General features: G+C 42.3%; 1 protein-coding gene across 1 annotated transcript; it reads left to right on the plus strand.

Annotated features, from left to right (window-relative positions):
• The first annotated feature begins 27,322 nt into the window (after positions 1 to 27,322).
• Positions 27,323 to 201,818, plus strand: LOC126174759 (uncharacterized). The gene is made up of 6 exons (XM_049921089.1): positions 27,323 to 27,520; positions 121,725 to 121,808; positions 147,708 to 147,839; positions 154,342 to 154,456; positions 164,507 to 164,715; positions 198,212 to 201,818. The coding sequence occupies exons 2-6, from the start codon at positions 121,788 to 121,790 to the stop codon at positions 198,290 to 198,292; spliced, it is 558 nt and encodes a 185-aa protein (XP_049777046.1). The 5' UTR covers positions 27,323 to 27,520; positions 121,725 to 121,787; the 3' UTR covers positions 198,293 to 201,818.
• Positions 201,819 to 288,358: the final 86,540 nt, after the last annotated feature.

Here is a 288,358-nt window from a genome sequence, read left to right on the forward strand (position 1 = left end):
AATTAAGTCGGGTGATGCTGAGGGAATTAGATTAGGAAACGAGACACTTAAAGTAGTAAAGGAGTTTTGCTATTTGGGGAGCAAAATAACTGATGATGATCGAAGTAGAGAGGATATAAAATGTAGACTGGCAATGGCAAGCAAAGCGTTTCGGTAGAAGAGAAATTTGTTAACATCGAGTAAAGATTAAAGTGTCAGGAAGTCTTTTGTGAAAGTATTTGTATGGAGTGTAGCCATGTATGAAAGTGAAACATGGACAATAAATAATTTATACAAGAAGAGAATAGAAGCTTTCGAAATGTGGTGCAACAGAAGAATGCTGAAGATTAGATGGGTGGATCACATAACTAATGAGGAGGTATTGAATAGAATTGGGGAGAAGAGGAGTTTGTGGCACAACCTGACTAGCAGAATGGATCGGTTGGTGGGACATGTTCTGAGGCATCAAGTGTCTCATATTCAGTATTGGAGGGCAGCGTGGAGGGTAAAAATCGTAGAGGGAGACCAAGAGATCAATACACTAAGCAGATTCAGAAGGATGTAGGTTGCAGTAAGTACCAGGAGTTGAAGGAGCTTGCACAGGATAGAGTAGCATGGAGAGCTGCATCAAACCAGTCTCAGGACTGAAAACAACAACAACAACAACATACTTATTTATATAGAGAAAATTAAAACGAAGGAAACGACGTCCTATAACTCAATTTTATATTACTCTGGAAATAAAATGAGAGACCGAGACTAAACTAGGTCGAGACAAAAAAGTGAGAGCAATGGGATCAAAGGACTGTTATTGCTGATAACGAGGGAATCTAAAGAGAGGTGTGCAAAAAGGAACACATATCACAAAAAGAGCAAGGTGAAATCAGACAGACAAGAGGCGCACATTACGGAGATTAAAGTGATTAGATAGGCGGGAGGAAAAGTTGACGGAAGTGAGCATGAATAGATACAGTTCTCAACCATGGAATTACCAACAAACTATACTGATGTTTGCACAGTTTCAGAGGATACAAGTAAAGAATCTATAGCTATGCGTCCCACAGTAAATACCCAGTTGAACAATCAACGTTCAACTCCAGTGGAGTCACAGAGATTAAAATATCCTCTAGTAGACCAGAGGTGGTTCCACATTTAGTTAATGATAAAGAATTTAATTTCTAGTTAGACATCTGAAGACAGACCACAGGAGAATTTGCGTGTGAAAATGAGTAAGGTACAGAGCAAAGTAGCTTCCGCAGCAGAGAACGAAGGCCACAGCCTACCTTTGTCTGTTGTCAGTGATCGAAATATGCCAACTGATGAAACGAATATAGACTCTGCTGAAGAGATCTCGAGCGCGAGCACTATTTAAGAGGTAGCTGTGGCCCAAAATGATGATATCTCAGTATCAGTCAAAGCCAGTAGCGATACGATTGTTAATACTTGTAATGATAATTCGATAACAGCACACCTGCACACGAAAACGATGATTTTGGCAGACCCATGTGTCGAGTTCTTTTGTGGGAGGTGCAAGCAACAATGATTAGACGTGGCCACGTAGCCAAAAACTTTATTGCGTAGCGCCTGAGCAAGGAAGAAAAAAAACCATGCAAGGTCAGCGGTGACCTGCAGCCAAGGGCAGCTTCACGCAGCATGGCCTGGTGGGGACAGCTTTGGACTGGAACTTCTACTACTCGAGTTGTCCTGAGCAGGTGCAGGACCCGAGGAGGCAGCTTGACTGAGGAGATGCCACATCCCGATGAGGTGCCAGGGTCTATGTAGGCCGGGGGTTGAGCAGGTATCAGGGCGTATGGAGATGCCAGACTTCCTGAAGTGCCAGAGCCTATGGAGGCACTGGGGCTATGGAAGTGACTGGGCCAGTGGAGGCGTTAGGACATGAGGAGGTGCTGCAGCCAGGGATGCAGTTCAGTAGGTTGAGCTGCAGGAGACAGCCAAAAAACAATTAATGGAAAACGCAGAGGATGGGAGGAAGTGTGTTAGCTGCATGAGAAAGGCTGGCCTAGAATCCAGGATGTCTTCGAAATCTGGAGGAGATAAGGGCTGCATTGTCCATGCTGGGGCCAAGGAAGTTTCGGGACAGATGAGCTATTCAAAGAGAGAGAACCTTGGAGGTAAAATGTAAGAGTTGGACTTGAGGGCAAAACTATGATGACGCATCCTGCACTCGAAGTGGTGCTGCGTTCGCACATTGAACCAAACGAGTGAATGTGTGGAGGAACTGTTGCATCAGTCGACTCATAATATCACAAGCTGAAGAGACAGTTCTGACTCTGGTTCAGCCATGAGAAATGAGTATTGATATCCTGAATGGGACTTTCTGGAGACTACTGTACCACATACTATTGGAGAATTACGATGGCACGACTGAAAACCGTCCCAGAATCTAACTGTCAAAACAGACACACACTCTTAGTCAACTAGCGCCGAACTGTCAGCAACTAACAGTGACAAATTGTTCATGTAGCATTATTTACGTATAAAGAGTTTCATGAAAGGAATTTCGAATGTAAACAAAAGGTTATCCCCATACACACAGCCCATTAGAATACAAAGATATGTCAACAAAACCTGAAATCATCACTTACATGACAGAGTTCCCATCATTTACAGCAAAGCAACAGATTTCGAATATGGCGCAGTGAGCAGCGCTAGAACCTATCTCAGGAAGACACTCTAATAAAGAAAATAATGTGTACAGTTGCTCAACAGACACAAAGCAAAATAAGGAGTAATATGGTATACGATAATGGAACACCATAAATAGAAAACTTGGCGCACGCAAATGAAGCGCTAAGGACTTTGACCTAGGAGCAAAGAGTAAATAACGCACGTAAATCAGTGTTTGTTGCAGAACATATCGTTAAGAAAGAATTGGAAAGCATGTAATTTGCCATAGCCACGTGTAACGTGGAAACATCAGACAGTGAAATCAACTAGCCACAATGACATAACGTGAGGACGGAACATGAAAGTGCAACTAAGGAAACATCCAATAACAACAAGTCTACGTCCGAATAGGGAGTAAAACTATTAGAAATATGGCATGGAGGAACACAGAGCAAGGCTTCCCGGTTCAGCACAAAGATACAGGAAATTAGTCCTACAACCAAAACAGTCCGTGCTGAATGATTACCATTTTCCCCTCTGTTGAATTGGATGCAGAACAGGAAACAAGCTGTTACCTGATCGCCACTCTTGAATTCCATTTTGGGAGGTGCCAAATGTAATGACTAGATGTGCCCATGTAGCCAAAGGACAACAGAACTTTACGACACAGTACCCTAAGCAAGTACAGCAGAAAACAGTTTCAAAAGTACTACAGCTAAAAGATTGTTCTAATCTAACAAGGCTTGACACCAAGCACAGTAACAGTCCCTTGAATGTACTAGCAACAGTTATGCTAACGTAGGCAGGGAGTGAAGTACACTGTCTGCCCTAAAAGAGTAGCACTGAAGCAGCCAGGAAGCGTCCGCAACTGGGCGTCGTCTGTAGTTGAAGCACTCACAAAGACTCGACGACTTAGATAAAGCATACGAGGCGGCAGGTTCCGTCTGCTATACAATGCTCTCCGATGGTGGTGGTGGTGGTGTGTTGGGGCTTATGGGCGCTCAACATCGAGGTCATCAGCGCCCTGACACACATTAAAAGGAACGAATGTGGACAGACCTAAGAAAACTAAAGCACACACTCAAAGAAAGTAGGAAAAGAAGAAAATGCTATATAAGAAAGTAAAACCTAAGGAAAGGGGAAACATAGCGACAAGAATGTCACAGGAAATTGTTATTGGCTGGCCACTTAAATAAAATATGGGCGAGCTTGTCACACAGTGAGCAAATTAAAATCCTCTCCCTAAAATCTTTGTAAAAACATTTGACAGGGCACAGAACTTTAAAACTTTAGCCACATTCGTCCGAGTGTTGCCTAAAAGAGATGGCAGGTCCGCTGGCAAGTCAGCCGCGATCCGCTGGTCAGAAAATAAAACGCAATGCAATAAAACGTGGCGCACAGTGACCTGGACGCCGCAAGCACCACACATTGGAGGGTCCTCTCGCCGGAGCAGGAAGCCATGCGTCATAGGGCTGTGGCCTATTCGAAGCCGAGTGAGGAGAACCTCGTCCCGTCGATGGGGCTGAAAGGAAGTACACCACACACGCGTTGTGGGCTTGACTATACGGAGCTTATTGTCAGTCACTTCTAGCCACTCATCCTCCCACCGACGCATGACCCGTGAGCTCAACAGCGAGGTGAGTGCGAACCCTGATTTTGGGACCGCTTGCGCGGTTGACTCCTGGACCAGAGAGCCGTTAGCTGTGAACGAACTCGCGCTGTAAGCCGAATGGCAGTCGGCTTGGCAACAACCCATAAAGCTGTCTCGCAGAAGAATAACAGGAAATCGTGGTAGTATCACGTGATCCGTGGAGGTGAGCTAGTGCCGACGATAGCGGCGGTGTATCCGTCGGTTGTGTCGCCATCAGAGACCAACAGCTACTGTAAGTGCGATGTGCTGCAGCTATGTTGCAGCCGCCTTGGAAGGGCTGCAACCACGCGGCACGCTACTGTGTGGTAGCTGGATGGTTACTGCGCCTTCAGTCCGTTCACATCTGGCGGGTTGTTCAAAGAATGATGAAGCCACTGTTGCAGGGATAGAAGATCCACAGTCAGCCGCTGACAATAGACGCAAAAGAAAATTTTAGTGCTGAGCGTAGGTGAGCCTTGGTATGGATAGACCTGAACAGCTGTTGACTGAAACGGGAATGGAGAGCAATTAGAAGCGAGTGAGGCTGAATCTGAAGAAATATTCTGCCCTCACAAAATAACGACAGTCTGGTGTGTATAGTGCAGTTGTAGGGGTTCTTTTCGCGTTCGTGTTAATATTTTGTATGTGAAAAATAATTTTATGTAATGAGGGAGATTTGTGCTACAATGGTCAATTCGTATCCATCACTCTATATTTTGTGAGTGTGTCACTTATAGTTGAGTGTTTGTCCTTTTCATTAAGCAGTTAATGAGAGGTGACTACGAGCCCACAGACAGTCGAGAAAACAAAGGAGGCAATGTCAAAAGTTCTTCTCACTGTGCGTCGAGACATTACATGTCAGGGAAATTGTCCATCGGAACGTGGTGGAATTAGAATCAAATAAGACTGGCAAATAGAATGGCAGAAACTATGTGGATTAATTCACCCATGCGTGTGTTCAGGATCGATTATATGTTTGTGACTGTCTCTTTGCTATACGTACGAGTACGTGTTGACCTTCCTTCCCCAGGGCAGCAAACGGGTTGTCCCGACCTCAGCAGAGCAGTCGAGCTAGCCGAAACGGTTGTGTGTTGGATGCAGTATGGGCAGTGTCCTTGTTCGTTGGTTTGATGCGGTGCGTGGTCATATTGATCCCTGTTGTGACCGACCATTAAGCTTCTATCTGATGTCTTTCTTTCTGATGCGTTTGTAGCAATCCAGGTCTACCTTTTGACTTGGGGAAAGGCCTAAGGAAGGAAGTGAGTGCGAGCGCATTGGCACATGACACTAACAGCTACTAAATCGTTGTTCTAGGACGGTCATACAGATATCCTATATTGGTAGACACTTCATGTTAAAGATACTCCATTCGAATATCACCAGAAATTAGCATTTAACTTTACCATATTGCTGTTAGACAGGGTGGATATTTTGTGTTATGTTCATCAGTTTGATTTATTCTGAGTGATAACACTCACTGGTCTTCGTCTGAGCTGTATGTTTACTTTAGCAGACTGTGTTTCCTTTTCTTCATTACCTCAGCTGTGGTGCCCTATTTTAATACAATTATTATTTTATTGATTTTGAAAGGTAAAAATCAGAAAATAGTTAACAGCACTTAACCATCCACATTTTTTATTTCATTCTGTAGTATTATCATGATGTTGTAATGATCTTTGATGATGAAATTCGGAAATGTGTTTGTAAAAATGTTTTATGTGTCATTTACTATAAGAATACGTTAGTGAAGACTTTGTACTAATATTCTGGTTACAATTATCCCTGGTACATTACCACATCCAACACCCTCACCCTCAGTGAGTAAAGCTGACGGTTGCACGAATGAGAGATGTGGTTCATAAAAGAATTGACCTTGATTGCAATTTCGTGATTCTGTGTGATATAACATTTCTGGTCTTAACTTTGTTTGTGAGTAATCATTGTGATTAACAAGGAATAGATTAGATTCATTAACTTGAGTCAAATGAAACTAAGATTGTGATGTGGTAAATCTAGCCAGGCACATCGCGAGTTGCATAATTCATCGTAGACTTTATTGGTTCTGGTCCACATTGTAAAAAAAAAAAATTAAAAAATTCGCGAAATTGAAATTCCGACATCATCTACAATCGAGGATTCAAATAAATTCAATGGTGACAAATGAAATTGTGTGCCGGAGTGGGACTTGAAGACGGATTTCCCTATTCACGCGAGCGGTCGCCTTAACCGCTTCTGCTACTCGAGTGTATTTGACGTCCAGCCTATATTTACAACTTGTCGCACGGTGCACACGTAACATCGCTTGTCCATCACCATTATTGCTCGCAGCCTCACGATGATGTCTGCAAAACGTCGCACGAAGAGAATATCTCCATTGAATGATCGTTAATTTTTGTATATATTTATATGTGTGGTGTTCTGCCTTTCGTAAATAACCACTTATCATAATATGTTCGGTATTTGGTTAAAGTATCGTGGGAGAGAAAGATTGGTATCAGGTTATCACTTGAGTGGTGGTTTCTGCCTTACTTACTTTCTGCCTTAGTGGAAAACTATCTGATCGAGACCAACCCGTTGGAAAGCTAGTCCGAGCTTAAATTTTACCGCAGATGATTATATATTGGCAGGGAGCTACGTTTGAAAGATGCCCAGAGACTGGACAGGGGCGAATCGACAACTGACTGCTCTGGGGCTAAGTGGGAAGTCGGAATCTTGAATTGATTTGGAGCTAGGTGTTGGCAGAGGAAGGACGCACAGTAAGAACCTCATCAGCTACTCGGTGTTCAGAATTCTATGAGCAACTGCTCACTAATGGAACATGGAAAGTTGTCGATAAGCTTTAGCTCGCCACTATTAGAAGCGAACATTTGCCGTTGGCATTGAGTGATATTGCAAACTTCACACTGGACTATCAACGGATGACACAAGCCGACTGTGAGAGTACCACATTTACATCCACTAATGGGATACTAGACGAGGGTGAGATTTAGAACCTCACAGCGTTGTCTGTTGACATAACCAAAGAGCCAGGCAGGGTAGGAAATGCAGAATGACAGCAAAGAGTTCACCTCGGAAAGAAGAGAGATTAAATTAAACACCTTAAAGATAGGTTTTCTTTGACGTGCATCTAGCACTGGTGCCGACCCTAACAACTCTTACACTGCATCATTTGATAAATAAACAATTACCTGTATCACGGTTTTTCTTTTACCAGATTTTACGTCACTTATATGATTGTAGCTAGGTCAGTGTCCGCAGGAACTTAGGTGTTCGGCTTATGACTAATGATCAGTTTATACATCACCAATTTCGTTTTGTGATCGCTAACTTCATGGAGGCCCTACATCATAGGATCCAGAGTGCCACGGACAAATATGCTGCACTGTCATCTCTAAGACGGGACGGGACGGAAATCAGAATATTATTTAATCCAAGACATCTACACAACTCACAAGTGGCAAGCTAGTAGGTGTTGGCAGACACGATTACACACCACATGACATTTATTTTGTAAGATTTATAATTTTAATTATAATACTTTATTAATTTTTTTAGTAATTCACATAGATTTGCCTGAAATTCAGAAGCGATAACAACTCTATCAATTTTGATTGTAAAATTAGAAAGAATAAAAAATTTCCTTCAAGGAAGTAGAAGTAAATTTGTTTGTATTGTAATAATTAGCGGTACAGTGACGGAAAGTATATTAGTACTAAATTTTTGATTTTTTGCCAAACCTATGTGTGTGACGGTGAAACTACAAACATCTTGGCGTATATAACTCGTTGGAAGAAAATTAGAAACTAATGCTCCAGTTTGACATTTCACGTAAGTTACATTCTAACGCATATCCGTAGTACAATCAGTTGTTTGTAAACGTGAATTATTGTTTACGCTAGACCAACTCACCAGTACATCAATGTGCCATATACTTAGACAAAATCATGAAATCTCTCTGGTGACGAACCCTACGATTTCGAAACCCATGCCGGCCGGGGTGGCCAAGCGGTTAAAGGCGCTACAGTCTGGAACCGCGCGACCGCCACGGTCGCAGGTTCGAATCCTGCCTCGGGCATGGATGTGTGTGATGCCCTTAGGTTAGTTAGGTTTACGTAGTTCCAAGTTCTAGGGGACTGATGACCTTAGAAGTTAAGTCCCATAGTGCTCAGAGCCATCTGAACCATTTTTCGGAACCTATAACGGTACTTTCTGAATAAAGTAACCTAAAGACAGTTTGAGTGTGATTGTTGTACACCATGAAACTATTATTACATATAAAGGCCACGGTATCCACCCACATCTTTATTTGATAAAATTGCATTTTCCCTACTGGTGCTATATTTTAAATTGTTAAATATTAAATTTTGGGCATGCCGGATGTAGAATATAGACTAAGACATTAGTTATATGTAGGTTTTCAACGTGTGTCTGATGCCGGATTCAGATTTTAATCACATATTTACGTAAAAAGTTGTAAACGAATCTAGTACAAGCATGAGTTTATGAGTGACGTAGACGCATAGTTTGTGCGTGAAAGGGAGAGCGGAGGCCATAAAAGAGCAGCGGCCCTGTCGTTCGTTTGCATTTTTCAAGTCAGAATTAGAAGGTTTGAACAATCTTGTCTCGGCGACGACAGAAGTTTTTCGCGTCGTCGGTCGCCACAGATTGAAATATTTCGCATCAGTGCAGTGGGGACTCTGTTTTATTTACTCAACAGAACTTGTATTATTTATGTGAAGCCGATTTGCACTATGAATTACTCGCACCTCGTTTGATTTTTAACTCATTTCGCCAGTGGGGAGTTCGATTATTTTTCTTTAATGGTCGGTACATAGGATTAACTCGTCGTGTGTCGATTACACTTCTGTCAATTTGAATTACAGGTTAACCTACATTAAATTTTAGCAGTGAAAACCACTTTTGTTTTCTAGTTATTTTATTTACGTTGTTTTTAAATAGTTTGTCCGCTAACTCTAACTCGGGGGCTGGAATGTAGTTCAGTGGACGTAATTACGTAGTAGCTTATGGCGTCTGTGATTAACTATGTGATTTATCAACAACAAACTTTAGTTGTTAAACTAAACCAACCGTAGTTGGGATACCTTATTGGGGTTGGATGCATCTACAATCATTAATGTATCTGATGAATACGTCGAGAGCAGATTCATTATTTATTTCTGTTTGAAAAGTGATCAGCACTCAGGGAACAATTATTCCCACACTAGACAGTAAGAGGCCATTTAACGGACCGCAGTCAATACAGTCAATTTATTGTCGTAAGATGACCTTCAGACAGTAAATAAAGTAAATAAATTTACCTCCATTAACTATTTCATAAGCATTACATTATATTAAACACATTAGGCAAGCACAGATATTTGGACGTGTTGCAGTAAAACGAGTGGAGGCGAAAAGGACTTAGAACATTAGCATGGCAAGAAGAATAGGCACAGATCCTTCAAAAATGACTGCGCCACGAGACAATTGCAGAACTTTTTGGAGTGCCTCTGACGATTGCGAAAATGGCAACAACTGAAATCCGAACAGAGGTAATCACAAACGGTGGAGGACAGATTAATTGAAGCTGGTTGAGTTGCAATGAGTTCTTTAACACTGACATCATAGCAAATGCATAGTGGAGGTTGAAAATACCGCTTCAGTTGTAAATTTCTTATGTTATCATGACCGGTTTCTGGTCCTCATGAGCCCTTTCTCAGGTGTCGCACTGAAAATAGCAAGTGGCGGGAAAAAATTTCCCACGCTGCAACACATATAAAAAACAAATAAAATTCATAAAAAAGTTTTAGAAAAATTTTAAATAACCATTTCAAAACCGTCGGTCGGGCTAGGTGCTGTGAAACCTATGTCAGTGCGAAAATAACACCAGACAGTACTACGGACGACTGCCTGGGTAGGCAGTAATTTGAATGGTCTACCGCCAGAAAGCCGGAACAGAAGAGAATCGAAGCAAAAAAAAATGGTTCAAATGGCTCTGAGCACTATGGGACTCAACATCTTAGGTCATAAGTCCCCTAGAACTTAGAACTACTTAAACCTAACTAACCTAAGGACATCACACACACCCATGCCCGAGGCAGGATTCGAACCTGCGACCGTAGCAGTCCCCCGGTTCCGGACTGCAGCGCCAGAACCGCACGGCCACCGCGGCCGGCAGAATCGAAGCATTTGAGATGTGGTGCTATAGACGAATGTTGAAAATTAGGTGGACTGATAAGGTAAGGAATGAGGAGGTTCTACGCAGAATCGGAGAGGAAAGGAATATGTGTAAAACACTGATAAGGAGAAGGGACAGGATGATAGAACATCTGCTAAGACATGAGGGAATGACTTCCATGGTACTAGAGGGAGCTGTAGAGGGCAAAAACTGTAGAGGAAGACAGAGATTGGAATACGTCAAGCAAATAATTGAGGACGCAGGTTGCAAGTGCTACTCTGAGATGAAGAGGTTAGCACAGGAAAGGAATTCGTGGCGGGCCGTATGAAACCAGTCAGTAGACTGATGCCAAAAAAGAAAAACAGTCAGAACCAACTGGGGTACTGAGTGGTATTCTCTGATGTTCAGCGATTTGTGTGGCAATCAGATTGACGGGAGCGTGTTCCATGACGGCATGGTATATTGTCACTCGGAGCAGCGACTTCAGCATCCGTACCTTCCCAATTCCTGAGACATAACGTTGGGAGGTATTGGGTATGACAGCACGCCATTTGATAACTGATCAATGTAAGATGAATGCTCCGAAATATGTGGCAAAAACAGGAAACCTTGTCATATGCGAGGAAGACAGCCCGAAACCTCACACTGCAGATCATACCACCGGAGCGTTGAGGAATGTGCTGATAACGATTTATATTTGTCCAGTCGTTTGATTTCTCACGATACATTATGGAAATATCTATATTTTCGTAACAGTTGAATGCTTACTGTTCCGTCTTTAATATACGGCTTGGAAGGAAAACAAATCTAAAAGTACATCTCTCTAGAAAGTAACGTGTTAAAAATAGCTTCTACTGGGACAAGCTAAATATAATACTGAACTCCAGCATGGAGCCCGAGCCCAGCTTACTCCTCTGTCACTTTAGAGATTGGGATGAGCGATTAAGTCGCGGTCTAGATAGTAATCATCAAATGTCGTACCATATAAACTGATTCTAGCGCGCAGTTGTCACAGAGGTTGACATGGAACAGATTGCAGGTTAGCTTTCCCATCACAGCTGGTCCACATTTCGTACTTCATCATTAGCCAATCGGAAATACGTGGACACCCCCAGGATAACATCACAAACAATGGATGAATTGCAAAAACACACCACTAGGCATTATCTGCTTAACAGAATAAGTCTGTAAAGGCATTGGCAATACTCTCATGTCATGAGGAAAAGCAAGAAAATGGCGTAAATTTGGTCGTCCCCACAACAGCAAAATATGTCGCACACTCGATTCGATGGATTTAACGACATCAGTCAGGCGCTGCAGCGGCCGCATCGCCTTCATCTGTCCGTGCACCGTACTTGCTTCTAACTCATTCGGTGGTCCTTAGGAGTGGGGAACGCAAAAACGCGTCATATTTGAAAGTGACCAATCGTATTACTCCCCGCCTTTCGCAAGACCTTTTCTATCCTCGTCTGAATCTATCCCTTGCACTGTCGTCTGCCGCCTCTCCCCCCCCCCCCCGCCCATCTCCCCCCACCCACCACAACTCTTCGTGTCTGCAATGTTCACAACCAAAGGGAGAAGGCAACAGTCCGTTAGATTTGAAAATGTCCTATTATCTCAAGGCTTACAACCCTCTGCCTCTGTCACACTTGTCACTCTCCGTTTCCCCTCATACGGCGCTCGCTCCAAGTAAAGGAAAGGAGATGTTTGTTGGATTTGAAACACTCCAATCTTGGGCCATTTGAGGTACGCGTCTTTCTGTACCCTCTCCATCCTGCATTTCTCTCTCATGTTCCGAACTGGCTCTCTCTATCTCTCGTGTGTTGGGGAGACGATTTCTTTACAATTTAAACACCTCAGCGTTTGGCCGCCTCCCCCATGCAATTATCTCTTTGTCATGTCCGAAGTAACACACGTTTGTAAGGAATGGGGAAAAGTTTGAGTTCGCCCTCTCCGTCAAGCTAGGCGCTTCCTTGTCGCGCTCTAAGCTACTTAATTTTTCGTTGTAGGGAATTCTTCTTTAACAGTTAAAAAACCAAACCGCCATTCCTCGCTGTACCGTATTTTTCCGTCGTCTGCGTCCATGGTGCATTAATTTCCAACAAGCCACACAATCACTCAACTGCAGTCGCACGTGAAATATGGTGTGAACGAACGTACACGAAAAAGAAACACCTAACACGTTGCGTTTTCCTTCCATTATGTGTTTGTGCAGACCCACTAACGTAAAATTTTGCATCACAGACACTATATGTACATTGTCATCGCATGAGAGACAGATGAGTCATTTCATTAATCTATATGAAAGGAAACCGAGAATATCTTAGATAAGGATCAGTTTGACTTTAGGAAAGGTGAGGGAACAAGAGAGGCAGTTCTGACGATGCGGTTGGCAATGGAAGCTAGACGGAAGAAAAATCGAGACGAGTTCATAGGACTGGTCGACCTGCAAAAAGCGTTCCACAGTGTAAAAAGGTGAAAGACGTTACAGATTCTGAGAAAAATAGGGGTAAACTGGAAGGAAAGATGGGTAATATATTCGTAAGAGCCAAGAGGGAACAATAAGAGTGAGAGACCATGAACAAAGTGCTCGGATTAAAAAGGGGTGTAAGACAAGCTTGTAGTCTGTCACCTCTACCGTTCAATCTATACATCGAAGAAGGAATGACAGAAATAAAAGAGGTTAAAGGATAACAAAAATAACATTCGCTGATGACTGTACTACCCTCAGTGAAAGTGTAGAGGAATTAGATTATAAGTTGAATTGAATGAACGGTCTAATGAGTACAGAGTATGGATTGAAAATAATTTGAAGAAAGTCGAAAGTAGGAAGAAGTAGTAGAAAATTAATAACGAAATACAAGGAGTTAACGAATTCCGCTTCCTAGGCAGCAAAGTAACCCATGACGTATGGGGAAGGATAATATAAAGAGCAGTTTAGCACTAGGGCATTCCTGCCCATGAGAAGTCAACTAGTATCAAATACAGACTTTAATTTGAGTAAGAAATTTCTCAGAGTGTATGTTTGAGCACAGTTTTTATGATAGTGAAATATGGACTGTGCGAAAACCGGAACAGAAGAGAATCGAATCATTTGAGATGTGGTCCTACAGAAGAAAGTTGAAAATTGGGTGGTGTAAGGAATGAAGACGTTCTTGGCAGAATCGGCGAGGAAAGGAATGTATTTGAAACACACGCAAGAAGAAGGAATATGATGATAGGATATCTGATAAGACATAAAGGAGAAATCTATGTTACTAGAGGGAGCCGTAGAGTGGAAAATTGTTAGAGGAAGACAGAAATTTGAACACAAAGTGCTACTCTAGATGAAACATTTCGCACAGGATAGGAATAGAGAGAGAAAGGGGAGGTGGCTACAATTACCTTTCACATTCCTGAGCAAGCAGTCTTCATGAACTAACGCAGAAAATGTTTCAGGTGTCGCTGGAATACCTCTTAAGATGAAGTCATTCGGAGAACAGTCACAACTTTTGGAAATTACAGAACTTTTTTAGGCGTTAAAAATCATGAATATTTACGTTTACGTAAGTTGCACATCTTGCTGCGAGCGATCAGATTTTTGATAAGTAGGAATATTTGGCAGTGAAGATCGCGTAATGCAATATTTTTATTTTATTTCCTCAATGACTGTTTCCGACAGTGTAGCTGCCATTTTCTGATCTACAATGTACCAACGGAAAAAAATTGCTATGACAATCCGGACAACCTTCCAACCAGCATGCAACTAGATTTCACAATGCTTCTTATTGACCTTCTGGAAATAATATTACTACGCATAAATCGAATGAATATAACGAGAGAACGCTCCACTTCAAGAGGCGCCACATGACCTTATCAGAGTAAGTAAAATGTGCATAACAACATCAGTGTGCCCCGGAGTGAAGGTGAATCCGACAGTGTGGAGCCATTATAGCTACGACACATCACGAAAACTATCAAACAATATGTAATTAGTCTCGTGACTATTCTTTTACGTCACTTGTAGACCACCTATCGGCGCATCCACTGCGTGCCCGCTCGATCTGTTTTGTCGTGACGTATCTATAACGGCTTCATCGACGAACTTGCCTCCACTGCAGGGCACACTGCTAATGCTATGGCCTTTTTACTTAGTCTGTTTTATGTGTCTGAAAAGTTAATGTGGCGTCTTTGTTTTATATGTGGAGTGCGCTGTTGTTGTTTTTGTGCGCTTTATGCACAGTACTACTATTTCTAGGAGGTATGTAGAAAAGCCTGTGATATCTGGGTACTGAGTTGTTTTTACACTTGTATACTAGTTGTACAGTTTTGCCCATTGCACAGTGTTTTCCTCGTGGTATATTGCAGATCTGAAGATGACAGCTAGACTCTGTGGAAAACGGTCATCGAGGAAATAAAATAAAAATAGAAGTATTACAACAGGCGACTTTTGCTGGCAAATATTCTCATTTAAGTTTAGTTAGAGATTTATAAATAAATTGCTTATTTCTGCTCACTACATGTCCACCTAGATCCTGTCTCTACATATGCTCTCGACAAGAACAATAAATGAATTCTATCTTTTTGTGAATAATGTAATATCCCTTTACAGCCCGAGTTCGGGTGTGAAAATATCCAGTACGAATAACTGTTGCTTATTCGGAACACTTTCGTCTGTTACGCATATGCTAAGTATTTCTACTAGTGACACGGTTAAGTGGTTCTTTTTTAAACAAAAAAAAATCTTTATTCTTGATCTTTATATTATACATACAAAACCCACTACCTTATATAATTAGTGGGTCTTTTAATTGTTACAATATTATTAGAAGCTACTTTACAAGGATTACAAGTGCGCTATAGTAGTGTTACAATGAGCAAATTATGTACTGTTAATATACCTCTAATTATTCTAGTGGTGTACTTAATAGCTAAACCTCTACACTGCCTGCAGCGTCTCAGGTGTGTCAGTGAAGTATACCAACCTTCTGCACCGTCTTGCCCACCGAACTTGTCCCGATGAGCGTGCCCCTGACACTAGGAAGGCCAAGGATATCTCGAATTTTTGCTGCAGGTTCCTGTTATATGTTTCCTAATTCTATGTTCTGCTTACTAAAAAACTAACCTACGTCATTTCCGGTCCTTGTCTTGGTTCGGTATCGTTATACTCCACTCCCCCCTAGTCCTACACGTGGCGGATGCCTACTGTAGTGGTAGTCTCACAGGCGGTACGGGATTGGGGTACTGGGACCCATTTTGTTATTTGTAGCTACTCAGGATTGTCCCTCAGATATTCCGAAAGAACTTTTCGTGATACCTCGTTAGTCAGGTTTTTTAGTGTCCGAAATGTATCCTCTCGTCTCAGTAGTGTGTACATGTCGTTGTTCGGTAGTAGGAGTCGTTATATCATTGTGAAGGGGGCACTCGTAAACCACATGGGCGGGAGTACCCTCCGATATACCACAGTCACACGAAGGCGTAGCTCTCCTCCCAACCGAAACATATGTCGGACAGGGCCAGTGAGAAAATGGAACAGTCCCCGCGTTGGCTCAAAGTATCTTAGACTTAACCGTTCTTTCACGTCTTCGGCCAGTGTTATCGGCTTCCCATGCCTCCTGTCACTGCTCGTAACCTCTTCTCCTGATCGTACCCTTATCCTGAGCCCGAACGCCTAGAATTTCCCTTGTTTTCCGACTTCCCTCTTCTTCGCCCAATACCATGCTGCCTGCTTTCTAATTTTAATGCCAAGAGGACAGAGATCCATTATTACCAACAGGGCCCCACCTGGAGATGTCCTGTAGGCCCCCACTGACGTTAATATCATGTTTCCCTGCACCCTTCTCACTGTCATGGCGGACAATACCCTCGCGAGCCTGTGCGCCCAGACTTCCGATGTTAATATCCTGTTATGGTATACTTTTATTAATTGAGGAGAAGATGAAATATTTTATGACCAATGCTGATGAGGTTATTGAGTAATTCTAGGGCTGTTTGGGCTACGGTTTCGATGTGCTTTGCAAAGTTCCACCTTTCATCAATGATGACTTCCAGATAACTCGCCTCACGTCGCCAAAGAATCGGTGAGCCCCCGGTTCTCACTGTTGGATTCCTTGCTAGTTGCCCTTTTAATAAGAGATAGGTCTACTCGTTTGGTGAAATATTCATTTTTGTGTTTCGGCACCGTAGTTGTAGTTTTTCCATATCCGTTTCGATCTTTAGCTCGATATCTTCGCGGTTACGGCCGCCAACCAATGGGTGGAAGTCATCCACGTAGCCTTTCACCTCAGGCACCTCTTCGCTCTGTTGTAAGCTGTCCAATAACGGGTTCTATGTGGATGTCCCAGAACAAGGGGCCTGACACAGAAACCTGGGGGCATCCTTTTGTTATCGTGTTTGTAATTCTACGTCTAGGGTATGATAGCCAGACCTCCCGATCTTCGCAATAACTCCTCAGACAACCGTATAGCGGCCCTGGACGCTCCTTCTCCCGTAAACGGTAGAAGAGCGAAGGCCACCACAGGTGGTGAAAGGTGCCACTGATGTCCACCATCATGCCAACTATGTACTTGTACGGGGCTGAATCACAGACATCGCCCGCCAGGGCGATTGCGTCAGCCGCCGACCACCCAGGCCTAAAGCCGAACTGCCTGTCACTCATGCTGCACAGCACCCAGTCTGTCAGCCAGCAGTTTCCCAAGTAGGTTTCCTAAAAGGTCTAATAAACAAATCGGTCTATATGAATTAGTTTCTATCTCGTCTCTTCCGCGTCCTTTCTTTATAATTACCAGATTTTCGAAAATTTTTGCTGCCTGAGGCACTCATTATCTAGTTGGGTAAGTGGTGTTACCAACTAGAGGGCTAAGAAATGCACTACCTCCGCGACAATGCCGTCTAGCCCAGGGGCTTTCCCTCTCTTTAACTATTTTATTTGGGCAGATGGTTCAAATGGCTCTGAGCACTATGGGACTTAACATCTGTGGTCATCAGTCCCCTAGAACTTAGAACTACTTAAACATAACTAACCTAAGGACATCACATACATCCATGCCCGAGGCAGGATTCGAACCTGCGATCGTAGCGGTCACGTGGTTTCAGACTGAAGCGTCTAGAACGGCACGGCCACACCGGCCGGCTTTATTTGGGCGGTCACCTCCTCTTCTGAGAAGGGGTATACTGCCCTGTCATTGGTGTATCTAACAATATCGTCAGTTCTCATTTGGCGCTGACCCTCAGTTCACTTTTCCGCACTGTCGTCAGGCAGCAGGGACCGAACGAGGACCTCAGCAGTTGCCTGCCAGGATTCCGTCATCCTGTCTCTATGCCTGTCTGTTGATATCACCATTGGAGGGCGGATTTTCTCTCCTACCAGTTTTATAGAGCACTCTTCATGGGTCTATAGTTAATTGGTTTATCACATACTTTTTTCAACTTTGTACCCTAACCGCCCGATGTTCATTTTGGAATGTCTCCTTTGCTTGCCTGTACTGTAGCAACCATCGTTGCCTTTCCCACCAGACGACACTGTGCTGGCAGTGTCTCCTTCGTCTTCTGACAGACTAATGCATATGCTCTAGTTTGGCTGACCATGCTAACGGAGAGGCCGCCATGGCCCTCCTCATGGTAGATATGGCTGCTTTCACCGCTCTGGTAATCGCACTCACCAGCTCTTCGGCATACTTGTCCACATCTATGTCTTGGTGTTATTCACCCTCTGGTAATTCAGGAATGTCGCACTACCTTGCCAGGCGTTCTCAGTCTGCTTTATTATAGTTCAACTGGACCTCCCATCCCAAGGTCAAATAGCTCTTTCTGTCGCCTATCGTGAATGTAATGGGACTGTGATCACTTGTGGTGGCATTGTCTTCTACCTTCCAGTTTTTTACAATACTGACGGCGTTTGGTGCGGCAAGTGTCACATAAATGTTTGTGCATTGACCCCCTCCCTCTGTATAAATGGGATTGTTACCAGGCTTGTTGGCCACCACAAATTGCTAGGCCATAATTGTTTTCTGCCTTTCCTCCATTTAGGTTTCTTGTGCCAGTATACCGTTAAGCGGGATTTTGCATTTATATCAGCTGTTACAATGTCTTTGAGTCCTCCCAACGCCGTGATTACTCTAGTGAGGTGGTCCGGATTTTGCTCAATATCGTCTCCGAACTGGAAGTACATACTAACGAGAGTTAATACCCCCGCCGGAAATTGCATTTCCAGAACGTTGTATCGACTGTTTGTGAACTGCGGGAGAATTGTTAGCCGTAATGATTTGTTATTATTACTGCCGCTCTCGGGTTGTCCCGCTGCTAACTAGTTGCCGTGTTGCGGCTGCGAAAGCTATCTGCTCAGCTTGGGAGTACAGCTCCTGCAGGCAAAGCACATCTAGTCTCTTCTCCTCCACCACCTTGAGCAGCTCCTGCATCACGAGTCTGCTATTGCGTGTTTTTAGTTGACCAATAGTTATTGTTGTCATTATGGGAAATATGTGTGTATGTGATTATCTAGCCAGTTTTTACACCAATCGAAAGCAAGGCGTCCGCTTGCCAAGACTGATTGTTTGTGGATATCATCAAGATAAAATTTTTCACCTTGTCTTCAAACACTTTCTGGACCAGATCCTGCAATCCCCCGAAGTCGATAGGGAGATTCATTGACTTGGGCTCCATCACCGAGAAGGTGACTTGGCTACCACATGTATGCCCTGGCCGGATCACATGTCGGAATGCAGTGGTCAGGGTAGTCGGTTACTCCAGCCTTGCCAATTGCATGGCCTGTTCTATTATCGGATATACTCTGACAGGGTCTGCAGGCCTCATTCTGACTGGAGTGGATTCTTGTATAGCTGGGAGAACCCTGGTGTTTGTTATTGTTTTCTTGAACTGGATACTGTTCCATTCTGGCCGATTGGTTTTTCAGCGTGGCCACTGGTCGGGCCACTACCACAGGATGCCCTTGCCGCTATAGGTCTTTTGTCGGCTTATACCCCCGACTTTGGGAGGAGGAAGCTGCAACCAGCATGGGAAGCTCCGTCTGTATCCCGAAGTCAGCATTTCAATTTCTTGGGTGCCTGAAAGCGACCTCAAAAATTCTTTGATTTTGCTTGCCCTCATAGCGTCCCTCCTCCTTTTGCTCGGGGATTTTCTCTTTGGCATTCTGTTCCCATTTATGTTTTCAGTCATAATCTATTCTTGTAATGAGACACTGTTCAAGCATCCTGTAAGCAGTTCAGTTTCGACCAGTGACAAAAATGGCTGACATCGAAATAAGTGTCCAAGGAATAGAAAAGCAACTGGAATCACCCAACAGAGGAAAGTCCACTGGACCTGACGGGATACCAATTCGAGTCTACACAGAGTACGCGAAAGAACTTGCCCCCCTTCTAACAGCCGTGTACCGCAAGTCTCTAGAGGAACAGAAGGTTCCAAATGATTGGAAAAGAGCACAGGTAGTCCCAGTCTTCAAGAAGGGTCGTCGAGCAGATGCGCAAAACTATAGACCTATATCTCTGACGTCGATCTGTTGTAGAATTTTAGAACATGTGTTTTGCTCGAGTATCATGTCGTTTTTGGAAACTCAGAATCTACTATGTAGGAATCAACATGGATTCCGGAAACAGCGATCGTGTGAAACCCAACTCGCTTTATTTGTTCATGAGACCCAGAAAATATTAGATACAGGCTCCCAGGTAGATGCTATTTTTCTTGACTTCCGGAAGGCGTTCGATACAGTTCCGCACTGTCGCCTGATAAACAAAGTAAGAGCCTACGGAATATCAGACCAGCTGTGTGGCTGGATTGAAGAGTTTTTAGCAAACAGAACACAGCATGTTGTTATCAACGGAGAGACGTCTACAGACATTAAAGTAACCTCTGGCGTGCCACAGGGGAGTGTCATGGGACCATTGCTTTTCACAATATATATAAATGACCTAGTAGATAGTGTCGGAAGTTCCATGCGGCTTTTCGCGGATGATGCTGTAGTATACAGAGAAGTTACAGCATTAGAAAATTGTAGCGAAATGCAGGAAGATCTGCAGCGGATAGGCACTTGGTGCAGGGAGTGGCAACTGACCCTTAACATAGACAAATGTAATGTATTGCGAATACATAGAAAGAAGGATCCTTTATTGTATGATTATATGATAGCGGAACAAACACTGGTAGCAGTTACTTCTGTAAAATATCTGGGAGTATGCGTGCGGAACGATTTGAAGTGGAATGATCATATAAAATTAATTGTTGGTAAGGCGGGTACCAGGTTGAGATTCATTGGGAGAGTCCTTAGAAAATGTAGTCCATCAACAAAGGAGGTGGCTTACAAAACACTCGTTCGACCTATACTTGAGTATTGCTCATCAGTGTGGGATCCGTACCAGATCGGGTTGACGGAGGAGATAGAGAAGATCCAAAGGAGAGCGGCGCGTTTCGTCACAGGGTTATTTGGTAACCGTGATAGCGTTACGGAGATGTTTAACAAACTCAAGTGGCAGACTCTGCAAGAGAGGCGCTCTGCATCGCGGTGTAGCTTGCTCGCCAGGTTTCGAGAGGGTGCGTTTCTGGATGAGGGATCGAATATATTGCTTCCCCCTACTTATACCTCCCGAGGAGATCACGAATGTAAAATTAGAGAGATTCGAGCGCGCACGGAGGCTTACAGACAGTCGTTCTTCCCGCGAACCATACGCGACTGGAACAGGAAAGGGAGATAATGACAGTGGCACGTAAAGTGCCCTCCGCCACACACCGTTGGGTGGCTTGCGGAGTATAAATGTAGATGTAGATGTAGATCATCTTTTACCTCGCTTTTTACATGGAATGCACACCCCCGCCTTGCAGTCTTTTCGTGTGTGATTTTCCTCACCACAGTTGGTGCAAGCCGACCCCCTGGCGCAGTGCCTGAGAATGTGGCCCAGGTCCCCACAGTTATGGCAACGAGGTACCATGAGATAGTCCCTTACGTTGACCGAGTGAGAACCAATGTAGTTAACTTGTTTGCATATACTGTTTAGTTGGCATTGATATTGCTCAATTAGATATCCTCCGTCACTATTTTCCTACCCCTCGCCTGTTACCAAGGACGCGTTGGTAAGGTGGACGGTATTTTAGGGTTAAAAGGTGGAATACGATGAGATCGATCGTGGCCAAGTCATTCAACCACACGGACATGAAACGAAAAGAATGAGGCTGACCATATGTGGAGCTCGTCAACATACTGTGAATCTGTCTTGAGACGTAAGCAGTACGCCAGTTCAGCCGTTAGTTACATACAGCATTTATTATGTAATCTTTTAATCTACAAGGAAAATTGTGACCCCTTTTATAAAACTGAGTACGCCAATGTCGTTCGTTTGAAGTATGCTACCTAATCGCCACTTACACACAACAATTATACAAGTAATTCGAGTTATCTGAGATACCTGGGCTAGCAGGACAGGGCAGATGCGGCTATATTTGTGGAAAGGGGACAAAATAAGTTACTGTCAGTTGCATTCAACATATAAACTTTATTTCTTAAAACACACAGTCACAGGCAAGATTAAAAACCTCTCAAGGTTTTAACGAAAGACCTTCTTTCTAGATCGTCTGAAGGCCACATCGAAAAACCAAGGCACAATGCCTAAGCAAGGAATTGAGGTACAGGAGTATTTCTGGAGTTTTCACTTCTTTATAAAATTGTTTTATCTTCAATATAAATAGGCTGAAAGCCTTAGCTTAAATTTTTCTCGTAGAACTCGGATGGAGGTCACATATTAATCAAGAGGAGTGTTACAGCTTAAGGCCGAGACAAAGACTTTCAATGTTTAATCTAAATAGTTTGAAAACTCGGGCCCGCATCTCGTGGTCATGCGGTAGCGTTCTCTCTTCCCACGCCCGGGTTCGATTCCCGGCGGGGTCAGGTATTTTCTCTGCCTCGTGATGGCTGGGTGTTGTTTGCTGTCCTTAGGTTAGTTAGGTTTAAGTAGTTCTAAGTTCTAGGGGACTGATGACCATAGCTGTTAAGTCCCATAGTGCTCAGAGCCATTTGAACCATTTGGAAACTCGGCTGAGGGCCGCATATCAACAACACAATTTACGGCTTAAGGCCTAGGAAGAAGTGCTTTCAATTTGAAAAGGCTGAAGGCCTTATCTTAAAATATTTTGTGTAAAACTCTTATGAAGGCCTCATACTAAACAATAACAATCTTATGACTTAAGGGCAAGCCAAGGATGTCGAATTTTTATTTTAAGAGAGATTAATACTCGGCTGAAGGCGCCACACCGCGCAGAAAAAAATTTTACGGCTAAAGGCCTAAAGGAAAGAGTTCTAAATTTCAACTAAAATAAGCTAAAGGCTGTATCCTAAAATGCTTCACATAAACCTCGGCTGAAGGCCACATACGAAACCCAAACAACCTCACAGCTTAAAGCCCATACAAATAAATTTCAAATTTTTAATTTAAGCTGGAAAACACGGCTGAATGCCACACAGAGTACTTAAGACTAAAAGGAAATCACAATGTAAAACACAAGGGTCAGCGCTCAGAAGGTTCCAAGGATCAGCCTGGGATGTAATGCACGTTTAGATGTGGCAGGCAACGAGACCAAGAACCTCTTAATCGGAAGGCAACCCAACCGAAAGCAAGCCGACGAACCAACCAACAAGATCAGTTCTGCTCCACCCGACCAGCAAAACGACAACATGTCAATAGCACAACGTTTTGGATACTGGTTCCCAATCCAGCCAAGTCAGAATTAACGCCCAAAACTACCAACACACCTCAAATGTCGAACCACACGCCGTGATGGACAGCATCAACATGATGAGGAAAATACGCTGCCGGAAATTACGTCAACACCCAGGGCAGGTAACCGGAATGTCAACGGCCACAAGGCAGGAGATACCGCTGGTACACTTCGTTAATGAAGGAATGAATTAAATTAAGCTAAACGCCACACAGGAAAACGGCTGCAACTCTAGTCGAATTCAATGCTCAAAAATGGCTCAAATGGCTCTGAGCACTATGGGACTCAAGATCTTAGGTCATAAGTCCCCGAGAACTTAGAACTACTTAAACCTAACTAACCTAAGGACATCACACACACCCATGCCCGAGGCAGGATTCGAACCTGCGACCGTAGCAGTCCCGCGGTTCCGGACTGCAGCGCCAGAACCGCTAGACCACCGAATTCAATGCACATACATTGTTGCTCGCGGGAATCTCCCAGAAAGCGACGACCATGATCAAACGAAGAGATGCGATAGCAGTTGAGGCTTCATAGTAGGTTAAGTGAGCACTCAGCTGTAGTGTCCAGGACTGGTGGGCGACGAACTTCGTAACCCTAGCAAGAAGCGCCTCACAACTCCAACCGCGCGTTACGCCGCCAGTGGCTCCGGCCTGACAACACGCCACGGAGACTTCCTCGCTGCTCTGCCCAAATCGACCAACTGCCCAACACCCGGAAATGGTCAAAAGATCAAATACACGTCAGCCGATGAGATGACCGGCCGAACGACCAACAAACGGTCGTTGCCGCTCCAGTATTCTTCAGTCGGACTCGTGGCCGGCCGGAGTCGCCGAGAGGTTCTAGGCGCTACAGTCTGGAACCGCGCGACCGGTACGGTCGCAGGTTCGAATCCTGCCTGTTCTAGGGGACTGATGACCTCAGAAGTTAAGTCCCATAGTGCTCAGAGCCATTTGAACCATTTTTTTTTCAGTCGCACAGTACATGTGTGTCGTCCCTGGTCGGCAACTACTGGCTCTCCGCACCTCACTGGCGCTCGGTGCCCAACACTGCTCCCTCCCCGACTGTATTGCTGGTCACTCTGCAATTGACTTCCAGACACACGACGATGCTGAAATACTATCGGTCGTTCCAGAGATGGTACGACAGTGCACTTATCGATAAGCGCTACTGCTGCCACTCACGGACAAGTAAGGCAGAATGTTTGTGACGCCAGTAAATGGAATAAGAAAACGAGGAGGCAGTACCGTAATAGGAGCTGACAAACAATAAATGGTATGAACACTATCCGTGCACGGCTCAGTATCCTGAACAAAAAAAGACCTCTAAGACTGTGCATTTAGTGAATCCAAAGATATTTTTTACAAGAAGCTTCTGTCTCCCAGGAATATCAAAATTTAGACTATGCCCCAGAGTCTTCCAACAGGTGCTCTTTACAGATATTAGTTCGGTAAAAAATGGTTCAAATGGCTCTTAGCACAATGGGACTTAAATTCTGAGGTCATCAGTCCCCTAGAACTTAGAACTACTTAAAACTAACTAACCTAAGTACATCACACACATCAATGCCCGAGACAGGATCCGAACCTGCGACCGTAGAGGTCGCGCTTTTCCAGACTGTAGCGCCTAGAACCGCTCGTCCACTCCGGTCGGCTCAGTTGGGTAATCCTGCTTGTTATTTCCTGTACCGTTTTCATAAAGGGGAATGTCAGTAGACAGTGTCCAAGTCTCTCTGGACTGAAAATTACTAAGTCGTAAATATAAAATAAAGAAAGTATGGATTAGTCAAAGAGAAGTTCAACAAACATAGAGAAATCTGATGGTTTAACAGCAACTAAGACACCTGTACTAACACGAGTGAAGGAACACAACCGTGGACATTTGAGAAGAGATCGTAACATGATAATATATTTGAAAAAAAAAAACATTTCTACAAATGAATGTAAGTGACATTAGTTTAGTTTGCTGTTTTCTTCCTCACCAATCTTCCATATTTGAAGAAAAAAAGAACTTAACCTAATTACAGTATCTGACTTTTCGAAAGAAAACTGGAGAAAGAAAATCAGTTGCCATTCATCCTGATTAAATAAACAGCTGATGTGCTTTGTTGTCTTCAAGAATTCTCTGATGATTTACGATTGCATTTAGCGATTTTGCAAGGCATCTGAGAAATTATATACAGCTGACTTGGAAGTGTATTCGTTTCTTTCACTAATGTGTACTACATCATGTACAACAGTCCCTAGTCTGTTAGTGCTTTGGTACATAACCATTTGAGGATATTAATTGGAGGAAATAATGTGTTTCACACTTGTAAACTCCATTGAAGGAAGTCTGCTCTCTCAGGGTTAAATGAAGTCCTCGGCATTGTGTTGTGGTCAGATTCGTAATTTCATTCATTCAGAAGCCAAAATGAATTGGATTCATCTCTCAAACAAGTATAATGAAAGAAAATCCTATCAGATTAAAACCGTGTACCGTACTTGGAGTCGAACCTAAGAGCTTTCAAGCTGTGGCGGTGGGTTCTGGTTTGTGCTTGGGTAGCTCAATCGGTAGAGCTGCTGTTCGTGAAAGGCAATGGTCCGAAGTTCGAGTCCCGTTGGGCACACACGGTTTTAACCTGCCAGAAAGTTTTAAATCGGCCCACACTCCCATGCAGGGGGTAAATTGATTCTCAAAATAAAAGGTATAATACCAGGGGGAGCTACAGACTGTGAAGTTCGGTTTTGTACGTTTTCATGTGAGTTTATGTCTTTCAAATTCTAAAGGTGGCAGGGGTAAAATACAGGGAGCGAAAGGCTATTTACAATTTGTACCGAAAGCAGATGGCAGTTATAAGTCGAAGGGCATGAAAGGGAAGCAGCGGTTGGGAAGGAAGTGAGACAGGGTTGCAGCCTGTCCCCGATGTTATTCAATCTGTATATTGAGCAAGCAGTAAAGGAAACAAAAGAAAAATTCGGAGTAGGTATTAAAGTCCATGGAGAAAAAATAAAAATGTTGAGGTTCGCCAATGACATTGTAATTCTGTCAGAGACAGCAAAGGACTTGGAAGAGCAGTTGAACGGAATGGATAGTGTCTTGAAAGGAGGATATAAGATGAACATCAACAAAAGCTAAACAACGATAATGGAATGTAGTCGAATTAAGTCGGGTGATGCTGAGGGAATTAGATTAGGAAATGAGACACTTAAAGTAATAAAGGAGTTTTGCTATTTGGGGAGCAAAATAACTGATGATGGTCGAAGTAGAGTGGATATAAAATGTAGACTGGCAATGGCAAGCAAAGCGTTTCTGATGAAGAGAAATTTGTTAACATCGAGTATAGATTTAAGTGTGAGGAAGTCGTTTCTGAAAGTATTTGTATGGAGTGTAGCCATGTATGAAAGTGAAACATGGACAATAAATAGTTTGGACAAGAAGAGAATAGAAGCTTTCGAAATGTGGTGCTACAGAAGAATGCTGAAGATTAGATGGGTAGATCAAATAACTAATGAAGAGGTATTGAATAGAATTGGGGAGAAGAGGAGTTTGTGGCACAACTTGACAAGAAGAAGGGACCGGTTGTTAGGACATGTTGTGAGGCATCAAGGGATCACAAATTTAGCATTGGAGGGCAGCGTGGAGTGTAAAAATCCACAATATGCCTCATGGTGAAGCAGATTCAAAAGGATGTAGGTTGCAGTAAGTATATGGGAGACGAAGAAGCTTGCACAGGATAGAGTAGCATGGAGAGCTACATCAAACCAGTCTCAGAACGGAAGACGACAACAGACTGATTTCCGTGTGATTCGCATGTCAATTTATAAAGAAAATATGGGTAAAACTCTACTACCTCCCGGTTTTCTTTTTTTTTTTTTTTTTTTTTTGCGATTAACGTCATTCTCAGCGTCGTACTCTGAAGTGTTAAGCATCAAGTGGTTGTACGTCATACCGGACACGAGATCCAGTTATACGTCTCGACGCATTCACAAAAGTTTAAAAAATGTTGCGTTTTGTTACGTGGGATAGTACTAACTGCGTGCGAGGTTCATCGCTGCGTGAGCTGTCCAGTGACGTGCAGACAGGGACGTGGACAGAAGAACGCACGAGCGGGGCGCATGCGCGACCTCTTCCCCTCCCCCGGCCCCGCCCCGCCGTGACGGCGTCGTCACATTTGAGCCGGCAGCGGCGAGCGTCCGACGCCGCGGACCAGAGAGCGCCAGTGTTCCAGGCGCTGCCGCCTTCTGCACGCGCCGCTGCCTCGCCGGCGCCGCCTCATCGCCGCAGCCGTCAGCGCTCCTCCGCAGCTGCGCTCCCTTGGGTTCTCTTCCGCCGGAGAGCTAAGTCTCCAACTCTTCCAAGCTGCTGTCGTGTTGAAACTCGCTCCTGGTTTTACCTCTGAGACTGACATCAAATGTGCTGACTAGCAACAGGTAGGTGCATTGTGTCACAATTTCAGTGATACAACCAATGTCACTCGAGAGGAAATCGTTTCAAAGATCTGTTTAACAGCATTCTCTGTTTCTAGCTTCTTATTCATAGGATGTTATGCTGCGATTCTGGACTGCAGCATAATGCTTAAAGTTATGCCGTTTTTGTGTCGGGTTTGCAAGGTATTTTGCGCAATAGATCCATTTTCATTTATCTTCTTGACTGCTACGCTATTACCGACAGGTTAGTGTACTATTGGACAAGTATTTCCATATAAATTTAAGTACTAGCCGTATTTCTGTCCTAAATACATGTCTTGTTTTCTGATCAGAGACCGTAACCCACAATATGCCTCGTGGTGAAGGTTAGGAGGTTTTATAGGTTGTGAGCAATAATTTATTGGCACGAAGTAGATTTTTGTATCCGGAACTAGTCTTTTAAGAATGCATTCTTTCAGAATAATCATCTCAATAGGTATATACTAAGCTTCTTAGCATAAATCTTATTGTAGTGAATGCGTATGTCAAATACTGGTAAGTCAAAATAGCTCTTCTTAATTTATAATGGCTGACAACTTACAATAGCATTATACCAACAGCGGTGTTGTATTTGAACAATGAACATGATCAGTATGTGTAGGGTCATCTTCACTATTATTTTATGCTCCTTCACGCTTTTCGTCAATTTCGAGCGATTTTCAGTTAGCTGTTTTCAAACAAAGAACTGCTGTTTTCTACAGGTATTTCTCTTTCTGGGAGAAAATAACAGGTTTTCTTCACAATAATAGGGGATGTGAATTAATGGATGGCAATATGTCAATTGCTCAAATTAATTTTTTACAAGTGGGAAGGCGCTTTTATGGGAACGCGTATTCTTCCAGAACATGTAGCGTCTTTGAAATTCACCTAGCGAAAAATATTCAAGAACTGTCATCAAAAGCATGCAAAAATGAAACACGCGACACTTGGTTGACTACTTTCGTTAATTGTTTTAATCTATGCCGACGATTACTTTTCGCATTTGTATTAGATTTAACGAATCCTACGTAATGGCTCAGCAGAAATCTGTGGAATATAATAGTTAAGATACCTTAAGACTGCAACTTTTTCTTCATAATACATTATGTAAATTCTATTTTATAAGGCACCACTCACATCCATATCATGTTTTTACATCACAAACACAAATACAAACAACTCGCTTTCCGAATTTGTGACTACAAATGGGCTAACACAGGCACTTCCCGAGAGAATTACTGTCAACAACTGCCTACAGTACAAGAAATTTCTACTCGGCGTATATCTTGACTTAATACTGTACACTTTCACCACAGCCACACAACAAATTTTAAAATATGAAATCACGTTAGCTTTTTTATTAATTTGTATTACACAGCTGGTATTACTGTGCTGAATACGTACTTTTTGAAGCTGTGTGTAAAGTAAGGGAACTTTTAGGTACACTCTTCAAGATATATGGTAGAACGACAGAATCCAGCTCTAGATCGCTATAATTTAATTCATCTTTCAGTGTTGGCAAGTGAAATTCGCTTGGAACATGATGCGCGCAAAGTAAGCCGTAATCACCCGTTACTGATGACATCACCTACTACCACCAACATAAATGGAAAGACATGGTCTTACAAGGAAAATAAATAAATAAAAATAAAAAAGAAGCTACATGTGTACTTCGCACAAATATAACTCGCAGTTTTAAAATAAAATCTCCTCGACAGGTTCAGTATTGCCTGTACTTTTAGGATATTAGAAGACTTATAGAAATACACTTTCCTTTACGAGTAAACAAAGACTTTAATCATGAACTCATGGATGGAAATATTTGTCGGAATATTCGTAGCGGTTCTGCAAGAGACCAATGCGTAATCCAAGTCATGAAAATGAAATTCTATCACACTATCGCGTCTGAGTTACTCATAGCTCAAAAATAGATCAATTACTCTACTTGCTGTGTCAACAGTTATTTTTACATTATGATTACTAATACGTGTATGACAAAGCGATCTTCCGAAACAAAGGTGGTTGTCCGACACTAACACTACACACACTTGTGGCATTTGGCTTCACAGTCTGGGAAAGTATGAAAATTTAGACAACGAACATTCCACGGGGAGTCAGGTACAATATAATTGTCTCCTCATATGTGGTATTAAAAGAACGTAGTTGGAAACTGAGAGAAACTAGAATTCTTAGGGGATCTTTCTAACAGTCTCTTCTCCTACGCACTGTTTGGTAACAAAATCAGAATAGGTGGTGGGGGGGGGGGATGATTATTGCGTACGACAGGGGTAGCCTCCCGTAGACAGCGTAAGACGAGTTGCACTTTGAAGATGAAGATGTAGATCATCTAACAGAATTTTCGGTGACATGTACCCACAGCCGTTGTTGTACGACTGTATATATTGATTTAGAAGCTGACATTAACCACATTTAATTCAAGTGGTAAAAAAGAATTCAGGATCGTTACTTGACTAATGGGATGGCTTGAACGACAATGTTTCTTGACCACCGTTCGGTACTAGCAGTGAGATGCGGACCCTATTGCTGTTTAGTTAACAGGAATATGTCAGTCCCTACTGCGAGTGTCATTCCTTATTCCAGATTAAAAAGGAAACGTCCGATTTGTCTACCGCCTATACATTAACGCAATGTGCAGCTTTGGTCGGCGAAGAAACTCAGCGTATCATCGCCTCATCGCCACAGAATTCACCTCGTTCATTTACGCAGGTACAGATTAATCAGAGGTGTTGCAATTCCCATCGTTTCACTTGCTCTTCAGCATCAGCTAATTTTGTGTTTGACTACTCATTGAAACTAAGCAAGTGAGACTGTAAACGTAAACGGTTTCTAGAGCAGTGAAACCCAAAACGAAAGTAGCGTCCAGATATATTGTTTCGAAATTGACTATTACATGTGTCAAATATTAAAATGCTATCTAGTCGAGGTAGATATCCAACAAGTCTTTAAGCCTCTCTCTCTCTCTCTCTCTCTCTCTCTCTCTCATTTCTTCCTCTCTCTCTCCCTCTCTCTCTCATTTCTTCTTATCGCGGTGTTAAGTGATGGGCTACTCAAAACTAAATTCTGAAATACAGTTTCACTGAACGACAGTAATTTCAGTTTTTTATTTACATTTACAAAACTCACTTTGACAATGGCACGCAATCATGAAACATGCCACTACATTCAAAGGAAAAATACTGACTACGTCTAGTGTGCTAGTGCAAGACGCGAATTTCGAATTATTAATAACGGTTAGGTAGTGTGGAGAGCACTACTCAAAATGTCTGCACGGCGTTACAGCTCAAGTCATTGCAGCTGTTTTAATATCATAAATAGTTCCGTTATAATAAATCACAAATCACTACTGTAAATTGATCTTAGATATTCTTACATCGAACATGAGTTTTCAAAACGAAGCGCTATTAGTCTTTGTTTTAAGATGTGCTTCACTACCAGTCTCCAGTTGTTTAGAGGTCTTTAGAAATGTGCCGTGTAAGGCGCACGATTTCTCGCCTACAGAAATGACATCCAATGCCTTTTGAGCTATTTACATTATTTATGTAATTAATATTGGAGTGCGTTTCTCGGTAAAAATCAATAACTATTGTGGACGATTGGGTAACTCTTCCTGTTTTTACATGTCGGAAAGAAAGGCTGTGAGTTTTCTATATGAGAGCAGATAAGCCACATCCTACTCACTGTTCGACGTATAGAAAATAGTCAGTGAGAATTAACTGCACCTCGCAACAGACGTCTCTTTCTTCTTGCTTTTGTTTATATAAATGTAGCCGCGAAGTGCGCGGGAGTGTGAAATCGTACACTTGGGTGTACAAAACGTTACCGTGCATACAGATACGTAGATAATCACAACCTCTGTCAACAGTGCTTTTGATTCGTGAGAAATGTCTTTTCAGCCCATTACAGAGGTGGACGAGATGGTGTTAGGGCTTACAAATTGTAGAAAAAATATATAAAAAGTTATGCCCTGTTCACTTGAAAAAGGAAAGTTGAACGAACATATTTCTCATTATTGATTACAGCGATGTTATCCTGCAAGGCCTTTCTCAGGAAAGCTCAAAGCGTCTGGAACTGGTTATAACTGCCTCTATACGTTATATACGTGATGATCTACTCTTTGATAATATTTCACCATCATATACATAGACATTCTGGCTGCGTGCAGACAAGCGCCGAGATTTCCATACCCACTGTCTTCTCTATTGTATCTCATACACCTCTTAGATCTTAACGTTCTTGTCAGAATAACACAGCAGAAACAACCTTTCCCATGAGAACAATCTCTTTACGGTCCTACTCCTCTGTTCAACCACTTTCTTGAGGTCCTCAGTAACAGGAACCTTATTCTGGAGTGAACTTTCTCATTACATTAGAGAACTGAATACCGTCTCCAGGCCGACCAGAGTGGCCGAGCGGTTCTAGGCGCTACTGTCTGGAGCCGCCTGACCGCTGCGGTCGCAGGTTCGAATCCTGCCTTGGGCATGTATGTGTGTGACGTCCTTAGTTAGGGCTAAGCAGTTCAAACTTCTAGGGGACTGATGACCTCAGAAGTTAAGTCCCTTAGTGCTCAGAGCCATTTCAACCATTTGAACCATCTCCAGCCTTAAAAGAGAGTAATTAATTTAATATCTGCTAAAGCAACAGTAAGGTTTACTATTGTCCCTGAGTGCACTCGTTACACTTGGGCGGCCTTCTTTCCCACCACATCTCCCTCTTTTCCTAGCATTCTTAGTTGCTACAGTCTCCTTAAACTTTCTTTCCCCAGAACTCGCTATGTCAGATAACGTTGATCTTTAAAAGAACTGGTTAGGTTGCACCGTCCAAGATTCTCCTTTTTGAAAACAAAATCCGTATGGCTTCATGCATCCTTTTTCTTACGATGTACTGCAAGGAATTTAGCCATTGACTTAAGGTTTCCATTTATCCATTGACTAATGCTGTTGTTGAAAACATCTTAATATTTACTCTAGTTTGAATTTTCTTTTGGACTTCGCATCACCACTTGTGCTTATGAGTCCAAAAATTCTGACACATTTTCTGTCAATGATTTATTCTTCGTAATTTAAATGATTCATGCAACTTGCAGTAGATTTTGGATTCACATAATCGAATAATGGAAAGTGTGGTTCATTTTATACAAAGAAATAATCCATCATTTCCTTGAAAAGTCATATCATTTATCTATACTCATAAAATTTTTATCCTAAATACATATATATCTCTGCTTAATTGCTGTAATGTAAAAATTATTAGTATTGAGGAATGTGGATTCACTTCTTTCATTTATTCTCTGATTCATCCGGCATCCATACATGCACATATATGGAATGGATTTTCAAACAAAATTCCAAAGTGAACAAGACCACGCCGGCCGAAGTGGCCGTGCGGTTCTAGGCGCTGCAGTCTGGAACCGCGAGGCTGCTACGGTCGCAGGTTCGAATCCTGCCTCGGGCATGGATGTGTGTGATGTCCTTAGGTTAGTTAGGTTTAACTAGTTCTAAGTTCTAGGGGACTAATGACATCAGAAGTTGAGTCCCATAGTGCTCAGAGCCATTTGAACCATTTTTTGAACAAGACCCATTAAATAACTACTAATTCTATGAATATTAACTTCTTTTGACATTCAACAATAAATCAAGAACTCTTAACGTCTAATTATGACACTTTTTTGAAGTTCAACATCAATCAGTTTCCCCTCGCGTTTGATGCGAGTCTCTTACAAAGCATATCTGTGTCGTCTATATCGATTCTAACTCTCGCGCCGACGTCAATTGTTTTGCGCGGGAAATTATCTTTGCGACGTTAACCGTCACTCATGATTCACTGCCTAAACGCATCACTTCACACGTTTACACATCTAAGCGTGCACTTGAAATTATATATCAACATTCACTGGGAACCTCTTTTGATTATGTAGCGTCATTTTCGGGAAACATTTCTTTCTTCTTGAAGGTCATTCAGATCCTTTATAAATCTTGATGACATTAGCAATGCTAAAGTTCCATGTTTACTCAAACACAGGTGAAGCCTATCTCCACTATCTTCTTTGCATCACTCGATAGTAATAGTTAGCCACTATTTCTACAATCTGTGTCACTGATTAATTATTTCAGTTTAAAGTTTTCTAACACTAAACACACACAGTTTATTGTAATGTTTTTACGAGCGTTCATCTCTGTCACTCGCAACACCATTCCTCCCTATCTTCTAATCTTCATTAAATTTTTTCAAGTCGTTATGGGAAAATAACCCTTTAATTTTGTTAGATCCCGGGTATGCTAACAGATAAGCCCCAGGGTTCGGAATTTGTAGAATGATGTATGGGCCAGTATATAATAACTCCCATTTCTTTATACTCTTCTTTATTAAGGATGATTTGGTATGTCTTTTGACTAGTACCTTCTCTCCGACGTGGTACGCCTGTACCCTCTTGATTAATTTGTCATATTGTTGTTTTCTCTGATCAGCCTTTTGCGTCATATTTATGATGGCTTGTCTTACTTTTTCTTCCCAAGGCATCTCAGGTTCCTGAGTTTTGGGCATATGTTCAGTCCAGAAGTTTTCTTCTTTTGCCTCGAACATCAGTTCATGAGGTGTATATCCAGTGGAGGAGTGGGGCATGTTGTTGTATATCTGCTCAAATTCTTCCACGTAATTTGCCCACGCAGTCTGTTTATTATGGCAATAGGTCCTCATAAATCGATTGAACTCTCTAAAAATTCTCTCAACCAATTTGCATTGTGGGTGGTAAAATTATGTTAGTATGTGTTTCACACCGACTTGAGACAAAGCCTTTTTCCATCAGAGTCCCGTGAATATCTTAGCATTGTCTATTATGATCACCTTAGGTATACCAACATGTGGAAGATAATCCCCTGTCAATCTTAATAAAACTACTTTGGCTGTAGCCGCCTTTATCGGATATAGCCTTACGTATTTCGTACACACATCGAGAAATGCCAACACATATCTAACACCACCTCTTGAAGTAGGTAACGGTCCACACAGATCGCACGAAATTAATTCTTTTGGTTCTTGGACTAATATAGAGCATAATGGGTGCTTACTCCCTTTTGAATCCGGCTTTGTTTTTTGACAGATTATGCATTTCTTCAAGACCTCATGCACTCTGCGCTTTATGTTGGGAAAATAACAGTACACACTTATCTTGTCTGCACATTATGTCGCACCGAAATGTCCCCAGGTTAAATGGGTGAACCATACGAGTTTCACTATTTGCGCCTCAGGTATACAAACACACCAACGGACTTTGTTTGGCCTTCCACAGCGGAAAAATAATACGCCATTTACCAGCTTGTAATAATTTGCCATCTGATCCGAAGGATGCTGTTGTAACCTTTGAATGACACTTCCCCAATGAGAATCTCTTTTCTGTAACTGTGCCATATGCGCACACAAATTGACGTAGTACGTCTTATATGGATTTTCCTGCAGCAGCAATACAGGGAATTCTGAGTTATTATTTACTTCAATCTCTTTGGTCAAACCCTGTGGTGACCTTGATAGAGCGTCAGCAATAATGTTTTACGGTCCTGAGACATGCACGATCTCAAATTGGTATTGTTGCAGAGCGAGAGTCCATCTAGCCAGTCTGGGGTGTAGCAGTTTACACGTTTGTAAAACTGTTAATGATTGATGATCGCAATATATGATAGTCTTTGACCCATACAGATAATAATGAAATTTTTTAAATCCCCAGATGACCGCAAGAGCCTCTAATTCTGTCGTCGTGTAAGTTCGTTCACAGTTGGACAAAACACGACTAGCAAACGCAATAGGACAGAAGGCGAGTTGTCCATTTATCTTGCGTACTTGGAAAAGGCACGCTCCAATATCCACATTCGACGAATCTGTTGATAAGTACAATTCTTCTTGCATGTCCGGATGGTGCAAAAGCGGTGCATTTACTAATTGCTTCTTTATCTCTTCGAATGCTTCTTGACACTCAATGTCCAGAGCCAGGGCACATCCTTCTTCAGCAGACTATTTAGAGCTGCTGCGTTCATCGCCTGATTTGTTATGAATCTTCTAAAAAATGAGGCAAGGTCCATAAACCCTTTTAATAGCCTCCTGTTCCTGGGTGTTGGAAACTTACTAATCGCAATTAGCTTCTCCTTGGTTGGTAAAATTCCCTTTGCGTCAATTATATGCCCCAGGAACTTGATTCTGTTTACTGCAAAATGGGATTTCTGTAGGTTAGCAGTTATTCCCATGGTTTTGAACACGTCCAACTCTCGGTTCAGTAAGGTAATATGCTCCTCCCAAGTTTTCGATGCAATAAGCAAATCATCAACAAACATTGTTATCCTGCTTCTGAGTTCTGGGCCTAGTGCATAATCTAGAGCTGCTATAAAGATTCCAGCACTAATGTTGAGTCCGAAAGGAACTACAGTAAATTGGTAACTTCTTCCGGAATAAATGAAAGCCGTATACTTCCTTGATGACTCATCCAGCTTGGCTTGCCAATAAGAGCTCCGCAAATCAATGCTCGTCAAATATTGGACATCCTGGAACCGTTCTATAAGTTCGTCTATGTTTTCCGGATGTGTTCTTACTGGAATTATGATTTTATTTATTTCTCTGGCGTCGAGTACCAGTCTAACAGTTCCATTTGCTTTTGGCACGACTAACAATGGGGAGCAGTATGGGCTTGCAGAGGGTTCGACCAAACCCCATTTCTACATGCGATCTATTTCCTTTTGAACTTGAGCCTTTAACCTCCAGGGAACAGGATAGAAAGCTCTACAATACGTTTCGTGCGGCTTAATGTAGAGATGGCATATGTATCCCTTAATAACTCCTGGCCTTTTATCAAAAACCTTTTCATACGTTAATAATAATTCATGGAGCTGCTTCTTCTGATCTTCGATAATGCAGTCGGATTCATTTAACTTTTCAAACACTAATTGATTGAAATCTTCTTTGACTTGGAACTCATTAATTACGTGCTCTTTCGAATTTTGGGCCATTCTGACTACTTGCACACAGATCCCACAATTATATTTTCTCGTAAGGCTTTTTTTTCAACAACTCCAACTCAATTTCTTGTTTATTAACATTCAACCAAATTTTTCCTGTTTTAAAATCTATTCTGCATCCGTAGTGACGTAGGCTGTCGACTCCGATAATGCAATCTACCACCAAATTTTTCACAACCAGGAATGTGCTTAATATTGCTACATTTCCGACTTCCACACCAAGTAGTGACTGCACCTTTACATTAGACGATCGAGCCCCAACGGCACCTACTATTCTGCAATTTTGAACTGGAAATCCTGGTACTCGTCTTATATTTCTGATCCTGTTGAATAGTGCCTCCGAAATAACATTTGTGGTTGCAGCTGTGTCTAAAACCGCCACTATAGGTACGGTCTACATAATGACTTGCACTTCGGCTACTGCCACCTGTTCGTTATCCTCATCTTGTGGTTCTAAGTCCTCGGTCAGTTCATCTGCCAGTAATCGTCCATCATTATACGTTAGCATGGGTACACATATCCTGTTGCCCCTCAACCAATTGTTGACCGCTCCTCCGGGGCACGATTGGGTCTTTACAAGTTTGTTGGATTTTGATTTGTCTGCTGGTTGACATCATCCGTCACTTCGGTAATTACCGGTTGATTCGTAGATGTCCGTCCCAACTGATGTTGGCTATTTGCTTCATTCCCCCCAGTTGATTCCACTTTCTATTCTTGTTATTATTCCAGGCTTGGGGTCTGAAATTTCTTTCGTTCCCCCACATGGGATTGCATCTTTTCCCGATCCTGTTGTTCCTTGAATAGCCCCTCGCAAGACCATTGCCGGGATTACTATTGAGATTTTGAGGGTTTTCTCCATTATTTAACGATCTCTGTTCATTCCTTCTAAGTGTCGATTGATCGCCATTGGTATATCCCATACTTCCACCGTTCCTACCGTTTGGCGGAGGTTCTATCTCCCTATATTGGAATCTGTTATTACGGGCTTTCTGGTTGTTCTCTTCGCTAATATCTATATGGTCTAACGTCGTGAGGAACGACTCCTTTCTCGTTGCCGTAAATCAACTGATTCCGGATGCTAGTTGGTAGTCTTGCCTTAAGTATGTTTATTATGTCTGGCAAGGGCATAGGTCTGTCCCAGTATCTCGTTTTATTTATATATTTTTCGAAATACTTTCTAAGGCTTCCTTTCGAAAAGGAGAAAGGCTCTGGGTAGAGCACCTCCTGCCTTAGGCGTTCCTGTACCCCTTCTGACCAGAACTTTGCTAAAAACGCCTTCTCAAAATCGTCATACGTCGAGCAAACAGAAGTCATGACCGAGCCCTTCTCGGCCATCTTCAAGTGCTCCTTTCGAAAAGGAGAAAGGCTCTGGGTAGAGCACCTCCTGCCTTAGGCGTTCCTGTACCCCTTCTGACCAGAACTTTGCTAAAAACGCCTTCTCAAAATCGTCATACGTCGAGCAAACAGAAGTCATGTCCGAGACCCAGATCGCCCCCGAACCTTGTATATATCCTGTAACAAAACTGATCTTCTGCCACTCCGACCAATTTCTGGGTAGCACTTCTCTGAAACTTCGAATAAAAACAATTGGATGGACCACCCTTTTGTCAGGGTTAAAAATCTGGATTTGCCGATGCTTTATCATTTTTTCTTCGGCATGGCAAAGGCTTTCGTAATCTCCGTTAGATAAGAATTCACTCGAATAACCAGCTTGTGGCAATTTAATGTTTGAATTACTTACACAAGTCGGTATTGTGTGCGAATGGGCAGTAACTGGCTCTATAGTCGCTGCCAACTTCTGCGCGCATCGACTCTTCTATCGTTTGTTTCCAATGCTCCAAATCAGCACCTAACTGCTGTCGCACCTCCTCAAGTCCTTTCGCAAACAAATTCTCTCCCTGTTTGCCAGATAAATTCTGGAATGCTGCCTTAACATTTTGCTCAACGTTTTCACACATTAGCCTTTTGTTTTCTAATGTGATTTCGGATAATTTACCCGTTAATACGTTAATTTGGTGGTCTATAACGTCTTGACGCTGTCAGATGTTCAACGCTTTCCTTTAGGTTAGTCTGTGTACGTGCCAATTCAGGAAGTTGCGCAATTGCACATGTCATGGCGTCTTGCTTTTGTACTAATTGCGGAACCATTTCCACTTGTTCCCGTACAGTATCTATCTTAATAGCCACATACTCCTTCATTTCGACACGTACGCGGTGAGTAGATTCCTCACATTGTGCTTTCACCAATTCTATTTGTGCAGTTAATTTTCGTTCCGTCTCTTCGGCCTGATCTTTGACTTCCTTGGTCTTCGCCTCCATCCGCTGCTCTAATTCGGAAAAACTGTCTTGTAACTGCTGCTTAATCTCAGCCTGGACTAATTTCATTTCTTCTTGAGTTTGACTGACTGTCACTAGTTGTGCTTTAATATCGGTTTTGAGATTTTCTTGCCCTTCAGTAACTGAGGCTAATTTCGTATTAAAATCATTTTGCCCTTTGATAACTGAGGCTAATTTCGCGTTAATGTCGGTTTTCAAAGTACTCATGCTCTCTGTTATCATCTGCATCTGTCTCATGATAATTACCAATGGATCTAATCCATGCTGCGTACTTGCTGTTACACCTCCAGCCGTGTCTACAGGGCGTTCTATTGCGCTATCTGTAGCCATCGGTCCTACAAGACTTCTTACTGCATCATTATTATCAGTGCTAAGAGCTGAAGGCTGTTGCGTGCTGCTTTGCTGTGCTTGACTCATCCTAAACATTGCTCTAGTTAAAACCATATAAATGTTCTACTGTCACTATATATAACTCCCTTCTACTGTCACTATATGCAACTCCGTTCACACAAGAGGACTTCTGTCTCTACTTTCTTAATGTACGAGTACATATACAGGTAAATGCAACAGGGCCAGGTCAATCAAAACACATTTAACATGAACACAATTAATCAATGTTCAAATAACACTAAACAGAAAAGCGTATACTTCAACTATACTAGCAAGTTTTCATATTTATAATTAAAATCTGGCCTTTTATAAACCGCGCCAAGCGTGCTGTCTTTCGGCTTTATTTGTAGATCCAATTATATCACCTGCGAGTCTTTCCTCTCTTTTCCAAGCGTCAGTTATGTTAGCTCGTCGTAGTTGACATGAAACTGGAAACAAAATTATTTTAGCAACATCCAAAAACGTGCCCTGTCACGGATTGGCCATTTTATCATTTTTTTTTAATGTTAAGGAATAATAAGTTGCCGTCTCTTCATCTAAGAATAGATGATGAATGCAGCTAGCCGCTAACTTTGTGTAATGTCTTGTCTGTATAGACGTGTATCTGTTGCCTTTAAGATCCCTTCACCTTCACACATGAATCTCTACAGTAAAGTAAGGGCCTCCCATTTCTTGGCTGATCCGTGATAAGACAGGCGAAAAGTTAGACTAATGGAGGATTATTAGTATTAACTTTATTTTCATTCGCTCTCTCTCTTTCCCTCCTTTATCTATGTACAGTTTTTAATATAATATTTCATTACGTGAAATCAGCCAAATAGAATCTTTGGATGAGTCCTTCGTCTTGGTAATCAGAGGCTGGCTTGCTGTAAGAGATCTTTACATTTATTATTACTGTTAAACACTGCATTCAGTCGGGAGAATCAATCGTGTGGAAAATTTGTTCCTTTTAAGAAAGATTGCGAATTCCAGATGTGTACGAAGCCTTTTTGGACGATTTAACACAGACTCAGTGATTGCAGGCTCTCTTCGACACAGCTGAAACTTCTCCACTAATTACAGGGCCAACGTGATCTTCAAATGATTCAGAAAAAACTCATTCGTTCATTCACTCCGGAACAAAAAAGTCACAAACATTATTTATGAAGGAAATTGTGTATTAAAACCATCTCCATTACAATCCAGATCTCCGGTGATTCCACACCTTAATTATTTTCCTTTTACAGTCTCTTTCTCTTCAAACAAATCGCTAGCGGCACAAATGTTAATTGGCTGGCTTTAGCGAGAAGAGAAGCAAAATATGTATCTCTCAGAAACACGTCAATCCCTCAACAGATACTACAGAAGCTGTCCTAGTTACCACTCCAACAACCATGGAGAATGCATATATGCATCTCTGTTATTTCAAAGAATAAACGCACTAGAAAACACTTTGGCGTCGTCGAGCTGTCGCCGCATATGTTACGAGAAAATCAGATCAGATACTTTTCCAAAGTGAATGAATGTGGATGGTTTGATCGACAATGATTAATTGGTGCGTGGTAGAGGGTATTTTCTGTGGGGACATTACATCTTGTACACCTTATATTTGCCACTATTATTATTTTCATTAATATTGCTACTGTTATCACTATTAGTGGGAGTAGCTAGACAGTACATGTACAGCCAGTATTAACTACATTAGTTCATAGCCACTATTAGTTACCCACACTGCACTTTAGACACTCAAATCATTTTAATACTACTTACAATAGTGAAATGGGTATTTTTTGGGAATCTATGATGAAAAAAATATGCTTTATGTGTGAAAACCTGCTCTCATGTATGAGAGGGCCTAATACAGTTAGCAGATCAAGTTAAAAAAATAGTTAAATAAAAATTAGTTTCTCGTTGATGTCGAGGTCATTAGAGACGGAGCAATGGAACCATCTGCATTACCTTTTAATGAAAATGACGGAAAACTTAAATATGTATGGCCAGTAGGAGACTTGATCGCCGGACGTATAGAATGTGACTTTTAAGCACTGACACACACACTCTCTCGGCACTTCTCAGATGTTGATACAATGTCTTAAACTGCATATATGACTATTCCCCAATTCGCACAATGGGCAGCAATCATGTAGGCATACTTAGGAGCGTGAGCACATGGCATAGACCAGGTCACACGCCTCCAGTTAAGTTCTGTATTGTTTTTCAATAAGCCCGATGAGCAACGGCTCTGTGCTGGTAGGGAGCGTAGTCGTCGGGAAGTGGAGCGTGCCGATAATTCCGAGGGACCAATATCAACTCATCATTTATTATAAACACAGAGTCTGAACATTATACTTCACAAAGAGTGAGTTAACCACAGCTCATCGAAACACAGTTTAATCTCCAGACATATTTTGTCTCTATTGGCACGAAGAAAATAAATCTTTCAACCTACATTAAAAAAATATTTGGCTGAAATTCTTCAGATACATGAGAAGCAACACTCGCCCTTACACAGGGCGTCCATCAGTAAAGCTTCAGTTTCAAAATGCTGTAGAAAAAGGACCCACTGCTCAGAATGACGTCAAATTTGAACTGCATATATTGCCACAATGGAACAAGAAGAAAAAAAACACCAATAGATGGCGCTGTAAACATCTTAACATAAATGGGGTCGGCTACAAACGTCAGATGAATCGCAATACGACGGCCATGGTTTGAGTCGCACATTAAACCATGTGTACTGTACAATGTCTATGATTGCACAAATTCGGTATTCAACAGTTCTAGTATTGGTAGGTAAATTCATCCACCACTGCCATGTCTAACCACATCCGATGGGAAAAATCGGTTTTGAACAGTCCTGAGGCCAAATACCGCACAAATAGCCAAATTACATCAGTTTTTAAATTCTCCGGCGCTACAAAACACATAAAAATAAAAATTACATCGCTGATTGATTTGAGAAAATCAGCTAACCAGTTTCTCGTATAAAGGTCAATTAACAATCCTTGAACATGGTTTCAACAACCGTAAAATTTTCTTCATCAGAAGTACATGGTCACGTAAAACTGTAATAGTCCTGTGCCCCTGGCGAAGAAAAATCTTAATGCAAAGAAGCTCATGTCAAGTAACATGGTGTATCTGACTATCAGTAAAACTAAGTAAAATTCATTGGAGGTGGGCTAAGCGTAAAGGCCTTCAGATCCAAATGTAGATCGAATTGAAAGGTAGGGTACCTTTCACTTCGATGTAAATTGTAATTTGAAGATTTTTACGCTTTGGGAACGTACTTTTATCGATTTTATTTCGTGTTACTATGGTCACATGTGTCATATAGCACGACACGAGCTTCTACGCTCTCAGATTTGCTGTCGCCGATATGTGATTCTATGTGTTCGTGTACTTCTGAAGAATACAATATCAGGGGTTGTTAATAGAACTCTTTATCTGTAACTGGTTGGATGATTTGCTCAAATCATTCATACCAATTCACCATTGCTGAACTGTAGCTTTGTTCAAAATTTTAAAATGATGTCGGTTTTTAATTGTCCTGGATCCCAGAAAAGCGTAGTAAGAAAAACGACATCGGTTTCTAATTGTCGTGAGACTGACGCAAGACGTCTTCAATATGCTGTCCACCATTTACCGCCAAAAGCTGAAATCGAGGAACAGCATATTCCACAACAGATCGGATAGCCTTCAATTCACAATTTTCAGATACCGCCAAAGCGACAAGTCACACGGATTAAGATCAGGCTCTTGGGAGATGACGGCTGATGCTTCTAGCTTTTCTGGAACGCCTCTGCAGGAGCCGCTTCACTAACTGTGCCACGTGGGAAGGAGAGCCACCTTGCACAAAAATAATTCTACCCACACGTCCGCGCTGTTGATGGGCTGGAATAACGTCGTTCCTAGCTGAATCTCGAAGCGTTTACTGGTGGCGGTACATGAGCATTACCCACATGACTCGTCTCCTAAAAAAATGCGACCATACGATAAACGATGCCGCCAGCCCGCACCACGCAGTCATTTTCGCAGAATGAAGTCGTACCAGTTATGCGTGTGGATTTTCCGTTGTCTATATTCTGCAGTACTGCGAACTGACGTTTCTTTGGAGACGAGAATGGGCTGCATCTGTCCGCAGAATATTCCATGACTATTCCTTGTCCTCGTCCATGCGGGTAAGAAATTCCAGACCTAACGTTTGTCTTGCTGGCACGTCAGCAGAAAGCAAATCTTGAATATGCGTGATTTGGTACTGATAGCAATGGAGAATCTTTTGTAGGGTTTTATGCACCGTGCTCGCAGGTATGTCGAATGTACGGGAAATTCCTCGAGCACTGCAAGTTTGCATACTCCCGCTCAGACCCCCCCCCCCTGCTGTGGCCACATCTTCGAAAGACGTCGGATCAATTGCTGTCCCCCCTCTGCCACATTGAACTGCAAAACAACCTGTCTTTACGAATTTTGTAATCATTTTCTCCAGACCTTCAACAGACATCGGGCCATTGCCTTTTTTATACTCTTGTGTGTCCAGAAATTCTGCTGGGCTACTGATTCACAGTTAGCGTTTTTGTAAAAAAGTTTTACCAGCAGCGCGTGTTCCTTCATGAAGAAAGCCATGTTGGGCGCCTCGGACGCAAATGAGGAAGAGTCGTGTGCCGCACTTCCATTGGTGTGCATATTCTGACGCTTACGGTGCGTTACATTGGTAACATTTTCGTTACTTTTTTTTGTTCCAAAACGTTTTCCCCTGAGTCAATAATACAATGTTCAAATTTGACGTCATTCTGAACACTGGTTCCCTTTTTATGGCATTTTGACACTGGAATTTTGATCATGGCATGGTTCATCATATCTGATAACAATGTTGCCGTCTAACTTTAAAACAAAGAGAGTTACGACGAGTATTTAAAGTTTCCGTAATCGTAACTCCTTGCCCGCCGGGTTAGCCGTGCGGTCTAACGCACGGCTTTCCGGGCGGGAAGGAGCGCCTGCTCCCCGGCACGAATCCGCCCGGCGGACTTGTGTCGAGGCCCGGTGAGCCGGCCAGTCTGTGGACGGGTTTTAGGAGGTTTTCCATCTGCCTAGGCGAATTCGGGCTGCTTCCCCTTATTCCGCCTCAGAAACACTATGTCAGCGATTGCTGCCCAAACAAGTTCTCCACGTACGCGTACACCATCATTACTCTGCCACCCAAACACAGGGGTTACGCTCGTCTGGTGTGAGACGTTCTGTGGTGGAGTTCCACCGGGGGCCAAACCGCACAATAACCCTGAAAGAGTGGTTCGGTGTGGGGCGGCAATGGGGTGAAGTGGACTGCGATAGTCGTCGTGGTGTTGTGGACCACTGCGGCTGCGGCGGGGACGGAGCCTCTCCGTCTTCTCAAGGCCCCCGATTAACATACAGTACAATACAATACAACCCTAACTCCTCAACAATCACGGATATTAGCCTTTCTTTAAAAATAAACCTTCGAGATGAAATTACCTAAATGCTTACACGACAAATAAAGATCAATTAGCTTGACAGATATTGAACTCTTCACACAACCTTTGCACATATGACTTAACCCTACAAGATTAAATCGTGGCAATCTTAGATCAATAGCTTTCACATACATTGAACCATCTGCTACAGAACATCGGTTCTACCAGCGAAATATTTAAAAGCAATGAGAAGGTGAGAAGCTTTGTACGTTACTGAGAAGTTTCATAAATTAACCTAACACAATATCATAGTCCTTTGCAGGACTTAAAAGGAATGACGGTTACAGACATAGGCAAACAGAAAACAAGCCTAAGTTAATACTAATTTGGACCGGAGGTCGAATGAGAATGAACCGTAGCATTCAACACAAGCCACTCACTTTCACTACAGACCAGTGCTCTTTCTTTAATCTAATCGTATGGCTAGGGCCACCCGTCGGGCAGACCCTTCGCCGGGTGCCGGTCTTTCAAAAAATGTTCAAATGTGTGTGAAATCTTATGGTACTTAGTTGCTAAGGTCATCAGCCCCTAAGTTCACAAACTACTTAATCTAAATTATCCTAAGAACAAACACACACACCCATGCCCGAGGAAGGACTCGAACCTCGGTCGGGACCAGCTGCACAGTCCATGACTCCAGCGCACCAGACCGCTCGGCTAATCCCGCGTGGCCCGGTCTTTCAATTTGACGCCACTTCGGTGATCTGCAGTCGATGAGGATGATAGGATGATGATGAGGACAGCACAACACCCAGTCCCTGGGCGGAGAAAATTCCCCGACCTATGCGGTGACAGAACCCGGGCCCAGAGGCTTGGCAATCCGTCACGCTGACCATTTTCTTTTTTTCATTTTGTTCGGCATTATTTCGCAGTAGCCGATGTCACATGACATCCGTTGTTGACCTTTTCTCTCTCTCTCTCTCTCTCTCTTTTTTTTTTTTTTTTTTTTTTTTTTTACAGAGGCCATATAGCTCTCCTAGCGAATACGCTGAGCTACCGTGCCGGCTGTCCATTCAGCTACTGGAGGCGGACTACTAGTGCACTGTCATGCACAGTTTAACAAGGGCGCAAAGTCACACAAGGATTCATCATTGATGCAACCAAATGAATGACACAAACCTGACGGAAGGGAAACATATAAAAGGGCAACGGCGTAACGAGCCACCATGACAATCCAAAACAACATCGATCGTACACTGATCAGCGACAATGTCTGACCAGTGACACCACCCAAATACTGATAATGGTCAATGACTGCCTTAAAAACATCGTGAGGAACTACAGTTAAACCCGTCAAACTGCTGTACCAGTATAATAGCGGTAAAGAGGAAAATAGTAAATAGCCTCTACCACAGCAGAACGAACGGTGAAGCACTGCCAAGAGACCGTAATTTCAACTTCAGAGATCGCTGGAGTGGTGGCTCTTTATCCACTCTCAAACTCAGCTGAGCAGCTCCTCCAACATAATCCACTCACTTCCGCCTCCATCCTTATCGTAACGTGGCAGGCATAGCACCCACCAGGACATTGTAACCCATCAACAGCGGTGAGAAAGGGCAACAGCCAGACAACCTGCACTCGTGCCTGTAGCTTGGTACTGTGCCCTCGCTGCTCAGTGTGCAGTGCACAGCCTGGTTGCTCACATACCCATTCCAGCAGACGGGCCATTTTCTGCCTCCTTCCCAAGTAGACTGTGTTTGTGGAGACTTCGCCCTACCTGTTTTTTCCTCACTTCCTCCTTTAGCACCATCCAAACAGCACTCATAGCAAGGCTTCTCTAACAAGGATAGTCAGAGATATTTCTGGAACAGCAGATTTCATCTTCCATTTCATAACTGTATAACTAGTTTGGAATTCGTAATTTCGTTAGTCTGACATTTTGTGGATGTATTGTACTCCGGACATCATAATTCATCGCCAAGGAAGATAATGTTATAAAACTTGGATTATCCTTTGCGGTTTTGGTGAACGTCACATGCGCATTCATCCGCAATTCCATCTTTCTCCTGGACAACGCCACTAATACAACATTTCCGTACACACACACACACACACACACACATGCGGAACGGCCAAAAATAACACTAGAACATTAAAGACAGAATTATGTTATACTGCTACTAAACCTACTGCGTGTTTTATTCAAGGAAAGTCGTAATATATTAGTGTCTGTGTGTGCATGAATTCCTAAGGGACCGAACTGCTGAGGTCATCGGTCCGTAGTCTTACACACTACTTAAACTAACTTATGCTAAGATCAACACAACACACACACACACGCCCGGGGGAGGACTCGTAACTCGAACGGGAGGGGCCGCGCATGGCGCCTCAAACCGCGCGGTCACTCCGCGCTGTAATATACAGTGTGGTTCATTGATCGTGACCGCGCCAGATATCTTACGAAATAAGCGCCAAAAGAAAAAAACTACAAAGAACGAAACTCGTCTAGCTTGAAGGGGGAAATCAGATGGTTGGCCCGCTAGAGGGCGCTGCCATAGGTCAAACGGATATCAACTGCGTTTTTTAAAATAGGAACGCCCATTTTTATTACATATTCGTGTAGTACGTAAACAAATATGAATGTTTTAGTTGGACCACTTTTTTCTCTTTGTGACAGAAAAAATTGGTTCAAATGGCTCTGGGCACTATGGTGTTTAACTTCTGAGGTCATCAGTCCCCTACAACTTATAACTACTTAAACCTAACTCACATAAGGACATCACACACATCAATGCCCGAGGCAGGACTCGAACCAACGACCGTAGCGGTCGCACAGTTCCAGCCTGTAGCGCCTAGAACCCCTCGGCCACCACGGCCGGCTTTGTGATAGATGGCACTGTAATAGTCACAAACATTTTGATCACAATATTAGACGAACAGTTGGTAACATGTAGGTTTACTAAATTAAAATACAGAACTTAGATACGTTTGAACATTTTATTCGGTTGTTCCATTGTCATACATGTACCTGTGTGAACTTATCATTTCTGAGAACGCATGCTGTTACAGCGTGATTACCTGCAAATACCACATTAATGCAATAAATGCTCAAAATGTTGTCCGTCAACCTCAATGCATTTGGCAATACATATAACGACAGCGAGTAGTTCGCCTTTCGTAATGTTCGCACATGCAGTGACGCGGTTTAGGCGCTGCAGTCCGGAACCGCGCGACTGCTACGGTCGCAGGTTCGAATCCTGCCTCGAGCATGGATGTGTGTGATGTCCTTAGGTTAGTTAGGTTTAAGTAGTTCTAAGTTCTAGGGGACTGATGACCTCAGATGTTAAGTCCCATAGTGCTCAGAGCCATTTGAACCATTTTGAACATGCACTGACAATGCGCTGACACATGTTGTCAGGCGTTGTCGGTGGATTACGATAGCAAATATCCTTCAACTTACCCCACAGAAGGAAATCCGCGGACGTCAGATCCGGTGAACGTGCGGGCCATGGAATGGTGCTTCGACGACCATTCCACCTGTCATGAAATAAGCTATTCAATACCGCTTCAACCACACGCGAGCTATGTGCCGGACAACCATCACGTTGGAAGTACATGGCCATTTTGTGATGTAGTGAAACATCTTGTAGTAACATCCGTGGACCATTACGTAGGAAATCAGCATACATTGCACCATTTAGATTGCCATCGTTTAAAAATGGGGGGCCAATTCTCCTTCCTCCCATAATGCCGCACCATACATTAACCCGCCAAGGTCGCTGATGTTGCCCTTGTCGCAGCCATCGTGGATTTACCGTTGCGCAATAGTGCATATTATGCAGGTTTACGTTACCGCTGTTAGTGAATGACGCTTCGTCGCTAAACAGAACGCGTGAAAAAAATCTGTCATCGTCCCGTAGTTTCTCTTGTGCCCAGTGGCAGAACTGTCCACGACGTCCAGTGCAATTCCTGGTGCATAGAAATATGGTACGGGTGCAATCGACGTTGGTGTAGCATTCTAAACACAGACGTTTTTGAGATTGCCGATTCTCGCGCAATTTGTCTGCTAGTGATGTGCGGATTAGCCACGACAGCAGCTAAAACACCTACTTGGTCATCATCATTTGTTGCAGGTCGTGGCTGACGTTTCACATGTGACTGAACACTTCCTGCTTCCTTAAATAACGTAACTATCCGGCGAAGGTCCGGACCCTTGGATGATGTCGTCCAGGATACCGAGCAGCATACATAGCACACGCCCATTGAGCATTTTGATCACAATAGCCATACATCAACACGATATCGACCTTTTCTGCAATTGGTAAACGGTCCGTTTTAACACGGGTAATTTATCACGGAGCAAATACCGTCGGAACTGGAGGAATGTTACGTGATACCACGTACTTATACGTTTGTGACTATTACGACGCCCTCTATCACAAAGCGAAAAAAGTGGTCCAACTAAAACATTCATATTTCTTTACGTAATACACGAATATGTTATAAAAATGGTGGTTCCTATTTAAATAAATGCAGTTGATATCCGTTTGACCTACGGCAGTGCCATCTAGCGGGCCAACCATAGCGCCATCTGGTTTTCCCCTTCAAGCTAGATAACTTTCGTTCATTGTAGTTTTTTTCGTTTGATGCTTATGTCGTGATATATTTGGCCCAGTCACTATCAGTGGACCACCCTGCATAGATAATGCATTAGAATTACAATTATTAAATATCGAGTAGTGTGACATGGCAAATTATGCACAATATATTCTGTTTCATACTCTAATGTAGTTGTACGCTTTACAAAAGTTTAGTAATCTGTAGTTAAGGAGAAGGTCGTGCCCCAAGGCTCCGTCCTCTCCCCCCTTCTGTACTTGTTGTACACGGCGGACATGCCGCCGCCGTCACCCCCCGTCCACCTTCTCCAGTTTGCCGATGACACCGCCTTCCTTGCCCTTGCCCCCACCCTGCGACGCTCCCAACACCTTCTCCAATCCCATCTTGACCGGTTCAAGTGGCTCTGAGCACTATGGGACTCAACATCTTAGGTCATAAGTCCCCTAGAACTTAGAACTACTTAAACCTAAGTAACCTAAGGACATCACACACACCCATGCCCGAGGCAGGATTCGAACCTGCGACCGTAGCAGTCCCGCGGTGACCGGTTCACCGCTTGGTGCAACCAGTGGTTGCTCAAGGTCAATCCTTCCAAAACCCAGGCGATCATTGTAGGCAAAACCACTCCCTCCTTCCGCCTCCTTGATTTCTATCTCACCGTTTATGGCCGTCCCATCGCTCTCACCCCCACCCTTAAGTACCTTGGCGTCACCCTCGACCGTCGCCTCTCCTGGATTCCCCATCTCCAGACAATCCAAGCCAAGGCACGTTCCCGACTCCGTCTCCTCAAGCTCCTTTCCGGCCGAACGTGGGGTCTGGACCCCTCCACCATCCTCCACACCTATAAGTCCCTCATCCGCCCTATCCTCTGTTACGCCCATCCAGCCTGGATCTCCGCCCCCCCTTCCTTTTATAAATCCCTCCAAATCCTTGAACGCCATGCTCTCCGCCTTGCCTATCGCATCCGTCTCCCTTCCCCCACGCGGATCCTGTATGACCTTATCCCCTTCCCCCACCTCCTCCTCTTCCTCGAAAGGATACGAATCCTATACACCTCCCGTAAACTCGATCCTCCTCACCCGCTCGTCTCCCCGATCCTCTCCCAACCCCGCCCGCTGCGGCGCCTGTACTCCCATGTCCCACCCGGTCTCCATCTCTCCACCCTCCTTACCCTCTCCCAAGGTGGCTTCCGCCAGCTCCCCCTCCCTGATGATGCCCTCCTCCCCTCCATCTACCCCTCCTACCAACTTTGATCCTCCCGCCCTCCTCCTGTGCTTGCTCCTCAGGGCACCCTCCCTCCCTTCTCTCCCTTTTCCCTCCCTCCTCCTTTTCTCGTCCCTCGTCCCCCGGGCCCCCCCTCCCCTGTCCCTATCCTCCTGTCCCCGTCTCCTCAGCCGTGGCATCCTCTTTTCCTCCCCTCTCCCCTTCCTCATCCCTGTTGCCCTCTTGGCAGGTCCCCGGACTCGCACACGCTAAGTGGACATTCGCGCGCCGGAGATCACCGCCATCAGTGTATCGTGTGTGCCGTCATGTTTAGTGTTCCGTTTCGCCGTCACGCTCCATTGTTCACCAGTGCCATCGTCTTCTTCAGTGTTTGTGCGTCGGGTCTCCAGTTCCTAGTGTGGATTGTCATCAAGTGTGAACGGCTTCTTGTGCTTTTATATTCTTGTGTCTCCTGTTTTTTCCCGCCGTTTTTCTATGTAATGTCTCTTCTTTGTTTATCTCCATGTACTCTCTTCGGCTGAAGAGCGGCGTATTGTGCTGCTGCCAGCCTACCTGTTTGTTCAGGTTTCAAAATTACAATAAAGTAAAAAAAAAAAAAAAAAAGGAGAAGGTCCTGGAGCCCATTGGTAGCGACCATCTCCCTGTCCTCCTCACCGTTTCAGACGGTCGTCGCCCCCGATCCGACCCTCGTAATGACCCTCCCCCTAAGTACATCCATGACTATTCCCGTGCCAACTGGAATGCCTACCGGGATACCCTCTCCACCCAGGTCGATAGCCACCCTTTCCCCTATCACCATCCCCATGATATCACCCATGCCGCCTCCTTTCTCTAGCAGACCTTGTCTGAGGCCGTGGAGGCCCATGTCCCTACTGTCGCCGTCCACCCCCACCGTCCTACCTTACCCCCACAGGCCGTCCTCCTCCTCCGTGAATCCCGTCGTCTCTACCGTGCCTTCCTCTGCACGCGTGACCCGGACACACTACGACGCCACCGGCAACCCCAGCGTCACATTCGTAATTTGGTCGCGGCTAAGAAACGCAGGGACTGGCGACAGACATGCACCCGTTTAAATGCTACCCTTCCTATAAACTCGTCCAAGTTCTGGTCAGCCTTCCGTCGCCTTACCGGCACTAAACCCTCCCCCTACTATCCTCTTCTCGATGATGATCACCCTTTCCCTGACTCCATTAGTAAGGCCAATTACTTTGCCTCTTACCTCTCCGATGTCTTTTCCATCCCCGATGATCCCCAGTTCTATTACTCCCTCTTCCCGGATGTCCGCGACCGAACTGACACCTCTGTCCCTCGCCTCGCTCCTGGTTTCCAGTACTCGGACAACATTGCACACACGGAACTCAATGCCCCTATCACTACACAGGATCTCATTGCTACACTCCACACAAAACGCAACACCGCTTCTGGTCACGATCGTGTCACCTACCGTCACCTTCATGAAGCTCCTGTCTCTTTGCTCTCCACCCTGGCCAGGCTCTACAATGTAATCATGTCCACCAGTTACTACCCTGACCTGTGGAAAACCTCCCGTATCCTGATGTTCCTTAAACTTTCAAACCACCGTCCGCCGTCTCCTCCTACCGTCCCATCAGCCTTACCTCGGTCTTCAGCAAGGTCCTGGAATCTATCCTCACCCGCCGCATACATCAGCATCTCCGCCAGCACCGCCTCCTTCCCGTTATCCAGTGTGGCTTTCGGCCGTCCTTCTCTTCCGACGATCTTCTCCTTCACCTCACTCACCTCCTTTCCGATCAGCTTAATTCCCGTCGCTCCTCACTCTTCCTCTCCCTGGACCTCGAACGCGCTTATGACCGCGTATGGCATTCCGGTCTCCTCTTCAAGCTCCAAACCTTCGCCCTTCCCATTAACTACGTCCGTCTGATCGGCTCCTTTCTCTCCCGCCGTCCTTCCTATGTCACCATTTATAACACAGATTCCTACACCTTTTTCCCCTCCGCTGGTGTGCCCCAAGGCTCCGTCCTCTCCCCCCTTCTGTACCTTTTGTACACGGCAGACATGCCGCCGCCGTCACCCCCGAATACCGTCTCTAGTTTGCCGATGAAACCGCCTTCCTTGCCCTTGCCCCCACCCTGAAGCGCTCCCAACACCTTCTCCAATCCCATCTTGACCAGTTCACCGCTTGGTGCAACCAGTGGTTGCTCAAGGTCAATCCCTCCAAAACCCAGGCGATCATTGTAGGTAAAACCACCCCTTCCTTCCGCCATCTTGATTTCTATCTCACCATCTATGGCCGTCCTATCGCCCTCACTCCCACCCTTAAGTACCTTGGCGTCACCCTCGACCGTCGCCTCTCCTGGACTCCCCATCTCCGGACAATCCAATCCAAGGCACGCTCCCGACTCTGTCTCCTCAAGCTCCTTACCGGCCGTACATGGGGTCTGGACCCCTCCACAATCCTCCACTCCTATAAATCCCTCATCCGCCCTATCCTTCGTTACGCCCATCCGGCCTGGATCTCCGCCCCCCCACTACCTCTTATAAATCCTTCCAAATCCTTGAACGCCATGCTCTCCGCCTCGCCTATCGCATCCGTCTCCCCTCCCCCATGCGGATCCTGTATGATCTCATCCCCTTCCCCCACCTCCTCCTTTTCCTTGAAAGGATACGGATCCTGTACACCTCCCGCAAACTCGATCCTCCTCATCTGCTTGTCTCACCCATCCTCTCCCACCCCCACCCGCTGCTGCACCTGTATTCCCTCGTCCCACCTGGTCTCCATCTCTCCACCCTCCTCACCCTCTCCCAAGGTGGCTTCTGCCAGATCCCCCTCCCTGATGATGTCCTCCTCCCCTCCATCTACCCCTCCTACCAACTTTGATCCTCCCCCCCACTTCCTGTGTCCTTTCCTTTCGGCACCCTCTCTCCCTTCTCTTCCCTTCCCTTCTCTTTCCTTTTCCCCTGTCTCCTCCCTTCTACCCTCTACCCCCGGGCTTCTCCTCCCCCTTCCTCCCTTCCCCCCGTCTCCCCTGCCCTTGGCATCTGCTCTCCCCTCTCCCTCTCCCTCTCCCACCCCCCCTCTCCTCCTTTCTTGGCAGGTCCCCGGACTCGTACACGGTTAGTGAACATTCGCGCGCCGGAGATCTATGCCTCATGTTCTGTGTGTATCGTCGTTTTCTGCTTAAGTGGTTCAGTATTATTCGTTTTGTGCACCTCTGTTCGCGTGTGACAATATTCGTCTCTGTCCAAGTGTCTGAACAAATTTTATTTTAGACTCTACGCCCGTGAACGGCTCCACGTATTTGAAATAGTGATTGTCTCCGTTTCTATGTCCACTATGTTTTTTTCTCTCGATGTCTTCCTTTATATCTTGTATGTTTCTCTGAAGGCAAAGAGCGGCGTAGCATGCTGCTGCTGGCCTGCCTGTACCCTGGTTTGAAAATAACAATAAAGACAAAAAAAAGGAGAAGGTCTCCCCCTCCCTGATGATGTCCCCTCCATCTACCCTTCCTATCAACTTTGATCCTCCCCCCACTTCTTGTGTCCTTTCCGTTAGGCACACTCCCTCCCTTCCCCTCCCTTCCCCTCCCATCTCTTTCCTTTTCCCCTCATCCCCCTTCCTCCACCCCTCTTCCCCCGAGCTTCCCCTCCCCCTTCCTCCCTTCCCCCTATCTCCTCTGCCCATGGAATCTCTGCTCTCCCGTCTACCTCTCCCTCTCCCACCCCCCCTCCTCCTCTCTTGGCAGGTCCCCGGACTCGTACACGCTCAGTGGACTTTCGCGAGCCGGAGATCATCGCCATCAGTGTCTCGTGTGTGTGCCTTCGTTTTGTGTTTAGTGTTCTTTTGCCGTCACGCCTCCACTGTTCACGTGTGCCGTCGCAGTCATCCGTGTTATGTGCGCCGTGTCAACAAGTGTTAGTGTTTTTCTCGTCCAGTGTGAACGGCTTCATGTTTATTTTTCTTTTTGTATCTACATTTTTGCCCGCCGTTTTTATTGTATTGTCTGTGTCACCTATATGTCTTATTATTGTACTACTTAAGGCTGAAGAGCAGCGTACTACGCTGCTGACAGCCCGCCTGTATGAGGTGATTAAAATTACAATAAAGAAAAAAAAAGGAGAAGGTAGAGTGTTTATCGTCTGCTGTTGAAGTAGTTCATTGCTCTCCATACAGTCGGGACAGAAATGGATTCCTAACAGAGCACATTCGAATAAGTGGCTACCTGAACAGAGCAGAGCAGTGCGTAGCTGACATGACGTCAGTTCCCACATGCTAGTGTTCGTCCGATTCAGTGACTTACGCCTGTGGGAATATTTCGTCTATGATACCCTATACACTAGGGACGTCGAAAATACAAATTAATGTGCAATTTCTGATACGCTAGGAACCATGACCCTTGCAACGATTATCATCCCACGTTCAATGCATGTCGTATACACACCTGTATGTGAAAGACCGCTCGGATACCGTTTTTACGCTCGCTCGCGATACGGCACACTAACCCATACTACAACATCCAGGCGACACACACGACACATGTTCAAATGAAACACTCTTTCCCCTGCTTTTTTCCGCTCAGTTCCTGCAGGAAAAACAGTGTTACAATTGCGCAGCTCCTGAGCTGTCTTAAGGCAGATCAAACGTCGGTCTTGCAGGAAGGGATCTTGCTCCCTCTGCATTATTTTTTTGTCGTTTTGATCGTGTAATGACGCCCACGGTGATTTATTCTCGACCGAATGTCATCCCTCGCGAGATCATTACTTGTACCATCACCTAGAATACATATACTATCTTTGCTAATCCGTTTCTTAATTACTAACTGGCTAAGGACGTTTGCCACTCCTTGAAATTGGCCAAACGTGTCCAAAACAGAATAGTGCCGAGTAAGGGGTCATCCTCACAGACAATTATAATATTATTCTTCAGATTCACAGCAGTTTTGTACTGGAGTACTCGTTTCCATATCACACATTCATTTTATATCCAGATTTAGCAGTTGTGAAACTCCGTTCATTTCGTGTGCTTGAAAAGGTGGTCTAGTAAAAAGAACCGTACAGCAGAACATAATGGTTGCTCGACAAGACGGTCATGTAATGCACCGCCGTCATCAATTTTCTGTCTTATCTGATGTGAACTACAGTATGTAATGCTATGCAAGCTTTACCCTGATGTTTCAACACATTTCGCCGGCCGAGGTGGTCGAGCGGTTCTAGGCGCTAAAGTCTGGAATCGCGCGATCGCTACGGCCGCAGGCTCGAATCCTGCCTTGGGCATGGATGTGTGTGATGTCCTTAGGTTAGTTAGATTTAAGTAGTTCTAAGTTCTAGGCGACTGATGACCTCAGAAGTAAAGTCCCATAGTGCTCAGAGACATTTGAACCATTTTTTTTTCAACACATTTCCTGTCTTCCTGGTCCTCCTAAAAGTCATTATTTTTCCATATATATGAGGGCGTTCTGATAAAAACAATGCCAGAGAATTTTTTATGTGAAAGTGCTTCAAGATTTTTAAGTAAAACAAACTTAATTAACATATTACATCTTAATTCGTCATGGCTACGTATTTACTTCTCAACGTAGTCAGCCTGCAGACGAATACGTTTCTGCCAAAAAGAGACCAGGTTCTGATTTACTCACACAGCCACAACCTCACCTCTGCTTCCACCTGATTTACTCACACAGCCACAACCTCACCTCTGCTTCCACCGTTTCATCAATATCAAAGTTGAATCCTGGAAGACGCTCGTAAGCTTTGGAAAGGAAAGAAATGCAAATGGGGAATAATCGGAACTATATAGAGGATAATCGATGATAGTGAACGCAAGGCTTCAGATTGTCTTGGGTGTTTCAGCGTTCCTCTATGGTCTGGCGTTGTCAGTCCGAAGGAGTGGGTGCGTCATGTGTGCACGAACTTTTGGGATACGATACTCATTACGGCGCACTGTTCATCACGCACCGACACTGTTACGTTACACACAACCATATTAGACATCATAATTTGCAGCCCGCTTGCGAAAAAGAGCTGAGAATATGCAAAGATGAAGAATTAGGACGTAGAATGTTAATAACGTTTGTTTTATTAAATTTCACATAAAAAATTCAGAGGCATTACTTTGCAGTATGCACTCGTACGTTTCCTCTCCTCTTCTGGAGAAAATCCTTACATTTTCTCTGCCAACTTAGTTTTCAACATCCTTCTGTAACAGCTGTTCTTCAACGCTTCGAGTCTCATTCTCTTGATTTCCACTGTCAGTCGTTCGTGCCACTCGTATCCTCAAAATACACATTCTCAGAAAATTCTTCCTCACCTTAAGGGTTATGTTTGTTAATAGCAAGAAATACCCTCATTGCTTTGCTAGTTTTCTTCTTATATCATCAGTGCTTCGCCCATCACGCGATCTTTTGCTTCCACCATAGCAAAATTTCTTCATTTCGTACGAGAATCCAAATTCTGATGTTAGATTTACCACTGTAACCTCCCCACAAAATTTCTTTCTAATGTAACCTCCTCACAAAATAATTTACCGTAACCTGCCAACAAAATTCGTTCCCATTTAACCCCAGCACGAAATTCATTCACATTTAGCGTAATCTCCCAACCGAAAAATTGCTCAATCTCTCAACAGTAAAAAATTATAAATATGTCGTTCACATTCAGTGTAACGTCCCAAAAAAAAAGATTCAGTAACTTGGTAAAAATACAATGTAACTAACCTCTGAATTAAATTGTCGCTCACTTATAACTTTTCAATAATTGACTGTGAATTAAACCTGGTAAATTTTGGACGTCAGCCGTGCTGCGTCATGGCCCTGAAAGATCATTCTGAATAGAAAAGAGAAAAATTGTTACCTCAATGAAGTCGCCGGATAACGCATATATATCTGCTCTTAAAATAATGTTTTCTGGCACAGCCCTGTGCAATGCTGGCCGATAGATTTGTCATTTATGAAAGGAAGCAACTGATTTTTCTTTTGCAACAATCAGTATGATCATGGATGGGAGAAATTAATAAATTCTTTAAACTGAATTGAATGGTTGTTAAAAATTACTTTTTATGAGAAAGATTATTACTACGAGATTTTTAAAAACATTTACATGGGAGCTGAGATGACATTACTGCATATGCGCGAGGCTGCTTTTTACCTTATACAATAATACTCTGGCTCCGGCATCGCTGCACCGCGACCGGCCACCCAACACGATACACCAGACCAGACCAGAGCAGACTGCAGACTAGCAACAACTTACTGCTACAGCTACACAGTTCCTACTGCAGTCAACAGTGCTCTCTGGTCAGAGATTCTCTTATACCTTGCATATCGCAGGCAGCGCATGAGCAATACATCGAAGTTACATCTGCTCGGACCTCTTACACCACTAATGTCATTTCTACTACTGAACGTCACTTTCTTTTCTTTTCTTCGGTTTAGTCTCAATGAGTTCTATGTCCTCAGTCGACTATTCAATCCGCTTGTCTGGTGTTTTTCACATCCACAGAGGCCCTCGATGTCATCAGTGAATCTAATAACTGACATACTTCGACCAAGAATATAAATCACTCTCCAGAAATTTTTGTTTTATCGTCATTGCTCCTTCGCTGGATATGCTGAGTGGTTGCCGAGGAAGACGGCAATCCTGTGTTAAACACGATTTAATCTGTCCATATCTATCACCGCTATCCGTCCTTACTGATACCTCTTGACTCTTCTCGTTTATTTCGTTTTTTAGTCATCTGTCCTCAGAATGTTACGATGCAGCCCCCCACGAATACCTCCCTTGTGCCAAAAACTCCAACTCAGAAAAGCGCTTGCACATTCTATCTTAAATTATTTCTTGTATATAGCAATCTCTTTCTTCTCTACAGTTGTTACCATATACAACGCTCTGTAGGCCATGGAAGTTATTCCACGAAATAAGCCATCCTGCCCCTTCTTCTTGTCAGCGTTTTTCAAATGCTCCGTTCTTCTCCAGTTCTGTGGAGAACCTTCTCATTCTTTATCTCTCCAGTCCACCTAATTTCAAACAACTTTGTGGAACGCTTCTACTATCTTTACAGATTTTCCCACTATTCACGATTCATTACCATAAGATGTTGTGCTTCAAACCTGCATTCTCAGAAATTTATTCCTCAAATTAAGACCGATGTTTGACGCAAACACACTTCTCTTAGTCTGCGATGCCCTCCTTGTCTGGTGTTGCTCCACTCTTAATGTCTTCCTAGCTTCGTCCCTCATGGGTTGATTTGCTTCCAAAGTGGTCGAATTTTTTCACTTCCTTTACTTCATGGTCAGCAATTGTGATGTTAATTCTATCGGTAATCTCATTTCTCCTGCTATTAATATTTTTTTGTCTTTTTTCGTTTTACTGTCCGTCCATATCCTGTAGTCACGTATGTTCATGCCATTCTATTGGTACCGGAAATTCTTGGTCTCTCTGGGCACAACAGAGGCAACGGTGGTTCCTACTGTTGCTAGCCTTCGCTCTGAATTTTAATCCCACACTTCAATTTTTTTTCTGTAATTGGTTCTCCGATATATAGATTGAACAGTACAGCCGAAATAAACTGCATTCCTGTCTTACATCCTATAAATTCCTGCACTTCGTTCCTGGTCTTCCGTTGTTACATCTTCGTTCTTTGTGCTTATAGTTTGCTACTCGTCTCTCCAAATAACTTACTCTTTCTTTCAGAGAATTAGAACCACTGCGTGTTGCACTTTATTGGTCAATACAGCGACGGGCAACGCAATTTGTAAATAACGTTAGAATTGTCGTCCCACATGTGCTATAATGGAGACAGGTATGATAGAGCAAGCAAGGGCGACTGGTCGACGCATTATACAGCATGATGGATTACAACAGCGGCATTTGGGCCAGCGTTATCCTGCTAGAAGACACTTTCTAGATTGCAGATCATAAATGGTAGCTCAACAGGGCGAATCACGAGACTGACATACTATTTTGGGACGACCACGAGAGGGCTCCTGCTGTGTCATGCGAAATCGCACCTTCGACCCTAACTTTGGGTTCAGGTCCAGTGTGTTTAGCACGGTAGGCGCCCCTCAACTGGCGTCCTTCTAACCAACAAACGACCATCACTGGCACCGAAGCAGAACCAGCTTTCTACAGAAAACACAACAGGCCTCAACCCTGCCCTCCAATAAGCTCTCGCTTGACACCAGTGACGTCGCAAATGGCGGTGGTTGTGGATCAGCGGAACGCATGCTACAGGGCGTCTGGCTCGGAGCTATTCTCCAAGTAACCGACTTGTAACAGTTCTTTGTGTCACTACGGTGCCAACTACAGCTCAGGTTGCTGCTGCATATGGAATATGATGCACCAGAGCCATACGCCGAACAGGATGGTCTTCCCTTTCGGTAGTGCCCCGTGGTCGGTCTTCTTGCGACGGTACATTCTCGCAACCATCGCCGCGGCTACGTTCCTTCTAAGTTTATCTGCAAACTAATACACTAGCTAGTTCAAAATCAGTGAGGTGTTGGTAATGGCTTCTTTTTCGCCTGAAGGGCATTCTTGCCTAGTGCTCACGACTGTTTCAGCGTGTGTTTAAGCAAACCTGATTTGTATCCTCAAAGTGGTGCTAATAGCGTCATTCTTACGCGTCTGGGGCGAAATATCGTCTTTCAGATGTAGAAACATGCCTACCAACTTTCGTTTATTTCGCGCAGCTCCTTCTTGGTGTTACGAATTTTATTTTCGTCAGTTTATATTCATCGGTCTGTGTTGTAGTTCGCTTTTTCTAGTTTGACAAACCAATTTGAAGGTGTCTAGGGTATTATTAATTCTGTCCTAAATCAACAAGCGCCATGTCAGGATGTTATTTAGTGCCTCTACCTATCAGAAAGCAAAACTGATCTTCTAACAGTTTGTATTCCTGCCTGTATGGCTGAAACAATTCCTGGAAAACTTGTTCCGGAGACCTTAGACTGCGTACTACGGGTAGCATCTGTACAGCAGACCCCCGTATCGTCCGCCGGTGCTCTATAAATACGCGTCCTGCGGTCGCTGGCGGCAGCTGTTGGTCGTTACTCAGCCACGCTAAGCCAGGCTGGTCTGCTGTCGGAAACAGAATTAGTTTTTAATTCAGAAGAATGTGGCTAGCAGCAGTTTAATGGCGCAAAAGTTTGGCACTTGTTCATAATTATAATAGGTAGGAATCGATGAGCACGGGTTTAGTTGAAAATAGGCCTATAAAACATCCAAAAAGATAGCTGATATTATTGACACTAAAAACATTGATCATTACTACACGGTGAGAGTGAGCAACGTGACCTTTGAAGATCGAAAACCTTTTTAGTATGAATAAACACCTATCCTACGTACAGCATTCCTGCCAAATTCGGCACGTACAGTCGTTTGTTACCTGCGTTTTGAGGCCATTAGCCTGTTGCCTAAGGCATATACCTGTGCATAACATTTCGTCTCCAGTGAAAGACATCCTGAGAATTGAGGATCCTGAGCACACAAACGTGCCTTTGTAGGCCAAATAGTCATCAAGAATATTAAAATACTGGCCGTGACAACCTACAATGTACGATAAGCACGTTCCGTTCACCGATAATATCTACATGACTTTACATAACGTGATCCGTGATGATGCCTTGTACCATGACTCACATCAACTGCGAGATGCGCTTCCACACAGGCGGACGAGATACGAACTAACGGACTGTTTACATGCATTTCGAAAAGGACAGACATTATTGCCAGTACACAGGTGTTCAAAATACGCGTAAATTAATTTGCTGACTGCGAATCCCTTATTATCAGCTGTCTTTGGCATATACAGGGTGTTTCAAAAACGACCGGTATATTTGAAACGGCAATAAAAACTAAACGAGCAACGATAGAAATACACCGTTTGTTGCAATATGCTTGCGACAACAGTACATTTTCAGGCAGACAAACTTTCTAAATTACAGTAGTTACAATTTTCAACAACAGATGGCGCTGCGGTCTGGGAAACTCTATAGTACGATATTTTCCACATATCCACCATGCGTAGCAATAATATGGCGTAGTCTCTGAATGAAATTACCCGAAACCTTTGACAACGTGTCTGGCGGAATGGCTTCACATGCAGATGAGATGTACTGCTTCAGCTGTTCAATTGTTTCTGGATTCTGGCGGTACACCTGGTCTTTCAAGTGTCCCCACTGAAAGAAGTCACAGGGGTTCATGACTGGCGAATAGGGAGGCCAATCCACGCCGCCTCCTGTATGTTTCGGATAGCCCAAAGCAATCACACGATCATCGAAATATTCATTCAGGAAATTAAAGACGACTGCCGTGTGATGTGGCCGGGCACCATCTTGCATAAACCACGAGGTGTTCGCAGTGTCGTCTAAGGCAGTTTGTACCGCCACAAATTCACGAAGAATGTCCAGATAGCGTGATGCAGTAATCGTTTCGGATCTGAAAAATGGGCCAATGATTCCTTTGCAAGAAATGGCGGCCCAGACCAGTACTTTTTGAGGATGCAGGGGCGATGGGACTGCAACATGGGGCTTTTCGGTTCCCCATATGCGCCAGTTCTGTTTATTGACGAAGCCGTCCAGGTAAAAATAAGCTTCGTCAGTAAACCAAATGCTGCCCACATGCATATCGCCGTCATCAATCCTGTGTACTATATCGTTAGCGAATGTCTCTCGTGCAGCAATGGTAGCGGCGCTGAGGGGTTGCCGCGTTTGATTTTGTATGGATAGAGGTGTAAACTCTGGCGCATGAGACGATACGTGGACGTTGGCGTCATTTGGACCACAGCTGCAACACGGCGAACGGAAACCCAAGGCCGCTGTTGGATCACCTGCTGCACTAGCTGCGCGTTGCCCTCTGTGGTTGCCGTACGCGGTCGCCCTACCTTTCCAGCACGTTCATCCGTCACGTTTGAAATTTTTCAAACAGATCCTTTATTGTATCGCTTTTCGGTCCTTTGGTTACATTAAACCTCCGTTGAAAACTTCGTCTTGTTGCAACAACACTGTGTTCTAGGCGGTGGAATTCCAACACCAGAAAAATCCTCTGTTCTAAGGAATAAACCATGTTGTCTACAGCACACTTGCACGTTGTGAACAGCACACGCTTACAGCAGAAAGACGACGTACAGAATGGTGCACCCACAGACTGTGTTGTCTTCTATATCTTTCACATCACTTGCAGCGCCATCTGTTGTTGAAAATTGTAACTACTGTAATAGTTATACAAAAGTTTGTCCGCCTGAAAATGTACTGTTGTCCCAAGCATATTGCAACAAACGGTGTATTTCTATCGCTGCTCGTTTAGTTTTTATTGCCGTTTCAAATATACCGGTCATTTTTGAAACACCCTGTATCTACCACCCTTTGAAGACTGCACCAACTTCAGAATTGGACTCAGGATTTTCTACTAGACAGAACTGTTTAATGACGAAATATCGCCAAATGGAAAATTAAATTCAAGCATGCCACAAAGTAGCTGACTGTGATATTATTTATAATAAATTATCTAGTGTACAACATTACAAACTTGGCTTTGCTATTACGTACAAGAAAATGACAGAATCAAGAGATTGTAATGAAAAGCTAGATAACCTGTAAAACGTCGATATCTGGTTCAAGGAATGGCAGATGACTCTAAACGTAAGCGTATGTAACCAATTACGCATAAATTGGGGGATATTCCAGACTGTTCGATTACATGGTATTTTGCTTTGTAGCTACAGCAACAGCGAAAAGGGTGACTTTACTGCGGAGGGAGCTAAAGCCACAGCGGCTATTTTTCTGAACTAACGTACGGCCAGTTTCTCGATTCCCCCGCCGGCGCCAAGCCTACGAGAGCTGCTGTATACGAGAATTTGAATCGTATGCTTGCAGTATGTTCTCCCCCATTTACCCAGATGTGTTCTACACTAAGTGATCGTCACTGACTAAGCAGCTCTCACAACTGTTCCTCCTAGATTTTACGGAATGGGTTTCTTTCGGTTTGGAAGAACCTACGACGTACCTTATACGCGCGGTACTTGGACAGCGCACTGCTCCACGTACAGTTGTGGCTCGATATAGCCATAGGGTCCACCGCACACGTTGGCGTCCATGCCCAGAATCTAAACTCCTTGCCAAAATAGTTATACCAATGAATCTGCAAACTAATTACCTAAGCACAGGCATGTAATGCGAATTATTAAGTCAAACTAGCTGTAATAAAAATTAATAACAATAATAAATGTAAAAATGGTTTGAATCTAATGAGTAATTGATGTGGACGACACCAGAATGTTTAAACTGAATGAAGTGATGTATTCCGTCAGTCAAACATGGAAAACGTTGTAAATGGTGGTCCTAAATAAATTATTAAAATGTGAAAGAATATAATAATACTTTTCAGATGAGATGAAGCTTGTGTTTACCCGCAATTGCAGAATCCCCATGTGCTACCTACACAAGACTGGTACTCGAAAAACAGAGGTCCGTCCGTTAACTGCTCACTCATAAATACTCATGGCAATCAACGTATTAACAAACGCGAATTCACGAGAAGATATTAGTTGTCTAACCAGCCCGAATTCGAAAAGATCACGCGAAATAAATTTAAGTTAAATCTTGCACATCATCCAATGCTCAGAAAAGTTTAAAGATCCAGTCAGCTCTGATATTTGAAGTCACACTTGACTAGTCAGTGTTATAAGTACGAACGAATGTTACAGTATTCGTGTGCAAACTGCCGTCTAGAAGCCAACTGTTTGGCGGCAATTAGACGTGTAGAAGCCAACTTATACCCCGCTATGAGGACTAGGTGTATGCCTGAAGAATTTCCTGCACCAAACTTCACTTCTGAATTTTCTCCCAGATGGACAAAAGAGTCTCTCCCCGCTCACTCCTCGAAGCCTTCCTTTCTCTCAACAGCGACTCAGAATGCTTCAGCACCCCTCCAGTCTCGCCAGTAAAATCATACGTTCTGCCACCATAAATGCACAGATTAATCTAATTGTGGAAAATAGACCACTATTTGAATAATAACTATTTAATTTGGCAAATGCTTAAATAAGAGGCCATGTTTGCAATTCAATAGAGATCAAACACAATACTCTACATATAAGAGCTTGGACATAAATAACTAAAAATGGTTCTAGGGCATGCACGCCTATAACAAACAATAAATAATACACAATTTAACATATGAAAATAATAAATTGGCTTTTTCAACTGCTGCCTCTTTTGACGCTCAATATTGTGATGGTATTAAATTAGACTAATAATTTGCCGTTATCAAAATACAAATGTTTTTAGTATTGGCCAACCTAAACTTTATTAAATAAATCTCAGACAGTTAATAAATTAGATAAACATAACATTGCAGCCTATGGCGAGATTTGAGAACTGCCGTATTGCTTTCACCTGCTGTAGTATAACTATGAGGACTCCGTGGTTCTAAAACATCGATATAATAAAAAAAATATAGAAACGTAATAACTCAATACGTGAAATATGTGCCTTTCGGGGAAGACAGCTCCAGTCCCAAGCTATCGTGAAATACCTTGTTTACTAAGATCGCATGAAACATTCAGCAGTTATTAATTTTCGATAATAATAGTAAGAATATTTATTAACTGTTATCATCTAACTTCTGTAGCTTCTATTCTAACGTTATTGTCTCTAAACTGCACCTCAGTGCCGTGGGTATGCTGATATGAATGGATTTTCACGATGCCCGCCTCCTCCCCGCACATCTTTGCATCAGAGGTGAATTGCCTGAAAAATCGAATGAACATCACCCATATTATCCTCAGAGGACGCCGGTCCTCCCAGATCAGAAACTGAAAATATTAAAATGATAATAGTAAACTGCAACAGATCCCAGAATTAGAATCGCTTAATGAAGGCAATAATGCACAGATAGTATTAGGAACAGAAGATTGGTCGAAACGGAAAGCAAATAGCAATGAAACCCTAACCTGACGATAGACGCCAAAGGTGGGAGTCATTGCAGTAAAGAATTCGATAGGGCAGAGGAGCGGACGGAGGTTCAAGGCATTCTCGGGTCCTTGGCGTGGGAAACTGCCTTTAGAGGCGGAAGAATTAGCAATGGTCAACGGTATGGGGACGCAGAACGGAATGGGAACTACAGTATTGAAGACATGTAACGTGATTCCACAGGACACGTGGCCTGTAATTGAAAAAGTGTCATGATGATCTCTCTATTGGCAAAAGGATCTGCGGGAGTGGACTGCCAAGGGGAGGCGACCATGACAAAAAGACTGAATAACCAACGAAAGGATAACGTTCCACAAGTCGCGGCGTGGAATGTCAGAATCGTGAAAGAGTTAGGGAAGCTAGAATATCTGACAAGGAAAAAGCAACAGCTCAGTCTGTACATGGTAGGTATCAGTGAAGTGAAGTGGAAAGAAGACAAAGATTTCTGGTCAGATGAGTATAGGGTAATATCAACACTAGCAGAATATGGTATAATAGGAGTAGCATTGGTTATGAACAGGAAGGTAGGGGCAAAGGTGTGATACTGTTAACAGTTCAGTGATTGGGTTGTTCTTATCAGAATCAACAGCAAACCAACACCGACAACAATAGTTCAGGTATACATGCGGAAGTCGCAATCTGAAGATGAAGAGATAGAGAAAATATATGAAGATATTTAAAGGCTAATACAGTACTTAAAGGGAGACGAAAATCTAATAGACATGATGGATTGAAATACAGTTGTAGAGTAAGGAGCAGAAGAGATGGTTACAGGAGAATACCGGCTTGAGACAAGGAATGAGAGAGGAGAATGACTAAATGAGTCTATAATAAATTTCGACTCGTAATAGCGAATACACTAATCAGTAACCGCTAAGGAAGAGGTATACTTGGAAAGCACTGAGTGATAACGTGAAGATTTCAATTATAATAGATCATGGTCAAACAGAGATTACTAAATCAGTTACTGGATTGTAAGGCGTACCCAGGAGCAGATACAGACTCAGATCACAATATATTAGTGATGAAGATTAGGCTGAAGTTTAAGACACTGGTCAGGAAGATCAATACGCAAAGAAGTGGGATGCGGAAATACTAAGGAATGTCGACATACTCTTTGAAGTTCCCTAATGCTATAGATACAGCAATTCGAAAAAGTACAACTGAAGAGGAATGGACATCCTTAAAATGGGAGTCACTAAAGATTGAAAGAAAAGCATAGGTACAGTCATGCTCAAAAGTATCCGAACGACCTGAATTGCATTTCGCCTGATTCGCATGCAACCCGCATAACGCGGCTGTCTCGCAGGTCCTCTTATCGCTCATCGGTGGGTAAGTCAACTCATAGGTTGGCGGAAAGCAACGGCATACCACCTCCAACAAGACAGTGCCTATTAAAGCACTAGTTTTCAAGCCAATCTTACGACTGATGACTGCTTTACATTACTATGGGTTAAAAAGTTAATGATCTTTGGGTTATTACCATTTTTGTGTTTTCATGCTGTAGCTTTGATACCAGTAAACGCAAGTAACCAGCTGTCAGTTCGATAGGCGACGATGCTGTCGACCCCAGTTACAATCTTGGTCATGGCTACGTGCCTTTCTGTGTATTTCAAGATATACTATTAAACATTTGGTGCGTATCCACATTGATATCTGACAGAGCTGTATTTAGCAACATGAATCAGATATGTTTTCCGAGAAATACATCGGACAACACGTCAGTGCTGCGAGATTTTGTTTGTGTGTTGCGCATGGTGCAAGAAATATTTGTGTTTTGGTTGCTTCTGTGACGGGGTTCAGCCCACTCAATGCGAGCAAGCTGACGAATAGGCCGTCAACAATTGGAATTACGCAATAATACACTTAAAATGTGTATTTTTGCATTATGTATCCCGATGAAAATAACTGTAAATAGATTATATGCCAACTTGCTAATTACTCGCGCTTCTCGATGCTTTCCTCAGAAAATAAAAAGAAAAATATAGAGATAGAGAGAGACAGAGAGAGAAAACAGAAATGTGTTTCAAATATCAGCTCGGTGACGCCATGTTCGTCTCGTGATGTAAAGCAAGGATAGTTGATAGCTAGTATCTCGTTGTACTAGCGATATGTATAGCTACAGGGGTCTTTCTTTTATCCCTGCGAACAACCAGAACAGAATTCAGTAACAAAGAGGTAAGAAGACCTATGCAGTGCCACAATAAAACACTCAGTCTTTCTTGGTAACTTCGTTAATCCTTAACAATCGTCTGTAATGCAGTAAACATTTTTGATTACTGATTTTTTATTACCACCATTGTCATTGTTATTCGTCACCTCACAACAGATTTCCTATCACTCACTGCTGCCGATGCACGTTACGAATGGATCAGGACGAATGGAATGTGGGATGTTTCGTCACAGAAATACACACGTTTCTCTTGGCGTCTTGTGTTCACTGTAATACGAAAATCTCAATAAGAGAAGACGACAACGAGATGCCGGTGCTGCAGGCAATAATACCCAACTATTTCTTTCGACTTAACACCATGACGACTGACAAATTGGCGTCTCAATGTATTTTGATTATAATTCGTTTGCCTTCTTGCGACCTCGTTATAATACCTCGTGGGAGCAGGCATAATATTTTGCTTTTTGAACACCTAACAACAACACACAAAGATAGTAGACAGAAGGATACAAAGAAACAATCAGACTCATGGTTGTGGATCCAGTTCATCATTAGAAGCCTGCCGGCCGGAGTGGCCGAGCGGTTAAAGGCGCTACAGTCTGGAACCGCACGACCGCTACGGTCGCAGGTTCGAATCCTGCCTCGGGCATGGATGTGTGTGATGTCCTTAGGTTAGTTAGGTTTAAGTAGTTCTAAGTTCTAGGGACTTATGACCACAGCAGTTGAGTCCCATAATGCTCAGAGCCATTTGAACCATTAGAAGCCTAACAAGAGGGAAACAATACGAAAGCAAAGAATACGCTAGTTAGTATACATTACTTGTATAGATCTGAAGATGAAGAAGCGCAGATCTGCACAGTGCCCGCATCTGCACTTTAGTTTCTGTGTTAAACGGCATAATTTTTAGTTTCTTCTATTCTGAATTATCAAATGAATTTATTATAACGTGGCACAGAATAATTAGTTAACTGTGTTTCTTAAAGCTTCCACTCGCACCAACATTTTTCTACATTCTCGTGCAATTCGTGAAATTCTACTTGCATGATCACAAGACTGCACATAGGTGCAATCGATTTCGAAGTGCAAAGTGTTTGTTATCTTACTTTTCGTGACAGGTGGGCAAAGTTGATTTCCAAAGACTTTTTATTGTACTGAAATAATCTTTTGTCACAAAGTAACAAGGTAAGTGTGTTATTCGTATATACATTGTGGGAAACTGTAATCGTGATGGAAGATTAGACACTTTAACGTTTGACACAACTGGTAGGAGAAAACGCACCATATTAACCAAATCTCGCGCCTCCTCACCTCTCCTATGACATGAGCACGGGATTCTCCTCGCATACCGCTACAGAGCTGTTCCTAGCACAGCTGAAAATTGGCAACGTTGTCACAAACATTTGGCAACACTGTGACAGTGCAATCTCTTCCACGTATGGTACTGAACTGACTCGCTAAACTCACTTGATACTCCCTTTCCATTTGAATGACTCATGCTATATAATCCTCATGTAAACTAAGACACTGAGACTGAAATTTCAGCTTTTTGGCTCAAGAAATGCTATGCTTCACATAAGTGACAACGTTTACTATCTTTCACGATGCGTTATGAGGCTGATCGACCAATACCATGATCAAGGTGGAGTGCTGGCAGCAGTGTGTCCGTAGCCCCGTGGTACCACCTGTGTCTCGTGTCGCAACGCCTCAATGAGTCGTCAGTTCTAACCGTGGTAGGGGCCAGTGTATGCGAGCTTTTTTTCTGAATTATTGTATGGAGCTGCGAATTTACGGAAAAAATTCTGTAACGAAATCGAAAGAAAACCTTTACACATCAAGTCCTCTTGGCACCTCAACGCACTAAGTTGTGTTAACGGTAATAGATCTCGGCTTTCTGACTGCCAAGCTGTGTCACAATAGAAATGTCTCTGGAGAAACTCGAATCGACCGTCAGTAATATGAATTTCAATATTGTTCTTCACTTAAGACTCACATGCAAGGGTGATAAGTATGAAGGAAATGAACCTCTTGATTACTATAGCGCCTCTATGCTACATTTCCACAGTAGCAATTAGGAACTCTCTGCAGACATTTGCTAACATCGGCTCTAGCAACTTACTTTTTCTCTAGGTAGCTTCAAATATGGGCAATTTTGTCGCCTTAAATCTAACTGAATATTTTAAAGACCACTTTTTAACACCGTTCACTTCTCCATTAATTAATGTATGGACCTCAAAATAAGCAATTTGCCTGAGTAGCTATAGAGTAGTTTCTGAAATGTATTGACACAATGTTACGCATCCGTTTACCACAGGGAATCAAAGAAAGAAACCAAATACATTACACTGCATTTACTCTCTGTGCCTTGGGTAACAAATATGAATCCATGATAAAAATAAATTATTTGAAGAATCTCCTGTGAAAGGAAATAGAACCGGATGTGACGCTTTGATTATAGCGCTCATCAAATAAAAACGGTTTTGTGCCTCCGTTGCTATCGAGTGTGAAACACAAATAGTAGACAGATTTTATGAGTCAACTCTCAACATCATTAAAGTATTTTACACCGTCGAGAATGAAGAGTGGAGCAGACGTTATCGGCAAAAGGCAAGGCAGCGCAGTGTCTCAATCCCCGCCGGAAGGCAGCAAACGGGTCCCAGAGAACTTAGACCGCGTGCGGTGTTCAGAGGTAGATGGTCGGCCAAGAAATCTCTCGCTAAAATATTGTAAACGAAACTGTTATTACCAATGTGACAGAAGGCGAAATATATTGTAGATTCGCTTGAATTACACTCATAGCTTCAACACCGAGAGGAAAGGGGCGATAAAAATTCTGTCGACATGTGCTTTTGGTTGCCAGACGTCGTATTAGCTGGACTCGCGTTTTACCTCAAGACTACGGTAGTAGTCAAGAGTCATGTACTCAGACTGTAGTCAAGACTTCCTCCGTGAAGTGCCGCAGTCTACAATGTTGCCAGATCGAGCATATTGCCGGACGTGGAATTCTGATGGGAGCAGGACTGTATTGTCCACCTTTCTTGAATGACTCAGCGGTCAATTTTTTTTCTAAGACTGTATCTACAACACATATTTCACGCTGTATACGTGTGTGTAAATGCCTTCCAATGCCGACTCAAGGAAGACAAGGATACACAGTCTAGCTTCACTATTATAAATACACCTCAGTTTGTGGATGAATTGAGACTTAGGTTGATAATAATTTTGAATATTTAGCAGCACCGTACCCATTGGTGCTAAACTCGTTTTCAACCAATGCTATCCACAGCTACAGGAACACTACTTGCGATACCACTTGGACAAAATACTTACGCACTGCTATCAGACGAAAAGATCAAACTGTGGGAAATTTTTTTTTACAACCTTCGTACCAGGATAAAGAGCTTTTCCTATTTCAGATATCTGTCAACGTTGCTGCATAAGACGAATTAAAAGAAATTCCTTCAGTTACGACAATTTTTAAAGAAATAGTCTTAACGGCACTAAATTGCGGTTTGTGAATCACTTACCAGCCGTACTCTGCCGCATTTCGCTGGTTGGAAGGCAAAAAGCTTACTGACAAATTTCATAGAAGGTAATGGGGGACGAAATGTCTCCCACTGGAATGTCATGTTGTTTTATGTAAATGATTACAAAATGAGGTAAAACGTACAGTGAGGTTGTCAGTATAAGCACATTACTGTTGTCGGTATGATGTTGGACTGCCCACGGCCTGTAATGATAAAGGGCCCGTTTAGGTCAGGCATATTGTATACAGAAAGTGGAAGATTGAGCACCACTAAATTCTACAATCAGTATGCATTGCATACACACATAAATTACTGTTACAGTGTACTTATGGAACCGAATGAGTGAATTGCGTATTTTCCGGTGAGAAAGAGCACTGGCAAACAGTCTTCGCTACATTAGGTTACTTAAACTGGAGTCACTCTGAGCTAGAATTTATGGTCAGCGACTAAGTGTAAGATCTGGGCCGGATGCAGGTTTTGCAACTGTGAAATACTTTCCCACGTTACAGAAGCGAATATTAAATTTCAACTAATACTGCAAAAATTTTGAACTTGGATAGCCTAGAATGAAAATCTTCCTGTTAATCGCAAAGGAAAACAATAGATTTTCTAAAACATTCCTTGTCATACAAAACTTGAAACAGGTCACGTCGACCAAATCATATGGAAGAACTGACAGTGACGTATATCGGAAGGCAGTAAGATCCCTTGCCTTTTGGCAGTATTCGACAGCCATTTCTATGCGCAAGTAAGTGGAGTAAGGCAGCGCGCTTTTGTTATCAAGTAATGTCTTCATGAATTACTTTAGTTTTAATCTAATCTACGAGTAATTGCTGATGCTTAATATTAACATGAAAAGGATTCCGTAGACGGAATGAACCTGTTCTTGGGCAACTACATCTATAATGACCAAAAGGCATTAAATGAACTTCAAGCAAATGCGCTCCAGCAGCGGTATGAAGAAAATGATAGTAACAATGACGGTAATAATCGAATAATATTGTAACTTCACACTTCACAGTGGATTTTCTCGAACTTAGAAATTTGCTGAATTAGTGAAAATTTCAAAATGGCTTCACATCGAGGCTATGATGCCTAGAGGAGTCTTTACATCCTGCTGACATGAGAACAGCATAATCTCCGAGTTAGAAGCTTGCTTCTACTTAACCATTTAATAGACTAGCATTCCACCAGAATTTCTAAAATCATTGGGGTAAGTGGCAAGAAAACGAATGTTCACGTTGGTGTGGAGAATGCATGAGTCTGGGAAGATACCACACATTTACGAAGACGGCAAGACCTGACAAGTGCGAGAATTATCGCACAATCAGCTCTTGCATCCAATGTGCTGACAAGAGTAATATACAGATGAATGAAAGAGAAAATTCAGGATGTGTTGGGTGACGATCAGTTTCGCTTTAGGGAAGATAAAGGCACCAGAGAGGCATTTCTGACGTTTGGGTTTATAATGAAGCAAGACTAAAGAAAAATCAAGATCGATTCCTGGATTTGTCTATCTGAAAAAAGCGTTCGACCATGTTAAACGGTGTTTTTTTTTTTTGTCTTCCTCTACAGTTTTTGCCCTCTACAGCTCCCTCTAGTACGATGGAAGTCATTCCCTCATATCTTAGCAGATGTCCTATCATCCTGTCCCTTCTCCTTATCAGTGTTTTCCACATATTCCTTTCCTCTCCGATTCTGCATAGAACCTCCTCATTACTTACCTTATCAGTCCACCTAATTTTCAACATTCGTCTATAGCACCACATCTCAAATGCTTCGATTCTCTTCTGTTCCAGTTTTCCCACAGGCCCTGTTTCACTACCATACAATGCTGTACTCCAGACGTACATCCTCAGAAATTTCTTCCTCAAATTAAGGCCGGTATTTGATATTAGTAGACTTCTCTCGGCCAGAAATGCCTTTTTTGCCATAGCGAGTCTGCTTTTGATGTCCTCCTTGCTCCGTCCGCCATTGGTTATTTTACTGCCTAGGTAGCAGAATTCCTTAACTTCATTGACTTCGTGACCATCAATCCTGATGTTAAATTTCTCGCTGTTCTCATTTCTACTGCTTCTCATTACCGTCGTCTTTCTCCGATTTACTCTCAAACCATACTGTGTACTCATTAGACTGTTCATTCCGTTCAGCAGATCATTTAATTCTTCTTCACTTTCACTCAGGATAGCAATGTCATCAGCGAATCGTATCATTGATATCCTTTCACCTTGTATTTTAATTCCACTCCTGAACTTTTCTTTTATTTCCATCATTGCTTCCTCGATGTACAGATTGAAGAGTAGGGGCGAAAGGCTACAGCCTTGTCTTACACCCTTCTTAATACGAGCACTTCGTTCTTGATCGTCCACTCTTATTATTCCCTCTTGGTTGTTGTACATATTGTATATGACCCGTCTCTCCCTATAGCTTACCCCTACTTTTTTCAGAATCTCGAACAGCTTGCACCTTTTTATATTGTCGAACGCTTTTTCCAGGTCGACGAATCCTATCAAAGTGTCTTGATTTTTCTTTAGCCTTGCTTCCATTATTAGCCGTAACGTCAGAATTGCCTCTCTCGTCCCTTTACTTTTCCTAAAGCCAAACTGTTCGTCACCTAGCGCATTCTCAGTTTTCCTTTCCATTCTTCTGTATATTATTCTTGTAAGCAGCTTCGATGCATGAGCTGTTAAGTTGATTGTGCGATAATTCTCGCACTTGTCAGCTCTTGCCGTCTTCGGAATTGTGTGGATGATGCTTTTCCGAAAGTCAGATGGTATATCGCCAGACTCATATATTCTACACACCAACGTGAATAGTCGTTTTGTTGCCACTTCCCCCAATGATTTTAGAAATTCTGATGGAATGTTATCTATCCTCTCTGCCTTATTTGACCGTAAGTCCTCCAAAGCTCTTTTAAATTCCGATTCTAATACTGGGTCCCCTATCTCTTATAAATCGACTCCTGTTTCTTCTTCTATCACATCAGACAAATCTTCACCCTCGTAGAGGCTTTCAAAGTATTCTTTCCACCGATCTGCTCTCTCCTCTGCATTTAACAGTGGAATTCCCGTTGCACTCTTAATGTTACCACCGTTGCTTTTAATGTCACCAAAGGTTGTCTTGACTTTCCTGTATGCTGAGTCTGTCCTTCCGACAATCATATCTTTTTCAATGTCTTCACATTTTTCCTGCAGCCATTTCGTCTTAGCTTCCCTGCACTTCCTATTTATTTCATTCCTCAGCGAATTGTATTTCTGTATTCCTGATTTTCCCGGAACATGTTTGTACTTCCTCCTTTCATCAATCAACAGAAGTATTTCTTCTGTTACCCATGGTTTCTTCGCAGCTACCTTCTTTGTACCTATGTTTTCCTTCCCAACTTCTGTGACGGCCCTTTTAAGAGATGTCCATTCCTCTTCAACTGTACTGCCTACTGCGCTATTCCTTATTGCTGAATCTATAGCGTTAGGGAACTTCAAACGTATCTCGTCATTCCTTAGTACTTCCGTATCCCACTTCTTTGCGTATTGATCCTTCCTGACTAATGGCTTGAACTACAGCCTACTCTTCATCACTACTATATTGTGATCTGAGTCAATATCTGCTCCTGGGTACGCCTTACAATCCAGTATCTGATTTGGGAATCTCTGTCTGACCATGATGTAATCTAATTGAAATCTTCCCGTATCTCCCTGCCTTTTCCAAGTATACCTCCTCCTCTTGTGATTCTTGAATAGGGTATTCGCTATTACTAGCTGAAACTTGTTACAGAACTCAATTAGTCTTTCTCCTCTTTCATTCCTAGTCCCAAGCCGAAATTCTCCTGTAACCTTTTCTTCTACTCCTTCCCCTACAACTGCATTCCAGTCGCCCATGACTATTAGATTTTCGTCCGCCATTACATACTGCATTACCCTTTCAATATCCTCATACACTTTCTCTATCTGTTCATCTTCAGCTTGCGACGTCGGCATGTATACCTGAACTATCGATGCCGATGTTGGTTTGCTGTCGATTCTGATTAGAACAATCCGGTCACTGAACTGTTCACAGGCCGGCCGCTGTGGTCTAGCGGTTCTAGGCGCTCAGTCCGGAACCGCGCGCCTGCTACGGTCGCAGGTTCGAATCCTGCCTCGGGCATGAATGTGTGTGATGTCCTTAGGTTAGTTAGGTTTAAGTAGTTCTAAGTTCTAGGGGACTGATGACCATAGATATTAAGTCCCATAGTGCTCAGAGCCATTTTTTTAATTGTTCACAGTAACACACCCTCTGCCCTACCTTCCTATTCATAACGAATCCTAAACCTCTTATACCATTGTCTGCTGCTGTTGATATTACACGATACTCATCTGACCAAAAATCCTTGTCTTCCTTCTCACTTCACTGAGCCCTACTATATCTAGAATGAGCCTTTGCATTTCCTTTTTCAGATTTTCTAGTTTCCCTACCACGTTCGAGCTTCTGACATGCCATGCCCCGTCTCGTAGAACGCTACCCTTTCGAAAATATTCAATCTTTTTCTCATGGTAACCTCCCCCTTGGCAGTCCCCTCCCGGAGATCCGAATGGGGGACTATTCCGGAATCTTTTGCCAATGGAGAGATCATCATAACACTTCTTCAATTACAGGCCACATGTCCTGTGGATACACGTTACGTGTCTTTAATGCAGTGGTTTCCATTACCTTCTGCATCCTCATATCATTGATCATTGCTGATTCTTCCGCCTTAAGGGGCAATTTCCCACCCCTAGGACAAGAGAGTGCCCTGAACCTCTCTCCGCTCCTCCGCCCTCTTTGACAAGGCCGTTGGCAGAATGAGGCTGACTTCTTATGCAGGAAGTCTTCGGCCGCCAATGCTGATTATTTATCAAAATTTACGCAGTGGCGTGGATCGAACTCGGGACCGAAGGCGTTTTGATTATGATTCAAAGACGCTACCCCTAGACCACGGGTTCCCATCCCACGGTGTAAGATGTTCGAAATTCTGAGGAAAACAGCGATAAGCTATTGGGAGAGACGGGTAATATACAATACGTACAAGAGCAGAGAGGGTATAGTAAGAGTGACGACCATGAACGAAATGCTCTGATTAGAACGTCTGTAAGACAGTTACGTAGCCTTCCGCCCCTACTCTTCAATCTGTATATAGAAGAAACAATGATAGACATAAAAAGAATGGCTCAGGAGAGGGAGTAAAATTCAAGGTGAAATCGTAGCAATGATACGATTGGCTGGTGAAATGGTTTTCTCAGCGAAAATGATGAATGGAATGAACAGTCTAATGAGCACAGAATATGGAATGAGAGTAAATCGAAGAAAGACGAAAGTAATGAGACGTAGCTGAAATGAGAACAGCGAGAAACGTAACATCAGGACTGACTGTTACGAAGTAGATGAAGTTAAGGAATTCTACTACCTAGGCAGCAAAATAACTGACGGACGGAAGAAGGAGGATATCAAAAGCAGACTAGCTATGGCAAAAAAGCGTTCTTGGCCAAGAGAAGTCTACTAGTATAAAACGTAGACCTTAATTTGAGGAAGAAATTTCTGAGAATATACATTTGAATCACGACACTGTATGGCAGTGAAGCACGGACTGTGGGAAAACTGGAACAGAAGAGAATAAAAGCATTTGAGATGTGGTGATACAGATGAATGTTGAAAATTAGGTGGAGTGATAAAGTAAATAATGAGGAGATTCCGCGCAGAATCGGAGAGGAATGGAATATGTGGAAAACACTGACAAGGAGAAGGGACAGGATTATAGGACATCTGTTACGACATCAGAGAATGATTTCCATGGTACTAGGTGGAGCTGTAGAGGGCAAAACTGTAGAGGAAAACAGAGACTGGAGTACCTCCAGTCAACAGTTGAGGAAGTAGGTTGCAAGTGCTACTGTGAGATGAAGAGCTTGGAACAGGAAAGCAATTCGAGGCGGACAGCACGAAACCACTTACAAAGAGACTGATGACAGAAAAAAATAAAGAATTTGATAATATCTGATCAGAGCATTATGGATTCCAATCGTGACCTTCGATCAATGGACTCAGGAGCTGTATGGGTAGAGCACTTCCAGTGAGAACGTGCAGAATTTCGTGAATTCGTTTCCTGATTGTACAGCTGTAAATAGGGGGAGACTTCAACTTTTCAGGTATAGGATGGGAAAGTTACTGACGAGTCTTGTGGGCCGTATGGCCATTGTCGAAGGAACTTTTCCGTTCTTGATGTTTCCTCCAGACCTGCTGTAGACATATTCGGAGGTGCTCCTGGCGATTCTGAGAGTTCCCGACTGACAAGTCGGACCTCAGAGAATAGCATAAATATTCTGTAAGATGGGAGTGGTCAAGTTTACAAATGGTCAACGGAGATCATCCATGTTGGAGGTAAAAATTAACTATCAATTATACGGATAAATATTTGCATAATAACTCCAACCATCATCCAAAAAAGAAGAGAGGTGCCATTAAAAGTCATGTTGACGTAGCCAAAAGAGTTTGCACACCGGAACACCTGGACGCCGAATTAAAACATATGAAGTTTTCTGAGGGGGATGGCTATTCAGGCAGAGAAGTAAAAAGGGTTCTGCGAGCAAATAACTTAAGAAAAAGGGCAACGATACTCTTTTTTTTTTGGTCATCAGTCTACTGACTGGTTTGATGCGGCCCGCCACGAATTCCTTTCCTGTGCTAACCTCTTCATCTCAGAGTAGCACTTGCAACCTACGTCCTCAATTATTTGCTTCACGTATTCCAATCTCTGTCTTCCACTACAGTTTTTGCCCTCTACAGCTCCCTCTAGTACCATGGAAGTCATTCCCTCATGTCTTAGCAGATGTCCTATCATCCTGTCCCTTCTCCTTATCAGTGTTTTCCACATATTCCTTTCCTCTCCGATTCTGCGTAGAACCTCCTCATTCCTTACCTTATCAGTCCACCTAATTTTCAACATTCGTCTATAGCACCACATCTCAAATGGTTAGATTCTCTTCTGTTCCGGTTTTCCCACAGTCCATGTTTCACTACCATACAATGCTGTACTCCAGACGTACATCAACGATACTACACGTGGGTGGAAGAACACAGTTTCTCTCCCTTTTATCAAAGAAGTCATTTATCAGGTCGACAAGATTATATGGAAACACAAAATCAGAGCAATCCGATCTGTGAAGGACAAATGCCGTACTCTCTGAGCAATTGTCGAAAGGCCTACCTTGGGACTACCGCGAGAAGCGTGAATACAGGAGTGCAAGAACACAGAAGTTTCTGCCGGCCAGGAAAAACAGAAGAATCAGCTGCAGCAGAATATGATGTCCTGTCAGGAAATCATGAATTTTTCCTACACCAAAATTGTATCTCATACGACAAAGTATTATTCATGACCATATAGAAAATGCATCGAAATTTACATGCATAGTGATAATTTTAACACAAAGAAACAGCCATGGAACTCAATGATGTATGGACAGTGATTCTGCACAATCTATAGATTAGTTTTTATCCTTGACGGGTCTACAATCGATAGATTAATTTATCTCTGACAAAGATTATCACTGCGTGTAAACTCGACCACGTCCACTTCACGCAGTATTTATCTCGTTGTCCATCGTCCGATATGTGAGTTGGCAGGATTCAATGTCGCCAGGAGCAGCTCCGAAGATATCCAGCGCAGCTCTGGACGAATCGCCAGAAACCAAAAAAGTTTCTTCGACCACGTCCATACATCCCAGAAGACTCGTCAGCAGCTATGACATCCGGCCGTTGAAGCTTCCATTGTATCATAGAATGGGAGAGTCATGCTCTCAAAATTGGTGCCAAAGACAGGGATTAGTATGACATGATGTCTCGTCCCAGAATTACTTCGAACTTATAGTTAGAAAACCAAATCGTGAACATAACGCCTTACACGTCCTAGCAACTAACAGACAAATTTTCTTATCATTTAACATAGAGGAGAGTATCAGTGGTCATAAAGCAGTAATAGCATCTACGACTATGGTTACTACAAGGAATATAAACATGATAGGTAAATAGATTTGATTAGCAAGAGTGAAAAGTTACGAACTGCTTAGTATTTGAGTAGACAAGATCAAACATTCAGTGCTGAGTACGAAGACGCAGAGAGCTAATGGATAAAGATTGAAAGGCATCGTTTTTTATTCCTTAGACAAGTATGTCCGAGAAAGGTCTTAACCGATGGAAAAGACTTACGTTGGTACGATAAATGTGTCTGAAAATCGTTACGTAAACCGAAAGCGCTTCATCGCAGATTACTTACTTACTTACTTACTAGGATGCCCAACCAAGCCGTAATCGGTTTTCGGCCTTGCCTATGAACCTCCTCCATGTTCCTCGGTCGACGTCGTCTTCTCCGGCTTTTCCCAGGTAGTCCCATCTTACACCGGTCCTGTCTGATCCCCTCAGTCGATCGCATCCATGGCCGTCGCCTCGGTCTTGTTGCCTCTGATGTCTTCTTCCACCACTTGCCTCGTTATGTGGACTTCTCTACGTGCACGTACCACCTCAGTCTCCTCTCTCCAATCAAGGTCATTATGTCCAGCAATTCGTACAAATTCTGCAGTTCGCGGTTCTTCAAAAAAATGGTTCAAATGGCTCTGAGCACTATGGGACTTAACATCTATGGTCATCAGTCCCCTAGAACTTAGAACTGCTTAAACCTAACTAACCTAAGGACATCACACGCATTCATGCCCGAGGCAGGTTCCGAACCTGCTACCGTAGCGGTCGCGCGGTTCCAGACTGTAGCGCCTAGAATCGCTAGGTCACTACGGCCGGCAGCGCTTCTTCCTTTTTCACCAGCTGTCTCCATCCTTCACTGGCCCACAATCTCTCTCAGAACGGCATTCTCAAATTATTTCTGTCATAGTCCAGGTCTCAGCTCCTTTTAGGACGACAGGTTGTATTACTATCCTGTAGATTCTAATCTTGGTGGATTTCGATGGAAGCCGGTACTTATGCAACTTTCCGAGTGTAAACCTTGAGCTGTTTCATTCCTGGAGTCTGTCCATTATTTCTTGGTCCATCTCATTCCTTTCACTGGGTACCCCGAAGATATTTGAACGTTTTATCCTCGTAAGGATTTTGTCATTTTCAGTCATAATATTACTCCAAATTAGGAGACACTTAATGCACGAACTGCAAAAATCTTTTGCTCTGTCTTCTCATTACACATGCACACAAAGTGTAACGAGATATGTGATGCAATGGAACTCACTATAATCGAAATTAAATGTAACACCATCCTGTGTCTGGAGTGCGGGACTTCGGCTGGTCTGTTTCCAATAACACAATACTAACAGCCGTTATTTTAGTTTTATTTGTTAGGCAACCAGTTTCGACACTACATTATGTCATCTTCAGACCTGCGTTTATCAAGTAACCCTCGTGTTACAAACAGTGCTGCTTTGGTTTGTAGCACGAGGGTTCCCTGATATACGCATGGCTGAAGATGATATAATGTAATGTCGAACCTGGGTGGCTAATAAATAAAACCAAAATGACGGCTGTTGGTACTGTATTACTGGATACTGATAATCGAAATTATGTGTCCTTACAGAGCCAAGAAAACGCAACACACACTGGTTCCTGCGGTTTAGTTATGTATTACTGCATCACAAACTATTTCAGTATTACACTGTGCACTTCAGTGAATATGTTAACAGTTGCAAATGGTTCAAATGGGACAAATGCACAGGAAACATTTTGCCAGGCATAAAGATGATACATACTCCTGCTTGTGAAAGAAACATAGATAACATATTAACAAATCACTAGCATCCAAATCATTAGTGAAACTTTTACCAAAAGGAGTTTTGCAGCTATTAAGGACCGGCCGTTGTGGCCGAGCGGTTCTAGGTGCTTCAGTCTGCACCCGCTCAAACACAACGGTAGCAGGTTCGAATCCTGCCTCGGGCATGGATATGTGTGATGTCCTTAGGCTAGTTATGTTTAAGTAGTTCTATGTTCAAGGGTCTGATGATCTCAGATGTTAAGTCCCATTATGCTCAGAGCCATTTGAAACATTTTAGCCTCGTCAGAGGCAGCTTCAGTGTTTGCATCGGTTCTGGTAAACAACTGATTTTAGTACCTGTTCCAGCAACGAATGACAGCGTGAAATTCGCATCACCTTGCAAGATCTGGAGTACGTCATGCTCATCTCATCACTGATTAGGAAATATACCAGCGAGATTACTGGGGATACGTAGACCAGCGCTTGACGTACCATGAGACGGGCTAACCACCTTTTGAAAGGGCAGACTGGATCAAAAGTGCCTAGCATGGCGAAGTGGCATATCTCCTTAATTAATACGTAAGTAGAAGTTGGAGGGAGGAGACTGGAAAGGAAGAGGAAGGAACAAATGATATCGGCTGCATCGGGGGTATATGCCGATTCAGCGGCGACTAGTGTAAATGCACATCGGACCGAGACTCGAACCCGGGATTTGCTTAATGGCAGTTGCGCTCGTCACTGTTCCACCCAGAAACAACGTTACTGCAAATGCGCGGACAGTCTCAGTACGCTTCCCAGCCCACTCACACTCTCACCTGTCTCTTTCCACATCATCTATGCTATCTAATTTCAAATTCCCCCAGCAGTTTGAATTTAAATGTGCCTCCGCAGAAGACTCTGAATTCTCTTCCAGACGAGTATGAAAGAACAGACATCACGCATTCATTTAACTGATTATGTCCGGATGGCGAAGTGGTTGTCGCAACTGCTAATAAGCAAGACATCCCAGATTCGAGTCCCTGTGTGGTAGACATTTTAGTTCGTGATTCCGCATAAAGTCCCGATACAACTGAGATTATTTATTCCCTACCTTTCCTTTCATTCCCCCGCTCCCACCCCACCCACTCCACCACACCCAGTTTACATAAAATGTATCACAGCCATGGATTCCACGCGGTGCCAGGTCTTTCGGACATTACGTTTATATAATATCTCCTTATATAATATAAACGTAATAACGATTATATAATATCTCCTTGGATATGATACTGCGTGAAGAGTTTGACAGAGCACTGTAAGACCTAAGTCGAAACAAGGCCCCGGGAGTAGACAACGTTCCATTAGAACTACTGATAGCCTTTGGATAGCCAGCCCTGACCAAACTCTACCATCTGGTGATCAAGATGTATGAGACAGGCGAAATACCCTCAGACTTCTAGAAGAATATAATAATTCCAATCCCAAAGAGAGCGGGTGTTGACAGATCTGAAAATTACCGAACTATCGGTTTAATAAGTCTCGGCTGCGAAATACTAACACGAATTCCTTACAGACGAATGGAAAAACTGGTAGAAGCCGACCTCGGGGAAGATCAGTTTGGATTCCGCAGAAATGTTCGAACACGGGAGGCAATACTGACCGTACGACTTACCTTAGAAAATAGATTTAAGGAAAGGCAAACCTACGTTTCTAGCATTTGTAGACTTAGAGAAAGCTTTCGACAATGTTGACCGGAATACTCTCTTCCAAAGTTTGAAGGTGGCAGGGGTAAAATACAGGGAGCGAAAGGCTATTTACAATTTGTACAGAAACCAGATGGCTGTTATAAGAGTCGAGGGACACGAAAGGTAAGCAGTGGTTGGGAAGGGAGCGAGACAGGGTTGTAGCCTATCCCCGATGTTATTCAATATGTGTATTGAGCAAACAGTAAAGGAAACAAAAGAAAAATTCGGAGTAGGAATTAAAATCCATGGAGAAGAAATAAAAACTTTGAGGTTTGCCGATGACATTGTAATTCTGTCAGAGACAGCACAGGACCAGGAAGAGAAGCTGAACAGAATGGGCAGGGTCTTGAAATGAGCATATAAGATGAACATCAACAGAAGCAAAACGAGGATAATGGAATGTAGTCGAATTGAATCGGGTGATGCTGAGGGTATTAGATTAGCCAATGAGACGCTTAAACTAGTAAACGAGTTTTGCTATTTGGGAAGCAAAGTAACTGATGATGGTCGAAGTAGAGAGGATATAAAATGTAGACTGGCAATGGCAAGGAAAGCGTTTCTGAAGATGAGAAATTCGTTAACATCGAGTATAGATTAAACTGTCAGGAAGTCGTTTCTGAAAGTATTTGTGTGGAGTGTAGCCATGTATGGAAGTGAAACGTGGACGATAAATAGTTTAGACAAGAAGAGAATAGAGGCATTCGAAATGTGGTGCTACAGAAGGAAACTGAAGATTGGATGGGTAGAGAGGGGGGGAAGAGAAATTTGTGGCCCAACTTGACTAGAAGAAGGGATCGGTTGGTAGGACATATTCTGAGGCATCAAGGGATCACCAATTTAGTATTGGAGGGTAGCGTGGAGGGTAAAAATCGTCGAGCGAGACGAAGAGATGAATACACTAAAGAGATTCAGAAGGATGTAGGTTGCAGTAGGTACTGGGGGATGAAGAAGCTTGCACAGGATAGAGTAGTATGGAGAGCTGCATCAAACCAGTCTGTGGACTGAAGACCACAACAACAACAATATCTCCTTCACCGGAAACACGTCTATTCATAATGGAACTATACCCATTCTTATTCATCAATCCTTTTTTTTACTATTACTATTTTTGAATGCCTTTGCCATCAGTTAATTTTGCATACATTTATAGAAATGCCATGATTATAACTTATATTACCTGAATTCTGTGGTATTTCCAGGGTGTGGGGTCGGGGGGTTTTGGGGAGGCAGTTTGAATACTTCTGACAGTCTTGGTTGACTGTTTTCCTGCACTAATGGAACGAAAGTGTCATATAACTTCCGTAATTAGGATAACAGCGACTACGCTTCGTGGCTTCGTATGTATTCATGATGGGTGAAAGGATACAGAGCAAACAGCTTTAATGAGAAAGCGTGGCTGTGTATCCCAAAGTTAAAATAAACAGCTGGTGATTTAGCTTTGCTCGTAGCCTAACAGAAGCTCATCAACTGCAACACCTTCGCAGTTTATGGGTACTCTAGGGATCTAACACCGTTAACGAAGTTTTGACATTGGAACTGCCATCTGAACTTGTTTTTTTGTCTGTCACTTTGATAACAAACGCAGCGAAATTTGAATAGCCTTCTTTTTCATCTTGATGTTCAGACATAACGACACTTAAACTTTTGCTAGGTTACTTGCAGTAAAATTTAAATTACATGATATTTTTAGGAATACCTTAAGTGAAACAAGAGAGCTCCGCAGTTGACCACACGCGCAAAATGAATGTCCACCTAAACACCATGCCGTGTTCTAATCCGCATCGTGGCCCACGCTTGTAACGGTTTCGGACTACCATCGATGAATACTATTACGGCAAAAGGACTTATTCATAAAAATAATTTTTAATTTACTTTAATTTGTAATAACAGGTTTGCTAAATATTAGAGAAATAATACTTTACTGGCCTCCACTGCCTGAAGTGAAAGTATTTTAAGATTTTTAAAGCGCTACAAGTACTCGCGGTCGAGATTTTCAGTTCTCTGCTGTCAGTGACTAATGGAGATTTTCCATCAGGGCCAGAGATACCTACTAAGGCCGTCACAAATAGCTAATTTTGCCTCGAAAGGAACAGTGCAGATGAAAAAGAGATTGGAATATTCCAAAAACACGGACACAGAAAAAAATAGCAACAGTAACAAGGAGTTGTGCGACACAAACGTAAGTAGGTAGGCGAGTTCTTACTTATTGATGATGGTGTCTTAATAATTCACGCCACTATGAGAATACAAATCAGGTTGGCTTTAAACAAACGCTGTAACAGTCGTGTGCGTTAGTTACCTTTGAGAGAGAGGACGTGGTGAGTCGAGGTCAGGGAAGAATGCTTTCGAGGTGACAAAGACGCCATTATCAGCACCTCACTGATTTTGAACTAGGTAGTGTATCAGGATTACAAGAATCTGGATGTTCCGTCTGTGATATTGCAGAAAGACTTGGAAGTAATGTAGACACTGTACATGTTCGCTGACACCAGTGGTCACGGGAACTTACAGTCGCAAGACGACCAGGCTCCGGACGGCCACGTGGCATTAATGAGAGGTAAGACCATCGTGTTCGTCGTGTGCCTCTGACCCATCGTACTGCATCTGCAGCAGAAATTTGAGCAGCAGTTGATACCACAGTCGATCAACGAACAGTTACAAATAGGTTTCTTTAATGAGAGCTCCGAACCAGACGCCCTGTGCGTACAGTCCATTGACCCCAAACTACCACCATCTGCGGCTTCTATGGTGTCAAATGAGAGCTCATCGGAGGGCAGGGTGGAGGTCCGCTGTGTTTTCTGATGAATGCTGGCTCTGCCTCGGTGTCAGTGATGGCCGTGTGTTGGTTAGACGGAGGCCAGTTGAGGACCTGCAACCAACCTGTATGCGTGCCAGACGCACTGGCTCTACGCCAGGTGTTATGATGTGGTGTTCCACTTCGTGTGGCAGCAGGAGAACTTTCGTGGTTAAAGCAAGCTCCCTCACTGCAAAATTATACATCAGTCTGATGAACCGATCTGTTGTGCTATCATTCATGAACAGTATTCCATGTGGTGTTTCCCAAGAGGATACCGCTCACCCACATTCTGATATTTTAACCAATCATGTTACACAGAGTATCGACATGTCTTGGCCTGCACCAGATGTGAGAACATATGGGACATCAACGGATGACAAATCCAACGTCATCCACAACCAGTATTAACCGGCCCTCTATTGTCCAATCAAGGATCAGGCATGGAACTCCATCCCACAAAATGATATCCGGCACATGTAAACACAATGCATGCACGTTTCCATTCTTGCATTCAATATCCTGGCGATTATACTGGGGGTTAATGTACCACCATTTCACTTTCTAAATGGCGTATGTCGCAGTTACTTTAACCTTTGATCTTCCAATGTTAATCACTTTCGTATGTTACATATGGACGTTACTCCACATTAATTATTTCGGCTGTTGCAATTTTTTTCCGTCAGTGTATATTATAGGAGATACTGGCTCTAGGAGTTATACGCTGGTGAAATGATTAGCACAAGACAGGAATGATGGAGGACAGCATCAGATCAGTCGCAACATTTACAGCATTATAGAAGCGAGTTAAGTCCCTGTAATGAATAATTTTGTAATCACTAGTTTCTTACGCAATATACGTACTATTGTGGTAATGTTCAGTACAATGGTTTCACAATGATTAACTTTACGAGTAGAATTGTTTCTATGAGCAAAATTAGTTAACTAATGTTACCATGTTAATCCAAAGATTGAATTATGAGTACAGAGAGGGCTTTCTCTTGATATCATTGTAAGAAGTACATTGACTGTAACAAAGACAGACAGACGTTAACATCGATAACAGCTAATTTCGTTTCTTAGACCACTGTGCAATTGCAATTCATTCTCAAAGAAAAGTATGATACTTCAAATCACGTTTGTAAGCGTGCGAGTTCTTGGTGATTAATGGTCAGCTTGGTTGAAGTTCTCTGGTTACACATAAAGACCCTAGTGTTGTAGACGAAGATAAGTGAAGCGAATCGTTAGCGCATGTGAATTTTTAAAGGATGCAATGAGATTGGTAAAATTTGGTATAACGAAGGACTATCCTGTCCATTATAATTACCAGGGCCGTTATGCCGTGGTCGGTTGATGAATTCTTTGTCAATTCCCAACATTTCGTCCCCGTCTGCGGAGGACACCTTCAAGAGGGTCTGTAGCTCGATGGAAGGTCCAACACACCCACTGGCTCTTCCATCGAGCTACAGACCCCCTTGAAGATGCCCTCCGCAGACTGGGACGAAACGTTGGGGATTGATACAGAATTCATCAACCGACCACGGCATAACAGGCCGGATAATTATAATGGACATGACATTTTGACATTTCCGGCCGTGAAAGTCTACATTTTAAAAGGACTATCCATTAATGCATTTATGTTCTCGTTGACAATGAGGCCATGGTATGGACAAGAATGTGACAACTGACCTCGATGCATCATGAATGTCTCAGAAGGAGAATGATTTCAACCCCATTTTTATCGAACCTCACTCCAACATCGTCACATTGAGGCCGTATCAGGCGTATGAAGTTGCGGAGATCGAGGTGAGCAGATAGTGCAATTCAAAATAATTGGTAATAACCGACGTGTCCAACGTCAGCGCTTGCTAGCAGACAAAAGCTTTTACCTACTGAGCTTTTTGTAATGCTGCTTTTATCTTTACGATCTCAGAGGCAGGAATATGTAAACATCTTTGATTACTCGTGGACACTCCCTAAAAAATCCATGTTACTTTTCTAATTAAGCTCCAGTGATACGCATGGGGTCTGTCTTCAAGCGTCAGCGAGCTACCGTGACTATATACGCCACCATTCGAAAGAGAAACCTTACTTGTCTAACGTAATACGTGCCCACTACTACCGGACATTTTTTCATAGGTAGGTCATAGGCATATTTAATCAGTAATCACTTTCGTAAGTGAACTGTTGTTTCTCAGTGCCGCAAGTACAGCGAAGCTTGCTGTTTACTGTATCTACAATGAAGCCTACGTAAGCGTCACATATAATGACCCCAGAGGCAAGTACTTGTGGTGGAATGAGGGCTTCAATTAATAGTGCATTTAAACTGAATTTCATCACTCTCGTATTCATCAAGAGTAAGTTGAAAGTTTTAGCATTATTCCACATATATAGCCGCGTCAGCTGCAAACCATCTAAGAGTACAATGCACAATCTAAGCAAAGTAGTACACACATCAGCCAGAGCATTATGGCCACCTATCTAATAGCCGGTATGTCCATAACTGACACGGACAGCAGCGGCGACGCGTCGTAGCATGGAAGCAATGAGGCCTTGGTAGGTCGCTAGAGGAAGTTGGCACCACATCTCCACACACAAGTCACCTCGTCCCCGTAAATTTCGGGGCGTGGCCGAAAAGTTCTGACCAACTTTCATCATGTGTTGGATCGGGTTCAAAGCTGGCGAGTGGGGAGGCTGCCACATCAATCGGAACTCGCCACTCTATCACATTCCTGGCCTTGTGCCATGGCGCATTATCTTGTTGAAAAATACCATTGCGGTCGGGAAACATGATGGTCACGTAGGGGCATATCTGGTCAGCAGTCAGTGTACGATACTCCTTGGCCGTCATTTTCCCTTGCTCGTGCCCGACTGGATCCAGGGATGCCCACGTGAATGTTCCCCAGAGCATAATTGAGCCAGCTTGTCTCCCTCCCCAAAGTACGGGTGACAAAGTCCTGTTCACCTAGAAGACGAAGGATTCGCGGCCTCCCATCGCCATGATAAAGAAGGTATCGGGATTCACCACACCATGCAAAGCTCTGCAACTGTATCAATGTGTATGTGAAATCTTATGAGACATAACTGCTAAGGTCATCAGTCCCTAAGCTTACACACTACTAAACCTAAATTATCCTAAGGACAAGCACACACTCCCATGCCCGAGGGAGGACTCGAATCTCCGACGGGACCAGCCGCACAGTCCATGACTGCAGCGCCTTAAACCGCTCGGAACTGTATCAATGTCCAGTGTCGATGGTCACCTGGCCATTTCAGTCATAGCTCCAGAAGTCGGCTCCGGAGGTCCATCGCTAGGATTATTCGGTGCACTGTGTGTTCGGACACTCTTGTACTCTGCCCAGGATTAGAGTCTAATGGTAGTTCTGCCATCATTCGCCACCTGTCCTGTTTTATTAGTCTGCTCAGCCTACGACGTTCGACATCTATAATGGAGGATAGTCGCCCAACACCATGACGTCACAGCATTCCTCGAACATCCAACATGTCTTGAAGTTTCGGAAATGCTCGTGCGAAGCCTCCGATCACAATCTGTCCTCGATCAAACGCAGATAGATCGCGCGCCTTCGCCATTCTGCGCACAAGGACAGCGAACTGGCTTCAGTCATTCCGCGCCAGGTGACGCTAATATCGCCTGGACTTGTTTATGTCGATGGTAGATCGATGTTCATAACGTTGTGGCTAATCACTATACCTAACTCAAAGGTTAATCTCCCCATCACCTTCCTCTCTAAGAATATATAGTATAATTCATTTTATTGTGCCGATCGAGAGGTCAGAAAACTAGTCCATTGCGCAGATGGATATTCCCTACGATTTTATGTTCTATATATCCCCTTTAAACACAAAATCCTCCAATGTCTTTGCATGGCGTATTTAGTGTGAACTTTCGTTAGGCTTCAATAGTGCTTTTGCAGTCCTTTCTGGTTGTTGTAGGAAAATGGCTCCACTGGGTCGTTACGTTTGAGTACTGTCTCCCATGCGGCTTTTTTATGGGTTCATTGACTTAAAGTAATCTACAATCAAATACCAGGTGCTAAATGTTTTTAATCTACGCAGCGTCATTTAGATAAATAGACTACAGATATTGCTGTTGTTGCCGTTGTGGGCTTTAGTCCAAAGACCGATCTGGCGCTCCAAGATAGTCTGTCCTGTACAATCCTCTTCATCTCCGAGTAACTACTGAAAACTGCATGAATTGTAACCTGCTTACAGAATTCACCCTTTGATATCTCTCTAGAATTATTATCCGCCACATTTGCCTCTATTACCAAATTGACGATTCCTTCATGCATAAGGACGTGTCAACCGATCCCTACTTTTAATGTTTGGGCTATAATTTTCTTTTTTCCCCAGTTCGATGAGGTACCTCGTCAAAAATTGCTCGACAGACCGACTGAGTCTTCATCATTCCTCTGTAGCACCACATGTGAAAGCCTTTTATTGCGTTCTTGGCTTAAACTGCTTATCGTCCAAGTTTCACTTGCTTACAAAGCTACATTTTGAAATACACCTGTAAGAAAACATATAGAACGCTTAAATTTACATTGTCGCAAAAAGATGCAACATCCCCAAGATAATTTTATTGACAAGTAAGCCGACAGGTTATAAGGTGACACGTGATGTATCATTATGGGAGTATACGATAAAAGGTTCAGATAAAGTGAAACGCACATGTCACAGCAAAGGCTAACCGGACAGTAATATCAGCACACAGTGCTTCCACCACTGGTGACAATCTAGTGGTATACTCTCGCGTGCAAATGATCGTGAATGTGCAGAAAGTCATGCTGCGATAGATAGTCCCAAGCTTCTTGCGCCTTTTGTTACTATTCGGCAAAGGTTCGTGCAGATCCTGGAGAATGAATAGGTTCTCGTTTCAGTAGAACCCACACGTATTCAATCTGCGAAAGTTCTGGTGATCAAAAAGCACATGCTTCACAGCAGCCTTATGTGAATTATCAAGCAAAAAAAGCAAATGCCTTTCCTGTCGAAGGTATGACAGTAGCATGGGCGTAACAGCCTATGCGATGTGTAGGCCACTGGTTGCTTTATCCTGCAGAAACGTTGATTGTCACCCCGAGTTTCAGCTGATTGCGCAAAAGACCACGATGCCTTGGATGGGACGTGTATGAGTGTGGCGAGTGCACTCTGGAATAGGCAGCTCGCTGGGTCAACGCCATACACCTGTACGTCCATCACTCGCTTACATACTCCCATCATCGAAGTAGCCATGGCCTGGCGGAGTCGCAGTGTCAGCGGTAGCTCAGCTAGGGGCACAAACGATCCTTCTGCGCGCAGGTGCTTGCCAATGGTCCCTCACGACGCAGCACGTGCAAACGTGCAACATGTACCCACACGTTCAGTCGGCAACCGCTGATCGCACAATACGTCGATCTTGACGTGCGCCTAAATTACGCAGACTTCCAAAACCTGCTCTGGAGGTAGGGGAATGTTCCACAGACCACTGTTGAAAGAGCACCACCGAACATTGTGTCCAGCATGTGCAGCAGTCCATCGATACCTTCATGCAGCATCCTGGAAGCTCACACTGTGACCCCATTCAAATGTCTGAAGCTGTTTAACAGAAGAATGTACTCATCGGCGTAGCATACTTGTACCTTAGAATAAATGTTGCGACCACTATTCACCTCCCAAGCTCAGCACAGTTACTGCCTGCTGAGTCAAAACAGGGTGCACAGACAAACGACCTGAACGCCATCTGATCACTAGTGACCGTGACAAATAAATCACTAACTCTAAAACATCTCAGTGTGCACATATTACGAGAGTGTAGCACATTTTACCCCCCGTGTTAACAGATGTTAACAATTTCTTAATGTTTTGAACAAGGCTGTGTTGTCAGCGACAGTTTACAAAGTAAAGCAATAATAGCCCTCGGTAGCAAAAATGAAGTCTTTTGGCCTAGGTTTCAGCAACTGTTAAGAGTGCCTTCATCACAAGTAATACATTCAAACTGGCACGCCACGTATCAAATGAATATCAAGCGATACAGCTTTAGTCACAAAATTTTAAAATAGAAAACATAGAAGGCAAGCCACTATGGGCTGCACACACATGTTGATCTGCGATACCATCAGACAAAAGCGTTATCACTTGATATTTATTTCATACATGACATGCCAGTTTGAATCTTTTTCATCTGATGAAGGCATTCTTAGTAGATGCCGAAACCTAGGGCAAAAGACTTAATTTTAGCGATCGAGAGCTGTCATTGCTTTAATTTAAATCTCTTTTCCAGAAAAGATTTTCTTTATATAGCTACTCTGCATTTTATATCCTCTCCACTTTGAGAATCACTAGTTATTTCTCTGCCCAGATGCCGAACTCATATACTGCTTTTGGGTTGTAATTTCCTAATTGCCTCAGTGTCAGCTGATTTCGTTCTACTACATTCCATTGCCATTGTTTTATTGGTGTTCATCTCATAACTTCCAACCTAAACACTATGCACTTTGTTCAAGTGAGCGTCTAAGGTATTTTCTGTCTCCGATACATTTAGAATACTGTTCACTAACCTTAAAGATTTTATTTAATTTCACTGAGATTCATTTCCTAATCCTAAATTCATTTTGGTTTTTTGCATAATCAGTCTAAAGTTTGAACATGGGGGATGAGCTACATAACTGTCTTACTCTCTTCCCGTTCAGGCCTTGAATTACAACTACCACATGCTTTCTCTACAAGTTGTAAATAACCTTTCACTTCCTACACTCCTGGAAATGGAAAAAAGAACACATTGACACCGGTGTGTCAGACCCACCATACTTGCTCCGGACACTGCGAGAGGGCTGTACAAGCAATGATCACACGCACGGCACAGCGGACACACCAGGAACCGCGGTGTTGGCCGTCGAATGGCGCTAGCTGCACAGCATTTGTGCACCGCCGCCGTCAGTGTCAGCCAGTTTGCCGTGGCATACGGAGCTCCATCGCAGTCTTTAACACTGGTAGCATACCGCGACAGCGTGGACGTGAACCGTACGTGCAGTTGACGGACTTTGAGCGAGGGCGTATAGTGGGCATGCGGGAGGCCGGGTGGACGTACCGCCGAATTGCTCAACACGTGGGCCGTGAGGTCTCCACAGTACATCGATGTTGTCGCCAGTGGTCGGCGGAAGGTGCACGTGCCCGTCGACCTGGCACCGGACCGCAACGACGCACGGATGCACGCCAAGACCGTAGGATCCTACGCAGTGCCGTAGGGGACCGCACCGCCACTTCCCAGCAAATTAGGGACACTGTTGCTCCTGGGGTATCGGCGAGGACCATTCGCAACCGTCTCCATGAAGCTGGGCTACGGTCTCGCACACCGTTAGGCCGTCTTCCGCTCACGCCCCAACATCGTGTAGCCCGCCTCCAGTGGTGTCGCGACAGGCGTGAATGGAGGGACGAATGGAGACGTGTCGTCTTCAGCGATGAGAGTCGCTTCTGCCTTGGTGCCAGTGATGGTCGTATGCGTGTTTGGAGCCGTGCAGGTGAGCGCCACAATCAGGACTGCATACGACCGAGGCACACAGGGCCAACACCCGGCATCATGGTGTGGGGAGCGATCTCCTACACTGGCCGTACACCACTGGTGATCGTCGAGGGGACACTGAATAGTGCACGGTACATCCAAACCGTCATCGAACCCATCGTTCTACCATTCCTAGACCGGCAAGGGAACTTGCTGTTCCAACAGGACAATGCACGTCCGCATGTATCCCGTGCCACCCAACGTGCTGTAGAAGGTGTAAGTCAACTACCCTGGCCAGCAAGATCTCCGGATCTGTCCCCCATTGAGCATGTTTGGGACTGGATGAAGCGTCGTCTCACGCGGTCTGCACGTCCAGCACGAACGCTGGTCCAACTGAGGCGCCATGTGGAAATGGCATGGCAAGCCGTTCCACAGGACTACATCCAGCATCTCTACGATCGTCTCCATGGGAGAATAGCAGCCTGCATTGCTGCGAAAGGTGGATATACACTGTACTAGTGCCGACATTGTGCATGCTTTGTTGCCTGTGTCTATGTGCCTGTGGTTCTGTCAGTGTGATCATGTGATGTATCTGACCCCAGGAATGTGTCAATAAAGTTTCCCCTTCCTGGGACAATGAATTCACGGTGTTCTTATTTCAATTTCCTGGAGTGTATATTTGGCCCCTGCTACATGCAGAATATGCCAACGGCCTTGCCGCAGTGGTAACACTGGTTCCCGTCAGATCACCGAAGTTAAGCCCTGTCTGCTTTGCTAGAACTTCGATGGGTTACCTTCCGGGTCGGCAGTGTCCTGTTGGGTGCACTCAGCCCTTGTGAGGCCTATTGAGCTGTTACTTGATAGAGAAGTAGCGGCACCGGTCACAAAAACTTACAACGACCAGGAGAGCGGTGCGGTAACAACATGCCCTTAAGTATCCGCATCTGGTGACGCCTAAGGGCTCAAGATGACACGGCGGCCGGTCGGTAATGTTGGGCCTTAAAGTTCTGTTCGGACGGTGTTCTTTTGTTTTACATTCAGAATATGAAGAGTGTACACTGTGGTAAAAATTTACGAAAGCTTCCTTTAAATCTACAATGATATATTAGTGCTTCCAACACGAATGGAGATGGAAGTTATTACTACGCGAAGCGATCGGATATTCTGTAACTGGGTTAGTAAGTCGAAATTGGTTTTGGTATGGAACGAAATGACACAGGTTTGTCCAATAACCTCGAAAGCTGAAAAAGTTTCTATAGACATATCAAAAGAACAAATACTGTAACTCACATGAAATGTATTCGCAAATGTGAATATGCACAACCATGAGCTCTATAATGGAATGACGAGTATGGAAACCCGTGCCGGGCCGGGACTCAAACCCAGATATCCCGCTTATCTCAATAAGCGGGAGATCCGTGTTTGAGTCTCTATCCGGCACAAATTTTCATTGTCGTCATTCCATTATACAATTGATTGTTGTCAGCATTCGCAACTACGAATTCATTTCACGTATTTCATATGGGCTGTAGTCGCCACTGGGCCTGTTACTTCGGACATCCATGGATGTCCAAATGAACTTTGCATCGTTTTTCCGAACAACAAAGGTGCTTCCATCGGAAAAAGCTTGTATGACCTTGCAAATGTGGTGGATTTAGCTGGCGTGTACCTAGAATCGTTAAAGTGCGGCACTAAACTCAGTGTTGCACTATAACATCATAAAAGTTTTTTATGTCATTTACAGTCCAGAGAGCGGGTAACTTCAAGGCTGAAACAGCATAAAAATCCTTTGCTGCTTAATAACATGTTCAGTTTTTAACGGTCCATAGTGGTTCCATTCTGTATACCAGAGCAAAAATTGTGATTGCAGTGCACTCCTAATGGATTAGATACCGTTTAACGAGGTTACAGCACCACGATGTTGTTACGGAAGCCGGAGTGATTTCAACGCTGGCTGATTTAGTTCTGACGCAATCGCAGAAGCGTCAAAAAAAAAAGGGATGAAATGAGAGTAGCAGGATGTTTGGTGACCTCCCCATTGTATGATACCTCCGACATGACGTTGAGCATAATTGTGGTGAATTGTGATGCCAACGTGACCAACCTTACATCCCAAATGAACTACTGCCCTGCGACCTTTTTCTCGAATGAGTTGATACCTTGTTGTTCGAAGCGTCGATGAATTCGAGGGTGACGTCGCAGAGGTCACAGGGCACACCGATTATCCACCATTAAAGGGAACGTTGTAGGCAACTCTGATACAAATTTGAAACATGGGTTGCGACGGGAAACAATTACGGGGTTCCGAAAGAGTAGTGCTTCAATATTTTGCACAATGCAAATTAAGACCTCACATTTCTATCCTAAATTACCTTATCTAAGGTTGCTACAATCAGTCGAGAGATAAAATGAATTGCAGAACAAGCAGAAAGACTCTCACTTCTTCACTCCAGCTGCCATCAGGTTGCCGAATAAATGTAAATCAGTAACTACAACAATATCTAAGTGTTTTGCAAACGTTCCACTAAAGGCGGTCTTGAACAACACAGAAAAACCCATTCATTGAAGTCTATATTCTTTAACAGTGTGCAAATAAAATGGTCAGATTTCACAATTTGCAACTCTGAAGAAGTCTACAAGACGCCAAGTTGATTTCTACAAAATTACATTATTCGAGGGCTGTTCAATAAACAATGATAATAATTTTCGTGGTCCTTCTCAAAGTGGTCACCCATAAATGCGATTCACTTGTCCCAGCGTTTCTGCCACTCTTCAAATACATGTTCGCAGCCTTCACCACTGCTTCTGATGATTGATAATGTCTCCCACGGACTATAGGGAGGGTGAGGGATGGACTCGACGTTGATTTTTGCAAGATATTCAGCAATAACATTGGCAATATGTGGCCGCGCATAATCGTAATGCTGCATCCAGCCTGCTTCACGGAAATGTGGTCTTTTGCGCTTGATATGGACTTCCAATGTTTTCAGGACACCCCTGTAGTATTTCGGGTTACTGATGTGTGTGCAGGTACAACATTCTGATTCCATGAATATCAAAGAACGAGATGACCATAACTTTCCCAGCAGAAGCAACTACTTCTGCTTTTTTGGGGGTTGGTGTAGAAGAGATTTCCACACTGAGCTCTGCTGTTTGCTCTCAGGATCAAAATGATGTAGCCAAGTTTCATCGGTAGTGATTACATTTGAAAGAAGCTCCTGATCTTCCTGTAACATCAACTTTAACTGCATGCTAATCTGCGAATGTCCTTTTGGTCGAGAATCAACAGACCTGGAACCCATCGCGCACAAACACGTGTCATGTGTAATTTTTCTGTCATCAAAGTGTGGGTGGCACCCCATGAAAAGTTCAGCATTTCAGAAAGTGATCTTAAGGATATTCGTTGATCCTCTCTCACAATGACAGCAGCAGTGTTGGTGTTTTCTTCCGTAACAGCAGTAACTGGAACACCTTCGTTTGAAATTGATTGTTCCCCCTCTTTCAACATTTTAAACGTTCTTCGAGCTGTGCTGTAGGGAAGAACAGACTCTTCATTGGCCTCCTGTATCAATGTATAGGCTACAGCTGAAGATTTGGAGAGACGAAAACATAATTTCAAACCCACATATTGTTCCTCGCGTGTTACCTCCACTGCAGCGGTAGGCGCTACTGAACATGTCTGACCTGGCTTGCCTCTCACCGGCGGGAACCAGGAGTCCCAACAACGAAACTACTACGGCGTGTTTGTTGCACATTACGCTAACAGAGTATCGTATGACTAAAGTTCAGCCGAGAAATTACGACCATAAAAAAAAATTATGAACATCCTTTATTGAACAGCCCTCATAGTAGGGGAATATGCTGTACCTGGAGAATGTGTATCTAGGAACACTCGATGTTTCGTGGTCGGTGTTTCAATCCATTCCCCGATTTTAGAAACAGATAAAAGAACGAGCAACAGACACCATCATAAGAAGTCTCCGCATTTTCTACTGTTTTTGTAGTGATATATAAATTTGTAATTTGTGCATATTTATGAATGTTACGAGCTCTACATATATAAGTGCTGTGTAATAAATTAACGCCATTTTGAGGAAATTGTTTAATTTTTAGATACAGAGTTTAATGTGAGTATAAGCATGTACATTTTTAAAATTGAGTAGTAATATAACGTGCAGACAATTAAAGCATACTTCGTCATCGTGCACCATGTTGTACCTATAACGGAAAGTCCCTTTAACAACAAACACGCGATATTTGCAACTGAATCGAGTTTCTTGACTCTCTTAACAATTTTCCCAGCCTTGAGAATGAAAATACGTGTAATTTGCCAATATCTTCTCTTTCAAAATATTTTTAAATTGTATCTGGTATTTCATAATATTTCTTCTTAATTTGGTTTAGCTTACTGATTACCGGTGTGTAATACAGTAATAATATAACACATAGTATATTAAGTACGGTGTCAACTACATTTTCGGAGGACCCTCTTTTCCATGACTAGTTTCTATAATTTCAGTAAAAGGCTACAGCATACATAAAGTAAATGCTATCATTTCAAAATGGAATAGAAAAAAATATCGACATTGTGTTACAGGACTGGCTGGAGGTGAACTTCTGAAAGCTGGTCCAACGTGCAACACCCTACATGCAACCTCATTTATTTCCGGCAACATAACCGAAGGTCTCCACAGAGGATCTGTTTGAAAGACTTTTTTCTGCTTTCTCATTACAATCATAAACCTCTTTACACGGTTAGACATTCCATCAGTTAATTGCTTTTGTAGCTTTTGCCGAGGTCTTCGAATGCCGCAGTATTACGTTAGCGCTATGGAGCTTATATTTTAATGATTCCTAATGAATGTCTTCCGCCTATATTCATAACGGTTTTTTTTTTGTTTTCTATTATGTCTCGGATTTTTTCAGCATGTGCGTGCGTGTTTTTTTGGTGTTTCTTTATTCTAGTTTAAATACAGCCACAAACTGTGTTTCGCCTTTGCTGTTCCACTGTGGTTAAACTTGGGCCTACATCCTCATGCCGTATGTGTAATACTGTCTCAACAGATGTTTGCATTAATCTGTTTCAGAATAGAGTGATCTTGAAAATGAAGACTAATCCTACCAAACTGTTACATTTTGCTCATATATCCTTTCTTTCTTTAGGCACTACATATCTCGAAATGTGTAGAGTAGTTACTGACGAAAGACTTTAAGGAAAATGATTTTTATGTCTATTTTAATTTTCCGCTTACGTTTCTATTAAAGGAAGTGTTTAAATGGGTTACACCTTTCCGATTCAGGTGTACATTTGTCAGTACCACAAATTATATTTTATAATGTCGCTTCGTACTTGCCGGCCGGGGTGGCCGTGCGGTTCTAGGCGCTACAGTCTGGAACCGAGCGACCGCTACGGTCGCAGGTTCGAATCCTGTCTCGGGCATGGATGTGTGTGATGTCCTTAGGTTAGTTAGGTGTAATTAGCTCTAAGTTCTAGGCGACTGATGACCTCAGAAGTTAGGTCGCATAGTGCTCAGAGCCATTTTAACCATTTGATCTTCGTACTAACTTCAACAACAAAATTCTCAAGTGACTGCAACACAGACAGTGAATATAATCGTATCATTTTCCTAGATTTCTGCAAATACTATTAAAGGAAGTGATTAAATGGGTTACACCTTTCAGATTCAGGTGTACATTTGTCAGTACCACAAATTATATTTTATAATGTCGCTTCGTACTTGCCGGCCGGGGTGGCCGTGCGGTTCTAGGCGCTACAGTCTGGAACCGAGCGACCGCTACGGTCGCAGGTTCGAATCCTGTCTCGGGCATGGATGTGTGTGATGTCCTTAGGTTAGTTAGGTGTAATTAGCTCTAAGTTCTAGGCGACTGATGACCTCAGAAGTTAGGTCGCATAGTGCTCAGAGCCATTTTAACCATTTGATCTTCGTACTAACTTCAACAACAAAATTCTCAAGTGACTGCAACACAGACAGTGAATATAATCGTATCATTTTCCTAGATTTCTGCAAACATTGATACTGAAAATGTGGGATAAAATCTCGTCGGAAGTTTTTAACAAGTCTATATTAGGAAACGTGAGACACGGCGCTAAGTCAGCTGCTTGACCTTGACTCTGTCGAAAATGTAGAACTAATTTTTTGTTACCCGGTTATTGATTACTGTGCGGTAGCTGATACGAATTTCCCGTTCTTTGCCAGGAAGCAGTTTTAAAAATGATTCTCTCTCGTCATCGGAATGGCACGGCTCTGAAATAAGAGACTTCAGAAAAAAAAATTATGTTTCAGACTTCCTGCGGAATCACTTTCCGCGCAAACTTCCTTGCAGTTTCGTCGGACAATATAGAGTACAAATAAATTTCGAGTTTCCGAAATGCTACAAAAAACCGCTGGTCACAATGGTGGCAAATTTTAACGGAATATTATCGGAGAAGTGAGAAACGTTAGGAAAAGAAGTTATGAAAAATTTCCTACTAGACGGAGCAGTAAGCGTCATAATGTAAATGTGTTGAGCTACAAATTACAGATGAACCGTAGTATGGCCACTATAGTCTGAGTCGCACATTAAACCAACTGTACTGTGAAGATGTGCATGACGGCACAAGTTTTGCATTCAAAAATTGGGGCACTGTCAGTTAGGTAAGCCCATCCAATACGGCAAGACCGCACCACGCCGGGTGGGAAAAATCGGTCTTTCATTGTCCTGAAGCTAAAAATCGCACAAAATGTAAGAATAACATCGGTTTCTAATTTTCCTGAGGCAAACTGAGGAACAACCGTGTACGCCGCTGCTGTGATTTTGCATGTACTGCCGCTTACAGCTATGAAGCTATTCATTAAACCATTTGTTTCCGTAACTTTTCCCACTTCTTCCATAATACTCCACTCACACTTGACGTCATTCTAAGCAGCGTTTTTTTACTACATCTTGAAACTTGAAATTAAATTATAATCACCCTGTACATGAAACACCGAGAACCATAGTGGCTTAAAGCACTTCTTCGTCGATTGTGAGATTATAGGATTTATTCGTGCTTGTGGCATCTGTTGATCTTGTGGTGAGTCATGTTTATCTGCGCTATAAGCCCGCATTGTACGAAAAGTCCCTTCTCCTTGTCAGTGTTTTCCACATATTCCTCTGCTCTCCGAGTCTGCGCAGAACCTCCTCATTTCTCACCTTACCAGTCCACCTAATTTTAACATTCGTCTGTAGCACCACGTTCCATGTTTCATTACCATATAACACTGTGCTCCAAACGTACATTCTCAGAGATTTCTTCCTCAAATTATGACCCATGTATAATACAAGTAGACTTCTCCTGGCCACAAATACCTTATTTGGCAGTGCTAGTCTGCTTTGGATGTCCTCCTTGCTCCGTCCGTCATTGGTTATTTTGCTGCCTAGGTAACAGAATTCCTTAACTTCAACAACTTCTTGACCGTCAATCATGATGTTAAGCGTCTGGCTACTCTCATTTCTGCTACTTCTCATTACTTTCGCCTTTCTTCTATTTACACTCAATCAGCATTCTGTACTTATTAGACTGTTAATCCCATTCAGCACATCATATAATTTTTCTTCACTTTCATTCAGGACACTAATTTCTTCACTGAATAGTATCACTGAAATCCTTTCAACTTGAATATTAATCCCGCTCCTGAACATTTCTTTTATTCTCATCATTGCCTTTTCGATGTACAGATTGAACAGTATGCGCGAAAGGCTACATCCTTGACTTACAGAACTTTTAATCAATGCACTTCGTTCTTGGTGGTCATTCTTATTATTCCCTCTTTGCTCTTGCACATATTATACACTCCTGGAAATGGAAAAAAGAACACATTGACACCGGTGTGTCAGACCCACCATACTTGCTCCGGACACTGCGAGAGGGCTGTACTAGCAATGATCACACGCACGGCACAGCGGACACACCAGGAACCGCGGTGTTGGCCGTCGAATGGCGCTAGCTGCGCAGCATTTGTGCACCGCCGCCGTCAGTGTCAGCCAGTTTGCCGTGGCATACGGAGCTCCATCGCAGTCTTTAACACTGGTAGCATGCCGCGACAGCGTGGACGTGAACCGTATGTGCAGTTGACGGACTTTGAGCGAGGGCGTATAGTGGGCATGCGGGAGGCCGGGTGGACGTACCGCCGAATTGCTCAACACGTGGGGCGTGAGGTCTCCACAGTACATCGATGTTGTCGTCAGTGGTCGGCGGAAGGTGCACGTGCCCGTCGACCTGGGACCGGACCGCAGCGACGCACGGATTCACGCCAAGACCGTAGGATCCTACGCAGTGCCGTAGGGGACCGCACCGCCACTTCCCAGCAAATTAGGGACACTGTTGCTCCTGGGGTATCGGCGAGGACCATTCGCAACCGTCTCCATGAAGCTGGGCTACGGTCCCGCAAACCGTTAGGCCGTCTTCCGCTCACGCCCCAACATCGTGCAGCCCGCCTCCAGTGGTGTCGCGACAGGCGTGAATGGAGGGACGAATGGAGACGTGTCGTCTTCAGCGATGAGAGTCGCTTCTGCCTTGGTGCCAATGATGGTCGTATGCCTGTCTGGCGCCGTGCAGGTGAGCGCCACAATCAGGACTGCATACGACCGAGGCACACAGGGCCAACACCCAGCATCATGGTGTGGGGAGCGATCTCCTACACTGGCCGTACACCACTGGTGATCGTCGAGGGGACACTGAATAGTGCACGGTACATCCAAACCGTCATCGAACCCATCGTTCTACCATTCCTAGACCGGAAAGGGAACTTGCTGTTCCAACAGGACAATGCACGTCCGCATGTATCCCGTGCCACCCAACGTGCTCTAGAAGGTGTAAGTCAACTACCCTGGCCAGCAAGATCTCCGGATCTGTCCCCCATTGAGCATGTTTGGGACTGGATGAAGCGTCGTCTCACGCGGTCTGCACGTCCAGCACGAACGCTGGTCCAACTGAGGCGCCAGGTGGAAATGGCATGGCAAGCCGTTCCACAGGACTACATCCAGCATCTCTACGATCGTCTCCATGGGAGAATAGCAGCCTGCATTGCTGCGAAAGGTGGATATACACTGTACTAGTGCCGACATTGTACATGCTCTGTTGCCTGTGTCTATGTGCCTGTGGTTCTGTCAGTGTGATCATGTGATGTATCTGACCCCAGGAATGTGTCAATATATTTTCCCCTTCCTGGGACAATGAATTCACGGTGTTCTTATTTCAATTTCCAGGAGTGCATATTACCCGTCTCTCCCAGTAGCTTACCCTTATTTTCCTCAGAATTCTGAACATCTTGCACCATTCTACAGTGACGAACGCTTCTTCCACGTCAACAAATCCTATGAACCTCTCCTGATTATTCTTTTGTTTTGCTTCCATTACCAACTGCAACGTCAGAAATGCCTCTCTGGTGCCTTTACCTTTGCTAGTGACAAACTAATCGTCATCTAACTCATCCTTAGTTTCCTTTTCCAATCTTCTGTACTCCATTTCCGTCAGCGACTTGGCTGCATGAGCTGTCAAGATGATTGTGTGATAATTCTCGCAGGTGGCAGCTCTTCCAGTCTTCGGAACTGTGTAGATGATATTTTTTTCCGAAAGTCAGATGGTATGTCGCCAGAATCATGTATTCAACACACCAACGAAGTGATATTAGAAATGCTGATGGTATGTTAACTGTTCCTTCTATCTTAACTCCTCCAAAGCTCTTTTAAATTCTGATTCTGATACTGGATACATATCTCTTCTAAATCGACTCCTGTTTCTTCTGTCATATCAGATAAATCTTTTTCCTTACAGAGGTCTTCAATCCACTCTTTCCATCTATCCGCTCCCTCGTCTGCATTTAATTCCCATTGCACTCATAATGTTACCACCCTTGCTTTTAATTTCACAGATGTTTGTTCCGAGTTCCCTCTATTCTGAGTCAGTCCTTACATCAGCAATTTCTTTTTCGATTCCTTTATATTTTTCATGCAGCCATTTCGTCTTAGCTTCCCTACAGTTCCTATGTACTTCATCCCTCAGCAACTTGTATTTCTGTATGTCGGAATTCCCCTGAACAATTTTGTACTTCCTTCTTTCATCGATCAACTGAAGTATATCTTCTGATACCCACGATTTCTTCGCAGTTACTTTCTTTGTACCTACGTTTTTCTTTCCAACTTCTGTGATTGCCCTGTATAGAGATGTCCTTGCCTCTTCCACAATACTGCTTACTGTTGTATTCCTCACTGCTGTATCTATAAATTTAGAGAACTTCAACAGTATTTCGTCATTCTTTAGTACTTCCGTATCCCACTTCTTTGCGTATTGATTCTTTCTGATTATTCTCTTAAACTGCAGCATACTGTTCATCAGTACTACATTGTGATCTGTGTCATTATCTGCTCCTTGGTACGTTTACATTCCAATATCTGATTTCGGAAGCTCTGCCTAACCATGATCTAATGAAACTGAAATCTTTCCGTGTCATATGCCCCTTTTCTAATTTACGTCCTCCCCTTGTGTTTCTTGAACACAGCTGAAATTTGATACAGAACTCAGTTAGTCGTTCTCCTCTCTCATTCCTTGTCCTAAGTCAATATTCTCCAGTAACCTTTTCTTCTTCTCCTTCTCCTATAACAGCAATCCAGACCCCCAAGGGCTATTACATTTTTACCTCCCTTTACGTACTGTATTTCCCTCTCAATATTCTCATATAGTTTATCTCTTCTTCTTCAGTTTGCGTCCTCGGCATGCATACCTTATAACACTCCCTGTCTGCTACTGTTATACCATAACCACAAAACTGAAGGCAATTTGTAAAACAGAATTATTTTATTGGATTAATAATGGTATAAAGCAACAGAACAGTGTTACCCTCTGAGAGGAATTTTGTTAAGTTGACCGTGTTGTTCCTAACGGAGGTGGCTTATCGGAAACGAAAGTCAGAATTACGTAAATATTTGAATAGTAACAAACAAAATTTTGCCTAGCTATGCTGTTTATAGAATAAGGGAAACGGTCGCCAGCCTAATTAGGCAAGAGAAAGATTAACGTTCTCGTTTATGAAAGTAGGTATAAGTAACTACAACGGACAAACACAACCTAGACTTAGCCACACGCGAGTGCAATGAACTCTGACACACATATGTTTTAAGATTGAAGCTAACAGCTGGAGCAGCACAAACTATTTGCTAAATTATAAGAGATACCGAAACACCCTATTACTTTCAGGCTTACATAAAGTGAATGGTCTTTATAACATTACTATTAACATGCACTTCTAATACACAAGAAACACAAACACTTAGCAAACATGAATATTTAATATTTCACAACTGCAGCTTTCTCACTTTTACCACAGCAAAACACAATACTGATCAAATTGCAAGAAACTGACTCACCTTTTAGAATTTACTACAGACAGTAATGTGATCATTTGCCTTATAAGCCTCAGTCTTAAGAACTTTAATATTGAAGTTAGCAACAGCACTTTAAATTGCAGTTTTAATAGGAAAAATTGTTTAGAGCAAATAACCTTTACTTTAACTCACTCTATTGCCACATTAACTATAACTATCTTTTTACTAAGTTCAAGAGGCATTAATTAGCAAAACTCTAGGCTTTAATTTCTTTTAGTAAGGACTCTCGGATATCACTTTAGCTCAAACGGAGAGGAACCTGAGAGGTGTTATGATGAGGAGAAAAATCAAGGTAGGTACATGAATTCAGAAACAAATTACCTTATATTTCAGCACATTAGCACGTTCATTAAGCTGATCCTTCACTGTACATCATTATAGTATTATGTTACAGTGATTGCGCAATGTGGTGGCAACTGCATGTTGGTAGGTGGAATTGTAGGCAGAATTGCTGGACTCTGTCATTTCTTGGTGGCGATGATAGATACAAACACCAGAATAGTTCCAGCTATTTATCCATCCATCCGAGGCCTTGGAAAGAAGCAGGAAAAGCCTCTCTCGGAATCAGCACAATAGGCATCTTTTACATGGCAGTGCACGGACTCGTAGCTCGTCCCTGACTGCTGGCTCGTCCCCGACTGGTGGCTCGTCCCCGACTGACTATCAGTTCCACCTTTTCCACCTATGCCAACCACAATTTGCGCGCGCTACACAGGTCCGTTCCCGAGGGGAACCACTACACCTTTTACATACAAATTAACTAAGAACCCTAAGTGAAGGTCAGCAGTTTACATAATAGCAAACAATTACATTAAATAAAACAGAACATTTGCACATATTGACACTTCTACAAAAAATTATTCACACAAAATTACAATTATATACAGTAAGTTTTGTTCCCTCCAAATGGGACAAAGCATTTACAGTACAGATACACTACTTTGCATAGAATCAAATCACGACATCAAAGGTTTGACAAAGAAAAGAGTACACAATTTTATGTTATCGATTCAAACACATTTACAGACGATCAACAATGTAACATTAAATAAAGCAAAAAAACAAAATAAATCCATACAGCATAAGAGCTGTGGTGTTACACATGCCCCATGTTTCGTTGAAGTATCCTGTAAGGGATACTTCAAGGAAACATCTATAACGCCTAAGTGGTGTTGGCTGCAAAAAAAATAATTTATTCCATCAAACTTTAGTTGGGACAAAAAAAATACATATTACAAACATACAGTATATACACTAAGAAACTTCATACCATTCTTCCAAAATATTTTCAAAATAAGACATTTACAGAAATTTTACATATTCACACTGGTTTAAGGATACTAATTTTCATCATTACACAAAATATCTTTAAGCATGTTCATTTCATACACACACAGTTCAATTAATAGGCAATCAGTACACAAAATAAATCTGCATATTAGTAGAAAAGGTATAGCCTTTAAAATAAAATAAAAGAATAAACACATATAAAATATTACAGAACATTTTAACTTAACAAAGCAGAAATTAGTCTTTCAATATTTTCAAAGAAAATAAATATTCACAGACACCCAAGCATACTCATGGTCACAGTACGTTTTACAAGATTCAACAATTAATGTAATATTGAAAATTTCAATTTGCATCCAGATATGCACAAATATTTACACAAACAACTATGAGAACCTTTTTCCAACTGACTCTTTAAATATCAAAGTAACTTTGCAAGGTTGTTTCAACATAATTAACTTTAAAGCTACTCTTCATTAATAGCAGTCCAAAATATTTGTTGCACATAAACACACTAACATATTCAGAGCCTATCTTTAATCATCACTGCTGTGTTTTAAAACAAGGCAGTCCAAAACTTTAAGTTATTTCCAAAAACCTAGTATTAAAAACATCTACATCCATTTAAATAAGAATGCATATATATTTTATAATAACTTTTCACTGACTTCAATAAGAATAGTCAGTTCATTACATATTGTACAAAAAACCTATCCTAGTTCACTGCTTGCCTCAGCACTAGCAGTCCATTTTACACATTCTGCCCAATATTGGTTTGGCAGTCTTTGTACGTAAACATTTAGCCACAAAACACAATTTAGATTAAAAACACTAAAATATGCATTTTTAAATTGACACACTGCCCCATCCTCTAGGTTTGGCAGTTCGTGACCACTTATCAACTTCTTGCCCCACAATGGCAAGTCCTTTGGCTACTGCTCACGTGGCATATTTTGTAGCCCTCAACTCCAGGACCACAAGATTTTATTCTTTTGTCTTGTTTTGCTGCCCATCAACATATTTTTGAGCAGTTTATTGTCATCATTTCCAAGTTTTTCATCTTTCTGTCACATCTTTGGTAAAATTTGCATTAATGGTATAAAACATAAAACCTGCAACTTTGAAACAGCAATTAGACACTGGTAACAAAACCATTTCTTTTCAAATGACAACATCAGGTAACATATACACGTCACTAATTTTACACCCTACTGTAAGTGATATCTGCCTACCTTTTGTGGTACTAGACACATGCCTCTCATACCTATTTTCACATACATTAGTCAGGTTCATCTCCTCAGTTTTAAACACATATACAGTTTTTCAATATCATATTTGCTCCTTTTTTTCCAAAAACATTTACATTTAATCATATTATGGCATTCATTTACCTTTTCTTTTCAGTAAGCTATTCTTTTCTCATCCATATTTCTCTTTCCAATTACTTTTCCATTAGATTTTTCCTTCACCATACCCACTACACTTTCATTATTCTCGGTCATTTTCTAGTGTACCCAATTTAATTATTCATTTACTTGTTCACAAACAACACACAGTATCTTATATTATTTCTACACTTTTCAGTCTATTCTGATAGAGAAGAAGAAAAGAAGATAGTAAAAGTTCTGAATGATGAAGAGGAAGGTTGACAGCACGAAAGGAAATAGAAGTAGTGCTGGCAACGACTTGGGTCCCTGGTGCTCGTCAGGCACCTGACAATGCAAAGAGTGCATGTCCCCTGAGGGTTGACAACCCTCATCTGAGGACATGTATCTTTAAATACATAACGTGGTGCAAATATAAGCCCTTTCTGGTCTATAAGTATATTAGAAATTAATTATTATCTTGTGGAGTTCTTTGCACTCTTGTTAAGTTACTATAAGCATCATTAGTCATAAAGTTTTCAGGTTTCTCACACTACATGGCCCTGTCTTCATAATTAGACTGGCAACAATAAGTATTCAATTGAAAATGAACAGTTCCTAAGCAAAGTCAAACAGTACACTACAGTAAATAAACAACAACCTGCCACAGGCCTCACGATCAACAAAACAATAATTCATTTTCAGGTAACACTCAAATATAATAATAATAATAATAAAGTCATGCATTATATTAACAACATATATACATACAGCATCCTGCCCCCAGTCTCTTTATTAACAAGGCAGTCTTTTATGGTTCATAAAATAGTCACTTAAATCTGGCGGCTTTTTAGGCCTCCTATCTTCTACATCTTTCATTATGCTAGTCAGATCTTGCCAACGTTTTGTTTCATCAGGTGGCTTTTTAGGTTTTGGAATTTCAAAGTCTTTAGCAAGGTACATCACCACCTGTTCTGCTATTATTTTATCGGGTGGATCTTTTTGATCCTGTAATTCACACTCCTTCAAAATATTTGTTAAGGCTTGCCCCAGTATAGTATCATCTGGAGGTTCCTGCAAATTATGCCCCTGTGTTACATTACTGAATAATTCATTCGGGTTTGGCCCATTTCTACTTTCTGTATCTTGCTTTGGAAAAATGTCACTAATTTTCTCATACCCTCTCTCAGTAAAAGTATATTCACTTTCGTTTACACCTGAAAATTCATCTTCACTGGAGTCATCCCTACTCTCTTCCTCACCATCAGATTCACTTAAGTACGCGACTTTTGAACAATAGGGAAAGTTAGTATACTCATTCTTATCTGTGTTCATATACCCTTCATCATCTGAACTATCACTGATTTCATTTTCGTCATCAGATTCTAGCAGGAAAGCAACTTTTAGACAGTGGAGCAGATTATCACTAGATGTTTCAGCCACTTCGTTTTTCGACTCATTTTCTTCACACTGCACATCGTTTGGAGACTCAGGCACTTCTGTTGTATCACTTTGAACGATTTCAGCCTTAACTTCATACTTAGTATAATCGTCATATACTTCGATAACCTTCATTTCCTTTTCCCCTTTGTTATCATTCTCAGGTAATCGTGCGAAATTCCTACTAGGCCCTTCTGCATTAGAATCATAAAACACCTTTCCATCAACAACAATTTTGTCTGCACTGTTTATAATGCAATGTTCACTAACGTCCTCCATTACATCATTTTCACCAATTTTTAATTGTGCACACGTCTTTTGCGTGGCATATTCTATCTCCCTTTCCCCTTTATTCATCATAACCTCCCCCACATCCACGTCTTTTACCTCATACACATCATTAACAGTGTCAATATTCCCCTTTTCACTCGCCTTTTCTGTCTCCCTTTCACTCTTTAATAAAGTCTTTTCGCACGATTCCGATACTGAGTTATCCTTATCATATGACGTATTAATTTTATTTCCATTTTTACATTCATCTACTACTGAAACCGGCCAACGGAAGTGTCCGATCCCGCCTCTTCTGTTTCTCTCTACGGCAGCCATCTTGTTCTGACGTCTGCCATTTGTATGTGCTGCCAAGTGCAATGTACGGTGCTCCCGCAAGCGCTGCCCCGAGCACAAACTGTCACGTGACTACGCACTGGGAACGCCACTATGTATCACTCCGCGCCCGTCTTTCATAGGTGCGTCTTTAACCTTCCTGCCCTGGGCTTTATATCTTTCCTTCTCAAATTTATTATTTGACATCTTTTCTTTGGGCCCAAAACCAGTTTCCGCGTGAATCCGGCCCGTAACATACGCGGTTTTCAGTTTTCCATTTCGTCTCTAGTTTGGGAATTCCGTGCCATGTATCCTCTGCCACGCGTCGTATAATTTCCTCTACCTCTCGCACGACCTCTCTGAATCGTGTTTACACGAAATCTATCACTTTCATGTCGTTCAGCTTGGTCATTACTTTCTCGCGAATAATTGTTGTTATTATGGGGACGAGATTCGCGATTTCTTCGCCAGTGATCTTCATCCTCTACCCTTTCCAGAAACGCAGAAAAACTTCTATGGGTACTTCCAACATATCGTTTCGAATCCTCAGGCAATTTCTGCCAAAGAACCAAAACGATCTCGGCTTCAGTTCTTCTTGCTTTTAGGTGTATTAGTTTTCTGTACCATGATTCGCAAAACTCTTTCATGGTTTGCCTACCTCTGACATCATACAGTCTGGCCATTAGAAATTCACGCCACAACTGGTCTTGTTTTTGTTCTGACCAGTATTCGTCAATAAATTTTTGTTTGAAGGTTTCAAAAGACATCTGGTTAGTATCAAGATTCAACCCCCACCTTTTTGCTTCTCCCGTTAATGCACTGATTACAACATTAATTTTTTCCTGGTCAGACAAATATTCAGGAAAATTTCTTTCGCAATTCTTTACAAAGTCTAGGGGGTGCCATCCGTTATGCCTCTTTTCTGGGTCGAATTTTTCCTCGCCCTCTAATATTTTACTGAAAGGCATTTTTTCAGTAAAATGTGTAGGTCCGGCTTGTATTTTTCTTTCCAAGTCATACATTTTGCCTTGGAATTGTGAAGTGTTATGTTCACACTTCTTTTCGCAAGTAAGAATCTGTTTGGTTAGAGCTCTGCTTGTTTCTGTTACAGATTGTTTAATCTGTGCAAATTCTGCGTTACATTCGGTTTGTATTTCGGATTTAATACCGAATACCTTTTCGTCAACCTTAGTAGAGACTAAGGGTTCAATTTGATCTTGAATTGTAATTACTTCAGAGTCAAATCTTTCATTAATGTCATCAATTTGTCCTTGTACATTGGCAATATTGCCATTGATGACAGTAATTTCGCTTTTAATACTTTTGATTTCATTACTCACTGTTCCTACCCTTGAGTTGACTTCTTCAATTTGTTTACTAAGTCTAGTACCCTGCATTTCGATTTGTTTACTTTGTTGCCCCAATGCTGCGATTTGTGCATTAATATTGTCACTGTGTGCTGCAATTTGTGCCTTAATATTGTCATTGATATTGTCATTTTGCGCTGCAATTTGTGCCTTAATATTGTCATTTTGTGCAGACAGTATTTTAAGCAAGTCAGTCAGATTTAGTGTCTTTTCACTTTTAGATTCTACTGCCTTTTCGTGTTCAGATCCTACACCCCTTTCTGGTTTTGGTGATTCAAACATATCCCCCAATTCATCAGCATAGCCACTGTCTTCGACAACATCGCCTACATTGTCTTGCTTAGTACGCGCTACACACATAGCTTCGATCTGTTTATTAACGTCTGCGTGATAATGTACGTAATTTAACTCGCGCGTCATGCCATCTGTTGGTGTGCTGCCTGAACTGCTCTCGGTTACATTCCGCTCTCGCGTGTCTAGATTTATTTCTAATTTCCTGTCCATTTTAGCTATTATTAAGTACTGATACCTTTTATTTTTAATTTAAACTGAACTTTCACTACTAGTTCTGTCAACTAATGTACAGGTTCGTGCCGCTGGACGTATTATGTTCACTCTATGTTTGTACAATGCTAACTACTTATAATTTTTTCCGTCTGTAGGTGCAAATTGAACAACGTCCTGTCACGGTCGCCACGTAAAACACTCCCTGTCTGCTACTGTTATACCATAACCACAAAACTGAAGGCAATTTGTAAAACAGAATTATTTTATTGGATTAATAATGGTATAAAGCAACAGAACAGTGTTACCCTCTGAGAGGAATTTTGTTAAGTTGACCGTGTTGTTCCTAACGGAGGTGGCTTATCGGAAACGAAAGTCAGAATTACGTAAATATTTGAATAGTAACAAACAAAATTTTGCCTAGCTATGCTGTTTATAGAATAAGGGAAACGGTCGCCAGCCTAATTAGGCAAGAGAAAGATTAACGTTCTCGTTTATGAAAGTAGGTATAAGTAACTACAACGGACAAACACAACCTAGACTTAGCCACACGCGAGTGCAATGAACTCTGACACACATATGTTTTAAGATTGAAGCTAACAGCTGGAGCAGCACAAACTATTTGCTAAATTATAAGAGATACCGAAACACCCTATTACTTTCAGGCTTACATAAAGTGAATGGTCTTTATAACATTACTATTAACATGCACTTCTAATACACAAGAAACACAAACACTTAGCAAACATGAATATTTAATATTTCACAACTGCAGCTTTCTCACTTTTACCACAGCAAAACACAATACTGATCAAATTGCAAGAAACTGACTCACCTTTTAGAATTTACTACAGACAGTAATGTGATCATTTGCCTTATAAGCCTCAGTCTTAAGAACTTTAATATTGAAGTTAGCAACAGCACTTTAAATTGCAGTTTTAATAGGAAAAATTGTTTAGAGCAAATAACCTTTACTTTAACTCACTCTATTGCCACATTAACTTTAACTATCTTTTTACTAAGTTCAAGAGGCATTAATTAGCAAAACTCTAGGCTTTAATTTCTTTTAGTAAGGACTCTCGGATATCACTTTAGCTCAAATGGAGAGGAACCTGAGAGGTGTTATGATGAGGAGAAAAATCAAGGTAGGTACATGAATTCAGGAACAAATTACCTTATATTTCAGCACATTAGCACGTTCATTAAGCTGATCCTTCACTGTACATCATTATAGTATTATGTTACAGTGATTGCGCTATGTGGTGGCAACTGCATGTTGGTAGGTGGAATTGTAGGCAGAATTGCTGGACTCTGTCATTTCTTGGTGGCGATGATAGATACAAACACCAGAATAGTTCCAGCTATTTATCCATCCATCCGAGGCCTTGGAAAGAAGCAGGAAAAGCCTCTCTCGGAATCAGCACAATAGGCATCTTTTACATGGCAGTGCACGGACTCGTAGCTCGTCCCTGACTGCTGGCTCGTCCCCGACTGGTGGCTCGTCCCCGACTGACTATCAGTTCCACCTTTTCCACCTATGCCAACCACAATTTGCGCGCGCTACACAGGTCCGTTCCTGAGGGGAACCACTACACCTTTTACATACAAATTAACTAAGAACCCTAAGTGAAGGTCAGCAGTTTACATAACAGCAAACAATTACATTAAATAAAACAGAACATTTGCACATATTGACACTTCTACAAAAAATTATTCACACAAAATTACAATTATATACAGTAAGTTTTGTTCCCTTCAAATGGGACAAAGCATTTACAGTACAGATACACTACTTTGCATAGAATCAAATCACGACATCAAAGGTTTGACAAAGAAAAGAGTACACAATTTTATGTTATCGATTCAAACACATTTACAGACGATCAACAATGTAACATTAAATAAAGCAAAAAAAAAAAAAACAAATAAATCCATACAGCATAAGAGCTGTGGTGTTACAACCTGAACTATCGTTGTCGGTGTTGGTTTGCTGTCGATTCCGATATGAACAAACCTTTCACTGAACTGTTCACTGTGTAACGCCGGAAATGCATATCCTCCTATTTCCATCTAATGTACAATAAATTTGTTTTCCTTATTTTTGTTACCTGAATATATAACATTTCTGTGGCTTCGTATATTGTAATTGTTTTACTATTTGTATATATATATATTTATGCATTTATGTCGATGTATAATTGGTTTGTTTCGTAAATATTATTTGTATTTTTACGCTGGGTCTTGCCTAGGGAAAACTGCTATCGAACGATTACATCGACAGGTCGTGTGAAGAACCAAAGTGTTGGGGATCTCTGGGAGTGTTAACTCTGTCGGGTGGAGCGCGGGCAGAGGGAGAGTCTGGCTGGAGTAGCGAGTGGAGCAGGCAACAATTACCAAACTTTGGTTGGCTTGGATAAGGAACAATCGGTCGAACAGTGGGAAACGCGCACCGCGGTACCCATTGTTCAGGGGCAGGCGGCTAGCATGAAAGACGCGACCGCCGAAACGCAACAAAGAGCAGAAATGGAATTCCACACTTTAGAAAATGTTTCGGAATCGGAAGTGAAAATCAAATGTGAAACCCTTGGTGACGAATACAGGGGGACAATTAAAGAGGAAGCCGCTACGGAATTAAAACCGGTAGTTTCCGGTAATTTAACTGATTTATTGAATGTTTTGATTAACGTAATCAAGAGTCAATCGGCCAAGCAAGAAGCTCAGTCTGAAAAAATTGAACGAAAGCTAGACAGTCACAACAAAGCTATTAATGTTGTTAACAACAATGTTGGAGTTGTTAACACAAAAGTTGATAAAATCAAAGAAAATATTGTTGTGATTAATACCGAAATTGGTAATCTTAAACAGGAAACGATGGGCGTTCAGGCGGAAATTGCGAGCATAAATACTCGTTTTAATTCCGAAATTAGCAGAATCGAGAAAAGTGTAGGAGAATCAGTTGCTCCAATCATCGAGAATAAGGTGATGGAACAAATTCAATTAGTGAAAAAAGAGGATCAAAAGAAGGTGGAAACTTTATAGGCTTTAGTATCCGAAGTAGAAACCAAAGTTATGAAGCAGGCTAATACCTGCGAAGAGAAAAAAAGGGAGGTAGAAACGCTTGCGACAACCACTTGCCAAGTAATTACGAGAGTGTCGGAATTAGAAAAGAAACTTGACGAAAAACAGGGCTATGTGTCAATCTATGCACATAGTTCGGAATTGTTGACGAAAGAGGAGCGGTTCGACCTCTTGAAAAAAGGCGGTATACACGCGACGGATTTCATTAAGAATTGTGAAAGAGTTTTACCCAGATCATGGACTAATGAGAGAAAAATTAATGCGGTTATTGATGTGTTGGCTGGTGATACCAAGCGTTGGGGCTTAAACCTCAACATTACGAACCTGACTTTTGACGAATTTAAAAATTTGTTTCTGGCTGAATACTGGTCAGAGCAAAAACAGCAAAGTGTCTGGCGCGAATTTGTCGTATCGAGGCCTTTCGATGCGAATTCGCGCGGTTCGATGAAGGAGTTTTGTGAGGGCTGGATCCGCAAGTTGGAATATTTGCGTGATCGCCGCACGGAATCCGAAATAGTCTGGGAACTCTACAAAAAGCTTCCAGATGATACAAAACGATACGTAGGAAGCAATTACAGAACAATAAATGATTTCCTGGAAAGAGTGGACGACGAGGACAATTGGCGCAATAATCGCGACAGTGGTAGAGGCCGTGGTAACAACAACAACGAGTACCACAGCAACCACAACAACGATAACCATGGGAATAATGCATACCGCAACCATGGCAGCAATAAGAATAATGGTTCGGACCGTAATAACAATCGGTACAATGCAAATAATAAGAGGAATGACGGAAACCGGTATCATACTTACGTGATACGGGCTTCACAGAATAGTAATAACGCCAGAGGGTGTGATCAGCCGCCTCAGCAGCATCCGGGGAGAGTATCTTGTGGGACGAGACAGGGAAACCATTAACCGCGCCGGTGAGGGGCCGACCGGGCGTGGAGAAATTTTGGTGGCCCAATAACAGGAGAAAACCCAGGTGGCGTCGTTATGAAAATTCCGTATGGATAATCAACGGCGGTAGAGTGTGCCAGTGTTAAGAGAAAGGAGTGCGACCACAAGTAGTAGATCAGCTGTATACACGGCAGTAGGAAGTACATTCACTGTCAGTGAGAACAATTTAAGTAGTGTTCCGGAAATCGATTATAAAGTGGCAGCTGTAATACCCACAGCGGAACTGGAGATTGAGTTTAAGAATGATTCGCAAGTGTTGAGAGAACATCAGATGTCGGATAAAACGTCCGTCATCGAGTGAGGGGATGCAGAGAGGGATGAGGCCTGGTTTTTTTTTTTTTTTTTTTTTTTTTTTTGTTGAAAAATTTGTATTGAACAAAATAAAAGTACATATATATTCACTATGCAAGAGTTCTTCAAGGTACCATTTAAAAACATACAAATGACTGTTAGTTAAACAAAAAAATATTAAAAAAGAAAAAAAAATTAAATACAACAAAATATAACATATTCTGTCTTCTTCCTTGTTTGTTTATTTTTTTTTTATTTTTTTTTAAGGCAGTTCGGTCGCTCATACGACGAACTAAGAGATTATAGGGGTCTGTATGGGAGAAGTGTTTATGGGGAGCGCGTGCAGGATTTGCCGCGTCTCGTCCCGCAGGAAGATAGTGTTTGTGAAGTGATAGAAAGTTCTGGCCCTAACCGGCAGACTTTACCAGAAATAGTTCATGTTAATGGGGAGCACGAGCAAGATTCGTCGTGTTTCGTCCCGCAAGAATTGGATGTTGAAGTAGTAATCGAAAGTTCTGGCCCTAACCGGCAGACCTTACCGAAAGTTTCAGTGGTAGAAGTAGCCGACCCATCCGACGCAAACCTCCAGTTTAAACATTGCGAGAGTATTAAGGAGAAAGATTGCGAAAATTTTAGTGATAGCCGGACACGATTGGTAGAAAAGCACATAGATTACAGCGTGTATGAGATTAGAGCTGACGTTATACGGTCAGACAGTAGCAGTGTGGGTTGCGCAGATATAGAGGAAATAATTGCAGATACTACTGGGCACATTTCTCCAGGTAGATTGGCAGATGAGATCAATCTGACTAAAGAGGAATCAACGAAGGTGACAATTAGTGAATTGATAGCAAAATAACACTCACTAGTTGACGAGTTAGAGGAAAAGGTTTCGGTATTGGAGGCGAAGCTACAGACTAAGCCTCAGGACAAACGTGTTGAAATTAAAACTGTATGTGAACAGAGGCTGAAAAAGCCGCCAGATAAGCAGGATTTAGGATCAAAGCCGGATGGTTTTTTTCTGGAATGACCTGGATATAGACGAGGATTTACTGTGGGAAAATAAAGAAACAGTCGAGGACAAGTGTAGACAGATAGTAGTGTCTGTTAACATGCACGGCCTGCAACTAAACGTGTTGATTGGCACCGGTGCAGAATTGAGTGCTGTATCTGCGAAAATATTTGAGTTACTGAAAGACAGACCTGGCACCATAGTTATGCCAGTAACAGGAGTGAAAATTATCGGTGCTACAGGAAAGGCCAGTAAGCCGGTCACAAAACAGATTTTTGTCAACGTCGAGATATGTGGGGCACGATTTGAACAAGAGTTTGTCGTTGTGCCAGACTTAACTACGGAAGTAATTATTGGGTTAGATTGGCTATTAAAGTACCGTGCTTTGATTAACTGCAAAAGCAAAACTTTGACATGTACGTCACAAGATAAAACAATAGTAGTTAGTTTTGATGAGGCAGGAGTCGGTGTGCATAGGCAATACCAGCCTATACACATTGTTAAGTGGCTGGATGCCATTGACTTAGGTATGAATTTGAACTACCGTAACGTGAGGAATTTCGGCATTGACAAAAGTGTAGAAAGTGAATTGGAAGAGATAATCAAATTCCCTCCACGGATTGACATTAGTATTGGTGTGAAAAAGGATCGTTTGCGAGAAGTAATGAAGCTAAAAGCCGATGGTCGCATACGTCGTCATGACGCTAAAGCGCGTTTTGCTAAGTTTGCAATCGGAGACTTAGTACTTGTAAAAGCTCATGAGAAATCGAGCGAGATAGACCATGAAATCTCTAAATTTAAGTTTGTTTATAATGGACCATATAAAGCCATTGGTATACCTCACACAAATGCTTATTGCTTAGAGTATCCAAGCTCTGGAAAACGAGTAGGTATACGGAATATTGTAGACTTGAAATTGTACCAACCTAGGATCGATTAATACCACACAATGGGTAATTTGTACAGTATGTAAATATAGAGTGTAACATTTAAACGATTTGCTAGATTGCCATGCTTTTGCCTGACCAAGACGACATTAAAGAAGTTGTAATTAATAAGTAATTAATGTTGATTAAATTATTTAAGTGTTTCTGAATATTAATCAATTTAAAAATCCAAGCTGCTAGTTTAAGTTTTCAGCTGAGTCACAGTAGATTAAGGAATGTAAATATGCTTTTGTAACCAGCTGTCAGATTTCATGAATGTGTGTTTTTATTAGTCATTGCCGATGTACTTAGACGCTGTTTTATGTTTCAGGCTAGTACATGCGTGTGATGATGGACAGTGTTCAGTTATCCGCTGTGATAGTGTTTATGGACTCCTTGAGATTACTCGGGAGTGAGTTTTTCCGAAAGAATTAAGTGAAACGGACGTTCTGGAAACGCCGTTACAAGGACGAGTGAGATCAAGCGTGCCGCACAGGCGGGCGCAACAATACTTGCGAGGCGAAGCCGCTGTCGGCTCTTGTGCCGCTGTCGGCTCTTGTGCCGCTGTCGGCATTCTTTGTACTTGCGGGTACGGAAGGCGGAATTGTTTTTTTTCCTGGACAGCTGAAAGAATTTTACTGTCAATATTTATGGTTTTTTTCGATCTGTTGAATATTATTTTCTTGTTTAGCATTAAGTGCACACTCATGACGAGAATATTAATTATGAAAAGTTTATATAAAATACGTATTCTATGTAATTAATTATTAATGTACGTATTTTGATATACCTGTTTTTTATGACCATGTAATCTGATTAATTTTGTAAATAGTATTCCATTTCTTGATACTGCTAGGAATTTTGATTTTTAGAATAACTAAACCATTTTCTATGTTTTCTATGAATTTTAATATGTTGTCAACCTGTTTTATTTTGATTAAGATGACAGAGTGGAATTAGATTAGGAATGTCTCCACTCAATTATTACAGTCTAAAAATTGGTTTATGGTTACTTAGGCGAATGTTAAATTTTGTTGATGTTTTGAGCATATCCATTTCCGCTGTTTCTTTTTTGGGACATTTTCTGAGTCTGTTTAGGTTACACGAACATCCACAGACAATGTGGGTCACGTGTAACGCCGGAAATGCATATCCTCCTATATCCATCTATTGTACTATAAATTTGTTTTCCTTATTTTTGTTACCTGAATATATAACATTTCTGTGTCTTCGTATATTGTAATTGTTTTACTATTTGTATATATATATATTTATGCATTTATGTCGATGTATAATTGGTTTGTTTCGTAAATATTATTTGTATTTTTACGCTGGGTCTTGCCTAGGGAAAACTGCTATCGAGCGATTACATCGACAGGTCGTGTGAAGAACCAAAGTGTTGGGGATCTCTGGGAGTGTTAACTCTGTCGGGTGGAGCGCGGGCAGAGGGAGAGTCTGGCTGGAGTAGCGAGTGGAGCAGGTGTGTTTTGTGACGCTCCCGCGAGTTGCCGCGCTTTCGGGGTTTGGCAGCATGTAATTGCGCTCGACTTGCGATGTTAGTTTCTGACACGGTGTCGCAGACGGGAAGCATTAGCTGGCGCACGTCAAGAGCCCGTTTCGCCTGGTGACCGTGTCGAGAGGAAGGCGCGCCAACATCCAGCTTCTGCAACAGCGACGGCCGACAATGAGTGACTGTCGCCACCTCCTCGATCGACGGCTTCAAACCTTCAATCAACTAACAAGGAAGACTGGAAGCACGTAAAGTTTTAGAACTATATGGCAGACCTCAGCTTTTCAAACTGTACCATTTTCGTAACTGTAATTACAGCAACTTAGCATGAACATTTGTTGCTCATTGTCCCAATTGCATTACCAAACAGGGTCCCTTCCTTTTCCGGAATGAACCCGAGTGTCGTTGAAATTCAAACGCCAGCATTAAAATAATAATATAGCATTTCAATGCTTTAATTTCAAAGTTCAGTTAAAATATTCATAGCTGGCTACAATATGTAGATTACACAAGCACAAATTAAGAGTGCGAGTTTTGTTACCGTATTTTAGCTTACCTGTGACTGCAGTTCAGCTTGGTACATACTAAATTTTACTATTGTTAATTGTACAGAATCATTTAATTCAAGTTCAAAGTTATGTCTCTTATTTCTAAATTGCGTAGATTCAAGTAGCTTTTGAAATGATTGTTGAGGTAGTCCACGACTAACCGCATTTTACTGAATTTCGATGTGCTTCAGAAAGAAAGCTCACTATTAACTTCAGTCACTAAATTAACTTTCGATTTTCCGGTTTTATTAATTCTTTTGCTAAATTAAGTCAGAGTGTAGCGAAATTTATTACTTCTGACAAACTTTCAGTTTTCACACTACACGTGTCAACCTTCAGTTGCCACGCTTCTAGTGCTAATTATATGTGTAATAACCTTCCTTTTTCAGTTACCATAGTAATTGTCCTTAGGACTGGCGACCGTAATTTCCCCCAAATCTCAAATATCTAATTACCGCTAGTTAATTGTTGACGTAACGGCCGCACATTTACTTTCTTTATTAACTTTACCCCTTTTCAAAATTAATTTCCACCAGTTTCATTTGCATTTTTCCTTTCATTTAGATGTAACCCTTTCCTCCCTCTTTACCGACAGATTAACTTCGGTGACGATTGCTTTTCCCAAATTTCCATTAGGTACACGGGTTTAATTTTCCACTGTCATTAAGGTCGATTAGTGAGGGGGAGGTTACACCTGAAGACACTCTTTGCCCTAGCTTTATATTCATAATGAATCGTACGACCGTTATACCATTTTCTGCTGTTTTTGATGTTACCATATACCCATTTGACCAGAAATATTCTTTCCATTTCATTTCACTGACACCTACTATACCTTCATTGAGCCTTTGCATTTCCTTTTTCGGATTTTGTTGTTTTCCTACCACATTCGAGCTTCTGAGATTTCACGTCACGACTCGTAAAACGTTTTTCTTTGGATGGTAATTCAGTCTTTTTCTCATGGTCACCTTCCCCTCGGCAGTCCCCTTCCAGAGATCCGAATGGGCGGCTATTCCGGAATATTTGCCAATGGAGAGATCATGATGACATTTTTTCAATTATAGACCATATGGCCTGTGGATTCAAGTTACTTATCTTTAGTACAGTGTTTTCCATTGCATACTGCATCCTCATGCCGTTGATCATGGCTGATTCTTCGCCCTTTATGAGCAGTTTTCCACCCCCAAGGGCAAGTGTGTGCCCTTAAACTCTGTTCGCTTCCCCCCCCCCCCCCAACGACCAACGACCAACGACCACCTCCATCATTTACAAGGCCGTTGCTAGAAAGAGGGTGACTTCTTATGCCAGAAGTCTTCGGCAGCCAGTGCTGATTATTAATCAAAATCTAAGCAATGACAGGTTCAGAATCCGGGACCGGAAACTCTTGATTACAATCAAAGACGCTACCCCTAGACCATAAGTGGTTATTTCCTACATCAGGAAATTCTTCCGCTTTTGTACCGAGCATGAATCCTAATTTTTGTCATTTACGAAGTCACAATTCTAATTTGCATTGTACTTCGCTTCTTATCAATTTGTGTTTATTATTAAGTCCAGTCGTGATTTAGTTATTGTGTCCACTGCGTTTAACACCTCATCTCAGTCTTAGTAACTCTCACCCAGGAAACCAATGGAGCCAACGTCACCGCTGATAGATGCTCTCCATATGCCTTCCCAGTCGAACACTAAAACAGACTTTTTCTTCCTTCTCAGGTTTTTGAAACTGCAAGTACGCAAAACAAAATAGACAAACAGTCTGGAAATATGCTTTACATCCGTATTAACGTGGGTATCTTGATTTTCTTCTTATTAGCTCTGTTGATTGCGAGAACAGTGTTACGTAGTGTAGGATTTTTCGCCAGGCAAAACTAAATAAGAGAAAATAGATATAACTAAAAGTAATGACAGCGTGAAGAGGAGAAAAATTAAATGGTTGTTTTATATGTTATTCGTTCCTTTTTATTTTGTGTTCTGTCAAATATCACGTGAGTTTCTGCAAAAAAAATGAAAAATTCATGTAGTAGGTAAAAAATAAAGGAAGGAGAAAAGGAAATCATTCTGCACTGAAGGAGAGTACATTAGTTTTTACCCGACTGGAAAAATAATTACACTCAAACGTGTTACTGAATGGGGATGTTGCAGTATATCATACATTTCTATAGAGCAGATGACAATTTATGCCACCTGTGCTTTGTGATAGCTAAATTATTGGCACTAAAGTAAATGTCGGCGTATTGGAAAAGATTTATTCAATTTATCAACCGTTCCTGTTCCTCTTCTGAATGAGTCGGTGTTTATGTTTCCGCTGAATAATATATAAACTGTGAATATTTTGTTTATAGACTGGTTGCAGAGAAAACGAGCTGTTTGACGGTGCTTGCACGACTGACGAGACGATTGTAGCTGCATAGCTGTTGAAAAACGTCGTTTGACAAACCAGAGTTGCATCCTCATTTTTTCCGTTTTTCTCTTCTTCCAGATTACCAAAACACTCAGCGGGAAGAGCTCATTCCAGAGCGAGGCTCTGCAGAAGGCAGAAGACATGCACAGCCCAGGTGACAGGGTACGTGGAAGCTTTGCATATAGCTGCTCGCAATGCGATGATCCTTATCTTGATGCAAGTAGTGATCTCTGTAGAACGATACGATGCGATTATGCCATCATTCTTCTGAGTGGCTTCATGCGGGCCGGAACGGCTGTCTCTTTAGCGCTAAACTCTTCATCTGAGATCAGTACCGACATGCAACGTCCTCAGATGTTAATTGCGCTCTCACTTGTTGGATGTTTTCCAATCTGTTTTCGTCACGCTTCTTGACGTCTGCGAACCCCTCTCATACAATGAAAGTTGTCCCCTGATGTCGTAACTCATATCCTATCATCCTTTGACCTATTTAGTTCTATTGTTTCCACTTATTCCTTTCCTCGTCCATTCTGCAGACAACTCCTCTTTTATAACTACTCCATTTCATTATCGTTTTGTAGCACCACGTCTCAAACGCTTATATTCTCTTCCTTCCAATGGTCCCAAATCCCGTGATTCATTGCCGTACCAGAAATTGCTTCCTCATTAAGACCTATGTCTGATCCTTTTGAGAGGAACGCTCACTCTGTTTGTACTAATCTGTCTCTTACGTTTTCCTCGCTTCGCCCGTTATGCTTTACTTTGCTTCAATGGTATAAAATTGGTACACACTGTCTCCTTCGTAGTCTTCAACTCTTATGTTAATCCTACAGCTAATCTCGTAAGAGCTGCTACTGACTACTTTCATCTTTCTTTTGTTTCCTGTCAAGTTTTATACAGTAGTCAGTAAACTGTTCTGTCAATTCAACAGAATCTGCAATCCTTCTTCAAGTCCACCGACGGTAACACTAATACCAGCGAATTTCACTCTGAATTTGAATCCTTTCCTAAGCATTTCTTCGTCGATACAAATTTTAAACTGCAGGAGAAAAAGATTTCATCTGATATGCTTTTCAATACGATTGGCTCTAAATCTTTATACTCTTCCCATTCTATTTCTTTGACTCCTACTCCATCCTGACTGAGGCCTTACTTATCCATTTCAGACTTGTGGCCTTATTGTGACCTTTTGCTTTCCGCTACACTACGCTTAGACTGGTAGAATATTACCATGCCGTTAGTTTTTCAGTGTTTCAACCTTTAACTCAAGATGACCGAAATTTTTTGCTAATGATAAAATCAAGTGACACAGTTTCAATTTCCAGTCACATTTCCTGGGATTCATATTATGTACATTCTATGCAGAGATTTCCATTGTATTTAGAATCTTCATCCTGTTGATCTTGGATGATTCTTCCGTCTCTTAGGGGCTCTTCCACCCGCCCCCCCCCCTACCCCTCCACCCTAGAACAAGAACTTGTAATTTCTTTCCGCCTCTTCTCACTCTTTGTTAGAGCCGTTGGCACCATGAGGGTGGCTCATGCCGTTAGTCGTCATTGTTGATAATTTTTATTCAAGTAACTGGAATCTGGGATCTGAGAGCGAGGACACTTTCATTAGTAATCACCGAGTCCATGACATCATCTACGAAAACAGTTTATCTCTTCTCGTAGTACTGCATAGCATTTCTCTTAGAAACCGTACACCGAACAGCGATTTATTCTATCGCTAGAAGCAACATACAAGTTGAATGAACTCATTTCGGACCCACATCGTTTAATAAATAGTGAATACAAAGTCAAAGACGATGGTTGGAGCAAATTACTACCATTGTCGAAATTTTAGTGTACTGTTGGAGGCCTTACCTATAAACAGCGTCTTATTTTTGCAGTTATAGAAATGACCGGCAGTACTGTGGGACATACAACACTGTCCAACGCGTGGTTCCTTAGAAAGGATTGTTATATGGGCGACCATTGTTCATGCCATGCCAGTAATTAATTGGCAGGCAATAGCAAATGGCCAGCTGATATTGCACCGCGGCATTTTCCTGCAGAACGTCATCAATGGCTTACAGCAATGATTTTCCAGCTGCTTGTTTGTTCTGGAACACCGGTTCGTGTCCAGCTGCTGCTCGGTGAACATGTCTGATCCAAATGATTGGGATCGCTGCCAACCAGTATTCTGTCCTCCTGTAGTCATCTTGCATGTTCATGTCTTTAACTATCTTGGTATTGTCTCTAATTTTTCGTTACATCATCCTCGACTACCTGGCAGCAATACGGCGTGTTGGAGTGTGATTCAGCATTCTCGTGATTTTCGCCAATATTGTCAATTTGCTGTTGACTTAGTAAGTAGCAAAAGCGAGCTACCTCCAAATCGCGTTACAGTTCGTATTTCATACAGGTACGAGTTACCTTCCACATTTAGAACAGACGTATCATTTTGATTAGAGCACTACTGATATGATCATTTGATCAGCAGTTAGTACCTACTGGGTGCCATTGTTAGAAGTTTGAATTGGACTCGAAAATCACAATCATACAATACTGCGCAAGGAACCGGCAGGACATACCTACAGACCGGGAAGCGATAGAGTGCACTGTAGAATGTGACAAACAAAAACTGAAATTATCATAACAGTTGCAGACATAAATTTTGTGGTAGGTATAGTTTTTATTCATAGTGTAAAGAGTTTTTTTTAATTACTGTTGCTAGCATCACGTGTTTTCTCTGTGTCAGTCAATGCAACACGGGTCTCCAGTCAAACCTTTTTTGTATTTTTTAATTATTAGTTTCATAACGGAGTTGCTATTCATTTCTGACCTTCCTGCGCGGAGTCCTGCTTGCTCTTCTTGCTGCTGGTGAATTGTTTATTAGACCTTTATCAGATCTGTCAGTACCTCCGAATACAATCTTGTAACGGGAGGGACCACTACCAGTCTCCTATAGTTAGTTGGATCATTTCGAGGCACTTGCTTACGCACCGCTGTTGTGTAGCACATATTCCATTCTGTTGGAACATCATCTCCATTTACTAATCTGTCAAACAGTCTCCTTAGCATTTCGAAAAATTTCGGTGGACCAAACTTCACCAGTGCTGTATATATGGACCCACACCTTAGTGCATTCATCATCTTACAGCTTTCCCCCCCTCCCCCCCCCATGGGCGTCCCACCCCATGAACCATGGACGTTGCCGTTGGCGGGGACTTGCGTGCCTCAGCGATACAGGTAGCCTTACTGTAGGTGTAACAACAACGGAGGGGTATTTCTTGAGAGGCCAGACAAACAGGTAGTTCCTGAAGAGGGGCAGGAACCTTTTCAGTACTTGCAGGGGCAACAGTGTGGATGCTTGATAGATCTGGCCTTGTAACATTAACCAAAACGGCCTTGCAGTGCTGGTACTGCGAATGGATGAAAGCAAGGGGAAATTACAGCCGTAATTCTTCCGGAGGACTTGCAGCTTTACTGTATGGCTAAATAATGATGGCGTCCTCTTGGGTAAAGTATTCTGGAGGTAAAATAGTTCCCTATTCAGATCTGGGGGCGGAGTCTACTCAAGAGGACGTCGTTATCCATTAATCGGGCATGTAGGTTAGAAAGTGTAAAAAGGGAAATGCACAGGTTAAAGTTGGATAGAGTGGGAATTAATGGAGTTCGGTGACACTCAGGAACAAGAATTTTGGTCAGGCGGATACAGGGTTATAATTACAAAAACGAACAGGGGTAATGCAGGAGTAGGTTTGATAATGAATAAAAAAATAGGAACACGGGTAAGCTACCACTAACAGGACAGTGAACGCATTATAGTAGCCAAGATAGACACGAAGCCCACGCCAGTATCAAGTAGGTAAAAAGACGAGGCCTGGTTGAATTCCTTGGGTAACAGAAGAGAGATGAAACGAGAAAATACAAAAATGTAGTAAATGAAACAGTCAATAAGGAATACAAACGTGTAAAAATGAGAACGACAGGAAGTGCTAACTGGCTAATGAGGGATGGCTAGAGGACAAATGTAAGGATATAGAGGCATTTATCACTAGGGATAAGATAGATACTGCCTACAGGAAAATTAAACAAACATTTGGAGAAAAGAGAACCGCTTGTATGAATATCAAGAGCTCAGATGGAAAACCAGTTCTAAGCAAAGAAGGGAAAGCAGAAAGGTGGAAGGAGTACATAGAGGGTCTACACAATGGCAACATAGTAGAAATGGAAGAGAATGTAAATGATAACGAAATGGGAAATATCATATTGCAAAATGAGTTTCACACAGCACTGAAAGACCTCAGCCGAAACAAGGCCCCTGGAGTAGACAACATTCCATTGGAACTACTGATAGCCCTGGGAGAGCCAGCCATGACAAAACTCTTTCATCTGGTTAGCAAGATGTATGAGAAAGGCGAAATACCCTCAGACTTGGCGAGCTAACATCCCAAAGATGTTCGGGCTCACATGCGGTTCCTCTTCGTCGAAATGTCTTGGCTCAGACTCGTCTAGGGGTTGAACCGTACATGTCGCATTACACGCCTTAAATTATACACTTGTGGCCGTTTGGTTAAATTGCCTGACTGATGGCAAGTTTCCGAAGTTGTATGAAGTTAATATGACGTATAGTAACAGTAATAGTATTATCGGGAACTAAATTAACGGCACATAAGTGTTACAGGCCACACAGTTGCGATTTTATTAGAATAATGTTTATTGAGAAAGCAACAGCGAAAGTGGTCATATTTAGAACTACTGTTACACTCGAGCGCATAACCATTTGACACAATTCGATGAATCACAATCTCATCGCGAAACACAAGTCCAGTACTCTACCTTGATATTTACGCAAAAAGTTAGAGTACACGCCAGGCACGCGGCTGCTTACCAATCAGAGACTATGCCCCGCGATACCACCCAAAGCGAAATGTTCTAAGTAGTTTCACGTTCTAGCTGCCTAAAGACCGACTGTCCGCTTTCGCGTCTCAATAACAACTGTACCCTTTGGTGTCTCCAGCCGAACTGTCCGCTTTCGCATCTGCACCAGTACTGTCCCTCGGCCCGTCCCTGGCCTCGTTTCCGGCGTGCCGAGCAGTGTAGCTTTTTTTTTTTTTTTTTTTTTTTTACAGTTCCCTTTCCTGAAGCCGCCCATCTGATTGGCTACAGCTTATTCTACATTATTTAACATCTTAACATATTTAATTAATCAAAGCTAGACCACTTTCACGTTCTAAATATAGTTACAGTAATATCGATTGTTAAATTCTTTTACATAATACCAATACAATTTCCTTCCTAACTTTGAATATCACGGCCAATAGCCTTGCACCAATGTGCTTTCTGATAAATAAATGAAGAACAAAAGTAACTATTATGCACTAAAGTTTACAACATATATTCCAATGATTGATTAAGGTGTCATGCTGTCATCGTTCAATGTGTTTTGTGTGGAGGAAGTGATGATCTGACGCTTAATTGAAAATACTGATAATTTTTAATTACTGTATCTTTTACAAAAATAAAGTTACAGAGTTGATATTTACTACGTTTGTCATTTTAATGATGCATTTATATGTGAAATGTCGATCGTTAAGATAGACCTAATCGTTCAGACTTTAGAATTCAGGTATTTGTTACAAAACTTGTTAATTTAACTTCAGCAGTAAATCCCATGCTATTATATATATGATTAATATTCAAGTTTTATTGGGTTCACCATGAAATTTTATGGACGATAGCAGATTAAAATTATTGCGGCTTCATTCTCAGGATTATTACAGCATTAAATAATTTTTATAAATGTTTCCCTTTATGGCCGATCTTAGGTCCACCATATTTAACACTGATACGTCTCCTTGGCCACACAAGCCTTCTACTGAGTTTCCCTATGACGTAGGTTCTCGTCTGTATCACTAACACAATACAGCGCTTAGGCCCCAATAGACAATTGACGTCTGTGAGTTTCCCCGTCTCGTGGTGAATCTGCGATCTTTGTGGCATGCGGTTCTGGACGACAGGGTTCGTTTCAGAATTCCTGTACGCTGAGTCTTTCAGTCATATATTTAAATGATAGTGCAATGCTCGTTAGCTCACAACTTCAAGATGAATATAATACACCCAATCCCAACGGAAGTAGATGTTGACAAGTGTGAAAATTATCGAACTATCAGTTTAATAAGTCATGGTTGCAAAATACTAACACGAACTCTTTACAGACGAATGGAAAACCTCGTAGAAGCCGACCTCAGGAAGATCAGTTTGGATTCCGTAGAAATGTTGGAACAGGTGAGGCAGTACTGACCTTACGTTTATCTTAGAAGATAGATTAAGCAAAGGCAAACCTACGTGTCTAGCATTTGTAGACTTAGAGAAAGCTTTTGACAATGCTGATTGGAATACACACTTTCAAAAACTGAAGATGGCAGAGATCAAATACAGGGAGCAAAAGGCTATTTACAATTTGTACAGATACCAGGCGGCAGTTATAAGAGTCGAGGGGTATGAAAAGGAAGCAGTGGTTGGGAAGGAAGTGAGACAGGGTTGCAGCCTATTCCCGATGTTATTCAATTTTTATATTGAGCAAGCAGTAAGGGACACAAACGAAAAATTTGGAGTGGGAATTGAAGTCCATGGAGAACGAATTAAACCTTTGAGGATTTCCGATGACATTGTAATTCTGTCAGAAGCAGCAAAGGACCTGGAAGAGCAGTGGAATGGAAAGGACTGTGTCTAGAAGGGAGGACATAAGATGAACATCAACAAAAGCAACACGAGGATAATGGAATGTAGTCAAATAAAACCAGGTGATGCTGAAGGAATGAGATAAAGAAACGAGATACTTAAAGTAGTAGATCCATTTTGCTATTTGGGAGAAAAATAACTGATGATGATCGAATTAAAGAGGATATAAAATGTAGCCTGGGAATGGCAAGGAAAGCGTTTCTGAGGAAGAAAAATTTGTTGACATCGATTATAGATTAAAGTTTCAGGAAGTCTTTACTGTAAGTATTTGTATGGAGTATAGCCATGTATGGAAATGAAACATGGACGATAAATAGTTTGGGCAAGAAGAGAAGAGAAGCTTTCGAAATGTGGTGTTACAGAAGAGTAATGAAGATTAAATCGATAGATCATGTAACTAATGAGGTGGCACTCAATACAATTGGGGAGAAGAGGAATTTATGGCAAAATGGTTCAAATGGCTGTAAGCACTATGGGACTTAACATCTGAGGTCATCAGTCCCATAGACTTAGAACTACTTAAACCTAACTAACCTAAGGACATCACACACATCCATGCCCGAGGCCGGATTCGAACCTGCGACTGTAGCAGCAGCGTGGTTCCGGACTGAAGCGCCTAGAACCGCTCAGCCACTGCGGCCGGCAATTTATGGCACAACTTGACTGGAAGAAGGGATCGGTTGATAGAATATGTTCTGCGGCATCAAGGCATCACCAATTTAGTATTGGAGGGCTGTGCGGAGGGTAAAAATCGTATAGGGAGACCAAGAGATGAATACACTTAGCAGATTCAGAAGGATGTAGGTTGTAGTAGGTACTGTGAGATGAAGAAGCTTGCACAGGATAGAGTAGCGTGGAGAGCATGGAGAGCATGTGGACTGAAGACCACAACAACAACACAGCTCTTTACAGCCTATTGAAGAACTTTTATGTCTAAGCGCAATAACTCCTCGAGCTGCATCCTCACCTCACATCTATGTGAAAATTCTTACCAGTTTCCCGGAAAATATCCTTAAAATATGTTTTCCATTGACCATGATTAATATTATAATGAAGTAATATTCATTTTTTAGATCTTCAGCTCTTGTCCTTTTTCCGCGTTTGCAGTTAAAGCATAGGATACGGGTTCCGCCCTTTTGCAAACACACTGTTTTCTTTTTTTTTCGCCCAAACATGTTTCAGCACCTTGTGCTATCATCAGTGGGTTTCTGTTTATTGAAGACGTAATTTTACATTATATGGTGTAGCAGGGCCTACTGTCTGATGTTCTGCACTTATAGCTTGTCGAGTTTTGTTTTGACTGATGCTTCTTCTTTTGCGTTCTCAAGACATTGTACACACATATTAATGTAGTTTCTGTAATTTCATTTTATAAACGCCCTGTTGCGTTTTTCGGGAATTAATCGGAGGCCCTGTAGTCAGTGGAACTTGGTGGCCAGTTAACACGAGAATTTCTTGAAATTATCCACTCACTGAACTGTGCCTGAGAAGGTTCACTGTGCCTCCAGCTGTATGGTGGTTACCTCATCCTGCTGAAATCACATTTTGGGGCGATTTTCCACAGCACGATGTAAAAATTTATCTCCATATCTCTCAGAAGTAACTGAAACAAATTGCCACCGTTGTCAGTTTCGAATCGGTAACTCCCGATCACTTCCTGCGGGGTCACCCTGCGGTGGCGCAGTTCCTTTTTGTCCTTTTTACCAGGATCTGAATGTGAACTGGTTGCAGCAGATCACCGGTAGGAAAGCCGAGCAGAAACCTACCGTACTGCAACTCGCACCAGGCTGCAAAAACGTAACTGTTCTAAATATCTGGAAGAGGTCTTCATTTTGAATGAAAGGTGAAAATAGTGGGAAAACTCCGGTATATTCTACGGTTAAGAATTACAAGTTCACTGCCAAGCCTACGCTAATCCTAACACAGTCGTGCAAAAATCCTTTCATACACGTTAGCAATTTTATGGTATCGTATTTCCCAAAATGTGAACAGCTACTAAACACGGATTGTTCTGAAATGAAAATTCTCGCCAAGGTATTAACTTTATTGGTGTCTAATGAACTGAAGTTTTTGGTCACTGATCTGCTCAATATGCCACCCCGAATTACTTAAAAAATCCGTACTTTCTATATTAAAAAAAAACACACACTCACAGGAATGAATGTGCCTTCACTTTAAAACACTTTTGAGGGATGTAGCACAGCTAAAACCGGCAAACTATAACTTCTTTTGGAGCTCGTTTTACACACGACCGCACCATTGAAAGGCTGGGCTCCGACAACTTACATTGCCGTAAGCATTCTGTATCTCACGCGCAATGAATACAACGTTCTAACTGGTCAGTTTTTTAAGGCCAATAGAAAACTTTATTCTCCCGCGTTAGTCCGCGCTTTTCATAACTAATCAATCAACAAATAACACATTTTCGAGCAATACTTCTTCCCAAAATAAATATTTAACTTCCTAATTTTGTTACACTTTAATTTATTAATTATTTTCATCTGCACTCGAATTAGCTTCCCTTTTACAATAAACTTACTGAAAATATTATGATACAAAATTCCCCGTCATCTGCATTCACACTGTCTTAAACATTTCTCACGCCAGCTCTTATGGCTTTTGTCAATATAACAATGATCTACATATTTACTTTAGACAACATTCACGCTTCATTCACACTACTAAAAGCGTATACAAAACTGTACAAACATAAATAAACAAAAAAGCCTTCAAGAAATAAACAGAACAATTCACAAAAACATTCTCTTGACCTGTTTCTTGAATGTCTCTGTCCGCTACTGTACTCTGGTGGATGAAAATTAGAACTACATACTCGACTGAACGCGCTTCAGACCATCTGTCACTGTGCACGCATCAGTCATTCTCCCGATATACAGGCACTAGACAGGAGCGATAACACGCCACGCCTCAACCCCACACCAAACTGTGCACTTAATAGGGTACAGTTGGCACTGACGAACTATCCTTGGACTTTCTGTAGCCCAGCTTTGTTTATTGATGTAGCCATTCAAATGAAAATCAGCTTCCTCTGACATGACAAGTTGATGATTAAATTCATTGATTTCATGGCTAATTGTTTGATACGAATGCAAATTTTCGGCACATTTCGTGGTCCACGGGTTCCAGCACTAACTGTATTTTGTGTGGAAATATCTTTAAATGGTGTTTTAAAATTCTCTTTAGGGGTGTTCAGGACATCCCTAATTCCCTACAACGTCTTGTCGCCGATGTTTCTGGTTCTTCATCGACACTCGCCCTAACTCTTTCAGTGTTGTCTTCGATGGTTCAAATGGCTCTGAGCACTATGGGACTTAACATCTGAGGTCATCAGTCCCCTAGAACTTAGAGATACTTAAACCTAACTAACCTAAGGTCATCGCACACATCCATGCCCAAGTCAGGATTCGAACCTGCGACCGTAGCGGCCGCGCTGTTCCAGGCTGAAGCGCCTAGAACCTTTCGGCCACACAATCCGGCTTGCCTCCGTTACCAGCGAGCGTAGTCTGGCAGTATGTAATGGGTTCATCGCAGAACCATTTTCCTCTAAATCTGCCAGCAGATTACGAATCATCGTCGCTGCTTTTAAATCCAGGGAGTTTAATGGCTAGGAGTGTATTGTAAACTCATTCTGGTGTTCTTCGAGCCTCGTACGTAAACTGCGGGCTGCGTGAAAAGTTATGTGGTGCTGATGGTCCATACCATCGTGACAAGGAAAAAGAAAGTGCACTTAGCGGTGGACATAGTCCCCAAGGATACTTGTGTCGATCCATTATGCCTTCCTTATTAAGGGTGTCGCCCAAAGGGAACTCCACGAAAACATTCTCCCTAGCCGGCCGTGGTGGCCGTGCGGTTCTAGACGCTACAGTCTGGAACCGCGTGACCGCTACGGTCGCATGTTCGAATCCTGCCTCGTGCATGGACGTGTGTGCTGTCCTTAGGTTAGTGAGGTTTAAGTAGTTCTAAGTTCTAGGGAACTGATGACCTCAGAAGTTAAGTCCCATAGTGCTCAGAGCCATTTGAACCATTCTCCCTATCATAACGCGCCTTTATCCGGCTTACAACCTTCCGACGATTATTGCAGGCTGTTAGCTTTCAGACATTTCACGTCCTACGTGCTAACGGGCATCTGTCCGATGGAGCATAAACCACAAAGGCTGCCTGTTGCCGCACAGTGTGGCAATGGCGTGCCAGTTGTCTAGTCTTCACCGCCGATGAACCGGAGTCAGCACATGTGCATGAACAAGGCGCCTGCTGCGGATGCAAATACGTGGTAAAGTTCAGTGAACGGTCTTCGAGAAGACCCTGTTGTCAGTCTCTTGGTTCATCTCGGCGGTCAGTTGCTGTAACACTTGCACGTCTTTCGCTTGCGCATATCTCCCATCGTTCACCACATATATGTATGGCCCGTGGTCCACCATATTTGCCTACGCGCTGCTTTTTGGTAGCACCATATACCCATGCACGGAATACTTTAACCTCAGCGGCACACAAGCAATTAATAAACTTAGCCATTTCGGAAATGCCTTTCCCTTCGCCAGAAAGCCCAAACACGCCACCGCTTGTATTTTTATTAATAATCAGCGTTGTTGGCAAAAGACGTCCGGAATGAGAAGTCACCCTCATTTTGTCAACAGCCTTGTCAAAGAGGGCTGAGGAGCGGACAAAGGTTCAGGGCACTCTCTTGCCCTTGGGGTGGGAAACTGCCCCTAAAGATGGAAGAATCAGCGTTGATCAACGGAAGAAGGATGCCATGGCGCTAGAAACCACTGCATTACAGACACAGGAAATGTGGTCTGTAATTGAAAAAGTGTCGTGATGGGCTCTCCAATGGCGACAGATCCAGGAATAGTCTCCGGACATGACTGCCAAGGAAGAGTTGACCATGACGAAGATTGAATAACCAACGACACGCCAGAGTTCTATGGGTCAGCGCGTGGAATGTCAGAAGCTTGAAAGCGGTAGGTAAGCTAGAAAATCTCAATGGGTAAATGCAAAGGTTCAATCTGAATGTAGTAAGGGTCAGTGAACGGAAATAGAATGAAGACAAGGTTTCTGGTGAGATGAGTGCAGGGTAATATCAACAGCAGCAGAAAATGGTATTACGGGAGTAGGATTCATTATGATTAGAAACTTAAGGCAGAGAGTGCGTTCCTGAGAATAGTTCAGTGCTGGGGTTGTTCTTATCAGAATCAACAACAAACCAACAAAGATGACGATAGTTCAGATATACATGCCGAAGTCACAAGCTGGAGATGAAGACAGAGAAAGTGTATGAAGATACTGAAGATGTAATACAATACGCAAAGGCATGAGGGAGTGGAATGCAGTTGTAGTGGAGGTAGTAGAAGAAAAGACTACTGGAGAATATTGGCTTCGGACAAGAATGAGAGAGGAGAAAGGTTAATTGAGGTCTGTAATAATTTTCAGCTACTAATTTCGAATATTCTGTTCAATAATCATCAAAGGAGAAAGTATACTTGGAAATGGCCAGGCTATACGGGAAGATTTCAGTTACATTACACCATGGCCAGACAGAGATTCCGAAATCATATAATGGGTTGTAACGTGTGCTCTGGTCATAGACTCAGACCACACTTTAGTAGTGAAGAAGACTAGACTGAAATTTAAGATATGAGTCAGGAAGTCTCAATACGCAAATAAGTGGGATACGGAAGTACTAAGAAAGGATGAGATGCACTTGAACATCTCTAAGCTATAGATACAGCAATAGGGAATAGCTCTGTAAGCAGTACAGGATATCTCTAAAAATGGCAATCACAAGAGTTGGAAGAAGAAACATAGGTACAAAGAAGGTAACTGCAAAGCAACCATGGGTAACAAAGGAAACGCTTCAGTTGATCGTTGAAAGTAGAAAGTACAATAATGTTCAGGGAAATTCAGGAGTACAGTAATAGAAACGGAATAATTAGGAAGCTGAGGGAAGCTAAGACTAAATGGCAGCATGAACAGTGTGAAGAAATCGAAAAAGGAATAATTGTCGAAAAGACTGACTCAGCCAAAACATCCTTGTATGAAATTAAAAGGAAGAGTGGTAACACAAAGAGTTGAACTAGAATTCCACTGTTAAATGCAAAGGAAAGGAAAGAGTGGAAGGAGTACACTGAAGGTGTCTGTGAGGGGGAATACTTGTCTGATGTGATAGAAGAAGAAACAGGAGAAGAGATAGTTGATTAAGTGTTAGAATCAGAATCTAAGAGGGCATTGGAGGATTTAAGATCAAATAAGGTGGAAGGGATAGATAACATTCCATCAGAATTTCTAAAATCATTGGGCGAAGTGGCAACACAACGAATATTCACGTTGGTGTAAAGAATGTATGAGTTTGCCCACGCCCCATGTGATTTTCGGAAAAATATCATCCACACAATTAAGAAGACTGCAAGGGCTGACAAGTGCGGGAATTATCGCACAATAAGCTTAATGGCTCGTGCATACAAATTGCTGACAAGAGTAATATACAGAACAATGGAAAAGAATATTGAGGATATGTTACATGACGATCAGTTTGACGTTAGGGTAGGTAAACGCACTAGAAAGGCAATTCTAACGTTCCCGTTGATAATGCAAGCAAGACTAAAAAAAATCAACACACTTTCACAGGTCTGTCGACCTGGCAAAAGCGTTCGAAATGTGCAGTGCCGTATGATATTCGAAAATTTGAGAAAAAAAGGGGTAAGCTATAGGGAGAGACGGGTCATATACCATACGAGGGCAAAGGGGGATTAATAAGAGTGGACGACGAAGAACGAAGTGCTCAAATTAAAAAGGGTGTAAGACACGGATCTAGTCTTTCGCCCAATCTTTCGGCCCTACTCTTCAATCTGTACATAGAAGAAGGAATGATGAAAATAAAAGAAAGGTTCAGCAGTGGAATTAAAATTCGGTGTGAAAGAATTTCAATGAACGGTTCACTGATGAAATTGCTATCCTGCAGAAAGAAATGATCTGCTGAATGGATTGAAAAGTCTAATGAGTACAGAATATGGATTCAGAGTAAATCGAAGAAAGAGGAAAGTAATGAGAAGTAGCAGAAATGAGAGCAGCGGAAAACTTAACATCAGTTTTGATACTCACGAAGTAGATTAAGTTAAGGAATTCTACTACGGAGGCAGCAAAATAACCAATGACAGACGGAACAAGGAGGACATTAAAAGCAGTCTACCACTGGAAAAAAGGGCATTCCTGGCTCAGAGAAGTCTACTAGTGTAAAACACAGGCCTTAATAAGAAGACGAAATTTCTGATAATTATGTCTGGAGCACAGCGTTGTATGGGAGTGATACATGGATTGTGAGAAAACTGTAACAAAAGCGACTCGAAGAATTTGAGATGTGGTGCTGCAGATGAATGTTGAAAATTAGGTGGAATGATAAGGTAAGGAATGAGGAGATTGGATGCTGAAACGGATAGGAAGGGATATGGGAAAATGCTGAGAAGAAGAAGGGACAGGATGATATTACATCTGTTAAGGCGTCAGGGGATGACTTCGATGGTACTAGAGGAAGCTGTAGAGGGCATAAGCTGTACAGGAATACAGAGGTTGGAATACGAAAAGCAAATAATTGAGGATGTAGGTGGAAAGTGCTACTCTGAGATGGAGGAGTTGGTACAGGAGAGGAAATTTTCACGGGGCGGATCGAATCAGAGGGCTGACGACTCAAAAAAAAATAAAAAATAAAAAATAAAAATAAAATAAATAAAAATAAAATAAAATAAAATAAAAGGGCATGGTTAATGGCTTCTTCTGTGGATTTTCCGGCGCTGAAACAGAATTGGTATTGGCTCATGCCCCTAACAGCTCTGCGGGTTTACAAGCGCTTACACAGTAGTTTTCCTGAAACTTTGTTAGGGTGTTTATTAACGTATTGGCCTGCAAGACTTTGGATCTGAGGGACACCTGTCTGCTGATTTTTTAATAATGAGTGCTTCGGAGGTTTTCCATAATGTAGGTACCCTGCCAAGGCGTAAGGCATCGTTCAGTAATGGTGTTAGGAACGGAGTGATCTGCGGTGCTAGTTTTTCCAGTGTTCCGGAGTGGATACCATCCGGTCCAGGTATGTTTTTATTTTTGAGTTCTGAAATTGCCAATGCAACTTCTCCTTGTGCAAAAGGACAGGTAACAGTTCCAGTGTTGCAGTGCTGTGTGGCGTGTGTAACTCTTCTCTTAGTGTTGTATGATATTGCTTGTCTGTATCGAAGAATTCATCAGGGAGCAGTTTGTGTAGCAGAAACTCCTATTCCTCCATCCCCTCGTCATCGTGTCGTCATTCTATGTCAGCGTTACAAGAACTAGTGGTTTTTTTATCTTCTTTGTCAGGATTTTGTATGACACCCCATATAGTTTGCTCTGTTCGTGTTGTTACAAGTCGTTCCCATTGTAGTTTAAGCATGTCGCATAGGGTCTGTCTGTATGAGTCTCGTGCATGCCTATAGGCTTCAAGTCCTATGAGTCTGGTATCCACCTGTGATAATTTTCGTTGCTTCTGGCGTCTCGTTTGAGTCTCCTGAGCTCGTTGGTTCACGGTGAGCGTTTTGTGTTCTTTGCCGTCAGTACTTATGTGTTTTATGCGTGTTGTTTTACCTGTGTTAGTTTGTGTGCTCTCTAATCGATACCTCCAATGACGTTTCGTAGACCGTGTTTTTCGCATAATTTCCGTTAATTTGTTCGAATCTGCTTAGTGGAACCATAAGTATTAGGTGTGTGATTTGGTAGTTGTGTTCTGAGTGTGAGTTTGTGTGTATGTTACGACACTGTGGTAACTACTGATTATATTGTCGTGTACGATTCAGTTTGTTACATATGCCATTTCAGAATTATTTCCTACCGCAAAGACTATATTATTGGTCGTACCATCGAACCCTGCTAATGTTAGAATAGGCGCCTCCGTGCTCATTACATGTAACTGTGTTTCTTGTACTAGGTAGGTGATTATAAGTCTTCCGTCATCCGTTCTGTTTGAGTTCCAGAGGGTGGATCGTGTATTAATGTCACCAATGGTCACTAATATTTTTCCTCTGGCATATATTGATAGGTCTCTGTGTAAGGTAGAATTTTATGGCTATATTGGGCGTACATGAGCGTAACCACCCATGTTACGTTCACACTGGTTATCTTTATGGTAACTAAATGTTGACTGCATAACTGCTTTACCTTAACTATGTTGTAAGTTCTGTTCAAATCTACTGTTGCAGCCTTACAGTCATTGCTGTCTGTTATCATGACAGCATGATTTGCTAGACATACACTCCTGGAAATTGAAATAAGAACACCGTGAATTCTTTGTCCCAGGAAGGGGAAACTTTATTGACACATTCCTGGGGTCAGATACATCACATGATCACACTGACAGAACCACAGACACATAGACACAGGCAACAGAGCATGCACAATGTCGGCACTAGTACAGTGTATATCCACATTACGCAGCAATGCAGGCTGCTATTATCCCATGGAGACGATCGTAGAGATGCTGGGTGTAGTCCTGTGGAACGGCTTGCCATGCCATTTCCACCTAGCGCCTCAGTTGGACCAGCGTTAGTGCTGGACGTGCAGACCGCGTGAGACGACGCTTCATCCAGTCCCAAACATGCTCAATGGGGGACAGATCCGGAGATCTTGCTGGCCAGGGTAGTTGACTTACACCTTCTAGAGCACGTTGGGTGGCACGGGATACATGCGGACGTGCATTGTCCTGTTGGAACAGCAAGTTCCCTTGCCCGTCTAGGAATGGTAGAACGATGGGTTCGATGACGGTTTGGATGTACCGTGCACTATTCAGTGTCCCCTCGACGATCACCAGTGGTGTACGGCCAGTGTAGGAGATCGCTCCCACACCATGATGCCGGGTGTTGGCCCTGTGTGCCTCGGTCGTATGCAGTCCTGATTGTGGCGCTCACCTGCACGGCGCCAAACACGCATACGACCATCATTGGCACCAAGGCAGAAGTGACTCTCATCGCTGAAGACGACACGTCTCCATTCGTCCCTCCATTCACGCCTGTCGCGACACCACTGGAGGCGGGCTGCACGATGTTGGGGCGTGAGCGGAAGACGGCCTAACGGTGTGCGGGACCGTAGCCCAGCTTCATGGAGACGGTTGCGAATGGTCCTCGCCGATACCCCAGGAGCAACAGTGTCCCTAATTTGCTGGGAAGTGGCGGTGCGGTCCCCTACGGCACTGCGTAGGATCCTACGGTCTTGGCGTGCATCCGTGCGTCGCTGCGGTCCGGTCCCAGGTCGACGGGCACGTGCACCTCCCGCCGACCACTGGCGACAACATCGATGTACTGTGGAGACCTCACGCCCCACGTGTTGAGCAATTCGGCGGTGCGGTCCCCTACGGCACTGCGTAGGATCCTACGGTCTTGGCGTGCATCCGTGCGTCGCTGCGGTCCGGTCCCAGGTCGACGGGCACGTGCACCTCCCGCCGACCACTGGCGACAACATCGATGTACTGTGGAGACCTCACGCCCCACGTGTTGAGCAATTCGGCGGTACGTCCACCCGGCCTCCCGCATGCCCACTATACGCCCTCGCTCAAAGTCCGTCAACTGCACATACGGTTCACGTCCACGCTGTCGCGGCATGCTACCAGTGTTAAAGACTGCGATGGAGCTCCGTATGCCACGGCAAACTGGCTGACACTGACGGCGGCGGTGCACAAATGCTGCGCAGCTAGCGCCATTCGACGGCCAACACCGCGGTTCCTGGTGTGTCCGCTGTGCCGTGCGTGTGATCACTGCTTGTACAGCCCTCTCGCAGTGTCCGGAGCAAGTATGGTGGGTCTGACACACCGGTGTCAATGTGTTCTTTTTTCCATTTCCAGGAGTGTATTAGTAGCCCATATCTGTTATAAGGTTGTTGTAAGCACGTGATGTCTGCTTGCAAGTCTTGTGCTATTTTCGGGAGTTTTATGTATTATGTTGTAAGATATTCATTTTTGCCTATGTGTTCTGGGTGTTTTATATGGACAAAGCATTTACTGCCCGTCTGTGAGTAACTATGGGTGACACTATCTAAGTAGGGTCCGTTCCCCTGTTTGCAATGACATTTCTTTCCTCTAGTCAACTTATAAGTAAGTTAAATTCTAAATTATGGTAATTAGATGTATCTGGCTTCTTGCTGGTGCTAGTTTCTGTTGCTTTTATTGCAGTGGTACTAGATGGATTGTGTTTTGGTGTTGGTCGCTGATTGGGAGACATTTTAAGATCTTTTCTGGCTATCGCATGATTACATTTCATTTTGTCATATGCTTCTTATCCTCTGTATCGTGGATACTTGAACTGGGACAGAGCTGACATCGAAATGGACCCACAAAATTTATATCGAGGAGAACCTGTAAATCAGGGAGATAGTTCATATCATGTGTCCATATGTGTACAATGATTTTCAGTAAAAAAAAAAAATTGGACCACAAATCTGCCGCATGAAAGGTAACTCATATGGGCGCAGGATGTCCTTGAAGTACCACTGTGCTGTCAGAGTTCCTCACTCACTGAAAGCAGTGACGTGAGTCCACGGTTAGTCAGTTAGCTGCGGGTTACGTAGATCATCTGAAAGATTCTTGTATCGAAATAATGTGGAGTGAGTCAGTTTACGGAATACGCATACCTTTTTTTTGCTAACATTAATGAACAGAATACTTTTTATCTTGCTCATGCAACTGGAAATCAAACATTTTGCCAATTAAGCTAGGAGTAAAACCTCTGTTCTTCTCCAGAACATTTGAAGAAAGACTTATCTGCACAGGTAGCCGCCATACCCGCCGACGGTACTGCCGAACCGTGATTCATTTCTGTCCACTAAGCAACGTCCTTCATCTACAATACATGACTCTCGCTCAAGGCACTAGTCGGAAGGCAGGCGTCTGTCTAGGGTTGTTGAAGGAGGCGTATGCGTTTGACGGTAATTACCTAGTGCGGCTCCAGCTAGCCGCCCACCAACTGTGCACAGAATGTTCTAGGGAGTCCAGTACTTCTTCTGCAATAGCAGGTGCAGATGTGGATCGGCAACGATATGCTTGCTGCATAACACGGTCTTCCTCCCTTGTGATCGACGGGAACCTTGGCGACTAATATGCCTTCCCTCATGTTCCCATGTAGTCCAATGTAAGGCAACTGTCATATATGCCCCACAGATCTGGGTATTGCACTATTCGACTAGCCTCCCAAATGGTGGTCCACAGTGAGGCATCTTCGAAACTCCACTAAGTGCTGATGAAACTATTTCACGCGAATAGATGGCATCCCTTTGTCCTTCATACCGATTACTCAACGTCCGACGATGTTTGGACACATTATACACCCTACACGCCTGGTAACAAAACTCAACATGAAAAACCCTTATGCAGTCTAGTGGCCGTTCCACTGGTCACTGAGAATTACAACTCTTATCATTCACACAACCCCGATGACGTGTACGAAGTTAGATTGACACCCAACTATGTCTTATGCATACTTCACCTTTCTGGCAGGCAGTGTACTACCAACCTTTTTCTAAAATACACTCCTGGAAATGGAAAAAACGTGGGGCGTGAGGTCTCCACAGTACATCGATGTTGTCGCCAGTGGTCGACGGAAGGTGCACGTGCCCGTCGACCTGGGACCGGACCGCAGCGACGCACGGATGCACGCCAAGACCGTAGGATCCTACGCAGTGCCGTAGGGGACCGCACCGCCACTTCCCAGCAAATTAGGGACACTGTTGCTCCTGGAGTATCGGCGAGGACCATTCGCAACCGTCTCCATGAAGCTGGGCTACGGTCCCGCACACCGTTAGGCCGTCTTCCGCTCACGCCCCAACATCGTGCAGCCCGCCTCCAGTGGTGTCGCGACAGGCGTGAATGGAGGGACGAATGGAGACGTGTCGTCTTCAGCGATGAGAGTCACTTCTGCCTTGGTGCCAATGATGGTCGTATGCGTGTTTGGCGCCGTGCAGGTGAGCGCCACAATCAGGACTGCATACGACCGAGGCACACAGGGCCAACACCCGGCATCATGGTGTGGGGAGCGATCTCCTACACTGGCCGTACACCACTGGTGATCGTCGAGGGGACACTGAATAGTGCACGGTACATCCAAACCGTCATCGAACCCATCGTTCTACCATTCCTAGACCGGCAAGGGAACTTGCTGTTCCAACAGGACAATGCACGTCCGCATGTATCCCGTGCCACCCAACGTGCTCTAGAAGGTGTAAGTCAACTACCCTGGCCAGCATGATCTCCGGATCTGTCCCCCATTGAGCATGTTTGGGACTGGATGAAGCGTCGTCTCACGCAGTCTGCACGTCCAGCACGAACGCTGGTCCAACTGAGGCGCCAGGTGGAAATGGCATGGCAAGCCGTTCCACAGGACTACATCCAACATCCCTATGATCGTCTCCATGGGAGAATAGCAGCCTGCATTGCTGCGAAAGGTGGAAATACACTGTACTAGTGCCGACATTGTGCATGCTCTGTTGCCTGTGTCTATGTGCCTGTGGTTCTGTCAGATTGATCATGTGATGTATCTGACCCCAGGAATGTGTCAATAAAGTTTCCCCTTCCTGGGACAATGAATTCACGGTGTTCTTATTTCAATTTCCAGGAGTGTATGTCCACAGATCTTTATTATCTTACGCTCAGACTCTACTTTCTGAACCACCTGATGCAGAACACAACAAGTTCAGCAGTTATCTAAGGCTGGTTACTCTTAACAGCGTAGATGAATTAGAATACATTTCACATCAATGATGACAAATACTGTATATCCTCGGACCACCTGCGTCGGTCAACCATCTTCAGATATGAAGCAAAACACAAATACAACTGGTGGATCTCTACACCTTAAAACAATAAAATCGGTCACGAAGAAAAGTATTACTGACATACATGCGAAAATCATGCGCTTTAAATATGACGAGGCATACCTGTTATATAAAAAGCATGTCCTACTATACCGGTGCAATAGTCGCATCGTCAAATGCAGAAGACGAAATCAGCCCCAGCATCGTCACACATATATAAATTATGGTATATACAAGAGTCATCTTGTTAGCAGAGGTACTGTTCAAAACAAACTGCTGTACAATAGCTACAAAATGTTTGTGTCGCAACCTCGCCAGATTTCGCTGCTGTAGATGTACAGGGTTATTACAAATGATTGAAGCGATTTCACAGCTCTACAATAACTTTATTATTTGAGATATTTTCACAATGCTTTGCACACACATACAAAAACTCAAAAAGTTTATTTAGGCGTTCACAAATGTTCGATATGTGCCCCTTTAGTGATTCGGCAGACATCAAGCCGATAATCAAGTTCCTCCCACACTCGGCGCAGCATGTCCCCATCAATGAGTTCGAAAGCATCGTTGATGCGAGCTCACAGTTCTGGCACGTTACTTGGGCGAGGAGGTTTAAACGCTGAATCTTTCACATAACCCCACAAAAAGAAATCGCATGGGGTTAAGTCGGGAGAGCGTGGAGGCCATGACATGAATTGCTGATCATGATCTCCACCACGACCGATCCATCAGTTTTCCAATCTCCTGTTTAAGAAATGCCGAACATCATGATGGAAGTGCAGTGGAGCACCATCCTGTTGAAAGATGAAGTCGGCGCTGTCGGTCTCCAGTTGTGGCATGAGCCAATTTTCCAGCATGTCCAAATACACGTGTCCTGTAACGTTTTTTTCGCAGAAGAAAAAGGGGCCATAAACTTTAAACCGTGAGATTGCTCAAAACACGTTAACTTTTGGTGAATTGCGAATTGGCTGCACGAATGCGTGAGGATTCTCTACCGCCCAGATTCGCACATTGTGTCTGTTCACTTCACCATTAAGAAAAAATGTTGCTTCATCACTGAAAACAAGTTTCGCACTGAACGCATCCTTTTCCATGAGCTGTTGCAACCGCGCCGAAAATTCAAAGCGTTTGACATTGTCATCGGGTGTCAGGGCTTGTAGCAATTGTAAACGGTAATGCCTCTGCTTTAGCCCTTTCCGTAAGATTTTCCAAACCGTCGGCTGTGGTACGTTTAGCTCCCTGCTTGCTTTATTCGTCGACTTCCGCGAGCTACGCGTGAAACTTGCCCGCACGCGTTCAACCGTTTCTTCGCTCACTGCAGGCCGACCCGTTGATTTCCCCTTACAGAGGCATCCAGAAGCTTTAAACTGCGCATATCATCGCCGAATAGAGTTAGCAGTTGGTGGATCTTTGTTGAACTTCGTCCTGAAGTGTCGTTGCACTGTTATGACTAACTGATGTGAGTGCATTTCAAGCACGACATACGCTTTCTCGGCTCCTGTCGCCATTTTGTCTCACTGCGCTCTCGAGCGCTCTGGCGGCAGAAACCTGAAGTGCGGCTTCAGCCGAACAAAATTTTATGAGTTTTTCTACGTATCTGTAGTGTGTCGTGGCCATATGTCAATGAATGGAGCTACAGTGAATTTATTTGTAATAGCCCTGTACACATGTTCTTCAATGATATATTATGTAAAATAAAAAGAGGAATATAATCTGTAAAGCCTGTGGTTGGTTAATCAGGTGTAAAAGTCATTACAGTAATAAAATGCAACAAATTAAGACACAGAAAAGGTTTTATTGTTAATAAGGAAAAAGGTACGTGACATACATTCTGATACCCTCTAGCGGTGAATTTTAGATTGAAATATAAAGACATAAGTAATAAACAGCTTAGGAAGTATACAGAATAATATAAAAATCACAAAAATAAATAGCGAAAGAAGCCCATTGAATTAAAATAAATTATAGCAAATAATAATCTGCTACCACCAGAATGCGACATAGGTGAGAAGTACGAGTATTTTTCACAATTATTGTAATCAATTCCCTATACTCCAGGGTCGTCACATTTGCCTTACCCCGTTTTCAGTTTATATTTTACTTGCAGTTGTACGGCAGTTTTAGCTTGAAAACCTAACATTAATTTTTATGAAACTTTTTTCTACTTGCAAGGACACTTTAGCGTGAAATTTCATCGAAATGATTTTCGTTAATTCTTTATTGGTTCCATTTTTCTGGGTAGTGTGCGTCTGCTTGCAGTTTATTATACGTTTCTTTAGCCTACTGTAAGGGCCCATGACGTCATTTACAGAAAAGCCTTTAGCTATTGCAGTTTGCTTTAAAATACTTAGTTCCCTACGCATTTCGCTTTCAGCCAAAGGTAGACGAAAGAGTCGGTGAATACTGAGGCGAAGTGTGCTTTTTTATATCGTGGAGGATGACATGAACTTACTTTGATGATACTATCTGTACATATAGATTTTCTGAACATCGAAAACCTACGTTCGTCGTCAACGTTCCTAATAGTAAGGTCGAGGTAGTTAATGCAGCTCTCTTTTTGAAACCTACGAAGTAAAAGTTATTTTTGTTGAATGCTGCCAATTACTTGGGAAAATGCATTGAGCTCACTCTATCAGTAATAAAACTTCCTCAACGTAACGTTCATAATAAATCTCTTATTTCTTTTAGCTGTATAAACTTCGTAAAAATTTGCGTTCTAAATCGTTCACAAAAATATCTGCTCAAGTAGCAGCTAGACTATTACCGATCCAAAGCCCATCTTTTTGATAACATATTTTGTCATTGAGAGTAAAAATGTTCTAAGCTATAACAAATTCTAGAAATTCAATTACTTCTGTACACTCTGCAGTATTGATCTTGCTGTGGGCTAGCAGATTACGTCTAATAATTTCGAGAGTTTCTTTTATCGGGTCATTACTGTAGAGGTTTTTTACATCCAAGGTTGCTAACATCCCATTATCTACTATATGTATATCATTGATTCCATTTGCAAACTCAGAACAGTTTTTGACCCCAGAATAAGTATTGAAAGTGTAAACTGATTTAAGTTACAAAACTTCTTTAGTTTATAACATGGTGATTACATATTATTCACAATCGGCTGAACCTGGTAGCTATCTTTGAATCTTAACTTGAGATCTACGCTGGGGCAGTTTAGCATTCATCATTTTAAGCTATATCTTTCGGTAATCGTTAAGAAGAAATAGGAAGCTCTCTCTCTTTCTATGCAAATGCGTCTGAAACTTCTCAATTGGAGCTTTGTAATTCCTGTAATATCGTTTTTCTGCAAAAAAAAAAAAAAATAAAATAAATCCGTCTACCTAACGTAGTCATCCTTACATGTAAAACATATAAGAACTGCCGTATTTCCCTTGTCTGTCGAATGGCCATTGCTTTCTCTTTCTCTAACTTTGTATTGAGGTTTTCTTAAACTACGGTTCTCGTGATTCACTACTTTACAAGAACTGTTTTGAACTGATAAAACTTTATTGACCTTTCTCCAGAACATGATCGTTTTGGCGGTCTAGATGCTATGTTATATGGGCCTACTCATCTCCAGATAGTTGAACATGAAATACCTGTCTATAAACGTTATTATGACACTGTACTCTTTGCCGCGAGGAGCGATGCGCAGTTTGAGGCGCTGTGTCATTGATTGCACTGCCCCTCCCACCGGAGCTTCGACTCCTCCCTCGGGCATGAGTGTGTGTGTTGTTCTTAGCATAAGTTGGTTTAAGTTAGTGTAAGAAGTGTGTAAGTCTAGAGACCGATAACCTCAGCAGTTTGGTCCCTTAGGAATTCACACACACATACACACACACAGTACTCTTTCCACACTTGCGTCTTTTCAGAGATGACAATGCGCCACAGAATGGAACAGTGCAGGTAGAACGTGAGAACGATCTTGTCCAATCCCGAGACTTAAATGCCATCGAGCACGTGTGGGATGCTTTACGGAGACATAGTGAAGGACGTCCACATGCACCAAGGACCAAACAGCAATTGTCAACTGTCGGCCGGAGTGGCCGAGCGGTTCTAGGCGCTTCTGTCTGTAACCAGCTGACCGCTACTGTCGCTGGTTCGAATCCTGCCTCGGGCATGGATGTGTGTGATGTCCTTAGGTTAGATAGGTTTAAGTAGTTCTAAGTTGTAGGGGACTGATGACCTCAGAAGTCAAGTCCCGTAATGGAGCCATTTGAACCATTTAACCCAATTGTCAACCGCGCTGGTGGAGGATTGGAACGCCCTAACACAAGAACTTAACATCAACCATGTGGCAAACACTGCAGTATGTTGCAGACTGTTGTCATCACGCACACTATTAAGAGCCATGTCTCGGGTTTTGTAACGTCCAGGTCACATTCACAAGCACGATGACTTTAGTGTAATTATCGTCTTGGAATAAAGGTGTCTTTTCTGTTCGCCCCACTGTGCAGTTCTTTCAGTTTTCTTCTGTACTATGACAAAGAAGTTCTTCAGACGTATGGTCTAACTTTCATACAACTGTGTTAGCTGGTAGGGACACAGCATGCGAAAATTACTTTCATTCTTAGGTTTCGAGCACCTTTCTATGATATCACGTTCAGATGGAAGTCAGGACAAGTGGGCGGTTGTTGAGATGGAGAAAGAACTGACATAGATAGGTTTGGCGTTTAGTTGGCCCGAAACAGATTTTAGAAACCTGGAAATAGTAAAATCATAAACATTGATTTGCACACTCCTCCCCGAAAGTTGGTCTCCAGTTTCTTAACCTCATCGTATGGATGTACTGATTAACGAGATGTAGAGAGAGTTTTCTCAAAATAATACAAAGATAAACTTTAGTTTTCTGGCAGTTGAATATATTTGAAACAGCGAGTGCAAATATAGATGTTGAATTCGATTTTACATCTAGTATTGTATCTAATATTCTGCTAGATAAACTCGATCCAACGTCAGCTGGAAAAAGTTAAAAACGTATTTTATCCATCCTCAGCAACATATTTTATCCATCATCGGCAACTGTGGTTGTCTAAAACCAAGTAATAAGCTGTGAGTTGCACAAAAGAAATGTAAGTTCTTCGCGCGTTTCGGGAACCTAGTGCTCTTCTTCAGAAGGTTATACCTATCGCATTGTGTAACATATTGCTACTGTAGTTTTCAGGTCCACGGCATTCTGCTATTTTATTTTACTGTTAATACAAATACTGTGATGGGTATAACGTTCTGAAGAAGGGGACTAAGTGCCCGAAACCGGTAAAGAAATAAGTTCCTGTATGCAACTGGTTGCTTACTATTTCGTTACACTGTTGATAAGCAAGCTGTCAGCACAAGCATCTCTTTTCCTTCATGCCCCCCTCACCCCTCCAGGTCCCCTCCAGCCTCCCCCCCCCCTTGCGCCACGTTATTCGGAAACAGAACAAAATGCTTCTGAGGATGCCTAGCTGTCGTCGGCAGCGGGGTGCTGCTGCTATTGTACCGCAGTGCCTGTGGTTTTTTACAGACGGGGCTGGAGAGGCGGAAAGAGTCGAGTGCGGCGCCCCTGGCTGGCAGTGGCTGCACTACGCCCGACGAGCCGACGCTTTTGGATGACCCTTATCCCTTCGCTCTCGTACTACGGCTTCGTGTCCTCCAGGTACAGTGGACAGTTTGTGAGGTATTGTACATGCTTATACGTCAGTAATCTATGGCGATGTAACAATAATTTGTTTCATTAATACTCAGATAATACTTGATGTATGAAACGCAGTGTTTGCGAACAAAATGGCATATGTGATTGAAGAAGATAGGTAATGACTGACATCCATGAGATCGAATTCAGTTTCTAGCACAATTTATGGTGGTCTTAAAGTGAGAAAATATAACCATAACGTGCATCTAAAGCATCTACATGTCCTGACACTTAATCTAAATTCGCTCGAATCTTTTTTGACATAAAATCAACAAGCATATTTTAGTCGCGTGGTACTTCATCGACAGTTACATCGGCGTCAGAACTTATCGACCATTGTCCACCGCTAGATTGTGGGCCACCTGATGGAGATGCGGGCACATGTTGCGCTAAGGAAATTATGTAGCATGGGACAGCTGCCCATATTGCTGGGTTCTATGCAACTTAGAACGCCTTGAAATACCAGCCGCAAGATTTTCATACTCTTTCGATCGCTACATGAAAACTACTACCTACAGAAAAACTGAACACGATCTTTTTGTGGGATATGTAATGTAGTTTGATTTTGTACTGAGATGCATTTTCGCTAGAAGACATAGTACTAGAATTATGGAAGAAAATTAGACAAAACTGATCTTCAAACACGTATTTCTCGATTAACTCGAAAACTGTGGGCTCCGGTGAAAACGTGTCCCAGTTCAAAATATAACTACATTAAATTTTCTACAAAATGGTTGTGTACATTTTTTCTATAGGACTAATAGTTTCCACATAGCTATAGAACAGGAAAATCTTGCATTTTAAGACGTTGCAGACTGCATAAAATCCATAAGTAGGGTAGCTGAATCACCATTTATAAATGGAGGAGAGACAAATGGGGAATTATAGAATGATTCCCCATTCGATCAACGATACAGAATGAATATGCAGAAATCGACTGACGTAATCGATTTTGACAAAAGGCAGTCTTTTATCTCCCAACGCCTGGAAATGAGCATCTCGGAAAAAGCGAAGCAGGTCGATTGTTCGCGTGCTGCTATCGTGAACATGTATGGAAAGTGATAAGACGACGTTGAGATCACGAGTAGGCAATAAGGTATTCGACGTCGAAGTCTCATCACAGAACGTTGAGGTCAGAGGCTTGCCCTCTACGTAAAGAACAGGCGGTTATCTGTGAGAGATACGTCGTCAGACTACAATGCTCGTGTTGGTACAAAATTTTCGGAGCACACCATCCAGCGACATTTTTGAACATGGACTCTACAGTAGTCGACCTCTACAGGTTCACATGTTAACTAGACAACTTCGCTAATTACCACTTCAGTCATCATCATATCATCGATAGCGAATAGCTGCTCGAAACATGCACCGCACAGCAGACTCGGGCTGATGGAAGCACTGTTATACTATGGAGAACATTCATCTATGCCTCCAAGGACCTGTGGCGCTAATCCGAAGGTACCAAGACTGTTGTGAACTACTGTGAATATTATTATGTACCATTTGCATCCCTTCATGCTTTGGCCATCCCCGGTGACAAGGCTACCTTCTAGCCGAATAATTCTCTTTGTCACGAGGTCATAATCGTTCCGCAGTAGTTTCCGGTGTATGAGAGTAAGCTTATGTTGGTGTGTTTCAAACATCGACGTGATTCGTCTTAACAGAACACGATGGAACACATCTGAGACACTATTGGGATGCAGCTCCGCGACCACAAACCACTAGCTCTTGAAATTTGTGAATTGCGTAAGCTGTTATTACACATGCGGTGCCAAATATCTTCCGAAAACGACTAAAACCTTCGTAGAAGTCCTGATATACCGAAGTCGCAAAGGTGGACAAACACGCTGTGAATCAGATGGTTATACTGTTCAGGCTCACCTGCGTTCATAGAGCCTCCCTACCGAGTCCCCCGATATTTCTGATAAACGTCAATGATATTCCGATAGGGTCATCTATAGATTGAAAACCGTTTCTCTAGGTGATATAAGAATATGTTGTATAAATTGTATCAGGCTTCATATTGAGAAAGCTAGCTTATAAAATATTTGACAACAAGAACAGATTGTTGAAGGTAAATCGATTATTACTAAAAATTTGCACAATTCAGTACATGAAATTCAGTGACTCTCATAGAACTCCAGAATTCATAAAAATGTTCAATTCGATCAGTGACTTAGATTGTGTTCAGTCTTTGAAAATAAAGATCGAAAACTGATATGGAAAATTCAATCTGTTCGACTGCTGGAACATCCTTGTCGTTGTGTGATTTTTGGCTGAAACGGTGGAGCCCCCTCTAGGCCAAACTTGGGAGGTGTGAGCCCGGAGCGAGGCAGTCGGTGGTGAATCGAGGCCGATATACTTCGACATGCACTTCTAACGTGTGCCGTGAGTTGGCGAGCCGGAGAAGGAACTGTGTTGTACTCTTCCCGGTATACGGTCTGGTGACTTCGCCGCAGAACTGTGTAGCTGGTGTTCCTGGTTATTGTTGGTGGACGTGGAAACGACGACCCCACGGTAGTGGATTCAGTCACAGCCTGGAGCGAGGTTACGCCCGTATACAGTCTGTGGCAGTATCAGGAACGGTGAAATTAATGGTGTGTTTCTTCCGAATTTAAAGTGTTGGCCGGATTAAGTTGTACTTCAGTGTTATCCGCTCTCTTGTTAACTGCAGTAATGGTGTCTGAGATGTGTGACTGACTCGACCGTTTGAGCTCATAGGCGGTGCCTCCGTATAATCCTTGTGCAGTTGCTGTAATCAGTAGAGTTTGGCATTTGTATTTTGCGCTTGTTGTAAATGCCAAGGAAATTATCTGCAAGTTGGCAAGACTAGTGTATGATGTATACGTGCAAGTGAGATAAGGTTCAGTGAGATTACGGGCAATTACTTGTAAAGTGTTTATGTGATATGGTGGGCTGGCTACCCTTCGAATCGTAAAAACGTAGCTGCCGATTGTGAGTTGAGTAATATATACTCTAGGTTATGGTAAATCATGGGAACTAAACGAAGTTTTCCTTTTGTAATATAAGATAGATTGTCATCTCTTCTTGATTATTGCTAAGCGTTGTGACCCTTTCAGGATAAACGTAATAAACCAATAAAAGAAATTGGAACTGTAGAATTATGACGGTTATTGTTAAATGCTAACTCCAGTTAGTAAAATTATCTGCCACCGTAATATTTGACTGTGCGAGGTGGCGGAACGTTTAGAACATTGGACTTGCAATCGGGAGGACGACGTTTCGAACCTGCATCCGGCCGTCCAGATTTAGGTTTTCCGTGACTTTCCTAAATCGCTTAACGCGAGTGCCAGGATAGTTCCTTTGGCTGGCATGCCTATTTCTTTCCCCATCTTTGACACAATCCGAGCTTGCGCTTCGTGTCTGCTCACCTCGATATCGATGGAACGTTAAAACCAACCGCTCTTTCTTTCTTCTGTAATTTTTGACCAGATGTACGTTCCAGCGACTGAATAAACCATCTGATTGCCGGAATTTATTTCTAATTGAATCTATACGGTAAATCTCAAATTTTTTTGGTGTCTCTAGGTATTTTAATACTATTAGTTCAATAATTAGTTGAACTTAAAGTCATTTATTAAATAACGGCGTACTGTGTATGCTTAAACTATGAATCATTAGCCTGCTATTCCTTTTAATTTAAGTTGAAGCTACTATTTATTATTACAGTTGAGTCGTAAATACTCGTGTATTTGGACTGAAGTAAAGCATTAACTCAATATCTGGCCGTGTTTAAACCCAGTATAAACAAGTGGTCGCTTAAGTAAATATTTTATCATTTTCAGTTTTCCTAAAGTTCTGTCGTAAGGAACTGACATTTATCATGGTCTTAGTTTTGCTAAATTATATTTTAGAATACAGTTTTTTTTACGTTATGATGCGGTACGATATTCAGAAAGCTTTTATGTCAAATATCTTAACGATCTGTACAATTGTTTGGTCAAGCTAGACTTGGAGAATGAGCAAATGCTATTCACATTAAAAGATTTAATTCTTGTCTTAGTGTGTGTGGTGTTATTGATAAATGTATCAAAATGTCATTTAGCACATTATTCACCCAGACCTCAAACCATACTCCCATGTGTTACAAACCAAAGGAACCCTGTCGTTTGACTACATTAGCACTATGCACGATCATAGCCATATGTGATTGCAGATGGAAATCTTTGCTTATTTCTGTCTAAATTTCTTTATTCGTGATTTTTGGAATCAGTTTCGGGAATGTCGACTTGCGGGGATTAGGTATTTAGCATATTGTAGTTTATTATAAGAATTAAAGGTAACTTAAGAGTTCAGTAACATTCTGCAGAGACCTCTGAAAAAGAAGTAAGCAAGTAGTTGTTGTTGTGATCTCCAATCCAGAGACTGGTTTGATGCAGCTTTCCATGCTACTATATCCTGTACAAGCTTCTTAATTTCTAAGTAACTACTGCACTCTACATCCTTTTTAATCTGCTTAGTGTATTCATCCCTTGGTCTCCCTCTACGATATTTACCCACCACGCTGCCCTCCAATACTAAGTTGGTGATCCCTTGATGCCTCAGAACATGTTCCACCAACCGATCTCTCCTTCGAGACAAGTTGTGCCACAAATTCCTCTTCTCACCAGTTCTATTCAGTACTCCCTCATTAGTCACGTGACCTACCAATCTAATCTTCCACATTCTTCTGTAGTACCATATTTCGATAGTGACAATTGTTTTTCAAAACAAATATTCAATAGTGACCATGATTGTTAGCAAGTTTCTTTTTTGTAAACAGCCAATGCGAAACTAGGTGTACACATATATGTAGAGCTACCTGACAGAGCGTGTTAAAAACCTCATTGGTGATATGGAGTATTTAAGAGTGAATGTAAGGACATTATATTGAACAAGGCCTTTAACTCAATTGAAGAGCATTTTGCACAGGGACTCTGTGGAGCCAGTTGTTAGGTTGTTCATTCATTCATTCATTTCATTGTTGCCCTTATGGACAGTGTTTGAACTCGAAAATCACATGATGACACAATTTTCACTTCTTTTCCTTTCTTCCTCTTCTCTTCCCAAAATCTCTTCATCCTTTGGCTGTGCTCCTGTTTCCTTTGCTCTGTCCATAATGTTCCTGTCTTCTTTCTCTCCTTTACAATAAATTTTGCACTCCTAACTTTGTTTCTGAAGTATTTCCTGTCTCCTATCATTTGCCTGTTGATCCCTATCTGCCTTAAGTCTTCGTCTATTTCATGATACCAATTTGTTTTCTTGCTTGAGTTGTTTACTACTTCAAAAATTTTCTTTGTAAGTCGGTTGTTGTCCATTCTCTGTATGTGCCCATAGAAAGTTAATCTGCGTTTTCTGATCGCGTCTGTTAGTCTGGCAGTGTGCTGGTACAGCTCTTTGGTAGGTCGCTTCATCCATATGCCATCTCTGTGAATTGGTCCAAATGTTTTTCTGAGAATTTTGCGCTCTATTTTTTCTGTGTCTATGATGCCTGATGCTCCAATTGTGGTTGTTTCTGACGCGTACAATGCTTTCTGGTAATACAACTGTTTTGTAGTGCCTAAGTTTGGCCTGCCTCGATATGTTTCTTATTATAATGTGACCATGTGAGTTTGTATGCCTTCTGGAGTTTCTTCGTTCGTTCCATGTTAGCCGCCTTGTTTGATCCTCCCATTTGTATGTACTCCCCTAAATACTTAAATTTTTCGACTCTTTCTACGGATCCATATACAGTATGCATGGTGTGTACATGTTGGTCTGTCGTTCCATATATTGTGTCTTCTCGTAAGATACCTGCAGACCTGTTTTGGCAGCTATTTCATGCAAGCATTCCAGTGCTTCCTTTGCCTCCTGTGTATTATTGCTGAGTATGGCTATATCATCTGCAAATGCCAGACATTTTATGATTGTTTTGGTTTCACGTGTTCTTCCCAGCTGTATTCCTTTAACTTGTTCCTCCCACTGCTTGATAATTTTGTCTAACACCATGTTGAACAGGATTGGTGAGAGCCCGTCTCCTTGTCGGACACCTGTGTGTATGTGGAAGGGTTCCGAAATTTCTCCCATGAACTTAATCTTGGAGGTAGTGTCTGTAAGCGTCTGTTGTATAAGTGCCCTGGTTTTTCTGTCGATACCATATTCTTCCAGCACGTCAAAGAGTGTCTGTCTGTCTACGGAATCATATGCTTTTTTAAAGTCCACAAAGGTAACTACAGTGTTTCTTGCCTGTCTGACTTTCAAAAGTGTTCTCAAGTTCCAGATCTGTTCGATGCATGATAATATAGTTAATATTTAGAAACGTGTTACAGTAATATTTCATAAAGATAAATCATTCTTTTGGCCTAGAATTTAAATAAAATCTACGTCCTTGAATCTTTTTCCGTTTTAGAAACTCCTTTGCACAAGTCCATTGAATATAATTCTTTTAATGCTGAAATGACATGAGAGCATCCGGAACGTGTTACAGATCGTGTGCGGCATCTCCGCGATGGTGATGGGCACGGTGACGTTCATCGAGGAGCAGGGCGCCCTCAACCTTGGCCTCGGCATCCCCGCAGGGGCGGCCACCGTCGCCGCTGCAGGTGAGGCACAGCAATAGATGACGTCGTCGACAACAGCCCGTATTTTGACAGGACTATATCCTGTCATTGTCAAGGCAACACTGCAGCAAAAAACGCTCTGTGCAAAGGAAGTGAAAACCTCGGTTTGCAGAGAACTCCGGAAACGTAAGTCTCACCCACACTCAACTGTCACACACACACACACACACACACACACAAAGCACTGACGCCATCATAAGCATAAGCGTCACACCACGCCTACGAGGTCCGAGTAAATCCACCACTGCTGACTATTGGCACCAGTCGTCCTATGGAATACAACAACGTGGCGATTGTGGTACGTAGTTCCAGCTACTGGGAAAAGAGGGATAGTGGTTTTTGCTTAGATTCTGCGTGGACTGCTGCTCTCTCCGTTGTCAAAAACAAACGGACAGAGTTAATGCTACTTCACATGTTCATTATTAATTACACAGTCTATAAATTCTGATGACTGACATCTTCCGTTTGTGATGGCGCTGTTGTTTACCCTGCGCATGTGTGTGTGTGTGTGTGTGTGTGTGTGTGTGTGTGTGTGTTTTTACGTATCCGGAGTTTATCTGCAAACCGTTTTAAATTCCCCAGTACATCACTTACCTGCTGCAGTTCTACCCAGAAAATGGCAGGGTGTGCTCCTATCGAAATATCGGCGGCTGTCGGCAACATTACCAGCCTTCATTCTATTACCTTATTTGAACAATAGAGCTTTGTTTGTGCATTTGTTTACATACAGCCACCGATTGTCTGGATAAGCAACGTCTTTTACTGTGGCTCACATGTAAACGTGAGATGACACTCTCATATCATGTTAGTGGATTTCATCCCTTTCATGGCACTGAAAATATAGGGGAACTGTTTTCACGTTGTTGAAACTTAGGCCTAGTTATATTAAAATAGTGAGCAGACAAAATGCTAAATAAAATGGACGAAATAATGCGATATTTTGCTTCTGGATGTACTAGTACCACAGCGAAACGCGATATGTCAGACTAAAATTTGTGCTGCATCTCTCCTCCCCCCCCCCCCTTTTTCAATCCATCATTCCCATGTAATTTAGCAGAACGTAATTGTACGGATGAATATAACCGCGAACAAGTTCGCGAGACGGAGTCAATTTCTATTGTTTACTTCTGTAGATCTACGAGTAAAACTTTGTATTACGTATATGTAATGTATGTAATTAATAAAAGGTGCAGGAGAAATTCGTTTTGAATGCAGATGTGGAACTAACCTCAAACAAAACCACACGTGAATATCTCTTTCTTTGGAACACAAGTTCAAGTAAGTATACGGTAATATCAACAGCAGCAAGTAATGGTATAACAGGAATGGGATTCAATATGGATAGGAAGGTACGGTTGAGAGTGTGTTACCGTGAACAGTTCAGTGTTAGGGTTGTCCTTATCAGAATCGAAAGCAAGCCAACACCGACAACGATAGTTCAAGTATAAATACCGACGTCGCAAGCAGAAACTGAAGAGGTAGAGGAAGTATATGAGGTTATTGAAAGGATAACACTGTACGTAAATGGAAATGAAAATCTAATAGTCAAGGGTGAGTGGAACGCAGTTTATTGGAAGGAGTAGGATAAACGGTTATAGTAAAATATAGGCTTTGGATAAGGAGTGAAAGAGAAGAAAAGCTAATTGAGTCCTGTAATAAACTGCAGCTAATAATAGCGAATACTCTGTTCAAGAATCACAAGAGAAAGAGGTATACTTGGAAAACGCCGGGTAATACGGGCAGATTTCAGTTAGATTACATCAATGGCAGGCAGAGATTCCTAAATCAGATACTGGATTGAAAGGCGTACCTATCAGGAGATATAGACTCAGACAACAATGTAGTAGTAACGAAGAGTAGGCCGAAGATTAAGAGATTAGTCAGGAAGAATCAATGCGCAAAGAAGTGGGATACAGAAGTACTAAGGACTGACGAGATACGCTTGTGGTACTCTAAGGCTATAGGAATAGCTCAGTAGGCAGTAGACAGTTGAAGAGGAATGGGCATCTCTAAAAAGGACAATCAGAGAAGTAGAAAAGGAAAACACAGGTACAAAGATGGGAACTGCGAAGTAAAAATATGTAACAGATGTAATACATCAACTGATCGATGAAAGAAGAAAGTACGAAAATGTTCAGGGAAATATAGGAATACAGAAACAAAGGTCTCTGCAGAATGAAATAAATAGTAAGTTCAGGGAAGCTACGACAAAATGGCTGCAGGAAAAATGTAAAGAAACTGAAAAAGAAATGATTGTCGGAAGGACTGACCCAGCATACAGGAAAGTCAAAACAACATTCGGTGAAATTAAAAGCAGGTGGGGTGACATTAAGAGTGAAACGGGAATTCGACTTTTAAATGCTGAAGAGAGAGAGAATAGGTGAAAACAGAACACAGAAGGCCTCTATGAGGGGGAAAATTCATCTGGTGTGACGGAAGAAGAAGGAGGAGTCGATTTAGAAGAGACAGGTGATCCACTACCAGGATCAGAATCGTGTTACTCAGCTTGACCATATCAAACTTTATAAGGGTAAAGTGATTGCTTTGATATGGATCAGTTATCGCATGCGAATATTCGATAGTGTGCAATGTCTTGAATCAGCACATCTAAGGCACTTGGGTCTAATTTCGTTATAAGTCATGTCGACGGTGGCGATATCTCGGAAACCATAAGCACTTATCTTATATGTGTTCGTGGTGGAGCATACGGCTGTTTACCTTTAATGACACATTCTGGAAGACGCAGCATTGCTCTTTATAAAAGCGTACTCCCACGCAGTAGTAGATAGTGCTCAGACAACAGGACAACTGTATTAAGGAAAGTGTACTGACATGAAGCCTTAATTTCGCGTTGAGGACTGCAACTAACCAGAATCTGAGTCGTCCAAGACACAGCACAGAGAGATAGCTAGGGCTCTCGAGGGAGAACTGTTCGCTCGGTAGAATATGAGGCGACAGTGACACTTATTGTAGGAAGATATCTACAAGTAAGCATCCGTCTACTCACCCCTAATGTGTGCTCGTCGAAGGATACTGCGTATTCGGTAGTCATTCTCTAATACTAAACGAATAAGAACACGTGGACTTCCGGGGTGTTAGATGATAAATCGAAGTATTCTTGCTCTCTAAAATGCTTTCCAACCACGTATTAGTCTTCGATTGCTTAGACTTGTCAATCAACTAAGCAGTTAGAAAATCGCAATTAACAGCGTCTGATTCTCGACAGAAACATCACCATCAAGAAAATATCATTACTAACTTCAGTGTATTCATAATCGCACGTTATTCTACTATGTTGGTGCATGCGTTCGTAGAGTTCTTGTTCTGCATATTGGTACTGTTGTTGCTATGGGTTTATTTGTTATTTTCACTTTTATTTGTAGTTCACCGTTGCTATTTGAGATTACATATCGTCATTATTTCGTTTGAATATTGTGCATGGAGCTGTGAACGTTAGAATATTTAGTGCCAAGTGGTGAAATGGAATTTTTCTGACATTCTTTTGTGTGAGTTCAGTAGAGAGGTGACAGCACCGAAGACAGCCAGACACATTCGCGTCGTGAATGAGGATAATGCCACTGGGCAGATCACGGCAAGTGCATGGTTTCCTGGTTTTAAGAACGCCCATTTTACATTACTGATTCTCCACGCTCAGGAAGACATTCGGGGTCTGGTGAAGATAGTTTGAAATCATTAATCCACAATGATCCTCGTCAGTGTATTCGAGAACTGTGGCCATTTCACTATCGTGTGTCATATATACATGCTATGGGGAAAATTCAGAAAACTAGTGTATGGGCACAGCTTGTTGTAAGCCAAAACCCTAAGAATCAACGGTCGGTCATGTTGGGACCTTTGCTTGCTCATCGTCAATTGGCTTTTGTAAAACATCTACTATTTCTATTCTGTATCGTTACTGATTAGGAGGAATTGTGGCTTTACGCAAATATAAGAAAAAAGAGGGTTGGCTGAGACCAAACAAAGCAGCAATTCTCCGTACAAGGACCAGCACGCATCCACAAAACTCAATGTTATGGTTTAGGGGCAACAGCGACGATGAGGTTTTCTACGAATTCCTTCCCCGAGGTGCAACCATCGCTGTTGACATTTGTGGTCGACCACTCAGACATATTTCAGACGCAGTTGAAGAGCAACGACGAGGAATAATGTGTGAAGTGACGCTCCTCCACCGTAACGTCCGCCCGCATTCTGCTAAACTAACAAAAGGCGCTGTGCAGGAGTTGGGTTCCGAAGTCATTCCGCACCCGCCAAGTTCACCTGACCTTGTGCTCTCACATATTTAGCTTATCCACTGTCTATTGAACAACCTTCGGCGTACTTTCTTTCCAGAGGAAAACTCTCTCCGAATAGTGTTCGACAAGTTCTTTGCCTGAAAACCACGCAAGTTCCCTGGTCGAGAAATCGAAACTTTACTTCAGCACTGGCACTCTTTGGTAAACAGTGAAGGAGAATATACTGATGACTAAAGTGTCTGTTATGTGAATCTGTTGTGTCTATAAAAATTACAGAAAAACGATTCGAACTTACACATCAACCCAGTAAATGCACTTCGCAAATCACGCACCGCCCTTGTTAACCAACAGAAAGTGGCTTAAAAATTATGAGCAGCAAATTATGCGTATGTTTGAACTATAAAAGATATGATCAACTATTCTGGATATGCATTGAAACACAGCACCTGTAGGCAGTGTAGACCAACAACAGATTTCTTGTGTGACCGAGACACGAACACAGGACCGATATTCATTGCTTACTAGACTTAAAGAGACACGATAACGTAATTTTTACGAAGCACTAGTTAGTAAATCAGAACTAGAATGTTAATCGAATCACGCACATGTAATCGTATATAGGCCGTGACACCGATGCAGCAACTATTGAGCCTATTAACTGACAACGATAGATGTTAAATATGATTTCATTCGCAAGTAACAACTTTAAATGACGTGACGTAAAGTAAGTAATTGGTTGGGTGAGGATTTCAACCCAGCACCTCATCCGCTTATTAACTAACCTCAATCAAAAACTAGATATCCATATTGTCGTAGTCTCTGTTACATTATTGAAGATACAATCCATAGGTATTTTCCAACCTTGTAAACAACTACGTTGCACTGTCCTACAGGTGTGTGTCTTGTCTCTCGAACGGTTGCTGTGTTGTCGCTTATTACAGACGTTTACAGTAATGCACTTAATTGATTTTCCTCATTCGTCGCGTATCATATAGGTAACTAAATTGAATGTGTGTTTCCTTTTTATACACAAATAAGGTGTACATTAAATGCATACATTATTTGGTTACTTGAAACGTGGGCTGTCATTCTGATGGTATTTCTCCTAGAGCTGTGTTAACAGTTACTCCTTTTCCAAAAGCAAATGATGTGTGTCTGTGTGTCTCCCCACTCGAAACTATTCCTTTTAAATAAATAATAATAAAAATTAAATGTGACAAGTTCCATTATGTATACTAACAGATAAATTATTCCCTTAAAAAGACGTACAGTTATTGAAAAAATGCATAAAAAGAACAGACGTAATATAGAAAAGGAAGCGAAATTATGAAGGAGGTCTGTGGTGATGATAGGATCCACGTACAGCCTACATTCTCGACTTTATCACTTTTTAATTTAGCGTAGCTTGCACCTGTAAATATTGCTATTTATGACCTCACCTCGGAAGGATGAACACCGTAGTTGCAATGCATCAACACTTAGAAACAGAAAAAAACGCAAGACAGCAGATGCATAGTAATACAGAATAATAAAATTACAAATTGAGAGACTATGCTCATCAAAAGAACTCGATAACCATACAATACATAAATAAAACTTTCAATTCCGTCCGAGAAGGAGTAGCGGAAAGTAATGGCAAAGTGTTTGTCTGACGTAAAGTCCAGAAAGCAAACGCGTGTGTATAAGTCTGCCACGGCACAGAATTTTTTCTTTGTGCTCGATTGGCGAACTCGCATCTTGTGTGTGTGGCTTATCTTAAGCAACCTGTTACTGTTGCGGTTCTCCGACAAATGTATCGTTGTGCTCGTCTTCTCACTTCAGTTTTGAAAGCCAGCCATCGCAATGCAACACGAAATCTGAAGCGCATTGACCTGCTACATCGTTACTTCTGTTTTCGAAACTCCTTACCACTGCTTCACAACAGGAAATGTTATATGTATTTGTTGTAGGGGCACTCTAAGTTATCGTCAGTGCACAGTAGACATAATCACTTCCCAGTCGCACTCCCTATTTCAACAGTATTCATGACAGCACACACCAATTTCATGAGTGTCTTTCACTCTGTTACCCTTAGGTTTTTCTTCCGCCAAAGGTATTTACCTTAGCTCTGTTAGACCAGACGTTATAAGATAATTTGTCAAGTTAAAGACTATAAAGGCAATTACAATTTTTGTATGTTTAATAGAATATGTTACACGTGTGCCTCTTATAGTGGTAAATTCTGCGCTATATGTTGTTGGTTTCTAATATTTAGAAAGTCATACAAACTTCATAATTATTTCCTGCAAAATTTGCTGAACATTAACTCTCCCAGAGCAAGTTGATCGTGAACACTCCTCATTTAATCTGTGGTTCGTATAGTCTCTACTAGGTGCCATTTAGAGTCCGTCTCTCTCCCCCTCTCTCCCTCTCTCTCTCTCTCCTCCTCCTCCTCTCTCTCTCTCTCTCTCTCTCTCTCTCTCTCTCTCTCTCTCTCACACGCACACACACACACACACACACACACAGATACACACACACATCACGTTTATACATTTCAAGATTTCATTTTACAAATCACGTAAAAAAGTTGGATATTTAGGCGAGAGAGGGCATCCATTGTAATGCTGACACTCCGACCTAGCAGTTTAAGGCGGGGGATGTTTTGGGCCATGGTTGCGTAAGATACCTGTGGAAATCAGCACACGACCCCTCCCTCCCTTTTTTGCCACAGTGACAACGCAGGCAAGTAAATGTGTGGCACGTGTTAAAAAATGCTTCTTGTACTCCTCTTTGCGTTGGCTTTGTGTTGTGCTTTGCTGGTTCTTTTCTTTCATTTTCTTGTTCTGAAACGACTGAAGAGTTGCTGGTCCATCACAGAGTTAGAGCACGAGTTTCTGAACACGAGAGGGGATCGGCGATCCCTGCGACGTAATGTCAGCTGTGCCTTCACAGAAGCAGTGAGTTGCCTGCCCTGCCACAGGCAGAGGCAGGACTTGCAACATCTCATCGCTCCTCTCTCCTCGGGCGGTCTAAGTTCCTGTTTGTCTACGCTCGCAGCCGACGGCCACATTTCGGAGTCCGCCCTATAGTATCTCGTTCCCACTGACTGCAGTACTTCTCCAACACCAGTTTTGTTGTGGACAGTGGTTCACATCCCTGCATGCTTATCCGGCTTCCAGTTTTGCGTGAGTTCCCCACTTCAGTGACTCCCTTGATTAGCTCACGCCTGATATTCTTCGACAACCTTCTCCTATCTGATGCTTACATCGTTCTACCACTGCAGTTTCAAACATCTTTCCGTTCTTATCTTGTCGTATGTGTGCCTAATAGACAAATGGGAGACCGGGGCACATACACACGTATTTTTTTGGAATCTTTTAAATTTATTTGGTTACTCTTATAGTGTATAAAATTGTTTAAATTTTGGGCGTTATTATTAAAATATAACTAGTTCTATATATTTCCAAATTAGTCACATTGTAGAGTTCAAAATAATGTTACATAAGCTCAAATTGAGTGCATTAATGTGCCCTGGTGTGGACGAGTTTACACAATTATAACGTCAAATTTACGTGTATCATAACACAATATTGCATACACAAAACATGCTCCGAAACATTTTAAAATATTTTTGTCGTTAGAAAATTACAAGCCTACTTACACCAATCGACATTGCAGAAAACGAAAATTTTACTATCAGTAAACAAATCTCTTGACAAGCTTCACTTAGTAGCGTAAAATAGCCTAAACAGAAGTCATAATGTTAATTGCAGGCCTTTCAATCACCTATGTGTGAGTTAGAACTTCTGTACACAAAAAATAATGTGGTTCATATGGAAAATATATCTTAAGCCTCCGCTCTACATATAAAGAGCTGGACTCGTTGTTGATTTCTTTTTGACAGGATGTACCGTTTCAAGCAGAAAATCGAGAGTCAGTTTTCACCCTCTACATCAGACTGCTGCAGGTTATAACAGAAGTGCAGAAGAACTGGCTAGAACGTTCATTGAGAAGGGAGTGCTTGCTAACAAGTGTGAGAGGAGATTGAGAGGAAAGTGCAGATGCAGGATGATAGATGACATACACAGAAGAGAAAATTACGTGTACCTAAAGAGGATCACAGGAGAGCATCGAGAGATACCATGTAAAAAACACTAATTATGACATCAGTAGTAGGTCTTGTTCTCAGTTTTAGCAATTTCTTCCTCTATCAGTCCTTGCTCTCATAGAATTAATTCTTGAAGTTCATATAGCATTTACAACAGTTTCTATCTTCATTAGTCTTATGTTTTCATATTTTTAGATTGCGTTTTGTACCAATCTTGTCTTTAAGTTTGCTTCCGAACGGTGTAAGGCAGATAGCAACGCAAAACAGTGAGTAAACGTACCCCAATAGAACTGTGTGAACGTCCCCCATTGCCATGTTTCAAACAGACTCCAAACTACCGAACTAAGTTTCAGACTTTAGAATCATACAAATGTCATTCGTACACTAGAATAATTCCTGTGGACGTACATTATACAGGGTGTTACAAAAAGGTACGGACAAACTTTCAGGAAACATTCCTCACACACAAAGAAAGAAAATATGTTATGGGGAAATGTGTCCGGAAACGCTTACTTTCCATGTTCTCTTCAAATCACATTAATCATGGAATGGAAACACACAGCAGCAGGACGCACCAGCGTGACTTCAAACACTTTGTTACAGGAAACACTTTGTTACAGGAAATGATGAAAATGTCCTCCGTTAGCGAGGATACATGCATCCAGCCTCCGTCGCATGGAATCCCTGATGCGCTGATGCAGCCCTGGAGAATGGCGTATTGTACCACAGCCGTCCACAATACGAGCACGAAGAGTCTCTACATTTGGTACCGGGGTTGCGTAGACAAGAGTTTTCAAATTCCCCCATAAATGAAAGTCAAGAGGGTTGAGGTCAGGAGAGCGTGGAGGCCATGGAATTGGTCCGCCTCTACCAATCCATCGGTCACCGGATCTGTTGTTGAGAAGCGTACGAACAATTCGACTGAAATGTGCAGGAGCTCCATCGTGCATGAACCACATGTTGTGTCGTACTTGTAAAGGCACATGTTCTATCAGCAAAGGTAGAGTATCCCGTATGAAATCATGATAACGTGCTCCATTGAGCGTAGGTGGAAGAACATACTGACGAAACTAAAATGAGCTCTAACATGGAAATTAAGCGTTTCCGGACACATGTCCACATAACATCTTTTCTTTATTTGTGTGTGAGGAATGTTTCCTGAAAGTTTGGCTGTACCTTTTCGTAACACCCTGTAAGTTTAACTATTGAAATTCTAAACCAAATGTTCCATAAGTAACCAAATTTACATATCTTGCACAAAAACAATTTTTATTGTTCATTTTGACGCAGTTGGTCCCGTGAAATTGGTGACAGCCCTCAGTACATTGCAGTGCTAATCATCCATTGTCGGTAGCGCTCTGTCAATAATGTTTCCCGAGAAAAGTGCTCTTTGTAAACGTGCCTTGCATCTCAACTGCTGTTTCCCCTACATTCTCTTCGGATGATTACAATCTTTCTGTTTCGTAAATGGGCTTTCAACCACTTTCGTGGGCTCATGTAGACAGGTGTGGACTGCAGCTGACATCTCCCGCTGCCAGCAGGTTACCTTTTGCAGACGAGACATGGTCCTGTGTAACTGAGCTTCCGCAGTTGTAACTAGCACGACTCTTTCTGCCTATTCCACTTCTGTGTTCCGGAGACGTGCTGCGTTCTGTCCTGGTGCCTGACGGTGCTCCCGCGTGTCGACAGCGGCCAGCATCCACTCGAGCCGCGGCTTCGGCGGCTACCGTCCCCGCGGCCCGTCCCGCTGCCGCCGCTGCCTGGGGCCGAGCACGCCGGCCGCCGTGCTCTGGGGCTGCGCGTGCGCTCTCCACGCCGCGCTGCTCGTGCAGGCTGCCCGCACCGCCATCGCGGCCAACAGCGCCGCCGAAGACACCGACCTCACAGTGCTGGCAGCCGTGAGTAACGCACATTCTGAGCCACCACAAAAGCCGTTCTCACAAGTGATCAGTATTTATACTATTAATTGAAACAATTAGAAATGTTACCCGACCAGGTACATTAGCAGTAAGACCAGCAGCAAATACAGGGTGGTCCATTGATAGTAACCGGGCCAAATGTCTCACGAAATAAGCATCAAACTAAAAAACTACAAACAACGAAACTTGTCTTGCTTGAAGGGGGAAACCAGATGGCGCTATGGTTGGCCCTCTAGATGGCGCTGCCATAGGTCAAACCTATATCAACTGCGTTTTTTTTTAATTTGATCCCCCATTTTCATTACATATTCGTGTAGTGCTGAAACTCCCCTTAGAAAAATTATACACGACTGTGCTTAAACTGACACACCATATTTTTTTTAGCGCAACGCAATCTTTCAAAAATCTCTACAAAGGAATGACCCTGACTAACATTAACCTGTACCTTTCACAAATCACTTACCTCACCAAAAATCTTCGTTACTCGAACTACTGCAATACAGCGAGGGCCACTACTGCCAGCTAAATAAAAGATTCAAACTACAGAGGGCACTAACTACTGATAGGCATAGTTAGCAAATGAAAGATTTTAATAGAGAACAAACAATGTATTTACCTTAATAATCATAATATATATGCCTTCCAGTCTTACAAATTTCAAGTCTCCGCCATTTCTCTCCCCACATCCACTACTGCTGGCGGCTCACCTCCAACTGCGCAACGCTACGCGCTGTTCACATCCAGCTGCCGCTGCCCAACACTACAATGGCAGACAACAATGCAAACTAGCCACAGACTGCACACAGCACAGCCAGTGATTTTCATACCGAGCGCTACGTAACGTTGCCGATAAGAAAACATAAACAGCCTACTTACATAGCCCCCACATTCACGCATTTACACACATTTCATAACTCTTAAAGTACGATTCTAGGTTTCCAACATTCTTTTTCACAAGTCAGAGTCCCTAACCACTATTCATTACTCCTTACCTTATTTGTCGACACTTCTTCAATATTTCATCATAACAGATACGTAGCATAATCAAATAACTCATATAGCATCAGCTTATTGATCATAAACATACCGCAACAGCATAATACACATCTTCGTCGTAAAAATAACATCATAACACCTCAGTCAACTCTCAAAATCGTCGTAGCTTCCTCCAATAATTAAAAAAAATTCTCTGCTCATGTCAAAAGTGTCATCTGCCTCAAACGTACTTTAAAAATCGTGAGCCCATACCAAAGACATCATTCAAACCTCTCATAATATCACAATGGGTCCGAAAAAAAATATGAACAGTTCATAAAGTACAGACAAAATACGATTTCGTAAGTGTGAAGCACAGTCTTGTATAAATGTTCAAAAGGGGACGTTTCAGTACGTACAGAAATATAAATGTTTAGCTGGACCACTTTTTTCGCTTTGTAATAGATGACGCTGTAATAGTCACAAACGTATAAGTACGTGGTATCACGTAACATTCCGCCAGTGCGGACGGTATTTGTTTCGTGATACATTACCCGTGTTAAAATGGACCGTTTACCAATTGCGTAAAAGGTCGATATCGTGTTGATGTATGGCTATTGTGATCAAAATGCCCAACGGGCGTGTGCTATGTATGCTGCTCGGTATCCTGGACGACAACATCCGAGTGTCCGGACCGTTCTCCGGATAGTTACGTTATTCAAGGAAACAGGAAGGGTTCAGCCACATGTGAAACGTCAACCACGACCTGCAACACAAATGATGATGCCCAAGTAGCTGCTTTAGCTGCTATCGCGGCTAATCCGCACATCGGTAGCAGACAAATTGCGCGAGAATCGGGAATCTCAAAAACGTCGGTGTTGAGAAAGCTACATCAACATCGATTGCACCCGTACCATACTTCTATGCACCAGGAATTGCGTGGCGACGACTTTGAACGTCGTGGACAGTTCTACCACTGGGCACAAGAGAAATTACGGGACGATGACAGATTTTTTTCACGCGTTCTGTTTAGCGACGAAGCGTCATTCACTAACAGCGGTAACGTAAACCGGCATAATATGCACTTCTGGGCAACGGAAAATCCACGATGGCTGCGACAAGTGGATCTTCAGCGACCTAAGCGGGTTAATGTATGGTGCGGCATTATGGGAGGAAGGATAATTGACCCCCATTTTATCGATGGCAATCTAAATGGTGCAATTTATGCTGGTTTTCTACGTAATGTTCTACTGATGTTACTACAAGGTGTTTCACTGCATGACAGAATGGCGATGTACTTCTAACATGATGGATGTCGGGCACACAGCCCGCGTGCGGTTGACGCGGTGCTGAATAGCATATTTCATGACAGGTGGATTGGTCGTCGAAGCACCATACCATGGCCCGCATGTTCATCGGATCTGACGTCCCCGGATTTCTTTCTGTGGGGAAACTTCAAGGATATTTGCTATCGTGATCCATCGACAACGCCTCACAACATGCGTCAGCGCATTGCCAATGCAATTGCGAACATTACGGAAGGCTAACTACTCGCTGTTGAGAGGAATGTCATTACACGTATTGCCAAATGCACTGAGTTTGACGGACATCATTTTGAGCATTTATTGCATTAATGTGGTATTTACAGATAATCACGCTGTAACAGCATGCGTTCTCGGAAGTGATAAGTTCACAAAGGGACATGCATCACATTGGAACAACCGAAATAAAATGTTCTAACGTACCTACGTTCTGTATTTTAATTTAAAAAACCTATCTGTTACAACTCTTCGTCTAAAATTGTGAGCCATATGTTTGTGACTATTACAGCGTCTTCTAAAACATCCATATTTCTTTACGTTCTACACGAATATGTAATAAAAATGGGGGATCCTAATTAAGAAAACGCAGTTGGCATCCGTTGCACCTAAGGCAGCGACATCTAGCGGCCCAACCATAGCGCCATCTGCTTTCCCCCTTCAAGCTAGACAATTTTCGTTCTTTGTAGTTTTTTCGTTTGACGCTTACTTCGTGAGATATGTGGCCCGGTCACCAACCTGTATAATCGCTAGACACGTAGCAAGCACAGGGGCTCAATTTGTGTCTCTCTAGGTCCACTTCAAGTAAAACGATTTCAGATTCTGGCCGACCAATTTGATGTACCATCAGGTCGTGTAACATCAATGCCTTTTGAGTTAAACAAAAAAGGATGACAAGGCATGATTAATCAGAAATTAAACACTGACGGAAAAACTAGCAACTCCCAGAAGAAACTTCTGTGCTGTAAATGAATGTTAGTAGGCGTATTTCTACGTCTGAAAGAGGATGTCAGTTCAGACTCGCGCCAGGCGTTTAAGAATGCTGCTAGGTGCGCCACTATGAGGATGCAAATCAGGTTTCCTCTAAATTCACCATTTAACGGTCGTGAGCGTTAGTTACCTTTGAGGTTTAGACGTGGTCAGTCCAAGTTAGTTAACAAAGCCTTCAAAGCGACAAGCCAAAATGGCTATGAGCACTAAGGGACTTCACATCTGAGGTCATCAGTCCCATAGAACTTAGAACTACTTAAACCTAACTAAACTAAGGACATCACACACTTCCATGCCCGAGGTAGGATTCGAACCTGCGAGTGTAGCGGTCGCGCACTTCCAGACTGAAGCACCTAGAGCCGCTCGGCCACAGCGACCGGCTTTAAAGCGAGAAAGACACCATTATCAACACCTCACTGGGTGCAAACGTGGTCGTGTCACAAGACTATGTGAAGCTGAATATTCTTTCTGAGATATTACAGAAAGACTTGACAGGATTGTAGCCACAACTCATGATTTCTGGCAGCGGTGGCCACGGCTGTGTAGGGTCGCAAGAGGAACGATCTCCAGATGTTCACGTGGAACTACCTAGACGGAAGACCATTGTGTTCAGCGTATGGCTCTAGAGCATCGTATTGTATCTGCGTCAATAATCTGAGCAGCAGTTAGCACGATAGTGATAAAACGAGCTGTTACAAATCGGTTACTTCAAGGACAGCTCCAAGCCAATCGCCCTGTAGCGTGATACCGACTGGCCCCAAACCATCGTCGTTTGCAACTTGGTGGTGTCATTGGAGGGTAGGATTTTCTGTGTTTTTACGATGAAAGCTTGATCTCCGTCGGTGCCAGCGTTGGTCATGTGTTGGTTAGAAGGAGACCAGTTGAGTGCCTGCACCTGACTTGTCTGCATGCTACACACATTCCACCTAAAACTGGAGTTATGGACTGGTATGCGATTTCGTATCACAACAGGAGCACTCTCGTTCTTACCCTGACTGTCAATTTAATCGGCAGCCTGGTCATTCGATCTGTTGTTCTGCCAGTCATTAACAGCGTTCCAAGGGGTGTTTCCCAATAAGATAACTCTTGCCCACATAATGCTGTACTCCACAGGGTGTCGACATGCATCCTTGGCCTGCTCGTTCACCATATCTGTCTCCATTCGAGAACATTTCTGAGTTTATTGGACAACTACATCATCCTCTACAAACAGCAATAAGCATCCATGTATCGAATAACCGATAAGCTGTGCTAGATGACATTGTGGCATTTTGTGTAGGAGCAGTATCGGCCTCTCAAATCAACCTCCTTTGCAGGGCAGTCTGTTTGTCAGGGGCAATTAAATGGCTTTCAGTCGCGTGATTTGTAGGCTGCTCAGCAGGGCAGGTGTGTTGTGGTAGCAGTGTCAGCCTGCTTTACTGAACTGTATAGCAGGGGCCATGTGTTCCATTGAACGTGGCTGGAGACAGATTGAGGTGGATAAATGAGCACAAGGAAATAACAAGGAAAAGGAGGATACAGAGATACAAGTGAAAAGTGTAGTGGTGGGTAGGGCGAAAGGAAGAATTGGAGGCAAAGTGGGAACAAGAGGAGGCAGGATGATGTCAGAGAGATGGGGGAGGAATATATGATCAGAGACAGAGAGGATGTAGGAAATGGGCAAAGAGAGGGGAGGAGGAGATGAAGATACAAAGAGTGGGGAGGAGAAAATAGACAGATAGGGAAGTGGCTGGGATGGATAGACAGAGGGAGGAAGTGGTGAGAAAAGAGAGGGGGAGGAAGAGGGGTCTATGTGTGTGTCGAACGTGTATTTGGGTGAAACTGATGACAGAAGGCTAGTAGCTAAATAAAGCAGAAGCATTGTCTAACGGAAGTGTTTCATATCTGGACTGGTGTCACGCCACCAGTACCAGTCAGTTCCTATAAGTATTCTTCTGAGTAACTGTAATAAACAATAAATATAATCAGAGGGTTTGATGTAAAGTATCCGACACTTCGGCATTTTTATACAGACTGCTTTATCTACATTGTAGGTTGCATATGTTGCTGGGTGCCATGTGATATTACTAGATAAATACGAATTTTTGCAGCCATGACTGCGTGTTGAAATATTTTTATTTCCTCAATGACATGTTTTGACAGAATCTTGCTGTCATCTTCGGATGTTCTGGAAACTGGTCATGATTCGGACAACCATAATGAGGAGAGCACACTCCTTCTACACTCATCAGCCAAAACCTAAGGACTAACGACCTAATGTCGATATAAACCCGTCCAGACGATAGCAGCATCACCAGACTAGGAATGACTGTTGGTAATACACACACAAGGTGCATGTAGTATCAGTGAGCATGCTGTCCGTCTGAATAATGGGGGAAGGTGGGTGATCTGTCAGTGTTTGACCAAGGGCAGATTGTGATGGTCCAGAGACTCGGCACGAGCATTTCGAAAACTGCACGACTCTTCGGGTGTTCTAGGGTGTTTTGGTGAGTGCCTTCAACAAGAGGCAACAGGTAAACAACTTCTAGGCTTCTAGGCTTCACGTGTCGGACTTCATGGGCTGGGCAGACTAGTAAAACAGAACAGGCGGTGAACTGTGGCGGAAATAACGTCAGACCTTCATGCTGGGCTGAATATGAGTTTGTCTGAACACACAGTGAACAGAACACTCCCTCCTAACAATGGGTCTCCGCAGCGGACGACCCACTCTTCAGCCAATGTTAACACTATGACGTCGGCAACTATGACTGAAAAGGGCACGTCACCATCGGCGCAGGACATTGGCGCAGTGACAGAGCGTTGCTTGGTCAGTTCAATCCCAATATCTTCTTCACAATGCCGATGGAAGGACACAAATCCGTGGTCTTCAGGAGAACAGCTCCTTAATACCTGTACTGCAGGATAGGGATAAGCTGGCGGTGGGTCCATTTACTCGGACATCCATGGGTCCTGTGGAGCTTGTGCAAGGCGCCAGAGTCCATAGGAGTATAGTACACCCCCTGATGACGGTCGTATTTCTAGACGGCAGTGGTATTTTTTAACAAGATAAAGTGCCATTTCACAGGCCAGGAGTGTGATGGAGTGGTTCGAAGAATACGGTGGCCCCGGCTCCCTAGATCTGAACCTGAGCGGTCTGGGATGAAATTGAACGTGGCGTCAGAGCTCATTGGTCCCTTCCTGGAATGTACGGGAATAAGTTGACTTCTGTGTGCTCATATTAAATTCAAATGACAGAAAGGTTCCGGAGTGGAATTAAAATGAAAGGAGAAAGGACATCAATGATATGATTCGCTGATGACATTGCTATCCTAAGTGAAAGTGAAGAAGAATTACATGATCTGCTGAACGGAATGAAGAGTCTAATGAGTATAGAGTATGGATTAAGAGTAAATATAAGAAAGACGAAGGTAATGAGAAGTAGTAGAAATGAGAACAGCGAGAAAACATCAGGTTTGATGAAACTTCCTTGCAGATTAAAACGGTAAGCTGGACCGAGACTCGAACTCGGAACCTTTGCCTTTCGCGGGAAAGTGCTCTACCAACTGAGCTACCCAAGCACGACTCACGCACCGTCCTCACAGCTTTACTTCTGCCAGTATCTCGTCTCCTACCTTCCAAACTTTACAGAAGCTCTCCTGCGAACCCTGCAGAATTATCACTCCTGAAAGAAAGGATATTGCGGAGACATGGCTTGGCCACAGCCTGGGGGATGTTTCTAGAATGAAATTTACACTTTACAGCGGAGTGTGCGCTGATATGAAACTTCTTGGCAGATTAAAACTGTGTGCCGGACCGAGACTCGAACTCGGGACCTTTGCATTTTGCGGGTGAAGTGCTCTACCAACTGAGATACCCAAGCACGACTCACGCCCCGTACTCACAGCTTTACTTCTGCCAGTATCTCGTCTCCTACCTTCCAAACTTTACAGGAGATCTCCTGCGAACCCTGCAGAACTAACACTCCTGAAAGTAAGGATATTGTGGAGACAGCTTAGCCACAGCCTGGGGGATGTTCCTAGAATGAAATTTTCACTCTACAGCGGAGTGTGCGCTGATATGAACGTGCAGACGTCCCTTCAGCGCCCTACTGAGGCCTCGTTACTACCATTCCACGACGCGTCGCCGCAGTTATCCGTGCCAAAGGTGGACTTACCGGCGACTGGTGGACATAATGCTCTGGCTCATGAGTGCGTAAAACAGAAGCTCTGTTTTATGTACGTGATAATCCCAGGTGGCGCCTGTCTTTAATAAATGGACTTGATCTCATTACGGTTGTGTGATTCATGCACAGTAATATTATTTCCAGATGAACCGAAGATGACAGCTAGACCCTGTGAAAACCGATAATCGAGGGAATAAAAGTTTTCAACAAGCAATCTTGGCTGCAAAAAATCTTGTTTATCATCGTTTGCATCTACATTAGAAATTACATGTTCGACCGTCAAATGCAACACAGATTTCTGTCATCAAACGTAATACATCTGAAATCGAATTTATAGTGTTTACGACGAAATATTGTTAATACACAGCCCACTGAGTGTAATATCCCCGAGTGGCTCGACGGCCTGGTGCAAGTCTTTCTGCTTTACGCAAGTTTGGCGACTTGTGGGTTTGCTAATCAGGAGTTCTGCATTCTACCTAAACTAGTAATTTGGTAGAACCATTTTCAACAAGAAAATCTTAAGGATGTGTGTCTATAAGTGACGACATATATAATTAAATATAAATCAGTATCTTTAATTAATCCTTCACCTTTCGCACAAAGCAGACGACTTGATTATGGACAACACACAAGGCATTCACACACAACAGATTGCCTGTGCTCTCTCACTTTAAAGGGGCTTAACCAGTACAAATGGATGCAGAATGTCGCTGGGAAGCATGAGCGACCATTTTGTCTGCAACAAAGGTTTTTCTCCATGACACTGCCCTTAAATATTTGATGCAAAGATGACACCTTGTAAATTCGTCACCTTTTACGTATACACAGGGTGCTTCAGCACAGCAGCTACAAACTTTCTGGAGGAACAGAGTACACCGAGGCAATGGAAAATCACGTAGCATGTCATGGTCGAAACACTTTCCTAGTACAGTAGCGACGACATAAGACGCAGGAAGGATGTGAGTAGGGCGAGAAACCATGTTCACGTTTGGTACAGCAGAAACCAAGATATAGAAGCAAATACCGACAACGATCGAAATCAATGAAGGGGTTCAAAAATGCGACTCTGGACCGTGATGGAGGCCTCGCACCTCCAGTACACTGGCCAACGAATCCAGACCACACTTGCTTTGACTACTTCCTCTCGGGATACGTCAAGATATGACGTGTGGTACCCACATTAACAGTGCTAAGGAACTTGATGCACCAATTGTGGCACTCGTTGATGACGTGAGATGCTCACTCGCTATTTTCCAGACAGTCAGATATTCCGAGAGGGAATACCTTCGTGTTCAGCTTATGGCTCTCGTGCATTGTACGGCATCTGCAGCAGCAATTTCAGCAGCAGTTGGTGCCCCAGTGACACGCCTAACAGTTACAAATCAGTTGCTGCAGAGACAGCTTCCAGCCAGACGCCCTGTAGCGTGCAACCCACTGACCCCAAACCACCGACATTTGCCACAGCAGTGGTGTTAAGTGAGAGCTCATTGGAGTTCAGGCTGTAAGTCTGCTGTGTTTTCTGATGACATCTTGTTCTGCCATAGTGCCACTGATGGCCTTCCATTGATTAGAAGGAGACCAGTTGTGTGCCTGCAACTAACCTGATGATGATGATGTTTGGTTTGTGGGGGCGCTCAACTGCGCGGTTATCAGCGCCCGTACAATTACCCATCTTTGCTCAGTCCAATTTCGCCACTTTCCTGGATGATGATGAAATGATGAGGACAACACAAACACCCAGTCATCTCGAGGCAGGTGAAAATCCCTGACCCCGCCGGGAATCGAACCCGGGACCCCGTGCTCGGGAAGCGAGAACGCTACCGCGAGACCACGAGCGGCGGACATGCAATTAACCATTCTGTGTGCTAGACATACTGGACTTAGACCTGGAGTTACGGTCTGGGATGGAATGTCGTATGAGAGAAGGAGGACTCTCGTTGTTATCACAAGCGTTATGACTTGTATTGTAAGTCAGTTTGATGATTCGACCAGTTGTGCGGCCATTCAAGAATAGCATTACTGAGGTTGTTCTCCGACAGGTTAACGCTCGCCCACATACCGCTGTTGTAACCTAACATGCTCCACACTGCCGACTTTTTGCCTTGGCCCGCAACATCACCAAATCTGAGTCCAATTGAGCGTACATGGGACATCGTGGGATAACAACTTCAGCGTCATCCGCAACCAGTATTAACTGCCCCTGTATTGACCAACTAAGTGCAACAGGCATGGAACTACATCGCACAAACTAACATGCGGCACCTATACAGAATAACGTATGCACGTCTGCATGTTTGCATTTAACCGGCTGGCGGTTACACTTTTTATTAGTATGCCAGCCAGCATTTCACATTTGCAATGTCTAACCCCACGCTTACATTAACCGGTGAACTTCAATGTTAATCACTTCGATAATATGTTACTTAGACAAATGTATTCCCAAAATGTCATTACTCTGCTTTAATTGTTTTCTGGTGTTGCAATTTTTTCCGTCAGTGTATTATGCAACATGAAACACTGTCACAGATATTTGATAAATATTCTGAAAGTCATATTTCTTCTGCTCGTTGTGTTATATTACAGTAGCTTTAATTTAATTTTATATTTCTTAGTACAAATATGTGCCACTGTTGATGATGACTGTCTGCATAATGCGCAATCACGAATCCGTGTAGCCCCATTTGCATTGTACACCACAGTAGCTGATCGGTACGAGACATACACGTCCGTGAGTTTTCAGCACTGGAAGACAAACGAAAACTTTGCCATTGCTCACATCCTCGAACCTAGCAATGGCCTCGATACTGACCCTCTGACCCTGAGGTAACTCAAAATCTTTTATTAGTTCACGGCCAAATTCACCAACGTATATTACAATTAAGCACGTCTTAAAATATCATTCTCTATGTAAGAATTGTTTTTCGTCACTGACCAGGAAAAATTACGCTCTTAAGAAGCCCTTAACGTTAGATGAAATTTTTGAATTTAGCTGTTACTTGCTAGATGCGTATGGGGGACTGAACCACATTTACAAGGACTTCTTTTCGGAATTTCAAGTTTAAGTCGATCATAGGACGCAATAATGAGTAGTCAAAGCACACTACAAATCTTCTCAAAACATATTTTGTTGCGGTAAACAAAATTACACTCTTACACCAACTAGAATAGTAAAACACAGCAATTTTACTGGCAGTAATTTCCTCGGTTAACTTCCACGTGTTAGCTTATTATCGCCTGCATACAAGTCCGAATGTTAATTGAAGTCCTATTCAACATCAGTGGAATTTATGAACACAGAAAATTATGTGCATCTCGTGGCACCATCACCGAGAGCTTTCTTTTACATCTAAAGTACTGGACCCGTTCTTGGTTTCCCTGTAATTGTCTCTATAGTTTCAAATAGTAAACACAAAGCAATCTCCATCCACTTCATCAGCATGCTGCAGGTTATAAACGAAAAGAAGATGAACTGGATGGAACTTTCGTTGAGACTGGAGTGTTTGCTAAGAGACGTCTTGGAATGAGTAGTGTTTAATAGGAGATTGAGCGGATGGGGGAGACGTAAAATTATAGACGAGATAAAGGAAAGCGGACATTACGTGGACAAATGGCTGACAGGAGACATAAGGCCATGGGGAACTACCATGTAGAATCCTTCCCTCCGGCAGATCGCTGATGATGACATCAGAAGTACGTCTACCGGTATTTTTCCTCGTTCTTCATTTTTAGTAATTTCTTCTTCTTTTCAGCCCACGCTCTCATAAAATTATTTCCGCTTGCGATTCATTGGGTTCCAATAGAATTTTTAGCTGTTTCTACCCTTTATCCTCCAGTGTCTTAATTTTTTTAGATAGCATTTCGAACTGCTGTTGCCTCAGAGTATCCTCTACTGTGGTATCAATTAGGATGGCAACGCAAAATAGTGCGTAAACGTGCTCCAGCAGATCTACATAAACCATATGTATGAAGAACGTTGCTGCATATGGCCACCGCTGCAGGTGTCTGGTACATGCACGCATTCTGGCTGCTTCTCATTGGCAAAGAAGCTTGGAATTAGCATGCTAACAACGCGGCTGCTTGTCCACTGAGTGGCTGGAGGTGACCTTTCCAGACGACTCACATTTTATGCTCCATCAGGCAGATGGCCATTGGCTTGTGCGGAGTGAAATGTCTGAATGAGAACACACTGCAACAGTAGTCCGAAGGTTCTAGTCCGTAGGAGAGAGCGTTACAGTCTGCTGAATGTTTCTGCGGCATTCCCTTGGTGATATCGTCATTCTGGAATGTACAGTGGATCAATACAACTACGCATCCATCCTTGAGAACCACGTCCACCACCAGATACAGTTTGGTTTTTCTCGACCCGATGGCATCTACCAGCAGGATGATTCAGTGTGACACACAGCTTGCAGTATACGTCCATAGTTCAAAGAGCGCCAGGATGAGGTTCATGTACTCCCTGCCCACCACACTCATAGCGCAGTTGGGCATGACACTAGAATCGACGTCGCTCAACATTCCTGCTGTTACTCTCCTGCAGGTCTCACAGGAGCCCACGCTGCCAAATGTGGTTGTTAACGCCGTTGACAGGTGGTCACCTTAATGTGACCGGACAGTGTACGTTCTTTCCTCCAATACATTCACTGAATTAATGCCGTGAAGTTTGTGAAAGCCCTCAGTAGATGGCAGTGCTAATCTTCTGTCATCGGTAGCTCTCTAGCAAGAATGTTTCCCGAAAAAAGTACTCTGCGTAAACCTGCCCTGTGGGTAAATGTTCTTCCATCTCCCTTGTTGTGATAAATCAGTGCGAGAACCACGGGCCGCACGATGCATCATTTGGGCAGCATGCGGCAGGCAGACCGCATTTGACCGACCACTGGGCTTGACAGCCCATAAATAATATTGTAGTACGGTTTGAAAACATAGAAGATAATGCTTTTTTATGTAATTTTACTTAAGTAAAAATGGATTAAACAATTTTAAGAGGTTGTGCATGTATGTATGTTTTGCTGAAGTATTTTAGATGTGGAAATACTGCAAACTAAATTTTTGGACAAATAATTCAACTCGCTTGGATATTTTTGAACGTGGTGGAAAAATTCGAATAGTTTTGAGCATAGCCGAGATGGTGGCTGTGGGCTACATTGTGACTTGTTGTTTCATTTTAATGACAGCTAAAATAGGCAGTAGTAGTCGACCGAGACAGACGCAGCAACAGGGAAGTAACCGCTTTTGTGACATTTGCGAGTTCCTAACCAGGAGCCAATTTTATATATCATCTGTGTGCTTTAATAGCTTGGTCTCTTGGGTCTGTGCGTATAAATATAATATCTAATAGCCACTGTTCTTCGTTTTCGTTTGCTTTGGAAAGTAAACCGATTTTGTGTGATATTAAAAGTTCCTAATCAGGGGCGAATTATTTAGTTTCACCAGAGTGCTTCGGTAGTTAGGTTTCTGAATATCTGTGTGTTATTAGACACAGTTCCTGCGTTTTTGTCAGGGTCTGCAATAGAGTTGCGCAGCACTTGCCAATAGACCGTTCATTTTCATAGTTTAGTTTTCCACAGTCTTTAGTATGGACAGGGACCGTAATTGTTATGTGCGGATGCGAGCCGAGTTGGCGACACTTCGCTCTGAGCTTCAGGCTATGATGGCTTCGGTTACACAGCTTGAGCTGCAGTGGATGGGCACCAGTGTTGTGGACCGGCCATGGGATCCGACGGACGTCCAGCACGTCGGAATGCTTCGATCGGTCCTCACCGGTGGCCAACCCAGTTACTTTGTAGTAGTAGTAGTAGTAGAAGGGTTGTGTGGTCGCACGACAGCAAGGTCTTCAGCGCCCGTTCAGTATCATAGTGAGACGGGTGTCAAGAAAAAAACTCAGAACATTTACATATAACGGAACAGAAAACACGGGGAACAATCATAACCCAGTTACTGCTTGCACTGAGGCTGACCCCTCACCTGTGGTCGAGTGGGAGGTCGCACCGGGGCGAAGCAGGCGGCAAAAGTCTTCCCAGGTGGCCGCAGTTAAGGCCTACTCGGTTTGTCTGACAAACAGGTTCCAGGTGCTGTCTGTGGCGGACAATGAACCAGATGCTGATGCCTGTCCGGTTTCAGAGGAAACCACTCAGCCTGCAAGATCCGGGAAATCACAGACGGTGGGATTATTGGTAGTTGGGAGCTCCAACGTTAGGCGCGTAAGAGGCTCCTTAGGGACTTGGCTGACAAGAAGGGAAAGAAAACCAATGTTTATTCCGTGTGCATACCGGGTGCAGTCATAACAGATGTGGAAAGGGTCCTCCCAGATGCCCTGAAGAACACAGCCAACTGCAGGTGGTTGCTCACGTCGGTAGCAATGATGTGTGTCACTTTGTATCAGAAGAGATTCTCTCTGGTTTCGAGTGGCTAACAAAAGTGGTAAAGGCTGCCAGTCATGCTTGCAAAATGAAAGCAGAGCTGACCATTTGCAGCCTAGGCGACAGGACCGATTGCGGACCTCTGTACAGAGCCGAGTGGAGGGTCTGAATCAGTGCCTCAGACGGTTCTGCGACCGTGTAGGCTGCAGATTCATCGACTTGCGCCAGAGGGTGGTTGGGTTTCGGGTTCCACCGAAAAGGTCAGGTATCCACTACACGCAGGAAGCGGCTACACGGGTAACAGGGGCTGTGTGGCGTGGACTGGGTGGTTCATTAGGTTACCAAGTCTCGGGAAAATACAAGAAAGCCTTCACTCACAAAGGCTCTGATTTCCTGGTAGCGTCAACAAAATGTTTTCGCATTCGAAGGACAAAGTTGTTGTTTGAAATTTCGTGAGGAGATTCTGCCGCAACGAAAAACGCTTTTGTTTTAATGATGCCCACCCCAAATCCTGTATCATTTCAGTGACACACTCTCCCCTGTTTCGCTATAATACAAAACGTGCGGCCCTTCTCTGAATTTTCTCTATGTAGTCCGTCAATCCTATCTGGTAAGGATCCCACACGGCGCAGCTGTATTCTAAACGAGGACGGACAATCGTAGTGTAGCTAGTCTCTTAAGCAAATCTGTTATAATTTCTTCTAAGTATCCTGCCAATAAAACGCAGTCTTTGGTTAGCATTCCCTACAACATTTTCTACGTGTTCCTTCCAGTTTACGTTGTTCGTAATTGTAATTCCTAGGTATGTAGTTGAACTTATGGCCTTTAGATTTGACTGATTTACCGTGTAATCGAATTTTAACGGATTCCTTTTAGCACTCATGTCGATGACCTCATACGTTCCGTTATTTATAGTCAATTGCCAATCCATAGAGATATCTTTTCTAAATCATTTTGCAATTTTTTTTATCTTCTGATGACTTTACTAGTCGATAAACGACAGCGGCATGTGCAGACAACTTGAGACAGCTACTCATATAGTCTTCCAAATGGTTTATATAGATAAGGAACAGGGAAGAGCCTATAACACTGCCTTGGGGAACGCCAGAAGTCACTTGCGTTTTACTCGATGACTTTCCATCAGTTACTACGAACTGTGACCTCTCTGACAGAAAATCACGAATCCAGTCACATAACTCAGACGACATTCCATAATCCCACAATTTCATTACAAGCCGCTTTTGTGGTACAGTGTGAAAGCCATCCGGAAATCCAGAAATACGGAATCAATTTGAAATCCCTTGTCAATAGCACTAAACACTTCGTGGGAGTAAAGAGATAGTTGTGTTTCACAAGAACAACGTTTTCTAAATCCATGCTGACTGTGTGTCAATTGACTGTGAAAGCCTTCCGGAAATTTAGAAATACGGAATCAATTTTAAATCCCTTGTCAATAGCACTAAACACTTCGTGGGAGTAAAGAGATAGTTGTGTTTCACAAGAACAACGTTTTCTAAATCTATGCTGACTGTGTGTCAATAGACTGTGCAAGCCTTCCGGAAATCCAGAAATACGGAATCAATTTGAAATCCCTTGTCAATAGCACTCAACACTTCGTGCAAGTAAAGAGATAGTTGTGTTTGACAAGAACAACGTTTTCTAAATCCATGCTGACTGAGTTTTTCTTTTTTTTGGGGGGGGGGGGGGTAATTCATAATGTTCCAATACAATATATGTTCCAAAATCCCGCTGTATATCGACGTTAACGATATGGGCCTGTAATTAAGTGGATTACTCCTACTTCCTTTCTTGAATGTTGATGTGACCTGTGCAACTTTCTAGTCTTTGGGTACGGGTCTTTCGTCGAGCGAACGGTTCTATATGATTGTTAAGTATGGAGCTAATGCATCAGCATACTCAGATAGGAACCTAATTGGTATACAGTGTATACCAGAAGACTTGCTTTTATTAAGTGATTTAAGTTGCTTCCTACTCCGAGGATATTTACTTCTACGTTACTCATGTTGGCAGCTGTTCGTGATTCGAGTTCTGTAATATTTACTTCGTCTACTTTAGTGAAGGAATTTCATGAGGCTGTGTTTAGTAACTCTGCTTTGGCAGCACTGCCTTCGATAGTATCTCGATTGCTATCTCGCAAAGAAGGCATTGATTGTGCCTTGCCACTAACATACTTCACTTACGGCCAGAAACTCGCTGAATTTTCTGCCAGGTTTCGAGACAAAGTTTTGTTGTGGAAATTATCATCGGATTGAAGTCCACGCTATATTTCGAGCTTCTGTAAAAGATCGCTAACCTTGGAGATTTGTCGTCCGTTTAAATCTGCCTTCAGAGGTGGGAGAGCACTGATAATACATCAAGTTCGACGTGGATGATGGAGATAGAAATAGGTGCAGTGCCTGGGGAAGGCTCTACTAGAAGCTCAGCTTTGAGTGACGGATGTAAATTACAGGCATTTGTAGTGTTGATTGATGGCCCTGTAGTGCATAAAATTCTGCAGTTGGATTTGCTGATATCCCTCCTGGTAGAGCAACCATTCCGAACGGAATTTCTTAATGGCCTTGTTCGTTGTTAATGATAACGCGAAGTATACATCTTTAAATGTTTGTGAATTAAATAGCTCAATTCCTGTCTCTATAAGTCCTTTCATCGCATTATTTAAAGCTGCAGTTTAGCTGAAGGCAGTGTTGAACATTCTTGTAATGTCTTGTATTGCCAGTAGGCCTGGATGATTAGCCAGATAGTCAGTAGAATCTATACTAACGGCAGTCTTCAGAGATCCATAACATGACACACCTCTTCATGAAATGTCCATAGCTTGAATTACAGCAGTGAGACTACGCAACACTAAATTGTATTTCAATCTTTTCTAGCCAGCAGTATCCTCGTTTTTTTTTTTGTTTTTTTTTTTTTTAGGAGGGTTGCGCACTACTATGTTGACGTTTTGCCTTCTAGTCCTTAATCGGTTGGGAAGACTGTCAGCTTGTCAGCTTGTGCTAGATTTTAATCTCCTCATTAGTCTTTAATTTACTTAGACATCCTCTTCTGGGCGTTGATATGTTGTCTGTTCAATAGACTGTTTATCACGCATGTACTGTTTCTCCACTACGTCACATCAAGGAGAAGTATCAATTAATCCTGCATTTGGCAAGCGTGATAGAATAACATTAATATCAGAAATTGAGTCCGCCTTGATGCAAAACGCATTGTTATTCGTTTATTTCTTTATTATCCCAAACCAGTTTTGGCGACGAATATCATCATCATAAATAAATGAATAACAAGGTGTTTTGCATCAAGGCGGACTCAATTTCTGATATTACTGTTTTTCTATGCAAACACGGACCAAATGGAAGAGTTCCAAGATAAAATCATTGTGATAGAATAATTTTATTCCATATGGCTTGAAACACCCAGTCACAAAATATTCTTTTCGTGATTTTTGGAGGTAGCTGTCGGAAATAATGTTGACGCGTGGTAATTGCACCATAGCACCTTATTCTGTGGACGTGGCAGTTTCACAATTGAATACTTGCCAACATGATCCGCATGGAAAAGAAGTAGTCAGTGAGTGACTGAATGCGGGTTATGAACATCTGAAAGCTACATTCCAAACTAAATAACGATCTCTCTTTGTAACGTGAAGGCAGAATGTTGTGGATTGGCAAGAGAGCCAACCCACTATGAAAGGAAGCCGAAAGGCACGCGTTTTAGCTCACGTAGGCTGGCGTGAGGTCTGGAACAGGTCAAGGAAATGAGACTAGCAAAAACCGTACGTAGCTGCTGGAATACTTAACTTTAATCCATAATTGGTGAACATCGCTCTTGACGGTACATGTTTTACAGCATCAATAGTAACTGGTAATGGCGCCTTGTTAGGTCGTAGCAAATGACGTAGCTGAAGGCTATGCTAACTGTCGTCTTGGCAAATGAGAGCGTAATTTGTCAGTGAACCATCGCTAGCAAAGTCGGCTGTACAACTGGGCCGAGTGCTAGGAAGTCTCTCTAGACCAGCCGTGAGGCGCTGATAGTGGCGACACGCGGGTCCGACGTATACTAACGGACCGCGGCCGATTTAAAGGCTACCACCTAGAAAGTGTGGTGTCTGGCGGTGACACCACATTCCTCCCCCGCAAATCGGCGGACGGTTGTGGCATAAGGCTTCCTCCCGCCGTGGGGAGGACCCCATGTTGACGTAGGCGACGAGGTGGGGAGCCTAACAACAGGCGAGGCTGTGCCACCCGCACCCTGCCATTCGGACCGAGGGGAGCTAGGAAATGCCTGAAAACCTAGTCCAGGGTGCACGCCAACATGCGGTGTATGCGCCCGTAGAGAGACAGGAGGGGCCGAAGGGTCGACCTCCATCGGGCCGGGGCACCCGACGGGCGAAGACGACATATGTTCCGGAGCGGGCAAGCGTTCCATGTCGGAGGACAACTGGTCACAGGAAGCGATCGGCGGCGCGTGACCCAGGGAGGCGCCCGGCGGTTGCAGCGACGCGTCCACTGCGGGCGTCGCCGGCGGGAGAACAGGCGGCGGCGGCGGCGGCGGCGGCGCGTCACCATGGGGCAAAATGGAAGGCAGCGTCGGTAACACCTGGGGATGAGGCGAGCCAGTAGATGGGTCCCCAGGGCGCTGACCGGACGGCACCGTCGCTGAAAGCAGACGGGGAGAGGCAGATCCCGTGCGACGCCAGAGGCGCAGCTGATTGGGATGCCAACGCACCTCACCAGATGACCCCAAAACCTGATAGATAGCGCGGCCGAGGCAGCGAAGAATGCGCCCTTCGAACCAACGCCGTGAACGTCGACAGTTGCAGTTGTAGGCAACGTCGCCTGGGGCAAAAACAGGTGTCTGCCGCTGCACAGGAACCTGATGCGGCGGATGTAGCAAAGAAATCAAGGTGCGATGAGGGCGACCGTGGAGCAACTCAGCCGGCGAGCGACCATCTCAGGGCTGAGAGCGATACGAGGACAAAAGGAGCAATAACGCGGCCTCCCGAGATTGAGACTCTTTCAACTTCAACATCTGTAACTTGAAAGTAATGACCAAACGTTCAGCGGCACCGTTTGACTGTGGCGAAAAAGGCGCGGACGTCAGATATTGAATACCTTTGGCCTTGCAGAATGACTGAAATTCTGCGGACACGAATTGTGGGCCATTGTCGGAAACAATAGTCTGTGGAAGACCTTCAAAGCAAAAGACAGCGGAGAACGCCTGGATGGTGGCAGATGACGTCGTGGAAGACATCCGGACAACAAAAGGAAAATTACTGAATGAATCCACCACAACCAACCATCGAGCATTCCAGAATGGACCAGCAAAATCGATGTGTAATGGTTGCCAAGAGGAAGTAGCTTTTGGCCATGCAAAGAACTTCCGCGGTGGTGCTGATTGTTGGTTGGCACACACCATGCAAAAAGAGCACATATTCGTAATCGCTGCATCGATTCCGAACCAAGTACAGTGCTGACGAGCAAGGTGTTTCGTTCTCACTATACCCCAATGCCCTTGGTGGAGAAGCTGTAAGACAAAGGACTGTAACGAACGTGGGACCACGACCCTGGACTGATCATTATCAGAACACAACAGCAAAATACCACGTCGTACAAAAGTCTCTCCTTGTGAGCAAAAAATCGGCGAACCAACGGATCCCCGATCCATGACTTTGACAAGGGCCATTGCGTAGCAACAAAACGCAGAACGATAGCAAGGACAGGATCGGCAGCTGTGGCTGTAGCTACACGACGAAAATTAATCGGAAACGATTCGACCACGTCATCGGTTTCCGAATCAATGAACATGCAAGCAAGTTCGGAGGAATCGAATGCTCTATCCTCAGCAACAGGCAAACGGGACAACGCATCGGCGTTTCCGTGCTTAGCAGTGGACCGATACAAGATACCGTAGCGGTACTGCGAGAGGAAAATAGACCAGCGAATGAATTTCTGCGCTGTACGTGGAGGTACAGGCTTGGTCGGATGAAAAAGCGATGTCAAAGGTTTGTGGTCTGTGATGATGGTAAAGTGGCGACCATACAAGAAATGATGAAACTTTGTAACACCAAATACGAGAGCCAATGCTTCTATCTCGACCTGTGAATAATTTCGTTGCGCAGACGAGAGCAATTTGGACCATCTTTGTGCGCAAGCACAGCACCGATCCCGAAATCCGATGCATCCACCATCAACAAAAGGGGTTTCTGGGGATCGAATGGCGTAAGGCAAGTATTGGAAAGCAACGCCGATTTCAACTGGCGAAAGGCGCGTTCGCATTCCGTCGTCCAGACGAACGGAACAACCTTACGGCATAAGCGATGAAGCGGAGCTGAAATGGAAGAGGCATGTGGCACATATATGTTATAGTAATTCATTTTTCCCAGCGCACTCTGTAGCTGCTTCAAATTATGCGGCGAAGGCAAGTCTTGTATGGCACGGAGGTGCTCTGGACTGGGATGTATGACTTGGGCATTAAGTCCATGTCCCAGATAGGGTAAGTCACGAGCAAAAAACACACATTTGATCTTCTGCAAGCGAAGACCATTTTGTCACAAGACCTGAAATAGTGTTCTGAGATTGGCTAAATGTTCTTCATCCGTCTTTCTGGAGATCACAATATCGTCCAGAGAGTTTGCTGCAGTAGGGACCGACGTACAAACAGTTTGGAGATATTGCTGAAACAATGCAGGGGCGGATGCACACCCGAATGGCAGTCGTTTGAATCGTTACAAACCAAGATGCGTGTTAACCACCAAAACGCGCTGGGATTCTTCGTCCACCGGTATTTCCAAGTACGCATCTGCTAGGTCCAACTTCGAAAAATATTTACCCGGGCACAGTTTGTCAAAAAGATCTTCCGGGAGGGGTAAAGGAAAAGTTGCAGTCACTAGTTGTGGATTCACTGTTGCCTTGAAGTCCACACAAAGTCTCAATTGTCAGGAAGGTTTTTGCAAAATTACTAAGGGTGAAGCCCAGAGAGATGCCTGCACACGTTCAATTACACCTTGTGATTCCAAATCGTGTAATGTTTTTGCGACCTCATCACGCAATGCGTGGGGAACATTGATCGCGCTGAAAAATTTCGGTTGGGCGTTTACTTTCAGTTGCAAATGTGCTTTATAGTTCTTAGCACAACTGAGGCCCAGTGCAAAAATGTCTGCAAACTCTTCACAGAGACGAGAAACACTGTCCGAAGGCACAGTCTGGTTCACTGATAGGACCTGATTGAGTATAGACAAATTAAACAACTGAAATAAATCAAAACCTAAATAGTTCACTGCAGCAGAAGAACGAAGGACGTAAAAAGACACGAGTTTTGTTTGTCCCTTGTATGTTGCAAGAAGGCTGCACTGTCCGAACACAGGGATCGCATGTCCAGAATAACTAGTTAGCTTAACATTTGCGGCACGCAACGGAGGCGTGCCCAGCTGTTTGTAGGTGTTTTGATTGATCAGTGAAACTGCAGCTCCGGTATCGAGCTGGAATGGTATCACTTTGCCGTTAATGTCCAAGTCCACAAAAAGTTTATTGTCCTGCTGACAACAAGAGCGACTGTCTCGTGCAACGTGAACTGACACTGGTATAGAATCACTTGCGACTTGACGGGATTTCCGGCGATGTCGACGCACACTATTTGTGGGACGAACACAGTCACTGTAGAAAGAGTGGCACTGGGAGGAGTGCCATGAACCATATGAATTTCCATGGGTGAAGTTTCGCGAGCCTGAGTATCCTTGGTTCGATTCCGATTCCGGCACAAACCAAAGGGCCGGGAATGGTTTTGAGCTTCGGATTGGAGCTTTTCCTGACAAACACTCTGAACATGGCCTTTTTTATTACAGAAAATGCAAATAGCCTGGTGTGACAGGCAATTCTCACTCGAATGTCTAGTAGCACACTGCAGGCATGATTTTAGCACTGCATTTGCTTGCTGGCATGGTACACGTGGCTGAGAGCCATGCGGCTTTGGCGCGGCCGGTCGCGAGGACTGTTTACTGTTCCGTGCAGATTGCCTGGTGGGCCGGTTAACCTGACACACGGGTGGCGAAGTTTCAAATGATTCCTGAGTAAAGTGAAGTGTGTCCTGCCGATCCAATATGTCCAGCACTTGTTGAATGGAGGGACTGACTAGTTTCAAAATCTGTTCCCTTATATGAACATCAGAAACGTTCTGTGCAATTGCATCACGCACCATAGTATCTGAATAAGGGAGTCCACATTGACACTCAGAAGCATAATCCCTAGTATGGCCTTGCAAGGTTGCAACCCACTCCCGATTAGTCTGACTTGCCGTACTTTTTGTACAAAAGAAGGTATATCGTTTGGCAACTACATTGACTGATTCTTTGAAATATGCATCTAATGCAGACAAAATTTCGTCGTAGGACAGAGTTGCTACGTTGCGTCGGGGAAATAATTTGACTATCACACAGTAGGTGTGCACATCGACGGACGACAAAAGAAAAGGCTGCCGCTCCTTACCTTGAATTCTGTAGGCGGTGAGATGGAATCCAAATTGGAGTGACCACTCCGTCCAGCTTTCCAGTGCCGCATCAAAAGGACGAAAAGGTGGTGCAACTGCGTGTTGTGGCTGCGTGAGCGGTGGAGCGGCGGCTGCCGCATCGTTTTGCATTGCACGTTGACCCTAAACAAGCTGTCCAAGGGCTTCCAGTAACGCCTGCGTCTGCTGATTCTGTAAGCGATAAAATTCGGACAGTACATCTGGAGATTGCGGCAAAGCCATTACACAACTAAATCAGGGCAGTATAGTTACGAACGCGGATTGGCCTCGTCGCCAAATGTTGTGGATTGGCAAGAGAGCCAACCCACTATCAGAGGAAGCCGAAAGGCACGCGTTTTAGCTCACGCGGGCTGGCGTGAGGTCTGGAACAGGACAAGGCAATGAGACTTCAGAAAAAGGAGGTAACTGGTAGAATACATAACTTTAATCCATAATTGGTGAACACCGCTCTTGACGGTACAATGTTTACAGCATTAATAGTAACTGGTAATGGCGCCTTGCTAGGTCGTAGCAAATGACGTAGCTGAAGGCTATGCTAACTATCGTCTCGGCAAATGAGAGCGTAATTTGTCAGTGAACCATCGCTAGCAAAGTCGGTTGTACAACTGGGCCGAGTGCTAGGAAGTCTCTCTAGACCTGCCGTGTGGCGGCGCTCGGTCTCCAATCACTAATAGTGGCGACACGCGGGTCCGACGTATACTAACGGCCTGCGGCCGATTTAAAGGCTACCACCTAGCAAGTGTGGTGTCTGGCGGTGACACCACACAGAACACTCACCATTTTTAAAGATTTCCTTCGTTTAATCTTCAGTTCGCAGTTTATACGTCAGGCACCGATCGAGAGTTACTAAAAGCCACACATTATGCCGGTTGAATAACGGAAAATACCCAATCTCTGGCAGGCGTCTCCATGTATTAGTACTTAACTAAGTTGCACAGCTCTTGAGAGCAAGTGAAGAGTCTTGGACTCGTCATAGGATCTGTTAGGCAACTGATCCTAACTTCAGAGCAGTATCGACAATTTATATAAATTTCATGTAGCGTTCTGGGCTAGATGAGGCTAGTCATGCGGGCACTGCGCAATACAGGGTCATTTATTTGTGTGTTAGATGATTTTCTATTTCTGGCCATTATGAAGAACGTATGTTCTCTGAAGTTGTCCGTGAGCTGCTTCAAAAGCGAACGTAGCGTGGAATTAGTAAACAATTACTGGTAAGTGCATAATGGCTAAAGTACCAGATACACGTCCGACAGAATCATACTAGAGCCATTCGGGGCGATAACCATACATAACAAATATCACCCTTCTTCTTTTTCCCTGAAAGTCAGGGGGCTTTCTTAAAAAGCTCTTGGTTACTGTCTCAATATTAAATCTCCCACTTAGAAACCAAACCTTTTTTCTATTATTTTTACTTACTTAGTTATTTGATGTGTGTTTGTTGGAATGGTTCAAAATCTTTGCTCGTTGCTGGTAACCTACTAAAATGGCGTGTACCTCTTTTCGTACATTCAGTTTCTTCCCAGGTATGGCACAGCTATGATGACCACTAGTTGACTTTAGTGTTGGCGCCTGTTAATTGTTATTTCTCGTAATCTTAAAGTCCGTTTCAACTAGCCTTGTCACTGCTGAGACCAGTCGAGATGTAAGGGTTAAGTCCTTAGGGAGGTAATCTGACGGAATAACGCGAATGGCTTTTCCTGGATAAAACCTGGCGTGTGCTTCATTATGTCGAGGAAGACGTCCGTTTACTCGTCCTGCAGCAACTTTCGATTCACAGTGGAAAGAAGTGTATTTCATTAGATTTTCAGGTTGCAACAGTTATTTCTTCTATGGCACAATGTACTCGTATGTGCTTGGGAATTATGCTGGTGCTCTGTTGAGTGCTAGTCATCCTGGTTGTATTAATTCACCACACAACACACAACGAAACATTATCAACACATATTATCGATTTCCAACATTAACGTTGAATTTTGGTAACCGTGAGTTGATCTGATACAGACGATCCTTAACAGGCCAGTAGGTCGACGAGCCTTTTTTTTCCAGAGACCCTGTTTTATGACTGCCACTTTCAGCTTCAAAGTACGTCTGTGTCAGATCGAAACACGGGTGAAGACACGAGAGCGTGACTCTAGGAACGTACCGCTGTGTGTTAATATTACTTAACAGCCACTACCTCGCGTACACATAATATTTATTATAAAGGAAATAGTCCTAACCGCAGCCCTGGTAGTGGTTATGACTGTCTGGACAATTCAATTGTTAAAAAAAAATTGTATTCAGGGCGAAAAGTATTGTCATACAACGATACCTTTGTCATTGTACTTGTTTTATTGTAATTTGAGTACATGTGTATCTCTCTGTGACTGTACTAAAATGTACACTTACTTGTAACTTGTCTTTTGACCTATGATCTTCGGCTTTGGCGTGGAGCTTCTAAACAAGTGCTAGCCTATTGTGTCTTCTTGCGCCTGAGCAAGAGTGCTGTGCACTTACTGGTCTTATAAGTTTCATGTTTTCAACGTTGTTTTCTACTTGATTAGACCTGTATTACGCTGTTAAGTACCACTTTTCACGTGTGCAAGTTAGCAATGGCGTGTACTTTCTGCGTTAAAGAGCATGAATTCCATGTGAAGTAGTCACAACAGAAATTTTCCATGCCAGCACTTAATTTTTCCTACTAATAATTCTCATGAAAATGCAGTTTTTGTTGATATTCATAATTTTCACTGTGTTTCCATTTTTGTACTAACTCTGCGAAAATGGTCCATAATCAATACCGGTAGTGAATAAATGTATCGTAAAACAGCACAGTGTGTATCATACACATTTCCAAGTATATTGATTCTGCTGACAATCGCCCGATAAAATATTTTTGGGCTATTGACGTAGCCTTTTATCAACACAGTCTCGCGAAATCTCCATTAGTTGCAGCCTTAGACTTTTTGAATCATTAATGTCTGATCCGCTACCTTTACCATATTGTAATCTTCTTCCTATTTTACCGTATTCCTAATAATCGTGTGCGGAATAGTTAACACATTGGGATTATCAAATGATCTTCTCATCGAGCTGAAGCCAGCCTATCGTTGACCTGCTGACGATGACAATCGGATTGTCTTACTTCACTGTAACCGCTGATTGGATTTGCACCCGACAGGATTACTAAAGAAAACTGGCATGGAGTACGCTTGAAACGTTCGCATCGCCTCTTGAAAAGAACTACTAATCTGTTAACATTATTCGTGAAGTCTGGTTTCCGTTTAAATATAACTACAGTATTTATTATTCTGCCATGGGGGCAGAATTACTTTTTCTAGTTTCTTCAGCCTCTTACATTCGGCAGGAGGAAAACATCTCAGTCCTTCACAGTACAGCATCGGTTGCTATGACAGGACCTGCATTCATTAATCGCCGACTTTTGCAGGGTCTCATACGGAATTCATATTCTAACCACATCACGGATCGGATGTCCTCCCCAAAGTTCGAAAATTTGTTTCGACGGTTACTCCCCCAATCATTCATAGTCAAGGCTTCAAACTTCTCCCTCCCCCATCCTTTCTCCAACTACACTCCACCACCAACAAAACATCATTTTGATTGACTTCCGTAATAAACTCTCAGTTTATCCTACATAATCTCTCTACGGTCCATTACCCAACCACATCATCCCAAAATATGCCTTCTGCCCAAGAAAGCATGACGAAAGCCAGGTTTTGTGTAGCCCACGTATCAAAAGATTATCCTACTATCTGAGCTCACCATACAGTATTTGTAAATATTGGATACCCATACGTGTTGGTACAAAGGCTGACTAAGAATTTTGCTTATCTTGATTTATTAGCTCACCAACGATTCTGGTGCTAACCGTATTTTCACACTTGACAGACCAAAAGGCTGATGTTGATATTGATTTACCTCATACTCCAAATTAAGTGATGTATATGGAATTTTGTATTACCAATTTTATAATATCGTTATATTTTCTCACGTTACTAACAGTTCTATAATATCTAAGTACTAAATAAGTACACACATCAAAAAAAGTTTTGCATCACAGTGGTTCCCAAAACGACTGACGATAGACGTTGACTGTGGGTATTGTATCACAGACACAGTCCCTTGGACTGTTCAGAGATGTCACTAAACCTGGTCAAAGATGTAAACAACCATGCATGAGCAGCGCCTATTAGACGGAGGAAGTCCGCCAGCTGATCATTTATAGTCATTCCATCAGGAAGGAGATACACAGCTCGTGCTGTCTGTAGTTCAAACATGCCTAGACGGTAAATACCGCGGTTCGATCGCGTCCGAATAGTTCCTTTGTGCCAGGATGGGCTCCCAACAAGGGAAGTGTCCAGGTGTCTCGGAGTAAACCAAAGCGATGTTGTTCAGTCATGGAGGAGAGAAAGAGAGACTGGAACTGTCGATGACATGCCTCGCTCAGGCCGTCCAAGGTTGCTACTACTGCATTGGATGACCGATACCTACGGATTATGGCTCCGAGGAACGCTGACAGCAACGCTAACATGTTGAAGAATGCTTTTCATGCAGCTACAGGACGTCGTGTTATGACTAAAACTGTGTGGAATAGGCTGCATGATGCGCAACTTCACTCCCAACGTCCTTAATGAGGTCCATCTTTGCAACCACGACACCATGCAGCGCGGTACAGATGGGCCCAACAACATGCCGAAATGACCGCTCAGGATTGGCATCACGTTCTCATCATCGATGGATGTCGCATATGCCTTCAACCAGACAATCGTCGGAGACGTGTTGGGAGGCAACCCGGTCAAGCTCAACGTCTTAGAAACACTGTCCAGGGAGTGCATCAGGGTGGAGATTCCATGCTGTTTTAGGGTGGCATTATGTGGGGCCGACGTAAACCGCTGGTGGTCATGGAAGGCGCCGTGATGGCTGTACCATAAGTGGAGGAAATCCTCCGACAGATAATGCATCCATATCGGCAACATTTTTGGAAGGCATTCGTCTTCATGGACGACAATTTGTGTCCACATCGTGCACGTCTTGTGAATTACTTCCTTCAGGATAACGACATCGCTCGACTAGAGTGGCCAGCATGTTTTCCTGACATTAACCCTGTCTAACATGCCTAAGATAGATTGAAAAGGACTGTTTATGGACGACGTGATGGTTCAAATCGCTATGAGCACTATGGGACTTAACTTTTAAGGTCATCAGTCCCCTAGAACTTAGAACTACTTAATCCTAACTAACCTAAGGACATCACACACATCCATTTCCGAGGCAGGATTCGAACCTGCGACCGTAGCGGTCACGCGGTTTCTGACTGTAGCGCCTAGAACCGCACGGCCACCGCGGCCGGCCATGGACGACGTGACCCACCAACCACTCTGAGGGTTCTACGCCGAATACAGGCATGCATCAATGCAAGAAAACGTCTTCCTGGGTATTAGAGGTACCGGTGTTGCAGCAGTCTGGACCACCACTTCTAAAGGTCTTTCTGTATGGTGGTACAGCACGCAATGTGTAGTTTTCATGATCAATAAAAAGGGCGGAAATGATGTTTAATTGATCTGTATTCCAATTGTCTGTACTGGTTTCGGAACTCTCGGAACCGAGGTGATGCATAACTTTTTTTGATGTGTGTATATACAACCGCTAGCTCGACGAGATATCCATACTTAAATATTGAAAAATTTTACAGGTCACACCGATACTACAGAAAGGAATTAAGAGCAATCCGATGAATTGCAGACTCATATCACTAACGTAGATCTGCACTATGATTTTGGAAAAATATTATCAATTACCTTGAGGAAACGTTGCAGTTGACAGCACGGATTCAGGAAATATAACTCTTCGGAAACATAGCTAGCTCTTTATTCTTATGAAGTAATGAGTGTTAAGGATAGTAATCGCAAACTGATCTCATATTTTTAGATTTCCAAAAGGCTTTTGATACCGTTCCTCCAAAGTAGCTCCTACGCAAATTGATTACCAATAAAGTGCCATGTCCCATGTGCGACTTGAGTCGTGATTTCCTGTCAGAAAGGTCACAGTCATCTGTATCTGAGGGAAACCCATCGAGTAAAACAGAAGTGATATATGACGTTCCCCAAGAAGTATTGTAGGCCTCCTGCTGTTCCTAACTCACATAAACGAATTATAAGAAAATATGAGCAGCCTTCTTGATTTGCTGACGATGCTGTCATTGTCATAGTAAAGTCATAAGGAAATAATTAACAACTGAAAAATTATTTAGACAAGATATCGGGATCATGTGGTAAATGGGAGTGGTCTCTAAATGTTGAAAATTGCGAACTCGTCCTCATGAATACAAAAAGGAATCGGTTACACTTGGATTACTTGATAAATCAAACACATTTCAAACCTGTAAGTTCAACCATGTATCTAGGGATTACAATTATAAACAACCGAAATTAGTTGGCTCGCATAGAGAATGTTGTGGGGTGTGGGGCAAACCAAAGACTGCGTTTTATTGGCAGAGCACTTAGAAGCAAGAAGACTGCTAAAGATGCTTGTGTATTCGCAGCTACTGTTTAGCTGTGCAGTATATGATCTTTCCCAGATAGAACGGAGAACATTGAAGACCTTGAGAAAGGGGAATAGCGAAATAGGGGGAGGGGGGGAGGGAGAAAGAAAATGTTACTGAGATGACACGCGACTATGAGTAGCGTTCTTTAAAACAAAGGCTTGTTTGGTTACGGTGAAACCTTTTCACCAAATTTCAATCTCAAACGGTCTCCCTCAAATGCGATAATGTTCAATATATAAAGAAATATATAAAGAAATGATCATAGTAACAAAGTAAGAGAAATGAGAGCTAGATCGGAAAGATTTATGTGTTCGTTTTTCCCCGCACTGTCGGTAAGTGGAACGGTGGAGAAATAGTGTGAAAGTGGTTCGATGAATCCTCTACCATGCACTTAAATTTGTACTGCAGAGTAATCAGGTAGATCTAGATTTAGAATGGCGGTACTATACAGCTGTAAGTTCACTTCATTCATCACAAAATGCGACAACAATGCAACGGATGTAAAAAATTTAAAAAGCTGACACTTTGTATTATATTGCTTTTTGTAAATCAGGAATGGTACGGATTGGCCTGAACTCCCCAGCGTATGTTTTTGGCGAAGGAACGACAATGATAGCTAAAATGTAGTGTATTCCACTTTTAGTTACTTGCATAACTGTGAGATAGAACGCTAACAGAGGTTTTAAACAATTTTAATGAAAATTTTAAGTAACTATAAACGCTCTGTTGTAGGTGTACATAAGGCATGTGTCCGATATGGAAATGTCACGCCTATAAATAAATTAGAAACAGCCCTGCCATTGACAACCTACACCTAGCGGAATAAAGCGGAATAAATAAGAATTGGTATATAGTGGTGGTGATATTTCATTAGAAGATCGATAATGTTGAATAGATAGAATGAGTAGAAGAAATATAACTATATACAATCAAGTTATTTGTTTTCAAACAACAGAAAAATGAAAAAATATAGAAAGGCAATGAAGAGTGTTAAATCCTACTGTTCCTCTAGCCTTGAGATTGCGAGGACATCTGTGACCTTACTCAAAATTGCGCCCCCATTCATTAGACGGACACACGAAGTGGTCTGTCACTGATTAGCTCCAAGAAACGCAAAATCTATACCTTCAGTGGCACTGATAGTAAAGAGCTCAGAGAACAGGTAAATGTAACTCCACACATTTACTGTGATGGTTCCCCTATCTGCTGAGTTGTGGTGCGTATATCATCGATAACAGTACTAGAAGGGGTGGTAATGCTGCATCGAGATGCTCGGTGCCCTTGATCGCCGTGCAGGGTATGTACGTTGCGTACTTATAGATTCTGTCTGCACAGTGAACGGAATACACCGTCCGCAAACTCCTAGAGCTGGAAGTACTTCATTGCAAAACAGAACACGAATGAAGATTGCTGTCTGCTCATAAGCCGGGAACAGGAACTCATCACAAATATTCATTCATAAAGCTGCACTTCACTTTGCTTCACATTAAACAGAGAAGCAAAGAAACCTCACCCTACGTATAGAGAAACGACTTAATTCGCTCCCCGTAGCGAAATCGACACTCTGCAAATTGTAAAAAATGGTTCAAATGGCTCTGAGTACAATGGGACTTAACTTCTAAGGTCATCAGTCCCCTAGAACTTAGAACTACTTAAACCTAACTAACCTAAGGACATCACACACATCCATGCCCGAGGCAGGATTCGAACCTGCGACCGTAGCGGTCGCGCGGCTCCAGACTGTAGCGCCTAGAAACGCTCGGCCACTCGGCCGGCTGCAAATTGTAACAGTGAGACTCTTCACTGGCACTATTGGCAGCAGAGTTTCTAAGTAGCTCCCCGCACGATGTGTCCTCTTTTGACACCCGCCGGAGAGTCACCTTCACACGCCATACACCGGTTTCCAGCAAGGCTCGTGGCGTCTGCGTGTGCGCTCCCTCCAATGAATCCCAGCAGTCGTTACAAAAGCCATGCCTCCACTAAACGAGCTATGAAGCTGGCAGCAGATCTCCTGCAGTTCGTACTCCGCATAGAAGACTGCCCTAGAACATCCTACAACTCCTCTTCGACAAAGGATTCCAAATAAATCAAAACCATTTCCCTACCTATTTGGCGGGAAACGTGGCTCACGGCCTCCCGAGAGATTTCGAAAGGTCAACTCGCGTCCACCGATCGTGACCACCGGGTATTCCCCTGTACTAAAGGGATGTCACCTTGCTTTGCTATCGGTCTCCATCCCTGGCTGCTAACAGCTGGATGTTTTAATTAATTCTTTTAGCGGCAGGACTGCGTCTCGAATCCGCTCACAGGTCTCGGCACTGGGACCCCGCCAGCAGGGCTGTAAACCCAACTGTCGCCCCTCTGTTCTATTCAGAGCAGTAAAAACATCTCTCCCCAGGTCGAACACAGCATGGCTTCTTTTCTAACCTCCCTTCCATCGATTGGCGCTTTAATGGTCAGCACTCCCCGGTGTCAGTGTCCAACTCAGATCAGTTCCCAAGTATACAACGCTACATTATGTTAGTGTGTGGTGCTACCCAGTGTCTTCAAAATAAGTGATAAATTATCCGATCATCCATGGTAAATCGCGATCTCAGATCGAATAAAATGTGCAAACATACTAGTGAATAATATTACTTGAATGGGGGCAAAATACTGCCGCCTTACGCAATAATATCAGCAGCTTTTAGTGTATGGAGTGTCCGAAACACCTCGCACTGGCACTTAGCAGTTAATTAAGTTCCATTCAGACTATTATTCTTTACAGGATTATCATTTCAATTTTTACTCTTTACTCTGAGAAGGCCATTCTGGAAATTTCCCCCCATGAAATTTACCGTAGTTTAGATAAAAATATTGTTTGCTGTTTCTCGTCATGCACATGCTATTTCTAACCTTCCATACTTGAACATATTATACTTGAATCCAGCTTTATATTTCTACACCCCTGAAAAGCTTCTAAGCCGTCGTAAGGTTTACCATCCCACATTCTATTCAAAGGAAGTTATACTTTATAAGTCCTGCATTAGTTAATTACAATTAAACGATGGAAAATCCAGGATGTGATAATGAAAGTATTATGAAGATAACTGCTATTCACCGTATAGCAGAGATGCTGACCACAACAAAAAGACTGTCAAACTGATAAGCTTTCAGCTTATAACATATCCAAAATTCCTGTAATCTTCCTACCTCAACCTTCAGTTAGTTACTGTTCCACACCCTCCTATCCCCTTCCCTGTCCCATTCCAGCTTGCACCGCCCTCTATTCCGCTAACGGATCTCTGTACTCTTTTTACTTCTCTCTTTTGCCACTGCCAATCCTCCCCCAAAGCCGACCTGAGTGGCCGAGTGGTCCTAGGCGCTACAGTCTGGAACCGCACTACCGCTACGGTCGCAGGTTCCAATCCTGCCTCGGGAATGTATATGTGTGACGTCCTTAGGTTAGTTACGTTTAACTAGTTCTAAGTTCTAGGGGACTGACGACCTGAGAAGATAAGTCCCATAGTGCTCAGAGCCAATTGAACCATTTGAACCTCCCCCAAACCCATCCCTGTCGTCTGTCTAACCAACCGAGTTTACCTAGCTGCCCTGCCCTCTCTCCATCTTATCTCTGTATGCTGCCACAGGCAGCGCTTTACTGTCCCCCAGCCGTGCAACCCTTTCCCTCCCCCTCTCAACCCCTTACCTGCACCACTCAACCCAGAATGCGTCACTCATCATGCACTGCTGCTCGCAATCTGACCTCAGCTTCCTAAATAATGTGGTATGCTTGTGTGCCGGCCGCGGTGGCCGTGCGGTTCTGGCGCTGCAGTCCGGAACCGCGGGACTGCTACGGTCGCAGGTTCGAATCCTGCCTCGGGCATGGGTGTGTGTGATGTCCTTAGGTTAGTTAGGTTTAAGTAGTTCTAAGTTCTAGGGGACTTATGACCTAAGATGTTGAGTCCCATAGTACTCAGAGCCATTTGGTATGCTTGTGTGAATAGATCTTGTGTGCGTGTGTATGTTTTGTTATCTTATCGGATGTAGGCCTTTTTGGGCGAAAACTTACTTAATTGACAGTCTTTCTCTTGTGCCTATCTGCGTCTCATAATTTACTCCATATGTTGATTAGCAATCTGCTCTTTTCATAACATAGTTAACTATAATTATTAGATCTCCAGTGGTACGTCCCATATCAAAGTAAGTACAAAACGTCCTGTTTCATTCAGAACTGCAATCGTAAATTTTACGAGGGTTAATTAGTATTATTCCTCTCATATCACTTGGCTTCTTTCTTATGGAAGGCGTTTATTTTTGTTTTATTTCATTTAACTCTCCCAATAATATCTAATACAACTCGGTGCCCCTCCAGATTACGCCTTCATTCACTCGCTAGGCGACATACTGGCTCACTTGGTCAACAGTGGACTAGCAAGCGAGAGTGCGCAAATGGTGGAACTCACATTTCCTAAATGTCAGTGTCCAATGAATATCTGTCTCACAAAGACCTTGGCTCCAATGTGGATGTGGTACACTTACAGCCAGATATAACTGGCACATTTTCAGGATGCCGTTACGAATGTGAACTGGCGCACTGTGTCTGCAGGTGCTGCTCTGCCTGGCCGCCGGCACGCTGTCCGCCGAGTGCGCGCTGCTGCGAGTCGACTGGCGCTACGACCCCGACTGACCCCTGGAGGCGCTGGCGCCGCACCCGCCAGTGTCTGTCAGCGTCGTGGCGCTGGAGGTCCCCACCGCGGGAGGGCCTGGATCCGTGGCGCCAGTCGGCACCTCCAAGGTGGCATGGGCCGTCTGACACCGAGACGAGGGACAGCCCCTCCTGCCCGCGCAGTGCGGGCGGCACGGCTGAGAACCTCTGCCACCAGCGACGCCACAGTGCATTCTACTACTGCCCCACATTTTCCGTCGTACCTTCTCTCTCTCTCTGATGGCGAGCGACTCTTTCTGCGCACCGTCTTCAGCAATCAGGACAACATCAGTGTTCTAACGCAAATGACTTCCCGCTCCAACTTCTAGTGGAATATCTGTGAAGTTTAATGCAACCGAGTGGAGATAGAATCTAACGGCGACAAGATTAAGGGTGGCTGGAACACTAAATATAAACCAGTGTCTTTCATAAATGAGTTGCGAAAAATTGCTGGATCTGAAGTGTTGTTGAAGTACCAAACCTCTATGTACAATAATAGGTCAAAACGTACTGCGCAGTATACTGTAGCATTAGTGAAAATGTATGTGAAAGTCCTAGCCGATTAATCCTTTCGAAACGTGTATTAGTTTACGGTCATTTTCATTCACTGTATTATGGCTACATTTATTTCCACTTCACGAGTGCACGTTCGTTGACATTTTGAGAGTGATCATTCGAAAACATTTTGACAAACGAGAGCAATAGTAATGTCAAATCTTTTCCCCATATCATCCTTATTCATAGAAACCCTATGGAACTAGGCCTTTGTGGGGATTGTGGTTTCACAGATTGTATAAGTCCTTTTGTGTTGAGCTGGTATCTAGCATTTTTGGGGGTGTAGCTTGAAGCCTCTTAAGACTGGCCTAAGATAATCTGCAGCCATCGCATGGATTAACAGTATCGTTCTTTGGTGAAAAGTCTTCTACCATCAAGAAAGTACTGTTCGAAGTAATTAAAAAGGTAGGATGGATTTCAGTTGTTTATTACAGAAAACACTGAAATGTAGAAACACTTTGCGTACCTCACTGGGTAGAGAAAGGTTCAAAGTCTTATGATGGCACAGAGACTATGCCAGATACGCAACATGGGTGCCGTAAATAGCTCGAGAAACATCAAAACGTTAGTCCATTACATGTCAACAGGACCCTGTTTATTTAATTGACAACTACAAGAATTCGGTTTCTCAGCTCTTGAAGAGTAGCTGCCACACGTGGGACAAATACTCTGCCATTTACGTACACTCACAGAAAATTTGCAAGAATGAGGGTCGGGGACCTTGGAGCCCATTAGCAATGAACAACACCTTGTTGTCCATTTCTTGCAGTCCAACATTGTGGAATGGTGTTATTAAGATAACTCCGCACCACAAGCTCAGAGTGTGGTGGGGCAGCGCCTTGCATAAAAACGAGATCATTGGAATATGTGTGAAACTGAGGAAACAACAAATTTTGCAGCATACCCAGTTATTCCTGTCACAGTTTCCTCCGCAAGAAAGAAAGTTTGGTAAGCTTTGTGAACAGAAACTACACAAAAAACTTCACGGTTTGAAGTGTCTCATGTTCGACAACGACCCAGGATTTAGTGATACCCCAATTCTTACATTATGCCGGTTTACTTTACCCGATGGATGAAACTTCGATTCGTCCGAAAAGACGAGTCGTTCGGTATAAGTGTCCTCTGCCGAATCCTTGAGAACTGAAATGCAAAATTTATACTTTCTGTCACGGACGCCATTTCTGCAGCAACTGCTATTTGTAAGGCTTCACGTGCGGGCGTCGTTTCGGAACACGCCACACCGTTGTTTGAGGAAGTTGAAGTTCCTGACCTGCCAGTCTTGTGGACTTCCGAGGGCTCCGCGTGAACGCATACGCTCGACGTTTCCATCAGCAGTGCGTGACGTAAAAGTTCTCTTCCCTTTGCATGTGCAGCCAAACTCCAAGCATTTTGTATGCCGGCCATAATTCTGCTTGTGCAGAGTCGGCCACTTGTTGAATCGACGGCGGCATGCACGTTGCATTTGAACAATGGCTTCACTTCACGCAAGTTTCAGCACATGAAGTAATTTCTCTTGTGGTATGGTCACCTTTCCGCTACAAACGAACAACAGCGCAACTGTTTCAGAACTTGATCTACGTAGTGACATGCGCGATGTGTTTCTTGTCTTTTACTGTTTATCTATAATAAACTGAAATCTGTCCTTTCTTTTTCAGTCAGTCTGTGTATTAATCGTCTACAGTTCCAAAATAATGTCACCAGCGATCTGCTGTGTGACCTGGCACATCGCTACTCTTTTCGAGAAAGAGATACTAACTGTGGTATCCAATTAGGACTAAAAATAAACTGTCAAGTATGGTCACACGGTAATAATTCCTCATAGTCTACCCTAATATTCTAGTGTGACCCTGCGTGTCTGGAATTGGAAAGGTGGTAGAGCTGAATAATGATCGGACTTCGGAATACTTAAGTCTGCCTGTAACATAGCCTTCACCTCTCAATTCTGGAAATTCGTGAGGAATTACACGTGCTTCGGACTGCACGTGAAATTTTCGGTACCCTTTCCAGGTAGAATTTCCGGGTTAGTTTGCTGACACGCGAGTCACCGAAGTGACGTCCAACCGAAGAACTAACACTGGGTCGTTGATCAACACGGTATTGTTATCATTCCATGAAAGCATTGAGCACCATTTCTAAGAAAGCCTTGAATAAGATATTTATGTACCGTCTTCTTCATTTGCAGTGTATTGCCCTATCGAGCACAGTTTTTCTGTGAACTCATAGATTAACATCAAGACACATTATTTTTCTTGTTCCATTATCATCTGTCTCACGGCCAGGAATTTGTCTTTTGGAAGGAATTCAATAAAGCTTGACTGGTTTTATGAAAATGACTGCAGCAGTGTTCTACTCAATGGAATGTCTCTGGTACTGAATGAAGCAATCAGTATATCGAATGTGGCGTCGTAAGAGACAACTTCTGTTCCATATGTTGTTTCGCAGACTGGCAGCAGTTTACTGTATGTAAATGAAACTGAATTCTTCCCGTTAGTATGTGAATGTGGTCGCCATGGTAGGGTCTCAAGTTAATAGACCATGATGGAAATTGTACAGTGAATATCCTTTACTTAGAACTAGAAAACTTAATCTCCGTAGTCCTTATCATTCCTAAGCGAAAGTGGCTCTTCTATTACTATTTTCCTAAACTTTGTACAAGACAATATCATATAAATGACACAGAGATTGTACTGTTTCACTGAAAATGATCGGGAAGACATATGTCGTTAATGGGTGTATGTACGGGAGTGCTTTATTTGAAGAGAAGTTACTGTCAAATGTTAAGTGAAGTAATGTGCGTGACAGTTGACTGGATTGAAGAAACAATACAAAAACCTAGTTAGTGGAAGTGTGTGTTTTATTTTTAGTTCTTTCTAAAGAACTAATGTAGTGACTAATAGTTGATGGGAATCTGGAACTAACTGTTATGATAAAAAAAGAAATATGTGTATATATATATGTGTATATATATGTGTATATATATATGTGTATATATATTTGATCTTCTGTACTTGTACTGTATGGAAACTCTATAAGCTCTAGTTCTGCTGTACTATATAGAGAAGAGGACACTCTACTATGTCCATATACGCATATCAATATTATATAGAATTAAGATATTCCATTGAAGATAACTCCAGTGTGTGTGTACTTCCTACTGTGAAATATACTATTCACTGCGAACCTCGTATTAAAAGACGTTTTCATTTTGAAATACAACAGGCTTAATCCATAGCAAAATCTATATGTAATTTTTTAAATATTATATTATACAACATATGGTTCTGTTCATGAAACTATCAGCACCCTTCATCTAGTAACTGTGGTTTTATCATTATTATTTGTCTGTATTCATCGATTCATAAAAACAGTTACAAATGGAATTTCACAGCAAGTAAAACAGTTCTACAATTTCTCCACTGCATGTACTCACACCTTTTCGAATTTAGTACAGAGACTGGTTACGTCAATTTGGTACGCACTCGTTGCAGAATAATGAAACACCACTGATCACGTCAGAATATAATACAGGGAACCAGAGAATGACGACAGTCTTAGCCGATCTAACTTGACACTCTGGTGTACCATAACGCACAATCCGCAAGCTCGCGAGACAGGGAGGTGTGTGTGAGAATAGACGCGTCGCATCAGCGACCAGTGGATGTGGTGCTGGTTTACTGTACTGTTCCTTTAGACGTTATCCCATGTTCCCGTAGTTAACTGCAGAGTCAGATTAACAAAACACGACACACTGTTAGAAACGATTACGCACAAATCAGTTACAAAGTTCTTAAGCATATTGATCACTTTCCTTCCTATGGTTATCCGATTACTGTGCTGTGGTCATAGCAGTGGCTTACTGCCACAAAAATTGAAATAAATTGTGCCAAATTATGAAACAAAGGACCTCTTCCTGGACGGGAAAATAAAAGCGAACACAACGATTAAGACACAATCTGTAGCTGGAAGAAGTTAAACGAAAAGTGCCCACATAGGTTCCACGAGTTTCAGAGAATCGCCCACACTGTCGTGCGTACGCGGAAGGACAGACACAGCGAATCACAGGGCAGGGAGACGGAACTGGGAAAGCCGGCTGTTTGTTTACAGCAAGGCGCTTCATTCACTTGTTTGTTGTTCCGCCGGCGCGGCACCAGGCGCGCTGGGCACCCAGCTGCTCGCTGGATTGAACTGATTGTTTATTTACTGTGGGCGCCACTGCTAGCAGTGTGCATCGTGCGGAATTCTAGCAGGGGCGTAAATCCGCTGGCAGAGACGTGTCTGTCACCTGAGGAGGTGTTGCTTGTGAAGACGAGACCGTTACTGTTAGCTTCAAATGGTGTTTAGGGAAGATCTCCATCCTCAAATTGGCAGAGTTATCCGTTACACTGTTTAATCACGTAATTCCGTCGTACAATGAACTCGAAAGGTTAAAACTGACAAACATATTAGCCACATGCGGAAGACGTTCAGTCACCCCTTGCTGTTGTTATTTTTTTTTTTTAGCGCTATGGGACACAACATCTGAGGTGATTAGTCCCCTAGAACTTAGAACTACTGAAACCTAACTAACATCACACACATCCATGCCTGACGGTCGCACGGTTCCAGACTGAAGCGCCTAGAACCGCTCGGCCGCACCGGCCGGCCCTTGCAAAAGTAGGAAGACGTCAAACGGATATAGTAACACGAAGGAAGTAAGATATGATTGTAGCCTACCGTCCACGTCATTCAATCAGTACGAGTATATATGGCAGGCACTAACGGAAATCAGGGACAAATCTGCTGTGGGAATTAAACTTAATTGACATGAGAAAGATTTGCCGTTCACATTGAAATTCCGTCAGAGACAATGAAATTGACAGTGTTTTGAAACGTTACAAGATGAACATCAACAAAAATAAAACAAAATTCATCGAGCGAAATCGGATTAAATCAGGAGATGCTGTCAGAATTACGTTAGAAAATGAGACGTTACAATCAGTAAACGAGTTTTGCTAACTGACCAGCAGATAGGAAGAGAAGAAAAGCATTTGAAACTTGGGGGTACAGAAGAGAGCTGAATGTTTAGGTGAGTACATCGGGTATCCAATCAAGAAGTACTAATCTAATAGCGGAGAACCGAAATTCAAGACACAACATGACTAAAAGAACTGTTTGGCTGATAGTATACTTTTTAATGCAGAAGGAATACGACAGCTTAGTGAAAAGTAATGATTCGCAGTTACATTATACGGAAACTCTTGAAACTATTTAAATAAAACAAACTTTATTAACATTCTACATCTTTATTCTTAAAGTCCACACATTTATTTCTCAACGAAAGATGAGTTTGTTCAAAAATGGTTCAAACGGCTCTAAGCACAATGGGACTTAACATCTGAGGTCATCAGTCAAAAAAAAATGGTTCAAATGGCTCTGAGCACTATGGGACTTAACATCTATGGTCATCAGTCCCCTAGAACTTAGAACTACTTAAACCTAACTAACCTAAGGACAGCACACAACACCCAGCCATCACGAGGCAGAGAATATCCCTGACCCCGCCGGGAATCGAACCCGGGACCCCGGGCGTGGGAAGCGAGAACGCTACCGCACGACCACGAGATGCGGGCGGTCATCAGTCCCCTAGACTTAGAACTACTTAAACCTAACTAACCTAAGGACATCACACACCCCTGGCCGGGGTAGGATTCGACCCTGCGATCGTAGCAGCAGCGCGGTTCCGGAGTGAAGCGCCTAGAACCGCTTTTCTTTTTTCCTTTTTTTTTTTTTTTTTTTGCAATAATCTTTATTGAACAAACTAACAGTACACACACACACACACACACACACACACACACACAAAATGCAACAGTTCTTCAAGGTACAATTTAAACAAATACATATGATCGTTAGTTTAACAAAAACATTAAATACCACAAATGTAACACATTTTTCGTCATCCTTTTTTTTGTGCACGAGAACGTGGATAAGGGTGTTGCATCATGTGACGGGTAGGTATGGCACACCCCAACTTTATGGGGGGTCAATGAAGACGCTGCGGAGATAACCGGCAAAACTTTGTCCGTAAGATGGTTTTCAGGTGAGGATACCATGCGCGGTCACGACTTTGTACCAGAAGTCGAGGACTGTATGCGGACGACTCTGTAAGGAAATGATGATGAGGACAACACAACAGCCAGTCCCTGAGCGGAGAAAATCTCCGACCTAGCTGAGAACAGAACCCGGGCCCTTATGATTGACATTCTGTTGCGCTGACCACTCTTTTTTTTTTTTTTTTTTAGGTATTGTTCGTTGCGTTATGTCTGGGCGGACGTCACAAGACATCCGTTCAAGTTGATCGTTGATTCAGTTATTCAGGTTTTTTTTTTTATTACAGAGGACGAGCAGGCCTCTGACCGAACACGCAGAGCTACGGTGCCGGCAGAATTACAGTTAGGACGCGGACACTCAGCTACCGCGGGCAGATTCTCGGCCACACTGGCTGGCATGAGATTGTTGGCACCAACACTGCTGAATGTTTGACTTTGCTGGCACCGCTTCATCACTGTGAGAGTGAAGTCCTCCAAGGTGTTCGTTATGTTTTGCAAACAGATGAAAATTGGATGATGCCAAGTGGGGACTGTATGGAGCATGGTCAATGCAGTTGAACCCAAGGCGTCGGAATGTTGCAGATGTCGCACCGCCCGTTTGTGGTCCGGCTATTGCCATACTGAAGGACAGGGTGCTCCATGCGTGGACGAGCTGTTGGAATTTGTGCTTTCAGGTTTCTGAGGATCTCGCAGCACCTTGCAGAGTTTACGGTGGTGCCGACATGTTACGCACCGCCGTGTTACATGCTACAACTCTGAGCCCTCAAAAGGCAGAGAGTTGAGGGTTGCAACTTGTCAGCGAAGCGGGAAAGTCGACCGAGCAATATGCATGACCTGTAATACTTCAAGCGATACCGAGAACGGAGTAATAAATTCGAAGGTATTATGTTTTAGCACGTCGTCGTACCTGGTTTGGCAATGGAGAGAAGTGTGCAGAATAAATCCAACAGAAGTCATCGAAGGGTTGACTACACTTAACAGGTTAAAGTGATTGTAGTTCTTAGTAATAATGTAGAGATGAAACGACTTTCAGACGAAAGATTGTTGCGTAAAGCTCTGTACAAAAATCCGTGACAGTTACAACCACAACAATTGCTTTGCATAAGACCACTAAGGTATAAAAGGAAATGACAAGGTGAAGATGTCGTGGCTATAGGACACGATTTGTTGTGATAAACTCAGTCGCATAATTAGTGTTCGCTACATCACATTAGAGCGTGTATACATTTTAGATACGAGGCTGCTCTGCTTGCGAACTGGTATTTTTCTGACGGTACCTAGGTCTTATATTTTCTGGTAGAATAAATAACAATTTGTGTGCTGTCATCTATCGTTCTCTTTAGCCTGAATTTTTGGCTCTCTCAGAAAATTATAGGAAATTTTTATTTTAGTTTTAACCATTTCTCGCTGTTTTTCCTTATCAGCATACATTTTGGTGTCTTATGTGTGTAACAAGATGTAAATATTTATATTCTTAACAAATACTTAATTGTGATTCTTTTAGTGATAACTAGTTGAAGATTGTGCACATAAACAGGTAAAATTACGCAAAGTGAATTACAATAGCTTTATTTTACAGTTGATGATAGCAGAATACACTTAGCTGGCAGCTGTCTCGCCATCCTTATCTGAAAATTTATGAATCTTGTATGTCGCTGTAAATGATAGCCTCACAAGGGTCATCTTAGTAGTGCAGGATTAAACAGTATCGTAACAGGCAGTTTGTCGGAAATCCGAACTGATTAATTCTTCTGGCGATTTGATAAGACGTCAGACTGTTACTTAAACTTCAAAATTGGCACGACAGATCTGTATATGCGCAATTCTGTGTTATCGCGTGTAAACAATTTGCAAATGACTGCTTTCATCAAAACCAATGGAAGAAGAGTTTCTTAAAGGAATGTAACGGGTCTGTACTGTATTTAGAAAGATGTACTACAGCACCGACAAGAAAATATCAAACACTGAATTTACCGAATTTATTGATGTTCTGTTCTTACTCCATATCGTTCTTACGCAGAAATGAACAAAATAAGACTCCGGTTTATGGAAGACACTTAGTTCTTCTGCGCTCGTACTAGCCATTAGCAAGGTTCTAAACTCTATCCGATCGTCCAGATATAGGTTCACCGTGTATTCTCTGAGCAGATTACACTAATGAAGGGAGGATTACATTGCAGAGGAGGTCGTTAATTTCCTATAGATCAATCTTTGTTTTTGTTGCGTTGCTAATACCCTTTTCACCAACTTGACCCGAAACATTATCCTTCTTTCTTTTCATCCAGTGGGAAGATTTTGACATCTGTGAAGAATGTCATAGAATGTGGTTCTTCGATATTCCTGTACTTAAACTAAACCAAAGAATGGAGGGGTCTAATTATACCATAAGTCGATTTACGTAGGGAAATTCTAAGAAATTTCTCAAACTTTCCATCATTTTTAATGGCCAGCAGCCAACCCAGTCACATGTGACACTCCGTCATGTGATGTGTCACACTTTTTGATTCTGTCTTCCCATGAAGACATGGCTATATTTTTTAATGTTCTACCCTTTTTTCCAAGTGTGCGTTTCGATGGTACGAAAACAAGTGTGTGGTTTAACAGACAACATGATTTCATAACCTGTATTGTATGGATCTATAGCTGACAGGTTAGTCCTGTCGCAACTAGTAATCCAGTGTACATGCGTACGATCAAGACAATAGAAAACTTCATATCTGAAGCTTTCTTTACATTGTAAACGAATTGTACTGCCTTATCTATTTTTTTCGTTTACTTGTGTTTCCATATGCACTATAGATGACTGTGTCATGTATCACTTTTTTACGAGCGAGGTTACGTAGAATGAGAGTAAGAATCGTGCTTTTGGAGTAGGATTTAACCGGGAGAATTTCGTCTGAAATCAGACACATAACGCTCGGTTTCCTTCTTGCCAATGAAAATTCCTCGCACCTTCTGGAGACGGTTCAGAGTAACGCTCTTAGAGGTTTTCACGAGTTTCCAAAGCGGTGGGACTTGTTAAGCATCCTCACTACCCCCTCTACTCTTATCCGCCTAGCCTCTAACTTGGGGACGAACTTTCCTCCCTCAGTCCGTCCAGTCGACAAACTTCGTTATGCACTGCTTTCCACCCGAATGCTCTCAGTCCCCACGGTTCCATTCAGTACACCTGTTGCTGACAATGTGAGAGCGAGCCTACAACAAACAGTTCTTAGCAGTGAGCTTTCCCGGAGTATAACGAAAATTTCTTAATGCTTTTATCCTTAATGGGAAAATATTTCACAATCTTGTTTCAAGCAACCCCCTCTGCAGAATTCTGGTGGTTCTTGTCAGTATTCATCCTTGAGTGGAACGGTAAGAAATCAGTAATTCAAAAAGTATTCTTAGTCGAGCACGTTGCAACGACTGCGAAAGTATTACAAAACTGTAAATTTTAAGCCCTTGAGTAGGTAGCGCACTGTGTTATTAGGAAACATAACTTTCCCATAAACTCATCAAGCTACACGTTCATACAGTACAGTATGTATTTCCGAAGATATATTCTCTCTATTAAATGCGTATTTGTAATATTTAAGTTCATTCATCTTATCTTTCAGAGTTCTGCCTAAACAATAATTTTAGTCATTCTATTTAGCTTCCAAAACAGAGGGTATTAATACAGTAACATCTTTATCAATCGTTAATGTCCTACAAACTAGCATTATTTGCGGCGTAGAGCACTGTAAAAAGCAGACTGACAGGCTTCAAAGGACACACAGTACTTACATTTCGTGCCAAGTGGACTCTCATTTTGTATATTTTTAAATATTGCTTTCAACCCTACTTCCAAATTTAATTGTAATGCATATAACCCTCCACACAGACAATAAATCATATTTCTCAATAATTTCATTACAATATATGGTAAGCAGGGACATATGCGAAATAAAAATACTTCGAGAAAAAAATGTTATAATGTCCAAAGTGTAATGCATAAAACCCTACACATAGAAAATAAATCATATTTCTCAATAATTTCATTAGAACTTACGGTAAGAAGGGACATATGCGAAATTGCAATGCATCGAAAAAAATATTATAAAGCTCAAAGTTCTGAAGACAATAAAACTACATTTGATAAAGTTGTTAAGAAATGTTATGTGCTTACACACAAGTTTTCGTAATTTTTTGCGTTATAGGTTTATAATTACAAGCAACTGAAATGTTTTTAACAAGGTGAATACAAATGTCCCTTTTTTGAAAAACGTTTCAGAACGAAATGAATGAATTTTTGTACAAATTTTGATATACCATTACAAAAAACATCCGTGGAGTAGAATTTTGATTTCTTCTTTTGCTGAATTTTTCTAAATCTCCAAATATATGGGGAAAAAAATCAAATGTGTGTGAAATCTTATGGGACTTAACTGCTAAGGTCATCAGTCCCTAAGCTTACACACTACTTAACCTAAATTATCCTAAGGACAAACACACACACCCATGCCCGAGGGAGGACTCGAACCTCCGCCGGGAACCAGCCGCACAGGCCATGACTGCAGCGCCCCAGACCGCTCGGCTATTCCCGCGCGGCTGTATTTGGAAAAAATGCACCTAATTTTAGAGCTTTACATAAATGCCTTACTACTGTATTAAATGAAAATGCCTTCCACAGTACGTTTCAGTATAGTACTGAATAGGAGCATGCCAAATTTAAGTACACTAACGTCTGTGGTTTGTAAGGAAAAGCTACATAACTTTTCCAAAATGTAGGTTACAGGAAATCTGAGTCAAAGATATGACAGCGTTTCTATAAGGCCTTACCATCTGCTGGTGAACTAGTGCAAACTATATGCATACTACTTTTCGCCCTTTTTGCTTTTGTTCTTTGGTTAATCTGATTCCCAAACTGAGTAGTAATAATGTCAGCGGCAGCAATTCTGCTATTATCAATTTCCTTCAATACCGAGAGTGTGAAACCTCATGGACCAAATCCTAGAATGTGTAGCGTTCTTTATCTGCCAAGATATGTGAACTGCCGCAGTTACCTTTTCTGGATCGAGGCATGCTGCAGATAGTAATAATAAATCTGCACACAGCTTTCGTTAACTTCACTCCCTTACAACCACTTATAAACAAACCCAATAACAAAAGAATACAAATTCAGTGTCAATGATTCTATTCCACAGCCTTCTTGATGTACTACACAAAAGGACATTGCATGGCAATTTCATTAAACGACGGAACAACGCCAGTGTATGAGAACTACGGATGCTGACCAATCATCACGTTTGCGTTTGTTTGCATCAGAATTATTCATGTGATGAACGAAGCACACATCAAAAAAGTTTTGCATCAACCGGGTTCCAAGAACTCGTGAAGATAGACGGTTGACTGTGGATATTGTATCACAGATAAAGTCCGTTTGACCCTTCAGAGATGTCATTAAAGCCGCCCAAAGATGTAGACAACCATGCATGAGCAGCACCTACAAGACGGAAGAGGTCCGACAGCCGATCAGTTCCAGCCAAACCACCCGGAAGAAGGTACACGGCTCGTGTTGTGTGTAGTTCAACCATGCCTAGACGGTCAATACTCGATCGCGTCAGCATTGTTACTTAGTGACAGGAAGGGCCCTCAACAAGGGAAGTGTCTAGGCGTCTTGGAGTGAACCAAAGCGATGTTGTTCGTACATGGAGGAGATACAGAGAGGCCAGAGTTGTCAATGATATGCCTCGCGGAGGCCAGCTGAGGGCTACTACTGCAGTGGATGACCGCTACGTACAGCTAACCGCTCTGATGAACCATGACAGCAATACTACCATGTTGAAGAATGCTTTTCGTGAAGCAACAGGACGTCGTGTTACCACTCAAACTGTCCGCAATAGGCTGCATGATGCGCATCTTCACTCCTGACGCCCATGGCGAGGTCCATCTTTGCAACCACGAAACCACGCAGCGCGGTACAGATGGGTCCAACAACATGCCGAATGGCCACAATTCATTGTCCCAGGAAGGGGAAACTTTATTGACACATTCCTGGGGTCAGATACATCACATGATCACACTGACAGAACCACAGGCACATAGACACAGGCAACAGAGCATGCACAATGTCGGCACTAGTACAGTGTATATCCACCTTTCGCAGCAATGCAGGCTGCTATTCTCCCATGGAGACGATCGTAGAGATGCTGGATGTAGTCCTGTGGAACGGCTTGCCATGCCATTTCCACCTGGTGCCTCAGTTGGACCAGCGTTCGTGCTGGACGTGCAGACCGCGTGAGACGACGCTTCATCCAGTCCCAAACATGCTCAATGGAGGACAGATCCGGAGATCTTGCTGGCCAGGGTAGTTGACTTACACCTTCTAGAGCACGTTGGGTGGCACGGGATACATGCGGACGTGCATTGTCCTGTTGGAACAGCAAGTTCCCTTGCCGGTCTAGGAATGGTAGAACGATGGGTTCGATGACGGTTTGGATGTACCGTGCACTGTTCAGTGTCCCCTCGACGATCACCAGTGGTGTACGGCCAGTGTAGGAGATCGCTCCCCACACCTGGCCCTGTGTGCCTCGGTCGTATGCAGTCCTGATTGTGGCGCTCACCTGCACGGCGCCAAACACGCATACGACCATCATTGGCACCAAGGCAGAAGCGACTCTCATCGCTGAAGACGACACGTCTCCATTCGTCCCTCCATTCACGCCTGTCGCGACACCACTGGAGGCGGGCTGCACGATGTTGGGGCGTGAGCGGAAGACGGCCTAACGGTGTGCGGGACCGTAGCCCAGCTTCATGGAGACGGTTGCGAATGGTCCTCGCCGATACCCCAGGAGCAACAGTGTCCCTAATTTGCTGGGAAGTGGCGGTGCGGTCCCCTACGGCACTGCGTAGGATCCTACGGTCTTGGCGTGCATCCGTGCGTCGCTGCGGTCCGGTCCCAGGTCGACGGGCACGTGCACCTTCCGCCGACCACTGGCGACAACATCGATGTACTGTGGAGACCTCACGCCCTACGTGTTGAGCAATTCGGCGGTACATCCACCCGGCCTCCCGCATGCCCACTATACGCCCTCGCTCAAAGTCCGTCAACTGCACATACGGTTCACGTCCACGCTGTCGCGGCATGCTACCAGTGTTAAAGACTGCGATGGAGCTCCGTATGCCACGGCAAACTGGCTGACACTGACGGCGGCGGTGCACAAATGCTGCGCAGCTAGCGCCATTCGACGGCCAACACCGCGGTTCCTGGTGTGTCCACTGAGTCGTGCGTGTGATCATTGCTTGTACAGCCCTCTCGCAGTGTCCGGAGCAAGTAAGGTGGGTCTGACACACCGGTGTCAATGTGTTCTTTTTTCCATTTCCAGGAGTGTAGAAGTTTCTCCACAAAATTGTTCCTACACATATGTTATGGTGTTGGTCAGTACCACGAAAACCGATTCAGGTTAAAAGTTCGGTACTTTTTTTAGGATGACAATCAAGTCTACAGTGGATGGTTAGTTATGTGACAAATTGAGCAAAAGATTACCCAAGGTCGCTCGAGTTTACAGGGGACGCAAGCTGGTGAACCAACAAGTTTATGCCTCTGCACGATGTATTTACCTTAAGCTGTGATGACCTGTCGTCTGCAAGGCCGCTTCTTTCCGCTGAAATTCCTATAAAACTAATTACACCTCTGCGAATTTTCCAGCAGAAACTTTCCCTATGTTTCTCGTTATGCAGGAGAACATGTACTCACCCCAATGTTAGAATGTGGCATATATACGCGCATGGTTGCAGCAGCGTTCATATTATAATACCCTCTCAGTTCTCGCAAGAACAATTAACTAATTGTCTGGTTCGTTTCTCCACAGTTGGAGCTAAACGATGCTACAGCTAGTTTCTAGCTGGATGTCAGCCGCTGTGAACGCAGTGTTCGCACAAATTACTCCTCTGTGTCATATAGAGCGTTTTGCGCTCTGTTCTGCAGTTGACGCCAGTTCAGAGAAGAGTCTACGAAAATTTCCGTCTTGTCTTACTCATAGCCGAACTGTCTCCCCACCTGGGTTCTTTGGTTCTTCACGTCACGACTTTTTTCGACCAATAGGAGCGTTGTTCTTATTTTGTGGAAACTCTCTCTAGCAATCATAAGGTCCCTACCATTAAACTGCGTCGAAACTTTGGCTCTTTTCTCCTAACTAGCGCTGTAAGTAGGCTGTTTATGTTTTCTTTATGTAAGTTTGATGTTTATGTTTTTTTATTGGCAACGTTACATAGCACTCTGTATGAAAATCACTGGCTGTGCTGTGTGCAGTATGTGGCTAGTTTGCATTGTTGTCTGCCATTGTAGAGGGGCAGCTTTATGTTAACAGCGCATAGCGTTGCTCAGTTGGAGGTGAGCCGCCAGCAGTGGTGGACGTGGGGAGAGAGATGGCGGAGTTTTGATAATCTGTAAGACTGAATGTCAATTATGAATATTAAGCTGGATGCGAACAGCGCGTAGCGCTGGGCAGTTGGAGGTGAGCCGCCAGCAGTGGTGGACGTGGGGAGAGAGATGGCGGAGTTTTGATAATCAGTAAGACTGAATGTCAATTATGAATATTAAGGTAAATACATTGTTTGTTCTCTATTAATATCTTTCATTTGCTAACTATCCCTATCAGTAGTTAGTGCCTTCAGTGGTTTGAATCTTTTATTTAGCTGGCAGTAGTGGCGCTCGCTGTTTTGCAGTAGCTTGAGTAGCGAAGATTTTTGTGAGGTAAGTGATTTGTGAAAGGTATAGGTTAAAGTTAGTCAGGGCCATTGTTTTGTAGGGATTATTGAAAGTCAGATTGCGTTGCGCTAAATAATATTGTGTGTCAGGTTAAGCACAGGCTTGTATAATTGTTCTAAGTGGACGTTTCACATGTAAAATTGTTCAAAGGGGACATTTCATATGTCGACCCTTAGCCTAGGATACCTCACTGGAATCTTCTGATTTTTTTCTTGTAGTTTGTGTATTTAGTGTAGCTTTTGTTTATTGCTAGCGCGTAATTGTAGAGAGAATCTCCTTTGTAGTTGCAGTCTTTCATTGTTGTACAGTAAAGCAGTTGTGGCATGCATGTAGCTTTGCGCCAAGTATTTCGCTGCTGCAATTAACTAGATATTATTTTCAGTGCTATGTTAATGTGTTCTCTTGTTTTTGCTATTCAAGTTGTGCTTTTCTGTGTTGTCGTGTGAAATATTGTGACAATAATGGCGTGTGAAAAACGTAACACTAGGCTCCAAACTAAATTGAGAAATAATAGTGACGACGAGCGTAGCTTATTAGCACCACTGGGTAGTGAATTAACTAATATTCAAAGTAGTAATTTGGTAACTGTGCATAGGGAAATGGAGCGGGCGTCAGACAATGGCGTAGGCAGTGAAACAGGTAGTGAACAGGGAAGCATTGTCGATCGATCGGTCGGCAACAGCTCGCCTCAGGAATCCGAAATGATAGGACACAATTTTGCAAATACTGTAGATTCAGGTTTTGCGTCCTCACCGTTTTCTCAAATGAGTCAAGACACATTTTCCGCTTGTCAAAATGTGAATGTTGCCGGTGCAAATTCACTGCCGAAAAGCACTGAGGAACATGTTTCAGACACCAGTGCATTGTTATTACAGTTAATGCAACAAATGGGACAAAGGCTACAAAAGTTAGACACAACGCTTGAACAAAATCAGAAACAAATGGGACAGAATCTTCAAAAGTTAGACACAATGGAACAAAATCAGAGACAAACACAGCAAAAGCTTCAAAAGTTAGACACAATGGAACAAAAGCTTCAAAAGTTAGACTCAGTGGAACATATGCTTGAACAAACACGTGAAGATTTAACTACTGAGTTACATAAAATAGAATCGAAATGTCAGAAAGTCTGTAATGACGTAAAAACACAAATTTGTGAGCATTTCCAACCTATTTTTTCGCGTCATGAGAATGTATTACAGAATCACGAAGCAGCCATAAAAGAACTGCAAACCATTGTTCATGAAAATCATGAGACCTTGTGGGCTAAAATTGACTCAGTTGCATCTACCGATTCGGTTACGCAACTGGCAAAAACTCAGGAAAACTTAAAGAACACAGTAGATTCGATTTCAACACAAATGGACACTCTGAAACTTGGTTCAGAAAAACACACTGAGGAAATGTGTTCACTATCGGAGAAAGTAGCTGAACTTTCGGATCAGGTCACTAACTTATCTACAAAGGTAGATGATGATCTGAATGACACAAGACCCGTAGCCTTCACTGACACAGAAGACTATGAACAAATAAGAAAATTCAAACAAAATCAAAATCAAATTAATACACAGTATAAAAGAGAAATCCGGGAAGTACAAGATCAGTTGACGCAGGTGATACAAGAATTACGTATTTCAGAGGACACTCGCGCCCCAATACTGGAAGAGGGACATAGAAATACGGAAAAGCCACAATATAATAACACAGAGCATTTCGGTAATTATGAAAGAAATTGGCAAGGTGCACCGAATTTTGAGATGGAACCGCCGACACGACGTAACAATGACCGATATGTGACTCGCCGACATGATGATTTTGACTATAAGCTGTTCATTACTACACGTAAATTCAAAACATTTAAGAATTCTGGCAACGACATTCATCCACAAGCGTGGCTCCATCAATTCTCTCATTGTTTTCCTCCCAACTGGTCATTAGAACACAGATTAGAATTTATGTGTGGGTACTTGGAGAATGAACCAGCTGTAAGAATGCGATCGGTCATTCACGATTGCCACAGTGAAGGAGAATTTTACCATGCCTTCCTCTCAGCATATTGGTCTCAAGCTACACAAGACCGCGTAAAACATAGCATCATGATGATGAAACACTTTGAACAATCTGAATCTTCCAGTCTTGTCAAATATTTTGAAGACATGTTGCACAAGAATCAGTACCTATCAAACCCATACAGCCCCTCAGAACTCATCCGCATTTGCTTAATCAAACTGCCTGAACATTTACGACACATTATTTTGGCAGGACGTTGCAAAGACGACATTGAAGCTTTTCAGGGACTGTTACAAGAACTGGAAATTGACACAGACAGTCGTGGGATGCGAAAACAGGAAATCAATCACTACAGGTCACATCCGTCACAATTCCGTGACGACAGAAATAATAACTGGACACGACAAGTCTATTCTTACAACGCAAATCGTGACCAAAACAGACACCACCCGTATGACAACCGTTGGCAGAGTAGTAATAATTACAGGGAAAGATCACCTCTCCGCAGTAATGACTATCACAGAGACAATCAGAGAAACAGACAATATGGGAACCAAAATAACTATTATCAAGGGAGACAGAATAACTTTAGACGCAACGGTCCAGCGCGTAGTTACGATTCAAGGAGAAATTCTCCACCACGTGACCGACAAGAAAGAAACTATGGAATCTACCGACATGACGACAGACGATATGATCGTAACGACAGACCTGAATTGCATCAGAACTGGCGAGATTTAAACAGAGCAGAGCACTCTCGTCACGATGAATTTGTAGAAGTTAGGTCTCCAAATCCCAATAACGACGCGCGCCAACAAAGAGACAATAGGCGATGACTCACACCACTGGCAGCCACAAGACGTACTTATGAAACTGACGACGCAGCTGCCGTAGCTAGTAATTACGTAAAAATGGAAGACATTAGGGACATCTTACTCCAGGAACACGACGTAAAACATAACAACATTGCATATCCTTTGATTCATATTACTGTAAATGACGTAAAATTTACGGCAGTACTTGACTCTGGCAGTCCCATTTCAGTAATTAGCGAAACAGCTTTTAGCAAATGCAACAAAGCGAACGATTGCCCCACACTTCCGTTACGTAAGATTAAATTACAAGGTGCAATCTTTGGAAAAAGTGTAGATGAGCGCCAACAAACCAACTTAGAATTCTTTTGTCAAAGCCACAGCTTCTCTATGAACTTCCTTATTGTTCCATTATTGTCGACGGAAATTATACTGGGAGTAGACTTTTTGAATGAATATAAAGCAATCTTAAGCTTTCACGATGCTGAAATAAGTTTAGAGAAAGAAGGTAAGTCAATAGCTTTGAAATTTGAAGACTGGCTCTCAAACCATGATGAGGAAATTAATCGGCTTTACCTTCTGTTAGATAACAGTTCGGAATTTTCTACGGAACTAGACACTAACAATCACTCTGCAAGTACTGACAGGGATGACATCGACGGCATATTTGAAATTAATGAGTTAATTCAGAATAAAATTCAAACAATTGAGAATTGTAATGACACTGATAGGCAGGACCTTTTTGAGATTTTACAAGCACATTCCACAGTTTTTACTCACAAAACAGGAACAATCAAGGGATTTCAATACCAATTTCGTGTTCGTGAGCATACTAAATTTTGTGTAAGACCATACGTAATTCCAGCACATTATAGGGACCGTGTTAGAACAGAAATACAATCTATGCTTGACGAGGGCATTATTGAGCCTGCAGTAAGCTCATACAACAATCCGTTACATGTTGTTGAGAAGAAAAATGGATCGATCAGACTTGTCTTAGATTCGAGACAAATCAATACTATCATTATTCCTGAAACAGACAGGCCGCAGACGATGGAAGAACTTCTTCAAAATTTTAATGGTGTAAAAGTGTTGTCTTCCATTGATCTCAGATCCAGCTTTTATCAGATCGAACTACATCCAGAATGTAGAAAATACACAGCTTTCCTTTGTTTCGGCGTTTGTTATCAGTTTCGGAAACTTCCTTTTGGTTTGAACATTTCTTCAGCAGCATTCATTCGCGGGTTAAATTCCATATTACCTGAGTTCTTAAAACGTGACATCACCTTATATGTGGACGATATTCTAATAGCAGAAGCCTCATGGGAACAACATAACCGCATCCTCAACAGTTTGTTACGTACTTTTGCAGAATCTGGAATTACAGTTAACTTGGAAAAGTCTGAATTCGGTAGGTCAAAGGTGAAGTTTTTAGGACATATTATTTCTTCTGAAGGCATTCAGCCGGATCCTGAAAAGTTAGAAGCAATCAGAGCCATTCCAGTTCCATCCACAAAAAGACAAGTCCGCAGTTTTCTAGGTCTCGTAAATTTTTACCGTCGTTTTCTGAATATGCAAATTCTAGTTACACCAAAACTTTGTTCTCTCACTGGAAAAAATACTATTTGGAACTGGGACGAACAAGCACAGTTGGAATTCAATTCTTTGAAAGAAGCGTTACTTCACGCGCCAATACTAGCTCATCCAGATCTGTCACAAGATTTCTGCCTTAGCACTGATTCTTCCAAAGTTGGTCTTGGTGCCCATTTATTTCAAGAAGCCATAGAAGATGACATTACTGTTCTGAAAACCATTGCTTTTGCTAGCCGAGTGCTAACAAAATCTGAAAAAAGTTATTCCGTTACTGAATTAGAAGCTTTAGCTATCGTTTGGGCATTTAACAAATTCCGTTTCTTTCTTTCTGGTAAGCACGTAAAAGTATACAGTGATCACCGTGCATTACAATTTCTTATGTCTTCAAAATTAAATCATGATAGGTTAAAACGTTGGGCATTGTTTCTGCAAGAATTCCGCTTCACAATAGTCTACATTCCCGGCAAGGAGAACATTGTTGCGGACGCACTGTCACGCGCACCGGCTGGGCTTGAGAAAAGTAACACAGAAGGCAACCTCGAGAAAAGTTTCAGTATTCTTTACATTCAGAAAGTCGCCTTTGAAAACTTCATCACCACATCTTTAAAGGACATTGCTCATGAACAAGATAAAGATCCGATTTGGAAAGACATCAAAGGTAAATGGCATGAAAAGACACACACTCAGATTCGGCATTATTACCTGGTTAGAAACAACATACTCTTCAAACGCTGCACTGTTGATGACAAGCTATGGGTACTTTGCATTCCAGACGATTTTGTTAATAAGCTCATTTGGTACATTCATTTCAGCTATGCACATTTTGGCCCACGAAAATGTTTTCATATTCTTCGAACGACTTGTTATTTTAACAATATGGAAAAGCGAATTCGAAGAGTCTTGTCTATTTGTAAACTTTGTCAAAAGGCGAAACCGTCTACTATCTCACATCGTGCTCCGCTGTTTCCTATCATTCCTTCTAAATTAAAAGAATTTGCTGCTGTTGATCTCTTGGGACCGCTTGTCAGAACATCTAATGGATTTGCATACGTTCTAGTCGCTGTTGAACTTACTTCAAAATTTGTTTCTTTCACTCCGTTACGTAAAGCCACTGGACGGTCTGTATCCAACGCCTTTGTTAAAAATTTCTTACGTGAAGTTGGACACGTTAGTAAAGTCATTTCAGATAACGGACCGCAATTCAGATCTGCTGTTTGGTCACGCATGCTTCGGAATCATAAAATCAAACCTGTTTTTATTTCATTGTATTCACCACATTGTAACCCGTCTGAACGGATTATGAAAGAAATCAATAAGCTTTGCAGACTTTATTGTCACAGAAAGCATCAGCATTGGGACAGATATTTACACTTATTTCAAAATGTGCTGAATGAAATGCCTCATGATTCCACTGCTTTACCACCTACTCTTGTACTGAAGAATGTAGAACCACCGAACAGAATCAGAGAGCTTGTACCTTTCCCGAATACACGTAAACTGCGACACAAAGACATAATTGATTTGGCTCTTAAAAATATAAAATCTGCAGCAGAGAAAAGGAGAAAACTACACGGTAAAGCAAATGCAAAGAAATTATATATTGGTCAGAAAGTTCTCATTAAAGCTCATTCATTGTCACATAAGAAGAAACACTTGAGTCACAAATTCTTTCTAGTTTACAATGGACCTTACAGAATCCGACGTATACCACATGATAATTGCGTTGAAGTTGAAACTCTGCGTACTAGGAAGAGTAAAGGTTTACACCACATTTCTCATGTCAAACCATTTATTGACAGATAATTTGCTTTTTAACTTAGTCTTTGCAATTTTCACTTCACGCTACTTGTACAATTTGTCAGAGTTAAGAAACTGTTAACATGCAACATTTTGGTTTGCTTACGAGTGGATTCTGGATTTGAGGTGCTTTCTGTGAAATGCCAGATGACACAGTGGTTGGTTTGTGTGACAGCTACACGATTATATCACGACGTTACTAATGAGTGACAATTTACAATGTTGCTTTTGCGGTGTATCTGTTTGATATCTGCACAGTTTTTCTGAATTCTTCTGTAAAGTAAAACATGTTTTAGTGGTGACTTTTGTGCTATTGCTACAAGGAGACAGCCTTTTCCGTAGGACAACAATACGTTACAGCACAGTACTTTCCTCATCACGGCAATAAGCGTAATAAGTATGATATCTATACGCAAAGCATTTCACTTTTGTGTATCATGAGGTAAGTACATTGACTTCTGCAGAACTTAGCTTTCGGAGGACAATAACTACGACACTCCCCAGAGATTATCTTAGAGCAAGACGCACATTTAGCGCTACTGGACACGTATTTGAGTGATTAATTTTGTACTTAAGACATTTATTTTTAGAGATTTTTGAATTACAAAGAAAGTTTTTCGTGACACATTTCATTTCATTGCTGTAAGCTGTAATACCTGAGGATACAATTACAATAAACCTCAGGGGGGTACACGCCTACTTTGTGTACCATGTGTTTGGCAAGCACAAGGAGCCCTAGCTAATATGGTATTTGCTTATACAACTTTACACATCGGTACCATATTTCTCTAACACATAAATTACACACCTATCTGATCATTTAACAGAGAAACAAACATCCTTTTACTACGTCAGTGACACATGTTTACGCAATTACAGAGTTGGATTACTTCACACTTAAGAAATTGTACTTTGTCTGTACTTTGTGCACTGTTCATATTTTTTTGGAACCATTGTGATACTATGAGAACTTTGAATGATGTATTTGGTAAGGGAGTATAATTTTTAAAGTACGTTTGAGGTAGATGACACTACTGAAATGAGCAGAGAATTTTCTTTAGGTTTTGAAATCATTGGAGGAAGCTACGACGTTTTTGACATTTGACTGAGGTGTTATGATGTTATTTTTACGACGACGATGTGTATTATGCTGTTGAGGTATGTTTATGTCAATAAAATTCTTGACCTATGAAATGTTTTTATATGAGACTGTCACTGTAGCGGAAACTGCTGTCGTAAATATTTCCGTAAGAAAGTTAAGTGACCACCTGCACATAATGCGACGTGGGCACCCAGGTGTGTCACACACCTGGATAACAAGCCTTTTCAGACGCTCAGGTAGAAAAGAAAGCCATTAGGATGTGCCTTTCATCGCTAATGCGACACGCTCGTTACTTGAAAACATATGATTTTTGTAATGCGTTGTGGGCACACAGCTGTGTCAAACACCTGGAGAATAAACCATTAGGATGTGCCTTTCATCGCTAATGCGACACCCTCGTTACTTAAAAATTTATGATATTTACTGAAATGCCTAACAAAATGACAAGAAATATTTTTACATCTGCACACCTGATTATGACAAGAGTCTTTGTACGAGAGTTGAGAGCAATTAACTTATGAAATGAAATGTCACATGACTACTGAATGACATTTTTATGCTTTGGTTTGTGTAATTGCTTATTTCATTTGATGTCTCGTAACTCGTAACAGTAACACTTAATTTTCTTTTCAGGTACATGGTAATATTTTTTTTACAATAAGTTGTTATGGTGCACCACTTTAATTACATAGACATTAAGATGACCACTTTAATTACATAGACATTAAGATGTGAATATGCATTTCCCTTGTCTGCATTGTTGTTTTTACTGTAATATTTTTTCTGCTTGCGCTATGTCATGTTTAGGTTTAAGTTGCTGCTGTTTGCAAGGCATAGTGTTATTGAATTTGACTTTTGCTAATTTATGCTGCTAGCTTTGCCAATTTGCATTTCTTTGTCATTTCTGTTTGTGTTGATTTGTTGTGATGCTGCATTGCCTCGTCCTTTGGTATATATATCTGAGCTCAGTAGATTTAAGTTAGCTTAAGAGGGGGTAGACTATATAAGAAACTGACTATGGAGAATAGGTAAAGAATGCATTGCGAAGAAAGATTTGGGCCCCAATGAGTATTGTACAATCAGAAATAATTATTTTGAAAGAAATATGGATAGAATACAGGAACGAGGTATAGGTAGGATTTTCTTGGAAATAAATGATGAGGTAAGCAATGTGTGAACATATAAATACAGAAAGCATGCTTGGATAGGATTTTTTTGGTGGAAACAAATGTTGAAATAAGACGAAAGATCTATCGAATGAAGTTGTGGGGTGGACTGCAGTACCAAATGTTACACTGAAAACAAACCCTGTCCTTTCCTTTTGTGTTATCCCACTATGTGTTTGGGTACCCTTGTGTATTTGTGTTTTTCCTGTCTTTATGTGTTTAGCTGATGAGAGCTCTGTTGTAGACTTTTTCTAATAATATGTTATTTACTTTGTAAAGATGCTTAGACATTATTTATTCTGTGTTGTTTTAATGCTCATGTGTGAAGTTGAATTTTTAAAAGTGATTCTGATCTTTTATGTATGTACTCATGTCATCATTCCTGTAACACTGATGTATATGTTTATTTCTATTGTTTTGTAAAGCCTGCACTACAAATATTATCTGTATTGTTATGTTTTTAATGATGTATTTTGTATCTTTGTAATTGTATTCTTATGTTATATAATCGTAATTGACACCAGTTCATCATGTTATTAACTTGTAAGCATTCATTTCACTGCACACTTTTCTGTTGGTCATAGTATATGGACAATATGTGAGAAGTAGGGACTGTTAGTGTTTGCACATGTGTTAATAATTCAGCAAGGGACTGGATAACAGCATTGCTGGTTCTAAGGACAGTTCCACAAACTTTGTGAGTGCACAAGTGGGGGTATATGGACTTGCTATCTTCTCTGCAAGACTCTTCGATGGTGATTGTGCACCTGCACAGTCGCAGCAGATGGCTGCTGGCCATCTCTACAAGGACTACAGTGGGTCTACACCTTTGATGACCCACCAATACCATTATTTCTACAAGGACTACAGTGGGTCTACACCTTTGCTGACTCACCAGTACCATTATTTCTACAAGGACTGCAGTGGGTATGCACCTCTGGTGGCCCACCAATACCGTAATCTCTACCAGGACTACAGTGGGTCTACTCTGTGATGACCTACCTACCAATATTCTTCGAAACGTCGACTGACTCTGCTGTGGGTTTGCTCTGTTGTGGCCCATTACCTGTCAGCATGTCAAGAGTCAGCACTGTCTTTCTGTTGGAAGGACAACACTACTTCTTCAAGACTGCATGGACATCCACTACTTCCGTGTGCATTGCCTTTTATTGCTCAGACTTTGATAAAAGAAATGGCAGTTTTACTGTGGTGAATGATCAGGACTGTCTTTATTGACTGTGAGAAAATTTTAGCTTTTGACCAACATTGTATTAATCAGTGTGTGCATTTGATATCTTTGTAATTGTAATTATGAAAAATTTTTCAAATCTGTATTGGCCACTGGCCAAAAACATTTGTAAAATTTTTTGTGGGGAGCATGGGGGCTATGTAAGTAGGCTGTTTATGTTTTCTTTATGTAAGTTTGATGTTTATGTTTTTTTATTGGCAACGTTACATAGCACTCTGTATGAAAATCACTGGCTGTGCTGTGTGCAGTATGTGGCTAGTTTGCATTGTTGTCTGCCATTGTAGAGGGGCAGCTTTATGTTAACAGCGCATAGCGTTGCTCAGTTGGAGGTGAGCCGCCAGCAGTGGTGGACGTGGGGAGAGAGATGGCGGAGTTTTGATAATCTGTAAGACTGAATGTCAATTATGAATATTAAGCTGGATGCGAACAGCGCGTAGCGCTGGGCAGTTGGAGGTGAGCCGCCAGCAGTGGTGGACGTGGGGAGAGAGATGGCGGAGTTTTGATAATCTGTAAGACTGAATGTCAATTATGAATATTAAGGTAAATACATTGTTTGTTCTCTATTAATATCTTTCATTTGCTAACTATCCCTATCAGTAGTTAGTACCTTCAGTGGTTTGAATCTTTTATTTAGCTGGCAGTAGTGGCGCTCGCTGTTTTGCAGTAGCTTGAGTAGCGAAGATTTTTGTGAGGTAAGTGATTTGTGAAAGGTATAGGTTAAAGTTAGTCAGGGCCATTGTTTTGTAGGGATTATTGAAAGTCAGATTGCGTTGCGCTAAATAATATTGTGTGTCAGGTTAAGCACAGGCTTGTATAATTGTTCTAAGTGGACGTTTCACATGTAAAATTGTTCAAAGGGGACATTTCAGCGCGTTTCCGCCAGTCGGACGTTTTGAGCTCGTTCCAGATGCCTAAATGCGTACGTTGACTCTCTCGTGTGTACCACTCTCTGGACATGTGACCGAAAATGCGTCATTGGTCTTGTTTCGTATCCATTTGGAATTCCGGAACTCAGTACTCTAAAAGCTTCCTTTCCTGTCCTCCCTCAGACGGGCCCTTGTACTCACTCTCCTCGTCTGAGTCACCTGACTTTCCACCTGGGACACCCCTTTAAGTTGTTTCCGTGGCACCCCCTGTAGCGCAACCTTGCCTCTGCGTCGTGCCTCTGAATTCCTAAACTAAAATGCCTCTCGCTGCTTGTTGCACCTTCCGCTCAAACATGCATTATAGGAACGGTGTGTTAATTACCGTCGATTGAATGTCATCCCTTTTTGCATTACATACTGCTAGGCAAATTTGCTCATTACCGCCGAATTAAGTTTGGTGCCATTCATCTTCCTGTTGCAAAGTATAAAGCTCTCATGTAAGGTGCGAATCTAACCTTCACTTATTCTACCACCTTACAGATGTACAACATACACAGTACTTTTGAACGTGATCGGTCTGTACTAATTACGTAATGAGACTCAAAATCTGATAAATACATATGGACGAAACACACGTCACACGACAGTCACGTGATATCTGGAACAAAAGTATGTCGGTTACAAAATCTCTGTTCTGCGCATCTAAATGCTTACTCCGTAGATATACTTTACCTATCCTTACTAACATTCAGTTGTTTTATGTGATGGCACTCTAAAGGACCCACAAACTCTAAAATTACGTTTCGGCCAATATCGGAACCAATATCAACAGCAATCGGTCGCTCTCTTCGATGCAGCCACACAAAAGCTGTTCACCAAGCAATTCCTACTATTTCAGGCCCCACTATGTTTTAAACTCCTGCTATGGTTAATTAAATGTTTAATAGTAATGGAACTTGATCAGCAAATATCGAAAAAGTCTCGTAAAAAATTTAAACAAATGGGAATTAAAATTTATTAAGTCTGATTATTTCCTGCTTTCATGCTACCATAACCGTACAGTATTTTAGTAATGAGAACATTATATGTGAACTATGTAAACGTCGTTGACACGAGGAGAGTGTCCTCTCGAAAGGGACGATTATGCATTCAGGCACTAAATAGTGAGCCGCCACTTGAGTCGGGCACACTAACCGAAATCGAGATTGCGAGTAAATACATTTAATATTGGTTGAGGCAGGAAATGTCATTTCTGAAATTATTAAATCCGTTTTTTTCTTGAATGTAGGTTAAGATTTCATTAAATGTTCTATGTACGCCTTTCGCGTGAGTATTTGGCGTATACATCTTTAAAACCTGAATTGCATTTTGAGTATTTTTTTCAACGAAACTTATTAATACAGGCACTGCTGGATGCCACAGCTCACGTTGGAAAGGATGAGGAAGAGTGACAGTATGAAATGGCAAGCAAGAAAACTGTAACACTAAAATACATAAACTTTAAAAATTTAATTTAATTTTTCACTTAGTTCCCCTCATTGCATTGAAAGTTGTTTCATTAATATCTGAAAATCGCCAGTGTGATATAATCCTGTATCCAGGTGGGAGGTGATTCAAAAGTTGTTGTTTATAATTTTTTTGTTTTTGTTCGGTGTGAATAGCTAAATCATTTAAATATGGTATTCATGAAATATATATTAATTAACTCATACTTAACCATAATTTTCAAGCAAAATGCATGTCATCCACTTTCTATTTACATATAGCAAGCAAAATTCTAGTTTTCATTGCAAATATACACTCTAAATTATCGATATTTTATAAAAGCTCGTTAAAGATTGTTGAAGTTTAGAAATCATTACACAATTTATTTTTTGGAGAAAAATGAAAAATTGAATACCCTTTATTTGAATATGTCCGTTGTTTTGTAGGACAGATGTGGTCTCACACGAGCCACAGTGATAAACATCGTAGAAACATTGAAAAGTAATTTTCGAGGCGTCGAGCATAGTGTAGAAATGCTGCATTCTTACAGTTGTTGCTGTAACACTGCAATCTGAGCCCAGTAGAACTGATATGGAGCCAAGTTAAGGGATTCGTCGCGTGAAATAACAAGACACTTAAGCTGCCGAACGTACTGGAAATAATGCTCGAAGCTTTGTGACACGTCCCTACCGAACGATGGCGAAATGCAGAACAGCACGTCATAAAAGAGGAAGAGGAAACGTGGATTTTCTAGATGGATGGGTATTCTGTTGCTGATCGCCTCATTATCAACGTAGCAGTGCTGAAAAGTATTCCTCGGTGTCCAATATGGAAGCAGTCTGAGATTAGCGGATGCCTGACTGTAATACTGTCAGTGGTCTAAATATTTAACTAGATGGGAAATCAACAGTGCGTTTTTACGCTACACATAGCTCATGCAAAAAATTATCCTTGTTAAAGTCTAGAATTTTCACCACTCTTGTTTTCCATTACAATACTACGTAAGCTGAGATCGAGAGCATGTTATACTTTCAATCTGGTCACCAAAGAAGCCTATGGCCTGAGTTTTGCCATGTATTATTTCCTTCTGTATAAAAATTAAGTGATATTCAAAGCCATATTGTTTCTCTGCTCGTCCCTTTTTTACGTCTCTACTGCAACTGTTCACATCACTGCAGGTTAGGGCAATAGCGCACTATGGCGGCCACGGCCACGACCAATGGCCGGCTGTGACCGCAGCTACTGCGACCGGGACTGCGACTGACCGGCACGGCTGGCAGTTGGTTGGCCACAGCTCAGTCGCACAATGGAGATTACGGAGAGAGCAACGGGTGTGTACCTCTGGCACCCTCACGCGAAACCAAAGAAGAAAAGGTACTGGGTACATCCTATGTTGCAATCCGACTCTACAAACGGAATGTTTTTTTTTTTACTTTTTTTTGTGAACTTCGTGAACACGAAGATAAATTGTTCAATTTCACTAGAATGTCTATAATAACTTTTGATGAAATATTAAAAAAAATTGGAGACAGCATAAGAAGTACAACCAATGCATAGGAAATGAAGAAAAATTGCTAATCACATTAAGCTAAGTTTTATTAAAGCACATTTGTACCAATAATGAAATTGTTAATGTTACATTATGTAGTAAGTAAAATTAACTGCCGTCATCTGTGGTTTCTGGTGGAGACTGTGGTGAATTATTATTTTGTGAAGAAGAAGAAGAAGAACTCGACTTTTTTTTTTTTTTTTTTTTTTGAAGTCGCTGAAGTCGCTGACCAAAGACAAGACATCATTTGTGTGTCCACTTGCTGCCTGGCTTCTGCAGATTTTACAGAACATCGATTAGTTGTCTTTCAATTTCGTCTTCTGCTTTCCTCCTCTTACCGAGCACCCTAGCCTGGTATGGTCCACGTGGAACTTCACTTTCTGCTGTGGCCTGTGTCTCAGCATTCTCCGGTGACACGCAGCTATGTGCATGCGACGGTAGATTGGTAATCTTGAGAAATTATAGGAGATTAAAATACAGATATGGCGTCTTTCTCGCAACTGAGAAAACCACTTTAATCTCTGTTTTCCTCGGCTGTATGAATCTTTAGTGTTACGCCATTTTCTCTGTAACGATATATCTGTAAAAGTGCAATATTATCTTAGTTACCCATAAAGTCTAACCTTTCTAAAGGGAAGCGACAAATATCGATATGTTAGATGAGTTTTCGCATACCATATGTGGAAGGAACTGTTAACCTAAAGAAAATGATTAGAACAATTCCGTTTATTAGATTATCTTAGAAAACTATTTCAAGACATTTTGTTCAGAAAAAGGTTGGCTTAAAAATAATCTATCTCTCAAAAGTGTTAAATAATTTACTAATTTCTTCCTTTCAGATATCTGGCAACTGGAAATTCGTTCGTTGATTTGTATCATACTTTCTGACTTGGAGTAACAACAATCAGAGAAATTGTAAGAAGAGTTTGTTCACCAATCTGGATTACCTTAAAAGATGAATGCTTGTCAGAACCGACCAAAAACGACTGGCTTTGAATAGGAAAAGATTTTGAAAGTAATGCCAGTTTCCCAAACAGTCTCGGAGCCGTTGATGGAAAGCATGTGTGACTGGTGAAACCAGCAAACAGTGCATCTATGTTTTTCAATTATATTAATGGCTGTTTATGATGCAAACTGTAAATTGGTCGCTGTAGATATGGGATGGGATGGTAAATGTGCTGACTCAACGGTATTTCAACAACCAGTGTTCTATAAGGGAATATTGTCTAATAACGTGGACAATCCGGAAGACAAACATATTTCAGACACCTTATGTATTTGTTGCTGACGATGTAGTTCCGCTGTCACACCGAATTGTGTGTCAGTACGTATGTCTGCGACTTGGTACAGAAAAAGTATTCAACTATCGTCATTCTCGAGCAAGACGTTCCGTAGAGTGCACGTTCGGGATAATGGAAAATAAGTGGAGGATCTTTCACGGACCCCTGAATGTAGACGTCGATTTCGCCATAGACATAGTCATGAAGGCGCTCTGTCACGGCATTTGGATAATATTTACTGAAATCTTAATTATATGTACGATACAGGTTAATAAAGATAAGTAAAAGTAATAGAACTTATACAGCGTGTTTTGTTCCTGCGGTGTTGCATGTTCTCTGCTCCAGAACATCATAGTCACTTTCTCCCACAGTCTCTTTTTCACATTTTTGTCAGCATAGCCTTCAGATGACAAATCCACTTAACAGAAAGAGATTTTCACTCTGCAGCGGAGTGTGCGCTGATATGAAACTTTCTGACGCATTAAAACTGTGTGCCGGAGCGAAACTCGAACTCGGGTCTCGAGTTCAAGTCTCGGTCCGGCACACAGTTTTAATCTGCCAGGAAGTTTCAAGTCTACTTAAGTTTATAATAAATTTCTCCGTATCAAAGTCCATGATGACAGAAAGGTCATTCTGCAGACACGCAGCAGCAAACAAATAATAAAATGTAACAATCTCCACAGCTGGAACAGCATTGACGGCTGGCCGCATACTGGCAGTGCAACGAGAGCGCTGCGTCATTCAGCTGGGTGTATAACTTTGGCAGAAGCGGCGCGCTGGCCGGAGGCTGGTCACATGACAAAGTGTTGGCCCCTCGGGCGCATGGCCGCAGCCGGCTCAGTGCCCGGTACCTTCCCATGCAAACCTGGCCGCGTCCGACCAGCAGAAGTCTGGCCGTAGGCGAGGCCGCACTAGTGCGCTTTTGCCCTTATTTGAACCACTTGCCTGGCCAGCGTTGTCCAAGATAAATGCGCCATATAATCGCTGAGTCGATGTACTGTATGCGTAACGCACAGCGTTACACGTATGCTCATTATCGCACATGACTGTGTAACCTCCCCCTTACTAATCGATCTACCCTGCTTGCGATATAAAATATGACCGTGGATCGCGTGTATACCTAATGGAATTTTTCTACTTGGATAAGGCTATCTTTCCTGAAGAAGTAATACCGATAAGTAGGGGGAAAGTGTAACACCGATCTTTCTGTTAGAAAAGTCTACTAAAAATAAAAAAAGTAATTGTGGTGTCACCGCCAGACACCACACTTGCTAGGTGGTAGCCTTTAAATCGGCCGCGGTCCGTTAGTATACGTCGGACCCGCGTGTCGCCACTATTAGTGATTGCAGACCGAGCGCCGCCACACGGCAGGTCTAGAGAGACGTCCTAGCACTCGCCCCAGTTGTACAGCCGACTTTGCTAGCGATGGTTCACTGACAAATTACGCTCTCATTTGCCGAGACGATAGTTAGCATAGCCTTCAGCTACATCATTTGCTACGACTTAGCAAGGCGCCATTATCATTTGCTATTTATCTTGTGATGCATGTACCGTCTGACCGATGTTCCCCAATTATGAATTAAAGTTAAGTATTCCAGGAGTTAATTACGTTCTTTGCCACTATAAATTCCCTTAACTGTTCCAGACCTCACGCCAGCCTGCGTGAGCTTAAACGCGTGCCCTTCGGCCTCCCGTCCTAGTGGATTGGCTGTCTTGCCAGTCCACAACAGTAATTAAACCGAACAGGGCTATACTTTGGAAAAATGGAAGTTATTTTGAACTTTCACTCACGAACAACACTGGACAGGAAAGGGGTACCACTGATCATGAATCCAAAAGTTACACTAATGAACGAAAAGGAAATAACTACGGTCGCCAGCCCGCTAGGGCGATTTACATCCAAAATCCTGTACAAGATGATGGGAAAGAAAAACATTTATTATTAAACAATGAAGTGGCAACTGAAGGTTGTCACGTTTCTTGACACTAATGTTAAGTGACCATGTATTGATAAAGAAAACTGAGAAGTCACCTTTACGTTAAGTTTGTCATTAAATTTTGAAAAGGGCAATCGAGTAATCATATGAAAATATCCACTTAAACTGTATGTTAGTATTGAAATTCGTTACGCGAACAATGACTTTCAGAGGCCTCAACATAACGTCATCAAAGAAATTTAGAGAAAGGCAAGCACTTTTTACTTTGCAGTCACTTAATTTTCAAGTTGGATTTCATATTATTGTCTGAACAACTTAGCCTTTTTTATTGACTTGAACAGAGTAAATACTAGAATATGTACCAAAAAAAACAGCCACGTGCTCCAAACTATATGTAAAATAAATAAAACTTCCGCACTCTTAATTCGTGCATTTTCTTTATATTTGGATTTTTTCCAGTGATAGATTCTCACACTTCGGTTGCATATAAGGAAAAATGGGAACAAGGTCCCTGCTTGGTAACAATGTCTGGGGGCAATGAGGACACAATCGTCCCGAATTTAAGTGATTATTATTTAAATAAAGTTCATTAATCAAATCACATTCAGTTGTGCTGCTGGATTAGCCGTTAATACTTTCTACCAATGAACAGTCTTACTTCAGTGCTGTGCGTGCGACGGAACTCGGAGCCGACGCCGAATCTGTGTTGCTGCAACTGCTGCTGTTGTTGAAGATGGTAGCATCTTGTGGAGCCCTCTGTTGTTGAAGATGGTAGCATCTTGTGGGGCCCTGGCTAATTACAGGAACGGAGAATTGTAATTAATACAGCCTCTTCCGCTCATCCACTGTCCTTCCTCCAGCTACTAAAGTCTATTCACCGAGAGCTGGGACGAAACAAAATCAGTGTCACGTGAGCGACTATGCTCGTTTCCAGAGAAAGCATTCGGTGTTCACGTGATACGTAAGGGTGTGGAAAATTCTTGGCGCACGCTTTGCAGCTGGCGGCGTTCGGCTGGCTGCCGAGCTGTCACAGCGGATCGTGAGAAACCTGGGCAACAATCTACGAAATAAATTTAAGAATAATGTTAAAATAATGTTAAACTGAGTTCATTCTGTCGAAGCAGATTTATTTTCATTCAGGTTGCTAACAAAACGCTCCATTCAAACACAATTAATTGTTAATTTTAATAACAGTACCAGTAGTAATAATGATAAAGGACGAAACAAGGTTCACTCTGTCGAACTTGAACTGCTTTCATTGAGGTTTACAAGAAACCACTCCTCTCTCTCCTCTATAATACAGTCTAATTTCCACATTTGTGTTTCCACTTTTTCTACGCCATGGAGGACGCACTTATTCAATCCTCTGCAGTCACTGTTGCTACTGCTTCTTCTAGTAGTACTTTAACTTCCGGCATTTTGTATGTTTTGTTTTTCACTGCAGCATAGCCTTTGATTCTGGCCCACACTAACTTGATGGCGTTTAATTCACAGTGGTAAGGAGGAATTCTGAGAACAGTTTTCCCTGCATTCTTCGCCATTGCATCTATTGCGTATTTGTTGTGCGCTGTTCTGTGATTTTTAACAATATCTAAAAGTTCTTTCTTCAACATACCGTCTTAGAAGTCGATGTTTCTAGATTTTAGCCACTCTGATATTTCGTGCTTATTGGAATTCGCATTGGGAACTTTCTCTTTTCTCCAAGAATGGTACGGCGCTTTGTCAAGAACAGTAACTGTATTTTCCTGAAGCCGTGGAAGAACATCTTGAAACCACTTCTCGAAGGTTTCGGCGCATATCTCCTCATGATAATCTCCACTTTTCTTGGATTCGAAAGTCCACAAACATCCTTCAACGAACCCTGCTTTACTGCCAATGTGTGCGATAATCAGACGTTTCCCTTTACCTGATGGGCCCTTGCTTCCGGTGGATAATCCGGACAGAAACGCTTGTTTTGAGGATTTTATAGTGTCATCTACCCAGACGTAACTTCGGGTATATCGTGCGTTCCCCCACGCCTCGTTCAAATAGTAAATGGGTCTGCCTTCATCTCTCAACCGTTTAATGGTTCGAAGATAGCGCCGCCTCCGTAAAATGATGTCATCCCTGTCTATTAGCATGCTATCGCGCCCACGCCGGACATATTTGAAATTCATTTCTCTCAATAACTTATAAAATGTAGTTCTCCGAAAATTTTCCAGATCTGCATGTTCGTTCACGACTATAAACACTTTGTCAATTGTTGGCAATTCGTTACGAAAAAAAGAAATTCGTGTACTTTCCTTCGTATCCCATTTCTATCGAAGTCTTCTACACTTTCAGAAAGTTTCTCTCGTAATTCTTGTGAGACTTCAAAGCGTATGTGGTCATGTACTTACTAATCACGCGATACACTGAAGAACGTCCAACACCTGTAGCTGCAGCTGTTTTCGAAACAATGTCACCCATCGACTACTCTGGATGTAACAGTTCCGCTTTATACACATTAAGCACAATTTTCTTCTCAGAAGAACTTAATGAATTCTTCTTTGCTCGCTTCTTTGGTGGACTCAGAACTGACACGTCGACCTCGCTCGCTGAATCCGTGGATGACATATGAGGACAACCGTATGTGATGCTAATGAAATAAGTGTATATATAAAATAAGAAACCATGCGATGCCATTGGATGCGCACATAAACAGTGAATCCTCAGCGTGACTAACAAACACATATACTTACTCTAATAATCAACAACTAGTCTTTCAAGCGTCTTCACAGATGAACTTAAGATATCCTGAAATCGCCGCTGTACAACACCCACTAACCAGCTTACACCTGCAAATGAGACGGCCACACTGACTGAGCGCCGCGCCTGCGAACCACACAATGCATCGCTTATAAAGGACAAACAGTTGCACCCATCGCATTCGAACAAACTACAAAATTATATTCAAACCTTTCTGAAACTTTTCTCGCTTACGCTTCCACAAAAAAATTTAAAGGGGAAAAGTTTGTCGCTTACTATGTTTCGGATGATGATTTGCTAAAGTTCTCCATCAGACGAAATTTAAATTTATTACTGCACTATTACTGATTCTGTTGGGTAGAAATTTACAGACGTCATCAACATATAGTACTGAAGGTAATTATAAAATTATTTTGCTGCGCGACACACAGTTTAGGAGATATGGCGTGATAAGTGTAGAGTAACGCGAAAAAACCACTTTTCCTGAAAGTTTAAATATTTCTTTTTCAATGGCAATAAATATTAATGTAATGTAAAAAAAAGGTGTCGGAAGGTAGTTCTCGGATCACTTTATCATGTTCAGGTGCCAAATTATAAAAAACACCACTTTCAATTTTTTAATTTCTGACGCCCCTATCCTCGACGGCAGCGCTTTGATCACGCGCCTTGTCGTGTTTACAGTACGTCTCTTGTTTCGGTGAATGGAGTTTAGTCATCTGGCGGGCGCGCTTACATGACGCCGCCGAGATGGTAATTTCTACTGCGAGAGCGTTAACACTACACTTCCGCACACTACAAGCGCTAGAACCCGTCTCCCGCTCTCTCAGCGCGCTCTGCGCAACAACTCCATACCCAAAGATTTTACAACGCACAAGCACTGCTATTATCGTTGTTAGTCGATGCAAATAACAATTCCTTTGGGTTTTTCCCAGAGATTATTAGTTTCACATTGAAACACAGATAAATACAATAAAACGCCAACAGACTCCTACCTAAATGTAGACATACAGTGAAGCAATGTCCTTACTTATTAAAAGGAAAGCATTTAAATTACAAATAGTTACATACAATTAAAAAAATATATATCGGTAGCAGGTGCCATGCATCCTGTATTTTCGTTGTTCAACTGTACTCGAGACTGCTTGGCTACCGTTGCACATGAAACGAAATTCAGTGAGGTTCCAGCAAAATACATAGTGTTATATTTACACGAGATTTTTTCGTATTATGAACTGAATATATAGGAAAAGACAGGATAGCCATTGCAGGAAAAGACTAGATAGTCATTGCAGCTTTTTACATTTTCGCATTGGACTGTATTTTACTTCTGCGACTTTCTTTGGATAAATTGTGATGTGATGCCACTGCAGCACGACTTCCTAGTACACCATAGTGAAACTCTCCCTCAAAAGTTCGAAATTGGTTTTATAACATGCAATAGACAGGAGTATTGTCATATTTTGAAATATTTGATGGACAAGATAGTCCTTCCTGGTACAGTCTGTTAAATCTTCGTTCCTAATTATGGAAATTAAAATATCAGTCTTAAATAATCATTCACCTAGCGACAGGAACTTTACTGCTACCATGAAGTAAGCACAAATGTTTCAGAACATTGACTTACCAGAAAGAAATGACTCAGACTGGCGTATATTAATTTTTTTTACTGGGGAATATTGTTTGCAGTATGTATTCTTTCAACATGTTGACTGACAACGCACTCCGACATAAGTGAACAGCTACACTGGCTCTACGATGTTAGGCCTTCATTAGACTATGTCTCCATATTAATAACAAAGGAGGAGAATGTGTTTAACATCCCGTGGACAACGAGATCATTAGAGAGAACTGGAGTCATTAGAGACGTAGCACAAGCTGTGATTGCGGAAAGTTATGGAAGGAAATCAGCTATAGCTTTTCGAAAGCACCATCCCGGCATTTGCCATAAGCGACTTAAGGAAATCACTGGGAACCTAAATAATGATGCCCGGACACGGGTTTTCACCGTCGTCCTCCCGAGTCCAGTATGCTAGCCATTCCGCTACTTCGCTCTGTTATTAATCAAAAAGAGCCTGTTGCTATTATAACTATAATTAGCAATACTCTTACCTACTTCCATGGAGTAGGTAAATTTTCCTCCTTTGACGAATTTAAATTAGCATCTGCAGGAACAACATTTCCACACAATTGCTGTTACTAATTAATAAACGTGTCAAAATAGCGCTGATACGTGTAATAGTAAGGTTTAAGATTAACGGAAATAGTAAACAACAGCTTCATATTACCGTCACATCACTAGTGATGGGAGCGACTGTAAATGGGACATACCCTGACGTTCATTCACATCAGCCACTAGGCCCAATGTCGATCTATTTTGAACGGATAGTAATTTCATTGTATTTCACGACTTCTTGGTTGCAAGCACAGATAAAACGAAATATGACTGATAGAGATATTAGTGTTACGTATTCAGAGATTTCAAATAGTTCAAATGGCTCTGAGCACTATGGGACTTAACATTTGAGGTCATCAGTCCCCTAGACTTAGAACTACTAAAACCTAACTAACCTGAGGACATCACACACATCCATGCCCGAGGCAGGATTCGAACCTGCCACGTAACAGCAGCGCGGTTCCGGACTAAAGCGTCTGGAACCGCTCGGCCACAATGGCCGGCATTCAGAGACTGAGAAAGGAGATATTACACAAGCAAGTCACAAAAGACAGCATCACATTTTTAACGCTGACAATAAATTTTGTTTTACTATTGCAATCTGGTACTCTCACACAGGCATGTATTAAACTTATTATAACAAACAAGAAAAAACGAATGTATGTTTATCTAAAATTAAGCTATCATTCTTTGTGATATAAATATTTAAAGTAGTGTAGAGTTTTTACTTTTCTTACGGCATTATACATAAAGTTAAGAAAAGATGAAGTATGTAAGCTTACTTTTGAAGGAATAAACATAATTTTATTTTTCCCTTGTGTTTAATTAAGCTACAGTTATATGTACGTGGCAGAACAGATTACAATAAAATCAGCTTTACTGTTCATATTTAAAAAGCAGCTATTTCGTTAGAAACGTTTTTATTCATTTTCATGTAATGATTTTCTCCGTCAGAACATTGTGTCTGTATCACTAATATTTTCATACGTTGCACATGTTTAGCTGTGGCTGTGACCCCTCGACCATAGAAACTAGTAGACTGGCCTTGCTGTGCAGAAGCTATGGGGCTAGTGTGGCTCCAACATAAACCACGTGACTGTTGGCAAAACGTGGCGGGATTTCAAATCAGCGGTCTGCCATCCTATGTTTGTATCGGATTTTCCCATTTCTCAATTGACTGACAAACGCTTCCAACAAAAACTACTTTCTTATTTGTGAAAAATTATGCCAGAACTACATTTGACCTGGATTTGTTCAAAGTACCATTTATAAAATCTAACAAATACATCGAACGCCACTCTGGTGGGCAGCGGGACGAAATTACTATAAACTATCAATTATAGTAAAATGTCGTTAAAATTCTTTTAAACAGTAAGAGTGGGCTCGTGTCAAAACTTTAAACACTGTATTCGCCACGTTTCGAGCTTTAGTCACTTATAAAATAAAATGGGCTATGGGAATTATATCAACCATACATGTCAAAATTGTTTACTTTAGGGGCAGGTCCATTTTAGAGTATCAATTTTAGGTGCACTTCAAAGGTTCAGTTCCCACTATTTTCACAAAAGTTTAAACTATCAGTTTAAAAAAAAAAAATGACATTTTAGATGAAAGGTGAGACTTTGCAGTTTCAGAAAATAATTTTGGAGCCTAGGTTTAAAACTGATGGACACTGTAAATACAAATTATAGATATACATTGTAAATAATAACTAACCTATCAAAACACTTCTCCTCGAAGTGCTTCGAGCAAAGGCGCGTATGTGCAAACGGCTTAAAGTTTTTTCATTTCAAGGCCTGTATCCAAAGCTGCCTTCGGTTTTCATCCTTACAGAACCTATGAGTAGGAACGAGAAACTATTATACTTACTTCTGTAACCGAATTATCACAGATACTTTCCAAAATGTAATATGAGTCTGACTTTACAGGCATCACTTTCAACACTTTAATTTACGTGATACTCTATTTCAAGTGTAAAAAACATATAAAAGTCACTTCAGCAGATTTCAAGAAACGCATCTGCACTATCTTAGACACACTTACACGTGAAATGTAATGCCATTTCCCCGACAAAACGCTGAGTACAGCCATAAGCGCAACACGAAACAACCATGTTTTGCCAACATTCACGTGGCTTCAGCCCAGAGATGTTGGAGCCACGAAAATGACGTCAGGGCCAGTCTATTATATTTATGGTCGAAGCTGTGACCACAAGGTAGGGGAATATCTATGGAGTGAGCGACGCAGTAAAATATATCTCTGGAGTAAGCACGGCGTTCAGCGTATATTGTCAACGGTTAATGCTCATTTTGACGTGACAAGAAATATCAACAACAGCTTCATCAGCTCTCGACTTTGTGACAAAAAAGAATATGAATATTATTGCTCCTCGATCCACTCACTGCAATTTATGTTGTCCTTTTAGGTTCCTGCCTAGCCGCACACTCAAAAGGCGGCACATATTGGGAAATAAAGAGCCGAATATTTGTGAGAAGGAATAATATGAATTTTATTGTTGCTCGTTTCAGTTGCAGCAGTTTAAGCTGTATTCTGAAGTCGCTGCTTAGCCAGATACTTGGGAATCGCTTAACAGCTATCTCATCGTTTGTTCTCAGATCAGACTAAAATAACATCCAGTGCAGCAGAAAATTCATTAGAAAGTAATAGAACGTGTCAAAGTTAAGCTGCAACTGTCACGTGATCTCTGGACGATTCTGTGTAAGGCTAATTCACTTTTGCCCTCACGTCATGTCGCATCGAAACATTACACTATGCATCTGAAATGGTCGCATTTACATAGTTCGTCAACGGAGCGTCACGTCATGTCAAGGCGCGGTACCGGTACGTCAAGAATTCTGGAAACGAAAGTTTTCAAAGTATCGTCGTCTGCTAACGAGATAAGTTAACCTATTTTTGTCGCTCTCAGTCATATTACAGTAGTGAATTTCGAGCCTTGGTTTCTTCGTAATCTTTATCTTAATATGATGTTTTGTTTTCGTGGCAAAGGGCCAATGTTCAGTGACGACTTGGATACTTTTTCCTTTGAGTCAGGTATCTGAAAGCGACAAATTGTTGAGATGTTACGATACCGGTAACAGAAAAGAGCCGACGCCCATAACGTACATAAATAAGAACATAAGTTGAGGAAGCGGTCTATGTTACATAACATTTTAAATGAAAGTGTGACCTTTACTGTAGGAGAAAAATAAAGTTGACGTTATTAGTTACGTAAGAAAAAAGCATAATGTATAAGGTAAAGAGGTTTCATTCACTACTTTATAGCTACTGTTTGGTCTGATGAAGAAGACATGTTATAAAGTTCGCTTTGGCCATTAATAAATTTTGTCGTTGTTAGCTGCTTCATCCCTATACTGCACTTTGAGTTTTGTATCCCGTATGGTGACTCACAGCCTCACTTTCGCCATTCGGTACTGAGCTAAGCAAACTGACGTGGTGGGACCTGACAGACAGTCCGAATACATCCTGTCGTGACGGTGCTGTGACGTGATGTCTGTCCATTTTGCTTTTCAAAGCTAAGAGCCCATTTATTCCAGGTATGAAATGCAAATTACCCAGACATCAAAGGCAAATAGTTATAGAGTCTACGAAACTCCTGTATCAAATCCACAGCATCTACAAAGGGAAACTGTCTGTACTAGCGATATTGCGTCATTTAAAATTTATAGGACGCAGTATGGACAAACCTGCGCCGTTCTGAGATGGCGTGACCACAGTGCAACGTATGTTAATAACACAAAATCAGTTGTGAGCATCTGAATGCTCTCTCCAGAGATATTTCTACTCTATGGAGTGAGCATGGAGTACTGCACATGCCAACAACATCAAACTCCATTGCCAAGCCACTTCAGAATAACAATGCTTGCTTACATTTTTCACTAAGACTTAAAGTTACAATTACACGTACGTGGCAAGTTTGTACTGATTTATGTATTGGTAACAGCAGTCGTGGAAAACTATAGGTGCTTCGGACGTTAATCGAAATATGGCAAAAGGTGGATAAGTAGTTTCTTATTGGTAAGTACCAAGAACGTTTAATTCTCGTGATCGTACTGATAAGGAGCACTCACTGTGTTTAAAAATACCTAGTGACGCTGTAATAACGAATCAATATCGTAGGGAAAGTCAATGGCCGTATATTATGGAAACAATTTAGCAGTGTTCAAATGGGCTGCCAGCCGATCCGTTGAATGTGTACCCAGTTGCAGTAATTTCCACCAGCATACAAGATTTATATATGAGTCATAGTTTTACGTAATTACGGATTACGCACACCTCCCAACCATTGTGCGTATTTTAGAGTAATCGCAACAAGATATTGTAGTGCTTGTATTTATGACATAGAGAATGAGTATGAGGGATAAGTATTTTGGATTCCTCATTGATGAATGAAATATAAAACATATGACTCTAAAATGCAGAAACTGGGAAAATATTATTGCTAAAAATACTTCAGTACGCGTCAAGTCTCTAATTTGCCACAGCATAGTTAACTGAAACTGAAACCTGGGAACTGCAATACCAAATCTAAAGAAATAAACAGGAAAATCTCTGGGTAACTTCTGGGTTTCCAGACCTCAGCTCGCATACAGAAGCTGACATTACACACATTCCCAAAGAATGCCGGTATGGGTCGTAAATGGAGAAAGATAACTTGTCCCTTTGCAGTCACTGATGCCATTCCGTAATAACTATCAAAGTAAATCGATCGGTCGAAACATGACACTAATAGCGATTAACTGAATTTCCACAATAAATACTAGTGGTGTCAGGTCAGAGACGGACTGATGCTTGTCAAACTATACAAGCTACTTGATACTAAGTTTGTTATTGATACATTCTTGTTCACCTAAAGTGGGCAATGATGGTTCTTAAAGAGTTGTTTTACCAACTGCAATACAGTTTGTGGATAACTGGGGTGCTAAATAGTTAGGCCATGTCCTAGTCCTACGATGACACTACTGTGTTCAGGATAGCAGTAATGGCGAAAAGTAGAAAACTGAAATGGAAAACTAGTACAGTCAGTAAAAATTGATTCATTTATCTGTCACAAATCGTAATTGTGCTAACTGTATCCCTTCTTTATTACACGTGTTGGCTGCCAAGGAGCATTATTTCATTATGGCGTACTCCTTTTAAATGTGGGAAGATCCAAGACAATGCTTATAAGAAAAGCACAAGAGGCCCAAGTGTCGATTTCCTGTCGCGACGCACAGAAACTGAATCTATCAGTTGATCCAAGCCTAGTGCATCAAAGATACTGAAGGAAAGAAAAAAAAGTGATTCAAACAGGCGTTTGTTTTAGCTGAATTCGTGTTCATTCCTCAAGCGACGCTCTTTTCGTGCATGAACAACATTATTTTCATATTTCAATGTTATGTGAACATACTCTACTTTTCTGCAGCAGAGGGACACTAGTTTCTTGATTTGTTCTTTTACGTTACTTCTGAGAAGTTGTGACCTTAAATGCCACTCGCTGCTCGCAAAACAGTCGTTACACACGAGCTAGTAAGACGGTTACCTTCTCAGCATTTTCACGTAAAATCTATTTGGAACCGTGTCTAGGGATGTGTCGTAGACGTTCTTTGCAATATAAGGTTTTAAATCTTCAGTATCACTTATTTGCTTGTATATGGGGTTCGTGTAGTAGTAGGATGCGTGAGTACCATTTTAAAGGCGGAATATAATATTTCTGCTATAAGGTTCTTCGGTAACGATAATATTATGTAAATCAATGTCGCTAGGACGAAAGTCATAGCTAAATGCAGGAAGATCTTCATACGATCGAGGCTTCATACAAGGACTTATAACCTTCCTACGTCGTGTAACCTTCCTACGTCGTCCGGTATACGCCATTGTCAGCCGTGATTATGTATTCTTAATTTGTCGAAAAATCATTGACACCGAAAAACACAGACCGATGTTGAAAAGTGTACTACTAATATTTAAAGTGACAAATGAATACATTACCACAATAACGACAGAGAGCAGATACACGTGTTCACAAAGAGTAATTTTCAGTGGCTAGTCAAATTAATTATGAATATCAAAAGTACTATTTAATGAAATTTTAATTATGTAACAAAATAACAAGGTCACCAGTCCTACAGCAGACAATTTACTTATCAAAAGAAATGGTTATTACTTACTTTTTCGTGTTAATGCGTAACTCGCTTGCGTTAGTACTCAAGCGGCAGTTAATATGCATTTTCGATTGATTACAAAAATTGTTTGTCAACCTGAATTACATATTCAAAAGCTTAAAATTCACCAAATATATGATAGACAAAACCAAAACTGAACCAATTATTACATTGTACGAAGCGGTAACAATTACGTACCTTATCTTCATTGTAATCTTTACTGTTACTATTTTTGATTTATAATGATTACTAACCATTATAATTCACTCTGAAGATTATTACATTCAAATGCGGGTAACTTCAATACAACGTCAGAATATCATGGCAACGCTGAAATGAAGCAGCTAAGACATCAGTACACAAATTTACCAAAAAAATAAAACATAAAAGTAATTGGACGAGTACAGAAAAAGGTAAATTCCATTAAGATTTTCCAGATCCAAAGATTTTAAAATCTATCCTACAAATAGCTTTCGAAAGTTATTCATGACTATTTGAGAAAAAAAATTATGCAGTGATTTTGATTAGCTAACAGGAAGGGAATTCTCAGTGGAAGGGAAATAATTATCTACTCTGTCTCGCTAACTTATTACCTTTTACATGAATAGACATTTTCATTCACAATGTGACCCTCAGAAAATAGGATAGGATATCACCTTTTTTGGACGACAGTAACTTTGATAAAAATGCTCATGAATTTATGATAAAATTTCAGAAAACGTCGTATTGTCCAAAAACCTCAAAACACTAGTAAGTCATTTACAAAACTAAAAGTTCGAAATGAGTCGATCCTACATTTTCAGACTCAGCAGGCGTGATGTAGCTCGGTGTGACAACTGCATAAATAATGTCTCGTCTTGTAACGGATATTTTCATTTACATGTTGTGGCACAAGGAGTACTCTCCTGTAATCCTCGCTCATAGCACTTGTTTAGAAATCGCTAGTGTACTGTTGCCCTTGCAAGTTTCCTTCCGGAACGCTAAGAAACTGCTGTCTTTCGTCCTGTCACACTCCAAGCCAACAGCGTCTCTCTCTCTGTTCTCTCCTGTCACGCACTTCTGTGCACGTACACGGAAGAGTATCTTTTATCCACCACATTATCATTAACTCTGTAAAAATCATCTCTGACACTGCCTGTGTGCCTATTACATAAAAGTTACAAAAAATCATTTCTCGTGTTTTCTTGGACAAAGATTACACTGTACTAAAACCAATCAAATTTAATGAAGAACTATTAAACAAATTACATTCGTGGAAAGGAGCATAATTCAATAATTCGATAGTCATTCTGGGTCATATACTGAAAATACGTGCTGTAGTGCCACAGAGCGTCGGATGAACCAACACAGAAATAAGTATAGATCGTTTCATTTCAAAAGGCCAAGAACTAATTACTTCTTGACTGTGGAAGTATTTAAGTTGGAACAAACACAAGTGGTGTTCTCTAGCAGGCTGTGGTTCACTGCTAAAATTGCGATATGGTACTTTCCTGGAAGAGTCAGCCAATATAAAGGATGAACCAGATTCAGTCGGCGAACTTTCACAGGCGGTAGTGTAGACTGAAACAAGAAAAAGGCGTCAAATAAACATGGACTGTAAAAAAATATATCTTAATAGCTCAGTAAAAGTTACACAGCAGTGGAGATAAACAAGTGCTCATACGAGTAGCTCTTAAAGTATGCCCTTTAGAGCTCATGTTTATTAGACATTATTTCTTGTTTTTCGTATACTTCCATCTATGAAAGTTCTGGTTCACTCTGTTCAGCTTTCTTTACGTGTGTATTGAGAAAAGACCAGGAAAGTAAAAAATAAATAAAAAATAAAAATAAAAAAAAGTTCTTCCCGGGAACTATTTGCAACTAGAACAGGAAACGGAGGAAATGACGGTAGTACACAAACTACCCTCCATCCCACACTGTTAGGTGTCTTGCGGAATGCAGATGTAGATGTCTACGTTGAAAATAGGTACAGGGAACACAGAGTCAAGACACACTTTCGTTGGAAGAATACTAAGGAGCTGGAATTCACCAACGAAGGCTATGGTTTATAAAACACTGTTTCTAGCGGTTCATCCGTCATTACTTTCTTGGGGTAGGAAAGAGACATCAGATAGAAAAACTTCTAAGTGGAAATGTATATTTCGTCTTGGATTCGTTTATTCAGCCTCAGAGTATCTGAGAAAAGCCCGTACCCAATATTTCAAGACATTACAAAATGGTACAGTAACTGTGTTAAGTGACAAATTTCAGTCGAAAAATCATGTATATCACAGGCACGTGTCATTTTAACGCACTCTCTCAAATATCCCTGCAGCGTAGACAGGGCGCCCAGACTATACTGTCCTCCTTCAGAGCTCCATTTCGGTTTTGTGCAGCAATGACTTCATGTAATGTAACAGAAAATTCTTGGGAGAAATCAGCTACGTCGATCAAGCTGGTTTTGTGACAAAATGTTCCCTTGGAAACCTAAGATGAGGTTGTTTGCTACTGTCGTGTTCACAAAAATTGAGATTATTTTGTAGACAGTTCAAGCATTTGACATCTTACGGTACTCAATAACGCTGAACTTTATGTGGTATACTAAAATACAGAATGATGCAGTTCTCCACAGAATGAAAGAGTAAAAGAAAATTTGTGGAACGCGAAGTAGAAGTAGCGGCAGAAGGTGACGTCAACTGAGTCGGCAGCCTTCGTCGACGTTGTCACTAAAGTTAAAATCTTTTGTGCTGTTAAGCCTCATCATATTTCTTCAAACAATTGACATTTCGACCGCCCTACTAGGCTCTTCTTTAGTATCTTGTGGTGTCTACTGTCGATTGGCCACTGTCAGGGACGTGTGTTGCCATCTCTTATAAAAGGGAATTTTCCTGCGCTTATATTGGAGAAGTGTGATTATTGGGTGAAAAAGCTTGGGCTACTGTTGGTGGGCCATCGTCATTGGACAATGGGAGAAGTTTCCCCGCGCTAATGCCAAAGAGGAGATTATTGGCTAAAACTCTTGCGACTACCATTGGAGGGCTAACGCCATTGATAAGAAAGGGACTTTTCACCTACTTATACTGGAGAAGAGTTATTGGTTAAAATTCATTGTGCTGCTATTGGCAGTCGAAACGGGTACAGAGTGTGAGGAGAAATTTTCATCCAAAATAATATTGTTTCCAGAGGTAGGTCCCAGGGTCCTGTTTGTATTGGTCGCACTTCGCGGACACGTACAGGTATACACTGTCTTGATGCCGGGACGCCACATTCCCGGAAGCCTATAGCCGTCCTCTCTATTGAAGTTACATGGGTTGTTAGAAATTTCAGTCCCTTCTCGAGATTTTCTTCTATAAACATTGGTTTCCTTAGCCAGTACACGTGTGTTACTGAAATCGATGTCAAGGCCGTACTTCTCGTGATGTTCCACTACCGCCGATTTCAAACTTCGTTTCAGCCGCGTGTGGCGTTTGTGTTCCCTAATACGTTCTGTAGCAGTACCTACCATTTCCCCTATATGTTCTTTGCCGCGACCACACCGCATACTCACTTTGCTAAGTTACCGTTTGTTTCCGGGTTCACAGACCTCATAAACAGGAAAGGGAGACCAGTTTCTTCTGTCAAAACAAAGTAGAACACTTTTTCCTATGGAAAATGGATGCACCTGTTTGCCGCCACTCTATGGGGGTCTCTGAAATGTCGCATGTAAGTTCAATAGAGAGAATATACTGTAAATAGGCTCTCGGCTTCGTGGCTCCCCGCCAACAACGAAGTGAATACTCATCGGTGGCTTGCGATTAATACAAACAATGCCCTGGGAACCACCACTGTGGACAATAATATTTTGGATAAACATTTCCCCTCTCATACTCTATCCATTTTCGGTATTATTTCAGTATGTATTTGGCACACTGATGATATAATATAATTATTACCTGGTACAGATGCAGAAAATTTCACAGATTCCCACTCAGTTGGGCACCTATTCGTTACTCATTTAGTTTCATAATTCAATAAAGCCCGTCATACAAATATTTTGATGAAATTGCTTTACCACGTTTGCTGCCTCATTATGGAGTCATTTAAACTCCTCCTGAGGATTGGTTGGTTGGTTGGTTGATTCGGGCGTGGGAATCAAACAGCGAGGTCATCGCTCGGATAGGATTAGGGAAGGATGGGGAAGGAAGTCGGCCATGCCCTATCAAAGGAACTACCCCGAAATTTTCCTGAAGAGACTTACGGAAATCACGGAAAACATAAATCAGAATGGTCGGACGCGGGTTTCAGCCGTTGTCCCGAATGCGAGTCCACCTCCTGAGGGAAACAACGTTGACCTCCTGGACAGTTTCAGATTAAAAATAATTTGTTTTTAAATGTGCATTACACTGGAGAACTATCAGTTCATCAGGTGCCCCATGCCTGAAAAGTTAGCACAAAGGCTTTGGCCCACAGAATAATGAATCCCCTGTGCCGATCATATCAACTTTTTGCTCTTTCATACTCAATTGAATATTTAATAGCAAACGGTTTCGAAAACACTGGAAAACAGGTGTAAAACTGGTAGTGTCATCAAAACGTTTAGAAGACTATCCTTGTAATTCTTTCAAGGTCACAATGAATTCTTCAGACCTCATACTTTCTTTAACGCTAGTGAGCTTACGATAGAGGATAGCGATTTTTGTCAGAATTAGTCCCTTTCACGACGTCATTTTCATCTTAAATGCATCCCCATCAAAACAGAAATAAGATATTTTTCACTTTGCAGTGTCTTACTGTGTGCAATGTGTAGTGAATTCCAATTAAAATGTGAGGTTTCCAATTCATTCCAGACGTTCTAATTTGCTCTCCTGATCACCTTTTTCCTTCAGAATTTCTACAACAGTAGATTTTTAATCCAATAATCGTTTCAGGCTTGCGCCTTACCTAACCAATGTATTTGGCAGTAAAATATAACGTTTCCATACACGTAGTTCAGTTCCATCCCAAACTGTTGAAAATGGCAGTAGAATAATGCATGCGACTTCAGAAAATTTAGTATTCGTACGATAAATATCATCAGGTGCCCCATGCCTGAAAAGTTAGCACAAAGGCTTTGGCCCACAGAATAATGAATCCCCTGTGCCGATCATATCAACTTTTTGCTCTTTCATACTCAATTGAATATTTAAATTCTTTCTGCATGCTTTTGTAATGTCCTTCCTCAGCACATCTGGCATATCCGTGGATTACGCGACTGCATGTAGCACAATAGATATTGAGAATTCTCATCTTTCTCATTCATTTTAAAGGCTTCTGACGATAATCGCTAGCTTGCCTCCTTTTGTTCAAACAGCCACTTGACCAGTGAACTTGTTTCATACCACGAGCAAATAACGAACGGTAAACAGCGCTGACACCACAAATCTGCCGAACTGTAGAAAGTCGAGCCGACAGCAAAATGACAAACCGATATGCTGAATAAAATGCCGTGGTGTTCCGGGAAATCCGAGACAGATCGAGCCTTTATGGGGCCCGCCAGTCGGGCAATTTCGTATGCCGCGCCCGAACCTACTTTACCCATACGATAGACTCCGACAAGGGAACTGAGTTTGTCTCAAGCTTAATAAGTATGCGCTGTAACTGTTCATTTGAGACTAGTTATCAAATAAATAAAAAAGTGAAATTTGCAACTTGAGCTGGTTTTCCGTTGTACTGCGTAGCCTTCTTATTCATCACAGTTCTGATATAAATGTTTCGAAGTCGTTTGCAAGGAAGATTAATATTTCAAGGTAGATGACGAAAGTTCTACGAAACATCGACCAGAAGAAGTTGCTGCAAAAGAAAATCTGCGCCGTTAAAAGGAATTAGTAATGTTAGTTTGAGAAATCAGTCAGTTTGAGAACACAGAGAAACGAACATAACACTTTCAGTGCATTGAAAAAGTAAAAGATGAGGCAGAGGAAGTTAACACGTTGTAGAAGGAATAGCAGCAGAAGAAGAAGAAGACGATAAAGATGATGAACTTGTAAGGTGTCAGGCAAAACCAACACCTTCCATGGAAACCCTGACATGATAAGCAAATCCAGTAGTTTGTCACATAGTTCCCAATAAATCGTGACATTAAATTAACCAAAGTAATACGAGTAACGAGTGAGCAAATGGAATACCACAGACTACCACAAGAATGCCTACATGCATGTCATACCTTCCCACCGTGAGACAGACGCAGTTCCGAGGGGAGAAACGAGAACAGAAGCCGAGAGCAGAACTGTGTTAAGCTAGAAGGCCCTACGATAAGGGACGGACACCCACGTCGCCAGCTAACCAACAGGACCACCCCCCACACCATGTTAAAACCTAGAGCCCTCCAGAAGTTCAGTATAGATCTTACGATAACACTAAAAGGGCCACACCAGCCACAAGTCTTAGCGTGAGACTTCTTCGCGTCTCTCTTGAGTTGCAAACTTTAAAAACATTGCCCCACCACGAAAAGTAACCGCCAGGACCACCCCCCAGCACATGGTAAAAGATTGAGCAATCCAGAAGAACAGTATAGATCTTACAATAACACTAAAAGGGCCACACCAGCTGCAAGTTTTAGCGTGAGACATTTCGCGTCTCTGTCACGTTGCAAACTTTAAAACCATTGCCCCACCACGAAAAGTATAACGTTTCTCATTGGATAGACAGAAGTTTTGTAGGCGGAGCTTAAGGTTAACATTGAGACCCTGATTGGTCAGATGAAAACACAGCCAGATAGTTTTTTTTTAAACAAACTACGGTAAATTGTAGTAAGGAGAAGTTAGGGATAGTTGCTTCCAAGACGCGAGCTGTATGGAGCTGCGCCGGCCGCCGCCCCCTGACAAACACCGACAAGGTAATGAACGCATGCGATTCCGCATGACAGCGCATAAAGCTACACTTAGAACTGCAGAAGTCTCATATGTTACATCCCCATTTTGTGTAATACTAGTGTTGATCGTCAATTAAAGCTCATGGTATTCACTTATGCTACATAAGTTAAAAATCTGAAAAACGATGATTTTTTCTGTTATATAATTATTGAGAAGCCACATCGGCCACTGTAATTTACGACAAGTTAGATAAGTAATTAAAGATAATTGAGGGTCACTGTAGACCATTTTGATAGTTGTCTCTTTTGTGAAACTTAATTTAAACCTAGATTATAGATGTGACATGGCATAGGTCATCCTTCGATCCATTGTAGAACTTGGAACCCCATTCAAGGAATATTCGTTCACATTTTTGTTGAACACAGTTGGTTTTTGTCATCCCATATTAAGACATTTCCTTTTATCAATAGTGCAATTTATAAACAATATTTTGTGAGTAGAATAAAATTTCCAATGGTAAACTTAACAGCTTTTTCGACGTTATTTTACCAGCTAACTAAAAATAGGAAAGCCTTGAACCCCTTCCACTAAATTTAGTTAGTATTAATATTCTTTTACAGGGAGTGCAGTGGAGCTGACGCATAAATCATTAAGTATTTGGTTATATCATCGCTAGTCTCACTGAACTCTTCTGAACTGTACATGTCATGTGTGGTCTGGCGTCTCTTTACCAGCAACAGGTCCCAGGTTCAAACTAGTCAACTCCCTATAAAACATGCTCAGAGAGTCGTTGCGCGAAAGTGGTAGGGAGACACGACATAGAACAACAGACACCATGCAAAATGTTAGAGAATGGCGACCCTGACAGGATGGTAAAATACCATGATTGAAGGTCGACCACATGCCTAACTAGGTCAGAAATTAATCTTATTGAAAAAAATTTCCAACAAAATTTTTTTCCTAAAGTTTTACAGAGTCGAAAACAGTAGCTGCAGCGATAGATGGTAAGAAAGTATTCAATAGAACGTGAGACATTCTAGCAGTGCCAATAGCATAATTAAGTTGTGAATTTTAAAATTGTTAGAATTAAGTTTTCCCTCCATTGCAAGCGCACAGGTGGCGGATTCATCGTTGACAAGTTGGTTCTGACCCAACAAGTAAGTGAATGGATTGTCAACTCGTAAGTGCAAAAAGTTTATGAAACGCGTGAGATCGTATGAGCGCATGTTGACGCAAAGTAGGGCGCGTGAATTGCTTTTAAAACAGAAAATAAGGGATTCGGAAAGATTATCAATGGCAGATCGAGACCTTGACCGAATTGAGGTAGAGACCCAACATGAAGATGGACAGAGACTAGAGGACAGTACAACAGACGATGCAGTATCGCGAGAAATAGGACAGATAACGCACCATAACGAGGATAATGTACGCCAAGGCACAGAAAACCTAGGTCAGCATACGACACAGTAGCAGGAAAGTAGAGAGACAGCCGATGAGGATTCTAAGTTGCGTCTTGAATACGTAGAACCCATAGTACAAGTAATCAGAGCTCCCTCACCACAGAGTACAAGGAATTCGAGCCGAAACGTGTCACCGCACAGTTCAATGCAATCGGTTGCAAACCAACACTTGAGCGAAAACACAGAGCGTAGGACGTCGGAAGAATACGCAATAGGACCCACCAATCTGGCAGAATTATTACAATTAATGACGGAAACCATGACAAGACAAAATAAAGAAATTGTGAGCCAAATTAAAATTCAAAATGCAGAAACGACGAAACAAATTGCAGAAACCACGAGACAAATGCGTGAGATTAAAGAACAAAACAAAAAAATTCAGTTACAGCTAAGTCATATTGAAGACGAGGCAAACGAAACTCGAGAAGTGATAGGAAACTTAATAACAGGTCACAATCAATTGAGAACAGACATTGACAAGGTACAAGCGGACGTACTAACATTGCGTAATGACACTCAGGACGAGATCAAAACATTACGTAACAACACCCAAGGAGAAGTCAAGAAACTAGGGAAACAGATAAACGTAATTACTAGACAAGCAGCAGGTACAGCGCGTGAAATTGTTGAAAACAGTGTGTTACACAAACGTATCACAAACGCAGCGCTGAAAAGATATGATAACCGCATAGTCAAAATAGAAGCGCAAACGAAGCGACAATTTCAGAAATTGCGAGCAGAGTTGTTGCAAACCATTGAAGAGCGTAGTGAACAGGATCGAACAAGCACTGAGGCTGCAACCACATCCGTATCTGTAACAGCACCGGAAAAACAAGCAATTAACGAAGATATCATGCATTTTCGATTCCAATCACAGGCGGAAAGTAACATACGTGAAATCAGACTGCCTGCACCGCAACAAACACGTTTAGAAATTCTTGATGAACAAATGGCACCACAAACACATGCAGAACCACAAATGTATGTTTCATGACAGTTAGGATCGTACAATGAAGCGGCAAGGTTAGCTAGACAAGATACCGAACCAATTCATAACAATGGAAAGCCAGATCGCGAAGAGTACAGTGCAATGTATTCAGCTACACGTTCACAACCGGTGGAAGAAAATTATTGCGTACCACTCCAACGATACTACGCAGGGTACGCGAAAGTTACAGTGGTCAATATCCAATGGATCTGCCACAACCGGAAAGAACGACGGGAGAAATGATCAGAAACAAAAGTGGCGAAGAATCGCGAATTTCTTATGGAATTATGACGAAGTACGACAACGATCATTTCCTCACAGTCACAAAATTTCAACACTTTCGAGAAGTAACTCATTACATCCACGAACTTTTATTGATCAATTCCGAGTAGGATTACCGGAAAACTGGACGCTAGCACACAAATTAGACTTTATATGTGCATACATGTGGGGAAGAGCCGCAGAAACCATGCAGAATGTTGCAGCGACATGCCGATCGAACGAAGATTTCAGAGAGAAGTTTCTCTCACGATATTGGTCCAGCGAAGCACAGAACAGAGTGAAGTACAAATTATTACGGAGCCCATATTTTGAAAATTCAGGAGAGTAGAGTCCCGTGAAATTTTTGGAAGTAATGGCAAAGAAAAATCAATGCTTAGATGTACCATACAGTGATGGAGAGTTGATTAAATTATGCGCGATGAAGTTACCATTGAAATACCAGCAATCATTAGTAGGTCACGGAGGCAATGACGTCGAAGCATTTAAAGGTATACTAAGGGAACTAGAGTTCACATTTTCGGAAGATGACGCAAGAAAAAGACGAAGCGCACGTGAAAACGAAAGCAAAAAGCAGTAGAATCCACAAGACACAGTACGAAGAAACAATAATTACGAACCACGTGAGAACTTCGCACCAAGAAACGACAATAGATTTCAACAAAGAACCGGTTATGGATTTAGAAGAGAATATGGCAATAACTATAATTCACCCAGGAACGGGAGCAACTATTACAGAGGGAATAACGACAGCCGGAACAGGCATTGGAGCGCCAATAGACCGACAACAAAGAAACCAATATCAACAAGCGGAGGAAGAAAAGAGAATACAGATAGAAGAGGTGGAGGTAAGACCACCAAACCCCGAAAAACGTTCGAATTGACAGCTAAGCGTCCATGCCAAAGGTAATGTCGCACCGACCCAGGACAATTGCAGCACCTTGAACTGAGAAGTAAATACCTTATCACGAGAAGAGAAGAAGGAAGAAACAAATCCGCAGGGACCAGATGAAAACGAAGACAGGAAAATAACGATATCGTGTTGGGAAGAAATTAATTGGGAGAATACTGACGAGGAAGATGAATTACCATAGGCATGCGTAACGAATGTAGGAGGAAAGGACGAAGTAATGAGTATTGCAGAGCTATTTGAGGTGGAAACCAGGGAAAGCGAATTCAACGAGAATAATGCGCAGTTGACAGAAGTTGAAAATAGTTACTAGTGGGCACACAACCCAACGTATATAATGAAGGAAGTTTTGAAGCGATAATTAGAGCATTTAGATGCGATTATGTGGAAGTAACGACGAAGAAGAAGAAGATAGATGAGGATGAGGAAAAAGGAGAGGATGTTAAAGAAAGCGTAAATGAAGGAAGATATAGAGAAGAGGAAATAAAAGAGAGAGAAGTAGCAGTCGAAGCTTATCCTACAGAAAGTTCGAATTCACAAGGGGAATTCCTGAAAAGGCTCATGTATGATTCAGTGGAGGATTCGTTAATGCAAGAAGAAGAAGAACAGAACCAACCCTTTCAAATTCAACCAATTGTGTAGGCCATGGTAAAGCATATCCCAGTCAATATTGTAATTGATAGCGGAAGTGAACTGACTGCGATCTCAGAAAATTTATTCATGCAGTCTAATGCCAATGAAGAATTGCCAGTTCTGAAAACACGTAAGAATAAAGTAAGAGGTCCTATTAGAAACAATGCTGCCGAAGTTACGAGACAAACAAGGTAAACTCTCGTGTCAAGGTCAAATGATCGAAGCCAACTTCGTGATTATACCTAAACTAACTGTAGATTTGATTATAGGTGCAGGTTTTTTAAATGAGAGACGAGCGATAATACAGTAGATATGGGGAAAGGTAGCGTAACATTCGGGAATGTCATACTTCTCTTTGAGCAAAAGCTAAAATTAGAAGAAATACCAGTTATAAACAAACAATTAAGAATGACGCGAGATAAAGAGGATGAAGAATTACAATGGTATGCACAAAAGGGGTAATCGCCTCAACTCATGTTATAAGTCCATAAAGAAATCGACGAAAAATTGCAAGAAGTTCAAGGTGTTTCGGAACACAGTAAAAGAGAATTAGAGGGTATTTTACGAGATAAAGCAGAGGTAGTTTTACCTAAGACTGGCAGTATTAAACAATTTTAGTACAAGTTTGAAGTAAAACAGCACAAACCATTTAGAGTGCCTCCCTATACAATCCCATTAAGCTACAGGAATAAAGTATTCCAGGAGATATCTAAAGTGTTAGATGACGATATTATTGAACCAGCTACCTCCACATATAACAGCCCACTCCATATTGTACAAAAACGAGATGAGAGCATCAGGTTAGTGCTTGATTCCAGACAGATCAACACAATCATAATCACTGAGACAGATCGCCCAGAAAAATTAGAGGAATTGATACAAAACATCCACGGTGCTAAGATATTTTCATCAATTGATTTACGGAGTAGTTTCTGGCAAATAGAATTGGCCCCAGAGTGTAGAAAATTTACAGCATTTATCGTATTCGGTAGATGTTACCAGTTTAAACGATTGCCATTTGGTTTAAACATATCATCAGCAGCGTTTATTAGGGGATTTAATACTATACTCAGTCCTGAAATTTTACAAAAAATTATTTGTTATGTTGATGATGTGATTATAGCAGAACCCTCTTGGGAACATCACAACGACACATTAAATCAGTTTTTACAGATCATGAAAGAGCATGGGGTCACAGTAAATATAACAAAATCCATATTTGGAAGGCGAGAGGTCAAATTTCTAGGAGACATAATTTCAGAGAAAGGGGTAATTCCCGACCCAGAAAAACTAATGGCAATCAAAGAATTCTGTACTCCATATAATAAGAAAACTCTCAGAGGATTTCTAGGTCTCACCGGATTCTATAAAAAAATTTATTTGGATCAACTCTCTCGCAACACCACACCTATGTGCATTGACTGGAAAAAACACGCCATGGGTATGGGATCAACAAGCGAATGAAGAATTTTTAAAAGTGAAAAACACACTAACAACAGCACCGATTTTAGCATATCCTGATGTAACACAAAATTTTTGTATGGCCACTGATAGCGCAAAAACAGATTTAGGAGTTGTTTTATTCCAAGAATACGAACAGGCAGGGCTAAGATCATATAGAGCAATTGCATTTGCCAGTCGGGTACTCACAAAAAGCGAAAAAAGTATTCAGTCACGGAGCTGGACGCATCGGCCATTGTATGGGGCTTCCACCGTTTTCGATACTTCCTATTCGGAAGAAAAACAAAAGTATACACTCACCATAAAACATTAGAATTTCTGTTATCCGCCAAACTAACTCATGGGAGGTTAGCCAGATGGATGTTAATACTACAAGAATAAGACTTCACTATTACACACATAACAGGACCAGTGAATGTATTAGCAGATGCTTTATCACGATGTCCACAGGGTGCATCCAATAACATAGGTTTGGAAGCAGCAGAAGAGCAATTTACAATGTACTGTATGAAACAAGTACCTTTCGAAAGCTACATTACGACAGCATTGAAAAACGTAGGCAAAGAACAGGACAAGGATCCCGAAATACTAGGAATCAATCACAAGTAGAGAAGTAAGGATTTTCCAGACATTCGACAGCACTATCTCGTAAAAAGCAATGTTTTATTTTTTAGACGAAATGTTGCAACGAATGAATGGTTAATTTATATCCCAGATGAACTAATTAGTAAGTATATATGGTATACACATTTATGTAATGGCCACTTTGGACCAAAGAAATCCTTTTTAAAAATAAAACAAACAAGCCATTTTCGTAATATGGAAAGACGATTTAGAACAGTATTAGTCAAATGCAAAAAATGTATGAGGGCTAAACACATCACTTGCCAAACCAAACCACCTATGTTTCCAATAATCCCTAAAAAATTAAAACAAAAATCTGCAACAGATTTGATGAGCCCCTCCCATGCACAAAAAATGGATATATTTTCATATTTGTCATTTTGGAACTTACTTCTAAATATGTTACCTTGACCCCATTAAAATGGGCAACAGGTCTTACTATAAGTAAAGCATTTAGACAAGATTTTCTCAGACAAGTAGGTCAAGTGGAACGAATAATTTCGGATAATGGCCCACAAAAAAATCAGTGCAATGTCAGAACACATTAAAACATCACAAAATAAAACCCATCTACATATCTAAGTACAAACCTAACGTAAATCCAGCAGAACGACCTATGAAGGACATAGGCACTTTATGCCGATTATATGCAGGCAAAAGACACAACACTTGGGATATATACCTTAAAGATTTTCAAGAAGTAATAAATGAAATGCCACGTAGCACTACACTACTACCTCCAGTTATGTACTTAAAAATTAGGAACCCTCAAACATAACCAGAGAAAATGTTTGATTTCCAATTGTACCACATAGTCAGCACTAACAAGTCATAGCAAGAGCACTCTCCAACATCAGAAAGGCAGCCATTAAAAGAAAAGAAAGAGGAGATAGAACAGCAATTAAAAGAACGTTCTCAGCAGGCCAGAAAGTATTTATAAAAACACACCATCTCTCAGCAAACAGAAACACAAAATACATAAGTTTTTCGCTGCATACAAAGGAGCTGTCATAGTTAGCCGAATTGCTCATGATAATGCTGTGGAACTAATGAACCCAAAAACAGGCAAAACCTTAGGACTTCACCATGTGAGCCATATCAAAAAGTTTGAAGATTAATTTTATTACTGGTAAATAATCTGCACAATATTTCAAGATTATGTTGCAGATAAGATCGTCAGGAGAAAGAGGAATGAAGAGAGAGGAAGGTGGGAAAAAGAAAGTAGTTTCAATAAAAACAAAAACAAAAATAACACCAATAGTACCATAGATTAAGGTGAAGGGATAAAGCGTCGATAGTCTAACAGCATGAAATACTAAAATGCTATACACCACGACACTACATAAAAATAAAAAAAGAATTTGAGGATTCTTGTACAAGTTAAGACTCAAAATATCTTAGAATTGTAAAATGGAAAGTGCGCCGAAATTTGTAAAGCTTTTTAAGAAGGTGTAAAACAATGTAGGTACTAGACATATGATTATAAGTAAAACTTTTTGTAAGAACCATTGTAAAAACTCCAGCAAACACCAGATTCAACAACCCACGAGTCACAACGTGAGAAGTATCAAGAAAGGAAAGGACGTAATTAGCAAGATATGATTCCTACAAGGCAGAAGCGTCGAGAGAAGGGAAAGGACAGCGAGACCAACAGAGGGCCCTTGTAGCCGAAGTGGGCAGTAAATCTGCCTGCTAAGTGGAACCCTCCTGGGACAGAACATGGAACCACAGAGTGGCGGAACACGGAAGGCAAAGAGGGTCTTGGAATGCCCCGACTCAGCGGAGCGAGCAAAAAACGGCCCGACGAGATGACCGCTTGGGCAAGACACCACTTGCAAAAAAATATGTGTAAAAGTAACACTACTGCTATTAAACAGCACGCTGATGCACGAAACTGGAGAAAACTTCCACAAAGTAAAAATGACATGCCAAAACAATTTATCAAACTGTTACTAAGAGGAGAACTTCAAAGCGACTAGTTATCAATAATTATTTCCATATCCTGCCCAGAGAAGAACCAAGAAGCAAGTAAGAAGCAGAGAAAAAGCAGCAAGAACAGAAGCTGAAGATTCGCAAGATTGAGACCAAGAAAGAAGATTGGTAAAGAATAGACGAAATACCTTCCAAAATCCCTATCCTATTGTAAACTAGTCATCTGCGAAGTATTACAAAGAAAAACGACCGCTTTCAGCGACACATAACGATGACTTTCACGCATACAAAGCCAGTAAACCACGAGATTCTGCACTCACAGCTCCATTCGATTACGGGACCTCCACAACAGCAACACACACTTGCAAAGCCAACAAGGAACAACGAACGACGCAGTACATCAAATACTTGCCCACATCCATCTCGCTGAATTCCATCATCTTTGTGCAAAAACATTCGCCAACCTCATGCTTAAAGATTCATAGGATTGTGTGAATGTGTGAAATCAAATTATGTGATGTAGGAATCGTGCAAAAGAAACGTGTGAAAACTAAATAAGTTAAGCACACCAGACAGCTAATAAACTACTAAATAACAGTCATATTCTATGGACTTAAGTAAAAAATAATCGATAAAAATAAAACATTAGTTCTGAAATGAACAGTGTATAAAGAACAAAAGTGAGGCATAATAAACACTAAAATTAAATGCTACTTATTTTCTCCTCATAAAAATAAAAGAATAACTATATTTAACTTATTTTCTCCTTATAAAAACAAAGAATAAAAAAATTATCTTGTTGGACGTTTTCCCTTTTTTTAACATTTGTAACATTTCTTAGGATAATATCTCAATACTTGTGTATGTATAATTCTCTGTCAAAGCAATTCTTGGAAATAATTCTTATTTGATAGTGTAACAATGTTAAATGAGTGTCTAGAAACAAAAACATTTTACTTGTACATGATATTTAGAAAATGTGTCAGGAATAGATTTTACTTAATTACTACATTTATAAAAAAATATATTTCTAAGAAAATCGATGTGAAAGACTCCTCACTTTCGATAACGAACTTCTTAAAAAACAATCTTCACACTTAAATAAAGTATGAAAATAATTAAAAGTTAATAATAATAATAATAGCATAAAAATATTATTCTCTTGTCAATATAAACATATTTTTGAGAATAATGTGGAAGAATATAAAAATTTAAATTAGTAATAGAAACTAGCATAGAACCAGAATAACGTGGCTGAACAGTAGGCAACAAAATTTAGATAAAGGAATAATTTTTTACTGACTTAGACAATGATTCAATCATTGCCTAACTTCAGTGCAAAAATTAAGTTCGAAGGGTGGTGATATGTAAGGTGTCAGGCAAAACCAACACCTTCCATGAAAACCCTGACATGATAAGCAAATACATTAGTATGTCACATAGTTCCCAATAAATCGTGACATTAAATCAACCAAAGTAATACGAGTAACGAGTGAGCAAATGGAAAACCACAGACTAACACCAGAATGCGTAAATGCATGTCATACCTTCCCACCGTGAGACAGATGCAGTTCCGAGGGGAGAAACGAGAACAGAAGCTGAGAGCAGATCCGTGTTAAGCTAGAAGGCCCTATGATAAGGGACGGACACCCACGTCTCCAGCTAACCACCAGGACCAACCCCCACACCATGTTAAAAGCTAGAGCGCTCCAGAAGAACCGTATAGACCTTACGATAACACTAAAAGGGCAACTCCAGCCACAAGTTTAAAGTGAGACTTTTTCGCGTCTCTGTTACATTGCAAACTTTAAAAACATTGCCCCACAACGAAAAGTAACCGCCCAGCCCATGTTAAAAGATAGAACATTGAGACCCTGATTGGTCAGATGAAAACACATCCAGATAGTTTTTTTTAAACCAACTTCGATAAATTGTAGTAAGGAGAAGTTAGGGACAGTTGCTTCCTAGACGGCGAGCTGTATGGAGCTGCGCTGGCCGCCGCCCACTGACAAACACTGACAAGGTAATGAACGCATGCGATGCCGCATAAGAGCCCATTAAGCTTCACTCAGAACTGCAGAAGTCTCATCTGTTACACCCCCGTTTTGCGTAATACTAGTGTCGATCGTCAATTAAAGCTCATGGTATTCACATTTGCTACGTAAGTTACAATCTGAAACGCGATGATTTTTCTGTTATATAATTATTGAGAAGCCACTCAGCCACTGTAATTTACGACAAGTTAGATAAGTAATTAAAGGTAATTGAGGGTCACTGTAGACCATTTTGATAGTTGTCTCTTTTGTGAAACTTAATTTAAACCTAGATTATAGATGTGATATGGCATAGGTCATCCTTCGATCCATTGTAGAACTTGGAACCCCTTTCAAGGAATATTCGTTCACATTTTTGTTGAACACAGTTGGTTTTTATCATCCAGTATTAAAACATTTTCTTTTATCAATAGTGCAATTTATAAACAATGTTTTGTGAGTAGAATAAAATTTCCAATGGTAAACGTAACTGCTTTTTCGACGTTATTTTACCAGCTAACTAAAAATTGGAAAGCCTTGAATCCCTTCCACTAAATTTAGTTAGTATTAAGATTCTTTTACAGGGTGTGCAGTGGAGCTGACGCTGATACCGTTAAGTATTTGGTTATATCATCGCTAGTCTCACTGAACTCTTCTGAACATTACATGTCATGTGTGGTCTGGTGTCTACCTACCAGCAACAGGTTCCAGTTGCAAACTAGTCTATTCCCTAAAAAAAACACTCTCAGAGCGTCGTTGCGCGAAAGTGGTAGGGAGACACGACATAAAACAACAGACACCACGCAGAATGTTGGAAACTAGAGGAGGAGTCAGAGGAGGAGTGGGATGTGTATGACGAGGAAGCTTGTAGACATTCAGCATTCTAATGAATAGATAGACAAAACATGTCGTATGTTTTATCTCATTAGGTTCAATCACAATATCAGTAGTATTTATGATTGGAAACTCCTTGGTATTTATCACTGGAGATGATACACTATCTGATAAAAAGTATCCTGGCATTCCTTATTACGGGTTGTGTCCACCCTTCGCCTTTATGACGGATTTTACTCAGTTGTAGACACTTACAGGCAGACAAGGTATCTTAAAATCTGCGGAGGACTGATAACCTACTCTTCCCCAATAGCCGAAACCAGAAAATGTGGTGACATTGGAAGGTGGACTCACAAGCGAAGTCTAATGCATTTCAAAAGGGTTCCATTGCGTTCAGCTCGTAATTCGGGCATGCCTGTCCAAAATTTCAAGAAGGTTATTGTTAACAAACCATTTCGCCACAGATGCTGTTTTATGACACAGAGTTCTCGTCATACCCGATTTATCTGTTATTGTTTCTCTGCTGACAACAAAACACACCCCGCAACCTTTTACACTGAAGGGTCTACCACTAGAAAGATCTAGTGGTCAGTTTCGTATTACGTACAGTATGGTGTCACAATGTAAATCCCGGGAACTACATGATTATGTGTGGTGTTTAAAAAGCGGTGTCTTATGTTCTTTCGTGAGATGTACTGATCGAAGTTAAGAAAGAGTACATTAAATCTGTTCCCAGAAGTAAATATCGACAATTTCAGTTCAATCGAGGACGGGCAGTACTCAGTGGTTTTAACTGCTTCGTACTGCCGTTCGCTACACATTTCATGCCGGTTGAGTTTTCTTTGGCGTTAGTCTTTGACTGTGATGCTGTTGCTGGTTTCCGGTTACACTTATCTCCTACATAAGCCATTCGATGCGTGTCATTTTGAGATTTGGCTGACGTGAGAGGATGATTAAAATCAATAAATTGTGAGCAACATAAATACCGAAACAGAGTCTTATTCCTCCACCCTTGAATGACAGACGTGAATTACTATTACTCATGCAGTAAAGCAAAAGATTTTAATTACGGACCATAGTCTATAATTCACTTTTTACGCCACGTATGACAGTACTTTAGAGATGAAATGTAGCTTTTTTCATTAATGTTGATGATTTTTATTAATAACTGCGTCTGGGAGCAGCATTTGCAAATCAGACTACGCGCGTCAACTGCAGGAATGCAAAGTGCTTCACAATGCTTTATTCTTACAATACGTTCTGCAGTGAATCATATCACAGTAATTTCAGTTACCTGTTACAGAACACAATGACAAAACAGTACTGTATCGTCGCCACGACTGATGTAACAAAACATTAGAATGAAAGCTCGGAACAAAATTACTTTGAGATACCCACGTGAAAATTAGTATGTAGTACCTGTGGTAAAAACGTCTCACACCATGATTATCTGTTTCTTACTTCCTAGCCATGGTTTGATGGAACCATCGTGAGCTGAGCGTCATGTGTTGTAAGTCACTAGCGTATAAGAATTTATCTATTGATACATCAGTGCCGACCGATGTGGCCGAGCGGTTCTAGGCGCTGTAGTCTGGAACCGCGCGATCACTCTGATCGCAGGTTCGAATCCTGCCTCGGGCATGGATGTGCGTGATGTCCTTAGATTAGTTAGATTTAAGTATTTCTAATTTCTAGGGGCCGATGACCTCAGATGTTAAGTCCCATAGTGCTCAGAGACATTTGATACATCAGTTATCAAACCGACATTTAAACAGTCGATCATCATTCTATCGGTAAGGACACAATAACTTCATTCCTCAATGTAGTGGAATCACAGGCTCACTAAATGCCAAATTTGAGCTGAAAACTCCGTTTCTTCTAATTCTAGTTTTTATTATATCTAAGTCGTATCCTCATGATTTGATCACAGTTTATTATATGTTAAAATGTGACCAAGACTATGAATGTTACGAAAGTCGTGCATCTGTTCTAAAGACAAAGCAAACTCATTGCATATTATAATACCTACCATATTGCGAATTCTGTCACGATTTAAGTATCTTCTGTTTGGTCTTCCTGTTCTTCCCGTCAATAAACAAAGCTAATTAAGATTAAATGTACGATTTCGAAAGCGATTACACACTTTCATTTGTGAGGCTCCGTTACCGGATGGATATATTTTTTATTTCCCACTAGTGAATAAGAAAGGCAACTGGATGTTATTTGTTCAGCGCCATTCAGGGGTAGTTAACTCGCCACCCTAATGATTTTTTAGAAGGGCAATTTGTGGGGATAGACACAGTAAAGAAAAGACACTGTTTTTTGAACTAATGAGATAATTAGCAAATTGTACACTGTCACGACAGAAAATGAATAGTGTATGACATATTACGAATAACCAAAAAGTGTATGACATATTACGAATAACCAAAAATTAAGTATAGAGTTGTCACTTAAACAGAAACTAGTAAAATATCTCCGTGTGATAAACAAATGTTAGAAGCTAATCTAATACGAGTTCAGGTTATTTATGATATGGAGTATATTAGAGCAAATAGCAGCCCAACAGAGCTCCCAGCAGCTAATAACATTAACCAGGGTAAAACTGACGTTAAAAAAATAAAGAAATTTGAATTACGATATTACCAAAAAAAAAAAGTGTGACAACGGGAATGTGTTGAAAAGTTATCTTCCGAATATTTTATTTCAAAGTTCTTAGATTTTTTAATAAAACCAACTTAATTAACATTCTACGTCTTTATTATTCATATCTACATATTTATTTGTCAACCTAGTCATCCCAGTGACGAACACATTTCTCCCAAAGAGACATCAGTTTGTTCATACCGTCACTGTACAGTGTCTGAGTTGTTTTACGAAGCCACAATCTCAACTCTGCTTGCGCCGCTTCATCACTGTCAAAATGCAGTCCTCTAAGGTGTTCTTTAAGTTTAGGAAACAGATGGAAATCGTATGAGACCAGGTCTGGCTTGATGGAGGATGATCGATGACAGCGAACCCAAGGCATCGATTTGTTGCGGATGTCGCAACGCTCGTGTGTGGTCTCAGATTGTCACACTGAAGGAGAGAATGCTGCATTTGTGGACGAGCTCTTGTAATTCGTGTTTTCAGTTTTCTGAGGGTCTCTGACGCATCTACATAGCTACGTTACACATCGCTACGATACGTGCTACAATTTGGAGACCTCTGGCGCAGAGGGTTGCAACTGGCGGCAGCGAAGCGGTAAAGTGAACTAAATAATATGCATGACGTATAGTCAATCAACATGTGTTGACATCAGAATAAAAATTCCGAGAGGGCACCTTTCAGCATGCGATTTGTAAGTAGCTCTCTGTGCAGACATTTAAATAATCCTAAGTTCTGTAGAAAGGTAAGCTAAACGGGTTGAAATGTTTTAAATTAAAACACATTCAAGGACATCAGGCATTAGCAATTAAATTTTAATTTATTTTCTGTTTTCATCTACAAAGTACATTTTGACGTAGATGCAGGTTTCTATTGGAAAGGCAAAATTTAGAAGATATCAGGATAAAAACATACAACACAGTCTCTTCTTGTTCAGACAGGTTCAGAATTGTTCAAATGGCTCTAAGCAATATGGGACTTAACATCTGAGGTCATCAGTCCCGTAGACATAGAACTAGTTAAACCTAACTAACCGAAGGATATCACATACATCCACGGCCGAAGCAGGATTCGAAGCTAGGACCGTAGCAGCACAGCGGTTCCGGACAGAAGCGGCTAGAATCGCTCGGCCACAGCGGCCGGCGTTCAGACAGGAACCTGTTTTTGATTCACAGTACATCTGGCATATAATTGTGGTCTGCTGTCCGAAGACTGGTTTGATGCAGCTCTCCAAGGTAGTCCGTTCTGTGCTAAACTCTTTAACTCTGCGTAACTGCTGCAACATGCAAAGTAAAACAAATGTAACTTAATGTGAACAGCCAAGCGAAGGTATCTACAGTTGCCCGCACAATAGGCGAAAAATCACTGAAAACAGTAACTAATGTAAAATACATGTGAATAACTGTATGGAGCTATCGTAGGTGGAAAGTGCGCACAAACCAAGTAGTAGGAAAAATAGATGCCAGGCTAAGATTCATTCGAAGAATCTTAAAAAAATGAAATTCATCCATTAAAGTGGCACACAAAACACTCTATTCACCAATTATAGAGTATTACCAAGTGTGTTACTAGAAGAGATAGGCAGGATCCAATGAAGAGCGACGCGTTTCCTCATGGCGTCATTCACCCGGTCTGAGAGGGCGACGGTGATAATCAACAAACTTCAGTGACAAACGCTTCAAGTCAAGTGTTTGTTACTACAAAATTATTGCAAGACAGTAGCATGTGCTTAAAGTTACTCATTTGCAAAACATATTACCAAAGCACAATTTTCGTTTGTGAGTGTATTACTTTCAGAAATTTGCTCTTGTGGGTTCCCAGCCTCAATATGTTTTAAGAACGAAAACGTATGCCATATATACTGTTATCTTTTTGTTTTATGTGCTATTAGCTAATTTGGGCCATCGACCATTTTCGAGCAACGGAAATACTTTCACAAAAAAGGTGACACTGTTTCACACATCGTCTGTCTTCGTGAAATATCTCTGTACATATTTACTTCACAGACAAAATTACTTACTTATCACAAGCTACAAAGAGCCATAATACATGTAACAGCACACATCGTTTTCAACTGCGTGTATAACACAACACAGTGAAGCAACGCATTAGATTACGATTATTGGTAATACTCATACAGAAAGCTCTATATGATAATCCAGACACCCCTGTAATGCTGCAACTAAACATACTTAGAACTTCATCTGTGGATAGTCAGTAGTAGTATGTAAGATTGTGGTGCGATATTTACTGCTACGACATGGCTGTTACATTTAGACGTGTCAGACAGGTCAATGGAACAGAAATCGAAAGAATGTATGCTACAGTAATTAAATATCTGTATATACATTGTAACCGCTATATATTACAGTTTTCAAGATACACGCCAGAGGTTATGTTGGTAAACTTATTTGATTATTACAATATGTATGCAAAGTATAGAGTTGTGATAGACTAAATCATAGCGTTTCAGTTAGGACTGTGTCTTTTCCGTTACGTATTAGCTGCTGGAATCACCAACTTCCAATTTCATGTGACAGGAAAAGGAGTTCTATAGGAATGATCTTCATAAAAAACTTCATAATGTATAAACTATTGAAGTAGCATCAACAGTCCCAAGGATTTTGACGTAATTCGAGGAAAGTAACTTTGTGTGCTTTTAAAAAGTTCAAAATCGAAACTCATACATATTATGTCACGGAAAATGTAATATTGAGATTTACAGTACCAAGTAAGAAATCTAGAAGATTATGTCAGACATCCTATTCGGGCACGCAGTCGATACATAAATGAAAACGAGAGTGATATATTAATAACAGCTTACTTCATATTTAAAAGAATTAGGTGTGCTAGAGCATCAGATGATATACACAAAGGAACAGTTTCTCTGTAGCCCTTATAAAGTACCATGATGCGACAGGGTGGCACATTAACTGCCTAAATGGCATGTACTCATAACATTGTGTAAACTGGAAATAAATTTATGTTGTAAATATTTGAAATCCATGAAAATTCTAAAATATCTTACTGTATTACATACACCTGCAAAAATAAAATAAGATAAACAATATAAACCTCTGGTGAGTGCGTTGTCAGACTGTAAAACGGTAATAAACGTTTCGGAATATTTAAAACTTTGAAATTGTTTCAACTTCACTTTGTATATAGTTTTTGTGGTGATATTTTTGCACGTCATTTAAGACAGGTAACTTTCTACCATTTTGGATTATATTACCATACAAAGAATGTAATGAAATTGTGTCCTTTGCTTACTTAATCTGTTACTGTCTTTAATATAACACATGATGTACGAACCTTTAATTCTTGTAGATATCCAGTAAGGTACTGTTAACATATGACCAGTGTTCTACTTTAAATAACGACTGGAATGTACCAATAGTAGGTCCGATATAATCATCTGCATTTTTTGCTTGGTACTGTAAATTCAATATCCTTGGAATTGCTGCTGCTTCAATAATTTACACGTTCTGAAGTGATTTTTTGTGTGTTTTATTCAGATAATTTTCCCTTAACACGATACTAAAAGTCGGTGATTTCATAATCTAGGGACAACCTACAGCCTGAATTGAGACTCGTAACTGATAATATGATTTGATCTAACATTACTTTATTTTCTGCATACTTCGCGTAAATATTATTATCTCTGTGTATAAAAGTCAATGTCCCAACTGCCTGACTCACTGACTCATCGTAGCCCAGAGCAAACCACTAAGGTTAGAAACATGAAATTTGCAGACGGTGTTAACTTTATAGTGTAGACGTCACTTGATAAAGCATTTTTCGTAGTTTAAATGTGAGATGAACGGCTTTTTAAAAATATGTCGCTATTAACGCAACTTTGAAGCTAGACAAACGAAATTTGACCTTTGGTTCCTCTGTCAGAAAGAAAGAAATATGTGTTTCAGTATTTGTGGAAACTAAACGGCTTTGGGGGTGAAATAATGGCCACAAATGGAGTGAAATAGGGGATGAATATGTGGGGTTCTCAGGCCTGGTTCTTACAGCATGAGATTGCAAGACCATCTACAGCTTTTTCAGTTATCGAGTATCTCTCCAGACATTCTGTTATTGCCATCCCACAACCATCATATTCTTGTTTCTGTGAATGAAAAGGCGAGTGAAAGGAAAGCTTCATCAAGATATCACAGACATCCAATGTGCCAAATGAGCGTACAAACATTGCAGCTGAAAATGTGCCTGCTTGCTTCCAAGACGTCCAGAAACGTACGCAGCTGTGTGTAGATAGCCAAGAGGACTACTTCGATAGTAGCTAGGATCATTACTTAGTAAAGGCAATTTCCATTTTTAAAAAACCCTGTATTGGAACATTACGAGCAAGGGGCGTTGTATTGTCACCCGGAAATAGAAGAGGTGCTAAATAAATATTTTCTTGCTTGTGAAAAGACACAGAGTGACAAAGCACAAAATCCAATAAGGGAACAGCAACGCGAAGAAAAACAGACAACTTCTCTCCCTTACTTTGAAAGACAGCGAGAAGAAACACAAATCCTTAGAGACAAAGAAATGGAAAGACAGTGAGAAGGAAAACAAAACCTTAGAGAGAAAGAAATGGTAAGACAGCTTAACGCAGCTTTAGTTAAGGGCGATGAAGAGATTGTAGTAAGGCCCAATGAAGTACTTGATACTCGCGACAAGGCTCTCGCGGATAGTATCAAGGAATATTTGTCACGTATGCGCAGCGACTTCAGCGCTTTGCATACAGGCTGCAAAGAGCTGTCGTAAGCTGTGGAACAACTTATTGACGATGTGGCAGTCAGGATGTTAGAATAAAAGGTGAAAAAGCTGGCCACATCGCCAGACAAAATAAATAAAGACATGAAAGAGACAGTTAAAGAGGAGTACCGAATGTAGCATCAGATGTAGTATCTGGCAAGAATGATACCAGCCAAGGACTGCCAGTGGAATTTGACAACCTTAAGAATTTAGTTCAGTCCACGTTTGCAGCGAGGTAGAATCAAAGTAGAAAGCAGCTCAGAGAACCTGAAACTGAAATAAAAGGTGAAAGGCATTACGAACAATGGAATGTGTCTCGTTCTCCATCCCAGTACGGGATTAGACCTTTAGATACATAACCATTGGGAATTTTGTTTCATGGAGCTGCAGGTCTTGTGAGTTCACACTAATCAGATGTGAATAGAATGACTACCAGCTTAGAGCCAGTACTACCAACATTGAGGAGTCGGATGCACGAGGACAGCTTGACTGAACACCGGCAATTCCAGACATTCAATGAGGGCGAAAAGACAAACTAAACTGTTGTATTAATAAGGAATGTCAGTAGTGTTTTGCCTCGGTCGTGGACCGTGTGGCAAAAAATACAGATTGCAACATCGCCCATAACGTGAAAAGCCTCGTTACGGGCACTGTAAGTTGCGGAAAGTTGCCACACTTTGGTTGGGTTTGGCAAATCTTTCCTAGGACGATTTTAGGCAAGTTCCGCACAAGAACGTTTGTGTAAACTCATATATAGTCCACAAGTATACAACCCGAAACAGCGCAGTCTCAGGAAATATATTGAGAAGTATCTAAATATGACAAGATATATGGATGAGCCAGTAGCATACTGAGATGTGTTGCGATTATTAAAGACATGTATGCCTATCTCTATTACAGAAAAGTTAGTGCATGTGCCACACTCAGATCACGAAAACGTCCTTGCTGTGGTAGACTCGTTAGACCTCATACAAGAGGATACTAAGAGGGCAAATGAAAATAACGAAATGAACCTCAGTAATGTGAAAGTGGGTGGAAACCACAGGAAACGTCGGAGTGATTGTAACCATAAAGAAGGTGGTTTCAAGCCTTACAGCAGCAACAGCAACGTGAACCACGGCTACTATAACCAAGATTATAACTATAATGTTAATCATACTGACAGCAGACCGCAGTCTGGTAATACCAATAGTGGTAACTACCAAAACACGACTACAATCCAAATCGCAAAAGGCGAGGAGACAGTGGATTTAATTCCAATCAGAATAGCAACTTGCGCTCTTCAAACGGGGGTCTTGGCAAAATCCTGAATGCAGTGGCTGGAAACCTAATTAAGAACAACAACCATAACAACAACAAAATGTACCGCTGAAACATGTTACTGCGATACCAGTGGCTGAGACATATCACATCACTCGCACTGGCAGCCTTAGCACTGCAGCGAAAACAATCAAATGCCACTTAATGTACGTGTTGACGAGGTAATGGGAAACAATTAAAATCAACCTTCACAAGCGTCAAACTATACGGGGCGCCTGTAAGCCTTCGGCAGGAGGTCGCGGAACAAGGTGAAGGTACACAGTATAATCTCGTAAACATATAATGACATTCAAGATCTCAAGAAAGAGTTGTCCGAAGAAACCGCAAATACAAAAAAGGATGTGTCGAAAAGATACAAGCTGCGATAATGGGCAGTATAAACGGTATTCAAGTGCAGTTAGTAATCGATACCAGCGCATCGGTTCTGGTTGTGGATAGTAATTTCTACAGATTTGTGAACCAAGTCAAGAAGTTACCGTTCCTGCCGGTACAGAATTCCAGAGTAGCGGGTGCCACTGGGGCAAACAGCCAAGTAATTAAGCTCCAGGTGCAAGCCGAGGTGGTTTTCAAAAAAGAAGCAATATTTTGCACTTTCCTTCTAGCGAATACTTTATCGGTATCTGTCGATCTAGGTTGGGATATTATACGAGAGAGGGACATACAAATTGACCTCTCCCGTGGTCTTATTAGCTTCAGCGACCGTGATGCACAATTGGTACTGGAGATGGTAAAAACCGTAGAAAGCCGTGGCAAGTTTTGTCAAGCAATTCAGTTCCGGTATATCCGAACGAGCATATTGTGGGGAGGCGACAATAAATCACAAGAGGGTATTGTAACACTGGGAGTGACCTCGCGCTAGAAGCATAGGAAGTACCTGACTTAAAGGAAATGAGAGTTAAAGCAAGGTGAATTATCACACCTTTTAAAACAATATGAAGACATATTCTCGGAGAAACCAGGCGTTATTTGGGGATACGCATATGACATGCTACTTTACAAGAATCAAACGTTCTGTAGAGCTGCCTACTTTGTGTCGTAGACCCGAAAAGAAGCTGTCATGAAGGGGATATGAAAGATGCTAGCTTGTGATACAATAGAGCCGTCATCTTTCCCATATGGTATTCTATTACTCAATGTTATGAAGTTAGATGATAGCATTCGCTTGGTACTGGTGGTACAAATGAAATAATAATTCCGGTGCGGACTAGATTCGAGAATTTAAAGGGGCAGCTGGAAAAGTTTTTGGTACGAAATATCTCACCTTGATTGACATGTGGTAATCGTACAGACTAATACCATTATCTGAGTCATCCAGAAAATACACTGCGTTCGTGTTTGCTGGACGTACTTACCTACTTAAGGTATTACTGTTTGGTCTTAATGTAAGTGCGGACGTGTTTATTGCTGTACTGTGTTAGGACCTAAGCTGCTAGACGAAGTTACTGTCTACGTTTTTTTGTTGCCACCAGTACTTGGGAAGAGCATGTAGACTTAGTGGAGAGAGTACTGAATAAGTTTCCGAATGCTGGGGTAATGTCAACCTCAAAATATTTCCATTCCATCGACAACAGTTAAGTTCCTTGGGCATATTATATCACCAGAATAGTACCTGATCCAGGAAAGATGAATGCAATTGTGAATTGTCTGTGCCGTAAGACCAAAAGACAATTAAAAGCGTTTTTAAGGCTTGCATCATTTTTTCGCCGCTTCGTACCGCCGCAATTGCTGAATAATGAGGCCTTAAAGTGCCTCTTCAGAAGAAACGCTCATTGGCACTGGACAGAAAAATGCAAGATCGGTTTCCATAAACACAGTTAAGCAGGCGCTAGTAAATTCAGAGATGCTACATCAGCCAGATATCAGGATTTCTGACGACGGACGCTTCGAGCTGTGGCATGGGGGCTTGCCTTTCCCAGGGAAGACTGAGATTAGTATCACTGGACTTGCAAGTAGAGTCCCGTCAGGGTGCGAACGGTCATACTGAGTGACAGTGCTTGTGGCATTATGAGTTGTGTGGGCCATAAAGAAATACCATGATTACATTTACGGAAAACACGAAAAGGTATACTGCGAGCATCGGCCCTCAATTTTCTGTTGTCATACAAGCTGATGCATGCTCGGTTGACTCGACGGACATTAGCCCTACAGGAATATGAACTTGAGATCAATTATGTAAAGGGACGGGATAACATCGTGGCCGATGCTTCATCCAGGTTGCCCGAAGGTCTCTCGGAATTTGCCGACTTAATAGGAAAAGCTGCCGAGTAAGAGGTATTCCCGGTAAAAGACCTTACTTATAGGAAGAGATATCAGTTTCAGAACGAAGTATTGTTCTATAAACGCAGCCTTGACCGAGGTCCTTGGCGTGCCACACAGAAGATTTTATCTGGTGCACTCATAATACCTGGGGACATTTTGAGTTTAAGAAGTGTACTGACAAAATAGCACAATATTGAATATTGTCACTACCCAAACCTGAAGAAACATGTACAACGGTTTCTGAGGATTTGCGTCATTTGCGGAAAAGCAAATACAATGAACATCTGCAGCAAAACGGAATTACATCCGATATTACCTGCAAATCACTGCGTTGGACGTAATAGGGCCCCTCCCAACGGCAAGAAGTGGTGTGAAGTACATAGTGACTATGCATGACATATTCAGAAAATTTATAAAAATGTACCGGGTAAAAGCTGCAACATCCATCTCTGTTATCAATAATATAATCTCTGATTACCTACTAGTGGTAGGCAAACCCATCTCCATTTTGTCAGATATCGTTTCATACTTTGCCAGTAGGAAGTGCAAAGACTATATGCAAACACAGGGACTGAAGTATATCTTAATATCACCCTTAAGCTCCAGCTGAGGGGGTATTTGAGAAACTGATTCGTTTTATCACAACTTATGTCATAGCAAGCAAAGCAAATGGGTCAAATATATAGCTCAATTTGAAACAATACATCGCAATAACCTACAACTCAAGTCCACAGGCTCTATACCAGTTGAACTTACTTTCACAACCACTGAGCATAACGAATGGGTAGAGCATCTTCCTCAGATTGCTGAATAAGAAGCAAGTTGGGAACAAAAAAATTAACCAAGCTGTAGTCACTCTAGGAAACCGAACGAGGCTTCACAGAACAATTTGACAAAAAGCTGACTAACCCACAAACATACACTGTTGTAGTATTAGTATTAATCCCATCTGAAGGCCTCATTAGTTAAGAAAAATAGTAAGAAATGGCAACTGTTATACAGTGGAACAAACAAAATTCTGAATATGTCACATGGGGGTTGTTATGTTTTGGGAAATTCAGACACTGAGCAAATAAAAGGCGTGTACGCATATGTTACCATTAAAAAAGTTTTATACATAAACTCAACATTCTGCTGAAGCAGATATTAAATAATTTTCTTGGTACTTAGCAGTCGTTAAGTACTTTTTGTGTTAATTTTCATGTACACGTTTAGTGATTAGTACAGTATTACTTTCATATTTCTGACAGAACATTAAGTACAACGAAAGAGACCCGTGATTTGCAATTACCCTGAGATGTCGTATTTGAAGTGGTAACAAATATTCAATACTGGTTAATTAGGGCAAGATTTTATTCTTTCTGTATTAATTTTTGTTTAATGTGTGTGTATATTGTCATGTAGAAGAAGGCGTAACTAGATGAATGACGAACACTAACTTCACTTAAAGAAGGTTTATTCAACACTTGCATATACAAGAGTGCGGAGCGAACTGCCTCCGGCCAGAACACATACGGTGTATATACAGTTACAGAACATTCCAATACAATGATTGTTGACATTTGTGGATGCTTCTTGAATGTACTATAACCGAATACAGAAACTAAAAGTTTACAGTTCAGGTGAGTTTTGAACTTAGGACCCTCCATGCAACAGTCTAGTATCATAACCACTACACCACGGTGACTGTGCAACTCACCTCCTGCGACACTAATCCCTCCTTAAGAAAACAGCGTCTCTGTGTTATGTCATCCTAGTCCTGGAACGAGTCATCGGTCCTGCATACTCCGACTCCCGATGACTGATATTCGACCTGGCGGTGATCTTCTTGGAACTTCCTCTGCCGCTACGCTCTTCGTCACCTTTACGCTTATTGCCTGTCCCTGGAGCTTCGACTTTACCCTGGGTTGCAGCATCCATATAGAACTTCATTCGAAGGACGTGGACCATATCTCTGATCTTTCGTCGTCTTGTGTCGGGGTCGAAATCTTCATAAGTAACGTCAGACAACTGTTTTAAAACCTTATAAGGTCCAAAGTAGCGCCCAAGGAGCTTCTCAGAGAGACCAACCTTCCGAACAGTGAAGATCCAGACGAGGTCACCAGGCTGGTAGACAATAAGGAGATGGCTCGCGTCATACCTTCGGTAACCATTTTCTTGAGCCTGCAGCGTGCGGAGTCATGCTAACTGCCGAGCTTCCTCAGCTCTGATTAACGCCTGGCTGATGGAGTCGTGGTCCACGTCATCAGGATGTAACGGAAGCACAGTGTCCATCGTCGTAATCGTCTCACACCCACGCCCCAGGAAAAATGGGGTAAATCCTGTGGTGCCTGGTTTGGCGGTGTTGTAGGCAAACGTCACGAAAGGTAGCACCTCATCCCAGTTGCTCTGCTTAACATTGACGAACATTGATAGCATGTCGGCCAAGGTTTTATTAAGGCGTTGAGTAAGCCCGTTAGTTTGCGGATGGTAGGCAGTCGTCATGTGATGAATAATGTTGCACCGACGGTTTATCTCTGTCACAAGACTAGCAAAAACTTTCCCTCGATCCGTAATTAACGATCTTGGGGCACTGTGTTTTAATACAATGTCTTCCACGATGAATATGGCTACCTGGAATGCTTCGGCTGTATTTACGGCTTTTGTAAAGGCATAGCGTGTCAGATAATCAGTGCAAACAATGATCCATGTATTGTCACTAGCAGACGTTGGAAATCGTCCGAGGAGGTCATTCCCAACACTCTGGAAAGGCGTTTCGGCTGGTGGAATTGGTATGCGTCGGCCAAGTGGTTTCTGAGGAATTGCGTTTCTCCTCTGGCACTCTCGACAGTGTGACACATAAGGACGAACATTCCTAAACAAACCTGGCCAGGAAAATCTCTTGATGTTCCTATCGTATGACTTAATAAATCCTAAATGTCCGGCCTCAGGTGTGTCATGGAATTTCAGTAGAACATCTAAGCGCGTGTGTTTAGGAATCACTGGTAGCCACCTCTTTCCAAATGGATCAAAGTTTTTCTTGCAAAGTAATCCATAACCTACCTTAAATTGTCCTTTCCCATCCTCCGACCGACTTAAGGCAAGCATAATTTGAGACATCTTGGCGTCTTTCTTCTGCTCAGCAGAGAGATCCTGGAGTGCAGCGAGACAGTCACTATCTTCTTCAAAGTCTTGATGGTCTTGCACAGGGTTTCTTGGGAGACAGTCGGCATCTTGGTGTTTTCTTCCACTTTTGTACACTATGGTAATGTCACACTCTTGAAGACTTAGTGCCCACCTGACGAGTCGTCCGGTTGGATCTTTAAGACCTGTCACCCAAGAAAGTGAATGATCGTCTCTAACAACTGTGAATGGCCTTCAATAGAGATACTGTCGAAATTTACACACGGCCTCACCTCCGAGGAAGGTAGCTCTCTTTACTTCTCCAGGTTGCGGCGGCTAGGAGATCGGTTAGAGCTTCTAAACGGCGATGGAGACCTTCATCAGCGTGTTGGGGAGCATCTTCTCCAGCGGCTAGCTTGCGGCGATGGTGACCTATGTCGTCCTACACCAACATCTTGTTCATCTTCGTCGTCCCGGAGTTGGCATCGGATAAGATCTGTCTGCTGTGTTCGGGCGCGAGTGTCATCAAATATCCGCCGCCTTTCTCGACAGTAGTGCACCACATGTCCCGGTCGTCCGCAGTGGATACATACTGGTTGGTTGTCCTGGATCCTTCAGACGTTAGTCTTCCTTGGTGCCGAAACAGGTTTCTCATGCGGCATTGTAGGAACGTAACTTCGCCTGGATATCGACTTTTTACCGTTTGAAAAGGAAATGAAAGACGAGGGATTGGGTTCAATGTCTGTTCCACTTCCTTCCTTACGACCTCTTGACGCCTCTCGGTTTTTTACTGGCCGTCCAATCCAAATGCCTTCAGAAAATCCTCTCTCACTATCTGACGAAGAACACTTGTGAAATCAGTTCGTTCCTCCATCACAGACGTTGATACGATGTTTGGAAGCCGTTCAAACTTCTTGTGTGTAATTCCTTTTTGATGCATTGTCTCGTTATACTCGCACCATTTTATGAAGTCGTCTGCTGTCGAAACCTCCTTCAGGAGTAGGGATTGATACATGTCCTCAGCATCATCCTTCATGAGATGTGCAACCTTATCTTCCTCCTTCATGCTAGGTTCCACTATTTTACACAGCTCCAAGACGACTTGAATGTAGGATCCTGTAGTTTCTCCTGGACGCTGTGCCCCGCACTTTATCTTCAGCCTTGCACTTCAGTCGTCGTGTGTCACCGAAATACTTGCGCAGTTACGCCTGGAATACTTCCCAGCTTGTGAACTTCTCCTCGCTGTTGTCATACCATTGCTTGGCAGCTCAAATGGTTCAAATGGCTCTGAGCACTATGGGACTTAACTGCTGTGGTCATCATTCCCCTAGAACTTAGAACTACTTAAACCTAACTAACCTAAGGACATCACACACATCCATGCCCAAGGCAGGATTCGAACCTGCGACCGTAGCGCTGCTTGGCTAGAAAAATGCGTTAGCCAAACGCACGGTGTCATCCCAATTTGTTAAATTTGGCTATACGCTCATATACCTTCAGCCACTTGTTTGGATCATGGCCATCGGTACCAGAGAACCCGGATGGATGTCTCATGTGGTGGCACACAGTTGCTGTCATCGTAACGTTCTATTCTTCTTCTTTCTCTATAGATTTCTGTCTGTTGAATATGGCTCAAACTCGAGTTTCTCGCCTTGTGAACGGGAGCTCTGTCGTGGCCTGATGGGAGCCACTGTGTCGTCGATAATGTGCGCTTTTGCACGTTCCAATACCCAGCGTCTCCACCAGAATAATGTCACGTAAAAGAAGGTGTAATTAAATGAATGACGAACGCTAACTTGTCTTATCAAAGGTTTATTCAGCACTCGCACATATAAGAGCGTAGAGCGAACTGCCTCCGGCCAGAACACATACGGTATATACACAGTTACAGAACATTCCAGTACAATGATTCTTGACATTTTTGGATACTTGTAGAACGTACTCGAACCGAAATATAAATTAAAATTTTACAGTTCAGATCAGTTTTGAACTCAAGACAACAGTCTACTATCATAACCACTACACCACGGTGACTATGCTACGAAACCTCTTCTGCGACGATATATATATTATGTCATATTGAAATTATTCAACACGTACACTTATAGCAAAGCTGTTGTGGTGTTTAAAGCTAAGATATTTGCATTCGGGGCAGGTAGACAAACAGATACTCCTACTTAATTAGACCGAATTTCAATTTCATGTAGCAGGACGTTGTGGCGCCAACTTTTTCTGTGACTGTATTTTGGACACTGTAAGACCGCGATTTCTCAAGTGTTTCTAATTTGTTGTTTTTTGCTATGGCGAATGTACATGCATACAAGTACTCATTCAGATCATATGTAAATAACGTCTGGCGTGAGATCGAACGAGTTGAGCGCTGGCTCAAAGTCGCAGTTCCTCGGTCGCTTAGGTGCGCTTGGTGCGGACCCCCCGCCGGCGGCGCGCCGTAAGGCACGGGATCTCGCACCAGGGCGTATCGCTTCTGGTCGGGCGTGCCGGCGACAGGTCTCACGTGGAAGAGGGGAGGGGGGGAGGGGAGTGATTCGTCATACATAGCCTCTCGTTCACAAGTGGCTCTTTCCTCCTTCCCGTGGTTCCAGACGTCAAGCTAGGCATTTCTCGGGCCTGCCCGGATGTTGCCGTGCGTCAAAAGGGAGAGCTGCGACCCTAACCGATGCTAAATCGAAGGGTGCATGGCACAGGGGGAGCTGTGTCCAGAGACCGAAGATGTGTCCCACTTCGGGGAGGTGGGGGTAGGGTTTAGTGGGGCTGTTTAGGCTTCAGGGGGTGTTGCTCACGCTGTGTGCGCCCCCTCTGCGCTAGGCGGCTGCTGCTCCTCACTCTCTCTGGGCAGAGCATAGAACACCAGGTGCTCTGCAGCCGACGAACTCGTTTGTCGGCACGGGATCTCGGAGCGAGTCGGAAAGGACGCTTCGCCGCGCCTGTGGGTAACACAGGAGGTTGTGGCATCGCCTGGACCAGTGTTAGCTGGGTCCAGACCACTGAACGACTGGGTGACCTGCCCATCTCCTGAGTAGGAGTGGGTCGCTGGCCAAGAGGTGGAAGCTCGGGCTGGTATGTGGGCCAGAACAAGTGCATCCCCTTGTCCAGAGTGCGGGGTGTGTTTGCCGAGGAGCACTGAGTGAAATCATTGATGATGGGGACACCGAGAGGGACCAGCACATTGGCAACAGCGTGTTGAACCTGGAAGCTCAGGAGTGCCCTTGGCCTAGGTGGGACATTGGTGGGCAAGCTGCAGGAGTCTCCGCCCCCCCCCCCCCCCCCGCCCCCATGCCAGAGGAGCTGGTCCTGGGCAAGAGATGAGCTCCCACTCCATTTTCGCTTATCAAAGACATGAAGTATACTGAAGAGACAAGCGATTCCAGTGCGCCCACAAGAGCTTTGATGCTACCCATTCCCTCGTCACAAGACGGCCTAAGTCAGGCAGTGGAGGATAACATTATGAACCGGCATACAAAGATAACTCAGATCCTTGATCAAAGCATTAAAAATGGGAAAATTAGTCAGGCTGCAGTCCAGACCACCAAAAATGAGCTAACGGCATGGGAAATTACCAACGCCGAGTTAGAAGGTCGAATTGAGCAGTTGGAGAAGGAAAACGATAGGTTGAGAAAGCAGGCTGTTAAAACCTTGGCTGGCGTGGCTGCACAAGCAGTAACTAAGGCCCAGTCAACAAAAGACACTATAGCCAAGATCTCCAAACAGCCGGACACTGTAGTCCTTCTAAGACCCATGACCAGCCAAGATGTTAAGAAAGTACTGGAGATTTTTGCCACAACAGTAAACCTAGCTAGAGAAAAAATGGAAATAAATAGAGTTAAAACCACCAAAACCGTCGTTATAGTTGATGTTGCTACAGAGGAAGATAAAAATAAACTGTTATCCAAATCAAAAACTGTGCAAGTCCGTAAAATGTGAACCACCCTGGAAACGTAATCCATTGGTTATCCTAAATGCTGTTCGCACGTCCTTAAACTGCGAGGAATTATGTGAAACCCTGTATCAACAAAATGTAGACGAAGTGGCCATAAACATGTTTACGAAAGACTTCAAATTAAACTTTGGGACAGGACCTAGAGATCGAGATGTAGTCCATCACGTGGCACACGTCTCAGGGACCCTGTGGAAAGAGCTAACAACCATTGGCAAGGTTGAAATAGGTTCCAATGCTATAAACGTTCAAGATTTCCTCGTAGTGCCTTGTTGCCATAACTGCGGCGCCATAGATAAAGTACACAAATACTGTAGCAGGAAGCCAGCATACTCCAAGTGCGGAGCTGAGGACCATGTTAGAAAAGACTGTACAAAATCAAATATCAGCATTCCACGCACGAGTAGGGGTAAAAAGACATGCGGTGTCCTTGGTAGAAAATGCCCAACATATAAATCGCTGGAACAGCGTTTGACATCTAGAATAGACAATGGCTGAATCTGTTATTGGGACCAGATAGTCAAGAAAAAAATTCCCCAGGTAAGAGGAGGAGAGATGCGGAGAGGGCATGCAAATTCAAAGACTTTCTAAAGTCTCCATCAGATATGAGAGAGCAAAAAACAATGGTGGTTGATGTTTGCATTTAGACTGAGCCATGGCTCGGGCTCATCTTGGTGTCTCCTCCTCCCTCAACCGGGGGCACTGTTTAACACAGGAAGCGGAAATACATGTTGGGCGACCAGTGGCAGTGGGCCGGCCAGTTATAATTCAAGGCGGCGAAGTACTTGATAACCGCTCGCGAGCCAGTAAAATTAACACCACTATCCCCACGCAGGAAGGACAGACACAATAAATAGTACAGGATAATAGAGTTACCAGCACGATGTACCCACAGCCAGCACAGCAAGTAAGAGCTACAGGAGCAGACCCAAGAAGTGTGTACCCTAACTTAGAACACGCTATGCAGCTTTCGCGCCTGGAGCAGCCGACAGCCCTGACAACCGCACTCAGACACGTCGTTCGCGTAGGATACAAATATGGTAGAAAGGTCACCTTCTCGACAATGGGGGCTGTGGACAGAATACAGCTAAAGTCGATGACTCTCCCCACTGGCTTCGGAGCCCTGTGTGACTTCTTAAAAAAAATATTTCGAAAGAAGAGATGAAAGATTTGACCTGAAGAAATCTACATACAGTTTGTTTTAACAAATGGGCGCATTGCGCTGGATTGGAAAAAAGACATGGGCTGATTGTAATGTACATACATTTACCATAATGTCAAGTGAAACAAACATTGGACAGATAAATGCGCATAATAGTCGCTTGGTCATGTAGGAACTGCGAAAGGTAGTGGAGGAGTGGAGGCTGGATGTAATCTACCTGCAGGAGCCATACTCCAAAGCTGGTCAGATTTCCTTCATGGCTGCCACTTGGCAGATAATTTACACTGAAGAAGTGCCAAAAGCAGTTCTAATTGTAGTGAACAAGACCCTGACACAACTGTGAAATAGCCACTGCAACTTCATGGAACTACAGTCATCTGCCGAGCTCGTCTATATCATCAATATGTACTTCGAATACGGAAGTAACTTTGAAGATGTTTCGGATCATCTGACGCCAGTCACCATGGCGTTACGACGGAGAAAGATTGTCATAATGTTAGTTAACGAGTATTGCGCTCTTAATTAAATATATGGGCGAAAGAGTCAGCCTACAGGAATTGTTAAATGAGCCCTGTCGTCCAGGACCGTGTGCCACAAAGGGCACAGATTCACCACGAGATGGGGAAACTCACAGGAGCCTATCGTCTATTGAGGTCTAAGCGCTGTAGTGTGCGAGTGAGACAGGCGGGAACCTACGTCATACGGGAACCCAGTACAAGGCTTTTGTGGCCAAGGAGACATAGCAGTGTTAAATTCGGCGGCCCTAAGATCGGCCATAAAGGGAAACACTTATGAAAACTAATTCTGTAGTAGTACAGGGAATCAAGTGACAGTAATTTTAATCTGCCATCCTCCATAAATTTTCATGGTGATCCCAATAAATCTTGAATATTGTTCACTTCTGTAATAGTTTAGGATTCACTGTTGAAGTGAAATTAACAAGTTTTATAACAAAGACCTGAATGTTAAAATATGAACGCTTTGTTCGATGTTAACGATCGACATTTCATATTCAAGAGCATCATTAAAATGATAAACGTTGTAAATATCAACTCTGTAGCTTTATTTGTTAAAAGATATAGTAAATTTAAATTATCATTATTTACATTTAAGAATCAATCATCATTTCCTCCACACAAAACACACTGAACGGTGACAGCATGGCACGTTATTGAATCATTAGGTAATAGAATATCTGTTGCAAAGTTAAGTGCATAATTCTTACTTTCGTTCTTTATTTATTTATCAGAAAGCACACTGATGCAAGGCTACTGGCTGTGACATTCAAAGTTAAGAAGGAAATTGTATCGGTTTTATGTAAAAGAATTTAACATTTATTGTGTAATGGATATTATTGTTACTTTATTTAGAACATGAAAGTGGTCCGGCTTCGATTATTTAGATATGTTAAAATGTTAAATAATGTAGAATAAGCCGTAGCCAATCAGATCGACGGCTTCAGGAAAGGGAACTGCCCTAGTCAGCTGAGCGACGATGCTCGGCACGCCGGAATCATGGCCGGCGACGAGCAGAGACAGTATGGGTCGAGACACCAAAGAGGACAGAGCTGGTGGAGGCGCGGAAGCGGACGGTCGGCCTTTAGGGAGCTAACAAGTGAAAAGACTTTGAAAATTTCCAGTTGTGTAGTATCATGGGACTTAGTCTCCGAGCAGTGAGCAGCTGCGCGCATGGTGTGAACTCTAACATTTCGCCCAGTTAACGAGATGTAATTCGCGACGAGATTGTGAATGATCGAACTGTGTCAAATAGAGAAGCGCTCGAGTGTAACAGTAACTCTAAATACGACCACTTTCGCTATTAGTTTGTTTTCTGAGTTACAATTTTTCTAACCAAATAGCAACTGTCTGGCCTACATCATTTATAGGTCGTTAATTTAGTTCCCGATATTATTATTATTACTGCTATTATATGTTATATTAACTTTGTATTTCGCAAATTTGCCATCAGCCAAACAATTTATCCAAATGGTCACAAGTGTCTAATTTAGGACATGTAATGCGACACGTGAGGTTCAACCCCTAGACGAGTTTGAACCAAGAAATTTCGACAAAGGGGTACCGCATGTGAGCCCGAGCATCTATGGAGTGTCAGCTCGCAATAACCACCGATGAATGCTAAATCCCCTCTAAGGTACAGCGGCACTAGAGATGCAAATTAGTAAAAGTCTGAAAAGCTAATCATGGCCTCCAAACTAGTTGTGGTAAAAAGACCAGGGAACCCCCAAACCCCCATCTATGGAGGCAGAGGCGTTTTGGAACGTACATAAGAGTCACCTGGACAACACCCATTGCCATCAGCAACATTAACAACTGGAGAGTCCTAGATCAAGTCACAACAAGTGACCACAATCTGATTGTTTACAGCCTAAGTGATGAGGAGTGCCACTGGGACATAGGATAGGTGATTCAATGTAACTTCAATAGGACAGATTGGGAATGCCTAGCTCGGAAGTGTGATGTTCCTCCATTACCTGAAGGCGACGTAAACGTGGATAGGTATGCTGAAGAACCGGTGGGAGCAATAGTCAGATCGGTGAAAGCTGCTTTACCAACCAGGAGGAGAGCCGTTGCCGCCTCCTCATCACCGTGGACTGCCGGCCTTGAACGTATGTCTCAGTCTGTAAGACGGGCGAGGAGGCACTACCAGCGAAGTGTCGTCTGGCAGGAAAATCAGTACTGGCTACAGCAATACCGAGAAGCTAAAGACGTATTCCAGAAAGAACTGAAAGTGGTCTGGGTAAAAAGTTGGGAAATATATGTGCTGCACCAACTAGCCACTGACCCATGGGGAGTCCTCTATAAGCCGGTCAAGGAAAACTTAAGATCTCCTGTGGTTCTTTTGTCCATCAGGGATGGCGACGGAATGGCAGAGTCCTGCCAGGAGACCGCTGAGGTCCTCCTTCGGACTCTGCTGCCAGATGATGAGGAAAATGAGGACAACGAAACCCAACGTCAGATCCACAGGGAAGATCTTGTTGAGTACACCAACAATACCGTGGTGTACCCTTTCTCGGAGGAAGAAGTGGTGCCACATATGAAATCTCTTAAAAGGGGGAAGGCTCCACGGCCAGATGGCATAGAAGTGGAGATTGCATCTCACCCCTCAGCTAATTGCACCCCTCACAACTGCCTAAGGCTTGGCAAATTCCCGAAAATCTCGAAAAGGGCAAATGTTGTAATTATAATGAAAGCGAAAGACAAGGACCATAAGGAAGCCAAGCCATATAGGCCCATATGTCTCCTGGATATCTTGGGTAAAACATTGGAGAGGCTATTAGCTGACAGACTGGCAGCACACAGGATACTGCGCGGGATGAGCGACAGACAGTTTTGTTTTCGACTGGGACGATGAGCGTCTGATGAAACTGCCCTGGCGGCCGAAGTCTGCAGCTCAGCGCCGCACAAGTATGTGGTGGGCATCATGGTTGGTATAAGTGGCGCCTTCGACATCCTGTGGTGGCGCTCGCTCTTCTCCCGCCTGCTTGAGAAGGAGTGCACAGGGCCCCTCTATGGCTGACTGAGGAGCTATAGTGAGGACAGGGAGGTCTGGCTATCGTCGCCTAGCGAAAAAATAAGTAAACCCATTACGAAGGGGTGTCGCTAGGGATCTGTCCTGGGGTTACTCTTTTGTACTAGAAACATTGCAACTCAGTAAGGGCGTGCTAGACGTGATAGCCTATGCAGACGACCTCCTCCTGCTGGTCGGCGGCCATAGCCGTGAGGATCTAGAACCCAAAGTGGAACGAACAACAACATTGCTTGTTGAATGGTGCCACAAAACGAAAATGAATGTAGCACCACAGAAATCTACGCATCTACTGTTGGCAGGTAGCCTGATTAGGAATCCAACAATACGAATTGAGGGAACACCAGTTCTTCGGCGCCGCGAGGCTAGATCACCAGACGAAAAGTGAAACTACACATCTCATATAGATGCCATAACTCAACGAGCCCAGGAAGTCTTAAATAATCTCATCAATATCGGCCATAAAGGATTCCACCTGCTACCCAATCTCATTAAACTTTACCACAAAAGCATTCTAACATCAATAGGAGGATACGGGGTTTGGTCTGGGCACACAGGCTCACGAGGGTGATGCCTGCCATGAGTGTATGAAGGGTGCAGCGGAATATGCTGTTATGCTCTGTTGGGGCGAACAACTCCTGGTGGGGCTTTATTAGCGTTAATGGGACTGTGTCCATAATATGTCAGGATATGGGAACAGGCAGCATGGTACTGGACAACCAAAGGAAAGATTGAAAAGACCAGTGAGATCATGGGGGTACAATTAGGAGACAAATTTGCATTTAGAAGAAGGCAGGAATCGTGGGAGAACGAGGAAACGGGGCGAATGGTGTTTCAGCTGCTGCCCAGTATTAAGGAGACATTACAGATGGGTTACTTCGAGACAAGTACGGGTCTGCTGCACTTTCTTACAGTGTATGGACCCTATCCGACATACCTATGTCGATTTGGGAAACGGGCTACACCAACGTGTGACTGTGGCGCTCAGGACGGAATACCCGACCACATCATTTATGAATGTCCAATATACAATGATGTGGATGTATGTGATGTCCTTAGGTTAGTTATGTTTTAGTAGTTCTAAGTTCTAGGGAGCTGATGACCACAGCAGTTATGTCCCATAGTGCTCAGAGCCATTTGAACCATACAACGATGGGGCGACCGAACTTGAAGTCTAAGTTCACATCGTGACACATATTCTCTATTACGACGTGCTGACGCCTGTCACGTCCTAAACACTCAGGCAAACGAGGTATCACATAAGAACATGAGCTAATTCATTAGGAATCATAATGGTAAATAAATAAAAACAGATAAATACTTGAGGTGCACCTGCCCAATACCGCCAGGAGCGGAATGACCTGTTGCCGTTACGTCCGAGATCCGCCGCGCTTCAGGATCAGTAGGGCAGATGTATCAAAAATATACCACCCGATACAGCACTGCCATTTAGATATTAGGCGTTAGAAGTAAAATTGGAATGTAGAAATAAACCAGCAATACTAACACGATTAGGGACTGCAGCGACGTAAAGCAATTAGGGTCAGCGTAGTGCCAGGGGAACACCCACTGGAATTAGCTTGGTGGGCAGGCCTAAAATAGTAGGTTTCTAGTTTTCGCTGACACACTTGTTGCGTAAACCTTGTCCATAGCAATAGTGTCAGCTACCAACTAAAGTATAAGCTGCATTTGTCATTGTGGTAATTAAATGCCCACTAATTAGTTTAGGTGATGGGTTATTTTGTATGATTATCATTGTATTGTATTGTTTCAATAAACCTTTTTTCTTTAAAAAATAAAAAATTACGTAATGAATGATAATGAATGAAACGCCTATTTAATACATACATGGCAGTTGTAATCCGATAATGGTCACGGAAGGTTCCTATTTTGCAGAAAAACTGTGTACGTCAATCCTTGTAAACATTACATCTACGTTAGGAATTGCTTAAGATGTATACAGCGGAAGGATCGAAATAACGAAATGAACTGAGTAAAATATCCGTATATATGTACTGTACACACATTGAAGCACGAACATAGAAGTTTAACTCAAATTATATCTTGCTAAGTGGAGTGCAAATCATTTGCGTAAAAGAAAAGCGAGTGACTGATTAACCACATTGCATGTATTGTACCAGCGAACTTAAAGACGCTCTTAGAGTGATGAAAACTTTACAGAGGACGAAAGAACGTTCTCCATACAGTAGCTTAAAGATGTAGTAATAATAACATGCAGACCCTTTCCAAAAGAACTTCGAACAGTATCAGAGCGTACCTAGTGCAACAAGTTGCAAAACAGACTGTACACACAGCGGGCAACAATTCAATATTGTTGCTGCGAGCGCTGCCAACGGCGCTAAATGCAGTGGAAATAAACTGTCGATGCTGGCATTGTGGTGGACGCTTTTAATAGAGCCAAACCTAGTGCGTAGTGTCCGCATACATGGTGCAGTGATTGAATAGCAATCGTGAGGGAGTTGACCATGACCATTTATTGCAGAACACAACACGATCACAAACAGTGGTACCCACAAACTATGTGCGAGTGGAATTTGAATGGATACAAGGCTAAATTTTTCCTTGCAGTGTATAACAGTATAACTACTCGTTGTTGTCATGACATTCCTAAGAGATGCGGTTCCGGGGAGTCTTGCAGTCCGGACAACGCGGACAGCCGAGCGGCGCCAACTCAAAGATTTGAAACTTCATAACTCACGAAATTAATAGTAACATATACAGTCAGATTATGCAGTTGGAAGGCTTTAGGCTGGCTTTGATCCCGGGTTTCCACAGCCTATGAACCCAAAATGTGAAGCAAATTGTAAACAATATCCGGGTCGTAATCGAAGTCTTTTCCAAGCTGCATTCATGCTGGCAGACACACACAGAGTAAAGTACACCACAGATAATTACAGGGTGACACAAAATTTTTTGCAATCGTAAGTTTTGTATACTTTTAAATAGTATGTGATTATCAGAACCAGTCAATTAACATTTAACGACTACACTGGCATAACGTCAAATCAATTTTTTTGTACTCATGTGTTTGTGAAAATTGTTTTTTTAAACTTCACTGTATGCAACTACAATTTTCGAGTCAACAATGTGGAAACGTTTGAACCACAAAAATGACATTTATGGAGAAACCTCTCCAGGGCCATTTTATTGTTGCCTGGAAATGGAAAAAGGGCTAACTAGATATTTTCTTGCGTGTGAAAAGACACGAAGTGACAAAAGCACAAAATGCAAGAAACTAAGATAATAGACGTACTTGCAATACAACAAAATCAAATAAAATAAATGTTCATTGTAAACATTAATTGTGTAAATCTTTGCTACTAGTAAAAGTTACTTCTGTTCGAGTCTTTAGAAGAATGAGACGTAAACTTGTATGCTGACATTTTATTATGTGGATGGGAATATCTGTCATGTGGTGATTTCTGTTTGTTATCTCAAATTATAATTACTTTTCGTAAATATAGAATAACTGATTTTATTTAATGTTCAATTTTCTCTAAAACACATTTCCTCTGGGTTATTGCCTTTTTCAGTGTAGCAGATGTCCATTAATTGTCGACCACCGTCGCTGCAACATTCTCTAAATTCACCTAAAAGCCGGGCGTGGCGCCCACATGTTGTCTAAAAACTGCCTTCATTAATCAAGAGAAATAAAATGTGCAAGCAACGCAAGCGCACATTGTCAGAATTTTAAATTATTTCAGGTACCACATAACAAGCAACCCGCGTTTGTTAAATAACGAAACAGCTCGTTTTCTTTTACTATTTTCAACTATTTAAAAATGTTTTCTAGGTCATCAGCATTCGTACATGCAGAAACCGCATGTATCGTGAAATTAAGATAGCTCATGTTCTCCTCCTTAATTTTCTGTTGAAGAGAATAGCCATCGTCATACTCTTATGACGCTAGCCACGTCATTAAGCAAATAGCAACTATCGTGGGACTTTCGACTTTAACAACGTGCACTATTACGTGAAATGGACATCATTCTCTTAACAGTGTTGTATATACCCAACTTATACGAACCTCGTATGAAACTGAAAGAACTTTATACTTTTCATCAAGTTTACGAGATTAAAGAGCAACATCTCCCCTTTATTCACCACATACATTTGTTAACAAGTTAGGATATGTTACAGAGTATAAAGAAATATATGATAGTGGATGAATGTTTCTATGGAATATCACTACAAGAACGCAGAAGTTAAGGTTAACAAAAACCTTCGACTCGCTATCACAGCCACTTTTTGGTCAGAAGCCCATTCGGATAATTAGAGTGAAAAATTTAGAAAGTTTGGCAATTTGTGAACAACATAAAAACCGAATTTAGGAGAACCAAAAAAAACCTGTACAGGCCATACAGTCAACGTGAGCAAAGAAGTGGTCGCTGAGCTAGTAATAAGCAAGTTCACCAACATACCTCTGGTGTAATATATAGGGAGTGTAATGCATACACATTGCCGTCTGCTTCACATCTGCTGTGCAGCAAGCAACGTTAATTTATTAACTGTGTTTTTCTTACTTGTCACTTCATTTTCCGTGTGTTTTTGCTTTTAGGAAGCTTTAATTTTCGAGTACTAGTAATAGTGTTTCATAGATTTCGTGTCTGTTTTGAATACAGTCCAGAGACAGGTAGTGCTTATTTTCATTGTTTCCAACAATAATTGTCTAGTAACCACAGTTTAGTCAGGTATCAGCCGCCTTTAGTGATTTAGCAGTCTAATTAAAATTTGGTTAACTCTCTACAGTAAACTGTTGATTTCTCAGGATGGGTGGGATGTGTCACTGCTGTGTACGGACGCAGGAGGAGCTGGCCACTGTTCGCGAACAGCTGAACGTGCTGGCTGCGGTCAGCCGTCTTCAGGCTGCTGCCTCGGAGTGTAGCGGCAGTGGCGAGTCTGGTCCGTCGCATGGTACACCACAGGTGTTACATGCTTCACCCACGGTCCCTGCTGTGGCGACATCTTCGCGGGTACCGGGCGCGGATGGGCCACCCTCTCACCAAGGGGAGTGGCGGTTTCAACGGAGTTCGCGTCGCACGAGGCGGAGGGTCGATTTGGAGGCTGCCCGTGTGGCGTCGCCCGCTCTGCCTGTGAGTGGATATGTGGCACTCCTTCAGCAAGGTCAGAGCAGGCACAAGGGGGGGGGGGGGGTTACTAGTGATTGGCAGCTCCAATGTTAGGCGGGTGATGGAGCCCCTTAGGGAAATAACGGAAAGGTCGGGGAAGAAGGCCAGTGTTCACTCTGTCTGCTTGCTGGGGGGTCTCATCCGAGATGTGGAGGAGGCCCTGCCGGCGGCGATAGAGAGCACTGGATGCACCCGACAGCCAACTGTTGCACATTTCGGCACCAATGACTCCTGCCGCCTGGGTTCAGAGGTCATCCTCAGTTCACAAAGGCGGTTGGCGGAGTTGGTGAAGGCGGAAAGCCTCACTCGCGGGGTGCAATCTGAGCTAACTGTTTGAAGTATCGTTCCTTGGACCGATCGCGGTCCTCTGGTTTGGAGCCGAGTGGAAGGCTTAAACCAGAGGCTCAGACGATTCTGTGCAGATCTGAGGTGCAAATTTGTCGACCTCCGCTATCGGGTGAAGAAATGTAGGGTTCCCCTGAACAGGTCAGGCGTGCACTACACGCAGGAAGGGGCTACAATGGTAGCGGAGTGTGGAGTGCACATTTGGGTTTTTTAGGTTAGAGAATTCCCTCCCTGGGCTCAACAAGACGCCTCCTGAGACATGAAAAGGTAGTAGTAGCCAAACGCAACAGGGTATAACAATATTAATGTGGTAATAGTAGACTGCAGGAGCGTCTATAGAACGGTCCCAGAAATGCTCTCATTAATAAACGGTCACAATGCCCACATAGTACTAGGGACAGAAAGTTGGCTGAAACCAGATGTAAACAGTAATGTAATTCTAAACTCAGATTGGAATGTATACCGCAGAGGCAGGCTGCACAGTGAAGGGGGAGGCGTGATTATAGCGATACAAATTGCAACAGTATCGAAGGAAATTGACGGAGATGCGAAATGTGAAATAA

Source organism: Schistocerca cancellata, chromosome 3 (assembly GCF_023864275.1).
Source record: "Schistocerca cancellata isolate TAMUIC-IGC-003103 chromosome 3, iqSchCanc2.1, whole genome shotgun sequence".
Classification (NCBI taxonomy): domain Eukaryota; kingdom Metazoa; phylum Arthropoda; class Insecta; order Orthoptera; family Acrididae; genus Schistocerca; species Schistocerca cancellata.

What these genes read in the sequence shown, in the direction of transcription:
- LOC126174759 (XM_049921089.1), top strand. Translation starts at nt 121,788, where the DNA reads ATGCACAGCCCAGGTGACAGG. An exon ending in GGCCACCGTCGCCGCTGCAG is followed by an intron (nt 154,457 to 164,506) that starts GTGAGGCACAGC and finishes GCGTGTCGACAG; the next exon opens with CGGCCAGCATCCACTCGAGC. An exon ending in ACCTCACAGTGCTGGCAGCC is followed by an intron (nt 164,716 to 198,211) that starts GTGAGTAACGCA and finishes CTGTGTCTGCAG; the next exon opens with GTGCTGCTCTGCCTGGCCGC.